At 37.0% G+C, this 288358-nt stretch overlaps 20 protein-coding genes across 44 annotated transcripts; 9 read left to right on the top strand and 11 right to left on the bottom strand.

Annotated features, from left to right (window-relative positions):
• Positions 1-1192: 1192 nt before the first annotated feature.
• On the bottom strand, positions 1193-9295 carry LOC106166468 (uncharacterized). 2 transcript variants are annotated; one of them, XM_087012783.1, is made up of 7 exons: positions 9269-9295; positions 7614-7675; positions 6563-6639; positions 2792-3002; positions 2511-2587; positions 1893-2100; positions 1193-1726 (listed from the first exon to the last, which is right to left on the bottom strand). In XM_087012783.1, exons 2-7 carry the CDS (start codon positions 7666-7668, stop codon positions 1572-1574), a joined length of 783 nt encoding a protein of 260 aa, XP_086868909.1. In that variant the 5' UTR covers positions 7669-7675; positions 9269-9295; the 3' UTR covers positions 1193-1571. The 2 variants fall into 2 exon arrangements, with proteins under 2 accessions (XP_086868909.1, XP_086868910.1); XM_087012784.1 differs by lacking the exon at positions 9269-9295 and having other exon boundaries at positions 1918-2100; positions 7614-8033.
• LOC106167556 (mucin-5AC-like) lies at positions 8156-16951 on the bottom strand. Its single transcript, XM_013546355.2, has 8 exons — positions 15723-16951; positions 13723-13784; positions 13274-13350; positions 12815-13025; positions 12528-12604; positions 11593-11800; positions 10929-11029; positions 8156-10445 (listed from the first exon to the last, which is right to left on the bottom strand). The coding sequence occupies exons 2-8, from the start codon at positions 13775-13777 to the stop codon at positions 10263-10265; spliced, it is 912 nt and encodes a 303-aa protein (XP_013401809.2). The 5' UTR covers positions 13778-13784; positions 15723-16951; the 3' UTR covers positions 8156-10262.
• Positions 16952-17473: 522 nt separating this feature from the next.
• LOC147761587 (mucin-5AC-like) lies at positions 17474-21911 on the bottom strand. The gene is made up of 7 exons (XM_087012780.1): positions 21782-21911; positions 21322-21398; positions 20843-21053; positions 20536-20612; positions 19809-20016; positions 19066-19166; positions 17474-17895 (listed from the first exon to the last, which is right to left on the bottom strand). The coding sequence occupies exons 1-7, from the start codon at positions 21834-21836 to the stop codon at positions 17713-17715; spliced, it is 912 nt and encodes a 303-aa protein (XP_086868906.1). The 5' UTR covers positions 21837-21911; the 3' UTR covers positions 17474-17712.
• Positions 21912-24949: 3038 nt separating this feature from the next.
• Positions 24950-31215, bottom strand: LOC106166467 (mucin-5AC-like). Its single transcript, XM_087012779.1, has 8 exons — positions 31077-31215; positions 29191-29252; positions 28733-28809; positions 28255-28465; positions 27946-28022; positions 27216-27423; positions 26559-26659; positions 24950-25381 (listed from the first exon to the last, which is right to left on the bottom strand). The coding sequence occupies exons 2-8, from the start codon at positions 29243-29245 to the stop codon at positions 25199-25201; spliced, it is 912 nt and encodes a 303-aa protein (XP_086868905.1). The 5' UTR covers positions 29246-29252; positions 31077-31215; the 3' UTR covers positions 24950-25198.
• A 2223-nt stretch (positions 31216-33438) lies between these two features.
• LOC106170013 (UMP-CMP kinase 2, mitochondrial) lies at positions 33439-39833 on the top strand. The gene is made up of 6 exons (XM_087012509.1): positions 33439-34167; positions 34540-34714; positions 35087-35219; positions 35412-35613; positions 35891-36133; positions 36387-39833. Exons 1-6 carry the CDS (start codon positions 33572-33574, stop codon positions 36508-36510), a joined length of 1473 nt encoding a protein of 490 aa, XP_086868635.1. The 5' UTR covers positions 33439-33571; the 3' UTR covers positions 36511-39833.
• A 677-nt stretch (positions 39834-40510) lies between these two features.
• LOC106167537 (partitioning defective 3 homolog) lies at positions 40511-91850 on the top strand. Of its 16 annotated transcripts, none has more exons than XM_087012492.1 (28): positions 40511-40724; positions 41229-41626; positions 59635-59739; positions 62328-62574; positions 63102-63430; positions 64743-64922; positions 65335-65498; positions 65881-66087; positions 66743-66829; positions 67740-67865; positions 68996-69462; positions 69917-70056; positions 70313-70450; positions 72455-72682; positions 73138-73770; positions 74289-74402; positions 75793-75965; positions 76354-76496; positions 76676-76744; positions 77771-77926; positions 81094-81330; positions 81577-81718; positions 81998-82144; positions 82685-82714; positions 83870-84128; positions 86221-86283; positions 87733-87836; positions 88580-91850. In XM_087012492.1, the coding sequence occupies exons 2-28, from the start codon at positions 41507-41509 to the stop codon at positions 89181-89183; spliced, it is 5412 nt and encodes a 1803-aa protein (XP_086868618.1). In that variant the 5' UTR covers positions 40511-40724; positions 41229-41506; the 3' UTR covers positions 89184-91850. The 16 variants fall into 16 exon arrangements, with proteins under 16 accessions (XP_086868618.1, XP_086868624.1, XP_086868625.1 ...); XM_087012498.1 differs by having other exon boundaries at positions 77771-77836; XM_087012499.1 differs by having other exon boundaries at positions 77771-77836; positions 81097-81330.
• Positions 91851-94475: 2625 nt separating this feature from the next.
• On the top strand, positions 94476-105720 carry LOC106167546 (uncharacterized). 2 transcript variants are annotated; one of them, XM_087014007.1, is made up of 8 exons: positions 94476-94664; positions 96932-97011; positions 97571-98862; positions 100449-100683; positions 100853-101825; positions 102023-102326; positions 102638-102701; positions 104649-105720. In XM_087014007.1, the coding sequence occupies exons 1-8, from the start codon at positions 94651-94653 to the stop codon at positions 104960-104962; spliced, it is 3276 nt and encodes a 1091-aa protein (XP_086870133.1). In that variant the 5' UTR covers positions 94476-94650; the 3' UTR covers positions 104963-105720. The 2 variants fall into 2 exon arrangements, with proteins under 2 accessions (XP_086870133.1, XP_086870134.1); XM_087014008.1 differs by lacking the exon at positions 94476-94664 and adding an exon at positions 96011-96227.
• Positions 105721-106441: 721 nt separating this feature from the next.
• On the bottom strand, positions 106442-116341 carry LOC106167539 (DBH-like monooxygenase protein 1). The gene is made up of 8 exons (XM_087014015.1): positions 115546-116341; positions 110309-110419; positions 109855-110041; positions 109296-109499; positions 108810-109024; positions 108318-108420; positions 107900-108054; positions 106442-107497 (listed from the first exon to the last, which is right to left on the bottom strand). Exons 1-8 carry the CDS (start codon positions 115759-115761, stop codon positions 107399-107401), a joined length of 1290 nt encoding a protein of 429 aa, XP_086870141.1. The 5' UTR covers positions 115762-116341; the 3' UTR covers positions 106442-107398.
• A 1246-nt stretch (positions 116342-117587) lies between these two features.
• LOC106169729 (uncharacterized) lies at positions 117588-120575 on the top strand. The gene is made up of 5 exons (XM_087014017.1): positions 117588-118489; positions 118935-119043; positions 119346-119476; positions 119679-119766; positions 120262-120575. The coding sequence occupies exons 1-5, from the start codon at positions 118323-118325 to the stop codon at positions 120310-120312; spliced, it is 546 nt and encodes a 181-aa protein (XP_086870143.1). The 5' UTR covers positions 117588-118322; the 3' UTR covers positions 120313-120575.
• A 7-nt stretch (positions 120576-120582) lies between these two features.
• LOC106169728 (chymotrypsinogen B) lies at positions 120583-127847 on the bottom strand. Its single transcript, XM_013549329.2, has 8 exons — positions 127697-127847; positions 127197-127313; positions 126499-126732; positions 125995-126178; positions 125553-125652; positions 121810-121975; positions 121317-121459; positions 120583-120855 (listed from the first exon to the last, which is right to left on the bottom strand). Exons 1-8 carry the CDS (start codon positions 127740-127742, stop codon positions 120688-120690), a joined length of 1158 nt encoding a protein of 385 aa, XP_013404783.2. The 5' UTR covers positions 127743-127847; the 3' UTR covers positions 120583-120687.
• A 1565-nt stretch (positions 127848-129412) lies between these two features.
• Positions 129413-166839, bottom strand: LOC106167552 (kinesin heavy chain). 6 transcript variants are annotated; one of them, XM_087014010.1, is made up of 26 exons: positions 166388-166839; positions 165565-165652; positions 160919-160992; positions 160538-160642; positions 154537-154585; positions 151307-151362; positions 149973-150060; positions 149399-149523; positions 149033-149137; positions 148539-148687; positions 148027-148175; positions 147526-147716; positions 146827-147102; positions 146304-146453; positions 145750-145944; positions 145374-145491; positions 144955-145117; positions 144396-144642; positions 143920-144021; positions 143464-143600; positions 141177-141209; positions 136905-136984; positions 136402-136504; positions 134313-134410; positions 133310-133396; positions 129413-132708 (listed from the first exon to the last, which is right to left on the bottom strand). In XM_087014010.1, exons 1-26 carry the CDS (start codon positions 166505-166507, stop codon positions 132698-132700), a joined length of 3099 nt encoding a protein of 1032 aa, XP_086870136.1. In that variant the 5' UTR covers positions 166508-166839; the 3' UTR covers positions 129413-132697. The 6 variants fall into 6 exon arrangements, with proteins under 6 accessions (XP_086870136.1, XP_086870137.1, XP_086870135.1 ...); XM_087014011.1 differs by lacking the exon at positions 151307-151362 and adding an exon at positions 152286-152341 and having other exon boundaries at positions 145750-145941; XM_087014009.1 differs by lacking the exon at positions 151307-151362 and adding an exon at positions 152286-152341.
• A 100-nt stretch (positions 166840-166939) lies between these two features.
• Positions 166940-180683, top strand: LOC106167554 (beta-galactosidase). 2 transcript variants are annotated; one of them, XM_087014014.1, is made up of 17 exons: positions 166940-167051; positions 168488-168657; positions 169194-169344; positions 169790-169853; positions 170195-170289; positions 170807-170987; positions 171524-171582; positions 172196-172317; positions 172682-172722; positions 173163-173278; positions 173753-173827; positions 174059-174148; positions 174571-174675; positions 177242-177379; positions 177918-178036; positions 178436-178562; positions 178818-180683. In XM_087014014.1, exons 2-17 carry the CDS (start codon positions 168626-168628, stop codon positions 179106-179108), a joined length of 1806 nt encoding a protein of 601 aa, XP_086870140.1. In that variant the 5' UTR covers positions 166940-167051; positions 168488-168625; the 3' UTR covers positions 179109-180683. The 2 variants fall into 2 exon arrangements, with proteins under 2 accessions (XP_086870140.1, XP_013401807.2); XM_013546353.2 differs by having other exon boundaries at positions 166971-167116.
• Positions 180684-185970: 5287 nt separating this feature from the next.
• LOC106167545 (complement C1q-like protein 2) lies at positions 185971-187614 on the top strand. Its single transcript, XM_013546344.3, has 3 exons — positions 185971-186125; positions 186594-186668; positions 186961-187614. The coding sequence occupies exons 2-3, from the start codon at positions 186605-186607 to the stop codon at positions 187416-187418; spliced, it is 522 nt and encodes a 173-aa protein (XP_013401798.2). The 5' UTR covers positions 185971-186125; positions 186594-186604; the 3' UTR covers positions 187419-187614.
• Positions 187615-188433: 819 nt separating this feature from the next.
• Positions 188434-190626, top strand: LOC106167541 (uncharacterized). Its single transcript, XM_087013280.1, has one exon. It carries the CDS (start codon positions 188434-188436, stop codon positions 190624-190626), a length of 2193 nt encoding a protein of 730 aa, XP_086869406.1.
• A 2295-nt stretch (positions 190627-192921) lies between these two features.
• LOC106167523 (von Willebrand factor D and EGF domain-containing protein) lies at positions 192922-223687 on the bottom strand. The gene is made up of 24 exons (XM_087013060.1): positions 223437-223687; positions 222837-222920; positions 222480-222617; positions 221895-222095; positions 221595-221685; positions 216247-216320; positions 214215-214277; positions 213648-213919; positions 213409-213507; positions 212330-212719; positions 211924-212009; positions 200856-200919; positions 200373-200588; positions 199858-200075; positions 198633-198927; positions 198082-198231; positions 197579-197765; positions 197247-197437; positions 196628-196891; positions 196228-196338; positions 195639-195749; positions 195075-195189; positions 194597-194753; positions 192922-194085 (listed from the first exon to the last, which is right to left on the bottom strand). The coding sequence occupies exons 2-24, from the start codon at positions 222904-222906 to the stop codon at positions 193806-193808; spliced, it is 3843 nt and encodes a 1280-aa protein (XP_086869186.1). The 5' UTR covers positions 222907-222920; positions 223437-223687; the 3' UTR covers positions 192922-193805.
• Positions 201290-211192, bottom strand: LOC147761588 (uncharacterized). Its single transcript, XM_087013061.1, has 2 exons — positions 209853-211192; positions 201290-205424 (listed from the first exon to the last, which is right to left on the bottom strand). The coding sequence occupies exons 1-2, from the start codon at positions 210682-210684 to the stop codon at positions 202975-202977; spliced, it is 3282 nt and encodes a 1093-aa protein (XP_086869187.1). The 5' UTR covers positions 210685-211192; the 3' UTR covers positions 201290-202974.
• A 6242-nt stretch (positions 223688-229929) lies between the features above and the next one.
• LOC106167544 (uncharacterized) lies at positions 229930-235456 on the bottom strand. Its single transcript, XM_087014346.1, has 4 exons — positions 235140-235456; positions 234698-234932; positions 231267-231666; positions 229930-230193 (listed from the first exon to the last, which is right to left on the bottom strand). The coding sequence occupies exon 3, from the start codon at positions 231648-231650 to the stop codon at positions 231273-231275; it is 378 nt and encodes a 125-aa protein (XP_086870472.1). The 5' UTR covers positions 231651-231666; positions 234698-234932; positions 235140-235456; the 3' UTR covers positions 229930-230193; positions 231267-231272.
• Positions 235457-239683: 4227 nt separating this feature from the next.
• LOC147761589 (uncharacterized) lies at positions 239684-241083 on the top strand. The gene is made up of 2 exons (XM_087014282.1): positions 239684-239783; positions 240290-241083. The coding sequence occupies exons 1-2, from the start codon at positions 239703-239705 to the stop codon at positions 240824-240826; spliced, it is 618 nt and encodes a 205-aa protein (XP_086870408.1). The 5' UTR covers positions 239684-239702; the 3' UTR covers positions 240827-241083.
• Positions 241084-253801: 12718 nt separating this feature from the next.
• Positions 253802-261525, bottom strand: LOC106165519 (cytochrome P450 20A1). Of its 2 annotated transcripts, XM_087013267.1 has the most exons (12): positions 261369-261525; positions 260977-261026; positions 260381-260550; positions 259759-259904; positions 259399-259566; positions 258885-258966; positions 257820-257987; positions 257187-257310; positions 256611-256722; positions 256275-256339; positions 255388-255544; positions 253802-255070 (listed from the first exon to the last, which is right to left on the bottom strand). In XM_087013267.1, the coding sequence occupies exons 1-12, from the start codon at positions 261438-261440 to the stop codon at positions 254975-254977; spliced, it is 1410 nt and encodes a 469-aa protein (XP_086869393.1). In that variant the 5' UTR covers positions 261441-261525; the 3' UTR covers positions 253802-254974. The 2 variants fall into 2 exon arrangements, with proteins under 2 accessions (XP_086869393.1, XP_086869394.1); XM_087013268.1 differs by lacking the exon at positions 260977-261026 and having other exon boundaries at positions 261369-261506.
• A 177-nt stretch (positions 261526-261702) lies between these two features.
• LOC106165475 (aladin) lies at positions 261703-271153 on the top strand. The gene is made up of 15 exons (XM_087013266.1): positions 261703-261810; positions 262101-262303; positions 262650-262774; positions 263190-263245; positions 265937-266028; positions 266325-266371; positions 266655-266813; positions 267249-267332; positions 267690-267935; positions 268638-268698; positions 269074-269258; positions 269512-269579; positions 270022-270088; positions 270264-270351; positions 270617-271153. Exons 2-15 carry the CDS (start codon positions 262181-262183, stop codon positions 270755-270757), a joined length of 1542 nt encoding a protein of 513 aa, XP_086869392.1. The 5' UTR covers positions 261703-261810; positions 262101-262180; the 3' UTR covers positions 270758-271153.
• The last annotated feature ends 17205 nt before the right edge of the window (positions 271154-288358 follow it).

Here is a 288358-nt window from a genome sequence, read left to right on the forward strand (position 1 = left end):
TGTTTTCTTCTGTTGCTACAAGAAACCCAGCAACACGAAAAGAACGCGCATCCATAATGTTTCACTGACATAAACAACTGCTTGAAATTAAAATGATTTGTCTACACTGGCAACGTAACGTGCATGTAACATACCTTTAAGGTGTTTAATGCCTTCGTTGTGATTCATAATAAATCACATTAACACAACTGCACTAGCTGGAAACTTTTAACTGTTTTTTAATCCGTCTCTTAGTGCATATGCTGTGATATATTCCTTATTTATTAATCACACATCCTCTCAGACATCCTACATCTCGCCACACGGTGCTGTCAATGCACAATGTGACAAGGAAGAGTTCCAGCTGGTATATCTGACAATGCAGTAAATCTGTTTTGATTCGATTATTCCACCGCACAAATTGTTTAAGATAAGTGTCAACAAATCTATGCACAAACTTAATACTATTTATAGGCATAACGAGCTTGCTCTCACTTTATGAAAATATCTCAACAAGTGCGGTTTTTCTGTTGGTACAGGAAACCCAGGGACGCCAAGAAAACATGTATCCATATTGCTTCACTGACAACTACCTGAAAATAGAGTAGTTTACTTTGACAACGTGAAGTAGCAGGAGTATATCATTAAGGTATTTTAGTACGACAGACTAATGTACGCTCATGTTAAATAGTTCCTTATTGTACCAATTAGAAGAAGGAAGTGTGGCGCTGAGGGCATACACTTAGTTACCTTTGCTTCTGAAGGATTATTTTCACAATTAATTGTTCTCACTGTCATAATAGATAAATCAAATTTTATAATCTACTGGCGGGCAGAGGTGTTTTATGTTGCAAAAATGATACATTTTGAATAACGTGTGACAGGACTGTCAAGATTAAGGTTTAACTTTTAGGTACACTAGCCTCTTCCAGAGGCCAGCTGATTATGTCAGTTCTATGCACAAAGCACGCATCTTAATCTCGCATCATGAAACTATCTTAACAAGTCATGTGAATTTGTTCTACATGAAAACCCAGCAACGTGAAGAGAACGTACATCCATGGTGTTTCGTAAACACTTAAACAACTATTTGAAATTAAAATGAAAGTTTTACACTGGCATAATTACTGGTCTTCAGCAAATCATAGAAGTATATTAGTACGACAGACCAATTTAAACATCAATATGCTAAATATTTCCTAAATATTGATAAGTACACAGACACATCGGCTCAGAAAGTTCCTTTTAAATACAGTGACGCATCTACAGTAAACAAGGACATGTGCCAAGATCCTCAGTTGAAAAAGGAGGCAATGAAAGTGCTATCAACATTTTAAAACTTGTTATAACACATTATGTTACCATGAGGACGTCCTAAAAACAAGTCCCATTGTTTTCAGATGCATTCATTGATTCCATTGCTCATAGGTATTTGAAATAGTCGGAAATATGCCACTGTATAAATGGGTTGAACATGTTATTGTATAATAAATGTAAGACATATGAAGTCAAAAGACCATAAACATATGACATCATAACTTGGAATTTATAGAAGAGTACGTGTTAGCTAGAATTAAAATTTAATTACCAATTTAATTACCAATTATGCAACAGGAGACACGTATAATACCAATTCCTGTACCTACCGGATTAAAGCCCGTTGGTCCCACGTGCTCAGCGTCTCCGTTACCGCTGGGGTTGTCTCTGTCCATCCAGGGAGTCCATTTAGCGCATGCAGGACACGTGCCTGTAAGATATACATACACACATATAAAAGGGAAATTTCTCCACGGCATTGTGAATGAGCAAGTACGTAGATACGGGGGGTCATGGACAAGAGAAAGATGGCATGGATCTGCAATGCATGGTTTGCTGATGCACTCTGTCACTTACGAAAGTGTCACACGACTTACCTATGTTTGGACATTTAAAATTCACCTCGTAGTCCTTGCAGGTCTTCCCGTTGACGTCGCTAGTACAGACCAAGCCATTCTCCCAGCTACAGTCGTGGTCGGTATTATACGTGTCTCCTGTTGCATAATAATGGTAGTGGGTGTCTCTGTCGCGACAACGGGCACACATTGGGAGACCACCAATGCATAGATTGACACTGTCATTAACCTGATATATGAGAATCAAACTTATGAATCTTTTCACCTATATTAACAGACATCGAACAAAAAAAATAGAAGAGACAGAAACAGATTCATTGACATCTAGGCAAGAAAGTTGACTAAGTGGTAGACCAGTTCTACAGAAATCCCTGCAATTTTCACCGAAACAATAGGGACGGGCAGGGGGGATCTGACCAAATAGCACACCATAGTGAGTGATAGATTGTCACAGCTACCACAACCTCATTCCCTGATGATGTCTGAATGCAAGCAGACGAAATGTTGGCTGGTAAGACCAGACAAATATAAGTATCTACAGACAAAAGAATCTTTACAAGTCTAGATAAAGTCTGTGAATGAACTGAAGCCAAGCACAGAGACAGGTGACAGTAGCAAAAAATAGCACGTAATTCTCACCCTGAAAGCCTCAACGTTCTCCCAGTCACCACTACCGCTTGGGTTATCCCTATCTAAGTAGTTTGTCCATGTGCCACCTGCATTAAAGAATGAAGAAATATATTATGACTATGGATGATGTCCATTTAACAATATTCGTTGTCCCTGCGATAAAAAAGGAGATTAAGAAAAGATAATGGTGCAGTAGTTCAAGGCCTCCCTGAAAAAGTAGAGGTTTCAAAAAGAGGGGAATTTCTCGTAGTAATGAAGATCACGCCTACCACAATCCCCACACAACTTACTTGTACTTGGGCACAAGTATCTTATCTCATAGTCTGCGCAGTATCCGTCGGCTTGCTGGGAGTTGCGACACACCAGACCTTGTGTTGGTAAACAGTGGACCTCCAATATATCTGGAGCTTTTCCGGACCAGCGAGTGAACGTACTGGTTGACCCCTTCACGCGACACTCCGCCGTGATGGGTTTACATCCGCAACAGACGTAATCTAGTTTCTAAAATAAAGTGGCAGATCAATTTGAATTTTTACGTCTTAATTGACCACTCTATTGGCAGAGGTTCCCCACGTTACCCCTTGCGAACGCTCGATCTCTTCCTCTCGTTTTCATTCTTGCAGTCTCATTTTGATATTGCTTTACATTTTTCGAATTCCAGTGTATTGAAGAATGATCTCACCCAACAAAGTTACATTCATACATTTATTTTAGCCTTTCCTATAATACCCCCGTCACACTTATTCGGTATCAGCAGGAATGAAGAAGAATGAGCCTGAACGAAGATTTCTTAAAATTCGCACCACGTTCGGGGAAAAAATTCAAATTGACCTTAATTATTGTAAGGGTACCGTTGGAATACTCAGAATGCGCTTGAATGATGAGTGCACTTTCGACTGTATTAGCTCTCAAAAGCAGTTCGAATGTAGTTGGAAAAGTAGGAATATTTATAATGCTGTAAGAAGGCAGTAAGAATATTTAGAATAGACTTTGAACGGCGCACTAGTGTAGTTCGATTGCTGACAACATTAATATTTCAGCTCATCCGAGGCACATTCGAAACATTCTGGCGGGATATAAAATCCCCGTCACACTAGAGGCGGTATGATTAAGAATGGCGTGTGAAATACAATTCTTTGTGCATTCCAGGATATTCGAAGAGCATTCTAAAAACATTCTAAAAATTCTGAGCGCATTCCAAATATTTTTACCCATTCTTGTGGCCGGCTCGAATGTTTTTGTCATGTCAAAAACTTTCGAAGTGCATTCCAAGAGGAAATTTATCGCAATGTCCCTACAGTATTCCAACTACATTCGAGCTGCATTTGAGAGGTAATATACCTGGAATGTGCAAGAATCATTCCAGGCGGGTTCGATGTGCATTCTTAGTATTCCAGAGGCATTCTCACAAAGCCGTAATGTTTTATGATAATTTGAAATTCCCTCCCAAATATGGTACGATTTTTTTAATTTAGTAATTCCGGCTTGATTCCTACTGATTTCGAATAAGTTTGACGGGGGCTTTAAGTCACTTGTCAGTTCGAATATTCCTCTAATGTGATCAGAATGTTTCGAATGCTGTCGGAATGCCTTGAGAATATTTAGAATGCAGTCATACAGTGCCGCCGGAATATCCCCTTACCAAATGGCCGTATGGTTTCCCAACCCTGCCCCATATGGTCGAACAATAGAGGCCGTATGATAATTACAGGGTAGGGGAATCCCCAAGCAATCCTTATCGGACACCCAAATTAGTCGGTTCAACGAACACGGTCTGCCCCTTCTTATTTGCCTCACTTAAGGTTTCTATTATAGCTGATGCAAAGAGATTGCTATCGACACGAGCAAACAATACCGGGTTATGTATCAACTGCAACAGAAGACTCGAGTAAAGGCAAGTCAAATATTAGAACAAAACTCTGAAGAACAAATTAGGCTTAGTTTTAAAACACGTATAACAATTTTATTTGATGATAATAAGTCACGATCAACAAAAGCGTAGTTAAAATGGAAAATTTTAAATAGCTAATACATCAAATAAATATCAATGTCTCATTACCTTTATTACATGTGTTGCTAGTTTAGTAGCCTGATGCACGACCTTCTCTCTCAAGTACCGCTGAAATCACCTACTTTATGTGATTTATATATTTATTACTGTATAATACACTTTTCTGCGTTAATATGGTCATCTCCTCGTCTATAACGATCATGTGGAGCAGGTCAACCTTTGAGGGACGTCCACTTCGTGGCTTATCTGCAATACCAAGCCCTTCGTCGTATTTCTTTAACGCATAGTAAATGGCTTGTCGCGACACTTTATGGCCTTCATTTGCCATTTGTGCGGTTATGTTTTAAATTTGCACCCCTTGTTCTCGGAGGGCGATGATACGCAGACGCACGTAATCGCTAAAAGGCATCTTGGAATTGTGATGATTTGGAAAATTTGAGTGTCGATTTATACCGTTCACTTGGCAGGTGACACGATGGCATGGAAATCAGTGACATAAACATGTCATATTAAACAAAATACTTATTGGCCATTTAGGAAGTCCAGATACACAAACAATCCTGTTGACACGTGTCAGTTGATTTAGAATTATGTGCAATTGATTAGTTCGGATTGAAGAGCGTCATCGCAATGTTAACATTAATTTTAGACGACGCGTGTCACACAGTAGTGATTATGTAATAGTCAGGGCTTAATCACTGTGTTTACCCAGCATGAATAAAGCTAACCTGAACTGATTGTTAATTAATGTGAGATGACACGTGCCAACCAGTGAAGTTAGCCCGAGAGATTGTAATCCATTTTTTAAATTAATTTCTTTTGATGCGTTTAAGTATGAAGAAGGCTTTTGGTTAAGTTTTGGCTTTAGATCGTAAAGATGAACTGAATTACATATCAAACAATGATAGAGAAACAGTTCCTACTTTGTGTCCTACAGAATCAAGGAATCAGTCTTTCGGCCGGCCACCCGTCGCCTTGTCAAATAAAGAAATATTCGAAATTCGACAACGGGCCAGTTCCCCAGGCAACTTTTGCATTCAGTTGTTGGGAAGGTTGTTTACGATTGATGAACGAATACGAAAGGACAGAAATGTTACGGGTGTAGATGGGAGAGATTCTATATGCAAATAAAGTCTGAACTATATTAAAGATATGGCTAACAAAATGGTTATCACTGAAACAACTGACAAATCTTTTTTGGAAATAAATGCATTTCGTCTATGCACAAAACTAATAGAAATATAAGGACATACTATAAAAGTAAATTTTGATCTTGTTAATAATACGTATATAGTAAAGACAGTTTGAAGCCTAATAAATATTACATGTACAAGTAGTGTTTTATTTGATCTTTGATAAATTCATAAATTCATTTATTAAACTCTATGTAAATTCAATCAATTCATAGCTACAATGTACACGAAAATTGCTGTTATCACCGAATCAATGTTGGCAAGTTCTTTTACTTAAAATCTCCGTATCAGAGTAGAGTGATCAGAGTAGAGTGAAGCCACCGCGCATTAAAGGTCAATTAACGCTTGGACGAGCACTTAATTGCGACCACGCTCACCTTCGATCTTTATCTCAGCGAGCTAGGGTTAGGTTCTTTTGTTAGCAGAAAGTTTGTCACGATAATTGCCCGACGGGCAGGGTATGGAACTATTGTTAACGGAAACCAAACAGCGTATGGATGACAATGTTATTTCCATAGTAACCGAGCCAGGCCGTCCGTACAACCCGCAGCGACCCGGAGGGTAAGTAAGGGGAGATTCCGGCGGCACTGTAGTGCAGTTAGAATACTGTTCAAATGCCATTCGATAAATTTCCACTTGGAATGCACTTCGAAAGTTTTTGACATGACAAAAACATTCGGGATGCCACAAGAATGGGTAAAAATATTTAGAATGCCCTCGGAATTTTAAGAATGCTCTTCGAATATCCAGGAGCGCACAAAGAATTGTCTTTCCGACGGCATTCTTGCTCATTCCGCCTCTAGTGTGACGGGGGCATAATCAAACGACTTACCAGTTAGAATTGAAATTTTTCTCACCTTTTGTTCTGTAATATGTTCATGATCCCCGTAATCAGAAGGATTGTCTCGATCATACCAACCAGTCCAATAATGTCCTGAGAAAATAAAGACAGTTAACAGTCACATTTATCTGCAGTAAGATATCTTGAGGGACAAAATGCAATTTATGTCTGTTCCTTGCGCTTTCAAAAATTTGGCGGTATTTAATTATTTCTACTTCCTAATTATACAAGTATAAATGTTCGAACCATTTTTTCATTTCTTCCCGAACGAAAAATGACATGTTTCTATTGCTTCTAGTAAAATAAAGTTCACTGGGAAAACAGTACATGCTGTAAAGTATCCGAGATATAATCGCAGACAATCTTCTAAGCCAACAACAACAAAAAAAAACCTGTACCCTCCCTCAAGATTACTCTTAAGGCGCTTGATCTTCATGTATATAAACAATGATTTTCCTGAAAGTGGTTTTCTTAAACACCAAGGTGTGTCATATCCAAAACCGATGACAACACTACGATAAGTAAATCGGTTTTTTATGATTCATTTTAAGGCACAGTTGCAGTGGAAGCGAGGACCTTTGAATTTCACTTGTAACAGTGAAAGTCAATAATTAAGCCAGGGTTCCCATACCTAGATCGATCTAACTGGATCGATCCATCTCCAAGGGGGTTCTAGGTAAATTGCTTTCAGCTTAAGTAGCGTAGATGTATGGCACGCCTACTGAAGCTGCTAAACGATAATTAATTACCCCCTAGAAGCTTCAATAGGCGTGACAGACATCTAAGCCGCTTAAGTTTATTGCAATTTTGCGAGAATCCCCTTGGAGATAGATCTATCCAAAGTTAGTACGATAGGGTCTGGGAATGGTCCCAAGAAATTCTTCAATGGTATTTAATAGTATGCTGTATATGTAGAGGTATAACGAGGCAATACATGGAAAATTGCTGGAATTTCCACATGTACCAGGAATGTTCGTTTTGTTATTTCTGCTTCCATTCTATAACTTGCAGTATACATGTATATAATGTTTGTTCAGGTGTAATGTCAACAAAACGGTGCCTCTTACCTTGGATAGACTTTAAAGTCAGAAAACACGAAAACACAAAGGGCATCAAATTCATGTTATACCTGAAAGATGTAACAATATTTTACACTAGAAGGTCATTTATCATGACGGTTATCTATCACACTTATTCAATGACTTTATTCTAACTTATAATTTATATTTCATATATTTGGGGGGGGGATGAATACCCTTTTTGCGCTTTTGAAAAAAATAATAATGGTCCAAATTGCTGTCATAGGTTATCATTCTTCAATTTTAACCTTGTGCTCTCTGAAAGGGAGTGGTCTGGAAAAATCTACTCTTAAAAAAATGATAAGAAGGATGGCCTCTAAGGAAATAAATCCTAACGTACGGAACCCTGTTAAGTACACACAGGCCTGGGCAGTTATGAAATAACAAAACTTGACTCGAGCTGCTTCCATTTTTAAAAGGTGAAAAAATACCCATTTAATGCTACTCTTCTCTTTTTAGAATCAACATGCCTCACTTTCCATGCCCATCAACAGTAAGAAAACAACCTAAGTAACTCTTTTCTTTAGTTACTCACAGTGACCCCTGTTTGCATACATTCATGAAGTTCTAGCCAATGGGAACACGTGATCTGAGTTTCAAAGACATCATTTACTCACGATTGCCGTTGGAACACAACAAAATACTATCTAAATCTAAATTACAAATATGTAACCATCTTTTTGACTTAAAAAATGAATAAACTCGTGCTGGCATTTTTAATTGCTTTTTATGCGTTTCCTAGGTCATTGAAACATTTAATGTAAAAACATTCACAGTTGCATGTTTTGAATAAACAACAACAAAAGCCAAATGTTTTTTTTTTCTTGACCTTTTGATGCTTATATTTAAAAATAGTTTTAAAAAGCTTTAAGGCTGCTACACCGTGCTCCTTCTTACACGCCACTGGATATCAATAGATGAATCCATTGCAAGACTATTATTTTGATTTCTTAAGCATGAGTGTACATCAAGGAAAACAAGGCACTGCGTTTGATTAATTAATTTACTGCTACTACCTCTGCTTCTACTATTATTACTACCATCATTGATAATAATATAAATAATAACTAGTGGATAGTACAAGTACGTTGGAAACAAGAGGAGGCGTGTTAATCTGTTAAACTGGTTGCATTCAGCGAGAGTCCCCACGAAGTTGGATCGATCTAATTTCAATGGGAATGAGTCCTTATAGTGTTACGAGTGTGGCATGATAATGCATTGTCTTCCATGGCATTGGATAGCTGGTTTTGACTAATGACAACATGGAGAACAAAATTTGCATTCTTGATTGGTCATTTCAAATGAAGGTTGCTTTGCTTGTAGTGTGCAAGATAACCAGTTTGAACAGAAACAGTCCACAGCATTCAGGAAGACCATACAACACCATACATGTACACGTTTGTGGATATAACACTCATAGTACATGTACGCCATTCAGTCATACAAGACAAAGCATTTTCACATCTCACACTGACGTTGTTCTGCCTACCTTCATGCTTACCTGCAATCGGCAATAACTACAATAAAGTTATGGAAACTGATAAATATTTTGTTGATCTACAAACAACAATACCTGTACAAATGCCGGTTAAGAAAAAGGAAAATGCTTAAGATAGTTATAAATTGGAACACTTGCCCGTTACCTCTGCGGCGTGCCCACGTCGAGTTTTTGCTTGAATTAACAGCGTTTTCTGGATAGCATCAAATTATACACGTTCTTAATTGCGTAAAAGGGTGTCATATCGTCCTTACAACTGAAAACCACCTCGGGTTAATTTGAATTAGAAAGACATGATCTAATTCATAAGTACCTGCAACCCTTCATCATAACGCAATTAATTTAATTTATAAGCTGATGTCGTTGCCAAACTTTTAAAGTAGGTTGAAAATGTTTATTTAATAGCTGTGGAAAAAGCAACGTTCCCTGCTGGGGTCCAGTTTTCAATAAAAAGCAAAATCGTCTATCCATTCTTGCTTGACCGTCAGCCTGTTTAACTTGATGTCGTCCAGGGACAAAACCTTTGTTCTGCCATGCAAATGACCAACTCTTGCAGCATATATGTTTTCGAAATATCTTTGGCAGATAAAACCGTTCTATTGTCAGTTATGCGTGGTATTTAAAAAACTAAAAAAAACTATATGATGTCATTGTTATTTGCAAACGAAAAATAAATCGACATGTTCGACAAATCACCGTCACTGAACTTTTGAATAGCGTGCAAGAATTTCCAGAATTCTGCAGATTTTGACGATGTGACCAAATATCGGGCAAGGGAAGGCAAAACCTGCAGACTCTTTATTTCTATTTAGAACAAACTCCCTTATGATCGAAGCATAAATATATAAGCGATGAACTAATGCTTCAATGCAAAGCAGTACAATTTACCTGTATTGTCCTTAAATGGTACTTTTGTTAAATGCGTCACCTTACAAAATGGCGAAGAACCGAAATTTTAAATCAATGCATAGCAATAGTCAGCAAAAAGTTTTACGTACATTTGATAAAGCAATTCTGTTAACATTTTTCAGATATACTATTTTCAGATTGCAATGTGTGTCATTCACCAGGAAATGGGCTTGTCATTTGGGTTTCCCCCGTCTTCAAGATGCTCAGTGAAAACATATGAGTGAGACAAGTTACGGACACAGAAAACGGACTTCGTAATCTTTACAATATTGTCCACTCGGCTGGTCGCGGTTCTCGCAGACGAACCCTTCAGAGGGCGTGCATTTCACTTTGATCACCTGACCCGTCTGATCCCAAGGCTGATTGGTTCCCCTCACGCGGCACTGGATATCAATTGGTTCATGGCCGGAGCACTTGAAAAAAATAAAGAAGATGTGTTCGCTACCATCTGAGTCAAGACCCACAATAGCATTTTTCTGCCCTTTTCTCGTATATTCGTTGAACGGTATGCAACAACTTTAGCCCAAAAAAAAATCCCTAGCCATCACCCATTTTTCTCAACTTTAATAAAATGAAAAAGGGGTGCATCAGTCACCAACAGGCCTTGATGGCAATAATAGGTACATGTAGCATCCAATATAAAGCTTTGAAACAAAACGAAACGTATGTTCCCATATGCCACGCCCTAATGTATCTCACTTCCACTGACTTCATTGTAGTGCTATAGAATTGTAGTAAATTTGCCACTGTATGAAGGGTTAAACATGTTATTGTATAATAAATACAAAGCATGAAGGCTGCAAAAACCTTTATTACGTATTATCATAACATAGAATTAACTGAAAACAACGTGTAACCCAGGATTATAATGTATATTTACCAATTCTTTAACCTACCGGATTAAAGCCTGTTGGCCCCACGTGCTCAGCATCTCCGTTACCGCTGGGGTTGTCTCTGTCCATCCAGGGAGTCCACTTAGCGCATGCAGGACACGTGCCTGTGAGATAAAGATTTTAAAGTAACACACAGAGCTTCAACAAAATAGATACATACATGCATACTTACTAAATTTTTACATGCACATTTAGTGTTACAGAAAAAAATGAAAAGCAAAACACGAAAGGACATATTCACCCATTCATAAAGGCTACAATTACGTACAGAGCGCAGGAACAAGACTGACTGCACGCTCAAACATATGAAGTTAACTAACTGTAAGAAATTTTGCAGCATAGCGGCCATTTGCCTTCGGTATGAATGAAAGCGTGTAAAGTGAGATTATGTATCTGTTTATGTGTACGTTTTTTTTTTCTCTGACACATAAACCCCCAAAAACACTACCCCACCCAACAGTAACACAAACAGACTTTTGCTTGCGCGCGCACTCACGCGAACACACAGACACACACGCACACAGTAGTCTACAAGGAAATTTCTCCACGACATAGTGAAAGAGCAAACACGTACATATGGAAGGCCTCATGGACACGAGAAAGATGATATGGAACTCCAATGCATGAATTGCTGATACACTTCTCCTGGCCTCCTTTGACTACTTACCTATGTCTGGGCATTTAAACTTCACTTCGTAGTCCTTGCAGTATTTCCCGTTGACGTCTCTGGTACAGACCAAGCCATTCTCCCAGCTACAGTCGTGGTCGGTATTGTACGTGTCTCCAGTTGCATAGTAATGGTAGCGGGTGTCTCTATCGCGACACCGGGCACACATTGGGCGACCACCATTGCATAGATTGACACCGTCATCAACCTGAAAAATGAGAACTATAATGAATATTTAAATATATATATATATATATATATATATATATATATATATATATATATATATTTTTTTTTTTTTTTTTTTTTTTTTTTTTTTTCACGGACATCAAACTAAAAAATTAGAAGAGACAGATTCATAGGCAAGAATGTTTTAATAACGGAAGTGATCAACGTTAAACGTCCATACCAAGGTGGCTTGAGTGTTATAAACAAAATTGATGTGTGTGAGAGTGGGCAACCTCGACAAATTCCGGCCCATGAAGGGGCAGGTGACATGACATCCTGTGCAAAGTTACTAACGTGATGTTCACAGTCAGTATATAATCTGAACGTGAGATCGCATTTCTTCGGTACTAATTAACTGCAAGTAATTGACCAGTATGCATTTAGAGGCTCATTGATCTGAAGGTTCAATAGCAATTGTCATCAAAAAGTTAGAACGTTTGCGGAGAGCATTCATATTTCTTTCAGACCTACTGAATTTTCAGAGGAGTGTACCGGGTACATTTTAACATGTCACCGTTTGACCTAGGGAATCAAAATTGACAAACACACTGTGTATATATGCGCATTTACCTTGAACGTGTATATAAAACCTGTATTCATTTTCCCGTAAAATTAAATAAAGAGTATGAATGAACTAAATCCAAACATGTTAGAAGACAGGTGACAGTAGCAAAAATAGAACGTGATCATCACGTGGTGATCCTCACCCTGAAAGCCTTAACGTTCTCCCAGTCACCGGTTCCGCTTGGGTTATCCCTATCTAGGTAGTTTGTCCACGTACCACCTGGATAAAAGAACGAGAAAAATATATAACGAAAAAATATGACGATCAGACAACAAATCCTTCCTACAATACAAAAAAAAAGATTAAGAAAAGATAATGGTGCAGTACATCAAGGTGTCCTTTTAATAAAACAGAAGTTTCAAAGAGGTGAAATCATTCGTAGCAATTCACAGAGAAAGTCACACCTACACCAATCTTCACAAAACTTACTTGTACTTGGGCACAAGTATCTTATCTCATAGTCTGCGCAGTATCCGTCGGCTTGCTGGGAGTTGCGACACACCAGACCTTGTGTTGGTAAACAGTGGACCTCCAGTCTATCTGGAGCTGTTCCGGACCATCGCGTGAACGTTCTGGTTGACCCCTTTGCGCGACACTCTGCTCCGATGGGTTTACATCCACCACAGATGTAACCTAGTTTCTAAATGAAAGTGATAGATGAATTTTACTTTTTCTTTTTAATTGATCACCCTAAATGTCGAGTTTCTCCACTTTTTTCTTTGCCTCCCCATTCTTGCATTCTTATAATGATATTTTTTATCACTTTTTTCCGAACTCCAGTGAAATCTCAGAAGCATAATTTCAACCAACCGAGTAACATTCATCCATTTATTTTAGCCTTTCCTCTAATCAAACGACTTAGCAGCCAGAAGTGAAGATTTTTCTCACCTTTTGCTCTGTAATATGTTCATGATCCCCATAACCTGAGGGATTGTCTCGGTCATACCAACCGGTCCAATAATGTCCTTGGGAAATAAAGACGATTAGCAGTCACAGTTCACTTCAGTAACTTCAGCAAGATATTGAGTGACGTACATTATTCAGACTAACGTCTAAACAAAATGCAATTTACGTCTGTTCCTTGCGCCTACAACAATGTAACAGCATTATATTATATGTAGTTCCTAATATAGAAGTATACAAGTGCAGAAAACTTTTTCTTTCCTTCTCGAACGAATGATGATATGTTTTATTATTTCAAATTCGAGCAGAAATACAGTTCGGTGATAAAAATATATTTTATGGATAATATCCCAAAGATGTAACTAAACTGGCATGGTTTACGTGTATATGATGTATGAAGAGGTGAGATATGTCAGCAAAACGCTGCCTCTTACCTTGGATAGAATGTAAAGTCAGAAAACACGAAAACACAAAGGGCATCAAATTCATGTTATACCTGAAAGATGAAACAATGTCTTAGTGTAGAAGACCATTTTCCATGACAGTTATCTCTCACACCTATTTCATGACATAATTCTTACCTATAATCTACATAACATACAACCCTAAGCTGGGGGGGGGGGGGGCATTGCCCTTTGTACGCTTTTGAAATATAATAGAAATTATGATCCAAATTCCTGTCAAAGGTCATCATTCCTCGATTTTGACATTGTACTGTCTGAAGGAAGGGAAGTCTGGAAAAAGTCTACGCTTTGTAGACTTGTGAAAATTGTGATAAAAATGGATGACCCCCGAAGGCCTGGTAATGTTAGTAAACTACAAAACTTGACTCCAGTTATCTTAAGTTTTTTTTTTTTAAACAAAGTGTGAACACATATATCTCTGCAATGCTACTCTTGTATGTGCAGAATCATGTCTTATTTCACTTTCCTTACCCATCAACACTAACAACCTAATAGAAAACAACCTAATTAACTCTTATGTCTCACCATTTGTTACCAACAAAAACGCCGTTTGCATACATTTATGAAGTTTTAACCATTGGGGACACGTGATCTGAATTTCAAAGACATCGTATTAAGCTTGAATGTCATTGAAACACAACAAATGTCTATTTATGAGGTCTTATCTTAACCTAGATTACAAACATATTACCATCATTTAAAGTAAAGTAAAAAAAGAATTGCTTCTGTGCATTTTACGTCCCCGCCGAAACATCCAAATGCGACGGTACACCAATCAACAGTTGCATGTTTTGGATAAACAACATCACAACCAATGATAAACTTAACTTATGACTGTAAACACCTGTCTATAATTATATTTTTAAAAAATTACTTTAAAACAATAGTAAGGCTTCTTCGCCGTGCGCTCTTACACATCATTGGATATAGGTAGACGAACCCGTTTTCAAGAGTATACTGCGTGCATGGTACGATACTCAGTTTTTAAAATTAATTAATTAATTAATTATTTTTATTTAAGAATTTGCTACTAATAATAATGATAACTATGGTAACAAAAAAAGTATAATAAAATGCAGGGTAAAGTTCATTTTTGAACAGGGGGTCTACCACATACAAAGTTCACTGTGTATTGAACTTTGTATATATTATATAGAATTGACAGGTATTGACAGTGATACGTGCAGTGTGACTACGTGACGTGAGCTTACAAATTAATGAAGGTGTGAAATCCAGGGGCGGATCCAGAGATATTTTCTGACAGGTTTCGAATTATCTTTATCGATCCATCCTCCATTTTTGACCGTCTTCCGGCAGAAAAAAATTACATACCCATCATTATAAACTTGAAAATCTGACCGTTTTCCGGAAGACCCAGAAGATCTGCCCCTGAAATCGTACCTCTAGTGGTGAAAGGCGAGTGTATAAGCCGAATCACCGTTCGATACTTTCCGTTTTCTTAAACTGTTCGGAAAAAGATTTCAGAGAGGTCATTCCAATGAAAATGTCTCGCAGTGACCGACCAAGGAACAAAACAAGGTGAGATTTTAGGTGTCCTGTTTTACTCCCTTAATTACAGGGGATGCACTCATAGATTCTGGGAACAAATTAACAAGTCAAAACCTGGAGAAACTTATTTTGTCAGGACAAGAAGACAAAAGATTTTGACATGTTTTACATCACTATATGAAATTCACTCATGGTGCTGAGACACCATTCACCGCAAGTCATAAAAGATAAAGCACTTTTTGGAAAATCCCTAACCTTTCATCCATCACACTAACATTTTACTGGTATTTCTCCGTTGTTCTCCAACGATGCTTATCTATAATCTACAAGAACTAAAATGACGCCATGAAAACTGATTAATGTTTTTGTTTATGCAAAAACAACAATACCTGTACAAATGATGGTTTAGAAAAAGGAAAAAAATGTGTATCAAAGTTTTAACCTGAAAACTTGCCCCTTACCTCAGCGGAGTGTCCTCGTCCACTTTTTGCTTGAATTAACAACGTCGTCTTCTGATGGATTACCCAAAATAACATCAATTTTTACACGATCTTAATTACGTAAGTGGGTGTACAGTCGGCCTTACAACTGAAAAACACCTGGGGATAATTTGAATTAAAAAGACATGATCTTTTCCATAAGTACCTGCAACCCTTCATCAGAACGCGATTAGTTTTATTTATAAGCTGATATCTTTGCCAAACCTTTATATAATTGTGTTTAATTCCACGCATTGCATTAGGGATGACACTTATTTTGGCAGGAGATTATATATTGTTTTTCTTGTTTGGGAAAGGGTAAAATGGGAAGGGAGAGGCTAAGGGAGCAATGTGGTATACTGTGTTAGTAGTACTTCCGGGGCGTAAAAAAATATAAATAAATAAATAAAAATAAAAAAACGCAATTAGATATTGGATAGAAAGGCGTGGTCTTTATTGTTTATTGAAACTCTCATCATTATCTTATTTTAACCTTCAAGTCTGCTCTGAAAACTTTCTAGGGTTTTATTCAATGGCCGATTGTCAGATGTGAGCATCGCTAGGAAACTTTATTGAAATATTATCTGCAGTCAAGTGTAGTTATGGGGTGTCGTTCTTGTATACAACATACTGTTTTAGCTGCCCACAGTTAATAAGGCCTCCATGCCTTCTGAATCATGAAGTTGATTTATCAAACTTTCCTATTACTGGTAGAAAAAAATGAGTTGAAGCCCCAAAACATTGTTATTTCACAAGTATGAATTTTACCACTAAAACGCGTTAAGTGATAAGATTCCATATTTTGACAAACAATTTGTTTCCTTGGGTAAAAGTCTTCAAGTTTGTGAAAACGATTCAATGTTTTCGGTGAAAATTAAATCCCTGTGGCAAAATGATATTTCTTAAATTGGACTCGATATCGCATTCCAGTCAAATGCCCCTTATTACACTTGTTAAGTTGGTGAGCTGTGGAAAGGGCTGATACGTATTATCGTTTGAACTTGTATAAACTGCTGCATTTTCGGCATTATATTATTGTCATTCATTGATATAAATATATTCTACCAGACCCACCAAGATTTGGATATTCACTGGCTGTGGATTTTTCTGTTCTACTGGCGAGGGATTTTGAACAACAATAATAATAACAACATCATCCAACCGCCCGTTGCTAGAGGTAGTGAGTATACAACATTGGTCAAAAAGGTTGTCCCACCCTTATTTCCATGTACTTATATTTACAAATGATCACCTCACAGATGTAAATTGTTATAAACGGTGCCTTTTAATCCAAATACCGTGGCTCACATGATTAATGGTTCAGAAAATCCAAAATAGTGGTGAAAATATGTACATTTTATACCATTTAGTCAAATTTATAACAGGTACCCCCTCAAATCCAATGTTTCACTGTGATTTCTACAGATGTAAAGAAATGTCTATTTAATTGAAAAGACGACACCAAATGTCACCAAATTTACACACAACTAGCATTAGGGTGTGCTCGTTAAAGGTCACGTGCCTAATAGCGAGTGTGGCTACCGCGTACTGCAATTTTCTCCTGTAGATCCACGTTTCTAACACTATTTCTAACAATCTTCAGCTGTGCGGTGATCATTTGTAAATAAAAGTACATGGAAATGGGGGTGGGACAACCTTTTTGACCAATGTTGTATATGTAGTATACGCCATAGTCGTTTTTTTTAAATCATTTCTATCAATAAGCGATGAACTAATGCAAAGAAGCACAATTTATTGTCCTTAAATGGTACTTTTGTTAAATGCGTCACCTTTCAAAATGGTGAAGAACCTAAATTTTAAATCAATGCATAGCAAGTCAACAGAAAGTTTTAATAAATCAATTCTGTAAGCGTTTCTCAGATATACTAAATTCAGGTTGCATTGTATGTCATTCACCAGGATATCGCTTGTCATTTTCCTCAGTGAGTACATACTGTAATAGTGAGCCAAATTACGGACACAGGAAACGGACTTCGTAATCGAAGCAATTTTGTCCACTCGGCTGGTCGCGGTTCTCGCAGACGAACCCTTCAGAGGGCGTGCACTTCACTTTGATCACCTGACCAGTCAGTTCCCACGGCACATTAGTTCCCCTCATGCGGCACTGGATGTCAATTGGTTCTTGTCCAGAGCACTTGAAAAATTAAAGGAGACGTGTTTGTTACCATCTGTGTCAAGGCCCACAATAGCATTTCTCTGCCCTTTACTCGTATATTAATTAAACGTTATGCAACTGCTTTAGTCCAAAGAAATTTTCTATTCATCATCCATTTCTCACAACTCTAATAATATGGAAAAGGGGCGCGCAGTCGCCAACAGGCCTCGATGGCAATAATAGGTGGCATCCAATATTATCAGAAGACAAGTACACAAGCACTTATATTCCTTTAGTTAATAATAATAATACTACATGTGAAGCTTTGAAAAAAAATCGTATAGGTATATAATGATGACCACAACAAATTAGTTTTTTTTTCTATCTCGTATCTCAATAACAATGTTAATGCGTAAGACGTAAGAAAAGTTTTATGGCCGTACAAGGGACAGGACTGGCCGTGGAATAGCATACAGGTAATACCGACGTGACAGAAATGGTAGGCCTGAGAATGGAAGTCCGGGTCCAATATGGCTAGTACAAGTTAGGGGTATTGGGGTAAGTATATGGGACGGATATCAACTGTACAAAGTGGGGAACAGACTACCGTTCCTATCGGACTACCATTCCTGTCAGATCGGGTACGTAGTTCCTTTAAAGTACATTGGTGTATCTAGAGTTAGCAATGCATGTGCCAATTAAAGAGGGGGGCGAAGAAAGTGTTATCAACATTTTGAAACTTGTTATAACACGTAATGTTCCTATATGGACACGCCCTAAAAACAACTTTATATCTCACTTCCACTGATTCTGCTGCAGTGCTTGAAATTGTCGAATATGTGCCACTGTATAAAAGGGTTAAACATGTTGTGTAATAAATGTAAGATATGAAGGCTGCAACAACCACTATAATGTATCATCATAACATTGACTGCATTCCCACAGTTTTTAGATCGATCTATCCCCGTGGGGAGTCTCACTAGATTAGTGTCAGCTTGGCCGGCTTACATGTCTGTCCCGCCTATTAAAAGCTGTAAGGGGGAAATTAACTTCCGTGCGCGCTCGGCTGACAGCAATTTAGCGTGAACCCCCAGGGAGTTAGGTCGATCCAGTTGGATCGATCTAAATCTGTGGGAATGCAGTCATTGAATTAACTGAGAACAACGTCTAAGCTAGGATTATAGTTTATGTACCAATTAATGTACCTACAGGATCAAAGCCAGTTGGCCCCACGTGCTCAGCGTCGCGGTAACCGCTGGGGTCATCTCTGTCCATCCAGGGAGTCCACTTCGCGCAAGCAAGACACGTGCCTGTGTAAGATATATATTTCAAAGTAATATATATATATATATATATATATATATATATATATATATATATATATATATATATATATATATATATATATATAATCCCATTTCAACAAAACATACATCCATGCGCATTTTGTGTGACAGAGAAAATACAAAGAAAAATACAGGCAACTTCACCCATTTATAAATAGACAACTTTACCCATTTATAAAGGCTGAGGTCAAGTACAGAGCACGAAAACAAGGCTAACTATCAGCTCAAATACACAAATTAACTAATTCTAAGCTACGGGGATTTTAGATGTTTTAGAAGCAAAGCGGCCACTTACTTTTGTTATGAATGTGTGTAGAGTGAAGTTTTATGTCTGTTTATGTGTATGATTTTTTCTTTACCACCCTACACCCTTCAAAACACTACCCCACCACTCAACAGTCACACATGCGCGAGCGCGTGCGCACACACACCCACCTACACACACCATACACACACATCAATTTCGTCCACAGGGAAATCTCTCCACGACAATGTGAAGGAGCAAATGCGCAGATATGGAGGGCCTCATAGACACGAGAAAGATGGCATGGATATGCGATGCATGGTTTGCTGATGCACTTCTCCTGGCTTCTTTCGACGACTTACCTATGTTTGGACATTTAAAATTCACCTCGTAGTCCTTGCAGGTCCTCCCGTTGACTGATGTAGTACAGACCAAGCCATTCTCCCAGTTGCAGTCGTGGCCGGTATTGTATTGGTCTCCAGTTGCATAATAATGGTAGTGGGTCACTCTGTCGCGACACCGGGTGCACAATGGGCGAGCACCATTGCACAGGTTGACGTTGTCAGTCGACTGAAATATGAGAACTATAATGAATATTTTTTAAAAACTATATATACAGACATCAAACGAAAAAATTCGAAGAATGGCAAGAATGTTTTAATAACGGAATTGATCAAAGTCTGACATCCTGTGCGAAGTTACTAACGTGAGATCGCATTTCTTCGGCACTAATTCACTGCAAATAATTGACCAGTATTTATTTAGAGGTTCATTGAAATGAAGGTTCAATAGCAATTGCCATCAAAAAAGTTAGACGTTTGTGCAGATGCCTAACAGGCCTACTGAATTTCCACACAAATGTTCCGGGTACCTTTTAACCAATTGCCTTTTGGTCCTATCGAATAAAAATCGACAAAAACACTGTATATGCATGCGCATGTACCCTGAGCCTGTAAAGTTGGTCTCGTATAAAGCCTTCATTTTTTCCGTAATATTAAATAAAGATTGTTACTTAACTAAAGGCAAACACTTAAGCAGACAGGTGACAGTAGCAAAAATAGCACGTGATCATCACGTGGTGATCCTCACCCTGAAAGTCTCAACATTCTCCCAGTCGCCGGTACCGCTTGGATCATCCCTATCTCGGTAGTTTGTCCACGTACCACCTGGATAGAAGAACGAAGTAAAAATATTATAAAAAAATATATGATGTCGAGACAACAAATCCGTCGTCCCTGTAATACAAACAAAAAAAAGAAGAAAAAAAGATCGAGAAAGAAAACGTGCAGTAGTTCAAGGCGTCCTTGAAAAACAAGAAGTTTCAAATAGGGTGAAATTTCTCATTGTGGTAATGCACAAAGAAGGTCACACCTACCACAATGCCCACAGAACTTACTTGTACTTGGGCACAAGTATCTTATCTCATAGTCTGCGCAGGACCCGTCGGCTTGCTGGGAGTTGCGGCACACCAAACCTTGTGTTGGTAAACAATGGACCTCCAATATATCTGGAGCTGTTCCGGACCAGCGAGTGAACGTACTGGTTGACCCCTTTACGCGACACTCTGCTCCGATGGGTTTACATCCGCCACAGATGTAACCTAGTTTCTAAATGAAAGTGGCAAATAAATTTTACTTTTTTCTTTTTTTATTGACCACCCTAAATGTCGAGGCTTTCCACTTTTCTCTTTACAAACGCTCACTCTCTTCTTCTCTTTCCCATTCTTGCATTCTTATACAATGATATTATTTTACATTTTCCGAACAGTGTAATCAGAAAAGCATCATCTCAACCAACCGAGTTACATTCATTCATTTATTTTAGCCTTTCCTCTAATCAAACGACTTAGAAGCTAGAAGTGAAGTTTTTTCTTACCTTTTGCTCTGTAATATGTTCATTATCCTCATAACCAGAAGGATCGTCTCGGTCATACCAACCGGTCCAATAATGTCCTTGGGAAATATAGACAGTGAACAGTCACTGTTAAATTCAGTAACTTCAGTAATATAATTATTGAGTGACGTACATTATTCAGACTAAAGTCTCAACAAAATGCAATGTATGTCTGTTCCTTGCGCCTACAACAATGTAACAGTGTTTAATAATATCTAGTTCCTAAAACTTATAAAAGTATACATGTGCAGACAACCTTTTCTTTTCTTCTCGAACAAATAATGATATGTTGTATTATTTCAAATTCGAGCAGAAATACAGTTCGGTTATTAAAGTGTATATTCTGGATAATATTTCAAAGATTAAACTAACTAATTGGCATGGTACACGTGTATATGATGTATGAAGAGGTGACACATGTCAACAAAAAGCTGCCTCTTACCTTTGATAGAATGTAAAGTCAGAAAACACGAAAACACAAAGGGCATCAAATTCATGTTATACCTGAAAGATGTAACAATATTTTACACTAGAAGGCCATTTACCATGACAGTTATCTCTCACACCTATTTCATGCCATAATTCTTACCTATAATCTACATAACATACAACCCTAAGCTGGGGGGGGGGGGTATTGCCCTTTGTACGCTTTAGAAATATAATAGAAATTATGATCCAAATTACTGTCAAAGGTCATCATTCTTCGATTTTGACCTTGTACTGTCTGGAGGAAGGGAAGTCTGGAAAAAGTCTACTCTTTGTAGACTTGTGAAAATGATGATAAAAATGGATGACTCCAAAGGCCTGGTAATGCTATTAGAATACAACACTTGACTCCAGTTGCCTTGATTTTTTTAAAACAAAGTGTGATAAAATATCCCCCCAATGCTACTCTTGTCTGTTCAGGAACATCATGTCTAATTACCCATACCCATCAACACTAAGAAAACAACCTGTTTAACTCATATATCTCATCATTATATATAGTTACCAACAAAAACGCCGTTTGCATACATTTATGAAATTTTAACCAATGGGAACACGTGATCTGAATTTCAAAGACATCATTTTATGCATGAATGTCATTGAAACACAACAAATGTACTTTTATGAGGTCTTACTAAATCTAAATTACAAACATGTTACCATCCTTTAAAGTAAATTAAAAAAGAAATAAAAATAGGTTATTTAATTGCTTCTGTGCATTTTACGTCCCCGCCGAAGCCACAGAAACATCCAAATGCGACGGTACACCAATTTACAGTTGCATAATTTGGATAAACAACATCACAACTAATGATTAACTTAACTTATGACTGTATACACCTTTCTATGTTTATATTTTAAAATTTACTTTAAAACAATAGTAAGGCTGCTTCACCGTGCGCTATTACACATAATTGGATAAAGGTAAAGGAATCCGTTCTTAAAAGTATACGGCGTGCATGGCACGATACTGATTTTAATTAATTAATTAATTTTTATTAAAGAATTTGCTACTAATAATAATGATAACTACGATAACAAAAAAGTAGAATGAAATCTAGCGCAAAGTTTATTTTTGAACAGGGGGCTACCACATACAAAGTTCACTATGTATTGAACATTGTATATATTATATAGAATTGCTCAAGAACAATGTAAAAAGGTTGTTTCGGACTCACATGTGACCATACATGTACCTATAGGTATTGACAGTGATACGTGCAGTGTGACTACGTGACGTGAGCTTACAAATTAATGAAACTGTGAAAATCTTAATCGTACCTCTCGTGGTGAAAGGCGTGAGTGTATAAACCGAATCACCGTTCGATACTTTCCGTTTTGTTAAGCTGTTAGGAAAAAGATTTCAGAGGGGTGCCATTCCAATGAAAATGTCTCGCAGTGACCGACCAAGGAACAATACAAGGCGAGATTATAGGTGTCCTGTTTTACTCCCTTAATTACAGGGGATGTACTCATAGATTTTGGGAACAAATTAACAAGTCAAAACCTGGAGAAACTTATTTTGTCAGGACAAGAAGACTAAAGATTTTGACATGTTTTACATCACTATATGAAATTCACTCATGGTGCTGAGACACCATTCACCGCAAGTCATAAAAGATAAAGCACTTTTTGGAAATTCCCTAACCTTTTCATCCCTCACACTAACATTTTACTGGTATTTCTCCGTTGTTCTCCAACGATGCTTACCTATAATCTACAAAAACTAAAATGAAGCCATGAAAACTGATTAATGTTTTTGTTTATGCAAAAACAACAATGCCTGTACAAATGATGGTTTATAAAAAGGAAAAATGCGTATTAAAGTTTTAACCTGAAAACTTGCCCATTACCTCAGCAGTGTGTCCACGTCCAGTTTTTGCTTGAATTAACAACGTCTTCTGATGGATTATTACCCAAGATAACATCAATTTTTACACGATCTTAATTACCTAAGTGGGTGTAATGTCGGCCTTACAACTGAAAAACACCTGGGGATAATTTGAATTAAAAAGACATGATCTTTTCCATAAGTACCTGCCAACCTTCATCAGAAGGCAATTAATTTTATTTATAAGCTGATATCTTTGCCAAACCTTTATATAATTCTGTTTAATTCCTCGCATTGCATTAGGAGTGACACTTATTTTGGCAGGAGATTATATATTGTTTTTCTTGTTTGGGAAAGGGTAAAATGGAAAGGGGGAGGCTAAGGGAGCAATGTGGTATACTGTGTTAGTAGTACTTCCGGGGCGTTGAAAATATGAATAAATAAATAAAAATAAAAAAAACGCAATTAGATATTGGATAGAAAGGCGTGGTCTTTATTGTTTATTGTAACTCTCATCATTATCTTCATTATTTTAACTTTCAAGTCTGATATGAAAACATTCTAGGGTTTTATTCAATGGCCGATTGTCAGATGTGAGCATCACCAGGAAACTTTATTGGAATATTATCTGCAGTCAAGTGTAGTTATGGGGTGTCGTTCTTGTATACAACATACTGTTTTAGCTGCCAACAGTTAATAAGGCCTCCATACCTTTTGAATGATGAAGTTGATTTATTAAACTTTCCTATTACTGGTAGAAAAAAATGAGTTGAAGCCCCAAAACATTGTTATTTCACAAATATGAATTTTACCACTAAAACGCGTTAAGTGATAAGATTCCATATTTTGACAAACAATTTGTTTCCTTGGGTAAAAGTCTTCAAGTTTGTGAAAACGATTCAATGTTTTCGGTGAAAATTAAATCCCTGTGGCAAAATGATATTTCTTAAATTGGACTCGATATCGCATTCCAGTCAAATGCCCATTATTACACTTGTTAAGTTGGTGAGCTGTGGAAAGGGCTGATACGTGTTATCGTTTGAACTTGTATAAACTGCTGCATTTTCGGCATTATATTATTGTCATTCATTGATATAAATATATTCTACCAGACCCACCAAGATTTGGATATTCACTGGCTGTGGATTTTTCTGTTCTACTGGCGAGGGATTTTGAACAACAATAATAATAACAACATCATCCAACCGCCCGCTGCTGGAGGTAGTGAGTATATATGTAGTATACGCCATAACCGTTTTTCTTTTAAATAATTTCTATCAATAAGCGATGAACTAATGCAAAGAAGCACAATTTATTGTCCTTAAATGGTACTTTTGTTAAATGCGTCACCTTTCAAAATCGTGAAGAACCTAAATTTTAAATCAATGCATAGCAAGTCAACAGAAAGTTTTGGGTACATGTAATAAATCAATTCTGTAAGCGTTTCTCAGATATACTAAATTCAGGTTGCATTGTGTGTCATTCACCAGGATATCGCTTGTCATTTTCCTCAGTGAGTACATACTGTATTAGTGAGCCAAATTACGGACACAGGAAACGGACTTCGTAATCGAAGCAATTTTGTCCACTCGGCTGGTCACGGTTCTCGCAGACGAACCCTTCAGAGGGCGTGCACTTCACTTTGATCACCTGACCAGTCAGTTCCCACGGCACATTAGTTCCCCTCATGCGGCACTGGATGTCAATTGGTTCTTGTCCAGAGCACTTGAAAAATTAAAGAAGACGTGTTTGTTACCATCTGTGTCAAGGCCCACAATAGCATTTCTCTGCCCTTTACTCGTATAATAATTAAACGTTATGCAACTACTTTAGTCCAAAGAAATTTTCTATTCATCATCCATTTCTCTCAACTCTAATAATATGAAAAAGGGGCGCGCAGTCGCCAACAGGCCTCGATGGCAATAATAGGTGGCATCCAATATTATCAGAAGACAAGTACACAAGCCCTTATATTCCTTTAGTTAATAATAATAATAGTACATGTGAAGCTTTGAAAAAAATCGTATGGGTATATAATGATGACCACAACAAAGTAGTTTTTTATATCTCGTATCTCAATAACAATGTTAATGCGTAAGACGTAAGAAAAGTTTTATGGCCGTACAAGGGACAGGACTGGCCGTGGAATAACATACAGGTAATACCGACGTGACAGAAATGGTAGGCCTGAGAATGGAAGTCCGGGTCCAATATGGCTAGTACAAGTTAGGGTTAGAACGGAGTATTGGGGTAAGTATATGGGACGGATATCAGCTGTACAAAGTGGGGAACAGACTACCGTTCCTATCGGACTACCATTCATGTCAGATCGGGTAAGTAGTTCCTTTAAAGTACATTGGTGTTAGCTATGCATGTACCAAGATCCTCAATTAAAGAGGGAGGCGAAGAAAGTGTTATCAACATTTTGTAACTTGTTATAACACGTAATGTTCCTATATGGACACGCCCTAAAAACAACTTTATATCTCACTTCCACTGATTCTGCTGCAGTGCTTTGAATTTGTCGAATATGTGCCACCGTATAAAAGGGTTAAACATGTTGTGTAATAAATGTAAGATATGAAGGCTGCAACAACCATTATAATGTATCATCATAACAGTGACTGCATTCCCACAGATTTTAGATCGATCTATCCCCGTGGGGAGTCTCACTAGATTACTGTCAGCTTGGCCGGCTTAAATGTCTGTCCCGCCTACTAAAAGCTGTAAGGGGGTAATTAACTTCCGTGCGCGCTCGGCTGACAGCAATTTAGCGTGAACCCCCAGGGAGTTAGGTCGATCCAGTTGGATCGATCTAAATCTGTGGGAATGCAGTCATTGAATTAACTGAGAACAACGTGTAAGCTAGGATTATAGTTTATGTACCAATTAATGTACCTACAGGATTAAAGCCAGTTGGCCCCACGTGCTCAGCGTCGCGGTCACCGCTGGGGTCATCTCTGTCCATCCAGGGAGTCCACTTCGCGCAAGCAAGACACGTGCCTGTGTAAGATATATATTTCAAAGTAAAATATATATATAATCCCATTTCAACAAAACATACATCCATGCGCATTTTGTGTGACAGAGAAAATACAAAGAAAAAAACAGACAACTTCACCCATTTATAAAGGCTGAGGTAAAGTACAGAGCACGAAAACAAGGCTGACTATCAGCTCAAATACACAAATTAACTAATTCTAAGCTACGGGGATTTTAGATGTTTTAGAAGCAAAGCGGCCACTTACTTTTGTTATGAATGTGTGTAGAGTGAAGTTTTATGTCTGTTTATGTGTATGATTTTTTCTTTAGCACACTACACCCTTCAAAACACTACCCCGCCACTCAACAGTCACACATGCGCGAGCGCGTGCGCACACACACCCACCTACACACACCATACACACACATCAATTTCGTCCACAGGGAAATTTCTCCACGACAATGTGAAGGAGCAAATGCGCAGATATGGAGGGCCTCATAGACACGAGAAAGATGGCATGGATATGCGATGCATGGTTTGCTGATGCACTTCTCCTGGCTTCTTTCGACGACTTACCTATGTTTGGACATTTAAAATTCACCTCGTAGTCCTTGCAGGTCCTCCCGTTGACTGATGTAGTACAGACCAAGCCATTCTCCCAGTTGCAGTCGTGGCCGGTATTGTATTGGTCTCCAGTTGCATAATAATGGTAGTGGGTCACTCTGTCGCGACACCGGGTGCACAATGGGCGAGCACCATTGCAAAGGTTGACGTTGTCAGTCGACTGAAATATGAGAACTATAATGAATATTTTTTAAAAACTATATATACAGACATCAAACGAAAAAATTCGAAGAATGGCAAGAATGTTTTAATAACGGAATTGATCAAGGTCTGACATCCTGTGCGAAGTTACTAACGTGAGATCGCATTTCTTCGGCACTAATTCACTGCAAATAATTGACCAGTATTTATTTAGAGGTTCATTGAAATGAAGGTTCAATAGCAATTGCCATCAAAAAAGTTAGACGTTTGTGCAGATGCCTAACAGGCCTACTGAATTTCCACACAAATGTTCCGGGTACCTTTTAACAAATTGCCTTTTGGTCCTATCGTATAAAAATCGACAAAAACACTGTATATGCATGCGCATGTACCCTGAGCGTGTAAAGTTGGTCTCGTATAAAGCCTTCTTCATTTTTTCCGTAATATTAAATAAAGATTGTTACTTAACTAAAGGCAAACACTTAAGCAGACAGGTGACAGTAGCAAAAATAGCACGTGATCATCACGTGGTAATCCTCACCCTGAAAGTCTCAACATTCTCCCAGTCTCCGGTACCGCTTGGATCATCCCTATCTCGGTAGTTTGTCCACGTACCACCTGGATAAAAGAACGAAGAAAAAATATTATAAAAAATATATGATGTCGAGACAACAAATCCGTCGTCCCTGTAATACAAACAAAAAAAAAAGAAGAAAAAAAAGATCAAGAAAGAAAACGTGCAGTAGTTCAAGGCGTCCTTGAAAAACAAGAAGTTTCAAATAGGGTGAAATTTCTCGTTGTGGTAATGCACAAAGAAGGTCACACCTACCACAATGCCCACAGAACTTACTTGTACTTGGGCACAAGTATCTTATCTCATAGTCTGCGCAGGACCCGTCGGCTTGCTGGGAGTTGCGACACAGCAGACCTTGTGTTGGTAAACAATGGACCTCCAATATATCTGGAGCAGTTCCAGACCAGCGAGTGAACGTACTGGTTGACCCCTTTACGCGACACTCCGCCGCGATGGGTTTACATCCGCCACAGATGTAACCTAGTTTCTAAATGAAAGTGGCAAATAAATTTTACTTTTATCTTTTTTATTGACCACCCTAAATGTCGAGGCTTTCCACTTTTCTCTTTACAAACGCTCGCTCTCTTCTTCTCTTTCCCATTCTTGCATTCTAATACAATGATATTATTTTACATTTTCCGAACAGTGTTATCAGAGAAGCATCATCTCAACCAACCGAATTACATTCATTCATTTATTTTAGCCTTTCCTCTAATCAAACGACGTAGAAGCTAGAAGTGAAGTTTTTTCTTACCTTTTGCTCTGTAATATGTTCATTATCCTCATAACCAGAAGGATCGTCTCGGTCATACCAACCGGTCCAATAATGTCCTTGGGAAATAAAGACAGTGAACAGTCACAGATAAATTCAGTAACTTCAGTAATATATATTGAGTGACGTACATTATTCAGACTAAAGTCTCAACAAAATGCAATTTATGTCTGTTCCTTGCGCCTACAACAATGTAACAGTGTTTAATAATATCTAGTTCCTAAAACTTATATAAGTATACATGTGCAGACAACCTTTTCTTTCCTTCTCGAACAAATAATGATATGTTGTATTATTTCAAGTTCGAGCAGAAATACAGTTCAGTTATTAAAGTGTATATTCTGGATAATATCTCAAAGATTAAACTAATTAACTGGCATGGTACACGTGTATATGATGTATGAAGAGGTGACATATGTTAACAAAACGCTGCCTCTTACCTTGGATAGAATGTAAAGTCAGAAAACACGAAAACACAAAGGGCATCAAATTCATGTTATACCTGAAAGATGTAACAATATTTTACACTAGAAGGCCATTTACCATAACAGTTATCTCTCACACCTATTTCATGACATAATTCTTACCTATAATCTACATAACATACAACCCTAAGCTGGGGGGGGGGGGGGGCATTGCCCTTTGTACGCTTTTGAAATATAATAGAAATTATGATCCAAATTGCTGTCAAAGATCATCATTCATTTGACCTTGTACTGTCTGAAGGAAGGGAAGTCTGGAAAAAGTCTACTCTTTGGAGACTTGTGAAAATGATGATAAAAATGGATGACTCCAAAGGCCTGGTAATGCTATTAGAATACAACACTTGACTCCAGTTGCCTTGATTTTTTTAAAACAAAGTGTGATAAAATATCCCCCCATTGCTACTCTTGTCTGTTCAGGAACATCATGTCTTATCACCCATACCCATCAACACTAAGAAAACAACCTATTTAACTCATATATCTCATCATTATATATAGTTACCAACAAAAACGCCGTTTGCATACATTTATGAAATTTTAACCAATGGGAACACGTAATCTGAACATCAAAGACATCATTTTATGCATGAATGTCATTGAAACACAACAAATGTACTTTTATGAGGTCTTACTAAATCTAAATTACAAACATGTTACCATCCTTTAAAGTAAAGTAAAAAAAAGAAATAAAAATAGGTTATTTAATTGCTTCTGTACATTTTACGTCCCCGCCGAAGCCACAGAAACATCCAAATGCGACGGTACACCAATTTACAGTTGCATAATTTGGATAAACAACATCACAACCAATGAAAAACTTAACTTATGACTGTATACACCTTTCTATCTTTATATTTTAAAAATTACTTTAAAACAATAGTAAGGTTGCTTCACCATGCGCTATTACACATAATTGGATATAGGTAAAGGAATCCGTTCTTAAGAGTATACGGCGTGCATGGCACGATACTGATTTTAATTAATTAATTAATTTTTATTAAAGAATTTGCTACTAATAATAATGATAACTACGATAACAAAAAAGTAGAATGAAATGCAGCGCAAAGTTTATTTTTGAACAGGGGGCTACCACATACAAAGTTCACAATGTATTGAACTTTGTATATATTATAGAATTGCTCAAGAACAATGTAAAAAGGTTGGTTCTGACTTACATGTGACCATACCTATAGGCACTGACAGTGATACGTGCAGTATGAATACGTGACGTGAGCTTACAAATTAATGAAGCTGTGAAAATCTTAATCGTACCTCTCGTGGTGAAAGGCGTGAGTGTATAAACCGAATCACCGTTCGATACTTTCCGTTTTGTTAAGCTGTTAGGAAAAAGATTTCAGAGAGGTGTCATTCCAATGAAAATGTCTCGCAGTGACCGACCAAGGAACAATACAAGGCGAGATGATAGGTGTCCTTATTTACAAGGGACGTACTCAGATATTTTGGGAGCAAATTAAGAAGCCAAAACTCGGAGGAAACTTATTTTGTCAGGACAAGAAGACTAAGGATTTTGACATGCTTTTTTATATCGCCTTATATGAAATTCACTCATGGTGCTGAAACACCATTCGCCGCAAATCATATACGACAAAGCACTTTTTCGATATTCCCTAACCTTTCAATCCCTCACACTAACATTTTACTGGTATTTCTCCGTTGTTCTCTAACGATACTCACCTATAATCTACAATAACCAAAATGAAGCCATGAACACAGATTAATATTTTTGTTTATGTAAAAACAACAATACCTGTACAAATGATGGTTTATAAAAAGGAAAAAAAATGTGTATCAAAGTTTTAACCTGAAAACTTGCCCCTTACCTCAGCGGAGTGTCCTCGTCCACTTTTTGCTTGAATTAACAACGTCTTCTGATGGATTACCAAAGATAACATCAATTTATACACGATCTTAATTACGTAAGTGGGTGTAATGTCGGCCTTACATCTGAAAAACAACTTCGAATTAGAATTAAAAAGACATGATTTTATTCATAAGCACCTGCACCCCTTAATCAAAACGCGATTAATTCAATTTATAAACCGATGTTTTTCCCAAACTTTTCAAGTATGTGAAAGTAAACTAATAGATGTGAAAAAAAGCAATGTACCCTGCTGGGATCCAGTTTTCTAAATAAAAAAGAGAAAATTGTTCATCCGTTTCTTGCTTGACCGTCAGTCTTTTTAGACTGATGTCGTCCAGATACAAAATCTATGGTCTGACAATCAAATTTATGACCAACTCTATGCATTTATGTTCTGCCGACAGTTATGTGTGGTATTTAAACTAAAAATAAACTTTAAAATGCAGAAATAAATCTATGGTGTTTATTGTTATCTGCAAACCAAACGAAATTTTAACATATTTTGATAAATCAAGGCCATTTAACTTTTGAACAGACTGTGAGAATTTGTGGGAATACTGCAGATTTTGTCGCTGTGACCAAATATAGCGCAAGGGAAGGCAAAACTTTCTACAGAGAACTGCAGTCTCCCATTAAGAACAAATTCCCTTGAGTTCTGGGGTCCGTGTGACAGAAAGTCCGCCCTCCATATAGTTATAATGGTTAGGGTTAGTTTGACCTAAGTAGGTCAAAATCTAGGGCGAGGCTCACCTGTACAAATTAATGGGAAGTGGACTCTCTGTCATTGGGGACTTTCTGGATGGGCAAGATGTGCTGGTAGATTCCACAGCCAGCTGATGGTTACAGGAGCTGATAGTACAAGGCTGCTTTCAACTTGAGCGTAACTCAGGGTACAATTACAGTTAGTAATTTATAAGTTCTATAATGCTCGTTAAAGCCGACCGGGGAATACCAATCAAGGTAAAAAGTTTTAGATAGGCGTCTTCGCAACAAACCACATACAAAAATCTCAACTTCCAGACGTTTTAATGTCCACATTTTATAAAATGACAATTTGATTAAAGTAAACTCTTATCCACGGTGCTCCGTGAGAGGCTTGCACACACTCATGCTGCTGATCTGTATACTAGGGCCCATGACATTATACATGTTTCACATTCTGAGGTTAGAAAAAAATGAGTCTTGGAGATCATATGGACACAAAGGGTGTATTCCCAGAGATTTAGATCGATCCAGGGATTAAGATTTAGATCGTCCTAACTCCCTGGGGGTTCAAGCTAAATTGCAGTCAGCCGAGCGCGCACCATAGTAATTACCCCCTAGCAGCTTTCAGTAGGCGGGACAGACGCTTAAGCCGGCTAAGCTGACAGTAATCTAGTGAGACTCCCCACAGGGATAGATCGATCTAAAAATCTCTGGAAATGGGGTGAAAGTGGGCACAAGGATATGTTATATAAAATAGTATAATGCTTGGTATAGTATGGAGGACATGGGGATGAAATTATTCGGTTTAGCCTGGTTTCGTTTGTTTTATACTGTTTTTGTGGTGGAAGATGGAAAAAAGGGTGCCTCCAAAGTTATGGGAGGTACGTGGTCCACTATGTTGTTACCCCCAGGTACCGCCATTAGGTGTAAACAAAACATTTTGAAGGCGATTAAATTTGTCTCTTTCATTCTGCGTCCATGCAACTTTACTTTGGTCTTCATTTACCAACCCTCCCCGCCAATTTTTTTCTGGCACGTTCTGTTAATGTTGAGCTTTTATAAACTTAGACGTAAGCGATAAATATGATTAGATGTCATTATAGTGCATTTTATCTTTGTATATTTTATTCTAAATGAAGAAAATTGTGAAGTGCCACTTAAGGCATAGATCTTCACTAGCGATGAAAGATTTTGCTAAGGAGAGGGGAGGGGAGGGTAAAAAAAAAAAAAAAACATTAGCAGCGATGGTAGTGTGGTGTGAAATTTGCTGATCAAGCATTGGCGGAAACTGTGGGACAAAATTAATTTTAGGTTGTCCGAAGAGTACTAGTATAGAAAAACAAATGATATTACGGAATTTTAACAGTGAAAACATCCAAAAATGTAGATGACAATCGTGGAAGGTCTTGCGATTTGACTCGTCCAAAGTGTCAGAAATAGCCTAGGAAGATCTAAACAATAAATAAATAAATAAATAAACAGATAAGCAAATAACGAAAAATGAATAATCATCTCACACAGTTTTCAATACCCTTGTTGTCATTGGGGATTCCACGGAAAAAAGTGTCACTGCCTTGAACTAAATATAGACATATAACGGGGGATTCTCCCTGGCCCACAATGCATCGGATGACGTCATACCCTTTCGAGGAATTCCCTATCTGAAATTTGCCGGGTGATAAGTTTTCTGGAATCTGAAGAGAAAGAGAACACCAATATTGCAACAGCATAAAGGGAATAATCAAATCTATGATACTGCGTACTCTGAGGTCTAATCATTGGTTGAAGGACTTTCCTAAATTGCGCATTTCTTGCATTTTCCAGCTGCAACACAAAATGGCGGGAACGCAGGCTGGTTCGGATAACAATACCAAAGGCAGCCCTGAAGAGTCCAACAATATATTCTGCTTTGAACTCAAAGGCGGGCCATTTTATTTCACCTTACAGAATTCTAGCGAGATAGGCTCCAAGCGCCAGAAATTTCACTATCCACAGGAGCTTCAAAACTGTAAGGAAGTTTTAGGAATGTCATCTTTCGCCGTCAGCACTGATGGGAAAAATACAACAAATGGATTACACTCGATCAAATCTTCAGTAATTCATAATATGATCAGGCATTACAGCATGCGAGATCGCTTGAAGACGATGGAAAATAACTCCTCGTTTTTAATGGACAAACGTTGCTCTGTGATCCCTACACTGACCCTTGACAAGAATGTCGAAGGTGATGATCGATTTTGCAGAGGTTTTGCCATCCTGGTCAATGAGAAGGGTTTTCCTGAGGATTCAGTAAAAGACGCCGTTAAAGAGGGCATAGCGGAATTTGATTGCCTTTCTTTTAACAGGTACCGGTAGTACACCCTTTTATGTATACTATATATATAAATTGTGTGAATCATTTGCTTTATAAATATGTTTGTTTACAGATATATGCCCTATAGGTCAATGTGTCAAAAGCATTATAAATTCTTTTATCAGTTATACATGGGTAGAAAAAGGTCCCCACTGGTTTTATCCCTGAGTCATGTAAAGGGTTAGAAAGCTTGACTTTTTCAGAACCCCCACCCCCCTTTTAATTGCTGAATGCAGGCCTGGTAACTATATTTGTCTGTTTGTTATCCTTATTTAATATAATTTTATTATTATTTTTCATTTATTATTTATATTTATTTGTGTATTTTTAATATTTTTATTATTATTACTTAATTTTATTTCAGATTTGTCAATGAAGGTGATCAGATAGTTCATCACTCAGACACTGGTGTTGATAATGAAGAGACCTCCTCAGTGGTGGTCCCAGTGCCACGCCCACACATCCACCCAGCATTTCTAGACAGGGAGACCATTGGTGTGTTTCACAGCTACGAGAGGTCTGTCCGGATATTAAATGAGGTATTTAAAATAGATATTTTTTTAGACAAGTTATTGAGCATTAAACAAAATATTAGGAGGTGCAGCGAGAATTAATTAAATGCACAGTCAAATGTAAAAGGGGAAAAAAACATAGTACAGTTCCAGACCTGTAGCTGGTGGATGGGGGTGGGGGGGGGGGGGTGGGGGTTGGTTCAAATGAACCGTCCTTTGACAGAAAAAGGTAAACTCTGGGTAAAAACCGATCTAGGTACAAAAAAGTTTCTTGGTAAAAGGTTCAGTTTTTCAGAAAAAGAACTGCTGTTTTAAAATTGCTCACTTTTGAATATTTTAACATTAGGGTTATTGACCAGCAATGTAGCTACATTGTGTTTGCATTGACTATAATTGCAGTGTAAGCATTTGCCAGAGGTCCAGGAGTCCCTGAGGATAGCCGCTGAGCATATAGAGAAAGATTTCTCCATCCAAGACTACCAACAGCAGATGAAACACCCATTTATTGTATTAGAGGGTCTGGATGCAACAGGTGAAATTTACCCCCTCCCCCCCTCCCCTTTCTCTCACTCTCTCTCTCTAAATTTCTCACACACACAAACACAAACGCTTAGAGTAACATTTCATAAAGAATTAAAGAAACTGTATTTATTTTTACACAAAGTGAGTCATATATCTCCAAATGCCTTTTGATGAAATTTGTAATTTTATTTTTCCCTCTCAGGAAAGAGCACTCTAGTCGAAAAACTGGGTCAAACACTGAATTCAGTTGTCATGCGCACACCACCAGACTGTGTTAGACATCTGCGTGAAAAGTTTGATGCTCATCCTGAGATCCTGCGGCGGGCATACTACAGCCTCGGAAACTACATCGTTGCCAAGCAGATTGCTGAAGAGTGCCAAACACGAGCTGTGGTCATGGACAGGTGAGCACTCTTAGAGACTAAACATTTATGCTGTAAGTCTCAGCTTTAAACAATTTTGATTTAATTTATGAAATACTGTTTTCTGTATAAAAGGAAAAACAGCTCCTCAGTGTCTTAGAATTCAATGCCTCAAATAAAATTCAATTCATGTGCATAAAACAACTGCATTGTTTACACATTTTAAAAACAAATCAGACATAGGTGATATATACCGTATGTCTCTAGAATTATAAGCAATTTCCAACATCTATTACTCAGTCAGCACATCCCATTTCAGATTCTGGCAGAGCACAGCTGCCTACGCCATAGCACATGAGTCTGGGTGTGGAGACAAGTCAGTGCTGCCCCCTAATGAACACTGGGTCTACGCTTGGCCAGAAGACCTCATCAAGCCTTCTGCCATTTTGTTTCTCACCGTAAATGAGGATATAAGAGACGAACGCTTGACGGAAAGGAACATGACGAAGTTGACACATGAAGAACAACTTATGAGGAGCAAAAAGAGTGAATTCAGGGAAAGGTTTGTAAAAAATTCAGCTGTTATTTTTGGAGATTTTTTTGATTTGTAAAGCTGAAAACAATTTAAATTTTATGTTTTTCACCAAAATGCTTGCAAACAGATTTTTTAATTTGCACCTTTCTCTGTGTTGGTAGATAAAGAAAAATATTGCTTAATAAGCAAGCATATCTTAAAACAGACATGACAGGTATACATTTACAATGTCTAGACTTTTCTGAATGAAGCAATTGATATCTATGTTTAATCATTTCAGATTGCTTGAAGCTTATGTCAGAATGCGAGACCCAGCCCCAATTATCATAGATGCCAGCAAGTCAAAGGTAGAGGTGGCTGAAGAAGCTATGGAGGCACTGAGAAGGAGGAAGCTACTGCCGTGAATGTAAATTAATACACAGTAGCAGACATTTTATATGCCATTTATATACCAGAAGTAACAGATGGAGATGCCTTGAAACTTGAGATTGCTTTTAATTAATGATAGATGAGAGAAATCAGGGGAAAATATGACATACCAGTACCTGTACTGATGTCTTATTTGTTTTACTTTAAGCTGTTGAACAAAGTTGAAAAACACCTTGAAGAACAAGACCAACATTAGCATAAGACTAGGAGTTGACATTAATCTTTGAAGGTTATCAGGTTAGGTTAATCATTCAGTCAAAATTTATATATCTACCAGACTAACAAGGTTGTGTTAAATGGAGGTGGAGGTGACCCCACCCCCTTTTCAAATTGAAAACACCTTTGTTCCATTACACTTTGGTTTTGAATATAAGCAGTGTTGTCTAAATATACTCATATAGTGGAACAATTATCTTATACCTCCACTGAAAGCTGTTATTATACCTTATTTGGAAAGAGATTGATTTTTCACTGTTGATTAGATGCTAGACCTTATGATATTGATTTATTATTTTAAATCATATTGGCAAGTTATTATGCCAAAATATTATGTAAGAATAACCAATTTAAATATATAAATGATAAATAATTAATGAAAGCATCAAATTACTTTATTGTACCACCAGCGTTAGCGCTGGCGGTACACATGGTTTTAGTCCCGTCCGGTCCGTTCCGCCGGCTCTGCCGGCTCTGCCGGCTCCGTGGCCATGTTACCGTTACCGCTTCTCCTCCTAGACGGTAAGGGCCCCCATACCCATCTCTTGGATTTAGGTCACCTATAATCTCAACTCGTTCCACGTAAAATTTGGGCTTTGTCGGTATTGGGGTCTAGGTGTGGCATTCATTGCAATGCACCCTTGTCCAAAAATGGCAAAATTAAATGCTAATTATCTACCCTACGGAAGGAATTATGGGAAAAATTTCTACAGACGGCTTTCCAAAAGTCATATGTGTAGATTTCAAATATGCCCTTGGATTTGACCTTTGACCTTTATTTCAAGGTCAAACGGGCCAAAATTTTCAAAAAAATGAATTTTTTTACGAAAAAAAAATTATTTGCACTGTTATTCAGACACCACACAGACTTAACCAATAATATTATTGGAAAATGTTACCCTTCAGGTCATCTTTCATCTCCGTAAATTTGGGGTCAATCAGTGCATTTTCACGGGAGTAGCGGCCATAAGATACCGAAACTGAAAACTGTCTCTAATTCAGGAACCATTAATGCTAGAGACCCATTCTTTTTTTGCATTTTGTAGAGCATGTAAAGCCCAACACTGGAGGTGGTCTCCGTTTTTTTGTATTCCATACGGTTTGAGTTACGCTGTATCAAAAAGTACATATTGATTGGTGGTGTAAGCAAAATGTGCAGTACGGTAATGGATAATAAATTTTAAACTCTGGAAAAATAAAACATAAGGCTTGGCAAAGCAGACAACTTGTGGTAAAAAATGACATTATTTCATCAAATTTGAACTTCTGGAACTTCAGAGCACCTCCCATTTCAAGAATAGTGACCAAAATGACCTTTTTTTTATTTTAATTAATTTTTTCTGTAGGAAATTAATGGCACATTAAGGTAACTCCAAAATTATAACTAAATGTGACCTTAAAATTGACCTTTCATTTTGGAGATAAAAGGGAGGCAAAATTTGAAAAGTTCAATTCATGGTGAAAAGTCGGTCAAAGGTCAATTTCAAGGTCACATTTAGATTGCCAGTATATGACTTCCTATTCAACTTCAATAGTAACTATGGACCTATCTCTGCCAGCTTTGCTTCCCTTTTATCTCCAAAACTGGCAGAGATAGGTCCATAGTTACTATTGAACTTGAATAGGAAGTCATATACTGGCAATCTAAATGTGACCTTAAAATTGACCTTTGACCTACTTATTATTATGAACTGAACTCTGCTAATTTCTTTCTCTTTTAACTCCAAACCTGGCAGAGATAGGTCCATAGTTACTATTGAACTTGAATAGGAAGTCATATACTGGCAATTTACTGTGACCTTGAAATTGACCTTTGACCTACCTTACGATGAACTTAAATTTGATTGTACCATTTTTAGTTATATATATTTTTTGCATATTTTGAAAATTCTTGTTTCTTTCTCTTTTAACTCCAAACCTGGCAGAGATAGGTCCATAGTTACAATTGAAGTTGAATAGGAAGTCATATACTGGCAATCTAAATGTGACCTTGAAATTGACCTTTGACCGACTTTTCACCATGAATTGAACTTTTCAAATTTTGCCTCCCTTTTATCTCCAAAACTGGCAGAGATAGGTCCATAGTTTCTATTGAACTTGAATATGAAGTCATATACTGGCAATCTAAATGTGACTTTGAAATTGACTTTTGACCTACTTTTCACCATGAACTGAACTTTGCAAATTTTGGTTCCCTTTTATCTCCAAAACTGGCAGAGATAGGTCCATAGTTACTATTGAACTTGAATAGGAAGTCATATACTGGCAATCTTACTGTGACCTTGAAATTGACCTTTGACCTACTTTTTATCATGAATTGAACTTTGCAAATTTTGGTTCCCTTTTATCACCAAAACTGGCAGAGATAGGTCCATAGTTACTATTGAACTTGAATAGGAAGTCATATACTGGCAATCTAAATGTGACCTTGAAATTGACCTTTGAACTACTTTTTATCATGAATTGAACTTTGCAAATTTTGTTTCCCTTTTATTTCCAAAACTAGCGAGATAGGTCCATAGTAAGTTACTATTGAACTTGAATAGGAAGTCATATACTGGCAATCTAAGTGTGACCTTGAAATTGACCTTTGACCTACTTATAATCATGAACTGAACTCTGCTAATTTCTTTCTCTTTTAACTTCAACCTGGCAGAGATAGGTCCATAGTTACTATTAAAGTTGAATAAGAAGTCATATACTGGCAATTTACTGTGACCTTGAAATTGACCTTTGACCTACCTTACGATGAACTTAACTTTGATTGTACCATCTTAAGTTATATATATTTTTTGCATATTTTGAAAATTCTTGTTGATTGCATTTTTACAGCTTGTCAAGCATAAGACTGGTGGCTGTGTCCCTTATTTTGTGTATGTGGGGGTCTATACGAATGCGCTTGCTCCAGCTGGTGGTACAATATTCGGAGGCGGTATCGCCTCTCTGATCCTCTAGTTTTATATAGATATAGACTACCATTATTTTCCTTAAATGAACATTTCAGTTGCTTTTTGATTGTAAAAACTGAGAATTATACACTCATTAAAAATGATAATAATAAATTGTTATTATCCTCATTTCACATTTAGTTTTATACTATTTTGAAAATACCGTGCAGGTTGAAGAAGTGCCGTTCAGAGTGCATTGCGGTAGTTGTGCCTCTTGTCACATTTACTTGCACATCTGAAGCAGGCTGTCCAGTTGCCTGATCTGGCAATAAGTGTATGTAAACCAAAACACAGTGATTAGAAAAGTAGAAATAATTCTTAAAGATTAGGTCAGTGAAAACCTGGCAGATTTCCTTTTTGTAATAACATTTTCTCTTTTTCTTTTTTTTTTTTTTAGTTTTTGCAAGCTAAAAATGTACATGATTCACTCATAAAATAATTATGACCTTATAAATTGCTATCATTCACTTTCTTCTGTACTACATGTGCCCATGAGTTTTTTTTTTTTTATTGTTACAGTATATTCTTTGAAAGATTGATTAATCAATGTATTTATCATTATTATTTTATCTTTTTCAACTGTCTATCTTTATTTTTCCCATGACACTGTCAGGCCATCATTGTCACTTTTTGGAGAGAAAAAATTATTAGATTGAATTTTTAAAAATTCTCAAAAATGAAAACATTCACGGACTTTTCTCACAAAAAGGAGTAGAATTAATTGATAACTAAATATCGAAATTAAATGAATCGAAGTTCCACTCAGCGCACCTGCTAAAATGGCTGCTCCCTTTATGAATATTCATCAACGGTTAATATGCAAACGAGGCTCTCGTAAACCAAGATGGAGGAAACGAGAGAGGGCAGCGCTCGTAGAAAGAAAACATTGGCTCTTAAATTTGCTACTGTGTGATTCGCACGCAACGAGGCACCCAGCAACTAAATTCAAGTTTAAAACAGTTAATGGATTTCACTTTAAAGGTGTAAAAACAAGCTTCGGAGAGGAAAGCATTAACTTTTTGAAAGTAGGTCACGTTTTGAAATGTGCGATTTACAACAGAGGAGACGTGATTCATTACCATGTAGCTCACTGACATGCTACTTGTGGAATGTCTGCTAAGTGATCGGCAGGTTAAATGAGTGTAAAGATGTGTTAGATAAATAACTGTTAATTGTGAAGAATGTGAATTTCGCTGGGTCATTTTGAAAGGAGGGCGTACTTTGACGTTGAAACAAACTTCATGTAGAGTTTACCGTTTTAAGTGTCAAAATCGTTAGAAAAAAAGTGAATTTAATTGCTTACAATTAATCACTCTTCCTTGAATCGTTTTCATCTTGCGGTTTCATTGTTTTTATTTTCGGTATTATTTTGATGATAATACGTTGAAACTAGGGGGAAACTTAAACCAGGTGCCTGCGACCTAAGTCGGAAGTAATAAGCCACCTAGAACAGCTTTTGACATCCGGTATTTCATGAGATAGTATCAGTACTTTGTAACCTGAGAGCTTCCCATACTTTGTTTTTATAGTGTAAAGGAGAAACAGGCACTGGAGCCTTGCAGTGTGGGGATTTCACGCCAACCATTGAACCCTTGTGTACCACCATGCTTATTGCAGCGAAGATGAAATGAAAACCGGAGATTCTTTTTTATTTTGGGAAAAATTACCAAGCTTTGCAGAAGTGGATTAATATTAAACATAACATGCTTCAATAAACCTACAGCTTAAACTGGATGAGAAACCAACTCTATACATGTGGATATTTCACTCAGGGTAGCAGTTTTGCTGGGAACATACACACCAAGTCATGAAAGTCACAGTGTGTTTTGGAAATACCCGCGTTGTGGTCCCGTGTGGGACAGGAGAACTGACTGTTGGGGAACTCATCGAGAAGGCCATCTTGAGGTACAAGAAGGCTACGGGAAGGGTAGGTAGTTATATTGTATATATATATATATAATTTGTGAAGATTTATTTCTAAATGTTTCTTCATCCTGTATGTTACCAGGTGTGTGTGGTTGACGGTTCTTTTTACAACTGATAAAAAGTTCTTTTTTTTTCTTCTTATTCAGAGAAAAAGAAATTAGTCAATAAATCTATTTTGTTATGTACCTGACACTATTGAACACCTCTTTCTAGATATGTTATCTGTTTATTGAGGAGATGAAATACAATGGCTTCATGAGGTGACTGATAGTGTGTTACCTATATAGATAAACTCAAGATCATGTGATATTACAACTTTGATGGTGTTTAGTACCCCACAAAAAGTGGGTCACACCCCTGTATCCATATAGTCGGCTAATGTGTTAGTAATAGTTCTATATTACATCTCTTAAATGTCTTTCTTCTATAGTACCTGCCCCATTACTACCTGTACTAATACATGCACCTCATGTTTGTTGACAAGGTCCCAAGAGGCAGTTCACATCTTGGTATTACAAGACACACTCTTAATTTTGTGCTCAGTAATACAGTCTTTTAAAAGCACTATAAGGGTACTCAGGTTTTATTCTTGATTGTAAACAAGTCAAATGATGCAAAACAAATATATATTAGCCCAAAATTATTGAATCTGTGATAGACTGGTTTCAAATTATCAAAAGGGAGCACAGCTGCATTGAGAAGAAATTAAGAATGTACTTGAATTTGGAGTGAATGCGCCCAGAGTCATTACAGAAATATTTCTTGCATGGACGCACTGTGGGACATAGAAGACAGATGGGATGACTAAGGAATGCTGTGCTGACACATAGTGTTATGATGGATACTGTCAAGGCTGGTTACAATGGTGCTTTTATTACTCCACAATGATGAAGGACTGGTGATATCATTCTTAGGGGCAGTACGGTAGTTGCTCAGAAATTTTAAATACTTTTTTTGCAAGATAATTTAATAGTATTAAACTTTTGAATGAGGACATAACCTGCAAGCTTTGATTATTAACACTTATTAAATTCATTTTTAAGGAGAATGTCAACAGAATAGTGTTTTGGTGAATCTTATTGTTCAGTTACATTCAAACCAAATGAACAATTACCATGTATAATGTGTATCTTAGGTTTTTGAATAATCAGAATATCATCCATGGTGTTTTAGGGAGGGGGGGGGGGGAGGGGGGCCTTATACAGTTTGGAGGAGAATGGGTAAAAAATGATGAAAAGGTAATAAGTGAGGAATAAAAGCTATGGTGATTTATCCAAGGGTTTTTATTGTTTTCTCTTAGGTCTATAATGCATGCCTTATTTATTGTAAAATTCAGTGAGAAGGCAATGTGTTTGTACCAAGCAAAGTTCACAGAGGCATTCCTCATACACCAGTGTCTGAGCATCCACTCGAGATTTCTTTTGATAACAAGTGTCTGTACTGCCAAAACATACACTTTGTGTTGGGATGAGATTGGGAACATTTCAAGTGCTGGCACGTTGCACGTCTCTCTACATGCTGTGTTTCCGTACATTTCCTCCTTTCCCCAAGTGAACAAGGAATGAACATTGACTGACCATGAAAAAATTGGCAACGCAGTAGTCACATCTTGAAAGAAATGTTCATTTGGCAATCTTACTGTGTTACAGATGGTAAGAAGAAAGAAGTCATACTAAAACTCTGCCAGGCTGGCTTGAGTGGATTTTAAGTAGGAAGCACTTGTGCCTGTGGCCACTATCTGAGTTTTTTTTTATCAAAGAGATGTAAATAAATGAAGAAAAAATACATACGAGAGCCTGATTGCAGTTTAGCATCATGTGATCAACTGCAGATTTACCTAGCTGTCAATGTAGTCACAAGGGATGGGAGGGGGGCAGGGGGGGTGGTAAGCTTTATAATTAGACAACCCTCTGCTCATTGCACATCACAAAGTAAGGTCGGCCCAACTTCACAGGAAAGGAGCCTGAAGTGGATCTGTTAGGATATCAAAGATACTCTCAGGATGATAAGGTCCTCCCCCCACCCCCTTATTTTCCCGTAGAAATTATTCACTAGCCAGAGAAATATCTGTAAAAAATCAGTCTCTGTGATCCTCATGGAGGGTACTTGAAAATCAAACCTTCATTTGGCCAAATGTCCATGTTCTCTATCCTTGCTGTGACCACACGGAAATGGTTAGGGGAATATTGAAATTTTGTCTAGACATAAAACACAGAAGTTTAATCACAACCTGTTGTCTGGGTCCATTAAGGGTCAAAGCATTTCCTGATCATTTTGACCAGTACAGACAAAAATGTGATTGACCAGCTTAGTCGAACATATCTAGCTGACTTGTTTTTTTTAAGTGTCTTTAGTAATTTTTTTTCTTTTCATTTAGAAAATGGAAGGGTTGTGTTATAAAATAAAGGCTGTCTGACTGGGGGGGCAGGGGGGGGGTACTATTTTTTCACCAAAAAAAGAAACTTGTGTATGGCAAGCACAACATAAGTCATTAAAAACCATTCATAGCAAACAGTGTTCATAATGTTTTAAAAAATAAAAGTGCTAATATAGAAAAAAAAATGAATAGTCTCTTCTCAGCTGGCCAAAACCAGTTATTCTCTATACTTTATTCCCAGGAAAGATTCACACGCAAGTTGCATATTTATTTGGCATACGTCAAAAATAAACCCATTAAACAAGCAGATTCCCTGAGCACACACCTGGTATTAGACCTATGGGAAACAATCTCTTAGCTCATTCCTAGATGATGATGAGCAAGCACCTGCCAGGTGGACTTGCATCTACTCTGACAGTTTCACAATAGAACTCGAGGCAAAAAATATGGCACCACTTTGTACAGGCCCATAGCCAGGAGGGTTTCGGGGGATTGGGGGGGGGGGGGGGGGCAAAAGAACACCCCTTATTGCTGGGAAATGGTCCTATCTGGGTAAAATTTTATCTAGGAAAAAGGTCCACTTTTCCAGAAAAATAACCTCCCTTTTGAAATTGCTGGCTATGGGCCTGTTTTAGATTAATTTTTTTTAGCCTACATTGAAGTCAGCAGAAGTCCCTTGCAGTGATACAATATGTATCATTTTAAAAAAAGAAGTAAACAGCTTAATTAGACAGATTTACCCTGAAGTTGAAGCGAAGTATACTAAGTTAATGAGTTAAGAAATAAAGGTCAGCTAATTGAACATTGGATCTGAAAGTAATTTGTAAAGCAGGCCCCAGTGGAAGATATTGATGGAAATATGCAACCAAGAGAGACAGGTATGGTGTCTGGGATAATAACACTGCTCACAGTGACACACTGCTGGCCACAGGGGTTACAGTTTAGCTATCAAAATGTCTATTTAACTGTCATCTAGGAGTGACCACTAGCAGATGGACAGTTCGGGTTCAGCTTGACCACCCATCTTCTGTGTATCCTCCATTGGCTGTCACTGTAAGACATCGTGGTACATTGAGCTTTTTTAGATTGCTTGTCAGGAAGAAATTAATTTCTTCCAACTGAATCATTCAAAGATTGATCACTCTAGTATGTGCAGGTCTGTTAACTTTTTTCCTGACCTTACTTTTGGAGTAACGTTTATATATTTTTTCAACAGATTGTCCTTAGGATTTACATGTAAAGACCAGTTCTTCTTTGTTGAAAGTTAAATGGAATCAGGTTGGGCATCGCCTGCTTGCTCTGCTTTGGGGGTTTTGTTTTTCAGAGCATCAAATTTAATTTAAACAAAGCAAGAGGGGTATCTCCTTTATTTTCCATGTAAATAAAGTTCTCTAAAACTCACAGTAAGAATTGTTGCCTTGTTGCCCAAAATTCACCTCAGGTTTCAGATGTATAAACAAAACTTTTTTATAAACAAAACAAAACTGTATAGCAACCTTGCACTGAACACTAAAGCTCATTTAAACCCACTATTTCAGGCTAAGTACTATTCCTCTGGACGCATATTTTCAAAATTGCCTTGACATGAATATTTTAAGAACTCTGGGTTTGATAATAAAACTAAATTATCAGTAAAATTGTCATGAAGGCCCTTGTGTATAACATTCAACATGCTGTACTCATTCAAAGATTAACAAAGAATATATATATATGATAGAATGTAGTTGCATCGAAGTGCTAACCTTCAGAAGCTAAAATAAAGCTTAGTTTCAGGTGGAGTAGTCCTAATTGTGCCCTCCTCCCCTCCCACCCTCTGATTTGAACACCTGCCATCATTGTAACAACCTGTATGCATCCATATAGTACTTGAATCAGCCAGTCAAGGTAAATTACAGCACAAGATTAACTGGGTAAGATAGATGTTATTACCCCCTGCTGGGGTCACCCATTCCCTCACCTAGCCTGTGCCTTAATGTACATTCCAGACACGGATCGTTACCGTGGTTGAATGGCTGTGGAAGAGATTGTAGTACAGCAGGGAGCATCTAGCTTTTTTCTCTCTTGTCTCTTGCCAAGTTGGGCATGGAAAACTAGGTTTAAATTAATGCCATTGTAGAGAAAGGGTCCTGGAACAGAAATGCTATGACACTGGCTGGCTGACTAAGTGCTTAATGTTCACACTGGATGAATAACAGTTGTTCATGTTTGGAAATTGCTCTGCTCAGAAAATGTACACAGTAGCAATTTCTAGAAAAGTCATTGTAATTATTATTTTTTTAATTAAAAAAATTAACAGAAGCGATGAATATTTAGTCAGACATAAGCTATAGTGTAGATAAGTTAAAGATGTTTTAGCTGGACTGGAAATTTGTCTTGACCTGCACCTGGAACAAAAGACATCTTAGGCCACATTCAGCACAGAAGAATAATTTGTTTAATTGCTAGACCTGGTGACCTGGTGCATGTGGTAGTCAGGGAGATCATTTGGGGATTGTCTGGCATCGCTTTCAAGTGGGATTGGCCATTTTGATCCACTGACCAGTTAGTCCGCAGATCATTTGTTCTGAATGCGGCCTTGCATCTTGTGTTGCAATTATGAGTGTGGAACACGGTACTAATAAGCTGTTTGAGCATGTGGCACTGCTACTGGTTCACTGTTGGTTATCAGGGATTTGTTTCTGAACTTGACACTTTTCTGTTTACTTTGTCAGCCTAGAAACCGGTCTTATGTCTTGGGTGTGTAACTTTGTAACTGTATTTGTTTGCTTTATTGGGAACTGTGTGTTTTTGTGTCGTAGCCATTGCTTGTTAAAGTGAGAAAAGGAAATGTTGTAACAGAGGGAATAGTTTACATTGTGTGATGAAAGAGTCCAGGAAATAAATAAATGTATAATTTAGCAAAAAAATCACATTGAGTTGTTTGTGCCTGTGTGGGTGTACAGCTGGATTAACAGAATTAGAAGTACTTTTCTGCTACATTTGCAACCTTGAGAAATGCCCTTTCGAAATTGAGAAAAGAGATATGTGTAATGTTAGAGAAACAGGAAGAGATAGAAAACAAAGTGAAAGACACGATTACAAGGTTCTTCACAATGTGCACATTGTAGCCAACAACCTATATTTGAACAGTCACGCCAGCTTGGGCATAATGTTTGTTGAAGACTTGCTGCTGCACTTTCAAACAGCTTGTGTACATGCTTCTTTGTTTTGTTTGCAAATGAGTCCCAGAGAGTGGCTAAAATGATCCATCGCTGGTCCTTAAAAGCACATGCTTAACAAGCCACCATGTTGTTTCGGGAATTTCAGTCCAGAAACCTGAGTTGAGAGTTAGGGGTCATTTCTTCAATTGTCTTGTAAGAAGAAGGCCTGAGAAAAACAAAATGTTAGAAAAGATTTGAATTGTTTAAGTTGAAGCAGCTTCTTGACCTGGGAAGTGAATTTTGCCCAGTCATATTGTAAGATGTGTTTTGTCACTGACATGGTTGCCTTGTCTGGTGCTTTAATGTTCCAAAATAAATGAATGCATAAAAAAACTAGATCTTGGTCTTATCCTCAAAGATAGATTTGTTTCCACCTACCCTTGGCCTTTCTATCAAGGTAAGCAAAATACCACTATTATATATATAGCATTTCAACTTGGTAAAGCACATTTCCTCTGAGGCTTATAAAATTTCAAATGCCAGTTACACAAACTTCTCACATTTCTCTCTTTCTGTTACTGATTCTCAAACCTAGAGTCCTGTTCAAATGGTTCACTGTGCTGCAAATAAAAAAAGAAGAGGAAAAATAAATAGGAAAAGGATTGAAAAAAAATGAAATATAATAGCTTTCAAGCACCAGAACGGTGAAATAATGGAGGTTTTAATGTGTGGCAGGCTTTGATGATAGATAAAATGTGCTGGTACTATGTCAGTGATGGTGTGCTGTTTACTTTGCTGGGTGTTGCTGGAAAAAAATCAGCACAGTTACTAGTACTTGCATGTTAAATGGTGAAATTCAATGAATTTGCTAACCACCAGAGAGAGAGAGAGGGAGAGAGAGAGAGAGAATGTGTGTGAGAGAAAGAGGAAGAGAGAGACAGAAAAAATATAGCACTGTCTCCAAGCTGCAGTCACTTTGCCTGCCATGTCCTCTTATTTGTCACCGTTACCTATGCCAGGCATTTCATTACCCAGACAGCTGGGATAACTTCTATTAATAAGCTAGCTGCCTGTCATATAAACTTAATAACAGGCTTACAAAGACCTGTAAACTTTATTGATACCATGTACATAAATTACTTTAACTTTATTAATGTTATTCATAGGGGTTTCTCCTAGCAAGGGACTTGAATATGATGGGCAGATGGGGCAATTCCATGGAGAACACTAAATCAATTAGATTGATTCATGTTTATGATTTAATTGAGTGTTCAGTGAGATACAATTTAGTGAAGAGCCAGTATTCTTGCAGATATAGCTTGTGTTTTGAAAGTGTGAGAAGTTGGACAGAATTAAACTGGGTGAACTTCAGTTTGTACCTCTACTCTATGACCTTCTGTCAAGCAGGTGCTATATATTTCAGGAAACAAAATGAAGAAATGGCTCATAAAGTATATTTATAACTTCTTTCTAGTAAAGTAATTCATTCAGAGAAAACACCATGTATGTTAAACTTGAATTTCATAACCACATTCTTCCAGCTAATATGAACACCATTGTATTGCTCTACAGTAGTTATACCTAACAATGAAAATACTGCATGGTGAATATTCATGGCATTCAAACAAAATTTATCAGATTAATTTCCAAAATTGATGTTTATTTTTAAAAAATAGACAAATATTTTTTATTAAAATCTTTTTAAAAAATTATTTTTTAAAATGTAAAATTGTCAGTGTCAGCAACTTGTTGTTTATAAACTTTTTTGAAAAAAAAAGATGAGAAATTTGTATTAGGTTGGTGTTCAAAACTTATCAGTAATTACCGTAATCAAGACCTGTGCTGTCAACACCAGGTCTTCCTGTCACCACTGTGTACCAAGGTCCACTGTTGGCATGTAGGTGACACCTGGCTCTTGTTGACAAAAGAGGGCACCTTTATGAAGGTGTTGGTGACACATTTAGCATGTGGATATAAATAGAATTTTAATTCTGGTAGGAGGAGGGAGGGTCCACATGCCTGTGTATTGGAGTTGAGGCTTGACTATTTGTGTACATGTATTATGTGCATGTGCAACATATACGAGTATGTTGTTTGTGCATGTGTGGTTTTCCATGTTTGTTTTTGTGTTATTGAATGCATGTACAGACATACTGACAGTGTTTATGTTCATAAGCTAGCTCTCTCTCTCTCTCTCTATATATATATATATATATATATATATATATTTCTCTCTCTCTCTCTCTCTCTCTCAGTGAAAACCTAAAATATTAAACAAGAAGCCATGTTATTAGCATGACAGACACATTTGTGTTAAACAAAATACATAATATGTAGGTGACAGTTAACGTCTGTCCTGTCCTGATGATGACAAATGTCATAGTTATCAGCATCCTGCTTGTTACATTATTATTACCTCAGAACACATGTCTGGCTAATGAGCATAGATGTGCTAGATAAGATTTTATATCATCAGGCTCCTCCCCCCCCCTCCCTCCCCTTCAAGCACCCACTTTCCCATAACCCAGGTTCAAATTTGTCTCTTATGATATTGAAGGATATTAGCCATCTCTCTCTTTCTCTCTCTCTCTCTCACACACACACACGCACACGCACACACACACACACACTTGATATAAAGACGTACATAATACAGAAATTTCTAGAGACACACTTTCCACTGTAAGGTTAAAACTGGCAAGATTAGACTTGATTCATGAAGGGAAATGGCCCTCTCAATCAGGATAATTGCATACCAGGAGAGGGGTTTGTGGTTTCCAAATATTTGGCAATGGTTTGGAATAGGTCAGGTGTTATCAAAATGTTGAACATGTTTTATGCACATACAGATCTGACTGACTACAGCTTGTGCCCTGGTTTTCAACAAGATTTCAACCAGTTTTAAACCTTGGGTCAGTTTAACTATTTTGACAAATGACAAATTTGCTTGTTATTTTGTTAATAAGTAAAATAAGTTAATTTAAGATATATTACATAAAGCTATTAATTCACACAAGTTATAAGATGCTTGTCATTCGTGTGTGTGTGTGTGTGTGTGTGTGTGTGTCTTGATATTTGGACTGTTGGAAACATCCAAGCACCTTTAACCAGAAAAAAAAGTTTGGTAAATATCATTGCAGTTGTTTATGGGTCAAAACACGGTAACGGTGCCATGGGTGTCAAAATTTTTTTTGTTTCATTGAAATTTCAAAATTTTTACATTTTTGTAGAAAACAAATCAAATTTTCAGATAATGTAAGTTTCATTGATATACTCCCAGTACTTTTTCTGTGAGCCACTGGGAAACAAAAAGGAAAAAAAAAATTGTCTCTGACGGGACACATGGTCATATTGGCCTGAGTCAGATATTAGGTTGTTTTTTCAAGTTTTTATCTACCAAATATGTTAAACTAATCAGAAGTAATAGTTGAACATAGAAAACTGCCACATATCACTTATTTTGAGTACAAAATTATTTAGCACTAGGAGTGGTGTGTCCCGTCAGAGACATTTGACTTCAAAAAGTTTTTATATTTTCCACATCTGGTAGGTTGTATAAATGAAACTTAAAATCCTCTTTTAAATAATGATAAGTGATGATTATAGCCAAAAATTACAAAATTAAAACAATTTACAGTGAATTTATTGCCACATTTTATCATTGTCTCTGACGGGACATTTTCTGTCTCTGACGGGACATTTTCTGACAGATGTGAAACACAAGGTTTTACATCTTCAATTGAATCATTTTCAAGTGTTCTGGTGTGTTACATTTCTTGTTTTTCTTTTGCAACTGATCATTACTGGGTAATTCATTAACCATTACTGATTTTTAGCTAGGTTGACTGTCAGTGATTAGGTGTTGACATGTGCCGTCAGAGATCATGTCAGAGCACTAGAACTGTGAGCAGGTCATTCTGTTCACTGCATGTGCATGATTTAGAACAGAGTCTGAAGGAGACCTTCAGCTCCAACCATATGTTATGGTATCTGATTATCTGCACCATAACAAATAGTCTGTCTTCACTTGTAATAAGGCCATTCTCGAAGACCTCCAACACCAGCAATCATTCAGCAAAGCCCATTGCTGGTCAGTCGAAGCCGAGCCCCCAGTCAATTCAAAAGTTGGTTTTTACTGTCTAAACATGGTACTATCATGAAAGAGATTTTGGTATGGAAACTCAGTGGTACTTTTTATACCACTGCCCATGGCAAAGAACCAGTGGATGGGATCGTAGGGGAAATGAAACATCAGGTTTGGAGAGCAGTGCTCCAGAGAAAAATGGTTGTAGATACACCTTGTCAATTCTATTTGGCTGGCAAAGAATTATGCTCCAATGTCAACATAATGTACCTGTCTGAAGCAGATATTGTAGCAGCTACCGCACCCATCAGCAGTCACTGGGAAAACTGTCCATCTGTTCCAGGAATCCGAATTCAACACTTCCAACAGCTTCAGCCCCAGCCCCAGCCCCGTGGACATGTTCTTGTGTCAACCAATTCTTTGTACCAGCAACCCTCTTAATATGCTAAACTTATTCATATGACTGGGGACTTTGATTTGCCTGCACATCCGCACTATGACAATGTCAGTCAAGGCACAGCTCAGTCTCACCAGGGAGATTTTGTCATTGCGGAGTTTGCTGCCAGGAAAGGAGTAAAACAATTCTTAGGTTAGGTCACCCATGACACTGAAGATGGCGAAATGGAAGTCATTTTGTTACATACGTACTGAAGGTTCTGGTAAAAGAAACTTTGTGTACCCTGCCACAGAAAACAAAGCATGGATTCTCATAAAAGATGCAAATGAAGTCCTTCCAATGCCTAGCATAGACACTCCTGGACTTTACTTGTTTCCATCACCTGTTAATGTGACTGGTTGAAAAAATCTCTAAAGTGCAGAAAAGATATATGTTCTAAGACTAATTGAAAAACAGGATTTATTATGTGAACTATCATGGAAAATGTTGATTGATATTGAATTATGTCATCATGAACTTCAGTAATGGACAGTGGATTACGTGAAAATTATACTGTGCCTTATCGCTGTGTCGATCATGATAATTAATTAATATTCTAAACATATTGCATCTGGTGATTTTTCTAATGTACAGAAATGCTATTTTGCAATAACCATCAAGTAAGATTCATTAGATACAAAAATGTGGCTTTTTAAACCTCTTTTCTAAGATTTTTCAATAGTGCCCAAAAGTGTCCTGTCAGAGACGTCCCGTCAGAGACAGTGACTTTTTACACTCAACAGCCCATGCTGCCAAGGAAAGTAAACAAAACTGGCCTGTTTGTGCATTAATTGCTTCCCAAGACTTTTATCTTGCAATATGAATCACAAAAGTCTTGATTAAATGAAATTTCAAAGAGAATTTTGCATTGGAGTTTTGGTAAAAAAATACAGGGGTCAAAAATGTCCCGTCAGAGACCGACCTTTAAGTGATTGTCATTCCCACATTAATTTCAATACAAATTAGCTGCTTGTTTTACATAATCCTTTATGGTCCAGCTAAATAAAAATGTATTTAAAAGAAACCATGTGGATCGTTTACCAACTGTAATTTTTAAAATTGTCTCTAAAATGTCCCGTCAGAGACATTTCAAATACCGTGTTTTGACCCTTATTCTAGAGAATTCTAGAGGTTTAGTTTGACAGCTGTTGCTGACAATTTACACTGACCTTACATAAAACCTATAAATGTCTATGTCTGTTCAGTATTTTGTTTTAACTTGATGACAAAAATCACTGACATTCAGGTCACTCCAGCGCATAGTTTAACCCTGTGCAAGTAAGATTCCTAGCCAAATCATTGATGAAATTGTGAGGTTAAATCATTTTATATTTTCACATTCATTCCTAAAAACAGTTATGTCCTTTATTTAATAGAAGATCTTGAATATGAATCTGTGTCTGAATGAAGCAGTTATGATAATCAAACAAAAAAGTATTAATAAATTTGCATAAGATCATGAGTTTACAAAATTTTATTTCAGTTTATCTGCATAAGATTCAACACAGACTTCATTTGAACTTTTAATGACAAATGCTGACATGAATCATATGTACTAGTACTGTACATGTGCAAGTGCAGCAAGGTGATGACCTCATTTGTAGAATAGGTCAAAAGCAGGGCAGCAATTTGATTAATTGGACAACTAAACTTGCCCCTCCCTTTTGTAGTAAAACAGCTCATTTAGCGTGGCTCTACTGGAAGATGATTATCTGCTTTCCTGAGAACCATCTGCTGGCTATATCCAGGGTCCCAGATCTGGGTTAGCTACCCTGATCTATTTTGTCATCATTTTTTTCCCCTAAATTGCTGAAAAATGAAAAGAATCTGCTGTCAGGCATATGAATAAGTTATAAGTTTGTGGCATATCTGCGCATTAATATAAAATCTTCACAAGGTATTGAAATAATTGTATGGCACAGTCTGGCATGAAAAATTAACAAGATCAGATTGTCATTTATGAAACGCTTTGAATGTTTTTTATTGTGTTCTTTTATCGATCTAGCAACAGTCAGATAATGTACTAGTGATCAACCAGTCCTGTTATTGTTGTTACCCCAAAAAGGAGGAAAATTAGAAAATGATCAGCTAGAAAAAAAAATGTGACATTGGACTTTTTTGTCAAAACTGTTAACATTTGTTAAAATAAATATTCAGTATGCCAAGTCCATTTTGATATCAAAACAATTGTGTACTGAAGAAAAATATCCTCCCACTATTAGTATATTTGTATACCAGGTGTACATGAAAGTAGCAGAACAGAAGTGTGCTAGTTTAGATGACTTCACTTTGAAAGTAAATGCCCTTGGCAACTGTGACATTCTACCTCGTGGCTTTTTGAATTAAAAGAAAGACTACGTAATTGGCCACTGTGGCAGTTATTAACTTCCAAAGTTATGAATGCAGGGCAATAAAAAACTGTGCGGTGCTGAAGTATCAGGAGCACATTGTTCTAACTAACCACAGCAATCCTCAGTCCTGGTCCCTTTCCTGGAGGCGTGTTCACATTTTCACTTAGACCTAAAAAAAAAAAAAAGTAGGAAGCCAAACAAAAGTGTGTGTGTGTGTGTGGAGCAGGGGGGGGGGGGGGGACATTACACAAGGTGTAAATCACCAGCTGACCCTTCTCCAGTGTTGACTAATGTGTTGTCACCCCTGACACTACCACTGATTGATTATGGAGGGTAGACATTAGATCTTGCAAAACTGTAACCACAAGAACTGATAGAACCATTTGAATTCATCATGTTTGTAAAATCCTTAAAATTCAACTCTAAATAAAACAGGTTTTTTTTTTTTTTTTAAATATACATAATATCTTGGGATATGCAGCTGACTTGGGCTAAATCAGCATCCTGCAGCTTTGGACAGTTTTTCCAGATTTTTTCAATAAGAAATCGGATATTATGGTAAAAGATAAAGGTGACCACCAGCTTGATTTAATATGGTAAAGCCACTTTGGTAAACTTTCCCCATGTGTTTTCAATAGCTTTTCAAAGATAACACAGGTCAGTGGTCAGTGATGTCCAGCAGTTATGCTAGGGTGTTAACAGGTGCTCTCAATACATGGGCTACCATGTGGTCAGTTGAGGGTCATATAAATATAGGCTTCATTCACATGCAATGTCTATTTTCTAAATTCTATTTTCTATTCGCGGTATGTCTTATGATCACGGTCTGTGCCCTGAATATCCTGCGGCGTAATTACTGGCAGCGCTATAAGTAACTGGCTTGCGCTATATATATATCTACCCTGTCATCAGATGAAAGATTAAGGCTTTCTTGATAAATTTTACGTCAGAAATGAATGAGCCACAGCCTTACATATCTGATAAAGATGGAATTATGATTAACTTTCAATCGAAATCAAATCTGAATCAAAACTTAAACTTTTGAAATTAACTTCAAGAGCCTAGATTAACTAGAAAAGATACTAGTACAGTAGGTTTGTTCTAGCTTGTAGACTAGGTCCCGTTCCTATTAGAGATATTCCCACCTTACTTATAACATTTTCCTTAGAATAACATTTATTTTGCCTTTATTGTAAGGGGATTCCTTTTTTATTTATATTCAGTTCAATTCAATTTATTTCTGTATTGGTACATAGATTGTCATGACCTTGTACAATATGATATATTAATGATGATGCAATACAATATAACGTTTCTAAATATATCCTTCAAAGCTAATTATATTTCTTAAAATCAGACCTTTAAAACAGTAGAACCCCTCTAATAAAGTGCCTGATGTCAATATTTCTTTCTGAAATGTCATGAACACATGGCAGTCTAAATGAAGGATGCCTTCAGTGCAGGTGGTATGCAATTCTTATTCAGATGAGCTTCTTGTGGTGAGCTAGTCATAATCCAGCAGCCTACTAAATTAAGTCGTACCAAGCTTATGTCACCCCAACTTAATTGGAAACACGCCTGTGAATTAATGAACCTGTAGGTGTGCCGTGTAGTTTATATACTGTGGTCTAATCTTTTCTTAATATGTCTAAAACTGTCAGAGTATGAACAAACAAACATAGTTAATCAGGCAGACCCCTGTCTGAGATTTTCTCCTGGAGATAATGAGGCTGTTCAGGGAAAAGCCACAAAGAGGGGATATATGAAATATCCAGATGATTTAATAGAGCACCTGCTGAATACTTGACAGCTGTGCAGGTATGTCAGTCCCAGTTTATACCCTCTTTGCTGGGAGATTTGAAATGCCAGGAAGATTATCTAATATAGGCAAATATTCAAACATTCAATAAAATTTCTATGAATTCTGATTTTTTTTTTTTTTTTTTTTGTGGGGGATTGGGGAGGGGGGTAATACAGATATTATTTCATCTCCAAAGACCAGGCAGTTTTGATAAAAAAGAAAAGTCTATCTCTTGCATGTGTTTGAGTATTAAAAATGCACGTAAAATATGCTTTGAATTTTAAAAAAGAAAAGATGAATAAATGTTAAAGTTTTGCACCCAACCGTAAAACCAGGGTATCTTGTGATATAAGATAAAATCGAAACATAGGAAGTGGCGATACCCTAATCTCCTAATCATTTTAAATCTTCCTCTTCCATCTTTAATGATTTATAGTTTATATCCCAGGGGGAGGGGGAACTAAACATGCAGATAGTAGCAAAAGCTATCTCTTAATATTTTCCTGTCAAGGATTTTTTTTTTTCTTTTTTTAACAAGAACAGATTAACTTTCTCTGACTTCACATTAATTAAGATTAAAAGGAAAGATGAGGAAGCATGCAACTTCCAGTGATAGTATCAGGATAAAGGTGATAAAGACACCTCTAATTACCTATGCTATGGCCTTGGGCTGTCTGACATGATGAAGGGTGATATCCACTGCTGTGGTGTAATACAGTGTATGCTGGGTGCATATTAAGCCTTAGCTGGCAAATGTTAGGATGTAGATCACACACACACACACACACACACACACAGTTCTGTGGTACATGAATGCAAGAATTGTTGAAGTCAGGACATTATTACTTAGACCACATTCAGACCGATAAGGGAAGTGCCCCACTCGTCTCCCTGAATGCAAGTTGGAACAAATCTTTTGTAAAAGGTACAATCAGTACAACAGAAGCCAGATCTCCCCCCCCCCCCCCCCCCCCCCCCCCCTTTCGCCAAACAGTCATAACTCCTTAGGTACTGGTAGACAGCCATATTGGCATCAGTCACTATTGGCAGGTGTCATTTTAAGTGGCTATTGGTCAGGGGGTTAATCCCCACTTCACATTCTTAACCACTGAGATATTTATTGAATTTATTGAGTAACACTTAATAGTGCATATCAGAAATCCAATTTAAAGAAGTCCTCTGTGGTATGGTGGCTTGTTTAGCTGCAGCATGGTCATCTAAATATCAATATTATGAAGGTGTCGTTTCAGTTTGAGAGAGAGAGAGGTACTAGTAATCTTATACCACTTGAAAACTAAAACGGTTGTTGTTGAAGCTTTCAACCTGCATTGAACATATTATGAAGCTTTTTTTGTATAGAATTTGGAAACTAAATTATTATTTAAAAAAAAAAAACTATATTTTGATGAAAATGCATTGGACCAATACTGAGGAAGGTCATAGTGTGACCAGAAGCTTAAAATGCGAGGTGTAGCTTAAACTTTGTGTGCAAAGTAAAAGGTTTAAAATAATGCTCATTAACAAGAAGAAGTGGTTTCAATGAAAGTGTTGATACTAATAATCTGCTGAAACTTTAAGTAAATTTAACTCTCAGATAAAACACTAAGGCTTCGTTCACATGCAATGTCTATTTTCTATTTTCGCTATCTTATGATCACGGTCTGTGTCCTGAATATCCCGCCGCGTAATTACTGGCAGCGCGAGCCAGTTACTTATAGTAACTTATAGTAACTGGCTCGCGCTGCCAGTAATTACGCCGCGGGATATTCAGGCCACAGACCGTGATCATAAGACATACCGCAAATAGAAAATAGAATTTAGAAAATAGACATTGCATGTGAACGAAGCCTAACAGCCAAGGCAGCAGTGCAGTACTGGTACTTAGCCAATCGACTTCATAAGCCATAGGGACAAGTTCTTATAGCCACACTTGGCAGTTCCGACAATAGCCTGCATTGATTTCATATGCCAAGTATACAGAGGTGCTGGATATGATTAATTGTTTGTCAATTGACTTTTCGTCCACCGGCAGTGCCCCGATTATTCTGTGGAGCGGGATTGATTTGTTGGGACTTGACTGGTGTTTTCAGGGTTGTTCTCGTGTCGCCAGCTGGACGATAATACAAATGGTGGGTCATGAGTAATTAAAAAGACCCACAACTTTCCTGAAATATTGTTCTTCTCTGTAAATTTAAATTTCAAGTAAATTTATGATTGAAAAGAAGTAGCTTGGGCATATTTCATACTCTTATTGCCTTCTATACACAGTAGTGTTCCACTATTTAGAATAGGTAATAAAGTTCAGATCTTATTCTCCATGCTGTATTATTATTATTATTCTGCCTATGATAACAAAGCCATGGTTCACTCAGTGCATTAGGTGCTGGCTAAAAAAGCAACTCCCTATATGCACACATAACAAACAAACAAGCACTATGCAGTGTTCTTGTCCTGTCTCCCTAACTCCCTTAGAACTAGAGTTAGACTCAGATATGAACTTTTAATCTTAAAGTTAATAAATTTATTGAGGAATATTTTCAAAAGTACTAAAAAACAGGAAAAACTTGAAATCATGGATTTTCATGTGTTTTGTTTATTTTGATTGTTTTATATTATGCTAATAATTCTTGTTTTCAACGTTATCATAATGTTATAATATTGTTACTGTGTACCTACTCTAGATCTCTTCCTCACACCTGTATAAAACGGATGATTCACATGATCAATGACAGTCACGTGGTTGGAGTACATGTATATTATGTACCTTGTTTGATATGACTAGATGTAAAATTCCAATTTGTGAAAATAGATGGCACATCGTCACATTTTTCTCACACAGAACTCCACTGGTGTCTGATCTGTTATATAACTGACGTCTGCACGGCATTACGTGATTAATAATAATTTGCTCAGTAGATGAGCATCCCTGTGACAGATCTGAAAGGTCAGTATCTTAAGCCACAAGGTTTTTCAGTCAGGAATACAAAACTAAGGGGGTCAGGTCATAGACAACAGCTGCTAGAGTATAAAAACGTGGTTCATGTTTTCATATAACTGTCATCGCTGTGTTTCCCCTCCATTTGTCCTTGTCAATTGTGGCATTATTCTTTTGCATACTATGACTGGAGCGACATGGTTTGTCATGTCTGCAGACAGCAGTCCTGTTCATACAAGGACCAGCTTCAGAGACTTGAATTTGGTTTAGGTTCATTTCACATAGTGCAGTATACTTTTCTGTTTTACACCATTTTGAGAGATTGACAACTTCTTAGCCTGGCTAGTACATAGTGAGGCATTAATATACATTCAAGCATGTGCGCAAGAGTGTACACACACATACATACCAGTTTAGCGGAAAAAAACATATATTCCTAATGTACTAGTAAGCCCAAAACTTTCATTTCGTGTGGAACCTCTTTATATTACCCATAAGACACATGATGTTGTTAGAACTGAATGACATGCTTCCTGATTCGAACAGAAGATGTCAAAATAAATGAAACTAATTACATCCTGAACAAAGCCATTAGTGAAAAAACACTCATATCTGGATGGTTATTGTTGTGACATTTACATGGAAGGAAACACATCATTGTTGTTGTAATATTTTGTTGCACTCATTATTAGGGTATACTCTCCTTGTTGGTGGGTTAACAACTAAATTGTATTATGTTATGGTCTTGATCATTCGATGTAAATCGAATTTGCTTGACCTGTGAGTTGAACCAAGTAAGATGTTATACAGTTACTGCCATGCTGAATAAATGATAACAATCTGTTGTCAAATAAGACCATAATCAAAGTTTGTTTATTTTTCCAGCCCAATGACTACTATGTGAGGATTGACACATTAAAGAATTACAATGATGGCGGAATTCTTGATCCTGATGACCAGCTTTGTGATGTGGCAGATGATCGAGAACAGGTATGCGTTTCAGTCAGTATGGGTCACATTTCAATCTGGTTTAATTTAACAAAACTCTACGTCTTGGTTGTCATGGAGACTCTTCTAGGTTTTCTGTAGTATTTTAAAATCTCTTTAAGAAGTTTCACAGTAGAACTTAGGATTGAAAGATGGTCCAAACTTTAGACCCAAAATTTGTTCCATATTAAAAAAAAAAAAGTTTATTAAAGCACTACTCACTAAAATTGTACAACTATTGGTCAAAAATGGTAACCCTCTTTTCTCATCATAACATAAAATGGGTACTAATATTTTTATTTACTTGCACTCACAAAATAATAACTGTGGACCAAAGTTTGGTTCAAGAGAAAGAACCCTCTTTAAGTTAATGATCATGACAAACTCATTTTGTGTAACGGGACCAGGGTTTATATCTTTCTTGGTTTAACTTGAATTTGGTTAGAACTTATCCTGAGCAAAGTGTAGTTAACCTATTTATTGTTCAGCATGCTGGTGCAGGGTATTGTTTATTGTTATTGTTCACCCTACAGGTAATATGAGTGCAGCGAGGAAATAAACTCTGCAATTTAAGCCCGTAGCTACATGATCGAAAAATTTTGTTTACTTTGTATCATATGCTGGTTGTTAATTGTTAGTGTCGAAAATAAGTGGTGGGTTGAGTATATAATGGTGGAATCCCACTTTTTAAGAGTGCCGCTGTCGAGTTTACCGAGACACAGTGGTCTGTGGTCAGTGGAGATATCTATCGCAATGTCAATAAATTGACCCGCACACTTGAATGAACTGCAATATTTACAGGACCTCTAATTAATAGCTTGCCAATAAATGGGCTTCGATTGTGCCACATAGTTTGCATAGTTCCTTTGTTGATGCGGTTTATTTCTGCTAATTTATTGCATTGTTAACAGAGACGTTATCCGTGTGGGGGCATTGATTGAGAGGAAATAGGGAGCAGCTATTATTTGTGGGTTTATCCACAGAAAGCTGCACTTGAATAGGCCTGCTTAGAGAAATCAACATTTATCATTTTTATTGGAAAAGACCCTAAATCTTGATTAATCATTCAAATGAAAATAATTTTATATAAGATTTCATTATCAAGAATAATGATTGCCTGCTAGTAATTTATCTTTTCTTTGTGATGAAAACCTCAGCAGGAGAGATGTTGTACTGAAAATAGAAAGTTAATCCAGGTCTTTCAGTGATGTTTTTAATGCACTACGACATTACCTGGACAAGTACAGAAAAAGATAAAAGAAAATTATGTGGAAAGATTTTATAAAAAGCAATGACAACACTGAAAAGTAACACAGAAACGAACAACAGCAGGAAAACTATCAACACACTATATATATTTTTAAAAACTTGATGAGATTTTTAAGAGCACCTTGTCAGTGAAAAATGACTATTTGTCATGCAAGCATTGCGTAGCATTGCATTTCAATTGCTGGTGTTTGCTGTACGCCTCTCATGATTTACATAGTGTACTAACTATGACAATTAGCCCAATTACAAGTCCACCAACAGAGTAAATGTTGAACTGGTGTGTCATGTAGAAAACAAAAGAGCAGACAATTGATAAGACTTTTATATTTAAGCCAAGTTTGGATTTATGCAAGATTACAAGTGAGCAGGTTTGTATTCGTGTCTGTTGTTTAAGATATTGATTTCCTAGAAATCATCTGGTTGTTTTTATAGGTGTCACAGAAATTGATAATAAATCCACCTTTGATGGGCAGGTTTTTAGTGTAACAGCTTTATATGATAATCTTTAAATCACGAAAATGAATTACGTCTAGTTGGTCAGTTTTTGAAGTGTGGTTTAAAAAGTGACAAGTAAGAAGTGAAGGCGTGTGCTTTTACAGGTATGTTAAGGGTTCTACATTAATGGTTACGTAATTGTTTACTAGTTGATTTATTGGTGTTATATATTATCAGTGAACAGAATTTGCTCATCAGTTTTTATGCCTTTACTTGGAAAAAACTTAAAAAAAAAAAAAACAGATTGAAAGCTTACATTTACCATCCAATCAAAGTCTTTGATGCCAACCAATATTTTTTTGTTCAATTTGGAATTTTATTCAATAATTCATTTTTTTTTTTTCAATTTTTCTTCAGAGATCCTTCTTCATTAAGATTTTTTTTCTTTACCAAGTTTAAAATAGTGGATGTAAAACTTGAAATTAATTGATCTGTAAAATTTCTTCATGTTCATACCAAATCACTTAAATTTACTTTGTGTGCAACATTTAATATGGCTGACAGGATTTTTTTCCAAACTACTGTTACGATTTGTACTTGAAGAGCAATAACCTATGTTTAGGTCATTTAAGTACTTTATTTTGTTTCCTTAAACAACACATTTTCACGTCAAAATCATGGCTAAATGATTATATCATATTGGTAATATTCTCAGCCAAAGCAACATTTTTCTTAGACAAATTTGTTTCAGCATTTTGATAAAATATCTTGATGTTAGCTTAAGCCTGGTGACAATTATCTAAGTACTAGTAGATTATTTTGCTGATAAGCATGTTTTATGTTAGAAGGTACAATAATTATCCTTATATTTCTAATTTTATTTCCAGATCATTGCTATGTATGAAGAACAGAGTGCTCCCTCCGTACCTCACAATGGCGGTGACGGCACCAGTGCCAGCTCCGTGGGCACCGCGAGTCCAGATATCTTCCAGGCAGGTGATGGACACCCCCACCCCCAGGGACACCACCCCCACCATCCCCCCGGGCATCATAATGATAAGACATATGATCATATACTAAGAAGACACAGTGGGAGAAATGATGTTGTTATAACTTCTAATGATTTGACTACAGGTGGGTGGAACTTTTCATGTCTTAATGCTTACTAGGACTGCTTGCATAAAGTCAGGGTTAGGTAATTTTATATATATACAAAAATGTAATGATGCATTGAATGGTTGATCTAAGGATTCTGTAAGCATAATTGACATATCTGTCACTGAAGTATTATGTAGCTTATTAGTAGGTAAATAAGTCACCACAAACTTAACAAACTAAAACAAAATTTAGTTTACAAACATCCAGTGTTAAGAAAATCTTTGATATAATGCAGTCATGTCTCTGCTTCAGTGAGCTATGTATGCAAGTAGAAAAAAATTCTGAGGTTTATACCAATGTGAGCGCAGCTTGTTACATAAATTTGAGATTTTGATTACATTTTGTATTATAAGGACAATTTATTTTGACACATTTTGTACCAGACCTGCCAAGACTGCATTGTTTTTTTTTTTTTTTGTTTTGTTTTGTACAAATAAACAGATTCATTGTTTAAATCTTTGACCAAAGATATTCAGTCAAGATTTTTTTTTTTTCTTTTACAGCAACTGGTTTAACAGTTCTTCAAGTAAGACGAAGCAGTGACCCAAATCTCACAAATATCGGGAATGAAATAACACAAAATGAAAAGACTAAAGAACCTATTCCACCTATGGCAAACAAGAGATGGTCAGCTGTTGTTACCATGGATACAAATCACCCACCAAGGGGAGGCTCACTTGACAGCACGGGGTCCCCCATACAGCAGAAAAAGCTGTCTGCCAATCACAGAGGGTCTCCACTTTTAAATCACAGGGGGTCCCCTCAGTTTAACCACCGAGGATCTCCGCGTAATCAAAGGCGATCTGACCACCAGAGGCAGTCTTCCAAACAGGTAAGAAGAACAGAAGGGGGAAGGCATGTTTGCTTTATTTAAAGCAATATGTTCACCATTTTTTACCCTTAACTTTTTTTTTATATTTTTTTTATTAACGTTAAAACTAAGGTTAACTTGCACCATATGTTTAAGCACTTTAAAGCAGTTTTTTGAACATGCATCTTTGGAGATATATTCTATTCACCACCTTCTTGTTAATGCTTGACTGTTGTATTTCAATCCTTGGTTGCTTTTAATAAGTTTGGTTCATAAAAACTTAATTACCTTATTCATATTGTTGTGTTTAAATAGTTTGTTTCCATCGTGTTATTATATTTGATTAACTCTTCCTCTTGTTACCTTATTACTAAAGCTTGAGCTGCTTGAGTTTTCAAAAGAGGTTATTGGCATCAGTAATTTTTATTGTATCAACTTTTCAATCATAACTTTAGTTGCTTCATTCAAGTGAAATCATGCTGATCAGTATCATTCTTGGAGAACTAAATGCAAATTAGGTGTTACACTTAGGTAATGACCCCCCTCTCCCCCCCCCCCCAAAAAAAAAAAAAAACAAACAAAAGAGAAATTAAGAAAATAAAAAAAAAGATCAAGAGATTTGGTCCAAAACACAAACTAACATGTTTTACAATTATGATTACGATGAAAATGTCAATACTCAATAGTTCATATGTTTACGCCTTAATAAAGAATGATGCTGCATGATTTTCACACCATTTTACCTTGATTTCTCGCAAGGATGGTTATGAAGTGGATAGATTTTCACATGCAGTGTCTTTTTATTTTATTCATAATATTTTTTCCATAAATCTTACGTATTTGTTTTCTTTAAGAAGATAACATCAGGTAGTTTTATATCCAGATGCGTAATTTTACACAAGCATGTTTAGAGATAATCTCAGCTTAGGCTTCGTTCACATGCAATGTCTATTTTCTAATTTCTATTTTCTATTTGCGCTATCTTATGATCACGGTCTGTGCCCTAAATATCCCGCCGCGTAATTACTGGCAGCGCGAGCCAGTTACTTATAGTAACTTATAGTAACTGGCTCGCGCTGCCAGTAATTACGCCGCGGGATATTCAGGCCACAGACCGTGATCATAAGACATACCGCAAATAGAAAATAGAATTTAGAAAATAGACATTGCATGTGAACGAAGCCTTAGTAATGTGGATGAATGCAAGAAATAAAAAAACACTGCATGTTTAGAAAATGCCCAAACCATCCCTGCAAATTAATAATAAATTTATTTACCGCATGTAGAGTGAAGCTGTAGCTTAGCTAGTCTCTTCTGCCTTTCTCTAACCCAGGAGGCAGATCGCTCCGATGACGAAAATCTTCCCAAACGTATCGGAGGTAACGGGCAGGAAAAAAGTGCATTTACACGCTTTGCTCGCGACTCTGGAAGACAGTCACTCGGTGGCGGACACCCTGCCATCTTTAAATGGATGGAGGCGCAAGAAAAAACAGAAGAGCAATACCAGAAAAAGGTCTGTTTAAAAAAGAATAGATGCCATTAACAGTTACCCAGTCAGAGGAAAAAAAAAAAGAATTTGAAAATGGTTTTTCTCATAAACTGGGTCCATTTTCCAGTTCTGACCTTGTACTGTAGTAGTGCATGATTTCCTGTTACTCCTTTTTGGTTTTGTGTGTATTATTGTAAAGAAATTCCTGTATTTTTGTTAAGCTTTATAAAAACTATATATTATATTTATATGTTTTTAGACATGTTCTGAAGTGTTCTTATCTAACATAAATATAGTATTATTAACACACCTTTGTTCATGATTGAAAAAAAGTTTATTTCCTACCTTATAGTATGTCCAAGCTGAGAAATAAGTGATTCTGTGGGTGTGTGTGTTTGTGAAAAAGGACACAAAAATATCTTGTTCTTGCATTCAGGCCCCAGATGGCAGGAAAGAACCACTAGGTGGCAGTGGAGTGGGTCATCAAGATGAGCCAAAGTCAGTGTCAAGGGGAATAGATGTGGGCCAAGATGAAGAACACTCAGATGGACACTCAGACAGCAGTAACCCCCATGATACTAGTGGTGACACAGACAATGGGTGGGTATCAAGATATTAGATTCTTAGATGTCAGGAAGTTTTTGAGGTCAGATAAAAAATCAATGACAACATTACCTTTAGACTTCAATAGCTTGTCACTTAGCTAGTCATAATATAGGGGATGTTTGCATTAAATATATCAACAAACAAAAGGACAAGTTAAAAATATATTAAGGTTGCAGAATATAGTATATTGTTGGAAAATAATGATCTGCTTTCAATCATGGTGTACTTAAAGATTGCCAGGAAATTAATGGACTTTTACCAAACTATGTGCCTCATGTAGGGAGATTATGTACATGATTAATTCCACTTAACTGAGCAAACAAGTCTTAAAGTGAAGGTAACTTGAAGGCTGTTTGTGTGAAAAAAAAAATTCCAGCAAGCAACCCCCGCCATCTGCAGATTCAAAGAAAAGCAACAATGAGTTGAAGAGTATAGAGGTTGTTAGATTGACAGCTGCCATAAATGGGCAAGATCAACATCGGAAGTTGCATAGACTGACACCACAACAACAACAGCATCAGTATGACACACAGCCTCACCAAAAATTATGTAGTTTGGTTGGAAAGAAATTTGGGAACCCAGTGTAAGGCTGTTCTCTGGACTTTGGAGTGTGCTGTGTCTGCAAATTGTTTTATTTTGTGATTCTGTTTGAAGGTTGAGTTTGCGTTTCTTTGGCAAAGTTAGGGGGCATTGTGTATATTATTCTCATATCTGATCTTTTGATGACTGCAGAGTTGTTGCCCAGTCCAAATGATTTGTTTTGTTAGAAGTTGTCTGAAGCTGGCAAAATCTTTTTGGTGTACATATCATTGTTTCGCTGAAAGACAAAAACAAAAGAATCTGGCGATGACATTGGTTTGATCATTGGTTTATTGAGTGTTTTATACTGTTGTTACCATTTTCCCCTCAGATATTTTTTTTTCTGTTGAAACGATATAAGGGTTATGTTTAGGATATTTTTTCTTTTTACGCAGACTTTCTTACTTGAAAGTATGCCAGTGTGGTATATTGATTTCAGCATCTTGAAAATATACATAATGATTGTATAATTGTTATAGTACTGATTTTTACTAGTGAATAAACATGGGAACAATAAAATTTAAAAGTAAGAAAAAGTACATATTGCAGCAGATACTCATCATCTTACACTAAATATGACATGTCTGTATTTTTTTAATTGTTGTTTATTACTATTATTATTATTTTATTATTATTATTATTATTATTATTATTATTAGTGAAAGAAGAGAAGAGATGATTGTGCTGAAAAATGAAGGTGGACCACTTGGTATTCATGTTGTCCCAGACTATGATGACTATGGAAGGTAGCAAATTTTCTTTATTTTTCTGTATTTTTTTACACTTATTTTGCAGAACATTAAGTGTGGGGTTTTCAGCAATTTTGAAGAAGCTCTTAGTTGCAAATCAAATAACGTGTTCCACCAACTGAATCACAATATGGCATCCAGCATAACTTCCAAAATTGAAATATGTCATTTGTTTGGGTCCTTCAAATGTAAGGTGTCATTCTATGTTTAGGTATCCATTGTGTGCATCTGCTAGCGTAGAACTATTTATTCACTGTTTAGATTATATAATTTATGTATCATGTTGTATAGATATAGTGCTACTGTTGAAAACTCATATTTTCCTTCATTATGTTTAGAATGTGTCTATTAGACTAAGTAGAGAACTTCTATGATTGTCTAGATTATACATGAGTGTTGTAATTTGTAGATTTAGTGTTGTAACCATACCATGGATGTGGTTAGTATGGCAAGAAAGAAAAGAGAAAAGAAGGAATGATAAAGATATTTGAGGCATCAGCAAGCCATTGGCAGTGAATAATATGCTTTGTTTTTCTAAAAATTTTCATCTATCAAAGAAAAGTTAACACAACTTTTTGTAAAATTTTACCTGACACATGCTTTTAGGTCTTAATTACGTAGCAGTGAGGTTTGTCATTTTCTAAACAGACTAAGACTTATAATTGGATTTATATTTTGCGACCAATGATTCATATGGAGAAACATGGGACAGGATCAGAATTTAAGTCCTTGGTTATAATTCTCTGTAAATTTGGACTGAGGATTTCTGATGCCTTAATATTCAAATGTGACATTAAGCAATTTTTATTTTCATGTTGTTTCTTTGCGTGTTGGTGTAATAGCTTTGGTTAGTTACGTGTTTCAGGAAAATTGTTGTTCTTATTTTCGACTAACCCTGTGTTTTTAGGGATATGGGGCTGCTAATTCAAGGTATAGAGCCTGGAGGCAGGATCCACAAAGATGGCCGCCTTCGTGTTCAGGATAAAATTATTGAGATTAATGGAAACCGCTTAATTGATGTTAACTTTTCACAGTAAGTTTGGTTTCGGTTTATGTTCGTTATTATTATAGTGTTTGTTGTAAGTTAATATTGATATTTTTGTTGTTTTTATGTGTTGGTGATTTCTAATACTATTTGGGAACTGTCTTTGTCATGATGTTTTAAATTTGATATAAATTCAGGTTGTTCACAAATCATTTTCATTGTTTTTAGCCCTGAAAGCCATTTTTCAGATAACAATACATGCAATTGACATTTTTTTATGCAGAGCAGTCTTTACCATTGAAAATATTTAAAGTCATAATAACTCTTCGTTTTGGCCAAAAATTGGATTTTCCTGGAAAAAACGGCAATTTTCCCGTACTTACCAATGGCCAACGACCCCATTCCTGCATTCAAAGTTAATCCAGGGTTTTTTTCCTAAACGTACGGTTTTTTGTTAAAATCTCTTAAGAGATTTTAACTGACGGAGCTCTCTCTGACATTGCAAAGTCACTGGTGACCTACTTAAAACCTCGGGAAAAGCAGACAACAACAACACTATATAAGATTCATGAGATATATTCGTCTTTTTGTTAAAAATGCATTTATATCCACAATGTGTGCCATTCTGGGCTTTTCGTTATCCGACGCACTGTACAAAAACTCGCAACTTACGTCTGAGGGTTTCCCGCCATGTTATTTTGGTCTCGAATGAACGCGAGAATCCGCGTGACACCATTACGTCATTAGCAACGAATGCACTTGTCGACCGGAAAAAAGGGATCGAAAGCCCTATTGACAAGCACAGATTTTAGTTTTCCTACAATAACGGCCGTTTTAGTGGTAAAATACAATAGAATATATTTCCATGCGTTGTTTACAATGTATTTCATGCGGATTTTTGAATCTCAAAGGAAGAGTTATTATTGCTTTAAGTCTGTATGCAAATCCAAAAACAGTAATTTTTGTGTGCATGAATAATATTTAGAACATATTAGAAAATATATAATTGCTAAGTCACAAGCTTTTACTTGTTTTACATAAGATTATGAGCTATTTGATACCAGAGATATTTATGACATGCTATCATCAGATCAACCTCCTGAAAATGTATTTCTTTCACTGACATGTTTTTGAACATTATTCTGTATGTCAACCAATGACAACTTTTCTGTTTTCAGCGCTCAGGAAATCTTCCGCCAAGCATTGAATACTCCCGATATTAAACTTCAAATCATTCGAGCAGAGTCTCCACCATTGCCCAAGCAACCACCTCCCACAATGCCCAAGCCATCATGGCGGCGAAAGCAAGATGAGGTTCTGAAAGAAAACAATGTTCCAATAGCAGAAAGAGAAAAAGCCATTGGAGATAAACTCATTAATGGTAACAATATGTCAGAGACAAATAACACAAAATACATGGATGTACCGATGAACATTGAACACCAGAAGGGTGGAGGGGAGGAAGAAGGGGACATTACGTCGCCTAACAAGAAAACCCCACCTGCCGTCCCACAGAGGTCACCCTCTACGCATTTGACAGCGCCTGCACCTGGGGTTTCAGTAGTGCCAGTTGAGCGGAACATTTTAACGGGACCAACTAACACAAGAAAGATAGGGAAGAAAGTGCACATACAACTTACAAAAGGTATTTGCATTTACCTGTAATTTTTTTTCTTATATTAGGTTGACCAAAATATTGAAAAATTTATCATTGACTTGCTAAGTGTCTATAAACAGTAATGCCAAATGTTTTTAATGATTCTGTTTACAAATTGGTCAGAAATATTATATTGATTTGTTGAGGGTTTGTAAACGGAAATGAACATCAGAAAATATGAATGTTATGGAGGTAGTGGGCACTCTTTTCCTTCCCCCCCCCCCCCCCCCCCCCCCCCTTTCTCTGTATCCACTTCTGATTACTGTTCTTTTGGAAGAGGTTACTTTTGTTGCTTACCAACTTCATGATATATGGATGAGATCAAACTATATTTATGGCTATTTCAGGTCCACAGGGTCTGGGATTCAGTATTACTACCCGGGACAACCCTGCAGGAGGAAACTGTCCCATTTATATCAAACTATGTTTATGGCTATTTCAGGTCCACAGGGTCTGGGATTCAGTATTACTACCCGGGACAACCCAGCAGGAGGAAACTGTCCCATTTATATCAAAAATATCTTGCCAAAGGGTGCTGCAATACAAGATGGCCGACTCAAGCCTGGAGATAGATTGTTGGAGGTATGTTGCTTAAACCCCCTTTACACTGGACGGCATCCTTTCTGCCCTCCTTTAACAACCCTGAAGCTGGCATCGTTGTGGTGGTAGAAGCTTGAAACAAATTTAAAACACAAATTAATGAAATTTTAATGAAATTCCAGTAATGAAATGATTTTGATTATAACACAACACATGCATTGTGAACTCTTGCCAGTTGACTATATAGTTATTAAGCATCAAAGACTACATTCTAGCTATTAATAATTTCTGATATCAGGTCAATGGTATAGAGATGACAGGGAAGACTCAGGCCGAGGCGGTGTCCATTCTCCGGAACACTAAGCTGGGCAGTGTGGTCAACCTGGTGGTGTCCAGGCAGGAGGAAGAGGAACAGTTTGCTGTCCCCAGACAACTGGTAAGACCAGAAACACTGGCAGGTGGTTGATCAGAAAGGACTCGTAAGAATTTTACTCTTTGATTTTTTTTTTTTTTTTTTCCACATTTCAGCCGACAGTTTCTCTTACTACAACTGGTAAGCTAATCAAATTACTTTTTTTTCCCAAGACAGAAATTGAGGAGATAAGATATTATTTTGACTCTCTGGGAAATTTTGTTTGGCACAGTTCAGCTTACTGTTTCTCACATTTTGCCTTAAAGTTCTCCCCATGTATTAGTTTTTATTCTATTTTCACATTTCTCTGCTTTTTGGACTTCACATATCTGACACCCAGTTCAAAATTTCTTTCCATTTCTTCAACAGTCTGCACTTAGTGTTTTGATGCATAACTTGCGTTTCATATGCCCTGGAAAATCTGGTATCACATAATTAATTCACATGTCAGTGGAAATCTTTCATAATGCACCAAGCTATGGTTTTTTTGTTTTCATTTTGATTAAAATCATTGTTTCACTCACATATAAAAAAAATTAGCACTGTTTTATAGAAAAAAAGGAAATTATTGGCCACATATGAAAATGGATTTTTTTGTTTGTTTGTTTGTTCATGATAAATTGTTATCATAATTGTCAATAGTTACCAAATTAAATCAGTGTTTTCTTGCATTTGAAGCATGCTAAATTGAAGGTAAAAAAAATGAGATGCACTTGCAGGTTGAAGTGTTGAGATAAACTGTAGTGAGAGTGTTTATATTGCACCTTGCAGTCTGGCAGGTTTTACATTCATCCAGCAAGTGTCTGTGATACTAAAGTCATGTTTTCGTTAGAACAAACATCGATCCTGTTTCCAACCTGTCTCATTACACTGTCTGAATACTGCTAAGTATTTCATATTAGTAATAAATTATCCGTTCACTTTGAGAGGTCTAAGCCTGAAATTATATATATATACTCCACAGGGGGTTTTTACTGTCTTTCACAGTTCTCACAAAGTTTATTCTCTACTGTTAAGTTAATTATTTGGCTGTGCCAATTTTTGAGACTGGATTCAGGTGAGCCTTTTACATAATAACCAGACCTCTCAAAGTGAACTGATACAGACTGCATTGATTATAAATCAACATAAAAAAGACCTTAGTTAACTAATGACAATCAGATGGCTGATACTGATGGGTTTTTAGAGGATTGATGGATGCAAGCTGACTGAAAACATGCTTTGAAACTGATTAACTGACACATTTAGACAATCAGGTTCTTTGAAGACTAACATTGTATCCAGGCATTTTTAAATCCCATACATGAAACAACATAGTCATCCACTGATGGCAGATGATTTATTTTTGATCTGAAATATTACTGAGGAGACTATGCCATTGAGGATATTCCAGGTTACCTCACTGTTATTGAAATTTTTGATGTTGTCAGTGTGGGTAAAGCTTTGGGCTCTTAAACACCTGCTATATGCTGTTTCTGCTGCATACCGATCTTTATTTCTTCGTGGGCTTTTTGCTGTTGTAACTTAATGGCTTGTGTTTTACAGTGTTTGATTGAACTTACAGGTTTGATGTATGGAATTGCTGTTTTTGTACCTGTAATTTGGAAATTAGTACTGTAGAATATGTGGATCTAATTCATTATCTGTCCTATATCATTACATTTTTCTTCTGTGGGTAAAAGATAACTATAGAGAGCATTACAGTGATTCTGTGTTGTAAAGATACCTATAGATTAGCTGACTTGTATATTTAGATGTACCATGCATGTTCATTTAGTAGAATATCTCTCTTTCTCTTTGTGTTTTATTCCCATAATGTGCAACCAGTCATTCTTTTTTCCTAATTTGTAAAGAAAACTAAAGAAAGTGAAATTTTTTTTTACAAATTTAGACAAATATCTACATTCGATCCTTCCTGTGATTGGTTGCACAATGTATTCTCAAACCTCATTGGTGAACCGTACTCTTAACTGTGTGGCTGCCTGTAACCTCTGACCTTTGCACCTTGTGACCTTATGCAAATTGCAGGAATCAGACTCTACGAATGCTTTACAGCCAGCAGAAAAAGCTGCAGAGGAGGAGATCCCGGCCAAGGGTAACAAAGATATTCTGTCCTTTGAAATTCCATTGAATGAGACAGGGTCGGCTGGGCTGGGGGTTAGCGTGAAAGGAAAGACGTCCACGGATGACCAAGGGAACACCAGAGACCTGGGGATTTTCATCAAGGCTGTTATTCACGGCGGTGCTGCTTCCAAGGTGAGTGGAAAATGGCTGTCAGATTGGTTTCGGGTTAGATTATGATGATCTTCCATCTTGGAAGTGAAGACAATCCCAGAGAAGATGGCAGTTAGCATTGTTTGAAGATATTTCGCTGAAAGACATAGGTGTTAATGAAAGCGCAGAAAGAAGTGGCTTTTGCTGTCAGAATTGACATGTAAGACTGTTAGCCTGGATCTTAACAGTTAATCCCGCATAAAATTAATTTACAAAAATGAATAGTACAAAATTTGTTTGTGTATTTTGAAAGGCTTGTAACTTCTTGAAATAAAGGTGTGGTGTATTGGGTTGCATCTTTCTCCCTGATAGTAATCTCTACAGGTAAAACATTTCAAATGTACATCTTTTAATTTGCATTGTAGCCATATATGCTGATTGATTATTTCAAATCTGCAATGTTAAGAGATTAATCACTGATTTGAATATGTTTCTAGGATGGAAGATTGAAAATTAATGACCAGCTGGTCAAAGTTAATGGAGAAAACTTAATTGGAAAGACGAACACGGAGGCCATGGACTCTTTGAGGCGGGCCATGCAAAAAACGGACCCTGTGCCAGGGATTATAAACCTGGTGATTGCACGCCGTATCGGGGCGCCACTTGCCAGTGGAACATCAACTCCAAATACTTCCGGAGGTGATCACCGAATTCTCCATGAACGAGAAAAGTCAAACACCAGCGAGGTTTTCTTCAATGGCCCAGAAGCAATGGAAGACTTTTCCTCTCAGCCATTGAAAAGAGAGGATTTAAAAGATACTGGAGAGGTTCGAGGAGACGAACCTTCTGAATTTAAAGAAAATAACTTGGACAAGGCCATTGACATACAGAAAATTCGTAATCCTGTACTTGACAGAATAACAGGAGGCGCTGGTCTCAGAAACCAGATTCCGTATGGCATGGGGCCCAGTGAGCATTTAAATGAAAATCGGACTTCCATGGGTGAACATAATCATTCCCCTCCCAACCAATCAAATTCCTTGCAACATCAGCTGAATAATTCAATCACATTGACAGGATCTTCCGGAGAAGTGATCATGATTGATGATGATCAGCTGACACAAGTCAAGGTAGGATTTTTATTGAATTGACTGTGTTTTCAAGACTCTGCGATGAATAACTTCACCATATCTTACTAGAAAGCAATAAAGTAGTACTAGATGTTTATCATCAACATTTCTCCAGTTCTTCATTATTGTTTAATACATCTCGTTTCTTTACAATACTTCAGTACTCCTTTCACCTAGTGATTTTACTTCTTGTGTGCCATTTATACTGACTGTTTATTTGTCTAGTAATTTATGTATGGGTTTGTGATTTTAATTAATAAGACAGAGAGGAGGAGGTTCTACAAAAAGTGTCCAGAAAAGAATAAAAAAATGAGGAGTTCAGTTCAACATGTTATATTTAATCCTAAATCTAACCTCATTTTCCTTGATGGAAACGATATGCTGGGACATACCATGTTTTTTTATTGTATGTTTGCTAGCTACAGCCACAAGTTGGCAGCGTTACTTTAGTCACGTGCGTGCTGGTCCTAGATGGCGCTAGGTTCTGGGCTTTGTTTACAGCGCTTCTTGAATTTCAGCTGCGTCCGCGGGCGATGCCCTCCCCTGCCAGACCGCATTCCTCTATAGATTTCCTTAATTACCCACAGCCGCAGAGGGGCAGTTTTCGAAAGCAATATGAGCAAGCCAGAATGGTAAAATAACAAAGCATTTGAATGGGAGGTAGCAAGTTGCATGTTGTCTAGATCATAGGTCCAATGGTTGCTTCTGTTAATTGCTTAAGGGCCTTGTTGAAACTTTTAGATGATTTGGTGTTAGGAATTTCCTGTTGCATGTAAAAATGAAGATGCAAGATACAATTTGTTCTTGGGTTTGTAGGTGAATGGTTACATTTTGCTCTCATTCAAAATGCCTTATGTTCACTTTAAAAATGACATTTTCCTTTAAGGCCATTTATTCTTTGGTTTGAGTCTTCCACAGTAGATTTTTGTAGCTGCTGATGTTTTATTTCCATTCTAAATGCATATTTTACTAATATTGTTATAATTGAAATGCTCTGTAGTTTAGTAAATCAAATATTATTCATTGCATCATGGTCCAAAATCGATTACATCATCAAATGATTTAAGGCGAATAAGCATGCTATATAGTTTAGGGTTGCTTACACTCATATTAGAGTTCAGAGGCCCCTCAAATCCACTGATAATTGTACAGTTAGCAAAATTTCAGGCTTGCTGCAAACTCTCTTGTAAATGTGCAAGAAGGAAACGAGGGCCATTAAAAATTTAAATCCTTTTCATATCTTTACTAATCTGGTGAATTAATAAGATACTCTTGCAAATTTGCAGCAACAAAGTTTGCTTTAGATTGTTTGCTGTAAACTTCATAGTTTGTGGCAAATTTTCTGCATTTTTTTTTTAATCTAAAGGTTATGCCTTCTGTGTTATTCCCATTTTTAACAAATTCAGTTAATGTCGCATGTCCAAGTTGCAAGACATTTTGTTATCTTGACTTTTTTGTTTCATATTCCATTTGACTTATTTAGCAAGTTTGCTTATCCCAGATTTGTATACTTCAAAGGCTTTGCTGTTTTATAAACTGCACTGATGATAACAATTTTCCTTTTGTTGCATTTCAGCACTACTTTTGTTTTAGATGGAATACTATATGCTTTTCATTATTTGTTTTCTTTGTCATTGCATCTTGTTACTTTTCCAACCATGGATCTATTAACAAATCATTTGCTTGGTTTTATATAGGTTTTGAGATTTTCAAGGTGTTTTTATCAGCAATACCTATTATTTAATTCATTTTATACCAAGGATTAGTCACATCTAACTTTCATTGTGCTTTATCTTTTGTGTTTTAATTTATTCAAAGAGACAAAGATATATTTTGTCAAAATGATTTTTGTTTTCTAAGGGGCTAGCTTTCACATTTCCTGATTTGTATTATTTTGCATTCACATTCTGTATAAAAATATATTAGCTTCATACAATGTCATTGATGCGTGGCACCAAACATTATACTCTTGTTGTGTTTTCTTTAAAAAAATTCTTAATTTCCCTATTGTCCCATCTTCAGAAACCCAGTACCTCCAAGGAGAGGCCCCACTCTACAATAGGTTTCAATGCCAATGCCATAGCTGCCTCTCACCAGCCCCAGGGCCAGGGAGCCTCCACAGAGGGGGCACCAGTCCCCCCTGAGTGGCTCAGTCAGTGGCAAGACCACCAGAACAAGGATGAAGAAGAGGATATGTGAGTTGGAAATTTTTTTTTTTTTTTTTTGTTTGTTTGTTTTTGTTTTTGTTTTTTTGTTTTTTTGTAAATTTTGCCAAGGACACACGTTTTCAAGCAGATTATGTTGGTTATTCACTATCATAATATTCATCTTTGTCATTGCTTTTAAGAAAAAAAAAAGACATGGCCAAAATATAGAAAAAAGAAGAAGAACACCTCAGCCAAAACAGTTAATTTCTTATTATTATTGATTAAATGATTCATAAATGAATAGATAAACCACTAAGATTTGAACAGTTTTTAATTTATTAAGTAAACCTTTTTTTTAACTCACATGAAATTTCCATCCAAATTCCTGGTAAGATGTCTCAGGTCAACAAATATAATATCATGTTTGTTTTTGCAGGAGTCCTATGCCAGATGAAGGCCATGATCCATTTAGGCGGGAAGGTTTTGGACGGCAGAGTATGTCTGAAAAGAGAAAGGGGCATCTGGATCCAACCAAAAGTGAGATATACCAGAAGGCAAAAATGGCCAGAGAAATACGAGGTGGGTGAATAGTGTGACCATATAGATGTAGAATATCTGAAAGGCATATAAAAAAATGTCAAGATGAAACTGTATCAGTTCTGCTAATCCGTAGATCTATACATTTAATTATATGTTTCAGCCTGTCTCTATCTGTTATTTTCTATCTTTGGAACCCATTTTCTCCTGTTTCAATCTAGGAATGAGTGGGAGTCAAACTCTCCCTTTGCCAACAAAACACAAGCGTCCAGCCTCTTTCCAGTATGCAGGTAAACTAGGTGGCGCCACTGGCACAAAATGGTGGATGAAAAGGGAGCGCAACTAATATGTTGCATGCATTGTATAATTGTATGACATGGGGAACTATTAACCACCAATGTTTTATTCAACATTTTCAGGGCATTGTGTTCTATTTTATCAAGTATTAACCAACAAGGGCATCCTTGCGGTGTCTTTTAATTTCACTTATTTCAGCTTCACTGGTAATCTCCTAAACTTTTTGAGAATTTACCTGTTTCATAATAGGGCTTTGCTTGGCCACTTGGGTCTTTCAATAAGCAGCAGATCAATGATATCCAATTTGGACTTCATTTTTCTGTAACAAATTTGGCTTGCTTAGGATTAGGGGCATCATTGTGACATGCAACATTGCTTTAAATGATAACATTTTTAAATTGCTTCCATGTGCCACTGAATCTGTCATCTTTCAACAATTTAATTCTGTCAAGTTCATCCAATATTTGAGGGCAGGTCCTGCATGCAGAAAAAAACAACTTCTCTGGTTCTTCAGTTACTTCAAAAATAACCACTTTAATTCCAAAATAAGGAGGTTATTTTACATTTCTGTTTTCTTCTTAAAGTGGGGAAAAGTTGTTTTTGAAAAACTTGACTTAATATTTCTCATCTAGATCAGTGACAACCAGTCATGAACTTCCATTTCATGCTTCTGTTTGATTTTCAGTTTTCAAATTAACACAACAAAATCTGTCTGATTGCATTCAAACTTGAGGCTCTCCAGTGCATCCACAGAGCCAAGAAAATTCTCCCATTGTCATTGGGACAACAGGGATGTATGATGCATTGTATGAGTACATGCAATGATACATTGTATCAGCACAAAATTATAACATTGTATTAGCATAATGATACATTGTGTCAGTTCATACAATGATACATTGTATCTGTATACAGTGACACACTGTATCAACCCACAAGGATACAAAGTATAAGTGCACTGCTTGCTGATTAACTGCCACTTAACAATTAACCAACGTTTTAATCTCGTATAATTGCAGATGGTGGCAATAACGAGGATGAGGATGACTATGGGGATGATGAGGAGGAGGATAACCAGATCAACGGTGCGCGAATCGTTCGTGCGGGTTCTGCCGAGTCCCTGCTAGGTCATTCTAACCTCTCACTGCATGAACGGATACGATTCACCGGGGATGGTATATATATATATATATGCTTTCTTTAACCTAGTGCATTATAGATACTAACTGAAGGTTTTAACAGGACCCATGTGGTTTCATAGATTCTGTACTTTTTTTTCCACAGAGACAGTCTGTTGAAATTGTTTTATTTGAGAATTTTTTAATGGATTTTTAAAAACTGTACTTGTAAGTAAATTCATAAAATATCTACAAACTTCAAAGTAGAGTTTTGTATTACAAATCAAATCAAGTTGTTTTTCAATTTTTTTCTTTATTTTTATATTCACTTGTATGAATTAAATAACAAGGTCTGTTGAAGCCTTTGCAATATATGCATTTTCACTGATGATAAGATAGAAAACTCTCACTTAATAGACCATTTATTCTAATGAAGCTATCTTAATGATCACTGTCATGAATACTATATTATTATAGCTGCACAAACACCATGCATTATGATGTATTACTCTCTCTCTCTCTCTCTCTCTCTCTCTCTCTCTCTCTCTCTCTCTCTCTCTCACCTGAAACACTGTATAAGTTTTGCTAAAGAAACCTTAGTCTTATAAACTTGAAAAGAAGGTACTTATTCACTCCTTGGCCCAATCATATGGAAAAAATACAAAAGAGGCCTAATGTGATGTAAATTAGTTGAATTATGCGTGACATCGTTCTGTGACAAGCCTCCCTCCCCCGGACACAATAAGTTGACTTTCAACCAATTATGGGTCAATGTTAATTTGCTGCTTGACCCCCATGGCCTCTCTGTTGTGTGTAAAGAGCATTAGAGTGAGGTGCTAGCCTCGTAATGGTTCAGGGCATGAAAAAGCAACATAGCACTATTGAGAATAACACACAGCACATGAACAGTGAAAGTTGACATTGTATTGAATTGCTTTGTATTGTGATGTCACAGGCAGAGTTGACATTGCCTTGTACACACACACCCGGCTAGGTTTAATAAGACGGCTTGGCAAGGAGAGGCCAGAAGGCTACGTTTGTTGACTTTTTCCCCAACAATCAATTTCAAAGACATCACAGTAGAACAAATAGTGACAGCAAAGGGAGGGAACTTGTGGGGCTAATTAGGCATTAAGATAAATCTTGGCACTTTGAATTGCTCGTGCTGGCTGGTTTATGGAAAGTGAGGTATTCTTAGAGGGGAGAAAAGAACTTGTGGTGCACACACTTCTGGTGTTAAGCCAGTTCCTCTTTGTAGAGATTATTCCAGCTCAGGGGACCACATATTTTATACGTCTTCCAGGAATCATCTGTGTCAATTACGGGAGAACCTAGAGCAGTTGTTTTGTTCAGTGCAAATAGACACCGTGTGTGAAAGATGTAGTCAGTGCTCCAGTGTGGAAAATTTTATCACCAGAGGGATCATGCAACCCATCTTTTCTGGAGGAATATGCAGTCAGTATTGAGGCATAACACTTGTTAGACAAACTGCATTAAAGGAGCAGTTACCATGGTTGGTTTTTTCACTGAATATAGATATGCTCAGGACATGCAGGTTATGCTGAAGGGCTCATAAACTACCTGTGTCCTACTGGCCAAACCCAAACAATTTGAGATTGACCAGTCATTATTTAGCCAGTCACCTGTCTGGTGACCCAAACTGACCGATCTGACATTGATTATTATATTTGACCACTGGTCAGTAGGAGATATTCCCAATCGCCACTTGTCACAACTGATCCTCGGTGGTGTCAAAATGGCATCTGTTCTCCATGTGTCATTTGGAGAAACTGTCACCTACTGGACATGTCCCAATGACTGTAAGTAATAATAGTGTCATTTTCATACAGGCTGATTAGTTAAGATAATCTTTGCTGAAATTCTTGCATTTTGGAGTAGCTTTTAAATGAGCAGATATGTTCCAGCAAAAAAAAAATCGACAAGTCAAATAGAAATGGGCAAAATACACTCAATTATTTATAATTATAAACTATATTATATCTATAAATTGTCTGAGGCATCAGTGAGAAGTTGATAACCTAGCATGAACACAGGTGTAGAAATCTGGCCTTGCAAAAAGTGCTTTCCTGTGATCTGAAATTAATACACAAGTAACTCGATTCAAATATAGGAAGCATGCATTATAGCTATAATGAATGAGTATGCATCAAGTTTTAACAGGCATGTTGTAAGCAGTGATGAAATAATACAGTGTATGCGGGGAGGGGTGGGGCTGATAAGAAAAAAAGGAAGTTTGACTAGCAGCATGTTGTGTAAGTAGACTGCGTCAACTGTATGGCAAGAGCAAACTCCAAGCTGTAAACAAAGCAGCCCTCATTCTACATACTATACACTAAAACTAATGATGCATGTTTAACTAAATAATACACAGTCCTTCTTAGTTTAATAGCATTGTATTCAGGTGCATTTAGTCTGTTTGTTTAACACAGTTAAATAGTTTGGTTAACACAGTTTGACAGCTGTAGGCTTCTCAGTATGGACAACTCTGCTGTAGAGCACAGAACAAGTTCTAGTTTTTTGCTCTCTGCCAAGGAGCATACAGAAAGATAGCTATAGTAAATGTTTTTTAATGGTACCCATTCTTCACTTGCTTAAAATTTTATCAGCAGGATTTTAATTTTATTATTAATAAAACTGATGCAATGTGATGCTGTCAGTTTATAGGTCACAGTGAGAATACAAAAAAAAAGGAAGCAAAGCCATACATCAAGAATACACATCGTACCATAAATACCTTCAACAGCTTTGAAATTATTTGCGCTCTGTAGTGATTATTTGCTAAGTAACCCAAATATTTTGGGACAGAAGTGACAGAATTCATTGTTTTACTTGATGTAACTTGGAAATTGGACCCTGTTCATCTTCAGTATGTGAAGAATTTTCCATATTCAAATACCTTCCATATTAGAAAAAGACTAAACTCCCTACCTCTTTCAGATTCTGTACAATTCTTTGGGCACTTTCTGTATTTATTTCTTCCATAGTTAGGCTCAGGTCCTCTTTATTTTATTGTTTTGTAGTAAGAACTAACATAGTACCCAACACAAAGTAAGCCAAGTAAACAAAATCATCTTATAAAAAATCTGATATCTTAAAATAACTAAGACAAAAAAATATACATCTTTTCCTCAATTTGCCTGATTTGAGATAACCTCAACCTTGACATACCATGACCTTTTACCTTGACCTATTTTCTAATCCAGTAGGTGGTAACAAGCAGGACTTTGGCCCTACCTTGGGGATGAAGAAGTCCAGTTCTCTGGAGAGTCTCCAGGCCATGGTAGAGGAAGTGGTCAAGGAGGAGGATGGAAATTACTGGAACCAGGGGACGGGAGGGGTCAGCAGAAGTCGCGGGTGCAATGAGAGTTTTCGCAATGCAGTGGATAGGTCATATGAAGGTCAAGTTGGTGTGGTGGCAGAGACAGTTCCCATGGAACCACGTAAGTTGGATTTTGTGATGAGAACAATGAAGTTAATGGCAGTAAAGTCGTTTAGGACTGAATTATCCCTTCAGGTAGCATCATTTTTATAAAGGTGGTCAGTAAATAACAAGGTGAAAAAAAATGTACTTTTGCACCCCTATGAATATCTGGTATTCAACTTAAAATAAAAAACCCAAGAATCAAAGAAACATGATATCTTGTGTATTTTGCAAAATTTATTATGTATGCCTTTATTTGCTGCAGTGGAGGAGGAAAGTTCAGAAGGAGGCTCTATTCGCCAGTCTGGTGGACGGGATTCTTTCAGCAGTAACAGCAGTGACCCCATGAGTGTGAACAGGAAGAAGAAAAAAGGAGGGCTGTTTAAGGGGCTAGGGCATATGTTTAGGTAAACTGTCCGAGTTTCTGGAATTTTTCAAAGTATTATGAAAAACTAAACTAACTTAAGTGAGAAATATTTTTAAGCAGACTACCATTTTGATGTATTTTGGGTAATTTTAGCACTGCGAGGTATGATATTGCTGTTGTGCATAATTATGTTAGCAAACTCCTGCTGTAATCCTTATAAAGTTAGGGGAGGGCATAAAATAATTATTTACTTTCCGTGATGAAAAATAAACAAGATTACAAACAGCGTCGTTGACTGTAATAAATATTTTCATTTCAGGTTTGGGAAGCACAGAAAATCCCTGGAAGATCGAATGCCCAAGATGTCGTCTGCAGAGATGCACCGCCAGAGAGAGCTGGAGAAACAAAAACAAGAACAGATGGAAAGATATAAAGCAAGGATTGACGCTCAACAGGAACAAGAAAGGTATTTTTGCACAGAGGGGGCTGAAAAAAGAAATTAGGTCATACATGCACTAAAACAGCAGTATGGAAAGATTAACAGACACTTCATTTCTTCCTTTCTGATTTTTTATTTTCAGGTGGCTTGACATTAGGTTGACTGCATGGCATCCAGCTTAGACTTGAAGCTAAAAGCATAAATACTAATCTTTTGTCCTTACTGAAAATAATGCTATTTATAGTTTTCCGTTATCAATGTGTTAAATGTACTTTTGGCAGACAAGAGGAGTTGCAGACAGTTGACAATTTCATGCAGTTTTTCTCTCTTGACACGATGATTGTGAATGGCAGTGCACTGCTCAAAGTGTGTAGCTTAAATGTCAAATTCACTCAAAACTAAGACATGGTGAACTACTTGCAAAATAAATGCTTTGCCATCTTTGGATATCTGTAATATACTCTGCATTTACTAACTCTTATTCAACTGATTTACTCTTATTCAATTGATTAACTTTTTCACAAACCTCAATCTTTCTTCAATATTTCTTTCTGCTTGCTTTGAAAGGACTCATGGCAAAAAGGTTCTTGACTCATGGTAGGTGGAGGGATGTGGTGGATATTTTGAAAAAGAAAAAAAGAAAAATGACTGATGCTGACTGTAGTTTATAATTTAGTTGAGTGTGATTTTGGTTGTTGAAAGAAAAATTGAAAGTAGACAATAGTTACAGCTACTGTAGCATGAAAAATTATTATACATCATGCACTTTAAAAAAAATTATATTGTTAACAAAGACCACAGGTAAATGAATTTTTTTTTTTTTTTTTTTTTTTTGGGGGGGGGGGGGAGGGGGAATTGTGTAGAATTAGGCCTCAGTATACAGAACAGATAACCGTGACACTACCACAGTTGTAACAAAACCCAGTTCCAGCATGTTTCGCACGAGCTTTTTAAGTCCTGACACTGGGCACGTCAGTTTCTTCATGTTTTAACTTCCATTCATGTATGCACAGATTACAAATGTGCATCCAGAATTTCATGATTCCCTAGAAGACGAAAAGATAATAGATTGTGAAAAAAACAAACTGCAAGCTTCAATCAAACACCCAGCTCAACCAGTGGGTGGGTAGGAAAATTTGAAAATGAAGAACTAAGTCCACATCGACTCTAGAAATTGGGTTATATGGTTTTTATTACAAGTGTTGCAGTTTGTATTAAAGACTACAAATCATGTGTGTTCTTTGTGGTAAAGTCTGATGCATGTGCATGTTGTGTTTTGTGGTGAATTGGTGTTATAGTGAGGTGTTGGTCATGTTCACACCAAGATCACCTTAGATATAAGACAGACTTATTGACATCATCAGGCAAACATGATACACAAATGTCCTTTACTTTAAATCCTAAAAGATCTCAAAAGATATATTAAGCTGTACGGATTCAAAAAGCCACTGTTAGTTTACGGTTTTATGTCTCACTGTCTTGTATTTATTTCATCTGCACTGGTATAGGAAGTTTGTGGAAAAGAATTAATATAGACTTTGTGAAACTGGACCCAGGTCATCTGATGATGTCATTTAGGGTTGTTTCAGTGTAAGTTGATTCTGTTGTGAACATGCCTGAAATGCTGTGTTGTGGTTATAGTATGTCTAGTGTCCATGGTAGCTTCATAATGTGTTTGAATACTTAAGAGTAAAATATATTTTGATGATGCTTTATGATCTATTTATTTATGTGATTGTCTGCTTATTCTAGGATACAAGAACAATATCGCAAACTCCAGGAAAAGCAGAGGCAGATGGAGAACCAGAAGGCACAACAAGAGCAAGACATGATGTCTCGGATGGAGAGGCAACAACGGAGCATGCCAGCAAACTTGCCCACAACACGAGCAGAGAGAATTCAGCAGCTACGATCGGAACACCAACGGCGCCATCGTGAACGCCATGGCCAGTATCCAATGGAGGAGCAGGAAGAAACCTACGAACGTCAGATAGTTGAAGATGAATATAGGGTAAGTTTTTTAAAAATTGGAACTTTATTTGCTAAAAAAAATTGTTGCATTTAGTTTTGTAGGATTTTGAAATTTATTTCTTTGTCGTGGTAGAAGATTTAATGTAAGGGCTTGAAATGAGTATTGCATGCTGCATATAATAATGTTATTTTCACTTCCATTTTGTATTTAATGTCGAAGAAATTACTGCTCTTTGTGTAGATGGCATTAATTTTGCAACTCAAGTGTTTTTAGAAGAAATGTAGAATTAATATTGTCCTGATGCATGTCATGGTTTGTATGAATTTATGGTGAAATAATCTGCCCAGCAGTTCCTCTTGGGCTTTACTAATAGAAATCTCTATCTAATCCCAATCATAAATAAATGGAATTGATTGAGCATGCTGTATACTGCTGTTTAAATGCAGAAAATGACTGTGGAAAAACGTTGATTTGTTGACAAATTGGTCTGTGGGATGTTTAAACAAGGAAAGCATTAGACTGGGGATTGGTCCTTCTTCATCAGACTATTCTGCAAGATTTGTAATAAAATATATTTAGTGAAAGAAAAGTTTGGCTGTTGAACCCTTAAGAGAAATGAAACCTGTAGCACAGAAGTTAATGGAGACTTTTTGGAATTTGTCTACAGAGACTATGGAATGTAATCTGCTTCATTGATGAAATGAGTTAGACCAATTTCTAGCCTAAATTTTGTTGGAAATTGGCTTTGGGAATAGTAAGGGGGTTGCTATGGAAGTTAAAGTTTTGTGTAATTGCCTGTGCATGTTACTTTCAAAATGTTATAGCTTTGTTAAGTATTGTTGTGAAGCAGGTAAATTACTTTGTAAAAAAAAAAAAGAAAGAAAAATAATGTTTAAGAAGGCAGCAAATTCCTCAAGATTTTGTGCATATCAGAGCTGTGATGGTACAATAACATTGAGTTTAGGTAATGTTGGTGCCAATTATTAGCTCAACAATAAATTCCAGTCAAATATGAAATTTACTTTGATACAGTAGTTTGCCTGTTTTACCTTTTAAGATATAAGATAAGAAAAATATGTTATTCTGCACTATTGATTGCTTAACATGTACAGCAGAAGATGGACCAAAATTATATAATAATTTGGAGAGAGAACAATTTGTTTCAGCTACCAAAGGAATTTATTAATTTATATTATTAAAAATAAATAAATAAAAGATGGCACTTTTAGGTTAACTGAAAACTGTTCATGTTGCAGTCTGTGCTGGGATGTTTGTAGGTGGATCATTGTGGTATTTATTTAATCATTACGTAACATATTTAAGGCATGCAATTTTTGGACTTTTCACTTAGGAATACAGACTCTTCCACCCCTTAAGATCATTGTTCAGTATGTCTCGCTTCATAATATCAGACACTGTAAGATATTATGTCTCAAAGTAAGTTTTTTGCCTGAAATGCAAGGCAGATGCCAACTCAAATAGCAAGTCATTCTGGGAAAATGACCATTTTGATATTATGGGATAGAGTAAAGCATGTTGGGAGTGGTTACAAATGGGGATGACACCAGGGTGATGCAGACTGAATGGTGATAAAGGAAGATTTAAGGACCTTGCTTATATGGCTGATCATTTTAATGAGATCAATACTATATATATTATGGTGAATGCATATCTCTTCTTGGGTAAACTGGTTATAATGGTATTTAATTAGGAATTTTTTACTTTAATCCATTTCATGAAAAGCTTTGCATCCCTTCCTTCTGGTTCACAGAACAACTGGGTTGGTTTTGTCGGAGTATATATGAAACTAAGAAGTGAAGGAACTTTTCCAGAAAGTCGCACCTGTTTCTTAGCGAACCAAAGATTATACATGTCAAAACTGCGGTGTTGTTTTGTAATTTGCTAAAATGTTTTAGAACAGTTGTTTTGTGACACAAAATCTCTTAGGTGATATGTATTTTTGGGTTGTGTGTTGACCAATTGGAGCAGGCTTATCCTCTGTCCCTTCCATCCCCCCCTCTCTCCTCTCCTCTAATAGTTTTGTCTAATGTTGGGTGTGGTTTCTTTGTGCTGTCATTGCTCTTCCAGTAACTATATTATATCATTCTCTTTCTTATCATTATCCTCTTAGTTTCCTACTGATGATGTAGCAAGTGGACATCTTTACTCTGACATGATGTTACAACTTATGACGGTGAGAAATGATATTGTTTATGTATGAAGAAGTCATTTTGTCTGGTATTAAAAATAAGTTGTACATTTTGATTTGTAAGTTCTTCGTAACAGAATTGTCTCCGGCACTATCAGTGGACACAGAATACTAATATCTTAACTTATAACAGATGTTTAGAAAAGCTGTAATATATATAGTTTCAATATATGATTGCCATAAAGGTATTACATCCTGATGATTTTTACATGTTACAAATTAAGGTAAATGGTTACTCTGTTTCAAATATATTTTGTCATTATGAATGCATTTGGCAGCTAGGATGTATTGTTTCTACACAAGTTGGGCAGGTGTCTATTAGTCCCAAATACGAATTAAAATGTGCAAGCATGGACAGTTCTCATTGTGTCAAAGAGATTTGTCTTCTATCATATTTAGTCGCATTTTGTTTCCATAACATAAGAGTGTATATTGCTTCATGTAAACTTGTAAGTAAACTTTGAAGTGTGTTGATCATGGGTCTGAACATAGTGTGTGCATTTGATGCCAAGGCTGTGGTATTGCTTTCAGATTCCAGAACTCTCACAGGCTTGATATTGTTTAATAATATTTAAGACAATTCAGATCTGTGTTTCATGTATTGTTGTTCATTGGGCATAACAACTTGTTTTCTATAACAAGCTTTACTGATCTTGGTGTCAATGTAAAATGTTTTTGAATGTGTTACATTTCTGATTTAATCGGGGATCATTTGCTGTCGTTTCCATGTTAACAGTACATTGTACAGTACAGCTGACATTGACACTTGAACCATTTCTCAGTCTCAATGTCAACTTGTCATTATTAATTGGTGAAATAGGACAATTGGTATGGCTGTTGGGTTCTATCTGGTCATTCAGAGGAGCCCGACTTCTTTGCTGAAATCTCACTTGCAAAGAGAAAGAAACTTTAACGTTACTGTTGTGTGCATGTATACAGGAACCAGATGGGACTTAATGACAGTGATTATTATGATTGGGTGATCTTGTTCTTAATGTTCGTGTTCAAAATGGAATTAACTTGGACTCAAAGTATTCAGTAATCATAAGTTATTATTATATGATCAAACTACCAAGCTGATGAGTATTTTTGCACATTATTTTACCTTATTTTGTGAGACTGTGCCCTGCAGGTGGCATTGGCTGCATTCACAACAGCAGACAAACTAGTCCGTGGATCAAATATGGCAGACCCACTTGAATGCTTGTTTCCTAATCCCCTATTCAGTGTCTGTTAGGGGATTAGACAGAAAGCTTTTAATTAAAGTAAGTTGACATATTTGATCTCCAGATTATTTAGTTGTTGTGAATGCATCATTTAGGCAGTCCAAGTTATTTCCAGTTCTGAACACAGCCAGATGTGTAATGCCTAGGGTGGCAGTGTTTGTTATGCCTAACCTCTGTTTCATTAACACAATTAACCCTTCCCTTACAGAAAAGTGGGCACCAGGGTCCTGTAGGTGGTAACGGGAATGGCGGTGCTAACTCGTACGCTTTGCCGCCAAGGCGAAAACCTGATCCGAGGCCACAGTATGACAGGTAGTGGAGTTCTGGCGCAGTTTTTGCTGCTTTTTGCTGGCCATTTTGGAAATTGTAATGTATTGTGTGTTTGTCTTTTTGCATTGTGCAGTGTTACTGAAAATTTTGTGCATTAAAGTCATGGTGCCATGCATTGTTTTAACACATTGCCATATTGTGTATTGTGCATTGTGATCATGAACAGTGCAATGCACATGTACAGTATGATATAATTTTGTGATATTGCATTGTCATAACACATGGTGCATGGTTAAAATGTATTATACATTGTGATCAGGAAAGTGTACCAAGTCGACACAAAATGAAACAAGGGGGTATTTACATATGCCATTAAATTTCCTTTATTCTCGTCAACTTTTATTTTTTCGGTCAATTGTCAGTCAGATTAATTTAGCACATTATTCTAAAATTAACCCTAAAAGTATTCTTTATAGTTTCATTTATAATGTTTTCATAAAACTTCAAAACAAACTGCAGTCTTGCACTAAGGTAACTCTTGCACTCTAACAACAAACCTAAAATAATTTGTCTCCGTTGGAGCATTTGATGCCTGGGTTGTGTTGCACCTTGTAGTCAGCAGTTGCTGCTATAAAACCGAGCCATAAGATTATTGCTAAAGCAAAGGGGATTTTAGATAAACTACAAAGGCACCTGAACTCTGGGTAAATGTAGGACAAGATAAATCAGTAACATCTAGCAGAAATGATGTGTAAATTATTATTATTTCTTTTGTCTCCTTTCAGACCGAGGTATGATTATTCAGATCCACAATATTACAGTCATTATGCAAATTACAATGAAATCCAAGAACAGTTGAAAAAACAGGATTATTACAGGGAAAAATACATGCAGTACCAACGGGAAAGACAGCAGCAAAATCATCACCACCCTGGTCCTGCTGATGTTCAACAAAATGGTCGGGGTTTTATGCATGGGCCAGGACAGCATAAACCACAGGAAAACAACCGTGATGTGTATGGTCACCCCCATCATAAACCCCCAGAAAATAACCGGGGTGTTTACGGCCACCCACAGCATAAGCTGGACAATAACCGCGAGTCACTTTATGCACAAGTGAATAAAAACAGAGACACAGGTTACAACCAAGGTCAAAGGTCATCAAGGTCACAGACACCAACAAACAATTTGGGTTACAGTCCCCATTATGCTATAAAACCACAACCACAGAATTTACCAAATATTGTCCTGAACGATAACAATTTTGACTACGACGACCCCAGGCATGCATACACAGAGCATCATGGAGGATACGAGGCAATTCCAAGAAGAACTTTGTCACAGAAACAATTGGAAGAATTAGCAATGTCAGGGTCAGCTCAAGTGTAGTCCAGCAAAGCTAACAAAATGGCTGTCATTTCGGTTGTCAAAACAACAGTGAAACCCAGAAGCAGGGTGGCATTTCCACCATTGAAATACAGTGAAGCTAAAATGAGGAGAATATGTGAAGCTTTACACAGAAGTGGCCTGGTTTAAATAAAGTTTAATCTGATAATGTTTGATGAAAAGACATAAGATTTTTGCCAAAAAATGCATGAATGAAGAAAGAGCCTTTTCGAAGTTGTGAGCCTCTTGAAAGAGGAATGTCCCTTTCACATCTTGCGTTACACTTACCTGTATCAGAACAATTACACTAATCCAAATATGTACTTATCTATTTGTGTTTTTGCACCTTTTCACATGTCTGATTCCAACAAAAAAAAAAATCATAAATAACTCATTAACTGGTCAAGTCTAACATGGGGCCTCCGTTTACATGACTCTGTTGTGTGACACCACTCTACAAATTTTTCAATCCCTAGATGTTCCAGTACACATTAGTGTAACACAAGATGTAACAGCCAAGGTTTAAAAGATCATACATTAGTGTGCATGGATGTGATATTTTATGACAGAATATTGCTAAAAAAAATGAGTGATTTGTGTCTTATTCCATCCACTCGTGACATATTCAGGGACAGTTTTGTGGGTTGCTCAGGAAAGTAAAAGTAGTTTTTGTATTGTAATAGGATTTCAACATGAAAATAGACTAGTCTTCATACTCTGTGTATACTCTCATCAGACCCCTTATGTCATAAAATAACATGGCTCAAAATATGGTCCTAATATTTAGGTGAAAGTTAAAATCCAATTTGATCTATGCTCAATTTTTGAAAGGGACGCTGATGAGTTGATGTAACTTGGCCTAAAACAAAAAAGGGCTAAAGTAATGAAAATGTTTTAAGTTGGGTTTAATTAAAAGTTTTATTGTGAAATTTGGCAGCTGTGAATATTTACATATTGTGAACAAACTATTAGCCCAAACTTAGAAATTGGTAAAATATCCACAAACAACACAAGCTTAAAACTTGAGTAGAAAATTGAAATAATATCCTTAGTTTATGTTGAATGTACAAGAATGTCTCTGTCTATTTATATGTCTGAGATTTATCGGTGAAATTTTTCATTTTTGCATCATGAGTGAACCAGCAGCTAGCTAAAACCAACTTGTAAATCAGTACTTTAGGGTAATTTCAGCATTACATCATGATATTACTAAATAATGTTTCTTAATGGTGCAGAATTGCCATTTTGCAGTAGTTTAAGTTGATTATTGTGTAAATACCATCTGCATGTATTGTGTACATTGTTATGTGAAAACAAGCACATGTTCATCTGTGTAAATAAGTGCAAGAGCCACCGTGTGTGCCTTATCATTTGTAAACAAGGTATCACATAGCATTGAGCGAATGAAAAATAATGTGGCAGATGAATGTTAAAGATAGCCTTTTTTTCAACCGATATTGTCCATGGGTTCATTATACATATGCGTCACATATCAAACATTCTTGAGTGATATTTCCATTGAACAATGGAGTTTTTGTAAAAAAAAATATTGTTGGGAGATATTTTTTACTCCTTTCTTTTCTATTCAAATGACCAAGTTATCAGTAAGTAACTGTAGCAAGATACAACAAATGGAACAAAATATGCAATACAAATTCGTCCACATTCATTCCCTGCCCCTGTCTGTAGCAGGTTTGCTATTGAAGACAGTTTTTATACATGGTGATATTAAATACTGCGATTAGGGTTCATTTTGTCCACTTAAAAATCTTTTCCCTGTGTTTCATGTATGTACGTGCTTTTGCTCAAAATACACTGGTGGAAGATGCCCACGGGCAGTCACAATGTCAGGGTCGGGGATATTTATTGTGTATAAATGTCAAAGTAACTGATCTACTGAAAACAAATTGGAACTACAAAAATACAGGTATTTTATTAAACAAGGGCCAGTGGAGAACAGTCTCTAATGGTCACGTGAGTCTGCTCGTGAACTCGTGATTTTACTGTTGCTATCTGTGTAAACGCTATGCGGCTTTGTCTGTCTCCATTTTAATTATAAATTGTAAGAACACTGGTTATTTGATCATCATTGCATTTAGATGTCCTCCTTCCTTCGTAAATGGATAATTTATATTTTGGATTCTTTTGACAGTTATGTTTATCATGTGTACTATAAACTGATTTTGGTTGGTTTAAAGAATCACGCATGTATAGATTAATGTATACGTTATCTTGTCCGTAATTAATTATTTTATCATATAACGTGCTGTAATCTAGTACGTTAACTCATTAAAGGCATATCCCTTATGTGAATTAGTAAATGGTACATGTGATTATTTAAAAGATATCAATGGTTCATTTGGTGCAACGGTTTGGTGTCTTGATGAATCTGCTTAGATAAACATAACATATGCACCCCTCCATTTTTATACGGCAATACTAATATTTATATTTCTAACATTGAACTTGTATATTTCCAGCACTTGATCGGTTCTTTGTACATTGTTATCACGTGAACTGTGTCACGTGAGATATACCACGTGTCTCGTATAAAGGCGTTAAATTGGGTACTAAAATCAGTATTTTAGGTGTACTGTAAGCGTACCGAATCATTGCTAAATTTTGTATCTAAATGATGATGGTAATAAAGTATCTTTAATAGAAATGAAATTGAGTTGCCCGTTTTAATAATGTAGGACGTTTGTCCTGGTCGACGAAAGCTTAATTGTGGAGTCGAGGAACAGAGTAAGATTGGAAAGACGCTTAAGATGCATACCAATGTACAGCTATGCACATTTCCTGATACGCATGCGAGTTAATTCTACCGGTTTCCTGAGCTGTTCAAGTAAATCCCATATTCCAACAGATAGCCTCAAATTAATTACCCTGAGTGTCAGAGCAACGTAAAAGCTAGCTTGTTAAATATACCTTGTGATGGAGTCGCTTTTACTAGTATTGCTGATATGGGTTATATATGAAATCAAGATCGAGCTGGCAATAACGGAATCTAGAACCTAGGGTAAAATTAATCTATCGACTAGCAAAACAAGAAGATATTTCAATCCTTAACTTCAAATGTCTGGTGATAAACTTGACCTACTTATCCGTCCCTCCATTTCGCAGTGATGCGAAAATAATGAAGTACCCCGGTGTAACGAAACTGAGGGTCCGTGTAACAGAAAGTCTACCCTCCATATAGTTATAATGGTTAGGGTTAGCCTGACTTTAGTGGGCAAAATCCCCCAACCCACCTACCCAAGTCGGGATCGAAGTCACAAAATAAATGTGGGCTTTTTAAAGATAATATTTGCATAACTTTATTTTGTCTTGCATCCTTTTCTGACACCTTTATCTAGAAGGGCAAAAATGATATAATCGGACAAGTTGAAAGCATGCAAATATTAACGAGTGTGTTTGTGTGGAATGACTCGTTTGTTAACTGTGATTGTGATAGATGTGAAGCAGTTTGCAACATTGGCAGACTGCATGGTCGTTAATCGCTTAAGAAAAGTTCCCAATCCACCTTTTTACTGTACAATAAAGCAGACAACATAGGGAATATTTCATGTTGATTCGAATCTCATCTTACACGCGATCGGCCACTTACGCTCTTTGTTTTAAAGGTACAAGGACAGCGAATCCGACATTTTAGAGATCGATCAAAACATTGACATTGAGTATGTGACGCACATGGTTAGCTGTTCATTTATCAGTCTCGTGGAACCTGCGAATAAAAATAGAAATTGTAAAGAAAACGTGAAGGTTGTTGTTTTTCTATTTTCTGTGGATGTTATGTAAAAGTTATTAAATTTTGCAGCCTTATAATTAGCTGTAACAGGAATTTTGAACCAAGCACATTATTTTTGTTGCTTATTGAACTTAATCCTATAATGTTTTGTATAAGCCATGCTAAAAAAATTAGCTCACGCAAAATGAAGTCTGTTGGAATAATTATGTTTGAAAATCACAAAATCTTCTAGTCAAGGGGACTACAAACAAACAGAAACGGGTCGATTTACAGGCAGCATGTCCATTAAACGCTAACGATGAAGAGGAGTGTGTTCTTTTAGCCATATTTTTGCCAACACCTACAGGTACTTGAATATACACAAAATTGAGTGTTTTTATCTTTGTAAAAATTGTTAGATACGTTGAATTTTTCTGTGCTATTCCATCTTCACAAAATCTATTTCATATTTTTTTGTTTACATTGTGTTTATTTATTCCTCCCTTTATTTTTTTATTCATGTATCCATTCGTCAACGATTAAAAACAAATTTATTCATTTTCTATTGTACATAATACTACACTCAATATAGTCATGTTTTGTATTTTCCGTCAGTTTGCGTCAAAGTAAAATATCCCCCCATCCCCGCAACATGTAGGCATGTTTTAATGACTTTCTATGTGCAATGATTTCGCAACTCTTAAGCTGTCAGTGTCCTTTATGTTTGAGTGAATAGCTTTTTTTTATCTTTTTCTTTTCTTTTTTTTTTTTTTTTTTTTTTTTTTTTGAAAGCTTACAGGTCGTCTTTTCTGTCGTAAATGGAGACAATGGGTGTTTTGTTATTCCTGAGCAAATATCTCCAGTTAATGTATATTTACGATTGCAATAGACGTTAAAAAGATAAAAAGTGTGTCAAATAAAAAGTGCTACAATCAGGACATAAACGGGGCTTGCCTCGCCAAGACTTAATATAAAAGAACTTAATCATACTTACCGTTAATGCATTTAAACAACAGTCCTATCGAAAACATAGTTCAGGCGTTTATGAAGTTATGGAACTTGGTAGATACTTGGTTTTTCACAAAAATTGAAATTTAATCAAAGCATGCCTTATTTCGATAACACTGATCTATTCATCGAAATATTTTTTTTGATATGAAGTCTCTTATTTAAAAAAATATCAAATAAGGTTATTTGAAATGTTCATTTTAGATTGTGTGTCACAATGTAATATTAAATGTTTCAGTCCGGCCATTTTCCACGTTTCATCGGGTGTCAGATATTTAGGTAACCCTCGGTCCTGACATAACCACAGCGTCTGAGGTCATTACGGTAATTAAGTAAGTAATATGCCAATATCACTTTCTACCTGCCAGCTAGCATGTCGTATACCTCATCAAAATGAATTATGGATTATAACCTCGATTTACCTGCTGTTCGAGCATGATTGACGGAGGAAGAGGACTACGGGTATCCCACCTGGCTTAGCAGGCGATTAAGGGTGGAAATCCCGCCCTGTGTTTGAGGAAGGACAGTGCCACCTTCTGAAAACAAACACAGCCCTTTGTTGAAATATTTTTGCTTTGTAAGTGGGAGGGGCATTCAATAAGAGGGGGCTCCCGCGTGAAGTCAACGCTTTTTTTAAAACCTTTTAGCTCAACGCACGGTTAGTTTACTTTTCATATCTTTTGTCGACTGCAGGGTTAACCGATACTTCAGGGATATTTGGAGGTACATGTAACAATGTTCCGTCTAAGGTAGGCAGATTTGTCTTTTAGGTTTGATGTTTAGTATCAAGATAAAATCTCACCTTTCCACTCGTAGTACTATAAATTCAAATGTAGATATGTTTCAGTGGATTTGTTACGTCTCCACTTTCAGTATTCTTCCTTCATTTGGTGTCAAATGGTTTCATTTTACATAACTGTACTGTATGAACAATATGATTGCATTAATGCGCGAATAATTGTAACCGGGAAATATTCCAGCAAAACGGATATTGATTCCATTTTTATTTGATACTTTTTGTTGAAGATTTATACCAGCGTTACATTTCCAATACATTTAAAAGCTGTAGACAAAAGAGTTTACTAGATCGATTTGTTGACTAACGCCGATACGGCCATTTATAAAACTAATCCTGCTTAAATATTTTGAAATCGTCTATATTAGGGCACATCATGCTTAATACAGATGATCAATGGTACAGTGTTTTGTGGAAATAAACAGATAGAAATATATTGCATCCAACTTATTACAAATACTGAAATCATGTAAAAACACAGCTACAGCATGATGAACCTCATCCTGGCTGGACAAGTGTATAACATCAGTATCACATTTGAACAAAATGGCCCAGATTCATTAAGGTTGCTGCAAGAATTATTAGAAAATTTTCCTGAAGTACTGGGGTTGTAGTAGATATGCGAAAGTGATGCTATGTATTTAAAATTTTTGATGATTGTGATTAAAGGGATAATAACTCTTCGTTTTCGCCAAAAAATGAATTTTCCTGGAGTAAACAACAATTTTCCCGTACTTACCAATGGTTAATGAATCCATTTTTACATTCAAAGTTAGTCCCTGTTTTTTTTTTTTTTTTCTAAAAAGTTTGATTTTTTTGGTATAATCTCTTAAGAGATTATAACAGAGTATAGCCATCAATGGAGGTCATGTAGTCTAAAGACAAGCTCAGATGTCAGAATAATAGCCATAACTGCCGTTTTTCTTGTACAACAGAATATATTATATGTCTATGAGTTGTTCACAATGTTTTTATTGTGAAATATAGATCTCATACGAAGAGTTATTATCCCTTTAAGGTTATTCTTTTTTGTGTGTGTGTGTGTGTGTGTGTGTGTGTGTGTGTGTGTGTGTGTTCTATTACAAACGAGACAAAGGTGTGAGTATTCACCATTTCAAAAGAAAATAATAATAGCTTATAAATAATGTAATATTATTTGCTGAAATAGGATTAAACTTTCCTGCAACATAACTGCACAATTCAAGCTTGGCCTTGAGTCATTTAGCTGACTACGTTATGGGCGTGTGTTGAAACACCAAGTTAAATCTTTAGTCATTTCAGACGCGCCCCGATCTCTACTCGTGCCCTAAATTCAACGTTTTTAGTGTAGGCTTTCTAACAAAGGCAAACACAATAGAAAGTGAGCGTAAATTTGCACAATGAATAAATGTTTGCTTTCAACACTCGGGCGGCATTCAACGCGGAAAACACTGACGGATAATCGATGAGAAATCCTGTTGTTCAAACGTGCACTCATTTGATAGCCTTCATAAACGGTTAAAACGATCAGTTTAAGGTAAGCGGAGTGAACTCTTTAAGTTTTGAATATGGCATTATCTTGCCGTTCGTTCGATGAAAATGTTACTTAATTTACTGTAACGATAGGTCGCCAATAATCTCCACAGCACACTAGGCCTGCGCCATGAGGGTGGAGCAGTAAATTCGAAATATTCCGAAAGGTGGCGAAGGATAATTTTTTTTCTTTCTTTTGATGAATGAATGAAAGGTTCTTTCATAAAGGTCAGAATTAGAAATTAAGTGGATTTTTTTCTGATTTGCGACCATAATCCACTTTCAAGCTTTAACAGGATTTGTATTAAGTATTTTGAACGAAAATACTGGTAAGAAGCTCGGAGCTCGGTATAGCTCGGTATATCATTACACTTTAGAAAGATTTTAAAATGTGACTAAAGCTGAATTAAGGTGTATCTATTGACAACTGTAACATTTAACTTGGAATTTAAACAGCAAAACAATACCATGATGGTAGCAAAACTTATTTATATCGGGGACATACCTGTTTGTGTTCCACATTAACGGTAAAAGGGCAAATGGTTTATGATATACGAATAAATAAAAAGGGAAAAGAAAAAGAAAACACCGAAAAGAAGTAACTCTATTTGATTTCGTGAAACCTACATGCTGCATATCAACACGACCTGTTAAACTTTCATTTTTCTGTATTCCATGTATGACGAAAGTTCTTTTCTTTTATTGCAGTTCTCGATTGACAAAGAATATGCCTTCTATACCATACCTTGCGATCCTCCTGTTGACATTCCAGAACGCATGCGTAGACAGTAAGTCCATTTTTGCTTTCATAATAACCCCGCATATTACATTTAGTTCTTCATTAACCCCCTTATCACGGTGGAACTGCTGGATAATTTATAGCACAGTGAGACGCGGTTCAGTGTTGATTAAGGCATACTGGGGCCGGGTGATTAATGAATGTAGCTAATTAAAGACGCCATCTCCGAGCATCAAATTCATTATTTATTATGCTCTGATTCCGTATTTCTTCCTCTATTGATTTCGGTCTTGCTGACGAAGAAATGAGTGTAATACGAAAATAAGAGTTTTTTTTTTTACTACAAGTAGTTTTATGACTTCACCGATCTAATCTGTATGGTTGACACCGAGAAAATGTGACATAATCGTTATGAGCAGATACATGTATCAAACACAAATTAAATGATGATGCAAAGAGAAATGTGTTAGAGCGCCTGGCAGTTGCATTTGAATAATTCACAACATTAAGTCTCTTTGTGTAATAACGCTCCATTATGATATTTAATCAAACAAATAAAACGAATAATATCAGTCAATCAAGATACATATTTTCTTTGATTTTGTCAGGTCAGAACGCTGGTGGAAGAGAGTTTGTCATCATGTACATGCAGAACTTTGTCGCTGAAGGTTCTCCAGTTTTTCCACTGGAACTTTTTCTGACGACGTTGGAGTCTGACGTCACAGTGAATGTGACGACACCAATATATACCGGCGTCGGTGCTCTGAACTCGAAACACACGGTTTCCAATGGAAATATACTCAAGCTAGAATTTGACGATGATTTGAGACAAACTGGCACTTCCAAGGGTGTAAAGACAATTTTAGTTTCGGCGTCCAGTGATATCATAGCTTATGGAGTGAACAAACTACAATATTCCACAGATGCGTTTTTGGCTCTTCCCTTAACAACGTTGGGGATCGAATATTACGCAATCTGCTACTCGCCGCCCACAACCAACTGCGAGTTTGGTATCTCCGCAACGGTAGATGGCACCACCGTCCTGATCACGTTGCCAAATGCGGTTCCAGGCCAGCCGGCAGCTAACGTCACGTACAATGGCGTCACCACATACAGTGGACAGTATTTCAGTGTCTCCCTTAACAAATACGAGACATTTCAAGCTCAAAGTTTAGGAGACCTTACTGGGGCACACATCCTCTCCAACGAACCGATAGCAGTTTTCAGTGGAAATGTGCGCACTTCAATCAGACCGCCAGATGACATGCAACCATCACGTGATCACCTCGTGGAACAGGTGCCCCCAGTGTTGTCTTGGGGCCGAGAGTTTGTAACGGTGCCAATTCCAGGCAGATCCGTCGGGGACGTTTTTCGCATTCTAGCAAGCAGAAACAACACACTGATTACTGTCGATGCTTTAGGAGGCGGTCAGGTCATAAGCCTGAACGCGGGAAAATATTACGAATTTGACCTCAACGTGTATAACCACATTACATCCAACGCCCCTATTCTTGTGGTCCAGTTTGTGAAGAGCCAGCAAACACGAGCCGCCACCGAGCCGGCCGATCCATCTATGATAATCATTCCTCCCACCGAACAATTCCAGTCTGATTATAACTTTCTAACTCCGGTATCGACGCAGGCTAACACACAAAACTACGTTCTCCTCTCGATCCAAGCTTCCCAGGTCGCTGGTCTGCGATTAGACGGTCAGCCGTTAGCGGGTGTAACGTGGAACCCCATTCCTGGCACTAGTTACGTAGGCACGTCATTTAATGTGACGACGGCGGCGCACACTTTGACACATGTGAACGGCGTTACATTCATGGGGTTACTGTACGGTACAGCAGATAGAGAGTCGTATGGGTTACCCATGGGGATGAGGCTGACGGATATTTCGGTAGGTTACTTATTAGGTTTGGTTACTTATACAACTAGAAAAAGGGCAAAGTCAGACAATCAGACAGGCAGACTAACAGAAAAACATGTTTGTGGAAGAGTTCCCAAGTGAAAAGAGCCCCAACAAGAAATCGGCTTTTGAGGGGCGCTGAATCTAGTGTATAAAGTCTACTTTCCAGGTTCGATTTCAAAAAGCGAACTTGGCAATCAGAAACTATTGTCATTTTTCGAAGGAAATAATAAAAGAGGTTGCAATGAAAACCCTTTGGCAAAAACTACCTTATGAACCGCTCTAAATGGGATATTAATATCACGTATTTGACAGAAGAATCAGGTCAAATGTGGGCTCAGTTGTTCGACCTCCTTCCCTCCCACTCATACGTTTCAGTCAAGGTTAAAAAGGCTGAGTTATGCGACAGGTTTGAACAACATGGTTCTAATGTGTACCTTTCGATACCCTGCCTTCTTCACCGAATAAATATTCTAAGTAGTTTAAGTAAGATTGTGTTATAAATTCATTGTCCTAATTCACACGAGAGCTTTTATTCAACAGATTTAGCTTACACTTGTTTGCTGTACGTTGTTTACATATTCACATGTGGCCTCCTGAACTTGTCATGAGCCCTTGTCCCACCCTGAGCTTCAGAGCTAACTTGACACTAACCTTTTCACTGTAGCCTATCTCCATCGTGTCAAGTAACCTCTGACCAGATTCGATTGCCTCCGCCGCCCGCCAATCAAATTTAAAAGCCCGCACTCAATGACTCATTAAACGATCTAGCCAATGAACGCGAACGAGTCAAAGCGCGCTTTGTTCAAATCCGGACCAATCAAAGATAAGGCTGAATATCAGGGACTTGCCGTAACCTGTGGGCAGCACGCAAATTACATCGTCTCTCAGTAGATAATGATGCAGGGCCTCAAACTGCTAGACCCTATGGTTTCAATTCCGATTTACTCATATTTTGCAAAGAATCAAGAGATAACTTAACACATTCTTTTTCGTAGTCACTCGCCTTGCTTTCTTTGTGTACGGTAATACACTCGGAACTACTCGGATGTCTCCGCACTCGACAATAACTATGTTGTTAGTATGGAGCTTGCGGAATCAGCCGAGGATTGCCGATTGACGGTCAACCAATCAGCGTTTTCACCAAACTTTGGTGAAAAATTTTGAAACATGGATTTGATTGGCTTATATAAACTAGGTCAAACTATTTTCGTCAGAGGTTACTTGACACGATGGAGATAGGCTACAGTGAAAAGGTTAGTGTCAAGTTAGCTCTGAAGCTCAGGGTGCCTTGTCCTAGACCATAAGTAAATCATTAAATGAGAGGGCTGATAAAAAGATGAATAAATGATGATTATGAATTGATGATCATGTAAATACCACCCTCAGGTAAAGCATATTTGAAGTTCGTCGTACATTTTTGCTTCACATGCCCGACACAAGTGGTTTTTGCAGTCGGGTCACTAGGATTCAAGTCTTGTTTGTAAGTGTATGAGAATGTGAGAGTGATAACAGATTATGCAACGGTCATTTGCAATCAAAACATGACCATTGCAATTTTTGAATCAAATTTTCAGACAACTACCACTTCAACTACCACCGTAGCCACGACCACAACTTGTGTCTGCCCAACAGTTGTGTGCACGACGCCAACCACCACTACGACCACGCCCACTACTACAACCACGCTGACAACAACTACTACCACGCCTACTCCTACGACCACGCCTACAACTACTACAACCACGCCCACTACTACGACCATGCCTACAACAACCACGACTACACCGATGCCTACAGCACCACCTATAGGTTTGTATATAACGGATTATTCCTAATGATATTTAGTTACTGATTTAGATTTCCACGTGTTTTGGTGTTATTTTACCTTGGATCAAGTCCACTACCTGCTGTTCTATTCATTTGTAACAAACAGTTTCAAATGACAACAGTCATTATTGTTACACACTCTTTTTTTCAGCGGATACCACCGGCAAAGAGTTCCTCATCATGTACATGGACAATGTTGTTGAGAATCCCTCGGGTTTTCCTCTCGAGCTTTACGTTACCACGAGCAAACCAAACGTCTCCGTCAACGTCATAGCTCCTGGCTACCCGTTAGTAGTGTCCCTCACTGACAGCTTGACAGCAGGAACCGTGAAACAATTCAACATCCCCAAAGAGCTCCGCCAGGTGGGGACGGGATTGGAAAGAAAGGCCATTTTGGTGGAAGCCACAGATGATGTTGTCGTGTATGGAGTTAATAAAGAATTGTTTTCTAATGACGCTTTCTTGGCGTACCCGACGGATACATTAGGCACGGAGCACTTCACAGTATCATACGCCCCACCAACGACGAATTGCGAGTTTGGAATCGTTGGTGTTGTCGATGGGACTACCCTGGAAATAACATTTCCCATTCCCAGCGGAACACCAGTGCAAGTGTCATACGGCGGAGTAAACTATGGCAACGGAGACAAATTAACGGTGCCGTCCTTTAATCGCAGTCATACTCTTCAAATCCGCTCACAGGGTGATCTCACGGGGACCTTCATCAAAGCCACCAACCCAGTTGCAGTGTTTAGCGGAAACGTCCGCACCGCTGTTGGCGAAAGTGAGTCACGTGATCATCTCGTGGAACAGATTCCACCAATCAGATCATGGGGCACAGAATTTGTGACGGTTCCGATACCGAGGCGAACGGTCGGGGATCTATTTCGCATAATCGCTAGTGTGAATAATACAGTTGTTACCATAAGCGGAATGCCAGATATGACAATTGACAGAGGAGAATTTGTTCAGGTGAATATTTCTTCCACGATGTATGCCTCCATACGCGCCACTCGGCCCATTCTGGTGATGCAGATAGTATACAGCCAATTTGATCCTGACGAACCAGCCGACCCCGCTATGATTACAGTGCCACCTACCGACCAGTTTGCACAAGAATACAGGTAAATATTCAAGGACTAAAATATAATATAGTTTTTCGTGAGTGAAGCACGTGGTCATAGACATGTTTGTACACGCGGCCCTAAAATGGCTGTTAAAAGCATTTAGCAAGAAAAAAGGCCTATTTAACTCATTATGTATATTTCTAAAAAAAAAAAAAGTCCAAACTTAGGCCTGAATATATTTCCTTTTCTTTCAGTTTTCTGACTCCAGTCTACAGCGGCGGAGTGACCGGCGGCGACTACACGCACCTGTTTCTCCTGGCCATCAGAGAGGAGGACCGCAATGGACTTTGGCTGGACGGTCAGCAGCTGAACTCTACCCACACTGTCAACTGGAATCGCATCACCGGGACAGATTTCGTTGGCACGTGGGTAAACGTCAGCGGTGGGGCTCACACAGTGTACCATCCAAACGCGACTTTCATGGGTTTGTTATATGGCACTGCGGACAGAGAAACGTACGGCTTTCCCGTGGGCATGCGACTGGCTGATATTGCAGTGGTGAGTAGGATTTTACATATAAAATATTTAAGAAATCAAGTTTCTTTCTTATTTAAAATGATCACCCACATGGAAAGCAGGACTTGAATCGAGAATTAATGATTTATAATAATGCTATAGTCGAAACACTTAAACATTAACAAATATCTGGTTAATGCATTTTTAAGTTAACGAAGCATTACAAAGATTATATCATCATTGGCCTTTCTCGTTTCATTTTTTTCTTTTTTTTTTCATTTTTGCCATTTATCTGCTAGTTCTACATATGCAAACTGTCCACTATATTGTTTTCTTTTAATTTTGTTAATCAGAATTACACAACGCCAGCAGTCACTGTCACCACAGTTACCACAGAAGCACCGTCGACAGTCACAGGTAAGACTCTTCTTTTTTTATAGAACTCGGAACTGGTCTACAAAATAATGCACAACTAAAGACAAAACACTGAGGAACATTCGATTCATGAAAATTAATTGCTCAATGAATTTTGAATTCAAGGAAAGGAAGGAAGACCTGAATTTTTTTTTTTTAATTTTCAATTGATCACCCATCATTGAGAAATGATAAGCTATCATGCGAGATACCTAAAAATACAGGGTTGCTACTTAATATGGAATATTTTTTATCATTGTTATTTTCTAGTGCTGATTAATTTTTTTTGGCTTGATTCATCAAAAAAGTATGTCACTGAGTGATTAAAACATCCAGTCTTCTGTTGTGAGATATTTTGGTCAATGATATCAAGTCTGACATAAGATGCCATTCAAAAGAAAGGAACGCCCCCAGAAAACCATATCAACAGTTTGATGTCAGTGTTAACTTTAAGCTAAGATATTAAAGCAAATGATAGCCTCCGGACAGTTATATGTTACACAGTCAAAGAACTCATTACAGTAAATCATGAAAAATCAGTAATTGCGGGTATGACCTCAAGCAGCCGCATGCAGCGCCCTCATTCTACATGGCATACCATGCGACACGTTTTTTAGAGTTTGGATGGGGATATCATTCCACGCAGTGATATTTGCCTGTCGCAGATCATCACTATTAACCGGCCGATGACCAAAGCTATTAATTCTGTGAGTTACTTTTGCCCAAAGTTTTTTCAATTGGGTTCATATCTGGAGAGTTTGCAGGCCAGGGCAGTTGCTGAACCCATTGGTTTTGAAGAAAAACAGTGATTCTGCGGGCTCGATGTGGGGTTGCGCAGTCGTCTTGGTACACAAATTTGTTCCTGAAGATGACTCGTACCAATCGAAGCATTGTTTGCTGCAGAATGTCTCTGTAGGAATCCTGGATGAGGTTGCCTCCTAGAAAAACCAACTGGTTCTGGGCACCGACATAAAATGCTCCCCAAACAGAGACGTTACCATCCCCTGCTTGCACCCTATGCAGTACACAATCATCGTTATATGCCCCTCGTACACGTCGGTGGACACGGATTCGACCACTAACCCTAAAAAATCCACATCTGGCCTCATCACTGAAAACGACGTGATTCCAGTGTTTTGGCTGCAAACGCACGTGGTCCCCAGCCCATTGCAGACGCCGCTGTATATGACCTGCTGTTAACAGAGGTTTTCCTAATGGCCTTCGTGCAAAATGACCGGCTTGCAGTAATCTCTTGTTCACGAGGGACCTTGAAACGGGCGTTTGAATGACATTCTGCCTCTCTTTTCTGAGGACACTGGTTGTCTTTGTACGACCAGCACGGAGTCCTCTAAGGAGAAGGCGATCCTGTCTTCTTGGTGTGATACGCGGACACCCTGGTCGAGGTATTGGAGTAGGTGCCCCTGTTGCAGCATTTCTTTGGAGGACTTTACAAACAGTTCCTGATAAATGTTGAATTACCTTGCAATGGCTGTCCGTTTCTGGCCATTTTCTCTGAGAGCAAGATTCCCATAGTAAGCTGCGTTGCTTAGCTGTTGAACCATTTCTTCACTAAGGTACCTCTCAAGTTTCAGAGCGATACCTTTGTGGCTTCTCTAAACACACTCCAAAGATTGACCAAATCCATGCGTTTTTATACAAGGGCAGAAATTGCCGAAAAGACCACCCCTCACATTTCTGACCAAAGAACATGCAACTGCATGCATCAATTGTTTCGAGAGTTGTGTGGTAATTAGGTAACACGCCTGGCTATACATGGAGTGACACCTCAGCTTTGGATTTAAAATAGTTAGAGAGAAATTAAATATTTTGTAGAAAATTTACTCGCCAAAAAATAATATTCCATATTAAGTGGTAACCCTGTATATTGAGTACGTTAGGTCGTCAGCCAATATAGTTGAAATACATGAAATAATTTGTCTCTTTTTTTAGCATGTACCGCCGCTTTGGTGGAAATATCAGACTTCAATATGGCCTTAGCGTTCGCCATAGCGGTGGGTGTGAACCTGCTGACCGCGTGTTTGCTCATAATCGCCACCTACAAATGGCGGCAGGCGGTGGGGGAGAACAAGTTTGAAGAGACGATGGAGATCCCCTATCGGCCTGATAGCAACGGTACGATAGGAGGCGTTGGAGGGGTGACGACCCAACCGGATCCAGATCACATAGACCGAAATTGGTTGATGAATGCCGATGATTTTGAAGGTCACGAAAAGGGTTCTTATGACATTAATAGCAGGTTATAGTGGTGGTTTTGTACGATATATCGACGTTCAGACTTGGACCTTCTGTGTATGGAGATTCTTGAATTGACAAGATACGTGTATAACTCTATTTTTAGAGTGCAAATCAATCAGATAAAAAGAGTCGATTTGGCACTTGTTGAATCGCGAAAAGCTAAGACTGGCGGAGAAGTATTTAGTAATCATCTATTTAATTTTTTCTCATTCCATAATTGTATATACGTTATGTTGTAGCAATAAGCACTGAAAATCCAACCAAAAATGAGAAATGACTTATTTTTGTGACAGACACAATACATGTACTTCATTTCAACCGAAAATGGAAGTACCGATCTTTGCCATCGGTGGTGCCAGTGCACAATTGTATATGATTACCCATATAGGCATATAGCTATAGCACATATTCCTGTGAAAGGTGCCTCCTTGTGAGCGAGTGCTTGTATACAATGGAGATACATGTATGAGGGCGTCTAACTTATTCCGTTTAGAGGAAAATTGAGGGGATTTGGGTGACGGTTTACTCAAAGTGTTTATCATACGAAGCGTACGGTACTGTTGACACCAGCGCTATGCACACTAAAAGGGATGATACTGCTGTACTTTGCATGGAACTAGATACTAACTGAAATGTATATTATCACATACTGTGTCAAAGGAAAACAAGACACATCGTTTTGAGATTCATGGAACTTTTCATTCAGAGATATTGCAAGTATATTCTAGAATGTAATATTTTTGTTAGAAATAATTTCTGAAAATTGCGTTTGTTTACTTTTTAAGAGAAAACAAGTACGTAAGGAGGGTGGGCGGGTCAGTAACTGCGAAGTTGGTAGCGTGGCGTGCACGGTCATTGATCTCTATCCTTTATCAGCTACGCCACAGATCAAACATGAATTGAGTCAAAAGCTATCCTGGCTCGGCGCCATGAATGCCATACTTCCCTTTCATCAAAAAGAGAATTATCAAGAAAAGTTTATTTTTCAAAAGCCACACTTTTGCTTTACCCGATCATACATTTTGAATTTTTAATGCCCTCTTCCCGTTTGGGCCCCTGCTTACCAGTGCTGTTTGTGTGGTCATACAATACCCGGGACAACTCCACAAAAGACATTTGAAATGACAAAGACTACTCAAAACTTAAAATGCCAAGGTGTGAACAGCTTTGGCTCTCATCGTGCTCTCTGACGCCACAGGTGAAGTCAAACGTAAGCAAAATAAAATTAAAGAATCTGAAGTTCCGGAGAGGCTTATATGTACATCCAAACTGTCCCTCTCCGTGACAAGGTAGCTATAGAAAATATCCATTTGAAGGCTTTTCCTCGAAGCATCTGCGGCTCCGTGATAACTTCGCCGTCTTGGACATCGTTAGACACGTATACGTGGGTTTGAATTCTAGAATGATAACTGTTTCTTTTTTGTTAGAAATAATTTCTGAAAATTGCTTTTGATTACTTTAAGAGGAAACACGTTCATGTGGTCGGTTCATTCATAGAGCGATCGGTAGCGTGCACGGTTGCAAAAAAAAAAAAAATGTCAGTTCAGCGAAACAATACGCTGATCCCGGAATCGGAAAGGCGCGAAAACGAATGCAGGCACTCGTGCGTCCGTACAAATTACTTTTTGCATAAAAAACGGTGTAACATTCATAGAAGTTCGCTAGGGACCGTAGTTTGTTCCCCATTTCTTTGCACAGGTGACATTCGTCTCATATAGGCTACTAACCCCAATACTCCAACTAATCCTAACCCGTACTAATCATATGGGACCCCGGACTACCATTCCTGTCACACCGGTACAGTTAAATAATAACTGAAATTTAAATTAGCATATTCTTTGTCAAAGCAAAGCAAAACTGAGATTTATTGAAGTTTTCTTTCAGAGGTATTACAAGTATTTAAAAACAATACCTGTAATACCTCTGTTCACATAATCGTGTTTAATGGATTTATTACTACAAAATATAAAAACAATGTAGTAATATTTTTTTGCAATTTGCTTCACTAATTCTTTAGAATTCGTATCGATTTGGAATGTCTACTCTTGCCACAAGTTACCATTTCCATCCACAAACCACACAAAGCCGATATAACATTGATCAGAACGACTGTGCTAGTTTGGAAATGTGTTTCATGCCAGATAGGCTTTTGTTTGGCTCCATCAAAATGATCTACTGTAATGCCTTATTTGTGTACAAATAAATATTTAGGCGTCTGCATGTAGATTTATTAACGTCATTAGATAACTATATGAAACAGAAACACCCATCGCACTTAAGAAATGAAAATGCGAGGTTGGGCAACCTGATCTCCGTCCAATGACGCTCGTCCGGTGACGTTATTCAGGCTATAATCGATTGAGTTGGTTCTGATGTGAGCACGGCAGACTATTAAGTATGTGTTTTGGAATGGAGCACCCCAGAAATATTGATAAGACAATATATCAACACTTCTTCTCAACGTCGTTGTAGATATCCACTATGTCCGGCCACCCTTCTACTGCCATCAGTTGATTCTGGGTAAAGTACCGGGTCAGATCGCCCTGCAATTAAACAATCAACCAATAAATAAATAAATAAATAAATAAATAAATAAATAAATATCAATGCTTGAATTCGTTTATTACTTTCAGGGACTGTGACCTAAGGTAACGAATCTGAGGGTTCGTGTAACAGAAAGTCCACCCTCCTTTAGGTATAATGGTTAGGGTTAGCCTGACCCAAGTGGGTCAAAATCTAGGGCATACATGTACCTGTATCAATGAATGGAAACGGACTCTCTGCCTTATCTATCTTAGAGGGCTCTTAGAGGACTCTCTGACACGTTACACAAACTGAAAAAGTATATGTAGGTGATGGTTGAGGAGATGTATTTTATTTCATTGGAACAATTTCTAAGTGGTGAATGTAACAATTTGCGTTAGCATCTGGCCATATATACTCACTTGCATACACTCGTGCCCGAACAGTTTCACCAGTGCTGTTAAACACGGTTGTTCGCAGAAATGTTCTGGGCGACATTTAAACAAAATCTCACTGGCAATTTTTGAGGCAACTGATTTCAAAAACGATGTCACGTGACAATTTCCAATCCACCCTTCTGAAATTAAAAAAAAAGACATAGATAAATTTGTAAAAGTATGGTTTAAAGCTAAAAGATGAAACAGTTGGGGGCGTTCAAATTCCAAAATGGCGTAATTTGCAATTTTCGCCTAAATCTGACGTGTGTGATTTTTTCCCCAAAGCTTAGAAAACTTCTAAATGGAAATTGTGTCTCTATATATGTCTTCCTCTCGGTGGTATTTCTGTCAGATGCATTTATCAGAAGAGTTATACATGAAAAGAGGAGTAGTGTATACTTACTAGTGGGCGCACAGTCCCCGGCGTCTAGGTCCTGGTACTGAATGCAACGGTCAAAGTGAGGCAAAGCGGGGAAATGGCTGACAAAGGCATAGCACATTTCATCCTGAATCAATAAGTTTTAGTGCTAATGAAAATAATTCTCATGAAATGAGTTATGAAATATACCGAAAAAAATAGAATTGACTTTTTTATTCGGGCAAAACGACTTTATGACTCCCTCGTTGCTGTATGTCTTGGACTATTTCATGATTTGTAATAAATGTGAAGAAAATACTTATGGAAACTACGGCTAACAAAAGTTAGAGATAGTTGGATTTCGTAAAAGTGGACAAAATTGAAATATTAATCTAAAAATGAGTAAACGCAACAGTAATTTGCATGTGCGTGGTAGAGCATGTGTGAAGCTTATAAAATATAATATAAAACTCTTCATAATAGATAAAATTAAGGCGACTGCATATAAAAAGTTGTTATTAAAGGTCCCATCCTTACATCTGATCCAAGACCGAACGAGGTAGTATTGACGCGCATCTTTCCCGGGGAGAGCGTGTCGTACAAACATCGAAGCACTATTTCATCGCCGGGAAGGACCTCTATCGGTGGATTGTGTTCGTGGATGTGGGGTTTCAAGTTGTCGTAAAAGGGGTCGTAAGCTATGAGATTCAGCAAACGACCACCTCTGTATTGCTCTAAAGAACCAGCTACTCCTTGAAGAAGAAATATAGCCTCTTGTTTGTCCATTATACAAAGCATTTGCGTTGTGTTAAAATTTTCTTATTAATTTATCTATTTTTATATGGAGCAACATTAAAGTGCCACCACTAAAGAATGGTCTCGCATGAAATACAGCAAACCATAAATGTGCGAGTGTGTTCACGTTTGTTTATGAACACGTAGGATATAGTAAAACCTTTAATTGGATATTGCACAGTTCAACTAGCGTTGTGCGAAGTGAACATGCTCTAATATTTAATTTACCAGCGCCATGCATATGCAAATTAGTCTTCGTGAAGTAAACAGGATGCAGGAGTTGTCTCCTAGAGCAGTCTGAACTGCAGCCACCATGTTGTTCAAAGCGGTCCGACAATGGTGGAATTTCTAGAAAGGTTTGTCCAATTTGCACGTTGCCTAGATCGTACTGGCGGAGCTTTGGTGTGTAGTAGATTCTCATCCCGGAGCTGTCTGTAAATTATGAGAAACGACAAGAGTTGTACCTGTATGTCAGACTATCAAAACACCTTCGAAATTGTCAGGTTTTTGTTATCAAATGGCACAATTCGTAGAAAACTGGTGCATTTTAATTTTTATGACATTTCAGATGCATGTAGATCCCGAGCCATTATATTATATTTCAGTTCCGTATCACCAGCGAGCACGTAGATACAGGGCAACTGTAGCAAATATTCTTGAAATAACAATAGAAACATTTAGTGCATATGATTTGCGACGGTTTTTCTTATAGCTAAATCTTATTTACTCAAAGCTTGGTACCAAGAATACAGTCACATTATTTCGTTATCCACCACGTTTTGCTTACCAAAGTAACCTGTGTTAAGTTCTGTGTTGGCCCAATGAACCTGTAGTGCCATTCGCTGTACACTTCCCCTGCCAAACCTGACGCCAGCGTTCTGGTGAGTACAGATCTGTCCCTCCAGCCCCAGGGTCCAGGTTGCTAGCCATTTTTCACATTTTAAGTCATTTTCTTCACATTTGTGCGGACCTTCCTAAAAGTATAAGGCATAGTGAGACGAGGTTTATAATACATATAACCAAACTTTGGTGGCTTAGTAATCTAATAGTTTTACTACACATTTATGAAACAGGCACAAGTAGACTCAGGATATTGAGGAGCAGAGAAGACAAACCGAGTTGAAAGCAATATAGTGCTGTATAGTTCATTTGCTGACTGCAATTAAAAAGAAGACATGGGCAAGAAGTAAAAGAGGAACGCCCTGAAACTTCCCTAAAGTGGTGTCATTGACATTTCTTACCTGAACAGCGACGTCATTATCACAGGCGTAAAGTATCATGTGATGCATGACGCGCTTGTTGTCGATAATTGGTTCAAATGCGACAGCATGATAAGCAGCGGCATGGGGAACCTGGAAGAACTGAAACTCTGTTATATCATGTCTAAGTGCATGCCAATCCCATGGTGCAGTTGGTAAATCAATTTAAAACAGTAACGCGTAGATCAAGCTTACACGAATCTCTTAAACATGAAACGGGTCATTTATTTTTAAAGTTTTTTTTTTTTTTTTTTTTTTTGAACGCTTTGGTTTATACTAAACTTTTTTAAGCAAACAAGGTAGGAACATCTTAAATAAAAAACAGATATCAGCGAAACCGCCCCTTTCCATAGGCAATAATGATAGCAAACAACACAGCTGATGAAAGTCATGTTTTAATCAGGACACATGTATTAATGTGATGCAAATACTTAAATTTCAGTAACACAAAGTCTTTAGGCACCCGGTAGATAAGAGCAAATCAACAATTTGAAGGCAGACGGATGTCTCGACTGTGTTTATTGACTTTCTATTTGCAACAACAGTATACAACCAACTGCACCAATAGACTGCAATTTCAGGAGTTGATTCTATTGCATATACATTGGGTATTATGCCAATAAATGACATTCGTCATTGGTGACTGTACTGGTATCTGTATTGAAGCGTATCTGACTCGCCAGGTAATAACAGGAAATTAAACAGGACGTTCTGCCAACCAAGCTTTTAAGTTAACAGTGTGTGGCTGTGTGCGTAATCAATACGTCGATCAACGTGTACATTTCATATGCTATGTTAACATGACTTATTACCTAATTATGTCGCTACAGTAGAAAACCTTTATTGACATCGCATGTTATACCTGTGATGTAGATGTGTATAAAGAATTGTCGCAATGACATATTTATAAATATACTATTCCCGTTTGAATGTCCATTCTTTACAAAGAAAGGTTAGATCAATTCAATTGATAATTTTCGTAATTTTAGGTCAAATGTCTGTATTTGAAGAGGTTGTGAAAGGGGTATCATCATTGAATGGAGATCTTGCAAATAAATATATCAACAAGCAGAGACATCTAAGCTTCAAACGTTGCTTAATAGGAGTCAGCTTATCACTTAGTATATCAACTATTGATTGTTTGACATCACAATCACCTTGCAATCAGCACGGTCTAGGGCAAACTCTTTCAGAATATAACTTAGAGGGGAGAACAATTCAACGCCTCTATTTGCGCTAGGCAATTACATGCTCAGTGCCGGTGTGAACGGAATGGTAGTCCTAGTAACGCATGTCCGACCGGACACTAAGTCCTGGGAACGTAAGTCCTAGGTCTAGCGTTGCTAGGAATGGAGGTCCTAGGACATACGTTACTAGGATTTAACGTCCGTAGGACAACAATTACCAAGGAATGCATGTCCCACCGCTAGGAATCTTAGTCCGGATGGGACCTGTTATCCTGATTTACACTAGGAATATATGTCCGCTCCCATTTTTCTCTCGTACTTCAAGTGAGTGATAGATAGATAGATAGATAGATAGATAATATTACCATTACTTTAAAAATATTTCACCTAAACAAATACAATGGAATAAAAAAGGTATATGAAGAATAACACTTGTTACATTTTCATATATTTATTTCAGTTCTTTTATTTATTCATCTGCAACATAAACTTTCAAATTTGCCCTGTTTACGGCGCCTTTCAGTGTGCACCCGCCTTCAATTTGGAGGATGTAAGCTCCAGATTTGGATATCCCCTTCACAACGTAGGCCCCAGCCAGGGGTTTTCTTGTTCTCCCCCCTTTCTGTCACTCCTTCGTAAACTTCTTTTCAACACTTTTGTTCACACGGTAAGTACCTGTAAAATTAATTTAGATACCATAAGTTGTCTTGATTACCATCCTCCATGCCTCAGGCTTGTTCACGGGAATAGGGTTAAGCGGTGGAGAGCCGTTGTTGCTCTTTTTGTTGACACGCTGACATTTGTCACATTTTGAAATGAACTTTCTGATGTCGTCTACCATGTTTGGCCAATAATATCTCTGTTCAACCTTGGCCAGTATCTTTTCTCGTCCTGGGTGATCACCTTAAATTTAAAAACAAGGAAATTAATACATCGCATTTTATAGACACTTTACGTTTTTCAATGTCTGGAATTACGCCACACAATTAAATAAAGCAACGTATGTATACGAATACGAAATTCTTTAAATACATACTTACCAAGCGGTGATGTATGCAGTGTATCCAATTTTTTTAAACTTCTCTCCTGTTTCTTACAACTTTTCGCCATACTTCACCAACACCATTATCATTATTATCGTTATGCCCTGCATCTGCTACGTCCCTCACTTTCCTCTTACTAACTCTGTAATAGAGCTTGCCTTGTTCAATCTGAAATAAGCATTACAATATGCATATATGTGTACTCATGATGTTTTAATGAATTATTGACCTAGACTACTGTTATTTTGTTCGAGTTTAAAACCGAGAAAAGGAATCGTAAGCAGCTGTCCCTGGACCTAAATTCCCAGAAATGGTAGTCCCCGGACCTAAAATCCTAGAAATGGTAGTCCTCTGGACCTAAAATCCTAGAAATGGTAGTCCTCTGGACCTAAAATCCCAGAAATGGTAGTCCTCGGACCTAAAATCCTAGAAATGGTAGTCCCCCGGACCTAAAATCCCAGAAATGGTAGTCCCCCGGACCTAAAATCCCAGAAATGGTAGTCCCCCGGGCATAAATACCCATGAAATAGTAATCACCTGCAGGGCATTTATTCAAGGAACATAGGTCCATTGGACACACATCCCTGGAATTGTATATCTGCGTATAACGTGGTGTGACCTCTAATAATATTGCGTATTTAACATCATGAAAATTGTAAGTTTACTTTACAATAAGACTTGCTTGTTCTCCGAATAACTCTTTTCTGTGTTGGTGTTGTCTCGATAGGATACGTGCCCTCCTGAAGATATTGGAAAATAACTACAACTTCGGGCCTGGTCCGGATGCTGCTTGTTCCTTCCATATCAAACGTCTAGTGAGGGTGTGGTATTCATATATGAGCGGTATTTGTAGTAGAACAAGGTAGCGTGTGACATCTGGTTATGTCTGTTACCAATCAAAAATTTTGCTACGTGGCGAAAATGACGACCATGATAAAACAAAAGAAAAAATTCACACGAAAGTAAACATAATTTTATTTCTGTAAACGAAATTCGAACCTCCATCCACTTACACAATTACTCTGCACAGCATCCATTATACTTCACAACCTTACCACTACACCAGGGTGACGAACTGGCAAACGGTCGATTTTACGGAGTACTTATATGTGCTCACTAAAGCATAATATTACTGCCAGTAGTCATTATCCACTAGTTGCTACTTTAAATGGTCGGACATAGTTATAGGGCGGACCTCCATTCCGTTGACTAATGTAAACGTAATGCAGGTCCGCCAGGAATAGAAGTCCTACCTTTTATTATATCAGGAATGCAGGTCCCATTAGGACTACTATTCCTCAGGAACGGTGGTCTGTAGGACCACTGTTCCTAGGAACCGAGGTCCGTAGGACCTCGGTTCCGGGCGGACCTGCATTCCGTTCACACCGGGAATCCACATAAAAGCAGGTGCCCTTGTGTCTTCAGAATCCCGCTATTGCACGGAAGCCAATCGTTCCTTAACGCCCCATTTACACGAATTTTCGTGTACTCTCTCAATTGGCCGCAGCAAATTGACCGAAAATTGCAAGGGGATCAATTTGCTTATATATATATATATATATATATATATATATATATATATATATATATATATATATATATATCTTTCAGCACAAAGTAATAACAAAAGTCTCCCAAACTGTCTCTCTTAGAGTCCGTCACACTGTATCCATCTTTATCACTCTTCATCTGTCTTGCGTTTGCAACTGTTCACAATATTTCGCAAATATGTAGGAGACGAAAGCAAAGGACAAGCGAGATTTGTGAGAGTTGCCAATGACCGCGTCCGTGACAGGGTCGCATCCCTCTGTAAATTGGGTATTACTTACAATTGCATATACGGGGTCATTATGCCGACCTCCAACATAGTGCCTAGCTGATGCACGACAGTCACGATGATAAACTGTGTTTTGCTTCATTTGCGTTAATTTGTCTCTCTCTAATGAGGCAACTGGCTTCATACCAGGCGCCAGCCGGGATTAATGAGATACAGCCCTAGCTGTTTGAAGCAAATTGTTGCATCAAATGCATTATGATGGCTTGCGCCTTAATTGGCACGCGGTTACTCATAAATAGAAGGAATCATTAACAGAAAACATGCAGATTAATTTACCAAGAGAGAAGAATGCCTCCTCAATATAATTGAATATTATTAAGCAAGCGCATGGTTTGAGGCAATATCTGATTTCAAACACGGATATGTTTTTCTTTTCTGAAGCAAACGGAAACTGCTCTGAAATGGTACCGAACTCCAGTATAATCGATCGTCAGTCGACTGATTCCAAATGACAGGTTTGTCTATTTCTTTTTTTTTTTTTTTTTTTGGATGTCAAAGGCAATGAATACAGCAGTTATCCAAAAGAAAGTCTTGTATAGAATTTCGATCATTTGATGCAAAAGGCGATCAAACAAGACCAAATACTTAATTCTGAATCTGCAAAACTTTGTAAAAGCTTGCTGAATTGTGTCAGTAAACGATGATGTCTGCAAAGCACAACTGAACAGTGTTAATTTCAATCCAATTCAATTCATACATATAACAACGCATACATTTTATGACCCTGTGAACTGATGTCATATATCGAATTCAGTAAAAAAAAACTGAAAGCAAAACACGGGCGCAGAGACACACGCCCTTTGGGATAAGATGTTGATATACCATTCCACGAAGATTTTGCATAGCTGAATTTGAACACTTTTGGATTTTACACAAAAACATATTTTTTATCACTTTCTGAGCTGTTTTGGTTAAAATGTCTTTAGAACATGTTGAATTAATGTTTTTTTCGCCCATTTCTGTCCAAAACACAAAATCACCAAAAGTGACCCCGTACACGATTTTCTCCCGTATTGGAAAAAGGCCAGCCTCGACTTATCCCTGGTTTTGTTACCAATTAGACCTTTTCCAACCTCTAGCCCCCCGTTTCCTCTAGTTTAACGTGTGTATCGAACTGGAAGCAATTATTCTAGTTAAAAATACACAACCTACCTCAAACTGTTGACAGACGTAATAAGTCGCTTCTACGGGTACTTTAGTCTTCGAGATTCGAACATCGAACGACTGGACTCCTTCTTCCCGTGTTGCAGGACATACTTTGTCAGGTTGGCCGGACACGTGTACTTGCATGCACGTATTGGTGACTACTAGAAATACGACGAACATTTCCGAGTTGCAGCATTGCAACAAATTCCTTAAAATCTCCATTATGTAATCTTCGACTTGTGGACTGTCACTTGTTGAAATTTATGATAAGGTCTTGGTCACTAAATATTCCAATAAATGTAATTCAGCAAGTTGTTACTTCAAACTCAGCATAACACCAGTCTTGTGCCTTATTTAAATTTTTTTTGCAAATCAGGTGCTAGATTGAGTGCACTGCATTACAATTGTCTTGATACGATTCCAGTACGTCGAATATTCCGCATGATATCTCCAAACAGTCTATATACATTTGGCTCCATACTTCACACAAACTGTAAACAAGAGCACAGTACCGTCTATGAGAAACATTTTGGTCAGATTGAAGCCTAAGCAAGAGTTTTCTCAGGCTTATTCAAAACGCCATTAATGTGTTCTTATTACTGCAATTCCCATATCCATACACAAAATGAAACGTTAGGCTACACCCTAATGAAGTCACCCACACGCTTATTTAGAATAACTGCAGGAAACGGATCACTAACTCTGCTTCTTCTTGTTGCAGTATGATGGAAAAGGCTACAATGGCAGGGTATTGATTTTATTGGACACCCCCGTGCTCTAATGGAGAGTCATCAGAGCTTTTCTTGGCACTGCTGGCACCAAACATCCGATGGCTCAGCAGGCAACCTAAGCATTACAGTGGGTCCATTTACAATAGAGGCTTTTAAGGTCAGGGAAAAAGAGACAGGGGCATTTTGCGGTAAGCTGGCGCTGATTGCGTGACCGTTTATGAGCAGATGCCACTAGTTTAATTTGCACACAACTAAGGAAAAGAAGCAGCTGATACTCTTCGTATATTAACGAGGCCTTATAAACTGATAAGGCGTTTTACCGGCAGATCTTTTAGCACTAACGCCCATATTAATCACAAAACCCGAAAATAAACCAACACACCGCACAATTATTTAGCACCAACAAAGCAATACCTAGAACTAACATTCATTCGCTCTGGTAGTGCTGGTTAATTTGTGGGTTATGTGGTTAATATGGGTGTTAGTGCTAAAAGATCTGCGAGTAGTGTTAGTATACGCCTAGTCCGTTTATAAGGCCTGGGTCACGTGCCTTGGTTTTCAGGGTGTCCACAAATATTTACTGGTATAAAACAAGTAATCCTCAAGTACTGTGACAATGAGGGCGTTTACTGGTAAAGGGAATATAGGGAAGTGATTGTTAGACTTGATACACAGGGCACAGATAAAGTGCCAAAGGGTGATTGTGAATAATGTGCATTAGTGTACAACAGAATTTTATAATCACACGAGTCGCGGAACTGATTTCATTATCGATGTCATGCACTGTGGATAATGGTAATGTTTTCATCACTCAAGCCATCACAGGAATAATTGAATCGAATATTGAAATACGACGCCATAGTGGTAAATGCCAAGAAATCAGGAAATTGTCTCATAGAGCACCTTTAAGCTCTCGTGCCAGAATGAATAGTTAAACGCATGCGGTTTGTTCACTGATCTTTACTGACTGACGTAGAAATGCCAAATTTACTTGCCTGACAGGCTTAAACTTAGAATGACAATATGAAGGATATCATATGTATTTATGCACATTCGTGTGTGGTTGAAAGACATGTTACGCGGCAATTGAAAAGGAATTTAAGTCCTTGCCAGGGTTAAACGTAGAAGAAACGCCTACAGACGTTAATGTGTATTTGAACGCTTGTTTTCATTGGAACTGTTAAACAGCATTTTCAGAAAAAAATCACCAAAGTATTTTTCAGATTTTTCATAACATACGTCAACTGAAGTGTTCCCACTAAAGCAGACGTTATTATTAATTTCAAGTACAGAAACTATGAGTAATAGCAGCCATTCAATACTGACAATATTTAATAATATCTTTACTTGTTTTGAATACGAACAAGTTATTCCAATCAAATGACAGCTTGATTAACTCTATGAATTAATATCACCCGTCCTCCAACCATTTCTTATGACAGCCGTCCATTGATAAAAAAGAAATATTGTCCAAGTAACGATGAGTTTTTACATCAAACGCTTAAACGTACTATTGGGGATTGATGAATGTATTTATTATGACAGGGTTCATCTTTCCGTACTTACTCAGTTATTTGTCATATTTATTCCAGCCATAAAAGAAGATAAGATGACATGGATGGGTTCCTGGCTATTAAAAAGCTGTGAACTCGGTTGGGCAGGTTTACGCAAAGCAAAGGGCTTTGGAATTTGGCTTTTGCACAGAATTGAAATGTCTACTATTAGTTTTACCTGAAACAAAAAAAAAAATGTTGTGAATGGCATTAATCTGCGCAATTCTATCTATCTGTATAATTCGCTTTGAATATGTAAACCTTGATAAGCATAAAAGATATTGGTAAAACACTAGTATACAAATGTCATATCAGGGTTGAGGGGGACACAACCAGATTCTCTATACCCTCTGCAATTCAAGATAACAAATGTAGGTCATGTTAAGCTACATTGACGTGTGCATTTGGTGGAGTTAAATCGGTTGGACCAGCACGACAAAATCAACAGCAAAAAATAAAAGAACTATAGAACTATTGATATTCTGAGACAACGATCAGAATGCGATTTCAGCTTTATTGCGTCCTGCTGCTCAGCTACGTCATTACGTCATGTGGTGTCGTCCCAACCAATGAGCACCGTTGTATTGGATTTAACTCTTGTATGTGTAAAAGCAGCGTAGGGATTATAGATATTTCAGCTTTGGCGAATAAGAATGGTACAGCAAGGTATGTTTATGCGCAATAAACCGAGGTATATCATAAGTGCACGTGTATGAGTGTGTGTATGTGTGAGCGCTCGCGAGTGTGTGTGTGTGTGTGTGTTTTGTGTGTGCCTGTGTGTGCCTGTGTGTCTGTTTACAAGTATGTGTACCTAAAAACATGAACAAATACACGTCCGTATTTAAGGATGAGGAAAAATGGACACGCATCTGCACGTAAATAAACGTACAAGCAATGAACTTAACCAAAGACAGTAAACCCAAAGACAGTAAACGTGTATATATTGACTCAAGGGAATGTCCTTAAGGTAATGGTATGGGACTATGTGGGACTTCCAAGCAGTTCTATGAGGAAATTAGGGTAAAAACCCCAATAAGAATCCCCCGTCACAAAATAAACCCTGTTATATGCCAGGACCCATTTAAATAAATGGAAACGGAAATCGTTCCAGGTTTCGGGATATTCCAAGTCCTGATGCAGCCCGAAGTACCGTGTCGTGGAACCCATGCTATCCGTTCTCCGACGGCACGTACCAAGCCATGGCTTGTTACAATGTCTCAGTGAGTAAAATGAAAATTAGCCGGTAAAGACTTAGTCCGTTACATTTTCTTAGACAATTTCTTCAGCTGAAGTAACTTCATGGCTTGCAATGTTTTTCTGTCACAGCCAAAGTTTAAATTTGTAAATAAATAAATAAATAGATAAATAAATAAATAGATAGATAAATAAACAGATGGATGGATAAATAATCAAAATATTCAAAATGCCGATTATATTTATACAAATTCACGTGCAGTGCCAAACATTTGGCGCGTATCCTTCTTTGTACCTACTTGTACGCAATTATTTTGCCCCACTTCAGGGTTGTGTTGTCCACTATGCGGCAGGCATGTTCTGGTACTACTCACTGGGCACCCAGCAGTCTGCTACTTTTATCACTGATGCCACGAGGGGACTGGGAATATACTACAATACTACAGAGCAAGGTGGAAGGTGGGGGTTACGTTTACTCCATTTCTCTCTCTCTCTCTCTCTCTCTCTCTCTCTCTCTCTCCAAATCATACCAATCGAATTGGTCACAATTTCACGTCAGGAATCTTGACACCAAAACTGTTTTAAGAAAAAGACAATAATGACATCATGATTTCTAATTAGAATATATCAGCGCAATATTCGAAATGTTCCCGCGTTTCAGATCCCTTTTTGTCCAATTACAATGTGATCCCAAGGTAGAGGCAGACTTTGGTGTCTCCCCAGATGACCCCTACGTGGACAATACATTCGTAAGTAGGCATGTAGTAAAGATGCAAATTTCAATTCTAAATAATAGCTATTAATGTTTAACGTTATTTAAATAATTCTTTTAAAAGCCTGTCGCAATAGCGTCTAGTTTTATATTTTGGATTTACAGCTGTCACCTTGTTTCTATTTAAAGCGTTTAAACGGGTGCAATAATTTTATCACAATCATGTAAAACCTGCAGGTTGCAGATTTATAAAGAACTCATAATTGTCACTGTAAAGGCAGGGCATTTAAGTTAACCAATATAACATACATGCAGCTGATTACGATCAAAATGCAAAATTTAAAGTAAAGACCAATTCTGTGAAATGCTAATATATGCATTGTCATAGGTGACCATAATTTGCAAGTTTTCCATCAAACATGCGCACGTATCTGCTGTATAAATTTCTGATGTAACGCATTGTGTAGGATCATTGAATGCATTGAATGGATTCGTTAAGACCTTATAATTTGCTGATTATTTTATTTTGCAGTATTTCACTCTGACAAGCCGGTGGGCGTGTCCTGATCCACACCGGAATTGACGACCACTAGAATGTCATTGGTCCACGGTTTGAGGTAGTGGACGTAATGGATCCCATCACGCCTGCGACAGGAATGGAGTTTGCGGAGGGCCAACTTGATTTGTTTAAATTAATGCACAAATGCATATGTACAGTACTTGGTTGGATTTAAAAATCGCGTGAACAATTATGATGATTATTTGTTTTTACATCCACTTTATGGGCTAATCCAAAATTCCTGTAAATAAATTAATAAAAGCATATAAAGTTGAACTCTACGGAAACCATGGCTTCCCATCATCTTCAATTTATTCAGGGAAACATGTTATAATCAATCAATAAGATATAGGTTAATGAACATTCCGTCAATGCCAATAATTGAAATGTGACGTCAGCCTATGGGTACTTGGCAATCGTACTCTGTATCCAACTAGTGAAGCTGCTGACTTTACTGAAGATACTGGGGACTCCGGGGACGTAACAGTTCTGGGTGCCGTGTGACGTCACACCGACCACGTTGTACTTGCCGTTCTCTTGACACAGGATGGGGCCGCCGCTATCACCCTAAAATTGAAAAATAAAACGAAGGAAATAAAATACAAGAAATCGACTAAAGAAGTATTTCAGAACTTGAAGTATACAACCTTAAATTCGATACTAATCTATAGAACTCAACAAACGTTTAGCATAGACAAGATGCAGATGACGGGTATTTATAATACACAAAGTACTGAATAAGTGTCATAAGAGGATGCATGGTGATAAAAAACCATAAAAAAGCGTGTGTCGCAAAATAATTGGGAAATGTTAGGTACAATCTTTATAGTATTGGAAATTTAACATAAGATGGGTGCAGAAATGGGAAGACATATTGCTGCATATTGATATATGCTTAAAAAGAATCAGTCCAGAAATCATAGCAGGTGGCCTTCGAAAACCAATACAGTAACCATTACGTCGTTTTGTACCGATTTGTTCTTGAGAAATATGGCAGATTTGAAGTGGGCCAAGCCCGAACTTCCTACCTGGCAAGCTGTACGGACGCCATCCCCAAAGCACTGTTGGATGTTGGGGTTCAGTTTAAATGACCAGTCAGGCACTTGGCGGCACTGGGTGGCCGTCCAGATTTGCCCCTGGAGTTGCTGGAGTTTATTCTGGGCGGCAGTTCCTGGAATATGTGTTGGAGGAATACAATAATTGTTTTGCACATACTCGCAAAAGGGTCGCTTTAAGACGTATTAATTAAAACCTACAGCAGTCTACGTGGCGACACTAAATTGAAAGAAATGGACACTCTTCGTGCCTTAAAGCTTCAGTTTCACGGCAAACTTTCAGACAACAGGTTACTTCAGACAGACATCCTGTTTAAGGAACGAAGTACGGTTCAATACCCACCATCTGGCTTACCATTCGAAAGATGTAGACGTATAATGCACCACAACTCTAGGATGTTATGTCTGAAGAGAGAGAGAGAGAGAGAGAGAGAGAAATGTATGGCCATCACACAAATACAATTACCTTTGGTGTCTCCCCACCCCACAATCCAGCACATCTTCCCCTCGTAGTTAGTTCCTTGGGAGGGCAAACACGCTGGCCGCACGTACTGGGAGGTGAAGTCAACGTCCGTCTTCAGCTTCATCAGAGCGATGTCATTATAGAATGTCATTGCGTTGTATTGTGGGTGCTGTGAATGATATATATATATAACTATATATTGCTAACAAAATATATTTTCAACAAAAAATGGAAAGATCTGTAGCGTGTGTGCCGAAACTTGGTGGCCTCTTATATTAAACATAATATTTTCCAGAAATCTGATAGATCTCGGCTTTAATAGAGAGGAGTCCTTTTAGTCCCCCACCTGATATGCATAAAAGCGTTTAGAAAAGCTCTTTCCTTCAATATGTGATGTGGCCAAACAATTTTCACGGTGCATTAAGATAAACAGTAAAAGAATATCCACAATAAATTCGGCAACCGAGAGGTGCGGCAACATATAGATAATTGCGGTAGTATTTATGCCGAAACATCAAAATGAATAGCCCCGCCGTTCGAGCCTTTTAATCAGATTCAGATCAGATTAACCAATCAAAGCAACGGAAAGGGGGTCACGTCACCTTCCCACCAGGCCATGCCATGTAAACAAAGCAGCATGGTCGGCTGTAATGAAGAGTCTGAGGAGGGAGACGCGAAATCTTCGCCAAATTCTCATCTTTCGTGTTGCATGCACATAGAAGAAGGTAGCTAATTAAGAGACTCTAGATACCATCACACGTGTTCGCTGGGAAAATTTTAGAGTCGCAGCGAAACAATGGCGGAAATTTGGCAGCAGAGAAGCCGCTGCTGTTCAGTGGATCCGTACAGTACGGATTTAGATAAAGGATTCGACGATTTGGAAGCCAAACCACGATGTCACTTTTCTTGCTACAGAAAGCTAACTAACAAGAAGGGGCTATCTCAGGCGGCAAAGAAGTGTGAGAAAGCTGAGAAACAAGGCAGTCCTGCTGAAGAAGGTATGTCAACATATTGTAATTTGTTTTTAAATCAGCCCTGATCGTGTGATGTTTACATTGTACGTGGCTGATGTTACATAACAATATGTGACTGATAAAAGTGATATGAAAGAAAGAAAAAAAAAAAGAAAATGATAAAAAAGTTTATTAGTGTTATTATTATTTTATTTGTAAATACTTAGAGGTTTTAAGATATGAAACAACTCATTCTCTGTTGAATAAGACCCCATTTCCAGAGATTAGATATATCTACTTTAGGGGTTCACGCTAAACAGCTGTCAGTGGGGCGGACACTAAAGTTAAATACCCCCTTACAGCTTGTAGTAGGCGGGACGGACATTTAAGCCGGATTATCTGACAGTAATCTAGTGAGACTCCCCGTGGGGACAGATCAATCTAAAAGCTCTGGGAATACAGCCTAAGCTAGCTGTATGTTCTTGCCATGATTAACATCTCATTATTAGTTCATCCATATTAGCATTGCATTTACACAAAATAATGTAAGGCTTCACACAACAAGATATACAAACAAATGTTATGGTGGGATTTTATGAGACAGGCTTAAGTATCATGGTAGAATCTTTTATGTTATTTGTGGAGTGTTCCTCCCCCCCAGTTACATTGCTGCACATGTGCAACCATTAGTGAATATAAATATGTATAGGCTAAGCCCAACTTCAATGAGAATGTATTTTAGGGAATATTTACTGTATCTTGTGAGCCAGAAAAAGTAGGATAGCTTTTCACAGAACAAGCTGCAATGTGATTAATTTAATTAGGACTGTTAGGAATAATCCTTGTAACTTTCCCTTATGAATAAAATCAGTAAAGGTATACATAAATAGTATCAATAAAGAAATACGTTGACAAACAGTATTAATTAAGGAATAATTATAATGAGTAGGGTGACTGGTAGATGTAGTTCAGTTTAAAGAGAAGAGTCACTTTTATTCAAGGCATCTGATATTAATCTGGGCAGCAGAATGCTAGTGGGCTCCCTATTAATTATTAGATCTTTAAAGTTGTGGTCACTTAGTCTAATTTTTGCAAGTGTTTTGATATTTAATGGGGAGACACTCATTTTGATGTAATTTTCACATTCATAATATTTTTTTATTGTTTTGTATGTCCTTAATTTGTTTGAGATTGAGCTATTTAATTCCTGCCAGAAGTGTTTTTCGATTTTTATGTTCAATATTTCTAAAAGGTTTTCTATTTGATATAATTTCTTTGGTGGGTTGTTATCTTCAGATAGATTCTGTCCATGTGTTTCCCTTTGTATCTTGCTCAAGACTGTGCACCTGATTTACAGTTCTATTATCTACTAGTAGTTGTTCCAGTCTAAGACTAATCTTTAGACAGGTTTAGTTATAGTTGAAATAATAGGGTAACTGCCAAGCTTAGCTCTAAAAATGGTATTGCTAGCCTGCTTTCTTAGACCTAAAATCCATTTGCAAAACTTTAAGTGTACCTGTTCGAATGGCATTTTATTAATCTTTTTCAGATATGCACAAGAAATGTAGAAAGTTATAATTTCACAGTTGAAATAATTAAGTTGGAAATATATATTGTATATATCATAAAAGCCTTGTTAAATGTGAGCTGTTATTTCTTTTAATATGCTGTTATTACTAGACAATGCTGCAATTAATTGCAACAATTAAACTTCTTTAAAAATTGTACCTCTGCAATTTAAAGATAAACTTGAACATAAAAAACTCAATTATTCTACCTAGTGAAGCACTTATATATTTTTGAAATAATTTTTTGAGCACTTGCCAGCTTCATAAACAGACAGTCCGCATGATACCTAGTTTGTAACTCTACACATGGATTTATACTATTTATCAGTGTAAAATATTGAGTCAAATAATTTTAAGTGATTATATGCGCTTTAACACACCTGAGAATTTAAAATGCATTCAATGTAACATTACTGAACATACATGCAAGTGATTATATGATCACTATATTGGGTAATAGTGTGACCTGTGTGCGATTGTAGAAGTGGTACAGTGCACAGTCTACGGGCTATACTACATACCTTTTTGCCGTGAATTCACGTCATCATTTAGCCAATTATATAAATACACCTAAAATACACGTATTTTCCAACTATTTAAATCTTTCTCTCGATATTGACATCGATTTTAAAAACCTAGGACGTATTTTTTTTATTGAAACAACGCATGGGAATCATCTATTAAATGTGCAAGCTTCGCATGGAAATTCATTGTTTACATCGATCAGATGTAGGTCAAGTGATCACGTGACCCCTTTCCGTTGCTTTGATTGGTTTAAAGGGTAGAACGGCAGCAATTGGAAATACTCGGATGTCTCCGCACTCGACAGTCGAGGATTGCCGATTGGAACGGCAGGGCTATTCATTTTGATGTTTTGGCATAAATACTATCGCAATTATCTATATGTTGGCGCATCCTACGGTTGCCGAATTTATTGTGGATATTTTTTGACTGTTTATCTTCATGGCACCGTGAAAATTGTCTGGCCACTGGAGCTTTTCACACAATGAAACGATAGACCAGTGTAGGTAAGGGACTATTTTTACTGGGGTATCATTGGTACCCAATGACTCTTTACCAATATTTGTCTCCCAGTTAATACAACTAACGTCTAAACTATCATATTATATATGTCATTATTTCAGCTACGGCATATGCCGATGTGCTCCGAATTTGACCGGAATGAATTGACCGAATTTGACCGGAAGATCCTGCTGCCACCTACCGTAATGATCCGTTCAACCTGCAGCACCTGCTCAGTGCCTTCGTTGACATACTGGTCCGTGTCGCCTGCCACCACGTTATACTGACTGGGGTACTTGAAACTGTCAACAAAGATAAAATGCTTTTCTTGATTAACCTTTAAAAACGCGGGGAAGATTAAATGTTAATGTTACTGTTAAAACGCTAATTCCAACTGTTTAATTTCCTTTTAAGGCCATACATGAGTTTATTAACGCTGATAATAAAAATACATAAATAAAAATCTTTTAAACTCAAAAGAAAAGTATTTAAACAAAAAATATTCAATAGATCACATGTGATCAAGAAAAAATGCATTAAAGGAGTATAAATCATTATATGAATAAAACCAATCGATCAATAGGCCAGAGGTCTGAAGGGTACGACAAGATTGACAACAAAGTAAAAATATTAAAAGCACATACTCCTTAAAGCAGTGAGCAGCCGTGACAACCCATCGGCTGCTGATCAGTGTTCCTGCACAGCAATGGCGTCTCTGGTTGTTCCCCGGCTGGCAGAACGTTCTCAGAGACACTTGCCAGGGCCAGGAGCCTGCCCTTGCATTCTGACCATTGATGATACGGCTGGTCTTGCCGGGAATACCGCAAACTGGAATAAAGAGGCACCGTCTTATTCAAAGTTTAATACATATATATTGACTGATAGAAATAATCGTCCTTTAGGACGAAAAATGCCAGCCCTGAACAGAAATGTGACCTATGTCTGTGCAATTTCTTAATTTGTGACGACTTATTATTTAATACGGTCCACTTATTCAGAAAAAGGACTTCCTTAAAAGTTCGTGGATGCGGGCCTGTGCCCACATATTCATACCGTTTGATACAGTATGTAAAGCTTTGTACAAACGAATAGGAGAGAGAAAGAAAGAGAGAGAGAGAGAGAGAGAGACATCACATTTACAAATTTACTTTTGTCATTGACCGGTGTTCCACTTCCTGTGCTGGTAGTTCCTGTTCCGGTGCCTGTCCCCGTCCCAGTTCCGGTGCCTGTGCCAGTCCCAGTTCCGGTGATTATGCAGCACTTTTGCTGGGTCCCATACGGACAAAGACCATACCCGTTATACGCTGTGCCAGCACAGCCAATATTTAAGCTCAAACATCGCCCTCCGTATCGAGAACTGCAGCCGCTCTGCTGCTGTGTCGCTGTAACGTGACCAGAAACAATCAGACGTGTCGACGTACTGTATTTTTAAAATCATTATATACCCTGTATATATATATATATATATATATATATATATATATATATATATATATATATATATATATATATATATATATATATATATATATATATTTTTTTTTTTTTTTATTCCCGAAGCACGTTCGGTATGTCTTGCATGGATAAGAAAAGACTTAGAAAAAAAAAGCGTTTAAACAAATTAAGAAGTGAATTGTAAATAATGATTAATCCCGTTCTGATGTTCAAAAGAGAAAAAATATTAAATGTAATACTGGGCATTCAAAGAGATCTTTGTGATAGAAGACGAAACGTCGAACTCTCTGCATAACATCTAGCAGATCTACGTGATAGCCCAGTATTAGATTTAATATTTTTGCCTTTTGAAATCAAGAAACGCGTATCCGTGAATTAATTGGGTACTTACCCGTGGCCCTGCAACAGACTGATCCGTATGCGCAACCATACGCCTGTACAGCTGAGGCGCAGTAAGCGGCAGGAACGCACTGCAGACGCAACTGGGAGCAGTAATAGACGAACTGACCTGAACAAATGACACATAAGAGTCGCAAATCATGAGAACATACACATAGGCTACGTGGAGCGTCAACGCACTAAGGTGCAAGAGTGCAGGAGTGATAGGGTATGACGAATGGCAGTTGTGAAGAAGGGAGGGGGATAGATCGTGCAAAAAATTGTAATGGCATCTCTTAAAATAATCTGTTTTGTGAAGACAGACTTGCAACTTGAAGGTGCAACGCCGTTTACTGAAAAGTGCAAAATCATCAAAAATTAAATTTGATTTCAGTTATTGACACTCATCCCGTTAAAGACATATTATTTTTCTAAATCAGTGCTATATATATTAATTTGATACTATTTAAATGATATGTAACTAAATTAAATTATATATTTAAATGTACAAACCGTGAGACAGGGCCAGGGAACCCAACAGGAGAGCCAACACAATCATGGCGACGTACGTCTTTGACTAGCTTCTGGTCAACGTATGATCAACGTCGCGAATTTAAGATACAGTTTGAACACGTCAGCACCACAGTACCCTGTAGTTCACATCATCTTTAGATTCAGGACCAAGGATTAAGTAAACAGATCACGATATGTATATGAGGGCAAAATTGTGATGTACGGCCGAGATAACTACAACCATGGATGCTTATTTTTTTGATGGCGTAACGGTTTTTTTTTTTTACTCAAATGACGTATGTTGTTTCTTGGAAGAACGTACTTTTCAAGATGAGACTCCGGTGTGGCATGATAGACCCGTTCCGTGACAAAATCGTTTTGCACATGCGCATTAAGGGTAGATTGCAAGAAGGGACTTCCTGTATGACGATGTCGTCCTTAGTATGCCCTATGTTTGCACTGAACTATTATCTTTCAATTCATAATTCAGTGGTTTTCGTCATGAGAGAGTATGTATTTGATAATCTTATAACTCTATGAATGTTGGAAATGAGCTTTTGATCGTGACTGAACTGATTTGCTCTGTGAGAAAAGCGTGGTAGATCTAAGACTCGTAGTATAAATGTTTTCACTCTACAATATGTTCTTTCAATTCAGAGTTAAGTAATTTTCGTTAAAAAGAAATTGTGTGTTCGATAATACTATAACCTTCTCTACAGGAAAATGTTGGAAATGCATGCGCAGCTACATACTGTAAGTCAACGGACTGCTACCCCCGCGTGAATAATCCGTCAGAACGGTTTATTCACGACGACGGTTTCTTCACGTAACACCGGGTTGGAATGAGCTCTAATCAGTTTAATCTAGGCGCGGATTAACAAGCATGTTGCAGTTGACATTGTACCTTGCTTCCTGTCCAGATGTCGTCTTTCTCAAGGCATGTGCATGAAGAGCTTCACCCTGAGTTGCCTAGATTTCCGTAATATACCCAGACTGCTATCAGCGTGTCTTTGTATGCCACTAACTAGTGGAAAGTCGAGTTCGCTGAGACTTTTGAAATTTAGGGTAGACAGTCATTGACACTGCGCCATCAGGATCATTTCGCACATACGTCAGGGTTGTGATCCCGAAGTTACGAACCACCTCTGGGAGTATTTTTTTTATAGCTTTACATGTTCAAATGTGCTATTCTTCCACTCAAAACGCGATACTGGACTGCAAACGTTTTATCCAATATTCATTTGTAAGAAAATGATTTATGTACCCTAGTTTTTATCATGAAGAAAGTAAAAGATGCACTGTGTAATATTTTCTCACGAAAAACCAGTCTTCACGAATTATCCTGCGCGGAATACGTAACTGAATCAAGGCGCAAAATAAGGTTAATTTGGCGACACTAAACCCGACCAAATGTTGACAAATAGTTTCTAATAGCAGAAGTTAAAGCCATGGCATTCACGGAGAGACAGGCCATACACACTCTTGTGTTTCAGAGCACGGTATACATCAGACATGAGCCTAGGTTTCAAAAAACTCTCTGAACACCCCCCCCCCCCCCATTTTTTGCCGATCTTGGCGAATCTCAGAAATGAATTAGAAAACGCGAAATTCCGTGGAAACAGCTCTTGATACATTGAAAGCACAAAGTGGGAGTTCCCAACCACACCTGACACTCGGACAGGCCCACACAGCTCATCATAATGAAACACAACTTCCCAGGTTTACAATGACTTTTGTTTATTGAGCAGTACACATGATACCACTTACATTCAGATACAGACACATTAACCTTAAGTTTACTAAGCAAAGATGTACCATGTTACAGTTTCATTGTGCTATTTTCGTCCCAACTTCCTCAGTCCCAAACTGCCTTAAACAATTTACATTTTTAGTCGAAATAGTCGTGTTGTTTTTCTGTGCCACTCTTTCGTGTCGTGAAGTGATAGAATTGAGGAGCTCAACCCAATCCACATCTTCAAAGACACCACGTTCTAGGATCTTCAATCAGAGCAGTTCTGCCGCATCATGGCTTATTTGAAACACTTTCCATTTCCAGACAGAATGTTTTGCAGGTATAATCCACAAACGAGGTAAAAGGTGTTATAGTATTGAACATACACAAGTTATCACATGACGCCAGTAAAAGCAGACTACCTCATATATATGGCCGTGTAACGACTGATTCAACAATGAACTAACAATTGAATGAAATGGACTACCTGATACTAAAAATGTTCTGCCCTAAAAGTGTAACATTGGTACTTGGTAATTTTTTTTTGTGTAAACTACAGAAAATGACTAATAGGAGTATTGATATTTTTTGGAGGACTATATCGTAAGCTGAACTTTTGGTAAACAAGCGTCTGCCTAAAACAAAATATACAGTTCCTACGGATCTATGACGTAATCAGAACAGTTCACACAAGAACTACTTTAAACCGACATTTGGTCTTACTGGTGTCATCAGGCAACTAGATGACATAGTGGAGACCAATTCCAGGTTTAACTAGCCCATGTGTGAATGCGCCTATTGTCTAAACAATATCACCTAAAAAATACATCATTCTACAGGCACAGCAAGCTAGCTACCTCGCCACAGCAAATGCAATGTCATGGCATGAGCAACATAAATGTTATGATTAACCATTCACAGAAAAATAAAACTTGGTGAAAAAATTAATAAATAACTTACACATATGTACATACATTGTTAAGGCATAATAATTTAATCAACTGCACTAGCACTGACACACTTCTCTATGCACTTTACAAACCTCATCACTTATTGATATCATATTTTAGCACAATGGCAAAAATCAAAACTAGCCAATTTGGATCAGATATGATTTAGATGCTTAGATCCCATACCCTCTACCCCCTCCCACAAAAAAAGTAAACCCTATGCGTAGTTATAAAGCAGAAAATACAAACTGAAAGCCATCTTTAGAACATCAACGGTGGCAGCGGTGGGATGGACATGTCACATTTTCAGAGTTTTAAGAAACAAAGAAATATCTAAACAACAAAAGAGCCCAAAGTCAGTGCCAACCCTCCCCATCTCAGCTACCCCTTCTTTATATTACTTTTAATTGAGATCAGTTGGAAAATTTCACTCAAATCGTCTGAAAGACCTTCTGACATTCAAAACTCGGATTTCAGATCTTCATCTTTTTGCTTTGATGCTGTACCACTGCTAGGTCTCTCCCAGGGCCGAGAGTGCATAAATATCAAACCACCTCTTTTATAACATAAATGGGTCACTATGTTATTTTCAGTAAATTGACCCAATTATCCGAAATACCGCAATGGCGGCCTACAGCTCTCAAACTCTGGGTTTCCCTAACTTCATATTCCAACTTCCCTTATGTCATCGTGCTTGGCATGTCAGCCTTCTTTTTCTCTATCCAACAAAGCAGACAATCCATTATTATTATTCACTTTTCTCAGCATCAAAACCTCGAAACTGGACTAAGTTGAAGGAATTTTCTGACTGAGATGATACATTTAAAATTCACTGGACATTGAATTTTATGGTCTTCCAGTGTGACCAAACAAGATTTTAGGCCAAGTTTATTTTTTAATCAACAGGTGATCCACCTTAAGAAATCTTCCCTCAGAGACAGCCTTGACACTTGACAGCTAACCATGCACCCCCTCCCTCCCAAGAACTTTCAACTCACTTTCTCTTAATACAGGAAATGTCACTTTTCACAGGAAAAAAGGAATTTTGCCTTACACTAAGATATATGCTAAAACTATTCAATACTGAATGCCTTGCTAACTATAACCCTAATACTTAAAAAAAAAAAAAAAAAAAAAAAAAAAAAAACATTGCACAATCATTATCCCAAGTCACATTTCCATTTCATAACCACAAATGATCTAACAATAAGCAAGTTCTTAATTCCTACTCTAGCCAGCAGGTTATAATACACCTGGCAACAATCTTCTATCAAAAAACCACATGCAAATATCTACAATGATACATACATAATTGTCTTTAAACATTCCAATTCAATTATTCAAAATGTACATAAATCAACATAGTGGGCATATTCTGCTTTATCCCAGATAAAAAGCTACAATGGCATATGATACACAATATTTTTGAAGCCACAGATTTGTTTATCATTATTACTATTATCATTATCATATATCTAATACAGTTGATATGGCAGCATGAGAAGAAGCAGGCTGTGTTGGGGTTATAATCTCAGGGGAATCATCCCTTGCCCCAGGCTTGTGGGTGCTGAGAATATGGTCTTGTAAATTATGCTGAGAGCAGTTTAGAATAAGACACTGGCAGGTAAACAGAGGCCTTAAATGCAACCAATAGATTATTTGACAACTCAATACGACTTGCAAAATTCAGATTTTTTTGATGTTTTAAAGAACTGACATTTTGATCCTTACAAAATACAGGGAGGTAAGTATATGCAGTAACATTTCCACGCCTTCTTCAATGAATCCAACATCAGTTTCATCTTATGCTGCAATAAAAACTGCAGATTACAAAGTAAAACACTACATTTAATGACATGTCATTAAGGAAACTTGTCAACAAGCATCAATTCTAAGTTACATAACCATAAGTTCAAGGTGTATATACAGATGCAACTTGTTTCCCATTCCACAATTCTGAGAATACAGATGCAATTTGTTTCCCATTCCGCACTCCTGGAAATACAGGTACAATGCCACTTTGTTGCACTTCAGAGCCACCTCCTTACACAGACATCTGAATGATAGTAATGGTTCTTTAGATCTCCAGACACACCTCCGACATGGTATCAAACATCCCACATTGGTATTAAGAATAAATCTTCAGAAAGGCATGCTTTCTGTGCGGCCTTATGCAAAGATGCTCTCACAGTCAATCTGTATGACAACTTGACCTAGGCTGGCACTGGTATGGTATGGTATGGTGATGTGAAATATATGATCTCAGGTGGCATCAAATCTGTATTTCCCACAAAATTGTGGAAGCAGCATGGGACTTCTTCAGGATTCACCTACAACAAGAAATAAAAATGTAACAACATGCTTTCACCCAATTCCCATTTGTATTAAGGGAAACCAAAAAGTAAGGGCAAATCACATTCAATACAGATGTCAAACTCAATATTGTGCGAGGTGCCAAAATGAGGAGACATTAATCAAAAAAGGTAAATAGACAAATGAATGATGCAATTTCGAGGACATAATGGCACTTGCTGGCAGTGTTCCACAAAACTCAAACTGAGGCCATGTTTAGAAGCCGACCAAATTGAACCAGAAATCTCAATCACCTCAACAGATTCCTAAACATTGGGTGTAAAATATGAAGGTCCCTTTGACATATCTGCTGAAATTCTTCAATGGCATCAGCTTAAAGACTTCAAAGGTGCAAATTGCTTTTCACGGGATTTATAACAGGCACGATAAGGGTCACAATTCGGGTCCATTTATGATCTAGTCATATGGTGATGTAAATTGGACCATTCCTATTAATTATTTGGTCAGGTTGTGAACACATCTTCTCTTTGCACAATGGCTCAAGCATTCTCCAATAATTTAACATGACACCCTGCCAAGACATCAGCAGTAAACCAACTGCAATCAGTCCATACTTACTACTGGCCGTAGCTGCAGCTAACTTGTTCTTAGCCATTAATTGTTTAACTTTTAACTGCTTGTCTGCCTCTGATAGCGGCTGCAGGCCTGGGAAGGGAAGGGGAACACACTGAGGTTAAACATCAAGCATGCATGGCTAGGACGAAGCATTTACACAAAACCAGTTGGTGCACATTGAGTTTGAACCAGATCAGTCTTATCAGGATAACGAAATACAGACTTGATATAATGAAATACAGAATTGATTGGGCTTTTCATTGTTTCTTCCATAATGATGAATTTTTTAAAAATGTAATATCTAATTTTTATTATTTATTGTCGCCCAGACTGGATGTGATTTGTGAAAAATCTTGTACAATAAACTGAAATTTTGTGAAATTGCAGGACACCTATTTTTCCGAATGTAACTTGGTTCAAACTCAACTGAGGTTAAAAAAAGTTACCTTACATGGATTCAAAGGTGTTAAAAATACTAAACAAAAAATAAAAATTCAATTCTCAACAAGGGAATGAAGAACACAATGTTACATACTCAAACAAAATTGTATCTAAATAATGACATATAATAATACTGACAAGAGGATATCAATCATTAGAAAAGATGCTTGTTCAGTAGGTTACAATTCAAGCATGGTGAAACGGTGATTCAAATGTAAGAAAAGCTGGTACAAAATGCATGAATTTCATGAAACAAATGTCAAATGTGCCAGGACAAGATAGCTGTGTGAAAATCATGTGAGTATTTTAGCTGCAGATTAAAAATAAAAATATACGAAATAACAAAAGATCTTGTTATTATCACTTGGAAACATTTCATCTGAGCAATTTTCTTTTTATGAAGCACCAGATCAGATTGGAAAATAAAAATCAATTCCAAAGATGTACTTCTAAAATCTAACTATGCCCAAATGCAAAACCCCGAGATCCCCCAAGATTTAAACTTCATAATGTCAAAACCCAAATTTCCCAATCATATTTCCTCTGTACCACGAAAACTACCAACCTGGTTGTTGAGGAAGACCTCTTTTGCTGCCTCGCGGGTTATTGTCCTCCCGAGAGACGGAGGGAGCAGGTGGGTATATGATCACCTGGCTGATTTTACTGTGAAGAGAAGGAAGCAACAACCCAAAATAAAAGCCACACCCAAACTCAAACTAAGAACTGCACTCTGGGATGGATGGCATCCAGGAAGAAGTATTTATGGGTAGTATTTTCATCGGGTGGTTATCATATCACAGAAGTGTTGATTGTAATCATGGAGGTGTCTGCACAGTGTTAACCCAGACACATAATGCAGTGTTTGCAGTCAACTAAAGTTTTGATCTTTTTAGATTTGATATTTGATTTTTGTTCCTTTTTTATTTTACATCATGCAAAAAGTGACAATTGTACAGGTTTCAAAATATTATACACTGCCAAAGAGCGTTGTTCCCACATATAATTAATAAAGTAAGGTTTTGCATCAAGATAAAAGGGTGCAATTTGTGACTAGAGATATAATTGGTTTCTTTCTGTCCAACAAACATTGGGGTTTTACAAAACACACATCTTTTAATCACAAAAGTAGAATGTCAAAAAGATTTTAGTTCCATCCCAGGAGTGCAGTTGTATTAAGCACACAGGAAAACACTGCAAGTAGCTGGAAACCAAAACTATGAACAAAAATTAAAACAGATAAATCGAGGTGTAACAACATGGAGGGAGTTTCCCCATGCACTACAAACTACAATGGACTAACATTGCCACCAAGAGCCTACAGTTGTCTTAAGGAGTAGATTTAGACAGATTAAGGTCTATATGCCATCATATTACTACAATATTTTAGTGACTTTGCTGTATTTAGAGCCATGTCTTTTAGAATATGAACCCAAATATCACACAGCTGCACATAACCTGACTGGTGAAATGTTAGTATTATGTTACTATTTATTTCAATTGTGACATGGTTAATCTGTGCCGTGCTCACTCCAAGTTGTAATCAGGTTAGACATTTGAGGCCATTACAGGCAAATAAAAAAAAAAAAAAATAAAAAATAAAAATAGTGCAAATGAAACATTTGCTTCTACTGAATAAGATGAGATGGTTACTTCTGTTTCACAATATTATAATACAGATATCACAAACATCAAATTAAATAAGACAGTTACATAAATGCAATGAATTTAAAGCTACCAAAGATCGAAACTAAATACAATGAACAATGCTTCATTTAGGGTAATGCTCAAACATGGGAACTCCTTTGGACTGAAAAATGCACAAATCTCTCTGTGCATATAAATCAGTTACTGACAAGTCTGAAACCCAATTGGTGCCTGTATGTATTCTTGCTGTCTGATGAGAGAGATGTGCTCATTTTTCTAGTCAAAGCAGTTTTTCTCCATACAGACCTCTCTAGACTATAGTATCAGGTTTCTGTCACTGGGCAAGTATCACATAGTAACCTTAGACTGAAATATGTTCTGAACTCTTAAGATGAAAACTTCTACACTACTTTGCCACTAAGATATCCCTGCAGTGGTTTGGGCCAATAAATAAATCAATCAGTAGTTATTTTTCATTTGAGTCGAAAACAACCAAAACATTGGCTCTTAAAATTAGGATCACTCTGCAGTCTGAGATTAATTTGTGAATTTGGCCCATGTACCTACCCTTAGCAATACTTAATGAAAATAACCCCTCAAGACAAATATCTACATCTCATAGAGAGTAGTGGGATAATAATATATCCAGGTGGGGTTAGGTGTTCCATATTGTCACTCACCTTTCAGTGTTAGTATGTTTTTCATGTTAAAATAAATACAGCAATCCATCTCCTTCTTTGAAGCATACACCACTAACAAAATCTAACATGAAAACCCATTGGAAAGCCAAAGAACTATCAAAAACAAATACCATCAATTCAAGATATACAAGTAACACGATAGAGATTTTTATTCCGAGTGTAAAATTCCAAAATGGCCACCAATTTAAAGATGGTATCCGTTCTTTATTATGTTCCTTGACTTCAATGGTGCAGTTTCCAGTCTAATTAATCTAACAAGGCCCTAGTTCTTGCCAGTTAAGTAAATAAATAATAAGTGTAGCAACTTACGCTGCAGGCTGCTGTGCCACTGGTTTCACCACTGGTGGTGCGCCACCACGGATCCCAACTGGAGCACCGCCATGATGGCCCTGTCCTGCACGGATTGGTTTGGCTGAAAATCACAATATGAATAAATGCTTACACATAAAGGCTTGCTTGACAGGGATGATATCATACTTCCAATGTACATAATGTAGAGTTGATATGTGGACTGCTTTTATTGCACCATTAATGTTAGCACTTTTCAGAAGTATAACTGAAATGTGTTAACTGAGTTGATTTCTGATGTCAGCAGGTATCCTCAGTAAAATGAACCTGTTACAAATTTTGTATGGCACAGTGGTACAAACAATTACTTTGGGTCAATGTCAAGCACTTTGATTATGTTGTGTTCAAACTGTGCAATAATCAGTGTGTGTGTGTGTGTGTGTGTGTGTGTGTGTGTGAGAGAGAGAGAGAGAGAGAGAGAAAGAGAAGGAAACAGACAGAATATTTATGGGTGAACATCTCACCAATCTGAGCATGCTGCATTCTCCTCTGCAGATTCTTCTGTCTAACAGCTTCTTTGATTCTGTCCACCTCATGCTGATATCTGCAAACAGGACACAAAATAAATTTATTTCAAGGCACAGTAAGAGGCAACAAAATACATTTATTATTTAGCTAGGGCTCTCTAGGGCAATTATTTTCTCAGCCAATTGCCAAAGCTTATTCAATTTAGCCAAAGAAAAACAGATTGGTTCAACTTTTAATTGAATAAAAATTCTCTGCAACTGGAAAGAAACAACAATATGCTTTAGAGAACCCTCTTGGCTAACACCCAATTCTGCTTCACATACACACGATTCCAATGCAGTTATTATAAAGTTTAGTGGGTCGGTGTCTATTATTTTACCAGTTAACATATTACTTTTTCATACTGAATATTATATAATATTATACCCAATCTGTTAATTTTAGTTGGATAACTATTTATTCAGAGGAATATCCATACAACCGAGCTATTATGGGTGCTACTTTTATTGGATATCTGATTTACATAAAATGATTCGGTTAAAACATTCCTTAGATGACTTTATATGGACAATCATATTACTACAGAGGTGTTAACTGATTATTGAGGTATCATGACTAATGTGCACACTGCTAAAGCTGAACACATTTAGACTACTAGGTGTGGTACTCAGTTAATGTGCAACTATGCAAGGTAAACTTCAGCAAAGGTACTAGAGGGCCATGGAGAACATAATTGTTTACCTTATTTACTGTGTTAACTTTAATATTAAATAAATCCATTATTAACCCATGATTAACCTTAGACAGCAGTTTAAACAGTAAAAAAAAAAAAAAAATCTAGATCCTCTTCTATTATCTGCACTGACTCTGCAAGAATCACAAGAGGGACCTTTCAGATCTTTCAGCTAGTGGGTAATACCAACAACTTTTAAGTCTTTAGTCAAACTATTTAAAAGAACATTTGTATGATTTTTGTGTTTCTTCCACACCCTATGAGGGACAGGGGAGTCAAAACTGAAGAGCACCTTGCATAGATTGTACTACTTTGGTAATGGCAAGTCATTAGACTAACCTAAACAGTCACTTTATCATTTTTTTATACAATGCAACTACGCAAAGCCTCTAAAGGAACACAACATTCCCAAGATTAAATCAAGCAGGTTGCATATTAACAATTAGTTGGCAGCCACTTTCATAACAAAAGAATCCTTTTCCCCACAAAACCAGTTTAAAATTGAAACAGCCCTCTGTTGATTATCAGTAAGTTATTAGTTTGAAGCAGTTTACCTAACCTAAAAGCAATCTAGCAAAAGCCATGCTTTTGTAACCACTCAATGATTATATAATGAAATGTGCACAGAATAAAAAGGACAGAAAAAGCATGCTATGTGTAAACACTGACCTGGTACAGTATCTGAATATTTGGTGTAAATGATTTCCTAATTTGTAGTATAATTTCATTGTTTCAAATGCCTTGTTCCAAAGATAACAATGTTGTTTTATTTTTCTGCTGTGTATCATAATTTTTTAAATTTATTTTTGTTTTCTTTTCACAGTGATATAAAAGGCATCTTTATTGTGTAAAAAATTGCCTGAATTTTGAGAGCCACATCTTTTGCATTGTCTAAGTGCCAACTGCATAGCAGCTATTGGGTGCTTTAATCAAGCTGGGGAGGAAGGAGTACAAATGTTTATCATCTTAAAACTGTTATATTGTTTAAACAGTAAGAGAAAAGCACAACAGGGGTGATATCCTAAAAAAAGGAGGCAACTTAAAAACCCTCCATTACTCAACCAAAAGTCAGACAGTCATTAACAATTTACATTGAATCAATCCGACTTGAGGGTGAGTGCAAATATTTGTAGATTATAAACTTTCTAGAATACCACACCCACACCAGCACATGCTGCCTAGTAAGTGGGATAAAGCTGGCTACTACAGTTATGCCCCACACCCACATGCTTTAAAATAAGTCAATGAGTCCATCATTTGGCCATTGTGATTACTTATTAATAGCACTGTCAATATACAGTTATTTAAGTATTCTTCTTATTTTTTTATAATACTTTTAAATGTATTTTTTAATGTTTAAGTGATAGCTTACTATGTGGCATAAAAGAAGCTGTGCATGGCTATCATATTTCATTCCAAATCTTATCATTTTTTAAATTGCCAATTCTAATTGAAACAAATCAAAGTTAAATAAATATGATTATTTTTACTAAAAAAAAAAAAAAACATTGTGTTAATGATGTGGTCTTACATTAAGAGGAGCAATAGGATCCACAATCACTAATCATCGCTAAACCAGTCAATTTTTTTTCCTCACTAAGAGACAGACAGACAGACAGACAATGGCCCAGGTCAGGGGCGGATTTAGGCCGTCTTATGGTCTTCCGGAAGACGGTCAGATTTTCAAGTTTACATTGACGGGTATCTATTTTTTTCTGTCGGAAGACGGTCAAAAATGGAGGTTGGATCAACAAAGATAATTTGGAAGACTGTCAGAAAATATCTCTGGATCCGCCCCTGCAGGTATCTACATACCACCCACTGGGTGTATGTAAAACACAACTACAAACTTCAATAGTTACAGGTGTCAGTGAACCCAGGCAGTCATTCATCAAACTCTCATCCAATGTCCATAAGAACTGACTGACAAGTTGAACACAGAGTCAGAGATCTCAAACTGTGGTTAGATTCAGTCATCTTGAAAAAATAAGTGATTTTCTTTTGTATTAGTACACATTCCTTTTGGTCACTTTACATGCCTATCTCAATCAAAGCTGATGCTAAATGTGTTGCTGACAATGGAAAATTTAAAATTAAAGGTGTCCTATAATATTATGGAATATACAATAAAAAGTCTATCATATTGATAATACTCTTACCTTTTTCTTAAAAAAAAAAGACATACTTATTCTGATTTACAAAAAAGTAATCAAAGTATAAAAAAAAAAAAAAAAAACTGCTCACAATATTTAGTAATACTGGTCATGAGCAGAATTAACTCATAATATATACCAAACCCACTCACAATATTTAGTAATACTGGTCATGAGCAGAATTAACTCATAATATATACCAAACCCATTGTTAATAGTTTGGTGCAAATACATGTAATTTGTGCCAGGAGTTAATGTGGTCAGATATACCTTTAAAGGCTTGTTCACAACAGGATCAACCTAAAACCTGCTCTGCACTTAACTGCATCATCTGTCAGCCAATCAAGATGGGATCTACTACCATTTTTACCTGACCACCCTATGCTGTTAAATGATGCAGTTTAGGAACACAAGTTTTAAGTTATTCCTTATGTGAATGCGCCTCAAACCTAGCTATCAGACTAGCCCTATACCACCCATGCAGCATGGAGCAAAAGCTCTCAGTAAAATGACATTTCAAGAGTATATAAGCCCCTTACCCTTAATAGCCACCAAATTGTAAGGTTTATAGATAGTAGTTATATTTGATAGATGCGTTCCCATTTATTGAAACTGACTCTGGATTTACCTAATGAGCACGCTCATTCTGCAGAAAAATTGATTGTACAATAAGAATGTCCTTGATACAAGATTTAAAAAATTCCATCTCAATACAAGTAAGAAGCTTTGCCAAGCTTATCTTACTCTATTGGAAAATGAAAAATGTTTGCCACGGTGAAACCGAGTTGTTAGTTTAAGCAAAGTATAATCCAGTTTTCTATGGATAAATGTGGATTTCTGTCACAAGAGATATAACCATAACTTATCAAGTGAAAGGGTGACTAAAAATACATCCTTGTACAGGTTTCATAATAAAATAAGAAATTTCCAAATTATAACAAAAAACAGTTTGTGTCCTGTAAGCAAAAAACACAGTGGTCAACACTTACACAGAGCCCAAAATAAAATTTCAAAATGTCAGACAAAACCAAGCCGAAGGTGGCCATCTCTTTAACGAAATTTAAACCCAGAGCCTGAATCAAAAGCTACACATGTAACAGATATGACAAACCTGTACATTCTGAAGCATATAATCATTAACAAATCATATCACTAACATTGTCTTTGTACCGCTTAAAAATCAGCACTCAATATTGTTAAGTCACCCCCCCAAAAATTTTTCAATATTGTCAGCAAACTTATTATATTATATTTTAAATCACATTGAGTCTAGGAGTAAAGTGACCAAAGAGAACACTATATATGAGAAGAAACAGCAGCGTGCTTCAAAAGCATGGCAATACACGAACCAATGGTCCATTTCTGCTTTCAAATTGGTATACCTTGTAAATCTTTTATCAACACTTTCACATTGCCTGTTGTAGTCAAAGTAAAATAAAAGCCTCAGTCAGTAGTTGTCCATGCAAGACAAGACCAATAAACCAGTGAGATTTGGAACCACTTTATTATTTTTTTTCCTTTTTTTTTCAAATCATCCCTACATTTAGTGTAAGATGCATTTTCGAATGCCTCTTCATTTCATGTTAAGTTCATGAAAAGTACAAATCGGGGGGGGGGGGGGGGGGGGGGGGGGAGAGACTTTATGGCTAGTAATTTAAGTGTGTACAGGCCTGTTATCATGAAGCAAAACTCAATTATACTTTTGACATCTTTTTATCCTGTATTCTAGAGTGCATTAATTCATGTTTTTAGTACAAAAGGTTACATGGGTGAAAAATAAGTATCACTAAGAGAAATAACATGTGTGAGGCCAAAGTTCATATCCCATGCCTGATGTCATTTTTTGACATCAAATAAAATTTTCTTTTTCTATCAATTTTAGATTTTAAAACTGCCAAAACAGTGCTTTTGCTTAAAACTGTGCTTTTGTCAATAACATTTAATAAGAGGTTACACTGGGATGAGGGCATGTCTCAAATAGTGCTCAAGGTGCTCCAAGGTGTTGTTGTGATTCCAAATCCACAGGGTTTGCATGGCCTGATAGAGAAGGCACAATTCAACAAGGCAAGGCTAGGTTCTAAAATATTGCAGACATGAACAGTATTGGAAGCTGCCTTCATAAAGACAAAGCCACCACTTGGAAGCTGCCTACATTGAGGCAAAGCCACCACAATCTGCCATGTTTACAGAAATATAATACTTAAAGACTATTGATCTACATAATCTATCAAAAGTGATATTTATCAATTTAACTTTTAAACAGTAAATCTAATACATAAAAAGGTTTGCACAACTGCAAATGGTTTATCACCTTAAACACAGAAGGTTGAGATTTTGTGTAAGATGAAGTTACAGTTTTCTAAAACATAAAATAAATTATAAAACTGGCATACTACTTTCATAATATCGGTTCCCAATGAAAAAGGAACAAAGGCTTAGCCTCACCTTTTTGTGTTCTCATATCAAATACTTTCTCTCCCCCCAGCAAAAAACTGTACAGATTATACATCAACTCAAACATGTCCCACAAATGCAAGACAAAGGGCACCAATTAATACAGGGGAACCCAAAAAGACACAAACCATACAGCACAGTTTCCCCAAACCCATTTTTACATACAGTTGTGGAGAAGATGCAATAGCTGCCACAAGTTCTGAATCGTCCAGATGAAGGCTCAAGTCTATTGCAGACATGAAATTTTGGAAGAAAGTTCCCCTTTGACGACAATGAGACAAACACAAAACATATGCCTCAGGCCTAGCAAGCCAGAGCAGAGAATTGTCTGTTTACACAGTATAAAATGTTTAAAAGAAAACTCTAGCAGGATTTCTACTAGATAAAGAACTTGAGGATTGCTTTGAACAGAAGATGGGGAAAAAAGGCTCTTTCAAGGTAACTGTGTGAAAAATCTGGCAAGCAAAATTGACGTGCTGTTTTTTCTATCAAGATATCAATGAGTCCCAAATTTCTCACTAATAGAGACCCTGCTAATTCATATCTATTTTGGAATTCCAAATGATTCTTTTCAAAAACTGGTTAAAACAAACTGCCAACAACTCAAAACATCCAGATAGCCAAATTTAGATTGAAATTTTGCAAAGATAAAGTATACCAGAAATTTTCATAAGGCGTCACTCTTAAAAACTTTGTGTTTGGTAGGCCTGATTATACAGAAAAAACTGAGCAGGGTACCAAAACCGAATCCTTTTTCACAAAATCATAAAGAAAGAATAATCTACAGAAAGAAAACATTCTTGATTACCTAAGAACAACTGTATTTAGACTACTTTGCCAAAACGGACTAAAAGGAAAGAAGACAAAATCTAACAAGCCTGAGCCAAAGAACCAAAAAAGTGTAAGACAGATGCAGTTGTTTGAAAACAGACAAAAAACTATCAACAAACTGTAAAGTAACATCTTCTCGCGGGGGTAAATAGATATCTTAAGTTTTCAAAGAGTCACTAAAATATTGATAAACAGATTGTGTGAAAAAAATCAAACTTCCCATCAATTTACTTACTCAAATTCAAGAGTTAAACTCCCACGAATTTCTGCTAATTTACAGAGGGATCACATACATAAAAAGACGATTACTCAATACAAAGACAACCGAACACAAACACAGGGCAGAACAACAGAACAACTCCCCACTCCCTGCCATATACCCACCTCTTCCTATCTCTCATAGCACCCTCCTTCGCATCTTTTAGCGCACTCTCCAGCGCCTTGACGCGGTCCATGGTGGCACGCAGCCTCTTTTCCAGCTTGGGCAGCTCGCACCTCAAATCAGCATTGTCACGCACAAGCTATAAAGGAGGACAGTATTATGTTAAATTATGAAATAATCTCGAATGTCTTTTTCCAGACAAACTTTGCATAAAACTTGATTATTGGAATGAACTGAAGATGTCTAATGCTCTTACTTATACCCTCAAGAGAATTTCTAAGATGCACATGTAACTATTGTTCCATTCACACAATGGACATCAAAACAGTGACCACTACTTAGTTTGTAAGTTGTGTGGTGACTTGAGCGCCAGCATAATGTCTTCATCTATGCTAATATAAACACGTCTACTTGATCTAGATTGTTTTCAGGGAATGAAATCTGTCTCTGATACCTACCTGTTTGTGTACTTTGGTGAGCTGATCTAGATTGTTTTCTAGGAATGAAATCTTCTGTCTCTGAGCAGCACTGCTGGTGGCATCTTCTTCCTCATCCAAACCCTGAAGATAACAAAGATTACATCATGATAACTCACAAACATAGATAAAATACAGCATTTGCCCCGTAGTCATTAAATAAAATAATTTTGTCAGCTATGTTATGCACCTAAAGTTTCTGTAATAGACACATGTGAGGCACTGAAATATTTAAGGTTAGCTCTTGTAAGAAGAAAAAAGAGAGGTAAATTTGAATTTCTGAACTCCATAATGAAAAATGCAGCCATGCCCGCTCTTGGAGAAAAATCTTTTAGTTAAACATCTTAGTTCACACTGAGAGAGGAAACAGAATAGAGACTGACAACTCAAAGGTAATCTCATTTCCACAATATCACAACATACAAACACATCCCCAGACATCCCAGAACACAACTTACAGCATCTTTGACTTTCTTGACTCTGGCCTGCAGGTCCTGGACAAACAGTTTCCTCAGGTTGTGGAGGGTCTGGAGCTCTTTGGCTACAGTCTCCTCCAGACCCTTGAGGTCCTGCTTGGCTTGCTCCCTCTTCTCCAGCTGTAGGGAGACCTCGCTGAGCTTGGTGGCCTTCTCAGCCTCCTCTGCCTTCAGCTTGTCATGGTCGGCTTGGAGCTGGTCGTGGGCCAGGCTCAACTTTTGGTTCACCCTGGAAGTGAATGGTGGTTTTAGTTATCCACACAGAGTAACAGCATGATCTTTTATGTTTATCTTTTATAATTATATCAAAATGTTAGGTCACAAGAATAATGTGAATGTTTAAGTTTTGGCATAGCTTATTTGGAGCTGGATTTGTAAAAGTACATTCTCTGGTTCACTAGATATTAGACAGTGACTGAATAATGTCATGATATAATGACTGTGGACAACCGTGGTATCTGCGAGAAGGGTATGAAAAAAAAAACAGAAGTAAATTTGACAAATAAATAGAACTCAATTATACGAAATGCAAACCACGTACTCTTTCAGTTGCTCTATCTGGTTCTGTTTCTCTGCAATCTCATCTCTGAGTGCGTTCAGCTGTTTCTGGTGGGCCTCCCTGTGGCTTTCCATCTGCTTCTCCAGGGCTGTCTTCATGTCATTGGCAGACTTGGCTTCCTCTGCCTTCACATTGTACACTTGCTCTGAAATGATGATAACATCAATGTTACTGGTGCTGAAATTATTAGGGGGTTTGAGCAGCAGGTTGTAAAAGCTGGGGTTGGGGGTGGGGGTGGGAACAGAATCAAGTAGGGTGTGAGTGCACCCCCCACCCCATACCCCATTTGAGAGGTTACAAAACTGGGAAAGAATTCATGTCTTTTAAAGTCCTGCTTATTGTAATCTTTAGTAGTATAAGTTCCTCTTTAACACATGGCTCAGGGTGTTTTAATATCCCACCTTGGGCCTTAAGCTTAGCACACTCCTCCTCTAACCCATCCACAGACTCCTCCAACTGTCTCTTCTTCTTTTCTGTCTCTTTAAGGTTCTCTGTCAGGGACTTGATCTTAGCTTCATTCTGGAGGATAAAGTGCAACAATGAAAATTTTTTGTTAAACTCATGATATTTCTCACTCATGCCCTTGGCAGAGAAAAACACTTTCAGGAAATCATTTGTATTTAGAGAGTTATGGATTGAATGACCAACAAACTATTTGTTAAACTATGTTTAAAGCTTGGGAAAGTTTAAACAAAGACATCTGTGATATGCTACCACAGGACCCTACACTATCTGTACTGAGCTGGACCATGCAATTCTTAATGGGAAAATACTTACACTCTGTGTCAGAATCTTCATCTCAGACAACTCCTTCTCGTAGGCGTTAATCTTGTCGTTACTGCTGGTCTGGGACTGCTCCAGTGTCTGGGTGCGTGTGCAGAGGGTCTTCACCTCTGACTTCATCTTGTTGATGTACAGCCGTGCCACCGTAAACTCTTCCTCGATTTTCTCACTCTGACCTATGCTAGGCTTCTAAGAGAAAATCAGACTTTGCAGCAAAACAATAACATCTAGAAAAACCTTGCAAGAGGTTTTATTGCCTTTTCTTCAAAAATAGCCTATTTAAATAGAAGGCAAAGTTTTCCATCAAGATACTTGATATCATGCCTATTTCATTACACAGTTTAAAAGTAATCAAAAACACATAACTTGAATATTTTCTTTTCTATATGTTGACTTATGTAATACAATTATTTAACAATTCAATATCTGCATTAACTTGAAACCGAATATGTAGATCAAGACTTCATCTGTTAGACTTCAACACACTAACAAACAATATTTGTTACAGAAGATATATTTTCACACATGCGATATTCCTAAATACTTACAGCAATGTCCCCAGCGCTGCCCCCAATAACGCCACCTATCTCACTGAGGTCGCGCAGCAGGCTGATCATCATCTCTGACGTCCTCTTCTTTTGGTGGAGGCTGGAATCCTTGATTTGGTGTAGTTCAGCCTGGGTGTTGTTCAGAAGGTTCTGAAAATATTCGGAGGAAATTGCATGAATGAGATGTTCATTACAAATCTGTAATAAACCCATCAATCAATCCATCTTCTGTCAATGTCTAGTTAATGTGAGTCAAACAACAGGAGTAGTAATAAATTAATAAATTATATAGCAATAATCTTCACGAGAAACTTTTTTTTTTACAAAGTAATTCCGTCTTTGCATTAATTTTCAAACTCAACCTTGATGGAACACTACACAATAGGTAACTTAACTCTACCTACACTTTTTATTACACTCAGTTGTAAAACCTGGCCATTTGTCTCTTCTGTCTATTAAATGACTCCCTTATTTTATCCCTGTTTTTATTTAATTATAGTGCATGTGCCCATTTTGTACTTACACTCTTTGAATTCAGTTCATCTGTCAGCTGTTCATTCTCCTTGTTCTTGTTGTCAACCTCCTGTGATTTCTGGTCGTAGTTCATCGCCAGCTCCTCCAGGGCCTGCAGCACCTCCTTCACCTCCTCCTTAGCGCTGTCGTTCTCGCCTTGAATGCGTGCCATCTCCTGCTGCAGCACGTCGTAGTCGCGGCGCGTAGCAGCAATCAGTTCTTCTTGCTCCATCATCTGTTCCTTGAGGCGCTCCACCAGGGTGGCCTGGTTTGCGATCTCATCTTCCTATGAAGGTCAGAGGTCAGAGTACGTTAAAAGGTCAGAGGTCAAAATACAAAGAAAGGTCAGGGGTCAAAACAAAATTCAGCTAACTTAAAATGATATCTGGTACATCAATTTCTTTACAACTAAAGCATGTGGAACAAAAGCCTGTCCAGGACCAAATATCTCTGTGACACGAATATTCTATGCCATGAAAATGTGCTTTTTGAGGTGTCTGGGAAATCCATTACATGCAAACTGTACTTCTCTTACTGGGATCTTCGTCTCAATTTATTCTTAAAATTTTATCTCTGTGAAAGGCAACAAACCGTATTGTACATGCAAAATTAGACAAACTATTGGATCTCTATTCTTGTTATTTATGAACTTTTGAACTTTGAAAAGAATCATACTGGGACATCAGCCAAAAAAAAAAAAAAAAAAGACCTTATCCTGGAGTTCCTTGTACTGCTTCTCCTTCTCCTCCTCAAACATTCTTCTCTCGTCATCACTGAGGGTCCCCTTGCCACTAGAGGGCAGCAATGAGGGCAGCGAGGCTGTACTGCTGGTCATACTCTCCATCATGACGTCTGTGATGTCCTTAGGGTTCAACTGGTCCTCCTTGGGGACAGCCTCGCCTAGAATTTGACAGGTTTTTCTATCTAAATTTTCCAAGTTCCTAGCTTAACTTTACAAATGTTATGAAGTAATTATTTTTCTAAATGATTTGTACATAATGCTACTAGAGAGCAAAGGCAGCAAACCTGAATTATGTTCAAATGAAGATTTAACCCTTAACTCATAAATTATGAATTACTGAACCTGGTGGTTTGGTGACACATTTCATTCAGTTTCAGTTGATCAAGTAGCTAACACAACTGCTTGGTTAATTCTTTCTAATTTATTTTGATCCAGTTGTGAACATGCCTCAGTCTTTCCCATTCTTACCATTCCTCCACCTGTTGAGTTCACTCTCCAGTTTCTGCAGCTGTCCTCTCAGCCTGCCACTCTTCTCTTTCTCCTTCTCATACCTCCTCTTCCACTCCTCAGCCGTCAGCTCCTCATTCACCATCACTGTATTCTTGATTGTCTTGGCTCTGATGGCATAGAAAAAACAACACTTATACATCACTTGCCAAAGTAAAGGTATGATTTGATTTAGATTTAAAAATCAACAGGAAAATTGAACTCTTTAGTAAAAACAAATTATAGTATTGTGAATTTTCTTCAGTTTACTCTTTTACAGAAACATATAACATAACTACCTTTGTCCAAACTTGACCAATGTTTTGATTTCAAATAAGTCATTTATGAAGAAAAAAATATCAAGATCAACCTCCAGAAAGGAATAACTACATCAAACATGCAGCATTATCTAAACATAACAGCAGATTTTTCTCTGAAAATACAACACACACCCCACAGAAAAGAAGAATAAGTAATAGATAGTAAACACACACCTCTGTCCAAACATGAGGGTTGATTTGGTCTCAGACTCATTGTAAGAGGCGGGAGAGCAGCAAATGATCATGGTGGTCCTGGCGTTACCTCCCAAACTCTCCTGCAGAATCCTGGTCAGCTTGCTGTCTCTGTAGGGAACGTGGGTTTTCTGAAATGCGGAAAAAGTGTGTGTAGTGTTGTGTAAGAAGGTTACTACGAATGGAACCACCGGATCGAGCATTCACAAACTAGCATTTTAGCCAGGAAAGTACATGGGAAAATGACAGTACAAAAAAAAGTGTCAATTTGTACAATATACATTATACTTTTGAAATGAAATATGAAAAATAAGATAACATGATTATAGTTGACCCCATGCTTTGAAGGTCACTTAAATTGTACTTCACAATTTTTAAATAGTTGTTCAAGATGACAATCAGGCTCAGATATTGTGAGCAGGATGCAGTGCTCCTCAAAAATAAAGACTATAATAATAAGCTGTAATGGTACTTACATTTCCATCTGCCAGAGCTGATATGACATTTCCTAAAGCTGACAGAGATTTATTGATGTTCTTCGCCTCATCCAGAGTGGTACCCTCACAGCCCGTCTTACTGACCTAGAAGACATTTAAGTTAAAGGAATCCAATGGTCACAAACACAGATTCTGCTATTTTTAACACTTTCTTCTTCAAATCAACCACATTGCTCTTATCAGAATCTTATCAAAACTATCAATAGACATCCTCTACTATGGCTAAGTAAAAGGGTTTATTTATTTATTTATTTTTGTTAAATCTATCATGGGTAAAGTCAGAAATCTGAAATTTGGCAACAAGATTCTCCCATCTGGAAATAACAAAAGGTCTGTATGCCATACCTTCTCACTACCAGCTAAATCCACAAGGTACAGTTTGCCGCTCAGTTTTTTCTGTGTCTCCAAGTTCTCTTGCCTCACTTGAATCAGGAACACACTGTGACTACGAGAGCTGTGCTCATTCATGTCTGGAAACAAAACAAGGTATCATTTACCAACTAAGACAAATTTATTCAACAGGTAAAATGTATGGTTAACAGAGGCTCAACTGATGCTAGGCATTTCTTGGCATGGTCTTAAAATGTAAATTCCTGATAACGTGCAACTTACTTAAAAATTAAGTATGTTATTGTTATGCCTCTTCACTACTTCTTCCAACCTTTTAGAAATATTAAAATAATTCTATTCTACCCACTGAAAAGTTATAACCTCTAAGTAAAACAAAACCAGTCTTATGGACATGTCCAACATCCGCCGTACGTGCTTACAGGCTGTCTGCAAACTTGAAATTTCGTAAGAAAGACTTGAGTGGGACATGAAATTCTGCGCAAAATTTGTACGCAAACAGCCTAAAAGAGCCCGTACGGCCGGTTGTGACCGAGGCTTAACTTCACAAAGACAGCAAAGATGTACTTACTTGTGACTGCCACATGTCTGTTGGCCTTGCCTTCATCTATCACTTCAAACACCTCCTCTGGGCTGGACACGAACCTCTCTGTGGAACCCTAGCACACACAGAGCACAGGGGGATTAAAACATGCACACATACAAGTTTAAAAAGAGGCCACGGCTTAAATGAAGGTCTTCAAGACGTGGGGCTTAAATTAAAAGATGACGTTAAAAATAAACAAAGGTTCACTAATTTGTTGTGTAACAACATTGAAATATCATACAAAAAATAAACCATTTAATTCAATAAATATTTATTTAAAAATGAAAAATAATGATTTGTGATATTCCTTTTTACCTCATATGATCATAAATGCTACATATTACCATATGGTGTATTGAGCTTTAATTTTATAAAATCTTTTGCATTACTGCATTCCCAAAATTAACAGTAACTCCTTCAATCTGAACTGGATTTTTAATCTTTTTTTAATATATAAGAAAGGTTGACATACATCGGTACAGATAAGCAAAGATCAAAACTTATTGAACTTTGTGAAACATTCTGTATTCATTATTAGTATTCTTTTTTTTTATTTGTATTCATTAGTAAAGAGTGCCAATCATCTACATAAAACATGGGGACAACATGTCTAACTACCATGCCAAACTAGAACACACAAGGTAAGTTGGTTATTTTTTTCTGACCAAAGGTATGCTACAGAAGGACTAAACTCTTGGTGTGCACAGGACAGTTATGAGGCAAAGTTAATCGTTTTGAAGCAGTTAGAACAAATATTTGGTTAGTTATCAAGATTATGGTTACTTTTCATTTGCATTCCTTTCACTTTAAGCTTTAAGTCAGTACAAACTCACTCCCTTTATCTCAAATTTTCTTATCACACCTGCCCTCCATATTAAACATAAATTGTTAGTGAAAATCTACACACAACATCTAACCCAAGATGGATGTCTACCCATAACCCCCTAAAAGTTTAGGCAAACAAAAATATACATCTATTTTGAATTACTACCCCAACCCACACTGTCATTCAACCTAAACTGTCCTGTGGCTATTTGGATATATTACCAAAACTAAAGATGTCATAATAGTCTTAAACCAACAGAAATATTACTAAACGCATATCAAGACATATAAATAGTTCTCACCCACTTTAAAATGTTATTCAAACCCAAAATGCCCAAACAAAATAGTTACTCACCCACTCTGATGTATAACCCAAACCCACATTGTTAAACAAACAAAATGGCCACTCACCCACTTTGACCTATTATCCAAACCCATAATGTCCAACAACCAAAATTGTCCCTCACCCACTTGGTATTACTTATAAAACCCACCTTCACGTAGGGCACTCTGTTTTTGTCTTCATGCACTGACAAGTTGCTTTTGGTAACTACATACAAAGGACAAAGGTTAACTAGCAGTACACACAGACTAAATCATTCCTCCTAACTACAAAACACTATCATTTTCTGGGTTCACCATAGCATAATATTTGTACTAATCACTCAGCAGAGAAAAATTAGTGAAATCAAATTCTGGAGTGAAATATTGGTTCATTTTTTTTAAGCCACGATAAATCATCTTTAAAATTTGGTAAAGTTTTTTATGCTAGGATGAGCCAAGGGTATGGCTTCGTGCAGTTAGTGAGACTTTTCATAAGAGGAGTGTGGGTGGTGTACAAGACTGCAAACAAAAAGTTCATTTGGATAGTGTACAAGACTGGAAACAGAAAGTTAATTTATGTCTTCAAAACTGGCCATTTGGAAAAAGTGTATTCTTTTATTTTTTCAGTGTAAAATTCCAAAGTATTTTATTATTATGATAATTTCAAAAATATGAGTTTAAAAGCTCAAAAGTAGCGATCTCTTGTAGCACACAATATGACACCACTCCTCTGAAGACAATGCCATCACTATGGGATGAATGATCAAAGAATGAGTCCTGATTACACCTTACATATAATGTACATGTGGTTTGAATCCAGGCTCACACTGTTTAGCAATATGTACAGACCCATAGCGCATTTTCTTCCATTAAATCAATTTCTTCAATTTTGTTGTAAGATACTTCATCTTTAAACACAAACCAAACTGCTGTGAACCACAATCAAACCTGGATTGAGCCACAATCCATAAAGTGTAAACAGGGTCAGGATGGTAGGGAAAGGATAAAATCATTATGATGCTGATTGTGATGATGGTAAGGGGCTATACAGATAGAAGTGGTTGAAATAACAACATCACACAGGAATCACAACAGCTATACACAGGGCAGGCTGCAGGGAGCTCAGTGAGAGCCTGGCCTGGCATCTACCTTCACATAGGGAATACGGTTCTTGTCTTCATGGACTGACAGGTTGGTTTTGGTGACTGGTGAAAACATGAACAAATATGTAGTTAATATCAGTGGTTCAATAATATTATTATTATTTACACAATCCCTGAAAATGACCATATTTTCTCAAACAACCTGGAAATAAATAATTTAAAGTAAAGATATTGTGCAATATCAATATTCAGACACAAATGATAAAATGTTTCTTTGACACTGAAAAGTTAATAAGAGATAACAACAAAATTAACAATAATTGCCATGAGAAAGATGTACTGGCAACAAATAATAGGATCTTACAAGTACAAGTTGAAAACTTCATAGAATCAATGAAATATAATTACATAAAGCTAAAACAAAACTTAGATTTGGAAAATGTTCAATAAAAGAAATGTACATACACAGATTAAAATTACTCATGAATAACTAGCATGCAAACAATGGTAAACAGTTTTAATATTACTTAAGCTCACGTTCTTGGCAAATCTGGTTTAAATTATCTTCAAATTCATATTCTAAGCTCAAACTCCAAGTATTCCACAAAAATGAAATATCTCAACTAATTTTTCACCATCTGATCAATGACCTGCTGAAAAATTAGTCTATTTTATTTATTTATTTTTCAAAGTTTCTAGTAAATTAAAATGGCACTGAGCTCATGCTCCTGTGAATTCTCTCTTCAACAAGTGAAAAAAATAGACCAGTAATCAAACAAGCACTGCGGTAAAGATTGGCACATAAACTAGTAAAATCTGTCTTTGAATTTTGAGATTTCTACATATCAGCCAGGATGCTCCTCAAGTGGCAGTGGTGGCGGTGGCGGTGGACAGCTGACACAACACAGAGAGTACGAGACACAGCAATCACAGCAAGAATTGGGCAGGTGCTCTTAGATCATGGTGAAGCATTGTGGTGGTCATCAAGCAGCATTTTTGGAAAGTGAAAGATTTAGTAAACATAAAACACAGACTGCAAATTGTTGTCACCTCAAGTAGATCCACCATTCAACATTGTTCCATTCCTGATGAAAAGTGTGTGTGTGTGTATGTGTGTGTGTGTGTGTGTGTGTGTGTGTTAGTGCATGCATCTATAAGGACGTTTTGCCATGATAGATGATGAGGAAGATTTAAATAGAAGGGTAAGGCCAATGTAAATTATGACAATCATCTACTGTCCAAAATCTCCCCACCCCAGCAAAACTTCCTAATATTTTCATTCATGAAAAAGATAAGCGGGGGGGGGGGGGGGGGGGGGGGGGGGGGTCGGGGGGTCTTGCACTTCATATCAACTCTCTTAGACCAAACTGGTTTTGAAACGTGGCAAAAGTTTCCAAATAGGATAAAGAAGGGTTACATAAGGAAAAAAAAAACTTCTGCTAGTAAATTCTCCAACACAGTAACCAGGTATCCATACTGGAATAGACACATAACCTATGCTATGTGATATAACTCAGGATATTGGTATATAGAAATGATTCATAAATAGGTTTACATCTTTCCTGATTCCTTCAGTAGAACATGTGTGTTGGATTAACATTTACCTGCCCTGTTTTCATTAATCTCTACCTGTGTGTTACCTGTATCAGTCATAAGGAATGGAACACTACATGGTGGATGCTAGCAAGGCTGTGTTTGTGTGGGAGATGTAGAGTTTACTATATACAGGATAACAAAATCTGAATAAGCCCAGGTTTCCACTTATTCCACATATTATTTTTTTTGTATTTCAATCTACTAACTTCTCACTTTCCTACTTGACCCTTGATAAAAAGGCATGGACATAATTGTAAATACATCTCTCATTTCTTTCAGAGAGACTGGAGTGTAAAACATTGTCCGAGTTTACTGCACTACAAGTCCCTCTGAATAAAATGAGGCATTCATGAATTCAGAATAAAGTCCCACAAGTCCATACCTTTAAAATGTAGGAAGTGATAGAGTTAGAACAAATATACCATGAAATTAAGGAATCTCTTGAATATGTGCATAAGACCAAGATGTACTGGGTGTATTCAGATTATCAAAAAACACCAAGAACAGCAGTGATCATAAAATAAAGTTCAGCAATGATCTGTTCAATCAAATATCGGGGGGGGGGGGGGGGGGGGGGGGGGGGGGATGAGAAAAAATAACATCAGCTGCTGTTGGTGTAATTCAGTTGGCAAACTAACTAAATCAACCACATTCAAACAACATGGGGTGAAAACAATTTGCAGGCCATGTGTCAGACTTACTATCTAGCAAATCCCTAATCTTGTCCATGTAGATTTCAAAGTAGGAAACCTGAAAAAGAAGACAAATTGCAAGTGAAAGTTTATAAAACATCTCATGAACTGTGTGTGAGAGTGTGTGTGTGCGTGCGTGCCTGCATGTGGGCTAATCATCTTCAAAAATGAGAATATTATACAATATATTGATAACTTATGTTCATATTGGCAAATTTTCACCCAATAACAATAATTTTACACAGTTGACTAAAGATACAGGAAATCATCTGAACTTGTATTGCTAATGTATCATTTGTTGGTGATTTACTCATTTAGCTAACACAAAAAGTAGACAAGTGCACTCCCAGGCAAAGTTTTCAAGTTTAATAGATGTGATATATGATAACAATGGACAACTGACAACACTGTTAACAGTACTGATAAGGGGCAGAAAATATAACATATATATATATATCAATTACCTGATATATGCTTAGATAAAAGCATGTTTAATAATGAAATCAAAACCACATTTTTTAAAAATGCTTGTCAGTGAGGGAATAATACTTAGTCTGTTTTTTTCCTTTTTTTCATCTCATATTGCTGTATTTTGTAACTTGTAGAAAAAAAAATATCCAAACATTTTTTTTTTTACAAAATGATAAATTTTATTCCTAATCAAACATATAACAGATATCTCCAATCTTCATTTCCTTTTATTTTCAAAGCATAACAGATCCCAAATCCTGATGCAGCTCTTAGAATTCACAGAAGGGAAAAATCGATACACAATATTCCCTAGGTTAATTCAATTATCACTGGGACTAAAAGAACATCACGGAACATCTGTAAGGCAGATTCAAATGTGAAAGAAAAGGCATCAACCAGTTTATAACCACATTTCAGCTACTTTGACATAACCTGGGATTTCTCAAAACTGCTAAATAAACTAAATTAATACATATCTGCTATACAAATATGACTTTTTAAAAGTGAATTAATACCAGGCTCACATACTCGTTAATGTGATGTCAATTTGCAGAGTGACATCCACTAGGGACTCATGTATTTATATGAATATATGTGTTAACCATACTCTAGTAATGGCATAAAAACCACAATGTTGTCATAGTGCTCAACAAATTGATTGCTGTTATGATTATGAATGATCTTCCATAAACGGCAGTGCATAATGATCATACATCACAACACTGAGGAAAAGATGTCGCAAGAAAAAAAAAACAACTATTTCTTTTCAATATCATTTTATCCTTTGGCCAGCAATCAATTACAAACAGGTGATCTATCGGCACTATAATACTCCTGAACTTCATGGTCCTACTAAATAAATGAGATATTTATTATGGAAACTAAAAAAGTGAACAATGAATCAGATGTGACACTGAATATTTACTCAGCACTCTCATCATTTTGGTTGATACTTTGGGGATAATTATTGACAGACCCTTTTCAGGTTTCTGCCCAAGATGCATATTAATAAGTGCTCAGCCAAAAAACTGACATATTTAGACAAAAGGTGTTCACTATTTTTAAAATAATCTTCCGTCTTAGTGACTTTAATGTATTATTTTTATATCTTTAATCATATCAAACTATAGATTCAACTAAATATCTTGTACGACCAAAAAAAAAAAATAAATAAATAATAAATAAATAAATAAATAAATAAAAGGAATTTTATTTCAATTAACAATCTTCTGGTATTAAATCGGGCATTTTAAGCAGTCCAAAGCTCTTGGTATGCTCTCTTATTGCATTATCCAAGATGGCATCCAGCTGTCAGTCGAGACTACTGTGGTGACTCATATATAGCGATCAGAGTCTGCCATTCCTGCACAGCACTTCTACTTAGTCCTATCCAAAGAATGGCAGACATGGTATTGATTTTCTCTCTGTTTTCACCGAGATGATCTGGAAGGGTTATTCATATCTGCTGATAGCAGCTAGTTTCCAACAATGAACATTGTTTGACTACCAACTGGTACAGGCAGCTATGTAAAGAATTTGCATATAGACAACTTTAACAAATGCTCTTATGTAGGCCTTTTCTCTGAAGACTTTCAGGCAAAAATTAAAGAATTCTGGGAAAAAAAAGGGTTAGAAATAAAACGTTTTTTATGTTCTTTTTTTTTTTGAAAAAAAAAAAATCATTTTTTTCCAGCCACATGATATAACTCAACTAACCTAACAGCAGTCTAGACATAACTTGGTAATTCCATCTATAAATATCTGGAAGATGCCAAAACACATGTTATATACTAAAGGCAAAAGTCTTTGAGCAGTTGCAACACAGTATACCTCCAGTAATGCAGAATCAATGTGTTCTCTTAGCTTTAACTATTAAATTATGGCTGTATTCATTTAGAACAAAAGTAATGGTCAATAAAATGTCTCTTATGCAAGAATGTTCTATTGTTATGATAAGTATAAGATGCCATTTGTAACACATTTGAAGACATAACAAATCACTGAAATCTCTTTCCCGCCCTACCCCCCCCCCCCCCCATTCCCCCAAACCACCATTCTGTATCATTCAAGCAAAGACCCCTATAATCATGTTGTCATTTCTCTAATACATCTAGTAAATTTCAAGCAAACAAACAAGTGTATTTTTTCCATCCACCAGCCCATATAATTCCAAGGTTGTTTAACTGCCCATGTATTGATTTGGGTCAGAACATCACATTATGTCTTCAGGTTGAAACTGTCACCAAGTTTGTTCATACACATCATGTTTCTTTTAGAGTGTTCAAGTTTAAGTTTGTGTTTACTAGAGTTAAAAGCCAATACATGGAACAATTTTTGGGTAATGTTTTTGGATCCTTTCCTTTGTGCCCAATTTTGAATATGTTGTTTTCATAATATTTATCAAATAAAAAATGAATATAAGGGCATTTTGATAATTCAAATTCTTGCCTTCAAAACTTTTATTTATAACATAGCTTTCCCATATGAAAATCCCATAGGCAGGATCTTGAATTTACATGGATTGTCTTTTTGTTCCTTTTTTCTTTAAATTTATGAATGTTTTAAAATACTAATGAAGTGTTCACTTATTAAACTTGGCACATTCAAATCAATAACAAAAACCACCACATTCTGATACAATCTCCTGCTCCTCTCTGGTTTTAACCAGTCAAATCAAACAGATAACACATCCATCTCCAGGCTAAACCAAAACAAGCTTACATAAAAGATAAGGTTAAACATGATAGAAAACACCATCCCCTCCTGGCATTCCACATTCCCAGTCATACATTGTAAAAATCAATATACTTTCCCCTATCTCTTATTTACAGTTACATTAGAACTGTACTAGGGCTATCTGGTTTAGTTCTCTGACTCTGACTGTACACTATCACACTATATATATATATACCCCGCAGTAAGTGAAGTGTGACTTGCTTATTACCATAAAGCACATCTGACTAGTTTTAAGAAAACCTCATTATCAATATTGATTACGTGCCAGTGGATGTAGGAAAGAAATGGCTGCAGTGGATTTGTTGAGAATTTCTCCAGTTGATTTTATGCTGAATATTCCATGTAGCACAATGTAAACAAGAAGATTCATTTGATCATCTATTTTGTTCAAGCATAATGGTTTACATATATTATAGGGGTAAAATTCAATGCAATGCTTGCCATTTGACATGAACATTTAAAATGCTTCAAGTAGGAACAGGTACTTATATTTACTAGTACAGTGGTTTACTGCCACATAATTTAATTGGAAAACAGCACAGTACGTGCACATGCATATGTGCTTGTAAAAAGCACAGGCAAGTACAAGCTATTGTTTGACTCTTCAATTCATCTGGTAAAATGTGTCCTCATCAATACAAGCACAAGGCAACCAGATAGCACTTTGAATATAATATTGTTGGTCAGATGGCCATTTAGGCTAAATGACCTGGTAAATGACCACTGTGGCCAAGTTAATGTGTTTTTGAGTGGAAGGCTATCCCAAGGCAATTAACCTTTGCTGGCAGTAGCAGCCACCCATCCAGATAGGCCCACAGCAAATCATGTTATATAGAGGTAAAGCCATGTCCTGCTTCATTTGATGCCTTGCCTGAAGTTCTTTTTTTTTTGATGTACATCAACTTGTAAAAAAAAATTCATTTTTTTTTTTTTTGAAGGGTGGGGCTGGGAGTGAAGTTGGACATTTACCAATGACTCTGCACTAAACAACATTCCCTTAGATTTTCATTTTTCACTTTACATTTGGTATCTATCCCAACATTAGGAAAAATTCCAAATTTATGCTTTCAACAAATTAATTGTTGGAGTGGTCTTAATGTGATGGCTGTCTGTGTGTCAACTTTTTTTTTCTAAGAAGTTTAAATGCACCAGAAGAAAAAAATCAACCTAATGGGTATGATCCAAAAAACAAAAGAACGATAAATTCAAAAAAGTATTTAAAAATCCTTGTTGAGCTCAGGAAAATAGGAGACATCAGTTAGTTAAAATCAAAACATGATTCAAGTGTTTACCATTTAGTTTCCATAAATCACACCTATCCCAGAAAAGAAAAGGAAAACTACAATCTGTTTTTGTCTTTAAATTGAAGACTTGCTTCCCCACCCAAATAAGTACAAAAAAAAAAAAAAAAAAAAAAAAAAAAAAAAAATGATATAATGCCCCTATATTTTTTCTCTACCAAAAAAAAAGTGGTGTTAAAACTTTTGAAGTCCCATTTTATTTAGCAGTTCAACAAGTCGTACTAAAAACCATTGTGGGGCAGGTTCAGTCAACCTTAGTAAACTTCACACCCACCTAAACAGGTTTTAATACACTCCTTGCCTCCCTCACCTTGTAAAAATATACAAAAGTAAACACCTTTTGTTCTTTTCTTTCAATACAAAGGGTTTGGCATATACGTCAAAAACCTTTTCTCTTTATTGCGGTTATTATTATTTTTTTTCATGCAAGGTGTGAAGAGTCAACTGGAAAAGCAGTCAGTCAAGTTCTCCAAAAACACATTTACTTTTGGTTCAGGAAGGCATTTGCTCTTTCCCTTTGTTCGTAATCTACGGGTCAAACCTATCCCACGGGTGAGGGGGTGTAAAACTACACAGACGACAGACCGTGTGGAAGCCAGGGGAAAAAAATTTGTCTGCACTATTTGCACCATTTCATCTTAGCCCCAGCTGCTTTAATCTTCTTGTTTTGACCATCAGTCAGGGGTAATCTGGAGTGATCAAATCACCTCAACAGTCCATTAGGTTCAAAGGAGTACTTGTTCTGCAGTTTGGAATAGAACTTACAATTTTTATCAATCTGGCTCAGTTTATATTCCACACACCAGGATATAGTGTCCTATATGTCAAAACTATTTCAATTCAAACCTCACTACTTGTGCAAGTAGTGTGTGTGTGTGTGTGTGTGTGTGTGTGTGTGTATGTGTGTGTTTTAATTTGAAAGCCATCTCCCATAAAAAACAATCTGGTTATCCAATTATATCATAATCAGATATAGCTAAAATATTATTTCTCTTCCTAAATCATTTTAGTTGACAGCATGGCTCTCGGCAGTATACATCAGTGCCAACTCTACATAACACCTCTGTATGTACTATATATATATGCACCAGAAATATGTTTCAAGGCAAGGCGGTCTGCACTCTTGTACAACCTGAAGGAAACAACTATGACACATATGGCCACCTAATATTACTTAAGGCATTACTCGGTGTCAATTTTTCCTTTTCAAAAATGACGAAAATCAAGGCAAAATTGCAGAAGAAAATCAACAAACCAAAAGGATATAGGCACTGAAAGAAGCTATAGGCAGTTCTTATAAGGACAAACAGTAACATATATCTAAGGTACTGGGAGCAAATGCCAAAGTGTTTTAGGTAAAGGCAAAATTGCTGAAATCTCCAAAATATTTCTTCACCCTTCTGCCTGAAAAGCTAGGTATGTCACTGATAATATTTTAGAAAAGCAGAATTTTCTGCTATCAGCAATTTCATATGTCTTTCTTTCTTCTTTTTTTTTTTTACCTTGATATGAAATTCTAAGTTTTCATCCATCTGATAGATGTACTGGAAAATGTCAGAGATAATTCTTGGAATGATGCCCTGTTTTGTGGTGTCCCCAAGCACACCCTGAAAACAGAGGAAAACACCACGTTAATTAAGTCAGTTCTTTTCTTTTTTCTTACTTTTTACTAAAAGGAGATCTAAACAAGAGACACACATTTAAGTATGGCCTGGTCAATTTGTTCAAAGACAAACCAGTATGTTGGTAGAAAGACCAGTCCATTACAGTACATATGCCATCAAATTAATGTCATTATCATCTCTGTGTATTACTTATTTCTTTCAGATATATATATTTCAACCATACGTAAATAGTACTTCTATCCACATATTATTTCTTACCTCCATAGTGTGTGTCTTGCCACTAGATGTCTGTCCATAGGCAAATATTGTTCCATTGTAACCACCAAGAACATCTAAAATATAAATGATTCAATAATAATAATAATAACAGAATAAGCAATACCATGTAAACATTTGTATTCATTCTACATTGTGTATGTATGTTTTTGGTGTTTTAAGCTACCTATGCAGGCAGATTGGAGGTGTTCTTTAAAACAAAAACAAATTGTTTTTTGGTGTGCGATGTTTGAAAATCCACTTTTTATGCACACAGAAAAAGTGGATTTATCGGTTAGTCATCTTTATTCTTATTATTTATTAATGTGACTGCTCTAAAACGGAAACAAAAATCTGGGCACATTCAGTGTTACAGTAACAGTCTGCAAACCCAATATCTTTTAATAAGTTAACAGATTTCTTAGCATTTCAAAATATGTTCTTCTTATCTACACGATTTATAACTATCTCCACAAAATCAACACAGCACCCCTGCCCACTCCAGTAAATAATAAATAGCTTGAACATGGCTCATTTCTTCACCTATGTCTATATTTACCACATACCATCTGCCAGCACAGACACATACAGCACCTTGCAGGTATCTGCTGGATATATGTAGTATACCTGTATCATAGACATTCTGTTAGCTCACAATTATTTGGCCTATGCACAGGCACTTGTGTACCTGGACAGTCAGCATATAATGATATTAGTGCATTCAGTTATACATCTAGGTATAAGTATAGCTTGGGCATAGAGAATGTAAATCTTTGACACTTTTATTGGCGTTAATTTATTTTACACCAAATGACTACTAGTAATAAAATCACAAATTCCAATAAAATATCCAAACCTTTCTTTGAACCAAACAAAATACTATTTACAGCTACAGTAAAATTGTTTTGGCATCTGGTGAAAATTCCACAAGACAGTCTGACACAAACTTGTGTATATATATATATATATATATATATATATATATATATATATATATATATATATATATATATATATATATATATATATAATCTGTGCTACATGTTCTCAGTTATACTAGTACTGGGATATGCTACTTATGTGGTATTTGATATGAGAAGAGATACCTGCCCCATACTATCCACAAAGCTTTCACAGAGTATGATATATAGGTGGATACTAGTAGGGGGTAACATGCCGTGACTGATATTAGTTCTGCAGTGTGATCAAGGTCAACAAGATTAAGGTGCCAGTCAAATCCAGGATTTCACTATCTCTGGGTAAGGGAGGGAGCCGAGGGGGGTGATTATCGGACTTATCTCTTTTCGTTTACCAAATAAATTATGCATTAGCCATCATAACTTCAAAATGAATATCAGATGATTAAAGGTCAAGCCTGGATTCTCTTTTGAACTCTACTTTTAAACAATAGAAAACAAGGAGATACAACAGATGATATATGAATCCCTTTTAATAGTAATCTTATGCTAAACCTCAAGGAAAAGGGAACAAAATGCTGCAAGGCTTTGAAAGTCATCAAAACAGACATACTCAAGAAAATATAGCAGCCATGTCTCGAGCAAATTTCAAGTTAGAGTTGGAAAAAGTCTCTACTGAAATGAGATCATGCAAGGCTATCATCAATGGACTCTCAGTGCCTCAAGGAGCAACAACTTTCCAATGGAGGCCTGAGTGTCTTCATGTGACCATTGTCTTCACACCCGAGCCTCAGAGCGAACTGGAAACCAGCCTCTCAGAAGCATACTGACAATAGAAATACAAGGCTGGTTTACAGTCCATTCTGAATGCACAGCTAAGAAGCGCAAGCACAGAGAGACCCAGGTTTTGTATCTATTCACTAACCAGTTGCAGCATTGATTTTTTCCTGATCTTTCTCCTGCTCTCTTGCTATTATTTGTCTGCTGCATGTGGTTTGGGGTTTACTCAGTAAATGGGTTTTTTCCCCATCCATCTCCTAACTGGGTATTGCCTTAGATTTTTTTTTTTCATAAGTCTTAGAGATAGGAAATTAGGTTTGGGGGGGGGGGGGGGGGATCCCAACTGCAATTTTAACCATCATAATGTATGTCCTTTACATCCTGATTTGTGACAGGATGTTTTGTAAAATGGGAAAAGGTGGATGATTTATGAGGTATTATAGATGCATGCTGTTTGCATACCTGAGAAAAAGAGGAAAACTGAATTCCCTCCTTCTCTCTACAATATTCTGAGAAAACTCACATCTGTGCACACACCAAATTGCTAAATCACTGCAAATTTTTATTTAAATTTTTCTGCCTGGGTAAGTTTGCTATCAGTGTAACTTGCCTTACAGGCCTTAATTTTGTAAGAAATATTACAACTGAAGCTACCCAGGGTTGTGCAAGCTGATCTTCATCAACCAACAATTTCTCAATCAAAAGTCAAATATTTTCCAGAATTTCCATTTTGAAAAGTACACTTTTATTCCTGGTATTTCCAGTCTTAGAGGGAGCCCTGGGGAATGCATCAGAACCAAGACACCTATACCCTACAGCACTTCCTCTGATGTGATAACTGCTATTGTAGTGGACTACCAATTTATGTCATTTTGTGACATAACAAATGACACTGTCCGTAATGCAGTGAACCACAACTTTCCTCATTACTGAGGGGGAAATGGGTCTTTTCTCAGTGTTGAGGCACCACATACAAAAACATCTGTCATTAGGTTCCCTTTTTCTTAAGAACCTGATTACCTTAGTTAACTGTATAAGAGATCACATTGATGCCAATCAAATATTATATATACTAGTGCTAGTAAAGAAAAAGTCCATCATGATCATCTCATTAACATGATCAATACTGTTTTCTTTATGCTCACTTAAAGAGTTCTCCTCTCAGTGCTAATTGGTCCACTGGTAAAGTCCACAGACCCATATTGCACATCATGTCATCACAGCTGTTTACTAGTACTTACTTAGAATCACCAGGAATAAGCCAGGAGAGGGTATCGGACCATTACTCATCGATGCTTAGAACTGTAGGTTAAAACCTTAAAATACTTGGTATTAACTGACAAAAACAAGACAAGCTATTTAATACACTTCACAATACTGATTTTATTATGATTTGGTCAAAAAGGAAAGATAAAACAACATTGTCCTGCATAAAAAAGTACAACAGTGATTTCAACAAAATCAACATAACTTATCCAGAGTGACTAGGCATTATTCACTGGCTATACACAGAGCAAAGAATGAGATGAGGCTATACTCTCTGAACCTGGTTGAGTTACTAGTAAGCCTGTCCACTGACAAGAAGAATTCAAGCACATCCAACTGTTAAAGCAGTTAAGCACCTATTTTTTTATCTTTGAGTCAAATGAACGTAATGTCTAATGATTGTAACCAAAAAGAATTATTTATTTTCATACTTCCACTACCATAGTATTAGTCAAGCCAGCAAATTTTCCACAACAGATAAAAAGTCTAGTACCCCAATGAGTAAAGGTCTCCAGTCTCCAGATGATCAAACTACCATTTCTGCACTACAGAATAGGACATGAAATAGCTTTTACAGTTATCATTTAAACAGACTAAGAGGCTGTTCATATCTGATTCAACTTTAACCCTGAAAGCAGTTTTAATATAAAGTTAATGGTCTGATTGATTTACTTGTAACTACTTCTGCTTTAAAGATGCCTTTGTTGTACCTATGGGTTTTGGCAGTTGGGCCACTTTAGGCTGAAGTTAAAACTTGATATGCAAAGACCTAATACTATTAGCTTGAAACTAGATCAAGTTAAACACAGTGTACTGTTTACTATGAAATCCTTTTTAACTAAAAAAAGAGAAATGTTTATCTTAAGCACTTGTATAATATATGACACTGGTACTAGTACATGATTTGTAGTTAACTTATTTAAAAACTCCATAAACAAAATAATCCACTCTTTCAAATAACCATTTCCGTAGGCCTCATCAATCAAAATCCAGACAGGTTTATTCAGGTATAACCTAATTGCCAACAAACCTGAAACGCACAAGACAATATGTCTGATACAGCTTAGTCATCAGAGATCACCAGTGAAGTGCCAAAAAATTTCTGGCTGCTGACCTCAATGATGAACACAAGGTCAAATAACTCAACATAAACTTCATTAAGCCTATCCCCAATGTTGAGATTTATGCATGAAGCAAGGAAGGTTAATGATCAATAATCTTTCCTCTTTCTTTTTTGAATAGGAAAATGAACTACATTCAACAAAGTCTACTTGATGCTATGTCAGTGTTATTAAGTCTGTACCTCTGATTTTAAGTTCCACTAGGCAAGCCTCCCCCCCCCCCCCCTTATATTCTGAACAGTCATCTACAATTCTCTCAGTTGAATAGGAGACTGGTTTAAGGGACCAGTTAAATGATCCCACTTATGATTCAAGTCTGTTGCTGCAGATAAATCTAATATATTCCTTTTTAGTTGGTTTTTACAATTGTCTTTTTGTAATGTCAGATAAATAACTTAATGTTATTTAATAAATTGGCGTATTGAACGAGTATGTTTATGTTAGTGCATATGCATGGATATAAATACAGCTGTAAGTAAATCTGAGAATAACCAGATTTTCAAGAAAAAAAATACGAAAAACACTTTCACAAATACTAAAAATTTAAAACAAACTAAATACTTACCAGCAACAATGGGCTTTGCTGCTACCTCATACACAGACTCTTGTGTAATATTTGGTTTTAACACCTTATCAAACATAAACAACTTGCCCTAAAATGAAAACATGGCCATCATGAAAATGCAGCTGCCCTAGGCAGTGGTATCTCAAATTAATTAAAAAGTTGAGTAAAGATACATTTGGATCATTCTGGTGAGAAAAATTATTTTGACAAAATGCTGGATAATTTTACAAAAATAAAAAATTAACCAGTCTGCAGAGAAATTTTGTGAAAAATAGTCTTTAAGTTTAATTTTAGATTTTTTCATCAAATTGGAAGATGCTCAGCATTTGGCTACATTCTACTGATGTCTTGTTATTGGATTAACATTATGAAAAATATTTGTCAACAGCTCAAAATATATCGAATGCTGAAGTCTAATTCAAAATCAATCCGATAAAATATCATTTATTACACATATTATTACAATGCAAATGCTGAAATGTAAGTCACAAGATAATAAATTTCACCAATTTTGAAAGCTGTACAAACGCAAACTAATTTTATGATAGAAAAAATCTGCCAGTAGATATGTATCATTCTATGTAACTTAATTATGAAAAGGGGAAAAAAGACAACTGTCTGATGTAAAGCTGCCACAAATAAAAGTTGATCTATGGAAAATGTGTCCTGCCAACAGCATAAACATTACTTTCTGAATCATTTCTGCAGTGATTACCAATGCCCATTTGTTCATAACATCTCAGTCAGATTCTCTAGGGAACAGTATCGATTGCGCATTATTATAAACGCGTACTTATGTATGATGAGAAAGAGAGATACTTACGCCCAACGTGACCGAGTCATCAGACGGAAATTTTGCGATGAATTTGCTCCCAGCCCTCTCTTCTATCTCATTCAAGGGCCGAATACGGCATATAACCTTGATGTTGCACTCGTCTGCCATTTTAGCAGTCCTTGGCAAAAAATAAATAAATTATGAAATGATATGTGAATTATTAAAATGCTGTCAGCGCTGGTTTTCGATCACTTGAATCTGCTCTCCGTCATCGCAAATATCCGACCGGTAAAATGTTTCCTTTTTCGGTATTCCTCCTGTAGTATTGTACCGGTAAAGTATCCTTCAGATGGCAAGAGAAGAGCTTTGCTTGCCTTGTGTTAATGGAAGCAGTGGTTTTCACTCAAAGTCCTGAGTAAAATCTACAATAATCCACAGTTATAAGGTCTACTGTGAACCACTGACTTCCATATTTACTCTAAAGTGGGGCATGCTGGGAAAAATGACGTCATGTCTGCATACTATTAACCTTTTCGTTTGCTATTTCAGATGGTTTACTCGTTTTTACTCAAATTATACTCCATTGATTCGATTATTTTTATTAGTTAACGTCTAAATTTTGATGAAATCAAATTCTTTATCAAAGAGGTGTAAAATATCACGTGATTAGCCAGACATCACATGACTGTGTAGTTCAAAATGGCGGCGCTAGGTTCGTGTTTTCAACTTGTCGGATTTCTTTACGTTTTAATATTAACATTTTCAATGCAGCAGGGTGTGAGTATTATTCCATACCATAACTTAATATTTTGGATAGCTTATTAATTTTTTATTCCTTGCCTGGGGCCAATTGCACTCTGAATGCAAAAAAACAGAGCATCGAAGGACTTGCTTATGAACGAAGCACCGAGCGGGCACTGACACTAGGACAGTGACAGTTGTGTAGGATGCTTGCATTATTCCCAATTAAACGTTGTACATAGCTGTTGGCATCCGCTGTCATAAGCTACGATTATCTGTCCCGGAAAAATAATGAAGAGTGGGCATATTTGGTCTCGAGTAAGGTTGAAGGCGTTCCTAGTTAAGATAGGTATATCAGAAAAATTTTCAAACTGATCAGAAAATTAAAATACTTATATCATCTGAAAGGTAATGCAAAAACCGGATGAAATCATTTGGAATTTTTTAAATATTCCTACAAGCAACAAAGATATTGAAGTTTTTTAACTGCAAAAATCCACCAAAAGTGTCCACACTTCTCAGCTCAAAACCTGTGCCCACTGACCAGCAGTGATCACTCAGGCGCAGCAGAGCACCCTGTGTGTCTTTTGTGTGCTCAGCCTATTGTCTGGCTCACATAGCCTGTGACTAATCAGGGCAAAGCTATTTCCCTGTGGTAATTTTCACATCATGTAATATTGCGGATTAAATTAACTATACTTCGCAACCTTCAAATTTCATGATTTTTCTACATAATATAGCAAATTTCATAAACTTTGCTGGATATAAATTTCAAAAAGATGATACCAGCACTTACCTGAAATTTTTTATCATTTTGTAGAGGCAAAGCTTAAAACAAGCAGAACCGAAACTTGTCAAAGAATGCAACATGGGAAAATCACGTGACCGGATTTTACTCTTTGATTTACAACTTATTTAGTTAATGGCTTGTATTAGTTTTTTTACGCGGCGCTAAAAGAGAGATTTAAAAAAGGGGTTCCATAGGCGAACTGTCAGCAGGCCGACTTCAGTTTTACACTTCACTGCCCGTGGACAGTTACGACTGTAGCGCCCCTAGCGGATTGTGATCTACCTAGTTAAGACTAGTATTTGTTTGTTTATTTACATTATTATTATGATTATTACCGGTATTTTCATTCTCCAACTTTTAGCCGTCTGTATGGTTGAGTTTCAGTTCTCTCCAAATGGTTGATGCCCAGAAATGCTTGAGTCATGACAGTAGCAAGAAACTCTGTTTGCTTAACCAAGGAGTTATAACTCCTTGGCTTAACATACCAGTACTGTACATGTAGATGCAAGCTGTAAAGCATGTTTATAAACGTAATTTTAATGTTTTTTTTTTTTACTTCATGCAGTTATCAATTCATAAACCCATTCACCTATTGGTATGTATCCTTTTGACACCAGGTAGCTGCAGCAAGAAGTTTTACCATAGACTATGACAAGAACACATTCCTCAAGGATGGACAGCCATTTCAATACGTATCAGGCAGTATTCACTATAGCCGTGTGCCTTACTACTACTGGCAGGACAGACTACAGAAGATGTATGCAGGGGGACTTAATGCCATTCAGACGTAAGAATATAATATAACTGTACTTTATTTATTTATTCATTCATTCATTTATTTATTTAGATTTTTCTTGGTCATTGATTGTGTTGACCATAGCACCTGCTTTCTTTTCTCTCTCTCTCTCTCTGTCTGTCTGTCTCTCTCTCTATTGTTACCCCATTTTTTGATAAAATTTTGATAAAACTAGAATTTAACAACTGCAGCTGAAAATGCAGCAGCATGAAATCTAGTTAAGAGCAATTCATGTGATATCTCTAAGCCTCTTATGCAAAGATAACTACATGCATTATGGTTGTAAATTTTGTTAAAATGGTATGAAGGAGATTCTTGTTGCATTTATTAAGAAAGTTAGGCCATAAACAAGTTCATAAGTTGATCAATGTGACAAATAATTAACTTCACGGTACTAGTATTTCTTATAGTATGTATTCATAAACTTTGGTCACTTGCTAAAATAAATAGCATATTCTATTAATTTTATTCTTTTAATGGCAGATGCACTCAGTGGTTTTAAATATTTTTTAAAAATAATTTTTCAGCTATGTCACCTGGAACACACATAACCAGGAACCTGGTGTGTTTGACTTCACTGGTCAGAATGACATAGAGCACTTCCTCAAGCTGGCCAATGATGTGGGTCTGGCAGTAATACTCAGGCTTGGACCTTATGTGTGCGGGGAATGGGAATACGTGAGTATGTCTATGATACAAGCTGGTTTTTTATGAGATTTAAACTGCAATCTTGTTTGGTTTTAGGGCATTTGTTTTATGTTGAATAAGGAATTTGTATTTGATTTAACTGGAAAAGTCTACCAAAGAAGTGATGTCACCAAACTGAGGGTTGGACCTTGTGTTAAGGAGGAATTTATGCAAGCTGCATTCTTATAGAATAGTAAAATATACTTACCTAACACATTTACACATTTCTCACAGAGAAACAAACAATTTTATATATGGATTCTGTTTAGTCCCTCCATTGACCTTTTGTTGGTAGTATATACATCAAGTTACAACTTCATGTTGATTAAGTCATCTGTTCTCAACTCTAACAATGACTATTTCATTGGTTCGATAAATCAGTGCTGAAGTGCTGACTGTTTCTTGAAATTGTGTATTTCATTTTCAAATTTGTCAGGGTGGTTTTCCAGCATGGATCATCAGGAAGAATGCCTCCATTATAACAAGAAGTAGTGACCCTGGTAAGCAGATTACTCTAGTGAGTTGCTGGAATAAGGTGTATAAAGAGTGCCACCAAATAATGCTGATTTTAGAGTATATTTATTCATCTTGCCTTTTTGCTTTCTCATACATTTTTCATAGCACAATTAAAAGTATTTTTTTTTATTTTTAAATGCATGTATGATGTATAGTGGAAGTACTTTGAATGAGTTAAAGAACAAATGAATTAAACTGTTCGTGTATTAAATAATAAAATGGCAGTGCCTTAAACTTTAAACTAAAATGTTAATTGATTTTCAGCCAAATGTTGCAGGCTTCACCATTCTTGACATTAAATATTACTTATCTTTACAATACCCAGGTTTTATAGCTCCTGTTGACCAGTGGCTGAGTGTTTTATTGCCCAGAATTAAACCACTGCTGTATGCTAATGGTGGACCAATCATCATGGTGCAGGTGGGTCATGTGACACTGAGGCCGTGTTCACACCAGCATAAAGTTAGATCAGTATTAAATAAATTTTATTTATTTATTTATTTATTTCTTTAATACCAAACAACTTGGTCATAAGGATGTCCGTTTAAGTTCAGGCCTTTAATGTTTAAATCCCACAGTGGTAATTCTAGTAGTAATACATTCTTGATTAAAGCAATGTCATGGGTTTTGCTTGGTGACTGATGTTAAAAGACATGACATAGCATAAATTTGGTTCAAATAAACTGTGCATAATCATGACCAGCAATTTAATTGTAAATACTTGTTTTGGTCATATACAGCAGCATGTTATGCAAAAGAGACATAATTTTGTGTCACTAAAAATAAGTTACTAGTATAGTAGCAAATTATGATAGTAGTCCTATAAATCAGTTTACAGTCACATGTGGCCTGGAGATGTCCATATGACCTCTTATAAGTGCTATAATTTTTGCCAATAATGCCATCTATTATTAACAGCGTGAACCTTCACAATTAGGTTGAGAATGAATATGGCAGCTATTTTGCCTGTGATTACGACTACCTGAGATATTTGCGTGAAAAAGTGCTCAAGTATCTTGGGAATGATGTGGTGCTATTCACAACGGATGGAGATGGTGAGGGTTATCTCAAGTGTGGAACTTTGGAGAGTCTCTATTCCACTGTGGACTTTGGACCAGGTGAATTAAGGTTTATTAATTGATTCTTGGAAACTAAATGATGAATTCAATGGTTCTTATGATTAGATCAAATTATACATATTTTTATCTCAGTATGTGGATTTTCAAATTTAACCATACTGTTTTACAGAGCATTTTTATTTATCTTATAAAAAAGATTCAGATTTTTTTCTGACAGATTATTAAAATTATTAGTTAAAAAAACTTAAGGAATTCACATTTAATTATATAAACCTTTTGAGTGATTTTAAAGAAACTAAGTGTCCTGTATTTTAATCAGACACAGTGTATATTTAAGATAAAGCACATACGAAATTCAGTGTAAGAATGAGATAGCTACTCAATTAGAAAAAAGTATTCTGCTGTTGAATGCAACAGATTATAATAAGCTTAAATTACCAGAAGCATTGTGCATTAGTTAAAAAGTACTTTAAGTGTTTTTTCAAGAAAAATCATTATTCTTAAAAAATTGTTGAGTGATATTCAAATCTTTAACCAGTCTTAGTTGCATGTTTTAATTGTTTTATTTTACCCAGGGTTTAATGTTTCCAATGTGTTTGCACCCATGCGAAAGTGGGAACCGAAAGGACCTTTGGTGAGTTAATTTACAAATACTACACGTACCACCTGTATTTTAACTTCCCCTAACATAAGGTTAAATATTGATTTTAAGTAATGCAGGGGAATTTAAGGTACTACACCATTTTGTTTCATTATAAGGACCCTCCGCACTCACATATACCTGCCACCACCGTGTGTTTAAATGTGAAATATTTACTTAACCAACTGATAACTATTCACTTTAGTAATATGAATGTAATATATCTTCTTTTCTCATGGATTTTTTTTTAATCTTCCCCTTTGGCACTATTTAATTGTAAAAAGGGAACTGTTACAGGAAATAACTCCTTTTAAAAGTTTATCAAATGATTATTTGTGCTACTATTACAGTTACTTCTGTTTTCAGGTATGTTTTTATTCACAATTCACTTTTTTATGTAATTTCTGAACATTTAACGATTTAGTAGGATGATGGCTAGGGCTATCAACATTGATAGACACCCTCTGCTACAGGCATTTTTCATTCACAATCTGTGTTTTCCAGGTAAATTCAGAGAAACATACTGGCCAGATGGATACCTAGGGCTAGCCACACTGCTGTTCACTCTATACTAGATATATGCTCTTCAATCTGTACTTTTTTCCAGGTGAATTCCGAGTACTACACAGGCTGGCTGGACCACTGGGGTTCCCCACACTCACACACTCCCTCTGCCACAGTGACCCAGTATCTGGATGACTTGCTGGGGTATGGGGCCAACGTGAACATGTAAGTAGGACCTACATAGGGGTGGAATGTTATAGGGATACGGTAATTTTCTTTGTTTAGAATGTGGGTTTTGGTACAGAAAGATCCAAAATTAAGGAAGTATAGAGATGGGGCGGTGTTGTTCTCCTTTGTTTTTATTATTATTTTTTAAATATTGATGTATTTATTTAGTTTTGGTTCTCTCATCTCATACCTCCATAAACCAAGTCATAATTATGAAATAAGTTTAACTGATGTTTTTACTTAACAAACAAAATGAGAAAATTACCCAAATATACTGATAATAATTATCTGACTTAACCAGTATGAATTTTCAAATGAGTATGATTACAACAGACTAGTAAAGTCTTGTGTTTTTGTCCAGGTACATGTATGAAGGTGGCACAAACTTTGGTTTTATGAATGGTAAGCCTTTTGATTTACATAATTACCTCCACCAAGAAGGTTGTTTCCACCCCTGTTTGTCTGTCTGTCTGTCTGTCTGTTTGTCATCAACATAACTCGAAAAGTTATGGACCAATTTTGATGAAATTTTCAGGGTAGGTCGGAAATGGGTTAAGTGATTAGTTTTTAGAAGTGATTAGTTTTTGGTGGTGATCCGGATCAATAATCAATCAATAATCAATAATAACCAAAAATCGCTGCCTTGGCGGAGGTCTGTGCTCTTGGAGTGCTTTTCTAGTCTTTAATATAGAATGCTTACATAGTTGTCAAGGTTGACTGACTTCCATATTAGGTGACATGCTTAAAAGTTAGAGTTAATATATTTAACCCAATATACATAATAACAGAAAACACATTTTAAAGAAAATAGTCAAGATAGTGCTTTATCATTCATTTTTCAGGTGTAAATTACCCAAGCTTTTCCCCAGTACCTACAAGTTATGACTATGATTCCCCTCTGACTGAGGCAGGTGACATTACAGAGAAATACATGGACATCAGGGCTGTTATTGCTAAGGTAGTCTATACTTTGCCATGTCCCCCATTCTGTCTTATTTAGACCAGAAATAGAGCATTTAATTTACTGACTTGATTGTTTGTGTTAGTCAGCATTTCACTTCTTGTAAAAGCAGTGTGGTGAAGCTTTGAGTAAAGCATTTCAAAGCAATATTGTTTTGCTACTAATATACTTGCATTTATAAAACGGCAATACCATTACAATTGTCAGAATGTTTATTAAAGAAACAAACAGAATTAGGAATGGTTACTGTTTATCTTAAGTAGGGTTAAAAGTGTAGGTTTAAGTCTACTGAGTATTTTTTAATTTGTTTTACATTTGTGGTGACACCTTAACATATAAATAGAAATGTGTACAAAGTGACAACATTTTATTTATTTATTTATTTATTTATTTATTTATTTATTTTTGACAAGAAAATGAACAAATTTTCCTATCCATTGCTGGATATAAGGTCTAACTCGTATGTTACAGCATATGAAGGTACCCCAAGTCCCCATCCCCCCTAACACACCTAAGTATGCCTATGGAAGAGTGAACATGATGCTGGTAAGACCAGAAATTGCCATAATAATTGAAGCCAGAAAAGTCTAATAAAATATCAGTTTAAATAGTCTACAGTTACCATTTATGTCTATGACAATGACAGACAGGTTGTAAAATGTCAGTGCATTTCTTACATGGAATTTTATCTTCAAAAGTATCTTTTAAATTGGAGAAACCTGTCAATTTTTTCTTTTGTTTATTCAAGTTTTGTGCTTCTGTAACTTCTGTTTTCAGATGTCCACTGTTCCTAATCTATTGGACAAGCTGACCCACCATGGCCCTTTTGTCACTAGGTACCCTCTTACCATGGAACAAGTCTACCAGGTGGGTTACTCATCACCTCTTTGATAACTAATTGGTGTTCTTTAATTCTTAGATGATTTAATTTAAGTAACACTGCCGAGTGATTTTATCATAGCTATGTCCTAAGATATTAGTTTCTAATTCAACAACTTGGGGCTTGACACTTACTTTTTTTTTCTCTTTTTTCTCCAATGGCCTTCAGGCCAGTCAAGTCTGGTAAATATTACAAGTCTTTGAGTTACTTTGTGCATTAGATTGTATTTGCCTTTCATGACAGTAACCCCTGTAATTCACTGGCCTAAGATTGGTTTTCAGTGGTCCTGGGTTAGCGGGATACCTATTATGTTGAGCCCTGCAACTTACTGTGGTTGTTTAAGAGTAATGATGGTACTATATCAGAACTATTGTTTTATATTTTACAAACAAACATGGTTCTTTTCCAGAACTATGGTTTCATATACTATCGTCATGTGGTGAAGTTAGACTGGCACAATGCAGTGCTGGATGTCTCTGCAGTACGAGACAGGGGATATGTTTTGATTAACAGTGTAAGTTATTAATGATTTTCAAGTTTTCTGTATGATTATTGTAAAGAAGAGATGAGAACTATATTGAAAAAAATCATAAAGAGACAAGGCAGCAAAGCTGTCAAATGTACAGACAAAAAGCAGACAATAACAATGCACAAAACAGGCTACTGTCAATTCTGATGCAAAAGTACATTATGCTTAACTGCAAATTCAACATCAAATTTTAATTATGCTCAACAGGTAATACCAATGTAAGTGAAATGTGTAACAAGCGTAAGGCTTCAGGCCCATGGGAGTTTAAGTTCACACTTTGAAAATGCCAGAATGAGAAAAATGAAAATTTCACATAAAACTGCTTAAATTCAATAATAAATGATAACCCATTTGAGCTGGCTTTCTAATTTGAACTGCATGCCAATCCTACAAATCATACTTGTAAGTTGAAAATAATAATAAGTAACACAGTTTTCTTTTCATAATGTTTGTAGTAGCAGTGCAAAAAGATTTTTGTCAATTTTGATGTAACACTACATAATAAATTACAGAATAATTATCACCAATTTTTGACTATTGACTATAAATAGCATGGACATGTAGAAAATTTGATTACCATTTGGCTTCATGTCCATGGGAGCTTCGAGTCCCACAATGAATATACCAACATGATAAAAATGAATATTTCACTAAAATGTATAACTTCCAGAAAAAGAAGCCAATTAGACTGCTTTTCCAACTCAGGCTGCATTTTAGTCCTTTGTTTCTTTTTTGAAAGTTTGACAATCATAAGTAACATGGTTTTCCCATAATGGTCATCATGGCAGCAGCACCCAAAATTGTTTTTTCTTCTATTTTAATGCAATATTACATAATGCTTAACAGCATAATGACCATCAGTTTTTAATAATAAAAGATCCGTATCGTGGATTTCCAGAAAATGTGATTAGCATGGGTCTTCAAGCTCGTGGAGGTTCTAAGTCACACCTTGAAAATGCCAATATGTGAAAAATTAAATTTTCACAAAAAACTGATTAACTGCCAAAAAAATTTACCAAATAGTCTGCATTGCCCACTGAAGCTTTATTTAAGTCCCATGTTTCTTCCTGTAAGTTTGAGAACAGAAAGTGACATGGTTTTCCTTAAATGGTCATCATGGGAGCAGTGTCCAAAATAGGGGTGTCTTCAAATTTTGATGCACTATTACATAATGTTTAACAGGATAATTACCATCAATTTTTAATAATAAAATATTAGTATCATGGATATTCAGAAAATGTTCCTAGCAAAGGTCTTTAGGCCAAAGGAACTTCAAAGTCACACCTTGAAAATGCCAAAATGTAGACAAGACAGCACTGTCCTGAAATGTGTTTTTTTCCATTTTTAACACTTTTTTAACATATAACAAAATTAACAATTTACTGCTATTTATATATGATCAACTAAGAAAATTGATGAGATGGGAAAAATATCAATAGAACAGTGTTTAATGTCCAATTTCCTCCATTCTGAGTTTCTGAACATAGTGAATGAATGAATCTGACAAACTGCAATGATATGAGTTTATTTCCATTTTTGAAACACTATTATACAATACATGATAACAAGTTTACCATCATTTTTACATAATTAACTAACAATGTTGTAAAGATGCAGGAAATGTCAAACAAACACTTTTACGAATCTTATTAGTTAAATAATGAGACTGTTAACATGCCTAAGAATTGAATCTGAGGAAATGTTTAAAAACAGCATAACTTATAAAATAATGGCCCGATTATGCTGATTTTCGAACTTGACCTACGTTTTAGTAAGATTGATTACTCCTGTGAGTTTCATGACAACAGGTCTATCAGTTTTCCTTGAAATGTGTTAACAGTGTTGCACATATGCTGAAAAGTGAAAAAAACAGCATAACTACTAAAATAGTGGCCCGATCATGCCGATTTTCGAACTTGATCTGCGTTTTAGTAAGATTAATTACTCCTGTGAGTTTCATGACAACAGGCCTATCGGTTTTCCTTGAAATGTGTTAACAGTGTTGCATATATGCTAAAAAGTGAAAACACAGCATAAATACTACAATAATTGCCCAAACATGCTGATTTTCGAACTTGACCTGCGTTTTATGAATATTCATCAGCTCTGTAAATATAAAGCCAAAAAGTAAAACTGTCTTCCACTTATTGTGTTAACGATGAAAGTGCACGGCGACGGCGACGGCGACAGGGACGGCGACAGGGACGGCGACGGCGACGACAGACGCAGGTGATGGCAATATGTACAGACACATCTGTGTCTGTGCATAATAATATAGTGAAAAAAGGGGGATTTATTTTTTACTAATCTTTATTTCAAAACCGCTTGTTTTAGTACAGCTTCAGACTAAACAATACCACATCAAACCTAATCAGCATTTTATTCAGAAAACAAATATTCTTGAGACCAAGGTCGTATATATATCAGCTATTCTTAAACTTTTTCTAAAACACAGTGACTAGGTACAACATAAGTACAAATATTGCTTTTATAAGTGTTCTTATTAGATATATGATATGAAGGTAATAATAATGACAGTTTAATGTCCCAGGTACCTCAAGGTGTGGTCATCAGGGAGTCCAGCCAGACTAAACTGACCATCACAGCCCTGACTGGCCAGTATCTGGACATCCTGGTGGAAAACCAGGGGAGGATTAACTATGGGTCAGGCATCAACAATAACACCAAGGTACAAGATGGAGGATTAAAACCATAGAATTTGGAGGGAAATCTGTAAATTTTTACTTTATTTGGGAACAGCTGGACATTAACAGTAACAATAAGTTACCAAAGTGAGATTACCCCCCCCCCCAAAAAAAAAAAAAAAAAAAAAAACTCAGCAATTTAAGGAACATTGTAATACAAAAATTACTCTGAGGTAACAAATTAGAGAGTTTGTAAGTATTGGCAATTTTCAAAGTTTTACAGTATTTTGAATTTGTACTATTTAATTGGGTTTAAGAAAATTTTTATCTTATTGATGTTATTCAATAACATGTTTAAGTTACACGAAACTATTTTTAATCCAGATATTGTTAGAAACTACATGACATTAATCCTGCAGATTTCAATATAAGTTGCACTATACAGTGAAATCTCATTTTGTTCATTTGAAAATTCAAATGAAAGTGATTGATTCAGAAGTTCAGTATGTATTTTTTGGTTTGATAATGTGTACAGGTTGTTGAATTTAAACCAATATAACAGTTGTTCATGTTCAATTTCAGGGTCTGATTGCTAATGTTACTATAAATGGACTCATCCTGAAAGATTGGTTTATATATCCACTGAATGTGTCAGAAAAGGTGCTTAATAACCTGGACTCAGCAGTCCAGTCCAAACAAAGGTAGTGCATAGAAATCTTTCCGTTGATCTATCTCAAGGTTGTCAAAACTTTTGATTGATAGTGATAGGGATTGTTTATTGTTGGAGTAGAAAAAGTGTCAATTTTAAGTAATTCAGTGACAGTTACACCTCATCTTTTAATTTTCATTGAACTTTCTTTGAATTATGAAACTTGAACATTTCCATATTATGAAAGTTACTAGTCTTATAGACTAAGTACTGTAGCAAAACTTTGTTTACTCTGCAAATTCCTAGTCATTAAAAAGATTAGAAAGTTTTTTTAATGAGAGGAGATTGGGATTCTATAATGGTTAAATATGATAAAGATGTAATTGTGATTGTAGTGATCTTTATTTATTTATTTATTTATTTATTTGTTTATTTATTTATTTATTATCAGTTCTCCTCCCAAGTATTCTGGTGTCAGCCAGTACATTACTCCTTCCTTATTTGTGGGCCAGATCCAGATGCCCAACAAAACTGGGTTCCCACAGGATACATACCTCAGGACTGATGGCTGGTTTAAAGTAAGTGAAATAACTTCAGTTGTATAGTCAAGCCAATCTCCTGTCACTTTACTCTGCAACAGAGGCCCTTTTATGTGTAGCTGTTACAAAATCAGTTGAAGGTCCTTCCTTCAACAAATTTAATTGTGACTGGTAATACAAATAGAAGGGCTTCTGGCAGAGAGTGCCTTCGGACTAATAAGTCTCTCAGACTGCCAGTTAGCAATCTCATTGCTGTCTTGACGCATTCTCATGATGAAACTTTTTTTCTTTCAGGGCCAGGCCTATGTCAATGGGTTTAACCTGGGGCGGTACTGGCCCAGTGCAGGCCCCCAGCTGACTCTCTATGTCCCCAAGGGGGCCCTCAGGCCCTACCCCGCCACTAACACACTGGTGCTCCTAGAGCTGGAATATGCTCCATGTAGCCAGACACGAAATGAGATTGAGGTGGACTACTGCTTTGTGGAGTTTGTGACCACACCTGTTATCAATGCCACTACTGTTAGTCTGGAGAGGAGGGAGGAATGGAATAGGGCTGGGGGATTTAATTGGCATGATCAGCATTAAAAGGGGTGGTGGTGGGTGATTGTGATTTTATATATTCGGGTACAGGTGCTACCAGTTGAATTGACTTATCTTTTTTAAAAAATTATTAGTGGTGTTTTTTTATAGATTCAGAGTTAGGGACAACGATGGTGAAGTGTCTGGCAATATATCTAACTTTTTTTGATGTGATTTTTTTATAAATTTTATGAATTGCTGTTCACATCTCTATTTCTTATACTTCCACATAGTTATGTATTTATGTGCAATTTGATTGTTATCTTATGCAGCCGAATGACATTCTATGTGATTGGTTTGAAAAATTTGGAAATTGATTAAAACAGCTTCATATCAAATGTGAGATTATCTGCACCATCGATAACTCACATATGCGCATGCGCGCGCACACACACTCACACACATTGATATCTAGATAAATTTACATTATCCATGAATCACATTTATATGTCTTTTAACATATATTTTTTTCTGTTAGGAAATTTCATACAGATCATTATATAATAGCATTCTTAAATATTTTCATAGTTGTCTTTTCAAATTACATATCATCTTTATGCCTGTCTTAAGCTGCTCTGACTATATGAAATCCAGAATCATTTGAATTCAATCCCAAAAGTATGAAGGCAGTAGTAGTAGTTGTAATTGATAGAATTTCCTAGATGAAATTATTGTTAAAATGTGCATTCACTTGATCAAACATTCCAATTGATTATTAAATGTTTCTCTAGCGAAGTTGCATATTAGGTTTCAGATATTGTGACTGATTAGGACTATAGTGTATGATTGCAATATTTGTTTTGAATGAGATTTAGGTTTAAATATATAAATGTAATAATATATATATATTGTGAGATCAAGTGAGTGATGAATGATAGCAAGAAAAGTTAATGGCCAGTTAAACATAAGGAAACTTGTTAGTATACATATTTTAAAGAGACTGGTATAAGATAGTTAAGATAGTGATAGGAGTCTCTCAACTGAGAATCTGAAAACACAATCAAAATTTGTTTCTCCAGAGTGCTAGTCCATCAAACAGTATGTCAACAAAACATTTTATACAGAAAAGTGTTCATTTTATGCAGAAAAGTTCTTTGTTGCTCTGGGTCAAACCCACATGTGATATGCCTACGAAGTCTTCTTTATATTTTTGAATACCTCATTGTTATGTCCGTATGAGTTTGTCTCATCTGTGTTCTTTGAGAAAACGTGCTGGCACTGTATTGTTTTGTGATATTGTATTTGTTACTTCATATTACAACAAGGTCCTTTGGAATCCTCTTGGGGTTCTCATTAGTTGAGGGATGTTCTAGTTGTGGACAATGTTTGTGTACATTACTGGATTTACAAAGGTACTGCTTGTTTGCTTGCTTATTTCATTTTGACTAGTCCAATAGTGCCTCACTCACTTCAAGGAGCCTTCCTGGTTATGTGGAAGGTTACACTTCAAGTCAGTTAAATTATGCTATTTGAATTTTTTACAGCAATAAACATTGATTAATTAGCGACAGAGTAAAATTCTGCTAGAAATAAGTATGTTAACGTCTTTGTGAATAAAAAGTTGTTTACACATAAATAACACATTATCACGTTTCATTTCTCATTTCCGTTTTGTTACAGTGAATTATCACTTCTCGTTATAATTATCAAGGCACATTTGGCTGTACTTACAATATATTAAGCACGCAATTCGGCTCGAATCTGATACCAGCTACACAATTATCAGATTTTGTCAAGAACCAAACCCTAACCAAACCCTACAGACAACCCTTTAACCGTCGGAAACCACATATTCCATTACTCAATTGTATCTGGTAAAAGTTATATTATAGAAATTACTTGTCAAGGTATGCTTTCGTAACTGTCAATTCACCCAGATTAAATAGCAGTAATTTTCTTCAATCAACACCTGATGTTGGAATTGATAACCTCCGCTGTTTTGTTTGTCTGTCAGGCATGTCTAGGATATCTTCATCTTTTGTATCTTTACGCAGCTAAAAATCTTCTTTGAGCGACTTCTGTAGCATGATACAGAAAAACAATCTTGTTTCTTGTCATGAATTCACTATCAGATGTCGTCTGATTGAGTATGTCATTTATTCTGGACATTTTTTTTTCTGGGAACAACACACCGGGCAGAGGTGTGCAGAAAATTATGCAAAGAAACATCTGCGAAAATCTAATGAAAAGACTATCTGTGGCTCTGGTAGCGAATACGTGTAACTTAATTCAAAAGCATTTTAATTGATTATCTCTGTTGTTTCAGCTTGTATTTGAAGAGAAAGGCCTTCAGAAACGATGTCAGTTAGGTTCTCAAAGCATCCAGTAATAAGTGGTTCCTTACAACTAAGAAGCTCATTTTCTACTCATCTATACCGAAATCCTCGGGAAAACCCGCTAACGTTATTCCGTTCATCATATTTAGTCTAATTGATATTCACGTACCCGTATAGTATTGTTTTGGTCAAAAGAGTGCACGCCTTTCTTTATTCCAAGTGTAACGCTGAATTCCCGCATAAACTTTTCTTTTCCGTTAAGTCTAAACTGGCATCATATGGATAGAAAATGAGATTCCCTTTGTTAATAAACTCGACATGCCTGTGCCTATCAAATCATGTACGTATTTGTGTGAAAAAGGTCCATTACACGACAGCATGTATCACAAAACGTGGGAGGTCATTCCCAGCAAGTCTGGCAGCATGTTCGAGTCGATTTCAACAGAGACATAAAGGCACAGTTGGTCCCTTTTCAATTGCTTCATCTGGCTCATTCAAAATGAAGGGAACAATGGACAGTTCATATTTCAAGTTATTTGATTTCTCACGACAATTAGCCTCTTGAATAAGAATGTCTCTGTATTAAATGACTTCTCGACCCTTAGCCAACAAATTAAGAAGTTTTTTTTATAGTCATCAGGTGCGTCTGTCGTCTCTGTCGACTTCTTCATAATTGCTTACAGGGACCATTTTTCTAAAGCTTTTTTTTTTTTTGCAAATCTGCATTTAGAGGAAAAACTATTTGATTTAAAGTCTGCAAACTAACAGGACTGATGTATATAACGAAAATAGGCCTGACATATCTTCAGTTAAGTGAATGGCGAATGGTGACAAAACAGTCATACTAGAATATTCAGATTTCTGCAAGAGGTGTGATAAAATGTCAATTCTGCCAATATACATGTACTGTGTAGTGTTTGAAGCTCAGTATTTGCATATAAAAAATAACTTTTAGTTAAAGGTTTTTCAAAACGTCAACCTTCTTCTTGTCACCAACCATAGCAATCATGCTGCTTTACGTTTTTTAAGCTAATCCTGCTGACATCTATTGTCGTCTATATGAATGAGTCAGAAGTAGATTACATAATTGTCGATTAAACCCAATAAATATGTTATAGTGACAATAATGAAGGTCTGAAACTTTCGAACGTTTATTCACCGACTCTCTTGTACATGCAAATTCACAAGTATTTACACTCTATTTCTCCATACTGATCATGAATTCACTTGTTTTATTTCTATAGTCCTTGCGTGATTACAAGGAATTCTTCATTCTCACCATGCAACATTTCCTCATTACGTAATTTATTAGAGACTTGTTTTCAATTAAAATATTGTTTGAATTACTCATGCTTGATCCATATCCATCCTTAGTTTGCATGTGTTAAACGCGTGTCAGGAACTTGCAAATCTATTGAGAAATTAACAAATTAAATCGAACTATATGCAACTTTGACAAGTTCCATCTTTTTCTACCACGAAATCAATTTCTACACTTGTTGACCTTAAAGAAATTTAACTAACGCTCAATTACTCCCTATTCTTTTACTCATCTGATGCCATTTTAATAATCATCTGTATTTGGTGAAAGCGTAAGCCATTTACATGTACTTTACAATAAATATATAACATGTAGTCCGTAGAATGTTTTGTGCGGAATTTTATTGACCAGTATATGCTAGCATTTTACTATGTTAAATAGCTTCTAACTTCTTAAATAGCATTACAAAACTTGCGAAGTGCAGTTTTACCTGTATGTTGCTGACTTTTATCGCACATGTCCATAAAAACGGAGATGAAATATCAGGCGGAACACCTGGTAGGAGTTTAATTCCAAACTGGGCATCCACAGTCTTAACTGGAAAGTTATTTCTGTGCTTTTTTTTTCATTTTTGAAACCCAAGCAAACGCTTTAATCTTTGTCGGAATAATGAACCGCATAGTCCGTAAACGAAAAAATTAACTGACGAGTTCAGACTTGCTAGAAGAAACCCAGTGGGTGTTGTCCAGCTTTCAATGACTGCAATGATCTCAAACTGTCCGGCCATATGATCCATGACAGCCAAAACAAGGAATATAAGAGTAACAGGTAACACAGCTAATATATAAAATGTCATCAGTAACATTACCGTTTTTATTATCTGCCTGAAATTATCATTTTTTGAATTGTTCATTGTCAGTCGAATTTCAGCTTGCCTCCTCAAGGACTGAATAAGCTTCACGTATAGAAAAAGCATGAACCCATTTGGTAAAATGTTGAAAATGAGAGGAAACGCCTTGCGGTAAACAAGTTCATGGCTGTTGGTCCATTCCTTTAAACGAACATCCAGGCAGAAGTCACCCGAGCTGTATCCACAAGGAAGAAATCCAACAATTTCAGTGTCAAAAAACTTCGGAAATTGATACATTGTGATCATGGTTAATAACACGTACGTCCTCCATCTCCATTTTGACACCTTTCGAAACTCAATGCTTTTTACAGGTTTGTCAATTGCGAGATAACGATCGAATGCTACAAAAACTAGCAGAAAAACGGAAGAAAGTCTTGCAATTAGCATGATTGGCCAAATATAAACGGTGATCGGCTGCATTGCGACAAAGTACCAGTCAATCCACCCTGAATACACATGCAAAGCAGGTAAATGAACGATAAATATCGCCGTGATTAAATATATATTATCCGTGATTGCTATCCAGGATAGTAAATAATCAGCCGATACATTTGCTCTCTCCTTAAAGAATACAAGGAAAGACAGGGTGTTGCAAATCATTCCAATCAGACCAACGGCCAATGATGCGAATCCTAGAACAACGACGGTGTACAAGTTTAAGGCCGTTCGATGATTGGTGGTGCCATTGACTAGCGTACTGTTCAATGAAAATGCCGTGAAATTCAATTCATCTTTATCGTCAATGAAAGTTGCCATTTTGTTTAAATAGGAAATAAGACGTGAAGCAAACCTGTCTTAACAATAATTGTACTTATGAAGCTGAGCCTTTATATCATGCGATTTGCCCACCGTCTTAACCAATCAGAGACCAGAATAGCAGATACTGTCACAGCTACTAGGATTCCGCCTTGCAATTGAACAAAGCACAGTACTTAAAGGGAGAACAACTCTTCGTATGAAATCTATATTTTACAATAAATACATTGTAAACAACTCATAGAAATATAATGTATTCTATTTTACCACAAAAACGGCAGTTATAGCAATAGATCTGAAATCTGTGCTTTCCATCCGACCACATGACCTCAATAGATGGCTATACTCTGTAACACTCTCTTAAGAGATTATTACGTAAATACAAACTTTTCAGAAAAAAAAACAGGGTCTTACTTTGAATGTAGAAATGGATTCATTAACCATTGGTAAATATGGGAAAATTGCCGTTTACCCCAGGTAAATTCATTTTTTTGGCCAAAATGAACAGTTGTTATCCCCTTAAGTGAAAGAGACTTTCGGAGAAAATGAAAGGAAGAATCCCTGCCTACTACACTTGATAAATGACAGCTTTGTCAACTAGGTGACACAAAATTTACTCGGCCCTTTACGAAACTTGCAATTGATCTCGAAGAAAAGCATAAAACAGTTAAAATATTTTATTTTATTTTATCTGTATTGTTACTGGTCAAACCTTGCTCAATCCTTACGTCAATGCATGGATGGAGCATGTCATTGGAAGTTTAAGCGCTCGATGGTGAGCCGTGCGTGCCTGCTATATCATAGCAAAAAAAAAAAAAAATATATATATATATATATATATATATATATATATATATATATATATATATATATATATATATATATATTGCTGTCGATTTGGCCGGCTTAAATGTCTGTCACGCCTAGTAAAGCTGTTTGGGTATATATATATCTCATATATATATCATATATATATATATCATATATATATATATATATATATATATATCATATGTTTAAATGGGGAACTATAGAGTCAATGATCAAATACTAATAGTCCCTCGATATATATGTTTTGATTTATTGTCGTGAAATATATGAAATGCTTTTCGACAAGTGGACAAAACGTTGCATTGATACCGTTTAGCCTCTAAATGCACCAGATTGGCAATTTGCTTGTTAATATAAACCAATAAATAAATAAATAAATATATATATATATATAATGATTGGCCAAGGTTTGAGGGGATATTACAGATTACAGTAATTACAGTGATAAATTTAGGGACGTACGAGAACAAGAAATAAATCAACTATTATATCATTACTGTATCATTAATTCAACATTTAGAAATAATTTCCTGATTGACAATAACAATTTTCAATTATAAGCGATTGCATAGAGAATTGAGAATCACCGGCACAACCCGGATTTTTCTAAAAAACACCGATCATAAAAGTCCTTGAGCTCTTAGACTGGGTTCCCATACATAGATCGATCCATCTGGATCGATCTTACTCCCTGGGGAGTCTCACTAAATTGCTGTCAACTAACCGGCTTAAATGTCTGCCACGCCTACCGCATCAGCTAGGGGGTAAAGATAATTACCCCCTAACAGCTTTTCTCGGCGTGACAGACATTTAAGCCGGCCAAGTTGACAGCAATTTAGTGAGACTCCCCAGGGAGATAGATCGATCCAAATATCTGTTGGAATGGTCCCTTAGTCGCTTCATTAAATGCTCCTGGCTCAGAGCTGTCACTGACAAGTCAGGTTGATCTGAGGCACTGTGAGGTTTGTACTCGAAGCTACAAGTACAGGGTATGTATTATATAACAAAGGGTAGAAGTGTGTGCGTATTATGAGAACCCAATGGGGTCCATGTATGAGGAGGGGGTTGATTTTTATTTCGTTGAGAAATGAAGAATTGACCGTTTTAAACTGTGCATATGTAGTTTGTGGTGTGTTTGCATTAGGGTCAGAATATTTTTAGATCAAGTTTGTGAATATTGTATCACGTTAAAGTCAAGGGTCAGAAAAGACATGATCTTGCTAAACTTATTCTCTTCTTTTTGGATACAAAATGGAAAACTAGATGATTACATTCGTTCGATTTTACATCAATCTTATTCATTCTGCAAATGTCTCACGGTTTTGAATTGAAATAAGGACAATTTGGGGATTTATGATTATAAGATAGCATTGAAATGAGCACATGCTTGGTTTTGAAGAAAACAAAAATTAAAATGTAAATAAACTCAATCACCTGAGGTAATTCTTCTATTGCAGACAACTATAAAATGAGCTCAAGCGCCGTGTTAGTTGTACTGCTGGTGGCAATGCTGGAAGTGTGTGCGTGCTCTGGTATGTACTACAAGGTTTTGTCACTTTAAATTGTGTAAATCATTAAAACTCTGTTTTAAATAATTACAATTTTAGTTTAGTAACAATTTTTATGCAAAGCGGACAAACTGTAATGGTGACAGAAGAGCAGATGAAACTGCAGCACTGAAGCATTGGTAACGAAGGCCCTATCGGCTATAATAGATTGTAAACTAACATGTAGGCCTACAGCAGTTTTTGTTTATGTACTAAAATTCTGAAATAATATTATGCAGGTTTAGTTGATTCCAATCTCCATTTCCTCTAATACTAGATTTACAGAGATGCACTGCAGCCTACAAACTAGTAGCGTTCTCGGCAGGGAGATCAAACGATCTTGACCAGACGGGGAAAGGGAACGCTGTGGTTGTCTACGACACCGTCTTTCTGAACGATGGCAACGGTTATAATAAAGACACGGGGAAATTCAATTCACCGACCTCAGGGGTCTACGTCTTCCATTACCATAGTCTCAGCCAAAACAACAAGCCCGTATTTGTCAGATTGAACCACAATGGCCAAATAAAGAATACTGGGTACGGTAAACCTTCTACGGGGTTTGCGACAGGCAGTAATACTATTGCTTTGCGGCTGGCAGAGGGAGACGAGGTGTGGATTGATTTAGTTGGCGGCAACGCCCTTCACAACCATCCTGGGGAGTTCCACAGCACGTTCACCGGTTACCAGCTCTATCCAGACAACAGCAGCATTAACACCGTGGCTTTCCATTGACGACCTAACATTTTGATGGAAGAGTCGGAGGTATTCCTCTTCGATATTGTTAACATCAAATATATGATACACGCTGTTTTGCTAACATACATGGTTTTAACAATTGAACAATCTTTGTAATTTTGGTAGTAATGAGCTACATGTAGATTTACTTCCTTGATACTCCGGAAAATAAATTCAGACACTTTAATTTAGATACATTTCGTTGCAGTTGTTGTCATATGTTTAAATGGGGAACTATAGAGTCAATGATCAAATACTAATAGTCCCTCGATATATATGTTTTGATTTATTGTCGTGAAATATATGAAATGCTTTTCGACAAGTGGACAAAACGTTGCATTGATACCGTTTAGCCTCTAAATGCACCAGATTGGCAATTTGCTTGTTAATATAAACCAATAAATAAATAAATAAATAAATAAATAAATAAATAAATGTTCTTGTCAAATATACTGAAAGGCGGCGCTACAGAAATAATTCAAAGAAGCAATATTAATTATCTGAATAATATTTTTTTAGGTTGGTTTATTGCTTCGATATACTTCCAACAAACGTAGTATCATAACATGGCGTTTCCGAAAAAAAAACATCAGACGAGAACGGTTATGTGCAGAATCATAAAGGGTCCTGTAACAGTGACACAACACACACACATACACACACACACACAGGAACACCCGGCACACCGCTGCTGGAAACTAAAATTGATAATTGATAATTTTGATATCAACCTGACTGTGATGTACTGTATATAGATAACTTTATCAAACAATACATCACTAAGTTATTAGCTTGCGCCATGGCCTTGGTATATCATTATAGGGTTGGGGCGTTCTGGCTATGTCCTCATTATTGACAAAATAAACTGATTGTAGACAAATTTGAAGCAGTATAGATAACCTATAAAATGATATATAAAGCGTACGCAACGGTTTTGGCAGCACTACAGCGGGGCAGCCGGCATGTAGGCGCGGGGCACTGTGCCCACTCTGGGCGCTAATCTACTATGGTAATGGCTTCGAAAGAGATGTACAACGTCTTCAGTGAGAACTTTTTAACATGTCATGTGTGTTTTGAAGAATATAAAGACCCGAGAGTGCTTCCCTGTTACCACACGTTCTGCCTGGAATGCATTGCTGACCATGCAGCCAAGAATGGTGTCCAGAACAAGTTCTCCTGTCCCTTGTGTCGCCAAGAGGCCCCCGTACCTCCAGGTGGGTTAGCAACTCTCGTGAAAAACTTCTTCCTTACAAAAGTAACAGACTTCATGAAAGATCTGAAAACCCCAGAGGGGAGACTTTGTGAGTATTGTAAGCATAAAGAGGCCATTTTGCTGTGCCAAGGTTGTCCCAAAACTAACCAATTGTGCGCTACATGCCGTGAATTGCATGACAGCATTCCGGCATTAAATGGACATCACTTTGTACCTTTATCACAATTCGATTTCTCAGTTAACCCATCTAACATCCGTGAACAATTACGTCACGTATTAGATAAAGCTCAATACTGCGACAAACACGACGGCGAGTTGCTAACATTATATTGTGAAGAGGATGACACCGTGGCATGCAGAGATTGTATTTTAGAAACTCACAGTAAACATGACTTTAAAAAAATTGGAGATGTGGTGAAGGGTCAACGGGAGTTAATACAAGAAAAACTGAGATGTCTCCCAAGTGCAAAGCCGTCTCATTATGAAATTGCAGAGAAAGCCATTGTACGAACGGAAGAGAGGCTGACAGAAAATCAGTCAAACGTACTTAGTTTGGTGGATTCTCAAAAATTAGCTATGACGAAGGAGATAATGGAAAACAGTGAAACCATTGAAAGAGAACTAAGCACTTATTACCAACAAGTAGAGAAAGACGTACGTCGACAGATCGACGAGTATTTAACAAGTATGAAACACCATTTGGAAACGTACCAAACAAAAGTACTGTCAGATTATATCGAAATGCAGAAAGTTATAGATGACAAAAGCAACGAAATAACGGCCGAAGTTATGGCACTCACCTCCACGCAGTTGAAGACTTTAGAAGCTGAAAAGGACAAGCAAGAAATTGACAAGATTTCCATCCAGAGCATTCGTGAATTCGCCCAGCAGCTCACAACCAACGGATCTGCCATCGAGGTCATGACCCACTCTAAAAAACTCCAAGCTAGAATCCAGGAGTTGCAGACAGTAGAACCAGTCTTTGATACCAAGATCACCGACGTAACATTAACACCAGGTCTAACAGAAATGGACCGTGTGCTACAGTTTCCTAAAATCCCTGAACCAAAACCGCTGTCCATCAAAACAGGGTCCATCACGGCCAAAACATACCGCGGTCCCTTGGATGCATGTTTTGGAAGTTTGAAACAAGAGGTAGCGCACTGTCCCGAGCTGATGTGTTTTCAGAAGGCAACATGGTTTGGCACTCCAGAGCGGAAATTTTGTTTTAATATTAAGGGCTGGCCACTGTGGGACATCCAGTGTACAGATGACGGGTGTATTTTAGTTGGACATAGTGATGCAGTGTCAGTTTTCTCCAGTGCAGGTAAATGTAAGCGTAAAATCAGTATAGAGGGAGGCGGAAGGCGTATCGCTATAATCAGTAACGATACATTCGTGGTCATATGCCGTGATGAATGCTGTAGACTGTATTCAACATCAGGCCATGTTACCCGGTGTTTTGGTCAGGGTGATATGTCTTACCCCTGGGGAGTCACTGTGGACCGTACAGAGGGTAAGGTGTACGTGTGTGATTGTGGTGCACAGTGCATCTGTGTGTACGACATGACATCTTTTCATCTTGTTAACAGAATTGCTATCCCAATGTGCAGTAAAGACACACTGCGCTGTGCATACCACCACGGCATCAATGCAATCATAGTCAGCGACCGCTTGGCCCACTGTGTGTATGCAGTGACACCCCAGGGTGACGTCATGTTTCAATACGGAGCACGAGGTCAGAGTGGAAGTGGAGACGGACAACTGAGTTATCCACGAGGAGTGTGCGTAGATAAATTTGGACAAATGTTTATAGCTGACCGTGATAATGACAGGGTGGTTGTCCTTGGTCTAGACGGAAAATTTTTACGTAACATTTTGACAAAAAGCGACAACACTGAGCTGCCTTTGTCCGTCTCTATCGCCAGTAACGGGGAGCTTGTTGTTGGATCCGCCAGAGGAAAAGTATCCACGTATAAGTACATCGCTTAGCAATGATATATATATATGTATATATCGCTAACAGATGGCCTTGTCGCCAGGCGTCATTTTAAGTATCTGGAAGTACTGTACAATGCTTACAATGTAAAACTCCTAATTGCTGCATATAAAGTCACCAAAATTGCTGCAGATATTTAAAATGGCACAAAGAACAATAGGATACCAGGTATTCTGTTAAGATCTTTAAACCGATGTAAGACAAGATGTCTTATTTTCGGAGGTACAGTGACAATTGGTGTAATTTAAGGTAATTAGTGAAAGAAAAATCTCAGAAAAATCGATGGCATCCTTTTTAACTACAGTTCTTATTAGCCATTGATTTTTTTCTGATACTAGTTCATGTAATCGAGAAAACCAAGAAATCTAAAATAGCACTCATCATCAACCTGCTGATATGACATTATCAGCAAAATGTGAGTGCTTCAGGGCCGTAGCCTCCAGGGGGAGGGGGGAGGAGGGGGGGCAGCTGCCCCCCCCTGGGATTTGAGGTGCAAAAAAAAAATAATAATAATCGCAAAGGTAAAAAAAATAATTGCAAAGTTGGTATCAATTCTGTGAGAAAATGCATTCATGGCCAGTGCACTAGACAATGATTCAACAATCTGTTTACAAAGGTGTACTGTTTTTAGCCAACTCAGTTCATGCCAAAAAGCTCACCCTCCCTTAGGGAGTTATCCCCCAGGCTGTTATCAAGTTATTGTTTACCCTGACTGTTTGCCCAACAAAGCTGGGAGGGCTTTTTGAGCCTGCAGAGAACAGGTTGTAAGGCCCTTATCAGTATGTGGGATCAGTTTACATGGTGTTTAGCCTGGACATGATGTAAACTGACCCCACAGCCTGAGTCGGCCTGTGCACAATAACAACAATGTGTATGTGTTCACAGCAATGCAACTATTAGATAACTTCAGAAAAGCACAGACTAGACTGAATGGAATCCAGGATTATTTCTTGATCTTTTAGAGTACAGATTATCTTTATTTTGTTGATGATGACGGCTCCATCGAGAAAAAGATCGAGTTCCCAACAGTCAATGTTACACTTTGTCACCAAAAAAGTTAGGTGAGACATTATTTATATACATGTGCCAGTACTCCAGAGATCTATAAATTTTGTAAACTAATGAACTACATTGTAATCTTGAAAAATTTATTTGAACTGTAAAATTTATCTGCTCTTTTTGAGCGTATGAATTATTTGGAATAATTTTACATGTAGGTAGATACAGAGATGGGTCCAGGGGATCCTTATCCCCCCTTTTTTGTCCGAAATTACCTTTTTGTACTGTTTTTGAAAATTTGCCAATTTTGGGGTTAGACGCCTCCTTAATGTGCGGATCGACCTTTCCGGGTGTCATTCAAGCGCTATAGAACTCTCAAAAGAATGAGAAAATGACTGTACTTATGGCAAAATGAACCCACAATTTCTGACTTCTGATTGATCAATAAATAACAGTTAAAATGCACCAGAATGCAGTATTATACATACAGTTTTAAAAAATTTTCCACACTGTGGGAGGGGGACACCCCCTACCAAACCTTCCCCCCTCGGGGGCTTCGCCCCTCGTGTCCGCTTACTGCCCCCCCCCCCCCCCCTGGCATTTTGCTCAGGCTACGGCCCTGCTGCTTTATCTGAAGAAAAATGAAAAATGACCCGATTTTTAAATATAATATTGTGCAAGGTCCATCTTCTGCATTGCATACCTTGGTGTTAGTTCAAGCATGGAGGTGTACATGTGCTTTCATGGTTCAAGACTTCTGTGTGCGATATTTTGTCTAGTTATATAATTGGTATAGAATACGATGGTATTTGCTGTGTGATAAAACTACATACTGACCTCCCTCCTTGATATCTCTTTACTGAGGTCAGCAAAACAACAGATATTGGCCTCGGCTTAAGTCGATAATTGTATTATATTCCGTCGTATCTACTCCAGGCGGAATTTAAGGGTTCGTTCCCAAATGAAACTATCGGTCTACGTAGATCGATGCAACTCCGCCGGGACTCTCGCTGAATGCAATCTGTTTAAGAGATTAACCCGCTTCTTCTCGTTTCCAACATACTCACATTGTCATCAGATTTTCTGTATTCTACCCATAGCCGCTCTGATCCTTAAGTTTTAGCACGAAAATATTCAGATGGTGATTACAATAATCAGCAATAAAAACGCTTTGATGTCTTTTTAGTTTTGTCGTTATTTATTTATTTATTTATTTATTTATTTATTTATTTAATGTTACTCTTTCACTGTCCTGTTGCAGAATGAACTCGAGTACGATGACAAAAGTATTTAGGTTTAAATATTTTATTCAAATTTGTTCAAGCATAGTATGCATGTGCTGAATAAAATTTATCTAATCTTGTGGCCCTTTTGTTGGTACTATAAAACACTTAAAAAGATGAATCAAGCAGATGCGTCTTAAAATGCAGAATTTACGTAACTGATTTGTCCCCACCAAAATATATTTCATGTCTTTTATTTATTTATTTTACTGGATTAGCTACTGGTATAAAGAAGCAACAAAGAAAGGTGTCTCACATATTCACCAAATGCAAAGAAAGGTCGAAGGAATATGATAAGAGATTAGAATAAACAAACCACTTCAGTATATCAATAAAATTAAACTCGCAAAGTCAATTATTTCATTACCATTTCATATTCTTACTTATGCTGTACTCAAAGGCATGTAAGTTACTGTGCATTGCATATGTACACTCGTTTGAATTATTTTCCTAGCCAATATGAGCAACAGATATTAGCAGACGATCATTACAGCACCTGGCGGGAAGTTAAACCTGCACAAACACGTCGACTTAGGATGTTTGACAATGAAAATGCTGGCATGCATGAAATACGATTTTTTTTAACAAAAACTTATTAATACACACTGTATGATGAGCACACACACTCTGTTTTACTTTCTTGAATATTAATTGCTGTATAAAAGTACTAATTAATTGTTCGGCATGATATAACTCCGAATGAAAAGCATTTTCTTTTGCTCAGATTCAGTCTCTTAATAATGAACAATAGACAATTCTAATAAAGTTCACTAATAAAGTGATTTCTGTGCATATAAACGTGTAGAACAACACCAACCTATGCATTCAGTACAAAAAGATAAGGAATGAAATTAAATAGATTTCTTTTTAAATTTATAAAAGACGGCGATTTAACTGACAACTTCGTACTGGTTCGTCTCGTAGTCTGGAGGAGGAATGTACACCGGTGAGCCCCGTCTATTGTCGCGTAAGCCTCGATCCTCTTTCCAAGAATTTACCGCCCCCGGTGTATCCTCTGGCGAGTGGTCGTACATACGGTTGTTGAACTGTGCTGCGAACAACCTGTCGTCCCTCCATAATTGTGAGGGCGGCCTTAGGGCTGAGCGTGGTGGGAGAGGTCGCGGGTATTCAGCAGTCCGAGGAGAATGGGAACTGACTGACGCTTGCTTGCTACAACCGAAAATAGGAAAGTTTGGCGTAGTCAAACGACATTTTATGGCGACAACAATCTCCAGAGCTTATTTATTCCTTGTTGCCTTCTTTCTTGCTTTGAATGAGACTATAAAAGTTTGTGGTACACTGAGATAGAGCATACATAAAAGAACATTGCGTGAATACGTTACCCTTCAACTGCACTTCTAATACATTCATCTATTTATTTATTTATTCCCTCTCATTGTTTAAAATTGATTTTCAAATTGGCGCAGGTCACTGAGATATCCGCTGCCTTTACTACGTCATCGGTAACAGTGAAAAATTATGTTGTTCCAATGAATACGTTTTGTAAGCGTTTCTTGTAAAACAAGAACCATGTGGGAGCAGTGCCTTTGACCGCTTACGCGTGTGAAAAATTACACCCCCATTACAAGGAAATCCAATCTCGAATATGAAAACCACCCGTGGTCGATGAATTCAATATCGATTATCTTAACATTGTGAAGGACATATTCGTGCTGATTACCTTTTCAATCGCTGTATTTTTCTACGGTGGACACAACAAAAGATGCCAAATCCAAAGACGGCAACAATAAAGGCAAGAGAACCCAGCACGGCACCTATTATCCATATAGTCGGGGGCTGAAGGACACCTGGCGGCGAGGTTATTTTGATCTTGCATACTGAGTAGTCAAAGATGAATAATTTCAAAATATTGAACATAATTAAAGCAGTCAATTGAACGTTTAATCAAAACTGGGCATTTTTGGTTTTTAAACCCACAGAACCAATTAATATTCTTAAAAATCACATGCTTAAAACACATTTTAAAAACATTTAAAAACAGATTAAGAAAATCTAAGCAAAGAGGAAAATTTGTGACACGAATTGTGACAAGAATTGTGCCTATAAGTAAACACGTCTTCAATATTGTTTTAATCACCTTCGAACGCGGAAATCAAAGCAGAAATTCGTTAACCAACTCTAAAATATTTTCAATATACCTTCCGTCGCGGTCCACTGATGAACGCTGGCATTAGGATAGCACACTTTGCCACTGTTCTTTGGATCCAGCTGACATAAAGCGTAGCACGTGCCGTCAATGAGACAGAAATCATGCTGAAAATGATGTAATATGGAGAGATATAGAAGTTTGCTGCTCAGGGTAGACTGGCTAACTCCTCACGACTGAAATGCACTGAAGGCGTGCGGGGCATCTGACACGTCAAAATAATGTTTTTTAAAAAATTTTAAAAATTAAAAAAAAAAATGCATTTGACTTTGTCAGACTGTGGAGTACGGGGACGTTTCCCCCCAATGTCAAAATGTGCACCCAAAAATGGAGTCACATTTGACATTTTTTAATTGTCGGGTAATCTATACCTACCTGTGTATGATTTGCAACGTCATTGCTTGCAATATACCATCTTGTGTATAAGACATAGGTATTTAAATGACGTATCATTCTTTCATCGTAATATCAACGAGTTAGTAAAGTATACTGTATATACAATGAAACATATAGGAAATGTGTATATATTATTTAAGTAAAGAAAAATTTCCATTACCTTCACTGACCAGCCATTATCATTGTCAGTTGCAGAACAAAACTGGCAGAAAGAACCCGGGTTGGTTTCACCGTCGTTGTAACACTGCGTGTCTATACTGCATGTAATTGGCTATATATGACGCAAAATAAATAAAACGACGATAGTCATCTGTCTTTCATGCATGGGCTTCATAAATGGGTATTGCAAAATTGTTTTTTAGATAAAACAGCACATTATTTTACATTTTTGCAAATGAATTATACTGTTTTAATTTATCATTGTGTTAAATCGTTGTATAAAAGTACTTTTTTACGATTAGAAATATATGTGCCTCCTACAATGGACTGCCTCTACGATGAAACAGAGACAAACGAAGATACCACCAAGGAATCGCATACAGTAGTTGCAAAGTAAACTGAAGTAGACTACAACAAAAAGGTTATTGAAAATACGAGGTGCAAGTCTCATCCATCTACGCTTGCAAACCAAGGCTCCAATTTGGAATTCTGCAGAATTCTTGCACGTTTGCGCTTCCCGTGTTCATGACTTTGAATTATCACTTGAATAAAAAAAAGATCGCTTATAAGTACTTTTGGCAAGAACCTACTTTGCGGAACCAAGTGGAGTTGCTGTAGGTGGTGTTGCAGGTGCGACATCTATCGTCGACATTTTCCTCCCCGTCGGCGTAACAACTACAGTCGATGGTGCATGCATCGCTCTGCAAGATACAGACGGCAGATTTGAATTCTTAATTCAGTACATATTTATCAGAACAGTTGAAAGATTTATGTCTGCTACGTAACATGCAATTAAATGAAAGCATATACAGTGTACATATCAAAATATATACATTAAAAATCGCAAAATATGAGATGACCTGCATCTTTGAAATTGGACAAATAGACTTGCCTAAGACTTTAATTTATGTCTTAATTATCATGGAGCTATATGCTGTGCTCTGCGTGCACAAAGATGTTCAGCGCACTGTATACACGACTTAGGCCTACCTTCAACCGGCAGCTGTTTGGGTCATTATTTCTACAAGAGACACACTTGTCATCAAAGGTTATCAGGTATGTAGCATTGCTAAACTGTGCTTTGTTGTTGCTGACGCTTATGCCATAACGGTAGATTGGAGGTCCAGTACACTCAGCGCTACGTTTATGGTGCCTTGGTCTAGGAAGAGGGCAGATAACTTCTTGAAAGTGAACGAATTCTGCAGCCATGAGTTCCACGTTTGCCGCGCTACTCTGAGGCTTTCCTGCCGTCACCTGAGAGGGATATAAGATTAAGATACGTTCTTACTCTGTTTGTTACTGAATTCAAAGTATAAGCTGACAAGTCCTTTTTACGTGTAATTTCTCTCACCTTCAACTTCTTTCCTCATCAAGAATAATAAATTAATAAATTAACTCCATTTTTTTGTATATTTTGTTATTATAATTGCATAATAAAGATGTATTGAAAATAAATGGTTCAGTTAGAGTTTGAAATATTAAGGATGTTTGTTTATATCGATGTTGCTCATTGTCCTCATTTTATCATTAATAGACTATATGCATGTCATATATTTGTATTTGAACAATATTTCTGATCCAACTAAGACATTGTCATTCTCAACATCACCTCCTGAATTTCCACTTTACATGTTAAGTTTTTATTGTCGAGGAAGGTGCCACCGTAGACGGGTGACCTTGCACATGGCCTTGACCTAGTTTTACACAGACCGTCGCCCGGGAGGTAATAAATGGTTGGCACGGCGGATGTATCAATAGAACAATCTGCGCCAGCAAACGTGTCGTCGCAGCTACACGTGCCTGTAATGAAGATCAAGATATTAATTAACATATTAAAGGCACAGTGCCATAAAGTAATTTCTCTCTTTTTTCTTCAATTGTTAATTTTTTGTTCACACACACACACACACACACACACACACACACACACACAGTACGGACCGTTGATGCATTGGCCATTTCCACTGCATTCATTTGGACATTGCACTGCCTCCATTTCCTCGGGAAGGGAAACTTTACCAGTCTCGTTGTTAGTCACCCAAATTGATGAGTTTTTCTCTAGTTCTCCTAGACATGAACTCTTAATAGCCTGAAGTGCTGCAGGTGCCCATTCAGTGCTACCAGTTAGCTAGATATAAAAGGTAATCGGTATATGTATGTTGTGAACTTAAAAAAAAACTGGTTAATTTTTGTTTTGAATGTACATTATGAGCAGTTAAAGGTATTAGATACACTTCGCCTCTTGTATATTTTGTATACTTCAAATTCCAAATGGTACTGAATTCATTGTAGAAAGAACAAAAACACATGCAGAAAATTAAACCATGTCTGAAATAAGAGAAGCAACCAAAAGATATACGTTATTCCAATGCAACATGTACGGATTTTCGTGCAAGCACTCTCGTGTCTGTTGTGTGTGTACGAATGAACATATATAGGCTTACATATATGTCTTCTATGCAGCCTTTGATGGGATCCTCCGTGTTGGCACCAGGTACCGACTTGCAGGACTTGCCAGTGCTTGTGTTGGCCATGAAGGTTTCACAAAACTGAGCTGCGGTGGCATTTGTCCAGTTATTCTTCCACGATGGTTCCTATGCAAAAGCAATTTGCAATAATGATTTTTGTATAGTTTGAAAGGTGAAGATATTCACTGCAATATTTGAACATTGTCCAAAAAGATGGATATTGTGCGTACACCTGTAGAGATTTGTGGGAAAAATGCTTATCCTCTATAAAATTGCAACAAGCTCTGTGTAAAAAACAAGACCTTTCATGCTGTCTTGTTCTAAAAACTAATCTTCTGCGTGTCATCTCTAAATAGTATGTACGATTTCCTATATGCGGGGACATATGAAAAGGGACAAATAACACTTAAATATTTCACCATCACAGATGCATTTGAATTGTTCTGTGGATCAAAACAGAAAGATAATTTACTCATGCAAATGCATGGCGTGCAAACACCCATTGCTGTAACAAATCTAACATTTACCGGCACTGTATGATAAATGTCGTATTCAAAAACCCGAGTTTCCAAAACATCATCATTGCCTTGACCGGATTCTTCGGCGGCCCTACGGCGCCGACATTTCTGATGCTCTCTAGAGGAGAAGTTGTCATCTCCTGGACACTTGACAATATTTTCTGCGTAACCACACTGCACGATCGAATTGGCGTCATTGGTTTCTGCAGAACATCGGCAATAGTTAGACCGTGATGTTGACCGCTTTGAGAATTGTAGCTGGGAGGCAGGAGGTCCGTTATAGATTGAATACTGCGGCTGAACCCTAAATGTATAAAATAGCAAGGTGTGGATTCGATTCAGGGCTCCGCACCCTGAGCCTCAGAGATAACTTGGCACTAACCTCTTCACTATAGCCTTCATCGTGTCAAATTACCTCTGACCACATTCGATTGCCCGCGCCGCCTGCAAATCAAATTTAAAGCCCGCCCTCAATGACTCATTGAACGTTCTAGCCAATGAACGCGAACGAGTCAAAGCGCGCTTTGTTCAAATCCGGACCAATCAAAGATAAGGCTGAATATCAGGGACTTGCCGTAACCTGTGGGCAGCACGCAAAATACATCATCCCTCAGTAGATAATGATGCAGGGCCTCAAACTGCTCTGGTTTCAATTCCGATATACTCATAATTTGCAAAGAATCAAGAGATAACTTAACACATTCTTTTACGTAGTCACTTAGTAGACGCCATGCTTTCTTTTGTGTACGGTTATGCAGACGCAACGAAATACAAGTTTCTCATTGGACATAATTCTGGATTTTCAACCAATCAGCGTTTTCACTTTGGTGAAAAATTTTGAAACATGGATTCGATTGGCTTATATAAACTAAGTCAAACTATTTTCGTCAGAGGTAACTTGACACGATGAAGATAGGCTATAGTGAAGAGGTAAGTGTCAAGTTCAACGAAGCTCAGGGTGGGGCTCCGTTAACTTGAAAGCATCGCGAATTGCGAATCACCTTTCATTTCGGGGCTATTAGGGCCTGTATAGTAAGTTATGGAATAGAGACGCTGGCACTCGGTCGCAATTCGCGATGCTTTCGAGTTACGGAGCCCAGGTGTTCTGCTTTGTGTGTGTGTGTGTGTGTGTGTGTGTGTGTTATTTTTTCAAGCCATGGTCTTTTTAGCAAACGTGTTTTAATAAATAACAATCAAGAAAATCATAAAAAAAATATATATATATTGACAATACCTCCAGGACATTGCAAAATCCTTTGGATTACGAGAAACGGGTTCAGTACGTCCGTCTCTAGTCAGGAAGTCGTCGCTCTTGTCATGGTTTAGGGTTCCACACAATCCAACTGTTCTGTTAAAATCCTTAGCTCCAGGATGAATCTGAACATTCATGAAGTCGTCGTGTCCATATCGATAGACCATTATGTCAACATAGCCTCCAGTGGGTAAGTAAACCTTGAAAATAATATTTCAGTGAGAAGTTCCTAACAATCTGTCTGGACAATTATGAGATTTTTAAAGAAATGTACTCTTTTGTCTCTACTGCTCAGTTAATCATTATAAAATCAGCATATCTATTTGTTAATATGACATTGATGTTTGTGTCTCTGGCTTATAAGTTCATTGAAAAAATAATGATTGTTTCAGACTTTTTCAAAGAAGCTAATAATGTAAAAAATTCACTGAAAAGTGAAATTTCGATTTAACTGATACCATCCAATGATTGGACTTGTTCAACATAGGCAACAATACCTTAAAATGCTTTCCACCGTTTAAAGACTCCACCCTCAGTTGCCCGTCCTCGCACCCAACGAGTCCAACTCGCATTGGTCTCTTGGCTGTGATTTGCTCCAGTCCCGTGCCAGGTTTACATGTGTCCACTATGAAGACGTCTCCCCCGGACATCACGCCCACAGCACAATTACAGTATGCGTAGCCGCCATTGCAAGGTTTGAAAAAAGCATGTACCTAAAACATTACAATTTGAAGAAGAAATCAACGGTTCGTGCTACGTTTTTCATGAAGGATCTAAGAGGAGATATTATCGCACGAGAACTCTTTTAATTTGTGTCCATTTTATACCTTTGAATGAAACCCTGATTCTGCCAGAGCCTTTTTGGGATGTTCTAATACTTCAAAGTATTAACACAAATTCAAAGAAAGAGTTTTAAAATACGACATGTGGAGTTTGACAAATGACAGAATTGGTGAATGAAAACAAACATAATATTTTACCTGAACTGGTAATGTGGTATGTTTATACAAAACAAATTCACCTCCGTACTGGCATTCGTAGTTGCTATAATGTCAAAAATATATTTGAACAGATTATTGATACAATATGGATATATTGTTTCAACATGGATCTATAAATTAATAATAAAAGCATCGTGGAGACCTTGATTTGTGTGCGAGTGAGGGAGTAGTTGTGTTGTAATTTATCTAATCATACTTAAGAATTTTTTAAAACATTCAATATTGATGCCATGACCAGGTGTATGTACATAAATGCATATCTCCGTATACAGAAAATGTTGCGTTTGCCTGCGTTAATAAAATTGTGACAATAAATTTAATTTAATATGGGTAAGTGTATGTTTGCAAGCAAAGCAAGCAAATGCTTTTGGTAGGCTATAAGACCTGTTATTATAGTGACAACAACGACGATCTGGAGCTTCAGATATTTATTCCCCACACTCAATTTTTCACAGAATCTACAAGTATTTATATTCTATTTTCCATTCTCATATTTCCCATTCTCATATTACAAAACTCTATTCAATATTTCCTAATTTAGTAATTTAAATGAAACTTGTTTATGATTTAAAATATTTAAAATATTTTCCGAATTACTCATTTTGGATCCTGTCCAATTCAAGTATACATGAGTTCTACACGTGTTAAACACGCGCAAATCGATAGAAAAATTAACCAATCGGATCCAACTATTTCGGACTCTGAAACGTTCCACCCTTTCCATCTTCGAGAACAGTCTCTACACTCGTTGACACTTTAAGAAATTTACTTTGTACTCGATAACTTTCTACACATTTGATTCTGTTTTAATTGTTTTGTAATTGCCGAAAGTGTATGTCATTTGCTTTACAACATACACCCCTTCTTCAAAAGAATTCGTCCTCGAATTCTAAAACTTTACAACATACGCCCCTTTTTCATTTTTTTTAAAGCAAAACTAAATAATATCAAATTTGTAAATTAACAAAACTAACCATGCTATCGTAATGTAGTAAAAGATCCCTTACAAAAACAATCTATGCTGCATGCATTAATGTTCAATGTATTTACAAATAGGACAATGTGCCACTGTACTGATAGTAAGATCAGAACAAATTCCATTCCTTGTAAATTTAAGAGCAAGTCGTCGAAATCGAGTATACGTCATTTCTCGATCATCATTCATCAATAATTCATGATAATGCTTAACAGGAATATTCAAACGTCGCAATAATAGTACAGTAACTACAACTAACTTAGTAACACTCCATGCATAATATAAAGATTGAATAATACATTTACCAAAATCTAATGGTATTTGATGCAACATGTATATCATGTAATCTTCAGATATCATCAAATAATGAGCACAGCCAATTAACTTCATAAAGTCCAACTTCTCGTCTAGGTTATTAAACCTTCCACAAAATGCAAACAAAATTGATTCATTTATCAAATCAGATGAAAACTTAATCTGAAAATTCGGTTCTCTTTGTTGTTTGAAGTATAATTCATTTATATATACAGAATGTTTACGGAAGTTCTCGAAAAGCTTAAATGACAAAGTTACAATTCTGTCATCAATGTAAATGTGATGTACAAGTTTCATCAGTTTCTGCAAAATCAAATAGAAAATAAGAAAAATGATAATAGACATATTTACAAAATCATAATTGTTAAAAAAAAAAAACTCTAAGTACAACCATTAATATTCATAACATAGTAAAGTAAGTACAATACAGCATGCAAATAATAATGATCATGATTAACACAAAAAATCCTAATTATATATAAGTGATATGTAATAGATTTTATAAAAGCGCAAATAATCGTATTACATTATTCATAAAATAGTATATAGTGATTAAAACAAATTCAATTTTTGTTAAAACTCATCGAGTTAATTCTGTGCGTCTCGCACACTCTCAATAATAATAATACATAGATCAGTTTCTTCAATCATTGGAGTAACAGTGAGAAAAACTCAATCATAAAGTCATTAAAATGCTGTGATAGTACACACACCCTCTTACACCAAAAGTCCGCTCGCAAAGATCAATGCACTTAGTAAATACTAGACACATGTAGCAAGTCAAGTCAAATTTAACTTGGACAAAGATTAATCTGCATTGTGATCAAATGGCTCAAACTGAATATAGAAAAGTGCATTAGCATGTTTAATGCGCAAAAATGCATAATATTCACTCTTGAGTAATTTTCTGAGTTTAAAAGCTGTGACCATAGACAATGGGATAGCTCGTTCCAAAGTGATGATTTCGTTAGTTATAAGGTTTGTAATTTGCAGACCATGCCAATCTATTGTTAGGTGTGGACTGTAGGTACCTTCAACCTTTAAAATATCAAAGTACGATTCATGACTTTGAAAAACCCAGTACTTTGGACATAATGACAGTTTTCTGATAGGAACCGAAATACATTGTTCATTGTTGGAAATCTCTAAAACCAGAGCATTTCTCTTAGACTTAAAGAATGTTCTCCTAATATGTCCCACAAGGAAAATCAAGAAGATAATGGTAATTACAATTTGCATTATTAAAATAGGAAATGTCATTGAATCCGTGATAATCAGTACCTTCGGCTCATTACTATTTGTTTTTGTTGTGGAATCTAGTAACCAATACGGCATAGTAGGAACTATATCGTTTCCACGTGCCTTCTTCAGCAAAGCCACTATAATTGCCAATTGCCTGACCTTGATTCCTAGGCAAATTATTATCACGAGCAATAAGCCCGACAACCCTATTGAAATCCAAACCAGTATTTGAGAAAAATCATCTGTAGAAAATATTTCGTCTGCTAGAATAGCATCTGCCATAGAAGAATAGATTTGCTCCTGACTTTTTGCTGCTTGAGCCATTTTTTGTAAGCTCAAATGATCAACTGAATCTTTCGCAAGGAAATGGGAAAAATTATGTTGAAATAATTGAAGAACATTCGATTTAGAACTTAAGGGCTCACTAAATAAACCGTTGCTTCCAATTTTTGCAATTTGTGATGGTGAATAAAAGTACTGCAACAAACCTAAATTAATAGGATGTAGCTTTGTTATCTGCGAGTTGTTTTGACAACTTGCCACTCGGGGTGGGAGATAAAACTCGTCTAAGTTCAAACTGCAATAGCAAGGAATTTGAATGACACAATAATGACAGCCTCTTAAAGAGGTCGACGTCTTAGGGCATTTCAGGGTAATGTCAGTTATGTTAACTAAAAGTAACTGACTCGTCAAAACGTCTCTTATCTGTGTTTTGACGGCATTGTGAATGAATCGAAAATTGCAAAACCGTTGAATTTCATCTGAAATCTCTAAAAACAGTGCAAGAGTGCAGTCTGGCTGAGTTACAGATATCAGAGGAATATTATAACTGCAAAGTTTAAAATGGCTACCTTTGCAATGTCTCCAAGTAGATTCGTCAGGAATAGCATAATGTTGCCTATCTTTCGTAACTGCAAAATACTTGGGAAGGTAGAAAATTTGAGAGGCGTGATTTGTGGATTGATTAAGCGGGACTGGATACGTTATAACTTCGTACACTTTCAAAACATGTGGATTAGATGCTACGGGAATTTTAAGAGTTATATACAACGAACGTTTGTACAAGCCGTATGTGAATTGAGCATGATGGAAATAATATCTCGGATCCGAGTGAATAAGCTTCATTGGGATTGGCATCTTACGTAACTCGTCTTTAATCCTGGTAAGCGCCCTACCTAATTCCTCTGGTGGAACTAAAAATGATGACAATTGTCCTTTTGTCAGCTGAATGCATGCTATTAATAAATTTTGAAATGAAAATAATAATTGAGAATTCGCCATCTCTTCATGTGCAAATAATCTTGACATAACCGCTGCTAATTCACTATTTTTAGCATAAATGTTTAAATCGAAACTTAATTTCTTTGCAATTTGATGGTTTTCAGCAATGGCAGATTTCATGTTTTCCATTCTACTGTCTACTGTGGTAATAAACGAGGACATTTGATGCTCTTGCTTAGTAAACAGATTAATTGTCTCCTTCTTTAAACTGTTAACATAATTTCTTAAATTCGTAACATCTGACTCACTAGAAACTCCAAACAGCATTTTAAATAAATTACCTGTCGGTAACAATGATCTTTTACTTCTGGTTTTTGATTTAATACTTCGCAACTTAATTCGTGGCATCATATACAATATTGTCTTAAGGGTGAATCTTAAGTCGCGTATTGTTTGATTCTTTAACGTCGACAAGGTGCGTATTGCATCATCTATCCATATTTTACATCGTGGATTAATTATCTTACTGTCACCAATCTGTCCATCTGGACATGGCGTCAACCTTGTCGGTATTACATCAATTTTAGGTAATTTAAGCTCGAAGGAATGAGACCAATGGCCTACATTAAACAATACGTCAGAGAACGGTCTAAACTCAACACCATAATTTATGCGTTGCTCCGTCTTTGTTGTAGAGGCTGTCACAACGCTAATGGTCGCGAGAATCCATAGAGCCATTCTTTTGAAGGTCAATGCTCTGGGTTTGCAGCGCATACTGCTCAACTTATCCTCATCTAAGAAAAAGAGAAGAAACATAAGAGATAGGATAGATAGGAAAAACAGATATCCGGATATCATTTAGGATTCAGTTAAGCTGCATAGCTGGTACTCCCAAAATTATACATTCGACCTTGTTTCTTTTTTATGGCATACCTTTTAGTTTTATTTTTCGTGTCTGTTATCTTCAGTCATTTTTATCAATGTATCATTTGAAATTTTATTCGTAAACTCTTCTCTTAAGAGATTATAGCATCCTCATTTTTAATTTCTACGTTTTTTTCGTCTTCCTTGTAACGTCTTATTGATATGATAATCTCTTTTTAATGCATCTGAAATATTTTCCTCAGGTTCCCAGGAAGAGTTCTTATAACCCTTCCACTTAACCTTGTAATGTCTCTTTGCGTTTATATTCTTACAACATAATAATTTTTCTACTTCATAATATTCATACGCGTCCTGTTTTTCGTCCGATGCGAGATCCGACTTTCTTGTTTCGCGTTTATCTATGTCTTGTGTCTTAATATTCGTTTTCTTCCTGTTTGCCATGACTAGGTCGTGTGTACTGTCATTTAACCTAGTGTATTTATTATAGTCTCTAGGATCGTAGTACATTTTTAATCTGTTTGCATGAACAGGAGATTTATGTTCCTTATGTGTTTTACAATCTCTCAAATAATATGTGCACCCTGTTGATAATATCTTCGTTATGTAATACGGACCTTTGTACTTGGTGTACAATTTAGAACTTAATCCTTTAGGTGTCATTGGAGTATATATCCAAACTCTATCACCTACTTTATAACTCGGTTGCTTTGATTTAAGGTCATACCTTGCTTTATACTGTTTCTGAGCTACTTCCCTATTCTTTGTTGCAATTTCTTTTGCCGTTTTAAGGGCATCTTTCAATTCTTCAATGTACTGAGGTAAATTTTTATTCTCATGATGTTCAGGGATTAAATCACTATCCAATGGCGTACGCATTTCTCGTCCAAAAACTAAATAATAAGGAGAAAACTTTGTAGACTGTGTACAAGGAGTTGCACGTAATGCCATCATTACTCCTGGAAGGATATCAGGCCAATTAGTTTGATCTTTCTCACAGTATGCTCTCAAAGTTTGAGCAATTATTGAATTAGTTCTTTCACAGGCTGCATTGCTTTGTGGATGCCATGCGCTAGTATGATAGCGCTTGATATGGAATAATTTACACAGCGATTGAATAATTTGAGACAAAAAATTCTTTCCTCGATCAGAAACGAGATATGACGGACAACCATATCTTGTAAACACTTCTTTGTAAAGAGTCTTGGCGATTTCTTTGGCTTCCTGAGTTTTCAAAGGTATTGCTTCAGCAAAATTAGAAAAAGAACACGTTACCAACAAAATGTACTTATATCCTTCTTTTGATTTGATTAAGGGACCTAATATATCCATATGCATTCTTTCAAACACGCCTGCGATGGGTAAAGGATTCAAAGGTGCTGGAGCATCTCTACGCAAATGCTTAACCTTTTGGCACACTTCACATGATTTGACGTACTCCATGACGTCTTTATAAAGTGACTTCCAAAAATACTTATTCCTAATGGAGGCAAAAGTTCTATCACAACCTTGATGACCGCCACCTGTCAAGGAATCATGATATGTATGTAAAACGTCGCTTCTGAGTGTTTCAGGGACAGCTAATTGTTTTATTATTCGCAGCTTCTCTGGCATTCCTCGCGAACGCGGTTGATAAAGGTGATACAAAACGTCATCTATCATCACGTATTGATCTGATTCTGCGATGATTTTACGCGCTTGTTTCAAGTCGTCGGGTAAATCGTTTAGTTCCAGATATCTTATTATATCTTGAAATTCAGGACATTCACGTTGGTCTTGTTTTAATTTTTCTTTCTCGTCTACATTTGTAACATCAACAACGTTTATGTCATCACATTGACTTAAGTGCTGCTCACTTCTCAATTTGCTAGTTTGTTTCGGTAAGTACAGCCTAGCTTGGGTGAAATTTTTATCTTGACACCTGTCAGTATCATCCGCGCTTAAGTGACTATCGTTGCTAACGGTATCTAAAACATTTACTGGTTCATATTCGCGTCTTGATAATGCATCAGCTGGGTTTGTTTTTCCAGGTCTGTGAATTATTTCAAAATCTAGACCTTGTAACTTCAATGACCATCTTATAAGCCTGCCAGATGTATGTTTAACATTTTGTAGCCACGAAATTGCTTTATTATCTGTATACACTTTGAAGTGATTGTTAGACAAATATTGTTCAAATTGTTTTATCCCTTCAATTACTGCCAAACATTCTAACTCATGAATGGTGTAGTTCTTTTCGGCCTTGTTTAACGATCTCCCTCCATACGCAATAACCCTATCTTGATTGTTATCATTTTTTTGACCTAAAATATAACCTATAGCGGAAGTAGATGCGTCCGTTGTTAATGTAAACTCGCGCGACATATCTGGATAAGCCAGTATTGGTGGTGACATTAACGCTTCTTTTAATGTTTGAAATGACGCTTCACATTCAGGACTCCATAAGAATTGTACGTCTTTCCTTAAAAGTTTATTTAAGGGATCTGCTATTTTACTAAAACCTTTAATAAATTTTCTGTAGAAGTTACACAACCCTAAAAAACTTCTAACGTCTCTTACAGATTTGGGGGTTGGAAATGATTTTATGGCTTCAAGATTTTTCTCATCTGGTCTTATTCCATTTTTATCTATTACATGACCTAAATATTTAGCTTTCGGTGTTGCAAACTTACATTTTGATGGCTTAAGTCTGAGATTTGCAGATCTTAGTTTTTGGAATACTTGATTTAAATGTTTTAAGTGCTCGTCAAACGTTTTACTCATGACCAAAATGTCATCAATGTATATAAGTATTGTTTTCCAGTTCATGTCCCTAAAAATGTGACTCATTAATGCCTGGAAACTAACACCGGCGTTACGAAGGCCATACGCTAAACGTAAGAATTGGAAGTGACCATGGTGCGTGATGAAAGCAGTCTTGTGTTTAGTTTCAGGGTCAAGAGGTAATTGCCAGTATGCACCTGCCATATCTAAACTAGAGAAATATTTAGCACCTGACGTACCTATCGTTTCAAAAATATCTTCTAAACGTGGGAGTGGCCAGTGCATAGGTTTTGTAACTTTGTTCAACTTCCGGTAATCAATTGCGAATCTGTATTCTCCGTTTTTCTTTTTTACAAGTACTACTGGACTACTGTACTCGCTCATGCTTTCTTCGATTATTCCGTGTTGTAACATTTCGTCTACCTGCTTGACAATTTCATTTTTTTGCTTTGGTGACGCACGATAAAATGTTTGTTTCACAGGAACATCATTTATTGTGTCAATTCTATGCTGATACATATTTGCTGAACCTAATTCTGAAAGATTGGTAGCAAAAACATCGCGATTACGGCCTAACAACATTTTCAACTGTAATTTTTGATCTTCACTCATGTCTGAATCGGCAAAGTTTATATTTAATTCGTCTGCATTCCGCAATGCTTCTTGATCCGATAATCTATCACTTTTTTGCGTTAAGGTTCCTTTTGACATTTCATTCAAAACACTGACGCTAGTCAGACTCACTGAACTCGCAATAGCTAATATTGTTCTTTTGGGGATGAAAATACTTTCATCGCTAGGGTTCATTATTCTGTAAGCAGAATTGTTTTTATCAATAGGAACCAAACATTTTGCTCCGATAAGTTTTTTCTTGGACTCAAGATTTCGTACTGGTTCTAATAAAGCCACGGAGACAGATGAGGAATGTTATATTTTGACTGGAATCAAACATTCACTTCTTGGTGGAATAAATCCGGATTTAAAGTTACGTACTAAACCTAATACAGATGGACTATACAAGGGTAAGAGCAAATCATAATCAGGCAGTGTCATGCTATCAGACGATAAATCAATTTTCACATTGTGTTTTCTTAGGAAATCTGTGCCTAATATCAAACCTCTTGGCAACTGACTAAATACGTGGACTTTATGCTTTATGATCACATCACCAAAACAAAGAGGTAACTCTACTTTTCCCAGAACATTTATCACCGATCCATCAACAACTGAAACTTCTTTTAATGACGGTTTTTCGTATGAATTTCGATCCTTTTTCCCTAATTTTGATAAAAGGGATTCCGATACACAAGATATGACGGCACCTGTGTCAACTAAAGCATTTACATGTACTTTCTCGATTTGAATTGATATTAAATTGTGAGGTTGATAATTTGACATAGCTACAAGTGGCACTTTTCTATTTTCAATTTTGTAATGAAATTTTTCTTTTTTACTTTTTCCTAGTCATCTATTCACACGTGCAGCTTGACAGACTTTCGCTACGTGCCCAATCTTACCACAAAAATAACAACTAAGACTGCGAGCGAAACAATTTTGTCTGAGATGTGTGTACTCACCACATCCTTGACATCTTGGCCATTTGTTCATCGGTTTTCTCTGTTGAAGACGTCCAGCTGATGGTGATTTGTAATCTGGGCGACGCTGATAAGTGTTGCGCTGGAGCATACGTCTTGGGCCGTTGACGTTGGTCGAGAACCTTCTGGGAGGCACAAAAGGGCTCGCTCTTGGAGGTGCCAAGTCTCTCTCATCGCTAGTCGGCCTCGGGTTCTGTACCATATGGATCGCCGACTCGGACGTACGTGCGTTGGTACGTACGACATCACTGATGGCGGTTTGCAACGCGTCTATTTTTTCTGTTATGAGCTTTATGTCAGTCCGTTCGTTCCTTTTGGTCGGCTGCACCGCATTTTCCGCGATACGCGCATGGTGCATCAGAGACTCAAAATCCGAGGGTTCCCTCTGTACTACAAAGGGGCGGATCTCGGGGAGCAAGCCATTCATGATCATCGTAAGAGCCGTTCCCTCATCCAGCCGTGCAAGCTTTGCGTCGTGCCTCATTGCCGCAATATAGTTCTGCACCGGTTCCTCTGGCAGCTGATGCCTTTTGAAAAATTCTGAGGCTCTCGCCCACGTTTCTCCGTCTCGTAGTTGGTATCGAGCACGGAATTCGCGGACGAGCAATTCCCAGTTCTTTTTCACTGTCGCTGGTAACGACTCATACCAGTCTATGGCCGATTGCTTAAGCAATAGAGGGAATATTGACGTTATTTGTTCTTCGGTCAGTTCTTTATAACTAACATAGTTCTTAAAATGGGTTAACCATCTTTCTACGTCTTCATCTCTGGTACCCTTGAATTTTTCAGGGGCTAACCCTAAATCTGAGGCCATGTTAGTTTTTTTATTAGTTTTTTGGACTGTTAGTACACTGTTCGTCGCTACCCACGATGCTTTCTGGGGATCTTGCCTTAATGTATTCGGTGTCGTCCTCAGTGAGGTCGATGACGATTGGGGAGCTAGCACGGCTTGTGTCGTCGTCGTCGTCGTCGTCGTCACTGATGACGATAGGGGATTCTGGGCGATTTGAGATCGACTGTCGTCCGTTACCCTCGAATCTGTTGTAAGTTTGGCTGATACAAATGTTCGCAACGGTGTCGCTTCTTTGAGAAAAACTGACGGTGACTGTTGTTGAATAACTTGATTTATCAGACTGCATTTGTGAACACCAGTTTTTTTATATTTAATATCAAGTAGATTTTCGTCTTCGTCGGACGATTCACTGCTAGACAACGAAATGTCAGTTTTTTGTTTACTTTCGCCTTCTGATTTAGTTTCAATAGTTTTTGGCGCGAACGTACAAGTAAAACACGGCGTGCCCGTGAACAAAGTTGGTATTTTCTCAGGTTTTTGCGGCGTCTTACACGTACCTTCAATTTCTGAGACCAACAGTTTTTTCTGTACCGCAATTCTCGTGTTCGCTGCCGGAGGACTCCAAGTCTCTGGTCGATCAGCTTGCATCAGTAGAGCCGGGACCGCCTTTTCCTCCACCACTTATTATAGTGACAACAACGACGATCTGGAGCTTCAGATATTTATTCCCCACACTCAATTTTTCACAGAATCTACAAGTATTTATATTCTATTTTCCATTCTCATATTTCCCATTCTCATATTACAAAACTCTATTCAATATTTCCTAATTTAGTAATTTAAATGAAACTTGTTTATGATTTAAAATATTTAAAATATTTTCCGAATTACTCATTTTGGATCCTGTCCAATTCAAGTATACATGAGTTCTACACGTGTTAAACACGCGCAAATCGATAGAAAAATTAACCAATCGGATCCAACTATTTCGGACTCTGAAACGTTCCACCCTTTCCATCTTCGAGAACAGTCTCTACACTCGTTGACACTTTAAGAAATTTACTTTGTACTCGATAACTTTCTACACATTTGATTCTGTTTTAATTGTTTTGTAATTGCCGAAAGTGTATGTCATTTGCTTTACAACACTGTCACAAATCACGGCACGATCGAACACTTTAAAAAGTTATTCAGTTCATCTCAACTATCATGTATGTGAAACACGACTTGCATATATATATTATGCGGTAAAGCACTTACTTTCCATCGAACGTCCTCATATGCGGGTCGTTGTTCGACATGCATACCTGGCCGATGGCATCTACATCCGTATCTAACACCGTAACCTGAAAATGGTTTTTAAACTTTTGAAAACGTTAATATAAATGCTTAATTTTTAAAATCATAACATTTTAAACCAGCATTTTATTGCACACCGTATATGTAATTTGATATTTGATTCCATTTAACTGTCATACGAATGCCATTTTTGGTATATTTTCTGAGTAAACACTGCAATTTATCTTGGGTGCATGATCAGTGTCTGTTTATCTGTTGGCCAGACTACTATGAGAAATTGTAGGGGAATATTTTACACCTAGTTGGTGCGTATGTGGAGAAAACTAACATAAAATGCCGTGCTGTGGATAGATTCGGTCATACTTACAGGTATATCGGGCAGTGTATAGTCGTTCCATGCGGGATGAGTAGTGAATTCCCCAGTGTGTACCATAACTTTGGTGTTCGTGTGGCCGTCATACACGCCATCGACAACCGGAGCTATCTTGAAGGTGTGTGTTTTGTTCCAATTCATTGCGTTGATTTCTAATCTGCAAGGTGTCCTCTCAAACTCTGAGACAAACTCCAGTCTTTCTCCGCTACTACATAGTCGCTTCTTTGGGACAAGCGGGATTCTTATCTCCACTGGGAGTAGCTGCTCATGGCAATAGCTTTGGAGCTTCAGATCAGAACACAGGACAGGGACTGTTGGTTGGAGTCTTATTTCGGTTGAGACAACATCGCTTTCCTTCAAAACTATAGGCAGAGTGTTAAGCACCTGCAAATATAAGTTGCCTTAATTTTATGCAGTACTACTGGTATTTATTAACTGGTATTCTATATATACATGTACTGAATATCTGGGCGTTACATTTCTTTGTGAATGTGAAGCGGCGTTTAACTTTTGAATTGAGAAGTAGGTTCACATTGTTCTGCCCGGAAAGACCGAGTAAGCATCAATCGTTCTAGATTTTATCATACCAGTTAGTGCAATAGAACACCTATATTTATTACATCCATAGGATTTTTACGTTAAGCCAGCGTCAGGAATTATGACCATGTGCAGCCTTTGGTATCTCAATGATTTGGGGCAGGAGTGCACTTCGATGCTTTATATCAATAAACAGGCCGATTGAAAGAATGATGCAATATGTAACGCCAATCGTATCTTAAGTTTTATAGCAACTGTAACTACAAATTAATTTTCTTCTAGACAAATTGTGACAAAAACCTTCCAGTACAAATCAAAGAAAGACAAGTAAAATTCTCAACATAACAAAATAAACAAAACGTGAAGGTAACTTCTTTTCTGGGGCGACCTCTTACTCTAAAATGACTGACGAATTTACATTAGCTCAAGTGAACATACACCAAAAATACACATTGGGCGAGCAAAAAAGATCCCTTAGCCTCTTTAGCCTTTGACTTTTAGGAGTGCACACGTTGTGAGGCTGTGCTTTCCTTTACCTTTAGTCCCGCAAAAAACTCCTCGCTTTTCAAAGGTGCACTTCGTCCACCATGTATTATTCCATTTTTCATGAACTTTGCCCGCACGGTGCACTTAACCTTGAACAAATGACAATTACCCAGTTATAAGGAGGCTAGATTTACCTATCATCTTTTAAACTTAGATTTGTTCCAATTTTTTGAAATTTGTCTTTTATCTCTGAACTTAATTTTAAAAGACAGTTGAGACCATTACTTACTTTAAACCCCAGTGAGTGCTTCCCAACCCAGTGGGATTCCTTTAACGTCGCTGGCATGTTTTTGGTGGGCATGTCCTCGTCTTCTAGTATCTTTTTGCCATCAAAAAACCAATACACGTCGAAGAACAGCTCTCCACGTTTTTCTTCGGCAATTTGACCATACTGTTGGTCGCACTTGAACACTATTTCTTTAAAACGCTTCCCCCACTGATTTTGTCTAATGCCTTCGCCGACGCTCACTTCTGGGATTTGAGTGATGTTGGGAAATACATCTGTGGAATGTAGTTGTGAACATAAAATTAAGTTGAAAAGCTATTTTAATGTAATCTGCTCATTTTGTACCATTATATATGTAATATGCTGAATACATGTACGTGCAGTATCGATAATAGGACATGCGGTTCTCTATCTTTCAAATTAAAAGGATTAAAGATTAAATTCGGTTGGTATTCAATGTTCTGAACCCACAGCTCGTTAATTAGATTGTTAGGGAGCACACAGTTACATGGGCCACATTGGATAATTTTGTACCATCAGGGCCAAAGGTGAAAGTTGCATGCTTCTCACCTGTACATCCCGGTTGAAATCCAGTTTCAGACGTGTGGCCTGGTGGGCAAAGGACCTTGTCACCTAGAACATTTGTAGAAACAGGGATTGTTTTCACAATACGTTTAACTGTCATAATATACAATGGCTTTGTCTTACAACTTGACTTTGAATAAAGTCTCAGAAAATTAGTTTTTATGTTTGCAGACATCAATTCTTGTCTCTGTCTTAGTCATCCAAAGCCTCCACATACAGACTTGACATTTAATATGGAATATTTTTTTCCAAATCATTTTTCATCAGTTTTTTCCTATTTTGCTGACTGATAAATGAAAATAAGGCTTAAAATTGGGTTTTAATAACTTTTAATTATCCTTTTGATGTCATTGTGTCTTCAGTTAATTAATGGAATTCGCCAGAGAAGCAAACAAAAACACATTGCCTATTCTATGTCATACGACAACAATTAAAAGAGATATTTTGGATCACCATATTTTCCAAATTATTTTCTGTAAAAGAGTTACACGCCTCACAAAGAACCCCCATGTCAGTGTCTAGTCACAGTAACGGTCGCTGTTACGCTTGACCTCTTCTGTCTGCTACCAGCGCTCTCAAGGGGCAAGGCATTCCTTGGGTTAGGTTTTTAGAGTTAAATCTGGAATAACATTCCAGGCATCGGTCAAAATCTGTCCAATTTGGTCCAGTTTTGTTGTAGGACATGTAGGCCATTGATTCGGCGAGTAATGGCCTACCCACATATTGTCTATGTGGTTCAAATGTGGCGATTTTGATTACCAAGGTAGCTGCTCATTCCCTTGGTTCTGTAAGTAATCTGCTTTAAAAAGTGCTCTGTGTGTACCGGCAATTTCAACCTGCAACCTAAAATTGTTCCTAAGGTGCCCCCTGTCAAATGATTGTCAAGTGGTTCCCAGATTATTCCTTTATTTGATCTGTTTCAGGTTTTCGTGGATGACCATCATTGGTGTTTTGGCACCAATGTGGTATCCGCTCCAATTACCGACGCTGTTAATGAACTTAGTCACTTTAAACGCGGCACACGCTTAGTTGTTGGCCTCTTCTGGATGTCTGTAAATTCTGTTTTGACAAGTTGAGCGGTATAGGTGAAAACTGACCTCAATAAAGAAGGCCACGAGTTTTCAGTGTTCAACTCAGAAACAGTCAAGGTCCCCAATTCATTAGAGAAACATACAGCGATGTTTTGCTGTTTACAGTGGGTTCCCCCGAGGTCGTCTGGTATTCTAACCAGCTAAAACCAGTTTGGTGTTCGCTAAGGGCCTTGAAAAATGCGTTTTGGTGGCAATTTACCCCTCATTCTGAACGGACTGGGTGGTTTTTGTTTAGTTGCAACAACATATCCCGACAGACAGTACGTCCTGTACCCTGGTGGTAAGATTTCAATACATTGGGTGTGGTCTCTGTGTAGGTGCATCAGTCTGGACATTACTCTATAAAACTGTGCGGACCGTTTCGTTTGGCGCAATTATCTGTCTGGCAATGCCTGGCTTTTTCGAGCCATTCTGCCACAGATTAACAAATTTGCGGAGCAGTGCATAGCTCATTTTACACCTTGCAAAACTGACCACTTGCATGCCAAATTTCAAATTCTTCTATGCAGTAGTTACCGACATATGGATACTTTTTTGGAAGAACCATGCTTTGCCAAAGCCAAGCTTTGACCTGCCCAAAGGAGCACTACCCAATTAAATCACTGCATATTACATAATGCAGCAGCGCAACAAACCTGGAATTCAGTGAATTGGAAGCGACACACCTGACTACACACCTCTCCATTCACATATCTTATATGAGATCTGAGTTTTTTGAAAAAAGGATGCATTTTTACCTAGGCATACCTTCGAAACTGAAATATTCCATATTAAATGTCAAGTCTGTATTATCTCAAATGCTTTTGGCTTGCACAAATAACGCAATTCTTATGTGTTAAATATGGTACCAAAACATTTATTCTATCTCGTCACATGTTTGACACAAACAATTAAATCACTCACACTTTGACAATCCCATAACGTACCTATGCAGTAGCGTTCTGGACAATCCGACACTGATGGCAGCCTATATACCATAAACGTGGAACAGTTCTTGATTTGAATGTCGTATGACTTTTTTTTTTTTTTTTTTTTTTTTTTTTTTTTATTGCAATAGAAAAAAAGCAAGTACATAAATTTTTACAAGCACACAATATTCATTACAATACCAAAGTCCACAAGGATTTAACGAATAAGAAAATTATAGTCAATAATTTGTATACATGCAACTACACAAATCCATATATACCCCTCCATTTCTGCCATATAACATTGAATTTATCTAAGTCTTGAGATACAATGTATTTTTGCTTATAGATTTTGTATATATTTTCTAAATAAAGTTGAAGTTTTGTGAGTAACAGTGCGTCTTTCTGACATTTTGTTTTGTATATGAAAAACTTAATGTGTATAGTCATGATTATATTGGATACATTACGTTCATTAATGTCAATTAAAATAAACTGTATATTACTGAAATTTAAATATATATTACAAGAAATTAACCATGCTTCTACTTGGCGTAAGAAGTTTTGTACAATATTACAATCCCAAAGTATATGATATATAGTTTCTACCTCCTCGTGGCAAAATGTACACATAGGTGATTGACTTAGGCCAGTTTTATATACAAAGTTATTTGTGGTGAGGATTCTATAGAAAATTCGAAACTGGAACCACAGCATTTTTGTGTCCTTTACCGACACATTGGTTTTCTTATATATCTTTTCCCAAAAACTATGATCCCGAGGAGTAAAAATATTTGACCATTTTTCCTCAAAAATAGGCCTAACATTCGAGCTATTTAATATGTCGTACATATCTTTTGATCCCCTTGTTTGTCTTACAATAACTCGTATACCTTCTGGTTGCCACGGACCGTACATTTTGATTTTATGTGGATTGAATTTTTTTCTGTATAGATCATTTATTGTTGCGATAATACCATTGTATTGTAAAAAATTGATTTTAATATTGGAGAGTTCAGAAAATTCTTTATATGAATAAAGTCTACCTTTTTCATTGATAAGATCGTTCACTTGTCTAAATCCTTTATCATACATCTCTTTATGGAACAGCGTCTCTTTATTTATCCTCAAAGAGTCACTGTACCATAAGGGGACTTTATTCAACTCGGTCATTTGTTCTTTTTTTTTCAACAATTCCTGCCAAGCTAAAAAAACATCCTTCCAAAATAAATTCTGTGTGCCTGTTTGACAGAAGCGCAAATATTCACAACCACAGTTTAGCATCAAGTCTAATTTATATCTATGCAAAAGGATATTTTGCCAAATACCCTCCCTATTTATCAACCGTCTCACCCAAGTTAATTTTAATGCCATTATTGTAGCTTCTACGTTTATCATATTTAGTCCTCCATCTTTTATTTTTTTACATACTATTTCCCTTTTTACTTTATCCGGTTTACCTTTCCAAAGAAATCCAAAGATTAGCTTTTTTAGCTCCTTAATTATTTGGTTAGATGGGTTAGGCAGTGAAATAAAAAGATGGTTAAATTTCGATATTATGAGACTTTTAATCACTGTAATTCTGCCGACGGGGGTCAAAATTCGTCTTTCCCATAGTTTAAGTAATCGTTCAGTACTTTCAATTTTTCCCCGATAGTTCCTTTCACATATAGTATCTAGTTCGACATAGAATTTAATACCTAATAATTTAAAAGACGTTGCACCCCATATTAATGTCCAATTTTTGCACAGTTTCTCATTTGAATTTTTTTTACTCCCTATCCAAATAACCTGAGTTTTGTCATAATTTATTTTTAAACCCGAAATTTTTTCAAACCATCTTAGATCCTGTAGGGAGGCGTTAAGGGATTGTTCAGAACCATCTAAGATTAAGGACGTGTCATCTGCATATTGCGATATTTTGTATTCATTTTCCCCAATTTGTATTCCTTTAATTTGAGGGTTATTCTTTATGCTTACCGAAAGAATTTCAGAACATAACAAAAATAAATATGGTGATATCGGATCACCTTGTCTCAGTCCACGCTGTGGTTGAAACATTTCGGATAAATGACCTCCTTGATTTACTCTTGAAGTAATGTTTTTATAAAAGGTTTTAATGTAATTTATTATGTCTGGACCAAAATTAAAGAAAATAAGAACTTGATTTAGAAAGTCCCATGATATACTATCGAATGCCTTCTCAAAATCTATTAGAAGTAATATTCCAGGTACATGGTTTTCCTCAGTATACTGCATGAGATCATAGATTAAACGAGTATTTTCCCCTATGTATCTTCCTTTTAGGAAACCAGTCTGTTCTTTACTTATCAGTTTATCCAATACCGTTTTTATTCTACTTGATACGACACCTGAGGCAATCTTGTAAACGGTATTCAATAGTGTAATAGGGCGCCAATTTTTTAAAAATTGTTTTGGTCTATCCTCCTTTGGAATGCATGTTATGATTCCCTCCCTTTGGGTGACAGAGAGCTGCCCATGTGTAAGACCATAATTTAAAGATCGTATAACAAAGGTCCCTACTTTCGCCCAAAAAAACTTTAAGAATTCCACAGTAAATCCGTCCGAACCTGGACTTTTATCGTTTCTCATTTTTGTGAGGAATATCTTGGCTTCAACATTAGTTATTGGACCTTCTAGGCTTTCCCTCTCATCTGTAGTCAGTTTTGGTACATTAAAATCTTTTAAATTTGTTTGCCAATCAATATCAGCACACTGTGTATTTTCTGAGTACAATTTTTCGTAAAACTTTTTTGTTTCTTTTAAGATTTCATTCTGCTCAGTAATATATTCATTTTCACCAACCTGTAGTCGGGGAATAATTTTTTGTGTAAATTTTCTTTTTTCAAGGCTCAAAAAATATTTTGTGGGTTTTTCTCCCTCAGTTAACCATTTCTCGCGCGATCTAATAATACTACCTTTTAACCTTGCACTTCTCATCTCAACTAACTGTTGTTTTTTCCTTTCTAATTCTAGTTGAAGACGGGCATCACACTTTTCATAATCTTCTGTTAATTGTTCTATTTCTTTCATAAGCCCTTTTTCTACCTCTTGTAATTTTTTCTTTTTAAAACATGCATACGAAATAGTCGTTCCTCTTAAACGTAAAAGCAAAAGTTCTAGAAACATCTGATCATTCACCATAAACTGCAATTCTTGGTCAGGAATGTTGTCAACATTTTCAAGATTGTATATAGGAATGCAATATTCTTTTTTAAAATCTCGTATGGATTCATTAATTTTTTCGACATAGGTCATGTCGTATAGAAGGGAATTATTAAATTTCCAGAGTCCTCTTCCTCGCTTAAAACTGTCAAATTTTACTTGAAGTTTAATTGGTGAGTGATCTGATCTATAACTAAGTAGGGTGCTAACTGAGACCAAATTTGGAACTAAATTATCTGAGGTGAGAAAGAAATCCAGCCTGGCTTGTTTAACTGGATTTCTTTTGCGCCAAGTGAAATTAGACACATTCCCATATAGTTCTCTAAATGGGTCTAAATAGCCGTTTTCTTTTATCATATTTAAAACACTTAATCTTGCCTTGGGGTTATTTATCCGTGAATAATTATAGTAATCAGTATCTGGATTCAAAACCAGGTTAAAATCTCCACAAATTATTTGAAATTCGCTGTCCATTTCATCGATCTTTTTGAAAAGGTTTTCAAAGAATGCGGGGTTATCAGTGTTAGGACCATAGATATTTGCAACTGTTACTATTTTATCATCAACGTCAAATTTCAGAATAAGCATATTCCCGGATTCGTCCTTGAATTCCTGTAGCAATTTAAAAGTTATGTTATTTTGTAGTAGAATTGCTACGCCTCGGGCGTTTGAGGTATAAGAACTGAAATAAGCTTCGTAACCCCATTCATTCCTTATCTGAGCTTCTTTTTCATAAGTAAAATGTGTATCCTGTAAACAGAGGATATTACATTTCAAATTTCGTAAATATTGAAAGACGTCTTTTCTCTTCTCAAAACTCCCCATACCTTGACAGTTTACGCTGATAATTTCTATCATTTCAAGTTGTTAGCTATATTAATATTCCATGTGACTGCAACATCGTCTAGCGGGGTCTCCCTCGTCTTCCTCTCTCGGCACGGTCTGACAGGCTGCGAGCGCGTTGTTGACCCGTGGCATGAATCACATCCTGCTGAGAAGTATTTGTTCCACGTGCCGTGCTCTGATGCATGTCGGGTGGGATAAACTCACGATCGTCAATATATAATTTATCCATCACCAAAACAGCCTTCTTTCCATCCCTTTTTGCTGCCCTCAAATGGGTCATCAAAAGTTTTCTCTTTTCGTTGATCTCCTTCGGGAATTGTTCGTTTACTCCAAAGGGTTTGCCAACTAGGGTGCGCGGCGCGGCTTTCCTCACCATCTCCCGATCTCGATAGGATGAAAATTTTGCTACTATCGGTCGATGTCTACCATTTATTCTCCTTCCTATCCTGTGCACCCGATCAAAGTTTATGTCCTCGTCAAACCGCATCTCTTTTTTGAGGAAATTCTGTAATAAATTTTCCGGTAATTCGTTGTTTTCCTCCTTAATTCCGGTGAAAATTAAATTGTCCCGCATCGACCTTGCCTGTAACAACACGTGACGATCACGTAACTCATTCAGTTTTTCAGTCATATTTACTATGTCAGATCTGAGTTGTACATTTTCTTTTTGCAGCTCTACTTCATTTATTTGTATCTCTTTTAAAACGGTTTTTGTTTCATCGTTATTCAAGTCATTCTCGTCCAATTTGTCACACGCAAATTTCACACTTTTCTCTAGTTCATTTACGTGTTGTCTTAGATCTTCTACTTCAGTTGTGACCTTATGAATCCGTAATTCAAAAACGTTAAGTTTACTTTCAATAACGTCTAGTTTCTCAAGTTTTTGGCACATTTTTTCTAAAGTTTGTGCTATGTCTTCAATCTTTGAGTCGTGGACTGCTTGCTGAGTACTTATCGTTCTTGTTTGAGGGTTTGCTGGCGTAACACGGAAAGTATCATTGTTATTCATGACTTTATTGGGCGCCGCAGGCGTTGAACAAAGCTGTGCTAGCGTGAAATCCTCACTGCTTTGAGAATTGCTCATCACCGCGATCTTATTACAACTACTCAGGCTTTCTTCTTCACTGCCAGATTTTGATTCTTTTTTCCTCTTTTTTCCTATCTTTCTCTTCTTTTTAGCGTTATAGGACATTCCAAAAAGGTTCACTTATAGTTCATACGTAATCCAGTCATTTTTTAATACCTTCTGATCAACCAAAAAGTGTTCAAAACTCACTTTTACCGGAGAGGTTTTGACCCTTGTGTGTGCTTGTCTCGGCCTCGTTTTCATTACCTGAATGTCGTATGACTTTGCACAACAGTTTCCGGTTTCCTTCATGCAAGCGGTTCTGTTGACAACGCCTTCTTCCTCATCGGGGTGTGAATCTGGAAGCGAAGAAAGAAACTGCGATACTGAAACACATTTAAAAAGATGAAAGTGGGAAGGAAATGATGAATAGTAAAAGTGACAGTTTGCCAAATGAAAATGACCAAAACAAACAAATGAACAAAAAAGCATAATGGCTTTTGGGTCTGTCTTTGGGTTATCCGTGCTCAAGGTAGGTTCTACTAACGTTACAGAACAAACTGCCCACCGTTAAGCCAGATAGGTCTCTCTGTCCCACAGTTCCCGTGAACAATGCACGTGGTCGGCATCGTGCTCCCAGTTAACATGTCGAAGCGGTACCAGCTGTTGTTGAGGTGATTGTCGCAATTTATGGGCAATTCAGACAAAAAGGTCGAGCTTCTGGTTACTTCATCCTTCCGCACAGTGTGTTGCACACAGGGATTAAATTCTTTAAGTTAAAAAATATGTAGGCCTATATTGTTATGATTTGGTTTTAAATAAATATACATTATAAAGTTTATGTAGCCAATGAACAGTTAAGACATGGAATCTTTTGCAAAATCACCCTGCACTTTAAGCAATTACAAAGTGCGTTATACTATTTTACCTGGTATATGCAGTGTGTTTTGATGGTCTTACGTTCAGAATTTTCATGTTCATATCGGATACATGTCACTGTTTGTCGGCACGTTTCTCCGCTGCAGGCCGACAAGTTAATCTAAGCTCATTGGGTACAGGGTAGACGTGTTTTACATGTTTGTATCTGGTGTACTCGCAAAAAGGGTCGATTGATGAATCAATATAATATACTGAATAAATTCGAATTCATTACCTTGACATACACTTTTATAATCTTTACAACAGTCACTTGCTATTAAGCAATGCTCGTCACACATGCATCCTGCCCTGGTACGGCAACCGTCGTCTTGGCCAGGGCAACATCCATAGTCAGCACAGAAACCATTGGTCTCTTAAAATAACAAAGGGTACAAGAACTGAGCAAAAAGTTACACATATTTTTTTCTTTGAGGACAACCATAGTGTTACTCTCTCCCAACAGAATGAGTGTTATTTTCATCAAAACCCTTTTTCAAATGCGTTATTCTCACTCCTCCTTAATTCATTGAAAATTAGAAAACAAACATCGGAATGATTTGTTCGACGATCTTATTGCATATTACGTAATTACCTGTAATCCACTGGGAAATAAAGACAAACACGACACATGTGAAGCCCTTTTCAAAAGGAAGTTTTGCCATGTTGTACTTTGTATCTGGAAAAAAGTCGGTTTGCCATTACTTATATCTGGGATGGAAGAATATGAAAAAAAAAAGCATCTGAAAATATATTGTTTTGATTGAATAATCCACGTAACAGCAAAATATAAGTCCAAAATAAAGAGCTTATTGTATGATGGCCGTCTATCCAGTAGATATATACACATTCACTCTATTATTTTCTACATCCTACCAGTACATTAATAAAGTAACTCAAGAATATGTGCCTTGAAGAAACAATATCGTCTAACTTGTCCAGAAAGTGTGTTCCGGTCGCTATCTCACTCGTCGTTGGTTTAATCTTGCCACACTTGGGAAGAATTTATTGCTAATGTGCGATATGCTTACATACATACATGCATTGTCTATCTTTCCATCTAAATGTATAACAAGTGGAACACTCAAACTTATGTCATTAATGTAAATGTTATGTAAGCGTGTAAATGTTATGTAAGCGTGTTTTTTATTTAGATCCCCGAGTAACATATTTCAGAAATCATGCATCATCTCACCTTTTCTGTCCTTATCTTCACAAAATTTGACTGAGAGGCGTCTTTGGCTGCGTGCAGTGTGTAGACTGTTGCCAGCCTTTCCCCTCAAGAAACCAGCTGAGTAGTGACCATAATAAAGAGTGATATTGTCGAAGTTTTATAATTCACGTTTTGTACTTGTCTAGACTGCTTACAGACTTAACAATAAATAAATCGGCTGACATATGGCCGTAACGAAGAAATACTCGCGCAACGCTGTCGAACTCATGTGATTGAAAGCTGTATTTTGAACCTTTCTATTGATTTTTGTACTAACTGGAGCACAGGCATGGTATCTTATCAAAAAGGAAGTTTATTTAAACCAAGAACAGATGGATGTGAACTTGGCTAGCCTGTGGACTCTGGCATTAAACAACACGTTTGTCACCTTATCTCACTTTTTCCCCCTGACGTCGGCATAAACAATTGCAGCGGCTGGTTGAGCACTCCAGGAACCTGTCTGTGAGCGGGCACGCTGCTGCTGGGAATTCGGATGGGGGGGGGGGGCATTTATTTCGTATTAGCCTGTGCTGGTTACGGTTGTGCCACTGTCGGTGCAACCGATTTAGCGACAGAGACTTTCATCACTTTCCTCGTACGGGATGTATATAACAATTATTTTGTATTAAAAAAAATGTTTCTAAAATGCAATGCAGTATCTCATATCAGTGGGGTAACTTGTGTCATTATATGGATAATATGAATAAAATGACAGGTGCGTAGTCCTACTGTTATCTAACATCACAAGCCTTTACATTGATAGTGCTATTGAAAGTGTAAATCAATTTATATGTGGCATGAATAAAACTATACCGGCAACAACAACATAAAGGTTTCTACATTTCACTTCACATAATAGGTATAGTAACAGATAGTAGTAATTTGGTAACGGACTACGGTTCCTGGCGGACTACAGGATAATTGAACATGATCTACCATCTATTGAGAGAATCAGAATTGAGAAGATGAGGGCACACACGGCCAGTGACTTTTAAGATCCTTAATTAAGATTGTTTACATTTCTACCAAGCAACAAGACAGTTCTGAATTTTAAAGGCAGTAAGCAGTTCCTAAAAAACGTGACGTCAATGCTTGAACGAAGCTGTTCATTGACATTCAGACTCCATTACCACAAACACCATCGGTTTACTCAGGGACTCTCGCAAAGTGCAATTCGCTTGACTGAACGAACGCCTCCTCCAATTATAAGAAACAATAATAAAATATGAGTATACCATCTTGTTTAGGTTCGAAAAATACGCAAAATCTACTTCAAGCCGCGCAAAGAACATTGATACGTCATGTTATATTTTGCGCAGTCGGTAACGAAGCAACTCGTTTGAATAAAGACAATTTGGCAGAAAAGAATATGATATGAGCGCGGTCTTTTTGAGATTTAACCAATGGGTTATGGGAGATTTTTATTTTATTAAACCCACTTTCATATAACACGCCCCGTATTTTGATAGTATTCTCCACTCATAATACTAAGAGAAACAGCTCTATGTGTTTGAAAAATCTGCTCTCTCTACGCACACACGTTTCAGCTAAATAGTAGCGTGATACTTGCAACATGACCTGCTAACCTACAAGTACCCCGGTAACTCCATCCTTGTGCTCACATCACGACTTTATCCGGAAAATAGCATTTAGCATGTACTTGTACATGTGCAGAGTGGTAAACAGTGTCGTTGTCAACTAGGGAGCAGACAAAATTGCCTCACTTACACGCAAATCACCTACTTAAATTGCTCTGTTGGTAAGTGTTACTTACAGTTGATGTCAAATTTAGTGGTACAGTAAGGAAGAGCATTGTTTAGAAGTGAATGATTAGTACTGGAGGACTGTTTTGTCGCCATTCGCCATTCACTTGTTTGGAGAGACATGTCAGCCCTATTTTGTTAGTTTGCAGACTTTCAATGGAATGGTTTTCCTCGAAATTGCAGATATACTAAAAAAAAGCCAGCAAACGTTTGTAAAAAATGGTGCATTTAAGCAATTATGACGAAGTCGACAGCGACGACAGACGCAAATGGTGACTATAAAAGACTTCTTTTAATTTGTTGACTAAGGGTCGAGAAGCCATTCAATACAGAGACATTAGCAAGTTGAAGCAATAAGATAGAAAAGGAACCAAATATGCCTGTATGTCTCTATATAACGAACGGAATAACGTTAGCTAGTTTTCCCGTGGAGTACGGTGTACTAAGGTAGAAAATTACCTTCTTAGTTGTAATGAAAAAAAAAACATATAAAACGTTTTGAAGTTCACAGATTATGTATTTGAAAAAATCCCTTGAACTTGAAAACTTATAATCTTGAAACTTCTGAAAACTTATGAAAACTAGTGGAAACTGATAAAAATTCTATACAATATGGTCGGGGAAGATCGTGACGCTGAACTGAATTAATAAATAGGGCGGGAGTTCGAATATACAGGTAGCTAGGATAAGTCATGTGACACATATGAACACATCTTCTGAACAATAACTCTGAACCAACAACGTGCTGTAGCTACATGGCTCCCCAAAAATAACAAATTTTCCTTTAATATTTATTACATTAACGTAAATCATTTTAGTGGCATTTTAAATAACAAATTGAATTGACAAGCATTAATTACCTTTCATCATAGATACCATTCACGTCATCACTAATGCTCTGATATTCCATAGATATCTTTACCCTTGACCGTGGTTGTAAACGTATATAAAGTATAATAAACCGTAAATATAGTTAATAAGCCATATACCGTATGATATCACTGATACACAATAGTATACTATGACCGCATTATCTCTGAATAGCACAGAAATACCCAAATTAATGCTTTTTAATTTTTACGGCATTCTTGATGTAAACAGTACCTTTAAATCATGTGCTCCTACATTACCTTCTAAAGTAAACGCCAGAACTACTTACTGCACTATTACATCATTAATACACATCTGAAAAAATTCTAAATGATTATATATATATATATACCTTAACAAAAAAAAAAACAGCAAATATAGATAACCAATTAAGCATACACAGTGTGTCCGTACGACCTTCAGCAAAAGAAGTGTGAAAATGTTCATGTAAAACATCCATATAGCACAAACCTGAAATGATGCTTTGTAACAGCTGGATTCCATAACTATTATACCATCATACTTAAATTTATTATTCATGCAAGTGCTATATTTAATTTGCAATATACCGTGTAGTACGTGGTTTGAGCTTAGAAATACTGTAGTTGCAATTAAAACCATAGTGCTTGTATACATAGAAGATTACAAAGAAGGTTTTTAGTATAAGTCTTTCAAAACGTCAACCTTCATGTTGTTACCATAGCCATCATGCTGTTATACGTTTTTAAGTTAATTCTGCTAACATCTATTGTCGTGTATATTGTGGGAACGAGTCAGAAATAGAATCCACAATTGTCGATAAAATATATAAAATGTACTTCGTAAGGTTTTATTGACTTTAAGTATATTCTAGTATTTTACTGCATTAAATGGTTTCTAGCTTCTTAAGTAGCATTACAAAAAAATGTGAAGTGCAGTTTTACCTGTATGTTGCTGACTTTTATCGTACAAGGCCATGAAAACCACGGTGTGATATCAAACGGAGCACCTGGTAGGAGTTTATTTCAATGCTGCTACTGAGCATCCACAGTCTTAACTGAAAAGTTATGTATGTATTGTTTTCATTTTTGAAACCCCAGCAAACGTTTAAATCTTTGTCGGAATAATGAACCGCAAAGCCCGTAAAAGAAAAAATTAACTGACGAGTTCAGACTTGCTAGAAAAAAACCCGTGGGTGTTGTCCAGCTTTCAATGACTGCAATGATCTCAAACTGTCCGGCCATATTATCCACGAAAGCCAAAACGAGGAATGTAAGAGTAACAGGTAACACAGTTAATATATAAAATGTCATCAGTAACATTACCGTTTTCATTATCTGTATGGAATTATAACTGTTCGTATTGTTCATTGCTAGTCGAATTTCAGCTTGCCTCCTCAAGGACTGAATAAGTTTCGCGTGTAGAAAAAGCATGAACCCATTTGGTAAAATGTTGAAAATGAGAGGAAGCACCTTGCGGTAAACAAGTTCATGGCTGTTGGTCCATTCCTTTAAACGAACATCCAGACAGAAGTCACCCGAGTTGTATCCACAAGGAAGAAATCCAACAATTTCAGTGTCAAAAAACTTCGGAAATTGATACATTGTGATCATTGTTAATAACACAAGCGTCCTCCACCGCCATTGTGATACCTTTCGAAACTCAATGCTTTTCACAGGTCTGTCAATTGCGAGATAACGGTCGAATGCTACAAAAACTAGCAGAAAAACGGAAGAAAGTCTTGCAATCAGCATGATTGGCCAAATATAAACGGTGATCGGCTGCATTGCGACAAAGTACCAGTCAATCCACCCTGAATAGACATGCAAAGCAGGTAAATGAACGATAAATATCGCCGTGATTAAATATATATTATCCGTGATTGCTATCCAGGACAGTAAATAATTAGTCGATTCATTTGCTCTCTCCTTGTAGAATACAATGAAAGACAGGGTGTTGCAAATTATTCCAATCAGACCAACGGCCAGTGACACGAATCCTAGAACAACGACGGTGTACAAGTTTAAGGCCGTTCGATGAATGGCGGTGCCATTGACCAGCGTACTGTTCAATGTATTTGCTGAGAAATTCAATTCGTCCTTATCGTCAAAGAAAGTTGCCATTATGTTTCGATAAGAAACAATAACGCTAATAAAACAAACCTGTCTTAACAATAACTGTACTTATGAAGCTGAGTCTTTATATCTTGCGATTTGTCCACCTTCTTAACCAATCAGAGATCAGAATAACAGATAATTGATTGTCACTGTTACTAGGAATCCGCCTTGCAACAGAACAAGGTACAGTTCATTGGTAAAAGAGACTTACCGGTCGCAAGCATTCGAAAACATGTCGCTGGAAGGTTGCAAGCGACCACAATAAATAAACGTAAGGTGGGCGTACCCTTGTCTTGCATGCTTTCTAAATATCATAATCGTAAATTATACTATTTTAGAAAAAGAAAACATAATTGTATTTGTTGACAAGATTTTACACTAACAGAGTAATGTGATAATTTTAATGCTATGTTAATTTCTGTAATTATTTTGTAAAACTCATTGGTAGGTCTAAATATGCTGATATGTTTCATCACTGTATGTCTTTTAAAATTTGCAAAGTCATATTATTTGAGGTAACAATGAAACAAATAGACTAATGCAGAGAAAACGGAGAATAAAAATAATTTAATGACTCTTAGACATTTTAACGATCTATCACATTATTTGTAGATAATTTCAAAATAACATTTTTCTGAAAAGTTAAGATAGACGTTCACATTCCAATAACAGAAAACAATATTATAAATGGAAATTAAAGATTTCTGATCAAATTATTTTTATTTTCCCTTTTCTCTGCAGTCGGTAGAGCAATTCGTTTGAAGAAAGACAAGAAAATATAATGAGCGGAGTTTGCCAGAGATTTAACCGAGGAGAATGGGGGATGTAACTCCTTGATTTAACGCACTTTCATAAAGCACGCCTCGTATTTTTAATAACATTCGCTACTCAGAATACCGAGAGAAACAGCTTTATGTGATTGTAAGATCTATTTGCTCTTCGCACACACGTTTCAGCTGATAATGTGCTTCACGCTACTTGTAATATAGCCTGCAAACTTTACTCCCTTTGTGCATTGACATCACGACTATATCCGGAAAGGTGCATTTAGCATGTACTTGTATGTGCAAAGAGTGGTAAACGGTGGCATTATCAACTTGGGAGCAGACAAAATTACCTCACACGCAAATCACCTACTTAAATGCTCTCTGTTGGTAAGTGTTACTTACAGTTGATGTCAAATTTAGTGGTACAGTAAGGAAGAGCATTATTTAGAAGTAGACGATAAGTACTTGTTACAGCACGAGTCGTCCACTGTATTCGTTACACAAGAGCACAGTTATATCGAATGAGTGTTTGAACCTTATTATATATGCACCGAGTTATTGCTCCTTTGGACTAAGTGCACAGATATATTCAGGAGTTGTTTGATAAAACCATAATATTTCACGTATTTCAATGGCGTTATTTAAAAATAAAAACATGTTTGAGGGTTTGTATTGGTAGGATTGCGTTAGTTGAGAAATGCAATGCACAACTAACCAACAAAGTAAAAAATAAAAGCAATTGGTTTCAACAAACTATGTAACTCCATTTCTACAATTACGTACTGCATCTTTTGTGAGTTAGAATTTTCAAAAAATTATTTTTAAAATAGAATTATAGCTCTATGGATAGTTGCTTTTTATAAATATGTTAATTGCTATTTTCTCCTTTGATCCATCACTTCTTCCGCTCTTTCCTCTCTCCGTCGTGTCTCTTGTTGCAATATATATATATATGTAAATTATACTAAAAACATCGTCATAATTTTAATATCGTTGTATTTTTATTTCTATAATGTTACAATCGTATCTTATAATACAGCGGAACAGTGTGATATAGAAGGTGATGCACACATTGACCCGGGTGTTTTAACATATTATTTGGCAATCGCCGAAGAAAGCCCCCATCCGCATTGCAAAACTTGGTCTGGCTTCAAGGTCTTTCGTCGTATGATTATTTCATCGAATCTCCTACTTGGCAGGTTTTAAGTCTCTGTTGCTTCCTGTGTAGCTTTCTCTGCTGCGCCTAAAAAAGTCACATGCAATGTTTTACCTAATTCATGATGACACTTAAAAAGAAGGACCCTTATAAGAAAGATATTTGAATGTAAGATAAAAGATGCTTGTCATGTTTGGGATTTTCATTCATAAATAAAATCAGATCAAGGCTAGTGAAGAGTTGCCACAGTAATCGAAAAAATCTGTTTTCACACACACACACACACACACACACACACACACACAAAAAAAAAAACAATGCTCATGTACTTCTAGTTGTTTGAAAAGGGGAAACACAAGGCCCGTAAAGGATAATCGCTTAAGTCGTGTTTCTACAGTATTGTGAAAGAAAAAATTGAGCGAATGAAGAAAATATTACTTAAAACGAAAATTAGAGGAAACAAGAACTCTTACTTGATTGTTTATTCTTTCACATTATAAAATAGAGTTAAAAGTGTAGAGCCAGTTATATGAATTGCCGTGTTGATAACTTAATGAAGTCAAGCAATTTAAATTATTTAAACAAATAAACAGAAAAAAATGACAAGCGAGGCAATCCAATTCAAAACCATATGTACTGACAGTCAATGAAAACGCATCAGAAAACTTCCTTGTACTTTTTTTTTTACCAAAAATCGATCCCAACCATATAAACGAGTACAAATGCACTTGTTTGGTCAAAAGAGAGTGGGCTGACCACTAGGAAGTTTAAAATTTCCGCTTCAGTGATTTTGTGATCAGCTGTTACAAAATCATGTGTTTTTCCTGTCTCGTGATTGGTGTGAATTAATCAGGTTCAATATCACCAAACCCAGTATGACACATGACAAAAAAGGTTCAGTGATGCCACGTCTGACACTGGAAGAGCAACAGCGGGACCTGGGAATGCTGGAGGATGGGCGAAACTAAAGAGATTTGATCACGTGACCTTGCATTTTAATGATCTTTTTTTTTACCTTTATTTCACCTTGTGTGAGTGAATAATGGGTCATATTTAACACGAAAACTGTTATTTTCTTAATGTGCCAAAGAAACCTCAAATATTATTTGATAAATAAATGATGCGTTTTCATTGACTGTCAGTATATATTCTACTTGTACCTTCATTCAACCGTATCTGTTATAGTAGTTGGCGTAATAGTTTCTCAGGTAGTTCTGATACCAGCGGTTGTACGCATTGTATCCGCTACTAGAACTGCTCGAGTGGGAGGTGCTGTAGCTGTTGGAATAGCCGTTGTTGTAAGTCATATCCACCCCGTACTGCACCTGTCCCGGGTGGTCCTCGCGGCCTCCGTAATCCACGCAGCTACAGCGGGCGTAGTCACAACGGTGGCCAAAGCAGCGGTAGTACCCCCCTGGACAGCGGCCAGTTTGACAGACCATCCAACCTCGCCCGGCTTGGGCTTGGTCAATTAAAAGCACAAGGAGGGGCAGCAGTAACGGCAGTAGCAAGAGGAGGGGTTTACCGTCGCGCACAACCGCCATGTTGATTGACTAAGACCTGTTTAAGAAAAACGAATGTTTTTAATCTGTTATCGAAGTAGAAGTCGTGTAGCAGTTCGAAATATGAAATCATTACTTAAAGCCTTTTATTCACTTTCTTTTTTTTTTTAGGATTTTGGTACCTAATTCGGGACCCCATTTAAATTATAGGCAAAGTGACTGGAATATAGGAACAAAAACTTCGTTTTCCATGATTATGACCGCATTTCTACTTGGCTCTTTAGAAAACCAATATAACCATGTGTATCCTCATCCGCATCCTTTCGAAGCTTTACACGTACTCGTGAGCGAATTTCTTAGAAAATTCTACATACGGTTCCACAACCATTATTCTTTATCGTCTCCGGACACTTTGATTCTCTATGCCAGTTTTCGTATCATAATATTTTTTCACAAGTAAAATCATCCTGTTTAAGCCTGAGAACACTACAAAACTCGCCTTGCCATGACCCAAAAACTGACCATTTCATTTACATTGTAAAATACTCACAGATGTTACAGCGCGTTGTACCTGTAGGGACAACACTATCTGGATATGCTGGTGATCAAAAGTATAATGTTTGCAGATGTTTAAGTTACATGTGAGGTCACATCTTTACAACTAAACCCGCCAAAATACCATCATTAAGTGTAAAATAGCATAACTAAATGAAATAACAAATGGTATCGTCTTATACTTCCCGAAAATGATATTAGCGCAGATTTTTTCTTTGTCGTTTTCTTCAGCCCTCATTGAAAATGTTATTTCAAACGCAACAGCTATGTGTAAATGTTAGGCCTACTAGGTCATTTGGCGGGCCTTTACGAACTGATGGAATGGATTTATAGGTCACATTTAAAACCAGAAATTTGAATTTAAATCATATTTCTGGCTGACTGAGTGATTTATTTGGTTCATTCTTCGGTACATGTATGTCGACTTTACTTGAACCGTATAAGAAACCAGCAAACGTAGTTTATATGCATTACAGGGATTCAAGACCTGCTTCTCTTTGTAAATGGAAAGAAAACAATAACTTAACTCCCCAAAAAGGAACACAATTAACCCAAAACGGTTATCAAATCCATATTCCCTCTTCAGTGACAAAAAGAAGACGGAAACAACTCTTCAGGCGTATGCCACTTTATCAGAATCGACCGTAATCCCATTCCCTTAATAAGGTTTTAAGTGTTTGTTTTAAGTCTGCACTGTACGTGAGCTAACGAAATAAGTTAACTCTGCGTTATATGTGTCTATCAGTACCACCTGGCCGTCATTAGAAAAAAACACCACCTGCTGTTCGTAATAAAGAAGAAATGCCAAACTGGTGAAGAATGTAACAATTCACTTCAGCAAAAGGGTTTCAAAAGCGGCGAATGCAGATTTTTTTTTGAAAAGGAACAGATCTATGGTAGAGGAAATACTACAGATGAGAGGAACTTTGCTTAATGCTGTGTTCTGAAACTTTGTCATTATTATTGCAAATACACGTAGAAGCCGACTTATATGCACCCCAGAAAGCATCAGTCGCCTCTTAAATCATTATTCATCTTTTTAAACTAAAATTAAACTTCTTTGTATTTTATGTTGTACAGTCTATTGAACATTTTATGGATTTTAGACTCGAAATAAATATATTATTATTATTATTATTATTATCTTTTTTGCTACTATCTAAACAAAACATCCTTGGGACTCCTGGCGCCTTGGCCGTTCCTTGTTTTTTTACAAACCCGGGTGAACTTCCATTGAGATAGATAGCGCAACAAGGGTATTTTTTTCAATGGCATCATTACTGTGAAAGGTTAACAGCATATGGCACCACTGAGCAGTATGTACTCGTACGTGTAGTCCTCTGGATGTCACAGTGTCATTTCAGTCTCTAAATATGCTGCGTAGAAAACCCGTAGAGTCAGAAATAACGAAGTAAAATTGAACCGAGCCCACAAAATTCCTTAATCACTTGGTGCATTAAGGCCTATAAGATTAAACTACTACATAATTTTTGTTTAAAGAAAACGGGCTATGTTGGGAACATGATGCACAATTCGTTGCCAGACTAATGATCAAGGTGTTACGTAAAATGTTCAAATGTTTTGATACAAACTTTTTTGCGCGAGGTTTTATCGATGTACAACCGTTGCTCAAGGGTTAAAATATTGGTAGAATTTCTTCACTAAATCTAAACGGTGTACTGGGTTTCTTTGAATAATCTAAACACTTTAAGGTTCCCTGAACAGATCGTGGCACATAAAATGCAATGGAAGGGTAACATCTTAATTGAAAAAGGAAAAAGTCTTGATCTTGGTATCGTCGGAAATTAGTAATGCCTGTTTCAGCAAAGAATGTGGCACCCTATTTTCCACAGTCTACTTGTAAGCCGATCCCTACAAACTCCTTGCCTATGCCGTTTCCCTGTGCCAAAAGTGTATGTGGAGGAGTGGAGAGATACAACGGCCACGTGGTGCTCAGGGTGATCACATCGTCACGTTCAAAGAGCTATGGCGTTACTAAGCGAGCTTTTTTTTGTTTGTTTGTTTTCAGGAACAAACATTACACTTTGGAATTCTCATTTTAGGAGTTTGATTTCAAAACGAGTAACATTAAGTTCTGAAGTACAGAAACAGTCCCGTTATACTCCTACGAACCGGGAAATAGCTTGAATACCAGTCAGTACACATTTTCTAGTGTGTTCTCAAGTTAATCCGCAAAGTTAAGAATGCTTTACTTCGTATACAATTACCAGCAGTTTTCTAACTTAATTTTCCTTGTTAACATGTAAACAATTATATATATACATATACACTCAATAATGATTTTAAAATTTGCTCCCATGTTTTTCTATTTCTTTTAAAGAAATATCGATGACATTATACACCTAAGGCTAAAAATCTACTGAAAAGAATCTGAGAATCATAATAAGAAATATAAAATATACTGTCGAACACAATTCTAGTCATTTTTGCCATAATGCTAAGAAATCGAATAAAAATATTTGCTGCACAACAAATATTAAAACGATTTTTCAGCCGAAAAGTACCATACATACCTGACAGACTTTCCTCGCATAACCTAGGGAATGCGCCTAAATTGAGTTTACAAATCGTTCTGTAAAGATTTTTAACGGGTCACGTGGTTGCCAGCATGTCAGCGCCTGCTTGGAGGGCGAGGTCGAGAGTGAGGGCGAAGTCGTTATTTAACCCACACGATTCCAACTGCGTTCAAATAAGGGTTTTGTTCACGTCGTCATCGTTAGCTTGATGTTGTCGCAACAGTTTCGTTCACTAAATATAAACATGAATTGCATGTAAACTTGAATATCTTATTTATATGGCTGTATTGTGACATGGTATTTTTAACTTAGTGCCATCTTCTTGTATACATAGTCTTGTATTATCTGTACAGTTTAGCCAGTACATACTTGCGCACAAGTTACAACAAAAATTATAACATAATATTTACAGTGGAGGAATTGAAGAAAAACCCCTTACGTGTATCTAAGGGAAGAAGGAATTCATTAACTGGTCTTTGGAACACTGATCAAGTCGTTTTCTCTTCTGAATATCCTAGCACAGACTTCCTGATTGTAGACCAACCTTCAGTCCTAAATTACCCTGGTACCGACGCTGATCAAGGAGGAAAAACTAATTATACTAGTTGGCCCTAGGTGGCTCGTTGGAGTTACGTGCTACGATGTAAGTAAAGGTGTCGAACGCCCCTGCATTTTTTCTCAATTTAAGCTGGAGCGGTAGAAATTTGGTTATCATGCGAGGTTATATAGAGCTCTCAATGTTAAAAAGTTTCAGGTCCTGAGTCAATTGTTGTCTGACACACTTTATGGCGCCGGTGTCTGACTGAAAGAGAAAAAAAAAATAGTGTAGCCTTATGTATTAGGTCGCTCATTTGGAAATACTTGGAGGTGTCAATGTCGCTTCACATTATTTCAAAAATTAGTTTTCACCTTGTTTGATTCCTTTTTTTATACCTTTCACTTACTGACTTGCCACCAGATGTTTACGTGCGTATTTATAGTTATAGTTCTTTTTTTACTTACTTTCTTATTTTTTTTTCTTTTTTTGGCTTTTGGTTCTGACTCAGGCACAAAACAGCAGGATATGGCTCAGAGGAAAACAGGCCTTGAGCAATGCCGAAGCCGGCTATCACATTTTTTCTTTCCGTAGATTAAAATGACCTTCTCCCACCTATGCCCTCCTGGTTTGAGAGAAAAAAGGGCCGGTAAGCTCAATAGCATATCAACCACCACGTCAACATGTCAGGTGTTAGTTGAGACGAATCTTACCAATGGTCAGGAGAAATTTCCATGGTAAAGCCTTAAAAAGAAAGTAACATAAATGTTATTAAGCAGTAACTGGAAAGGGTACATTTGAGAAATAAATATGCGTATTTGTATACATTTTTAAAAAAAAAATATTAAAATCCTGTCAGTAGAGTATAAACAGACCATACACATGCTAGTCTTGTGTTGTGTTATTCTAATTAGGAAATGTAAAAAAAGATACAGATTTGTTCCCTACGCTATATATATATATTTCTGGTTGATTACAATAAGTGGGAAATGCAAACAATTTGATGAATGGTTTATATAGCAGCTGGAATTTGAACGTGACCTGTGTGCATTTGTTCTGGTGTGGAGACATTCTCAACTAACACAATCACAGTGTCGCTTTGTTTGCATAAAAGAAAAAAAAAAGACGAGACTCAGATAATGCAAACAGATGTGATTGGATAAATGAATGCTTGTATGATTTCTTGGTCTCGGCGTAAACTACTAAATTAATTATATGGCCCAATATAAACGACGCAAGACGCTCTGGCTGATCAAAACGTATCAGGACATCTCAAAATACGACAACAACGGTAAGCAATTTTATTTTTAGTTTAGGAATAATTCGTAGTCTAACATGGTTATAAATATGCAAAACCAGACATTACAATTATACAATTTAATCGTGTACAGGTATAACCTTTGAATAAATATACTATAGGAATTATTACACTTTCATTGTGTCAGCGGTATATACAGATTATGTATCCATTGTGCCTACATGGCGTGCTTCTTTGTTATCATCTTCAATTCGAGCGTCACGTTATTAAAAGGTAAACAATCGCCCAAAGTGATACTTGAAGTCCAATAATTATCATTATTACTATTATTTTAGATGGATAGTTCGCCCATGTACACGTTTACCTTCGTGTTAAGCCTAGTGCTGTCTACAGGATGTGAACCATGGACACGTGAGGTGAGTTCCATGTGATATCCATGCACACATAGGGCATATATTGAAGAGATGACTAAAAGGTAGGACCTATTTATCAGAAATTCCACTGGAATTCCACTTGAGTCCATAGTAAGTAAGTCAGAGTTATACATGTTTTCTCATTAGTCAAATAAAGTTTACTTAAATGGAATGCCAGGCCATATCGGTGTTCTTTGGATCGAGTCCCACTTCATCATATTAGGTTAGTTCATACCACGTGGGAACTAGGATTTAACATAAATCAATCTAAAATCAGTTATTCCATCACATATAGTGTTACCTGTGTGCACATGGTGATTTGAATATTATATAAGATAATTTTCCATGCATGGTATGCATTTCTAATAGCTGACATAGGATCAAATTGTTAAAATTAACTAAACGCTTGACAAAAGAGTTTTGGAATATATATTGTATTAGAATTAAAATAAATTTAATATTTTTTTGTAGTTGAAAATTGCAAACAATATAATGCAGTGCAAAAGAAGATAGATCTAATTTTCAAACCTAAAATTTACGTTGATCCCTTAAATATTTTAGATATGTACACTGCAAAAGAACATTATATGCTGTTAGCAATTATATGATGCATCAATCAGCAATTATGATACTTTATATTAATATACAGGTTAAAGAAGACAATGAGATATCTGGTCTTTTGAGAGAGAAATTAAGTAAAAGTTTTAGAATGAGGGACATCAATGGAGATGGGAAGGTTACCAGGTTGGAGTACGTAGAGGGAACAGCAAATAGAAGTCGTCAAGTGTTGTCCCCCTGGAGAGCCAAGGCCGTTTACGGAATGATGAGCGCCGATTGGGATTCTTTGTTTCTTCCTGGAACAAAAATAAGAGACGAATTGAGCCTCAATTTGTGGCTTGATTTAGTCACATTGTGCTCCTCCTCGCTGGTTTTCTCTCAACTGCAATGGTGTTGGAACTGGTTTCATATCATAGATGATGACTGTGATGACAAAGTCTCTCTCACAGAATATGCAAACTTTTTCTTCATATTCTATAGCGCAATGTCCCCAGAAGAACCATTCAAAGCAATTGACCACGATGTCAGTAATTTCATGGAGGCGGAGGAATATGTAATGGGTTGTTTCCATTATATGTTTGACCAAAGTGACGCAAAAACAGCAGAATTCTATGGAAGTCCAAAATACTGAAGAAGACAAAAACATGTATGTCAGAAGGAGTTCGTTCTAGTCGAATTCCTTATATCTATTTTCCAAATAAAATTCCTTTTGACAAAACAATTCAAACTAAAGTTGTTATCAGCCAACCTATATCTTTCCCGAGTCATATATTACAATATCTTTTCTAAGCAGTGGCGGAACTAGGGAGTGTCAGGGGGTTCCTGATCTCCCCTTTCGATTTCCGAAGAAAATTCATGCCAATGGTACTCTTTTGAAAAGTAGTTTTGTCTAGCAGAATCATAGTTCTTAACCATACCAAATGGCACATTTCGCCCTCTAAAATACTAAATGAAGGGTCCCAAACCCCAACGCAAGGGGGGGGGGGGGGGCGTCTTTGCATCTTCAGACCCCCCCTTTTAAATAATCCTGGATCCGCCCCCGCTAAGTCATATTTTTAAAAAGTCAATGTTTTGGATTAGACCTAAGGACACCCTCTTCTGTTTCATTTCAATGTTACAATTGTTTTTAAGAAAGGAAAACAGCCAAAATGCCTAAATATTTTAAAGATATGTTTAACTCAAATTATACGTTGGGGAATAATGCCCATGTACGTCCTTATATGCCCGGAAGAATTGTTAATGGGTTATTTAAATTACGTTTGACCAAAATGACACAACAACAGCACGGTTCTGTGTGGGCATCGTGAAAACTGAATTACAGTAGATAATACCTAAGGGTGCCTTTTATCATGAAGACTCTTATCTTTTTTCCAAATTATATTGTTCCGATGAAGGTTCCGAAATGGAAAACGGCCACTTCCTTTCCGTTCTGAGTATATGCTGTGGGGTGGTTGGTGACTGGCTTTACTTATTTTGCAATGATCTCTTTGCGCGATGCGTTCAGTTAATGACACTCATAAGATATCTGATATTCATTTGAATGATATAGTTTTGGTTTTGTACCCGACTAGACCTGCCGATTTCATCTGGTGCAGACGCATTACTGATTTTACAACGTCAAATTACGAAAAAATCGTCAAAGGCAGGCTATCCATGCAAAGCGACACTGTATTTGTGTACAGCCCATATCGTCCCTAATGTTTCTTTTCTTATCACTTTATGTTTACATGAATGTTTGCTGTGTTTCTGAATAGATACAAACAATAAAGAAAATGTAAACCAATGTTTATGTGAATATAAATGCTGGCATGACTTCATAGTGCCCGCGTGAAAGTTGGAATTACTTGTTTGGTAAAATATAAACGAGACTTCACACGCTGGCTGTTTATACCACTGCCAGAAATCACCAATAACGGGCTCAACTGGTAAGCATAAGTCGTCCCTGGAGAAATTTTGTTTCACGATGCACTTTGTAATGATATTTCGTTCAAAGAATGCAGAACTATCCGCCACGTGATAAAACCAAAATTCATGATTATTTATTAAGCCTGATTTAACTTGTACACAATAAGGCTATTTAGATTAGATTTCAATTCATTGGTTTTTTAATCAACATATTATGTATTTTAACAGGAATGTATTACTTTTTCTTGGCCTTGACTTCGGCATCAGGGTGTTCGAAGTAGTTAGAGACGTAAATGCCTAATATTGTGATTATTTCAGACAGAAAAATTGACCATGCACCTTTTGACCTTCGTATTAGCCCTACTGTTATCTACAAGCTGTAATGCTGCTGACCATGAACCATGGGCCCGTGAGGTGAGTTCCACGTGCTGTCTGTGTCCATTAGGTGCATATTTAGGGTCAGCTAATATTTAAATAGGGTTCCATCCTTAATTGTTTCAACTAACGTGTAAGTTTGTAAAGACAAAGATGCCGAAAGGGGCTGAAAGGCTTTACAGGTATTACTTAAATATTTATTTTTTGTCTACCACAATTCCCACAGTGCCCACGTGGGATCTTAGCAAAGGAAAGAAAAGTGCTCAGCTATACTAGCTTTTAATAAGTCAATAATGCTTTTGAATATGTCATAGGGTGCGTTCACAATAAAACTATCGCACTAGGTAGATAGACCGAACTCCACAGGAACTCTCACTAAATACAATCAGGAAATGTGAATGTCATGTCTCTGCAAACAGGGTTCGATCTTTATATAAATTAGGTATGTACATTTTACATTGTCGAACTGCACTATTGTGTGTGTGTAAATGTAATTGTAAATCATTGCACCAATGACCGATTATGAAATTTCTATCATTATATAGGAGACTCAGAACGGAGAGGCCTCTTCTCTCTGGAAAGAAAAAGCTCGTAAAATATTTGGCATGCTGGATGCAAATGGAGATGGAAACCTCAGAAGGCAGGAGTATGTACACGAAACAGCAAACAGAAGTCGTCAGGTGCTGTCCTCATTCAGAGCCAAGGCTGTTTACGGAGTGATGAGCAATGATTGGAACTCTTTGTTTCTTTCTGCAAAAACGCCGAAACAGGAATTGAGCTTTGATGAAGTGCTTGACTTGTCTTCATCCGGTATTTGCAACAGCAGAACGATTTTCTCTGAACTGCAGTGGTGTTGGGACTGGATGCATATCATCGATGAAGATTGTGGCGGGGACGTGTCTGTCAACGAATATGCTAATTTTCTCATCATATTTCGTAGCACAATTCCTCCAGAAAAAGCATTCAGAGAATTTGATCATGATCGGAATAATGTACTAAGCGCGGAAGAATTTGTGATGGGGTGTTACCATAATAGATTAGACCAAAACGGAACAACTGCAGTACCGTTCTATGGCCACTGAATTATGCAAAATGATGACAAAAGGTGTCCGTAATATTTAGATGATTTACCTTTTCTCTAAATAACATTGGCTTTGTTGAAACATGAAATGAAAGACTACCTTTCATTCCCATTCTAATAATGATCTTTCACAGTCAAGATGCCTGAAATTGTTCATTGAGTCTATTTAAGGTTGATTAAAATTAAGGTTGATTAAAATCAATTTACAACTGACGCAACATTTGTACAAGCAGGGGCATAATATCAATTTGAATAAATGCTGTGCAGCAGTTGGTTCTTGTCTTTACTAATTCTACACTGGTCATTTTGGTTTTAGGTAAACTTTCCATGACACTAATGACTGATTTATTATTAAAAAAATAAAAACACTACAATTAAAACCATATTGCGTGTCCACACTATGCACACTGCGTGCTCGTGTCATTTCTCTTTATAGGCTAAGAATGAGTTATACCGTTTTGGTCAAGGGACGGGGATGTGAGAACCGGTCTCGATTATATATTTTGCCTTTAGTTAACGCCCCATTGCATTTACATTTGGTTAGCCATACTTATTCGATCAGGTGCAGAAATAAACCGCTTTAAGATGTCATTTTCAAGCAAGGTAAATAATGACTGTCACTCCCTCAAAACAAAGCTGAAGCTAAATTTGAAGCCCACATCATCTTCAGTTTGATGATTGCTTTTGTTATCTCTACAAGCTGACATAAAGGCTTGCGATGTTTCAAATTAAAAACAAATAATTTAGATAATGGAAACTGATGTCATACGTTAATACATACTGGTATGATTCTATGTTCTTAGTGTTGAAATTTGAATTACACACACTGGTATCACCCAAAGTAAATAAGGCATCAAGCAATGACTGATCATTGTGAATACAGGGGAAAATGAATAAGCAAGACATCCGGTAAGCAGAAGTAATATATTATTTAAAGAATGTAAAATTAGTCAGCTGTCGTTGTATGCAGATTTCACAATGCTCATTGTGTTATAACGGGAGATTGCTTGGAAATAGAAGATATATGTGTCATCATATTGCGTAATTTGCACCAACTCAAATCCGCTATTTTTTAAAAAGAAATTTCACCCAGATTTATCATGAAACTAAAAGAATTTCCATTGATTTCATTATTTCAGACAGAACATTTGATCATGTGTCTGTTCACCTTCGTGTTAACTCTTATGCTATCTTCAAGCTGTTATAGCCGTAAATCGTGGATACGTGAGGTGAGTTATATTTAACTGCCCTATTGAGATTTCGCCTTACAACCGTCAGGATTTCTAGTCTATTGTTAGCTTGTAAAAGCATAGTCACCCAACGACCCGAGAGCTGTAAAAGACTTCTTGGTTCCCATGTGAGATGTTAACACAACACCAAAGCAACATAAACCCACTCACACCACTTTTTTTTCCAATTTCGTTTCCAGCTGAATGTCCTGTTTGAATATTATCTTCAAAGTCAAATGTGAACAAATAGATAAAAATTAAGCAAAAAAAAAAAAGTTTTAGTAAATGTCTGTTTAATATATTGTGAAAAAGGTTAACAACCTGGATGCTATCTCAATATTTGCACATTACTAGAGCACTGTCCCAGATAACAAACAATGCACCGATGTCTGCAACTGTCTGCACTATCGGCACTACCGAGTATTCCTCTAAGTTTGGGTACCAGTCTGTCCGTCAGATGCCTCACAGTCCGACTTAGGTCAAATTTCCGCAATCTAGTGTAGTCCCAACGTGTGTCTACTATAGGACGTTGGACTAGGGGCAAATTTCAGGGGCGTAACCAGACCTTTTTAAAATTGTACGCACAGAATTTCAAAATTCCCAGGTATAGCTAAATGTAGATCGACTTACGCAAAAGATGAAGGGCAGTTTAAATTATATGTGCCAAATATAATAGCTTAGTTTTCACCGTTTATAAAATCATTACTTAAAGTTTAAAATATTCCCACAGTATAATTAAGTTCCAGTAAATTATTTCACCCAGAACCAACGCTTTTTCCGGCATTGGGGTGCAGGCCGTCCATAATTGCCATCTGTATCTTATTTCAAAATTTCAGGGCCTCAAACTTTTCCAAAAGCCGTGAGCGGGGGTGGGGGTGGGGTGCAAATTAATGGAGTATTTTTTTAATAATAAATTTCATTGGGAAAGAGGGTTAAAAATAATTGATACCGATTTCCCGTCACGCTCTTCCACGAAAGACCGCCCTTGTATGAATATAAAAATTGCCTTCTCGTCTCGCTCGGATCGCGAACGATCTCTGGCTGACAATCTTCTGCGAACGAAGTCCATTGAACGAATGTGAAAATCGCTTTCTCTTTTCGCTCAGATCACGCTCGATCTCCCGCTGAAGATACGAAAATTGGCTTCTTGTCTCGCTGCGGTCGGTAACAATCTCTTGTTCCCGATCCTCGGTTAACGAAGTCTCTTGAACAAATATGAAAATTGCCTTCTAGTCTGTTTCGGATTGCGAAGAATCTCTCGCCGAAGATATAAAAATTGCCTTTCTTATGTTTTAGCTTTGTCAGATGCCATACGTATAAAGATCCGAAAGGTGTCCCCTTTCATAATTTGGCGGCAAGTTGGGTCATATTTCATTTAGGGCGTACACGTGTTTTGTACCGAATGTAGATGATTCTTGTCACTTCTGCATTATGTATTTTAAAGTTAATGGAAACATTTTATTGTGTTTTGTAAGCTTTAGGTAGTAGTTACGTCGTGACTGAAAAACACCGTGCACTAGAAAGAAGTTTAATATTCATACGTCAAATTACTGCAATGGATTTTCATACGACGTCCACAGCTGCCCCGACAAGTTAAGACTTTTTTTAATCAGCTGCCGTCCAATTGGCAGCTGGAGGACTCGCTGAAAAAAGCCTTGCTTAGAATGGTATATTTATTGAACTAGGGGCTTACTGACACAAACTATGAAAACATATGCAAATTATGCCCGCTTGTATCAAGCTAAATTCTAAATAACGGTGAGGCACCTTTGTTCGATGTGGTTTGTTGCGGTTATCCCGAGTTGTCAGAATATAATCTTAAGAACAGTTGATCGTTGTAGGATTGTTACACCTTCTTGCTATATTATTCGTCATGTCCATGGTCAGCTTAATGATGAATCTTCTAAAAGTTGAACTTATATATGGTATCATCCAAAATCAACCAATTGTATTACAGGATAAAGCTCTGTTTGTTTGTGAAAATTGCCCATATCACCCTGTTAGTTTAGAGGGTTAAGCTGGGTCAAGTCCGTGTCAAAATTCTTTACAGTTTTGCAGGAAATATTTTTTTTTGTTTCTCTGGCTCCTTATAAAGCCCGTTGTCCAGATTTTATCTAGTGTCCTCAGGTCTGCTGGAGCTGCTCTTTGAAAATAACACAGGTAGATTTTTATCTGAGATAAATATCGCCAGCGAGTGTGCATTCGACACACTTAAGACAAAGGCTACCTGAGAGTTGAAGGGCATTCAAACTTCCAATTAAGAGGTAAAGGAAGTTCCAGCTAGATGGACGATTAAGATAGGACTTCTGGAAGTAGCTAGTATTGTTTATTTACCTCAGTTCTGTGAAAGCAAACGAGACGGGGGGCGTCAGAACAATGGTGCGTATACGATTCATACAGAAGATTTGTACATTCAGGTGACTCTAACTTGCAATCGAAGAGGATTTTTCGTGAAAATACACTAAATTTATAGAGAATAATATCATGATTGGCTCAAAAAAATTGTACGCACAGTTCATCCGTGCGTATGCCTAGTTACGCCCATGAATTTTAAATAGAGGGATACCTACGGATACGGAGCTTTGTTAGTATCATATTAACTTTTTTTCTATTTTCATGTAAGTTTTATTTTATGGAATTTTCACCGCGGTGGAAAATAATTTACACCGCGGTGGAAAATAATTTTCAATTACCGCCGTGGTAATTCCTGGCCATCTCGGCCCGGGTGATGAATAGGTAATGAGAACCTTACATTTGCCAGATGCCGTCACGGTGCATGCTATTGTACTTACACACAAGGCTGGTGGATCTGTTCGTGGGGCCACTGCCGTTAACTTAGGTTTCCCATCAATATTTACCACCTATATAATTAAAGTCCCGCTTGCAGTTTTATGCAAAGGGAATCCCATTGTTATTACTAAATACTTAACGTTATTTTTGGACAATGTATTTTTAAATATTTGTGTGATGTGTTTGCCCATAGATCTTATCTTAATAGATGTAATCTCGGTTTCTTCGGCGAGGTTTCTTTCTACCAATATTCCCAATAATACGCAAGTTATTATAAAGGGAAAAGCGACGTACAACATTGCAGCATTTCGGTGATTTTTAATCTGTTCGAATACTGTCCGCTTCCTCCACATTCCTGGGATGATTGGCACATAGACTGGTTAAACCGCGTGCATGTGCATGTGGGTGCCTTTATCAACTTCCTTCCCAGACATCTGGTAAATTTTGGATTCGTATAACCTACACCTGTATGCATCACCCGGGCTGAGATGGCCAGGAATTACCACCGCGGTGAAAATTATTTTCCACCACGGTGAAAATTAATTCCCACCGCGGTGTAAATTTATTTTCACCGCGGTGAAAATTATTTTCACCGCGGTGGAAATTCCATAAAATAAAATTTAAATGAAAATAAAAAAGTTAATCCCGCACGAAAATGCAGTAGTATCGAAGTAGCAAAGAAGCATTAACGCAGTAGAGGTGTGGAGCATATTTGCAGTAGAAATGCAGTATAGCCTACTGCAATTCTACTTCAAAAATTACATAGGGTTGTACAGAGGAGGAGCATTAATGAGTAGATTAGCAGCTTGATAGAAGTATGTTTCAAATATGCTAATTAGCTCCCACATCGAAGCAGATTTGAAGCATGTTTGCAGTATGATTGCAGTAGTCTACTGCGCTGGAGTATCTACTTCATTTTTGTGCGGGATATGATACTAACAAAGCTCCGTATACGTACCTGCCCTGTAGGGAACTACTTCAGAAGATTCCTCAGTTAACTCCATCTGAAGTAACAATTAATGAGCTATTCAGAAGGGGCCATTTTTATCTAACGCAAATGAGTAAGTATAAAAATAAGAGCAATTAACTGTTTTGATTGCTGTCAGCTAGGGAGCACTTGGCTTGGACCTGTTAAGTGGTGGTGTCTGGGCAGTTATGCAACCAATAAACCAGCCATGTAATCATCCTTAAAAATTCATTACAGGGTGAAAGATTACCAAATGACCGTCTATTTATCTAAAGCCATATCTGTGGATATATTGTGAAAAATTAATCTGTCGTCATGGTAGAGGGTACTGACGGCTTTTGGTAGGCAGCTAAGGCGGAACTATGTCTCACTTATAAAAAAAACTGTTATTAAAGTTGTTTAAGGCTTTCATAAAACGTGTAGGAGGCATTGAAAACAACTTGATATCATTTATTTTTGGGACTTCTTTTGAGCCACTTACTTCCATCGATACTGACGTTCTCGTTCCACAGTTACCTTTAAAGGCAACAACCTGTCGTTTTCATCTATATTCCCAGTCAGAAATTTAGGCGATTAAAGCGCAAAAAAGTTAGCTGAAGTGTACAATAAGTTGCAGTTTTCTTGTCAGACTTCTTGGTGTCCAAGGTGGTGGTCGAGGCATCTTGCAACCTCACGCGAGAAATAAAATCGTATTACACGTGATACAATGCATTTATATAAAAATGTCTCGTTTCACGTGTGAACGTCGAGGGGGAGGGCAGATATCGTACTAAGTGACCTGTCAGTCATTTAAAACGATATTGTGAAATTAAACATATAATTTAACATACACGCAGGAAATGATCTTGCAATGGTTCGTGAGTACGGGAAAAATCACAGAAAGAAATTCATTTCGGAAGGGAAACATAATTAAGATACATGCATGTAGCCCCAAACTAAATTCAACCCCGTCCAAGTTTGTGGGATGTTTACACTATCGAAATATATACCACTGTGTAAGTGTAAATGAATATAAGTTTACCAATTCACTTGTGACTGATCCTTGTTGTTTCTTTTAATATATAGGGAACTCAGGATGGGGAGGCACAGGTATCTGCCCTTTGGAAAGAGAAAGCAAGTAAATCTTTTCGACTGCTTGACGTCAACGGAGACGGGACGGTTAGCAGGTGGGAGTATGTGGAAGAAACAGCAAACAGAAGTCGCCAGGTCCTGTCCTCCTGGAGAGCCAAGGCTGTGTACGGACTGATGAGATCCGATTGGCAATCTTTGTATTCTTCCGGGATAGATATGAAACAGGAAGTACACATCGATAGCTTCGTCGAGGTGTTTAAATGCGAAAATTCGGATTCCGCAATACTTTTTTACAATTTGCAGTGGTGTTGGAATTGGCTTCATATCATTGATGCAGACTGTGATGGGGATGTGTCTGAAAGGGAATATGCTAATCTTTTCGTGATATTCCGTAGCACACTGCCTCCGGAAAAGCCATTCAGAGCTCTTGACCACGATCACAATGATGTCCTAAGTTCGGAAGAATTCATCATGGGTTGTTACCATTACTCGTATGACCAAATTGATACCAGCACTGCAAGTTTCTTCGGAGACCAAGGGATCTGATTAAGGAAAACATTTAAAAGGAAGTTCGTTATCAGCGAACCTTTTGTCTCTTTTTCAAAGCACATTGAGTATTTTTGTTCAGCATCCTTGCTCATATTCGAAGTGATATTGGGTGATATTTGTTCACGTTGATCTGTCACAAAAGAAAACCTCAAATTTAGTCAATGAAGCAACATTTTTTGCAATTCAGATTGGTTATCTTAAAATAAACACAACACGTATAAAAAAGGGTGTTGGTGGGGAGAAATATAATGATGCGTCATTATACGTATTTGTAAAGGTTGGTTCTTAGTTTAAAAAATTGAAACTCACCTATGACCATGTGGAATTTTGCCTTTAGCATTAATTGGCCTCATTAAAAGTGGATAATGCAGCCTTCATGTGTAACCATTGACTACTCACAACTTCTGTATATGGCAGGATTTTTTAATATTTTGTAAGAAAAAAATATGAAATGAAACTCGTAGAAACAGATACGTTTGGATAGATGAATATGCTGGTAGTTTTACACGGTCTCAGCGTAATTAAGCTACTGGATGATGCATACGACCCAAATGCCAATATAAATGTCAAAACGCGCTTTGACTGATCATTATGTAACAAGGCATCAAATTAGGAAGAAACCAGGTAAGTAAAAGTTTTCTTAGGGACATTAATGATACATGATATGTTTTCGCATGTACAAACGTAACATAACTTATTTCGAATTCAATACCGTAGAATTTTAGGTAAATACATATGTAAGTTATGAATAACAGCTATTTAAAGAAATCAAATATTGTATTTCAACGTAAGGTCGGTCGGAAAAAATGTATATCTGCACGAGGTTAATACTTATCATCCACAAATCAGATGTGGATTTTTTTAAAAGTTGAATAATAGCCAAATGTGATTCAATCGTTAACTATATCTATAATAAGACTTTTCGTGATTGTTCTTAGAAAGAAAGGGATAAATTTTCACCATGCACCTGTCAACCTTCGTGTTTACCCTTGTGCTGTTTACCAGCTGTAATGCCACTGGCCACGAACCAAGGACAAGTGAGGTGAGTTCTGTGTGAGCTCTTGATACAGGTGTTGTGGGTTTCACTTCAGTCTCTTGTAAAGTTGTCAATATGTTTTACGGCCCATCAGATTTGATGTATTTTCACATGAAATTGTCCTATGTAAAACAAGCTGAAAATGTGGGTGAAGGCCACGAACACCCAAGTGATGTATATTAAAATGCACAGTGTATATTTAAATTGTGAAATTCTCTTTTTTCTTAGACATGTTGGGTATGCATATGGCCTAAAGGACCTTTGAATACATGTAAATATCACTGTAACCGACACTATTGTAATCAATAAGCAACACTGATGTTTTCTTTAAATATAATAGGATAATCAACATAAGAAGTTATCTGATCTTTGGAAAGAAAAATGCCGCGTGTATTTTCGAATGTTCGACGCCAACGAAGATGGGATGCTAAGCAGATGGGAGTATGTAGAGGAAACAGCAAAAAGAGCTGGTCAGGTTCTGTCCTCCTGGAGAGCCAAGGCTGTTTACGGAGCGATGAGCGCTGATTGGCAATCCTGGGCTCCTCCCCAAAGATTGAACTTGAGCTTCGATGAATTTCTTCAAATATTCGGATCAGGTTGTGACGACACAATGATTTTTTCTCAACTTCAATGGTGTTGGGACTGGTTCTATATTATTGATGCAGATTGTAATGTAGAAGTGTCTTCCGAGGAATATGCAAACCTTTTCATCATCTTTCGTAGCACAATCCTTCCAGAGGAACAATTCCGAGCACTTGACCATGAGGGCAATGGCGTACTAGGGGTTGAGGAATTTATTTCGGGTTGTTACCATTTCACATGTGAACAAAATGACACGACCACAGCGCGTTTCTTTGGACTGTACTGAATCCTGGATTACAAACTTTTGGACAAAAAAGAGTTCCTTTTCAGCTGACATTAACATTGTCTATCTTCTATATGGTATTTGTTTCAAGAACAACCATGGAGTATTAGGTTTAACTGTCGTGTTTTATCATTCAGATGTATTCAGTATATATTTTCCTGAAAATGTGTTTTGATTTGTCTTTTTCCGACAAGAACTAAAAAAAAGTCGGTCACTTTTTCCAATCCTCATATTAAAATTATTTTTACTATTATCTAAGAATGAAAGAACTTGGTTCTCAATTAGTTGTCCAATATTGTTTGCTAAACTCAAATTTATATAATCTAAAGAGTCGCTTGGGAATTACAATTGACAAAATACTTTATAAGTGGAAAGAAAAACAGAAAAGAAAAAAGACATCACCGATGACGTATAAATTTACACACTGTTTACAAGTTGTTCCCATGCTGTGCTTTCTGACTTGTCCCCATCGTACCCGTTTGGAAATAGGGCCGTTACGCGACGACGCCATTCTGTGCGGTCTTAAGCTACTTTACAAGCCTCGCCCCAAGGTCAAACCCATCTCCTGGATCGATTTTTTGGGATTCTTCACTGCTTCATCCTGAGGACATGGCCAAGTCAATTCAGATGACGGCATTTTATTTCACGTACAGTGTTGTTGGAAACCGCTTTGTGATAAAGATCTTCGTTGGATATCTTTTGAGGCCAAAAGATGCACTATATCTTTCACAGGCAGTGGCGGATTTAGAGGGGCGGTAAGGGGGACCAGACCCCCCCCCCCCTTCGATTTCTGGTCCCCTCTTGACATTAGAATTTTGACTAACTGAATCATAGTTCTAATCCGTACCAAATGGCACCGTTCGCCCTCTCAACTACCAAAATTTTAGGGGGCCTTCAGCGGGCCCCGAACCCCACGCCAGTTTGGGGGGTCAGCTTCCGCGGACTCCCCCCTCAAATAATCCTGGATCCGCCCCTGCACAGGCACTCGTTGTGGAAAACACTGACCTTATCTATGTCCGCCAACACTGAACATTAACAACACTTAAGACGTGGACAATATAAGGGAAACACTTTAAAGAAATGCGTATGCTTTTAAAAATAAAGCAAACGATGATAAAAAAGAGGCATTACACGAGCGTTCAGAAGTTAAGCAGAAGTAAATACTGAAATTACCTTAAAAAAAGCAAAAGAGTTAAAGTTAGGTTATCACCAAAATGATCCCCATGGTACTTAAGTCATTTGTTAAAGTTGAATTTGTGAGGGTCTGCGGTTGAAATACCCATTGGTAGTAATTTTTGAAGGAGTAGGAAAATTTTCCACGGCTCCAGCAATGATTTAGATGTCAACTCATCTCCTTTTTTCGTACATCTTGTTGAAACACACTTTTTTTCTTTTTGATTTAGCCAATATTTAGATCATTCATGAAAAACAAACAGCAGTTATGTCTGTAACCTGCATTATATGTTACTTATATATATTCTTCCAGGAAGGCCTTTGTTCGAAACAAACACTGAACTTTTTGTCCTGGAGATGTAACGGCTGCTATAATGTAATGATATAGTGGTAGTCGAGTGTGGCGCTTCTATGTAATTGAATGGAGGTTTGATGTTTGCAACACGGCCTCATTTGTGTCGTTATCTTTCAATGACATAACAACTGTGTCAAATAGTACGCCATATGCCGGTGCTACCCGACTGCACGTGGAAATTCTTACATGCAAACGTGACAAGACTGCTGAAATTGATTTTATCTAGGAATCACCCAAGATTTTAATAAAAAATAATTGTATTTATTTTTGCAACTAATGACATATCGTATCTATTAAATATTTCATGGGTGTAGACAAACACTCAGCCATGTTACAAATCCTTCTTGACCTGCCAGCAGCTTTTGATACGGTAAACCATCAATTATTTCTAGCTTTCCTAGAGGAGAACATGGCACCTTGTACCCGGGTAGTCAATCATTCGCAATTGAAGCATTTTTGTATTGGTTCAGCACCGGTTTGATAACATTCTGCCTTTATCATGAAATGTTGCAACTTTGACAGGGAACATCGAGCATTAAAAAGTTGGTAAAAAATTAATCGGTGACATACTTTTAAGCGCCCCTGAGACATACACCACATATGGCAAACCCTATATACATTTAGGACTACGCCACTAACAGCCATGTGATACATTTTTTTTCATAAAAAAAAAAATACATGGACTCTTTTATTCGTAAAAGACCCTTCCGGCTAGAATAGATGAACAAGGCAGCAAAGCTGTCAAATGTACAGACAAAAAGCAGGAAATAACAAAAAAGGCTACTGTCAATTCTGATGCTAAAGTACATTATGTTAAACTGCAAATTCAACATCAAATTTTAATTATGCTCAACAGGTAAAATACATCTGTGTCTGTACATAAAAACGGCATTTCTTAAAAATAATGGCCCGATTATGCTGATTTTTGAACTCAACCTGCGATTTAGCAGGAATGACCACTCCTGTGAGTTTAATGACAATTGGCCTATCTGTTTTTCTTATATTGTGTTTACAGTGTTGCATATATATGCTGAAAAGTGAAAAAAAAAAGCATAACTACTAAAATAGTGGCCCGATCATGCCGATTTTTGAACTTGACCTGCGTTTTAGTAAGATCAATTACTCTGCATTTTAGTCCTGTATTTCTTTTTTGAAAGTTTGACAATCATAAGTAACATGGTTTTCCCATAATGGTCATCTTGGCAGCAGCACCCAAAATTGTTTTCTTCTATTCTGATGCAATATTACATAATGGTTAACAGCAAAATGACCGTTAATTTTTAATAATAAAATACATGTATCATGGATTTTCAGAAAATGTGACTAGCATGGGTCTTCAAGCCCGTGGAACATGCCGATTTTCGAACTTGACCTGTGTTATAGTAAGATCAATTACTCCTGTGATTTTCATGACAACAGGCCTATCGGTTTTCCTTAAAATGTGTTTACAGTGTTGCATATATGCTGAAAAGTGAAAAAACAGCATAACTTCTACAATAATGGCTCGATCATGCTGATTTTTTAACTTGACCTGCGTTTTATGAATATTCATCAGCTCTGTAAATATACAGCCAAAAAGTAAAACTGCCTTCCACTTATCATGTTTACAATGAAAGTGCACGGTGTCGGCACCGGCGACGACGGCGACGACAGACGCAGGTGATGGCAATATGTATAGACACATCTGTACATATTTACTGTACTGTTTGAGAACAGTAAGTGACATGGTTTTTCTTACATGGTCATCATGGGAGCAGTGCTCAAAATAGGTTTTTTTTTCAAATTTTGATGCAATATTACATAATGTTTAACAGCATAATGACCATCAATTTTTAATAATAAAATATTAGTATCATGGATATTCAGAAAATGTGACTAGCAAAGGTCTTCAGGCCCATGGAACTTCCAAGTCACAACTTGAAAATGCCAGAATGTAAACAAGACAGCACTGTTCTGAAATGTTTTTTTTTCCATTTTTAACACTTTTTTTAACATAAAACAAAATTAACAGGTTACTGCCATTTTTATACGATCAACTAAGAAAATTGATGAGATGGGAAAAATATCAATACAACAGTGTTAAATGTCCAATTTCCTCCATTCTGAGATTCTGAACATAGTGAATGATTGAATCTGACAAACTGCAATGATATGAGTTTATTTCCATTTTTGAAACTTTATTACACAATACACGATAACAAGTTTACCATCATTTTTACACAATCAACTAACAATGTTGTAAAGATGCAGGAAATGTCAAACAAACGCTTTTACGTATCTTATTAGTTCATTAATGAGACTGTTAACATGCCTAAGAGTTGAGTCTGAGGAAATTTGAAAAAACAGCATAACTTCTAAAATAATGGCCCGATTATGCTGATTTTCGAACTCAACCTGCGTTTTAGTAAGATTGACCACTCCTGTGAGTTAAATGACAATTGGCCTATCTGTTTTTCTTATATTGTGTTTACAGTGTTGCATATATGCTGAAAAATGAAAAAACAGCATAACTACTAAAATAGTGGCCCGATCATGCCGATTTTCGAACTTGACCTGCATTTTAGTAAGATTGATTACTCCTGTGAGTTTCATGACAACAGGCCTAACGGTTTTCCTTTAAATGTGTTTACAGGGTTGCATATATGCTGAAAAGTGAAAAAACAGCATAACTTCTACAATAATGGCCCGATCATGCTGGTTTTCGAACTTGACCTGCGTTTTATGAATATTCATCAGCTCTGTAAATATTAAGCCAAAAAGTAAAACTGCCCTCCACTTATCGTGTATCTGTGTCTGTACATAAAAAGCGTTCGGGATATGCTTCAGAGGGCCAATTTCTTGAAGTATGAATTATTCTTTTGCATAATTACAATTTCATGTTGTATTTAAAGCGCTCTACGTAGCTATACAGCTCAGCATGAAAATGTATCAAAGGCTTGGGAGAATTTTAAAATATCTTTATTTTCAGCAAAATTGCTCAGTAGCTTGGTAGATGATATTTATTTTGAACAAGCTGTAACTATATGTAAATAGGTCCTGGCTGCTAAATCAGCAAAAACTAAGGTCAGTCTTATGAAGACCTACGGCTAGGATGACCGCAAGCTAACGGAAGGTAGAGATTTTAACATCTACGACCTTTATCCTCAGTTTCAGCACATTCCCACCTCTGTCCTCTCTAAAGCACCATCTTGAATGAAATAAAATATTAGGCCATGAAAACGTCTAGCTTCACAAGCAGTTGCATAACTGAATAAATTATTCAAAATCTGAATAGCACTAACTGACCATTAGACATATACTGTACTTTAGCACCTTTGTATTTCACTCTCACAATAAAGCGAAGATACAAGCTATGTGTCACTTGTACACTGACATTCATTGCACACCTAACACAAATATTTATGCCAAACCTAATGGCAATTTTACGTCCGTTGTACCTCTTTCAAAAAGCAAATGCACACTTTTTTGACATACAAATAGGTGTACCACGATTGAATAAACAGTTGATATTCCTTCACAAATAAGTTAAATGTTGCTGCAAATGGCGTTTCATTTCCAATATGCACATAATAACATTATCTTCCATCCCCCTGGCTGACTAAACTAAGCGTCTTCTCTTTGATGGTCAAAATAACACCTATCTTTTCATCCGGTTTTCTGAATAAAAAAAAAAAGACCAATACTTCACTATCTTACCATCAGTATAACTTACAGCAATTAGCTAAATACTAGTATAAGCACAAAAATAAACTCCATTCTGTTTAAATGGTACTGCTACAATGCAATATAGCCATTAGAATCCGACAGGGTTGTCTTGTTTTTCAACTTCTTATCTCCTACATCTTTTAAAGATATGAACTATTTTCTTTCCACAGTTGTGTAACATACTCCCTCTCAAGTCAAAAAATTGCTGGCTCAAAAAGCACATTTGGCAACTCCATTGTATTATTACATTAAGTTTTTGCAACTTCAGTTTGTTCATTCCCCATTTCTTTTGCTTCTTCTTTCATGGACGTAATTTTTAAATGGACACTCCGACCACTCCAAAAAATCACACATATGTTGAAAACACATGTTGAAAACAATTGATCACATTCCTGAGATTCATGTTGGTTTATTTCCTCTTACTGACAGTCACCCAGACTTCGTCCTCAGGGTGAGTGACCAATCCGTAAATAGGTGTCGCCACTATACCTTCCACCATGTGCACCTACAAGACAAGACATGGCAGTTTTTATCATACAAGGCCAGAGATTTATGTTAAAGTAGTCCAAATTTGAATCTAGACACGGTCATCCACCCATAGCAAAAAGGAGAAAAAACATCAACAACAAAAAAACTCCTTAGGACGACCTCATCAGTCAAATATTCACGGCAATTAAAAAACAATACAAGTGCCTCCTTTGTGTACACTTTAGCAAGGTCGAGTACGTAGCAAATTTGGTGTGACAATTAAAATCTGTCAATCAAAAGTTTGGAAGAAGTTTACAGCAGTAAATCTAATCAGTCAAAATCCTAAGGACTTACTGTGAATTTTTGCAGCAGCACTGCCACGACAGAGCAGATTTCTATGTATGTGTATTTGAATCCTGGGCATCTTCTGCGGCCAGCAAATCCAAACGGTTCAAAACAAAACAATGGGAGATCAGCCTTAGCATCTGCTGAGAAACGATCTGGATCAAATCTGAAACAGAGATAGTAAGTTACTTTGTATTTCTGAGATAATGAATTTCACAGAAAGGCTAGAAACAATTCCAATATTCCCCTTTTATGATCCGTCTGTGAGACTTAAGTTTTAGCCAACATTTTACTATACATGTTCAAGTAAAGATTTCAAAAAGCTTTACATTTATCAACATTGTTGGTCTCTAATTTGGAGAAATACGTGTACATCAGAATGCTCACTTAAATCATAGCCATGTTTCCATTCAGCTAGGACATAACTCAAACTGTCCCATTTCAGTAGTGCCACTAAATATATTGAGCCTCATATTGTCAGCAAATCTAATCCTTTTTACATCACCAGAAGTCTGTAACTGTGAATTGTCACGTGTCCTTATCATGTTCTTCAGAGGTGGGGTAAACATAAGGTAATGATACTGTGTACTATAAAAGGTCAAACAAATTGACTAGAAGCAAGCTATGAAGCCGTGCTCAGGAGTGACCAGAAACAGTCAAAATTTGATGCCATACCAGTAAATAAAGGGCTCCATCTCATCAGTCTGGACCAGAAACTTTTAGACAACACGCCCTTTGGTACATCAGGGCCTTAGAATATATGGTCCCAAGATTAAAAAAAAAATAACAATCAGTTATTGAGCAAATTACATGATTCTACTGGGCATTCTGCAAAAAGTGTTCAAACCACTGACTGTTCAAACTCTCCACTGCTTTGGTCACTGTGGGTCACTTACTTGTTAGGTACTGGCCACAAATTCTCATCTTGTAACACAACTCCAAGAGCCTGGATCACTGGGGTCTGTAAGGAGACAAATATTAACACTCAGCACATTTTCACATGAAAAGCACCTAGGTACAATAGATCTACCCGCTAGACTATTAACAAACAGCGAGACGAAGAATACTGACTTTTTTTTAACCACATATAAAATGCTTGTTATTTAGGTTTACACACACATACACACACACACATAAAGATACATATAACATTGTTCCTTGTAATTAGTATTTTTTTCAGAAAACATGATCTAGCAATCTAATGGATAATCTTTATTATATACAGAACTCACATTTTTTACAATTTTATGACCTGCCAGTTCTGTATCAAAGTCCTGTTGCCTAGCAACCCATGTAATAAGACCAGCACACCTTAAACTTTCATCTATAACTTGGTGGAGATATCTGAAAGACAATGATATCATATTATTACCGTGATCAATGAGTGGCAGTATGGAATTATCCATTACAGATAATTATCCATTATCTGTCCCTCCATTTTCCCCTATCTCTATAAAACACCCTCGTTCATTTAAGCAACATCCCCTACCCCCCCCCCCCCCCCCCAACACTCCATTTCACAATGATGTAACAAACCCTCCCAGCCTCCCCACACAATTTTTTTACCACTTGTTCAGCAGAACTGGCTTTGTTTCTTACTTCAATCTGTGTATGCTGAGTGCTTAGCAAGGAGACAACAGGTACCATATTTATGATAGTCTTAGGCATGACCCGGCCAGGGATTGAACCCATGATCTACTGCACAAGAGGCAAGCCATCTGAGTCATTTGGTACACACACTTACTCCATTTCTCACTGATGAAACAACCTCCCCTCCCACCCCACCCCCCAAACACACACACACTTACTCCATTTTGCTGATGTTGGAAGGGTTGATCTTCCCCGTCTCCCCTAGAATACTTTTAATCTCATCATAGACCTTCTGTTGGACATCTTGGTGGGTAGCCAGGAAGTAGATCAGCCAGGACAACACTGCAAGGAAGCCAGGTTTTTAATTGTTCTGATTGTATTCCTAGTCTAAGACCCCATTCCCATACACACCACCATCAGTCTTCACTGATCAACCTGACTCACTAAATGCAATCACTTTAACTGAATGACATGCCTTCTCTTGTTCCAAACATATTTGTATAATCACCAGCTTTTCTGTATTCTAACTAACACCATGAGAGGCGTGTCATTCAGTTGAGCTGATTGCAGACAGCGAGAGTACCTGCAGAGTTGGGACAATCCACTTAGACCGCTGGTGTCTTTTGGGGACTTATGCTATGCCATGATTAAAATGATGCTGACCTCAGCTGCTCAATGGTGACATGGTCAAAAACAAAGATCTACAAGTAGCCAAATTCCCCATAGCATTTATTGATGGTTTTAATTTTACAGATTATCATATAATTTCATGAAATACTTAACATATTGTAATGAAAAAAATCTAAAAAAAAATTTAAAAAAAGGTCAGAATAATTCTGCAATACACTCACAGTTTCCAGTAGTCTGAAAGCCTATCCCCAGATATGTGATGGAGTCACTGAGAGCCTGTGAGTCAGAATGCATGGCAGCTGTGCTCAGGAAACTGGCTGGACCATGGACAGTCTTATCTTTGGACTCACTGACCACCTGCTGGAAGGCTGTATGCAGGGCTGTCTTGGCTGAAACAGGAGATGAAATGTGTTAGGTGTAGCAACTGGATGTGTAGTGTGTTAGGTGTGACAACTGGATGAGTAGCGTGTTATGACAACTGGATGTGTAGTGTGTTAGGTGTGACAACTGGATGAGTAGCGTGTTATGACAACTGGATGTGCAGTGTGTTAGGTGTGACAACTGGATGAGTAGCGTGTTATGACAACTGGATGTGTAGTGTGTTAGGTGTGACAACTGGGTGTGTAGTGTGCTAGGTGTGACAACTGGATGTGTAGTGTGTTAAGTGTGACAACTTAATGTGCAGTGTGTTAGGTGTGACAACTGGACGTGTAGTGTGTTAGGTGTGACAACTGGATGAGTAGCGTGTTATGACAACTGGATGTGCAGTGTGTTAGGTGTGACAACTGGATGAGTAGCGTGTTATGACAACTGGATGTGTAGTGTGTTAGGTGTGACAACTGGGTGTGTAGTGTGCTAGGTGTGACAACTGGATGTGTAGTGTGTTAAGTGTGACAACTTAATGTGCAGTGTGTTAGGTGGGACAACTGGACGTGTAGTTGACAACTAGACATGTAGTGTGTTAGGTGTGACAACTGGATGTGTAGTGTGTTAAGTGTGACAACTGGATGTGTAGTGTGTTAAGTGTGACAACTGGATGTGTATTGTTATATGTGACAACTGGATGTGTAGTGTGTTAAGTGTGACAACTGGATGTGTAGTGTGTTAAGTGTGACAACTTAATGTGTAGTGTGTTAGGTGTGACAACTGGACGTGTAGTGTGGCAGTATGTTGTGTGTATGATTCCCTCAGTAATATGGGCATTCTAAATTTTCAACACAAATTTGTAAATGCATTTATCAAGCACACGTACCTGTTATATGTACTTCATATACAATAGTACTCACCATCTGTGAATCGTTTCTCCTTTTGACTTCCCTTCTCTGGAACTTCACCAGTTAAAACCTCTTGTTCCATCTCATGCCAACACTAGAATATAATTATACAACTTTCAAGTACACAAATTTTCATCAGTGAGTCATGCATTTATTAAATACCTTATCAAACACATATACCGTATCAAACATAGTTTGCCTTAATATCTGCTGCATCGAAAGATGTCCAATTACGTCAAAATCACATGCGCCTAACATGACACAGCCTTCAGGCACAGACATAAGAAAGCCTTAAGGACCAGGATTTATTAGAATCGACTCGATTTTTCTGAAAATCAGTACATCAGATGTTTTGCAATAAAAATTCTTAAATCAAAAATCAAATACTGGCACCTAACTGACATAATAGTTTTGAAGCTTGTAAATCCAAATGTCCAGCAATCCCACCAAATATTTTGCCATTTTTATGCTATAACTAAATCACACACCAATTTTCACTGTGACATCATAATAATTTGCCACTTACCACATCTAAATTCTTTCTTAGGGACACAACATCTTTGTCATCTTTGAAACTTCCCGGGAACAATGTCCTCAGTATCCCTTTAAATGACAGGGCCAGCATGTGCTGTGTGAGTGGAATGTGTTGGTCATCTACCATTGTGCCCCATTTGGCAGCTAATTCTTCAGCAAGCTGGAATTGCATGTACATGAAATAATTAGGTCAGTGAATCTAAAGCCAGACGACCTCCTGGTCAGAACATCCGCCTCTACCTCATTTCATGTGCAAGATGGAACTGAATACACAAGGTGACTCTTTTGCTGCTCAATATGATTATTCATGATCACCACCACAAACAGTGTCATGACAATATATACAACTGACCTTTGAAAATATAGGACTCATCTTCAGGAGCTGCTCGTTCCTCATGCTGCCATCGTACATCTCTCGCCTTTTCCTCCCTGCCCCGCCATTGGTAAAGAGAATGCTGGGAGCACCAAACAAAGGTTTATAAACTTCATATAATTCAGCTGAAATGAGACAGTTACAAGAAACATTACATTAAATCTTTAATAATTGTATTACTTGGCTTTACAATTTTAAGAAGTATTGAGATTTTTAATGGAATGCACCATACAAAAATAAATTATTATTACTATTACATTAACAGTGGTCAGAATTGCATTCCCAGCCTATTCAGAATAGAAGATCCACAGATCAAATATGGTGGACCCTATATGAAAGAAAAGACAAGTAAACCACCGATGGTCCCCCCATCTCCACACATGCCATCCTTGCAGGGTCTAGCAATTAAACCTTGCAGCCGTGATTTAATCCATTTAATGGCGCATATGGAGGCAGGGAGACCATCAGGGGATTAGAAAGCTCTTCTTTCATGTAGGGTCCGCCATATTTGTTCCATATATCAGGGGATCCTCAAATCTTCTATTCTGAAGGGGCTCTCAGGGTGACACACCTGGTCAAGTCAACATGAAGAGTGACATACCTGGTCTATCAAAAACATTGGACTGTTGACTAAACAACCCTGGCGACGCAGTGCTGACCACCATTTTCTGACCCATCCAGAATGAGGCTATAGGTCCGTGTGTCTCATGGAGTTCAACCAGAAACTCATGGAGACTTCCAGCCTTGGCAATGTCAGCTAGGTTCCCATCACTGCAAGTAGAGAAGAAATCAGTGAAAGATACAAAGAAGAATGACCATCTATGTAACCTTATAAGTGCTTTCTGAGCAGCAGCATGTAGACTATTTTGAAAAAAAAATTAGTGATTCATTTAAACAATGCCTATAATCACTTTCAAACAGATTCTAATAGATACTTTTAATATAATATAGACTTAATAATTTAGTAACATTACCTTGCAATGACAATATCTATCAACCATTTTCAGTGACATTATTTTATCACTACAAGCTACTTTACAGTGGTATTTCATGATTCATCAACTGAAATACCACAATATATCACCATAAATGAACCAGACAAGACAAATATGTCTGTTGTCCATTACCATCATAATTATTACCATTCACACAATTGTGATAAGTAAAAAGTATGTTAAGTTGCATCAATGAACCTACTTTGGATCAGAAGGATCTAATCCAGGAATACTGGTCACTTTTCTTGATCCCTAAAAGTAAGCAAAATATCAAATCTATCCGTTTTTCATGCAATCACATAAGCATGCAATATATTTTTTTCTAAAAACATGTTCTATTTCTGCGTGGACAAATTGTATGCACGGGTGCAATATGAACATTTTCCTGTTTGCTCCTGTATGCAGAAAATGCACTTAAATAAATGAAATCGATCAGCAGAAAAAAAGAAGTACTTGTACATGTACTTATACCACTACTGTACATGTACTAGTACATGCACGGCACAGTATGAGTCACAGATGGTGCTTTAACATGATGTTGTATTTCAGCCAAAATCAAAAGCAGACATTGTCATAAACCAGTGCAATACTTACAGGATATAAGTAAATAACTGCTCCCAACAGAGCAAGGAAAAAGGTGATTGCAAAAATGACAAAATCCAACATTTTCACGATCCCTAGATACTTCAACGTGGAACCACCAGAGCTCTGCAACACTTCCGGATTGAGTATTTATATCCGCCAAGGTTATCCTAAGGTCAACAAAATAGTCCCCAAAACCATGTGACGGGCAATTATTTTATTTCCATATTCAAAGATACAAATATAATAAAATAAGCAACCATACGTTTAATTTATCCACGAAAGGAATATATAATAGGAATGACAAAGATTAAAGTAAGAGAACACAAATGTAATGCGTATGGATATGTATCCATCACTTCCGTAAACATTACCCCGCCATGTGTAAAATTGAAAGGTCTTGGAAGCCGTAAGGATTCATTGTTCTTCTTTTATGTGGAGACACCGTTGCTCTGTAGGTTGAGTGCCTTTATATGGTTTTTGGAATAAAATATTTGATTAGAATATGTGGTATTAACAGAGAAAAATAGAAATGATTAATATTAGTGGGTTTTAATTTATCAGTCTGATTGAAACTGTACAGATCTGCTATTTTTATCACCGTTTTCACAAGTTAACAGGGCTTAAATGATTAAACAGAAATTCACAATGAACATTTTAGTTACAAAGTCAGTAGACTCTGCATCTTTCTTATTAACACCTACAAACTACAAAATAAAATTATTAATCTAAATTCAATTTTAGATGTGATTTTCTTGGATCTTGTACTAAAATAAGAAAGCTCAGCAGCCCCCACTGTGTTAGAGGACGTCCATTACTGCATAATGTGTTCTCTGCTGCTGTTCCAACCACCTCCCCCTGATGGCTATGTCACAGTTTGTGAGGCCAACAGTGAGTTAATTGCTTGTCGGGCAGATGACACGATGGCTCAACAAAGGTATATGCAGGTAAGTGCCACTTCACAGGTAAAATGGAAGCTTCCAGCTTCTGTTAGATTGAATTACCTTAATCGTAACGGTGACAAGGGCTTCTTGTTTTACGAAGCATCTGTCAATTAAAGAACTCTTGTCTGGTAAATTCACTTTTTTTTTTTTTTTTTTTTTTTTTTTTTTTTTTTTTTTTTTTTTTGCACTGGCATATCCAGTCAACAAAGCTTTAACTTCACAGATAATCTTTTAAATTGATGACTTGGTTACCATGACAATGAGTGGAAAAAATATATCCTGACAAGCGAAGGATGTTTTTCAAAGCATTTTGTACTCAGACACAATCTTAATCAGAGAACTATTTCAGGGTCTAACTTACCCTGAGGTCAGTCTGACAGGAGAGGCACTGAGGACATCTTTGTCCCAGGAACATGCTAAGTCTGCCTTCATAGAACATAGAACATCACTGAGGAAGAGGCTGCTGTATGCATGGTAGGTTATAATTGATGATATGGGTAATAATAATAATTATAATAATAATAATTTATTCAGCTAATATACACTCAGCCATAAAAGTAAGGAAACATTAATATCTTGAATAATTATGTATAAAATAACCAATTTAGCTAAGGTTAATATAAATTTATTGCATACAGTAGTATCTCAATTATTGAAAAACAATTTCGTTTCTGAACTTTTTTTTTGGCCAAATGTTTTAAAGATATACATCAGAAACTGTTTTCTGTTGAGCTCTTGATGCTGTTGGTTAAGGTGATGTCTTTATGGTAAGTTTTTTAAAAGTTAATTGAGAAATGGGTGCTGTGAAGCGTATTAAAAAAAAACTATTGTGACAATCACTTATTTTTTAATGGTTTAGGATTTTCTTATGACATACTTATTATTTTAGGCATGAACACGGTTTATCAGGTGTTGTGGCTGAGCTTGGAAGCAGTCGCCTGGAAGGTAATTTTGACCATTTGTAATAATCAGTATTGTGGGACTGACCTGAGGTTTTATTAATTTTACGTGATATGGATACATTTTTATGTACAGACACAGATGTGTCTGTACATATAGCCATCACCTGCGTCTGTCGTCGCCGTTGCCGTTGCCGTTGCCGTTGGCGTGCACTTTTACTGTAAACACGATAAGTGGAAAACGGTTTTAAGTTTTGACTTGAAACTTACAGAACTGATTAATATTCATAATATTCAGGTCAAGTTCGAAAATCAGCATGATCAGGCCATTTTTAGGGAAGTTATGCTGTTTTTTCACTTTTTTCAGCATATATGCAACACCGTAAACACGATAAGTGGAAAACCGTTTTACCTTTTGGTTTGAAACTTACAGAATTGATGAATTTGTATAATACGCAGGTCAAGTTTGAAAATCAGCATGATCGGGTCATTTTTAGGGAAGTTTTGCTTTTTTTTCACTTTTTTCAGCATATATGCAACACCGTAAACACGATAAGTGGAAAACCGTTTTACCTTTTGGTTTGAAACTTACAGAACTGATGAATTTGTATAATACGCAGGTCAAGTTCGAAAATCAGCATGATCAGGCCATTTTTAGGGAAGTTTTGCTTTTTTTTTCACTTTTTTCAGCATATATGCAACACCGTAAACACGATAAGTGGAAAACCGTTTTACCTTTTGGTTTGAAACTTACAGAACTGATGAATTTGTATAATACGCAGGTCAAGTTTGAAAATCAGCATGATCGGGTCATTTTTAGGGAAGTTTTGCTTTTTTTTCACTTTTTTCAGCATATATGCAACACCGTAAACACGATAAGTGGAAAACCGTTTTACCTTTTGGTTTGAAACTTACAGAACTGATGAATTTGTATAATACGCAGGTCAAGTTCGAAAATCAGCATGATCAGGCCATTTTTAGGGAAGTTTTGCTTTTTTTTCACTTTTTTCAGCATATATGCAACACCTTAAACACGATAAGTGGAAAACCGTTTTACCTTTTGGTTTGAAACTTACAGAACTGATGAATATTTATAATACACAGGTCTAGTTTGTAAATCAGCATGATTGGGTCATTTTTAGGGAAGTTATGATTTTTTTTCACATTTTCTCTGATTCAATTCTTAGGCATGTTAAATAGTCTCATTATTGAACTAATAAGATTTGTAAAAGTGTTTTTTTGACATTTCCTGCATCTTTACAACATTGTTAGTTGACTATATAAAAATGATGGTAAACTTGTTATCGTGTATTGTGTAATGAAGTGTCAAAAATGGAAATAAACCCATATCATTGCAGTTTGTCAGATTCAATCATCCACTATGTTCAGAATCTCAGAATGGAGGAAATCGGACATTTAATACTGTTCTATTGATATTTTTCCCATCTCATCAATTTTCTTAGTTGGTCATATAAAAATGGCAGTAAACTGTTAATTTTGTGTTATGTTAAAAAAGTGTTAAAAATGGAAATAAACCCATTTCAGAAAAGTGCTGTCTTGTTTACATTTTGGCATTTTCAAGATGTGACTTTGAAGTTCCATGGGCCTGAAGACCTTTGCTAGTCACATTTTCTGAATATCCATGATACTAATATTTTATTATAAAAAATTGATGGTCATTATGCTGTTAAACATTATGTAATATTGCATCAAAATTTGAAGAAACCCCTATTTTGGGCACTGCTCCCATAATGACCATTTAAGGAAAATCATGTCACTTACTGTTCTCAAACTTACAGGAAAGAAACATGGGACTAAAATACAGCTTCAGTAGGCAATGCAGTCTGTTTGGTAATTTTTCTGGCAGTTAAACAGTTTTTTGTGAAAATTTAATTTTTCACATATTGGCTTGGAGTGCTTTTCTAGTTTTGTTATGTTTTCCTTTTTAATTTTTTCTCAAACACTGGCATTTGTGACTTTTAACTCTCATCTGCCTTAGGCTCTGCACATTTTCTATATTTCCACATAAGCAGTTGTATTGTTTTTTCTGTCTTTAAACATTATGTAATATTATTTTATGCACTGTCATCATTTTTCAAATATTGAGACTTTCATCATGAGAATTTGAACTCTCATGGTCCTGAAACTGTAATCTTACTGAAGGGGTCTGGGTCTTCCGGAAGACGGTCAGGTTATTAAGTTTATATTGACTGGTATCTATTTTTTTCTGTTGGAAGACCAAAAAAAATGGAGGATGGATCAACATAGATACTTTGGAATACTGTCAGAAAATATCTCTGGGTTCGCTCCTGTTATTGACCATGGTACCTGTTGTGCATGATTAAAATTCAGTGTTGACTGACAGTGCTATTATAAGCATTATTTATTATTGCATCAAAATTGACAAAATGACCTATTTTGCATCTTTATTTTCTGTTTTTTGTCTGTACATTTGACAGCTTTGCTGCCTTGTTATAACAAGCATAGCTAGGTACAATACTGTGAAAGTTGCTCATAGGCATTTTACAGGTTGATGTTGAAAGTGGAGTGTTATTAGTAATTTTAAAAGTTTTGATTATTAAAGTTTTGTAGTTAAGATTATAGAAGGGCAATTTAAACATGTTGAAAGTCAACATTTTACTCTTTGCATTGAAATTTACATTCCGTTCCTTACTAAAATAAAATGTTGCTTTTTGTTTATTTATTTTATTTATTTATTTATTTATTAACCCTCTAGGTTCTCCATGGATCAGCTCTGTGGCATGTGGAGTAATGGCAGTTATCAGATGGGCAAACTCCCTCCATGGCTCCCTCTTTCCTCATCTTTCAGTAATGATATATGCATCAAAAATACCAAATTTATTTCTTACACTGACAGATTAGGCTGTTCATTTGGCAAAGTTTTCCAAATATTAATTGCTTACAACAGAACTGTCGTATTTCATGCACATGCCCAATATAAGTTTACCTTGCAAAATTGTTGTTAATCATAATGTCTTTTTCTCCTTATTTCGAAAGAGATTTCTTTTCATTGAGAGCTACTTGAAATAGTTAATTTAATTTAGTGAGCTTATGTTATTGTTTATCTGAGATGAGTCTGATATGGCTGTCTTTCTATATTCTAGCTTTCCAATGAAGACATGATTGCTGAGTTTTCTTCATCCTCAGACTGGTACATTTTTTTTTTTTTTTAATTGTCAGTTTTTTAAACACTTTGGCTAAACAAGCTATCAAATTAATTTAATTTTAATCTAGCAAGAGAAATTGAACTGTAATTTATATGTGGTATATTTAATAAGTCATGTAACAGTTACTGATGATAAAACTGGATTTATAATGGTGCTAAAAGGTTGCCCATGTGTCTGAAATACTAAGAAATACTCTGCTGATCTGAGGTAATGCTGGATAAAATAATATGTTTTTGTTTTCTCTGCCCTCCCCCCACCCACCCATAGGAGGCATGGTCCTATCAGAGCATTTTCATGGCACCCTCACACAGCCAAGTTTGCCCTAGCGCTGAGGGATGATTCTGTCAGAGTTTATACCACAGGGGTAGGCATAGTGCCCACTCTGAAACATAAGCTACAGAAGGGTGTGGCAGACTTGGCGTGGCAGTAAGTATTTTTAATCCTCATTTCTCAGTAAACTCTTCACACACATGCACACACGCACACACACACATATATATAATTTTTTTTTTTTTTTTGCCAAATAAATGAATCTTTTTAGCCAAGTCAGATTTCTTAAACCTAATCAAGGATAAATCTGGTAAAACATTTTGAACTGAGGTTTGAATCAGGTGAGAAACAGCTAAATATGTTACATCTTCCTTAGCTTCAGTAGCATAATGTTAGCATTTTGGAGTTTCACTTGCTAACATAAGCTCTAAATGTCATTTTGGCAAGGACCAGCGGTCACCTTCATGACGTTTGTCATAAATATGAGTTATACAAGTTCTGTAAGGTTTCTTACAGAACTTGTATAACTCATATTTATTCACTCAAGATTACCATTGTTGTCTGTAGTAATTCTGGCTATATTTCCCCCAGGCCTTTGTCAGCCTCAGTTCTAGCAGTGGCATGTCAAACCTGTGTCTTGATATGGCATGTGGATCCACTGTCAATGGCAACAAGGTAAGACAGGTTTTGTGTCAAGTCAAGGTCACTGCCCTTTTTTTAGATTTAAGAATAACTTGATAATCTTTCAAGAACAGTGTGTATTAGTTTCTTACCTGACTTTTAACATAGTATTAAATTTTCTGATTGATGTCAAAACTTTGATATATTGAAATTGTCTTGCTATGATATTTGTCAGCTATTTTGAAGGTATATTTGTTATAAAACACAGAAATACATATATGTTCTACTTTGGTTTATACTAAATTTGTATCAAAAATATTGGTCCTAAAATGTTGAATAGAAAACCTAGGTTTTCAGTCATTGCAATATGTCTTAGATGACATGATCATTAATTGTAAAAACCGTGTTCAGGCCGTCCACTAGTTCAGTCCAGGTTCTAAGCCATCCAGGACACGGTCCAGTGACTAGTCTCGCCTGGTGTCCACAAGGGGGCGTCTTGGTATCTGCCTCGCCAGTGGACACTGCCATGATGATCTGGGATGTTGCCATGGAGACTGCCATACCACTGCGCCGTGTGGGTGGCGGTGGTGTGTCGATGCTGAGGTGGTCAGCTGATGGGTCAAAGTTGTTCTCTGGTACACCTTCTACTGTGTTCAGGTGAGGAGGCAGTGGACTCTGTGAGGAATACTGAAAATTAATATAATTGTGATGGTATTTGTTTGAGTGGTCATCTAATGGGTCAAAGTTGTTCTCTGGGCCACCATTTACTGTGTTCAGGTTAGTAAGCTGTGGACATGTGGAGGAGTATGATGATATTTATTTGAGTGGTCAGTTGATAAATCGAAGTTTTTCTCTGGGACACCATCAACTGTGTTCAGGTCAGTAAGCAGTTGACTAGGTAGAAGAATATTTAGAGTTAATAAAAATCTTATAATTATATAATGATGTAAGTATGATATTGTATAAATGAGTGAATGAATGAATGTATGGTGTGATGATTATTGTCTTGTGTTTGTGGAAATGCCCATTAAACATGGTAACAATGATTGATCCTTACATAGAAAGGATTTAATGTTGAAAGACCAAAAGTGGCATTAAAGATAAATCTTATTTAAACTTTATGTAGTTTGAATTGAAATCGCGCCAGAAGGTAGGTGAAAGTAATTAAGGTCATTTGCTTAAATAATTGTGTTTATTTATAACATAAACACATGATTGCAGGTGAATTGCTAGGATTTGTTTAATATTTTGTAAATATACCTAATTCCTTGGTTAGCACACTTTTTAGCATGTAGTAACAATATGAATGCTCAACATATACTGTTCAAGAGTTTTGTCAATATCTTTCATATTTGCTAGGGTTTGGGAAACACAGACATGGAGCTGTGAGAAGTGGACCAAGCTGACAGGCAGGTGTCAGGTGAGAGAAGGTGTTCTAAGTACTGAAGTTTGCAATTTCTCAACTAGCACACTGGGAGCAATGCTGTCAGATTGCATTCATCACACTTAACACAATAACTTGTCTATTGTGTAGTTGTTAAAGTTGCACAGCTCATTACACTGTTATGCCACAGATATCATGCATTACAATACCCGTCAGCCTCAAATACAAAACTAAATAATTATTGGGCTTGAATTTGTCTGTTTGTATCATGCCTGAAGTTATATAATTTTCAAATTAAATGTAACACAGGGGCACTCCTCCGCCATATTCATACATAGTAGAATGATAATGGAACACAATCAGAATAATAATGTCATGTCTAACACAACATTGATTGCCTGCATTCTCCAGGCTGCTTGTTGGAGTCCTGATGGCACTGTACTGCTGTTTGCCACCAAGGAGGAGCCTGTGATATATCTCTTGAAATTCACCTCAACCTTGGATGGAACAGATCATTCAATTGGTGGGTCCAAGGTGGCTGTGAGCTCAGTTGACCTATCAGTGGTGGAGTTAGAAAATGAGGATGGACCTCAAAGGTACATGTTTTACCTCTTTGAAATTTTTTTTTCATCAATTTCTGAAAGTGTGATGACAAAAAAGTGAAATCTGTATAATAATATTTTCTTTCACTATATATATATATATATATATATATATATATATATATATATATATATATATATATATATATATATATATATATATAGGTCATTGTTTTTGGGACAAAGAGAAAGTGTGGAAGTTCCAAGTCATATATTTTCATAATGTTCTAGATTTGTTGCCTTCTAGATTTGGGGGCTGTGTGCAGACAATGGCATGGGATCCTAGTGGAGAGAGATTAGCAGTGCAATTTAAAGGTAGCGTCAAGAGTGTGTGTGTGTGTGTGTGTGTGTGTGTGCGTGTGTGTGTAATTGGGTATGCATACCAAGCAATGCTTATTTGTGTGTATGTGTTTAATGTTTGTCCAAATGCAAGTATGCACTTTAGGGGTGTTTTTGGTTGGGGGGTTGAAAATGATTTTACATGTGGAGCAGTTGTTACTTGCCAATGGCTAACTCTTGTGTGAATATATTTATATTGAAATATTTCTTTTATTTAGACTAGTTAAGTATTTAGGTTATATTTATAATTTACTGTTGATTCTAATATTAACCATGACACAAGATACTGATGTGTAGTGCACATGGCAGATGTCTTTTAGACTGTCTGTTGTTTTATGAAAGGTTCAAGAAATGTATTTGTGTAGAGTAGGCACTTGTTTGTCATTCATTAATAAATATTCTATTATGTTTGTTCTAGGTGAAAACTCAGATCTCATTGCTCTCTTTAGAACTCGTGTGTCACCTGTCTTTGAAATAATGCCATGGTAAGTTATTATTATTATTTTTTATTTAAAGACATAAAGCATGTTCTTATATATAGTATACAGGACGTAAATGTGCTTGTAGAATGCCATTGTATGAAATAACAATCAGATCGGTTCCAGGCCTATGCCTCGTGGACTGGGACTGAGACCTGTACCTGAAATATTTTCTTTCCAGTGGTATAGTGAGAGGGGAAGAGGGTGCAGAGGCTCAGATGATTGCCTTTCAACCCACTTTTGAACGACAGGGGGCACTGCTGTCAGTTGTGAGTAGTGTGTTGCTGGTGGACTGTCGTTACAGTTGTAGTTGTCGTCTGCTGTTTGTAATCTCAATCTGAGGACATTTTGTACTTGGAGAAAATTGCATGGTCCAGTTTCACGTTATGACAGGTTCTCACAAAAATATCCTGCTGCCTGGCAGGTTGAAGATACATCCAGTTCTTTCAAGAAATTCTAAATACTCCACAGATATTTTTGTAGGTCTTGTCAGCTTATTATAATTATTATTGTAATTATTCGTTTATATTACAGGTTTGGTCCACAGGACAAGTTTCATTCATCCCTCTTTTCTTCCTGCCATCATCAGCGGTAATTACAGACAGACCGATGGCAGTCAGAACTTCCAATGGACAGATGGAAAATGGCTTTTTGCACACCCATCCAGGCTTGTAAAGATGAAATAGCACGAAGTGAAGGAACAGTGCAGATACTTGAGCAATTATGGTGGTGGTGTAATTGCACGACCCTTGGCTTTAACTTGTATGTCGTATTTGTAATGATTGGTGGAACGATCACATTCTTTCCATTTCACGACCTGCTTTCTCCCAGCTCACTTTGACATAAAATATCTGCCGTTCGTTAATCAAGTCTTTTTTTTTCCTCTAAGATAACATTCAATCTGGAGAGTTCAAGTCTTCTTCAAAGCGCATTGAAAAGTCATAGTTCTTTATATCATTTTAAAATGGTATGATTATTACCCCCTTTCAAGAAAGATTACTCTAGAAAGAATGGTAAGCCATGTGCATGTAATTATTTACATAATAAAAATAGCGTCTGTTTGTGTTTGAACCCCGCTATTTATTTATTATTTAGAGCAGGTTATTAGTACCGGTATCTGGATGCCGTCTGTTATTTCCAGTCTGATTCCTTTATAAATATATATATTTTTACTTTTAATCATGACATCTTTGTGCAAAATTTCTCCGAGCGGTTCTGTAAAAAATACGTCTGGCAACGCACTTAAGAACCAATCGTTTATGTAAAGCAAAGATAGAGTTGTGTAAGTTTTCATAATAATATCATCATCACGCGGACCTTTCTGTTGAGCCGTGTGCAAACAGCGCGTGCCCGAGGGTGCAACTATACTCTTACTCGGTAAGATGAACCAAATTGACAAGAACAAAATTATTTGTGGTGAACCATTTTTTCTTTCATTTTATATATGTACTGTCAACTCCAATCCATCAGGAAAACCAAAGAGCAGGAAATTGCAAGTGTTTTCCAGAGTTAGGTTTGTATTCATCTCTCAAAAACATCCTTTTAACCCAACAAAATATTTGATTGACAAAACAAGACTTTAAAGAAGTTTAAGTTTAACAACAAAGATATTATAGAAATTCACGTTAATTTTTATAAATCAGTCATCAAAAATAAATATTATCCTAAATAAGTTGAACGTGAGAGGATAGATCAGGGTTGCTTGCGATTAAATGTAGAAGATATCACACTAGATGAAACTTCTTTACCAGCAGTCTGGCATGATTTTATAAGCAGTAGATCTAACAAGAGTAAATCTAACTAATTGCCTATCTTAGTGATACCTTATTGCAGCTTCACTGTGAACAATTACACATAAATGTCTTACACATAAATATGACTGCATTCCCACAGATTAAGACCCCATTCCTAGAGATTAGATCGATCCAACTAGATCGACCTAACTCCCTGGGGGTTCACGCTAAATAGCTGTCAGCCGAGTGGGCATGAAAGTTAATTACTCCCTTACAGCTTGTAGTAGGCGGGACGGACATTTAAGCTAGATTATCTGACAGTAATCTAGTGAGACTCCCCACGGGGATAGATCGATCTAAAATATTTGGGAATGCGCCCTTAGATAGACCCATCTGGATCGACCTAACTCCCTGGGGGTTCATGAATATGGAAAGATAATTTAAAAATGAATTAAAGTAATGCAAGCACTTTGTAAATAGTCAGTCTCTGTGAGCTCTTTCGTTGCGACGATTAAAGTCACTTTTCGTTCCTCGAAGTTCAGGTAGCGTTTCACCAAGCTCAATTGTTTTACAAAGCACACTATAATTACAACTAGCATTTTTCAAAGTTAAATAGCAGGCCACAGCTGTTAAGACACAGTCTTAAGTTTGAACGACAACGTATTTAGTAGCCTCTGAACTCTTGGTAGCGCCTGGTCTGGAAGTAGATCATCTACGTGGGATGTTGCATGGGAACGTCTGCTGACAATGTCCATCTAGAATTTAATGTCATGCTGACTGTCACACAGTCCTCCTGGTTGAGGACATCACCCAAGATGGTCAGGACATGCTGGGGGAGGGGGTTGCCATTCGTTCGGCGAATTGCCTAGCACTCTTCAGACTTTTGCCTGGAACCAAAGTTTCTGACTCCCAGACGGTAACAAAAAAATCACCAGACTCCTGGTCTGGAAATGCTCATCCGACCTTCCATGCCGGGCACATCACAGGACCGTACATTTTGTTCGTTGCCGTCCTCCAACGGCACCACCTGTGTTTGCATAACAGCTTACAATCATGGGTGCCGGCTTCCAGTCAGCATCTCTTCAGGTTCGTGTCAGGTTCTTTTGGCTCAAGGGAGGACTGGATTCTTGTAGCTTGAACCCTGCAGCACCCCGAAGCATTGCTTTGGACAGTGGACAGCTTGTTCTAGCAGACTCAACCACAGGCGGTGCCCTTCAGATTACATCGCTTGGCCTGTGGCTCCTAGACTTTGCCTTCCAATAGCGAGTTTCCATCGAGGACGTCACTTTCTTTGTAGCTTGCTGGACCACAGCAACGTTCATGGTGAACTGTCTCGATCTACCATTGGAAAGGTTCAGCAACTGCACCAAAAATCGGATTCTTGGCCACTTTTCTCTTAAGTGCTTGCAGTACATTAATCAACAAAACTTTACAAAAAATAATGCGTTAAAATTACATTTATCATATGGAATGCATATAATTATATATAATTCCCATTCCTTTAATGTATAAGCTAAACGGAATTCTCGCTGAGGTTAACCCTCAACATTGTTTTAGGAACTATTTATAATATCCTGTTATAATAAGAGAGAAAATTCAAGAATTAGCCGAAACATCATGCATCATGGTGCATGAATCGGTAATAATTTAATAAGAAAATATTTTACGTTAATTTAGAAAGACATCCCAAAGCATAATGTTAAAATATTTACTGAAAGGTTAAAGACGATATACGGGACACAGGCGAATCGAATCTAGACAAGGCGAGCAGAGACTATAAAGTGAACCAAAAATATTAACAGGCAGTCATAAGATGAGTTTCATTAATATAACTTATTTAACACAATAGCTGACTGTGACCAAATGAGAAAATTGAGCATGACTACAAGTGACTAACAGCGACTAAGGAGAAATGAATGAAACCATATGGGGAACGATTATGACGATATGAGAAAATCAATATGACCATATCGACTGACCTAATGAGAAAATCAATATGATCATATATGGAATTGACTGTGACTTGTTGAGAAAATCAATGTGACCACATGGAATGATTATAACCAGATGAGAAAATAAAAAAAAAATGTGATCAGTTTTTCCTCAGCATAAAAAAGGTCTCATAAACATAGATTGAAGCAGCGCCACAGCTTTGTGAATTTGGTCTTGAATTTTTAAATTTTTCCTTTGATTATGATTTTTATATTATAATGGAAACAAGGCAGGAAAGCTGTCAAATGTGCAGACAAAAAGCAGGAAATAATGATGCACATAATCGGCTACTGTCAATTTTGATGCAATAATACTTAATGCTTTACAGCAAGGTCAACACCAAATTTTAATTATGCACAACAGGTAATATGGATGTACGTAAAATGCGTTACTAGCATAAGGCTTCAGGTCCATCAAAGTTCAACTTCACACTGTGAAAATGCCAGAATGAGAGAAAAAAACAAAGTGAAAGGACTTTCCTCAATACTGTACCAACTACAGATAGTCTAAGGGGACCTACACCTACTGGGCGACCGTTTTAGCTTTCCTAAATGATATATTGGTTCTAGGAAAGTCCTTTGAAGATCACATAAAAGATTAAAGGGAAGCCCTGGCAAGATTCCTTGCCTATGGACTGAAACGTAGACCCGAAAAATTTGCGTTCTTTCGGGAAAAATCGAGCTTCTAGGCTGCACAGTGACGGGAGACACCCTCGCCGTGTAGGATCACGATGTGAAGGCGGTGGAAGATTGGCCAATTCCAGAATCTTCTAAGAACGTGGGATGGAAAGAAGAACTTTCAATGGGGAGAGAAGCAGTAAGCGTCCTTTAATTACTTAAAAGAAGCGCTGACTTCACCCCCAGTTCTTGCAGTTCAAACGGGAACTGATGAGCCACACTGGATACGGACGCTAGCAAATACGCCGTAGGAGCCTAACTGATCCAAGTTCAGAACGGACAGGAGAGGGTGGTTGCTTATGGTAGTTATGGTTTCACTAAAGAGCAAAGGCACTATTGCACAACCGCCAAAACAATTTCTGGCATATGTGAGATTCACAAGGCAGTTGAGACATTACTTGTTGAGAAAAACGTTGAAAGTCAGGACTGGCCATTTTAGCCTAAGATGGTTGATGATATTTCGTCAGCCGTGGGGGCAATTGCAATAAAATTATAGTATGGTGCTATCCCATCGTGCTGGGCGCAAACATGGGAAATCGGACACTCTGGCCAAAGTTGGCCACGCAAGTAAGACTGTGCATAACCTTCAGCACCAAAGGGCGTCTGGATGACCTACCATGTAGTAGGTGCGAGTATTGTAAGCGGGTAAGAGGAACTGGGCCAGGTTTGAAGAAAACATGGACGATGTAGTGCCATAAGCGACTTGGAGAGTTGATGGCACAGATCCACTAGATACATCCAAGGTGATTTTTTTTTTATCTGACTAGAATGGAAACGATGGCAAGACAGTCAATGCTGTAACAGTGGACTCAAAGAGGGAGTATACTGAACAGTCAGTGTTCAAGGAGAGAGAGCAGAAAGTATCCCAAGGGCGGGCGTGGAAGATATGCCAGGGTGCATAGTTTTACATGCTGTGTTTAACAGTTTTCCCTGGGAACCAGATATCATCCAGGTGAATGTATTAGAGACTCGTCGCCTGGGTAAAGACCCTGAGATTGAGGATTCTAGAGAGAGAGAGAGAGAGAGAGAGAGAGAGAGACAATCTCAGGCGAGGGACCATCAGGGAAGTGATGGTGTAACTGCCGCCAACCCTGGCAGGGGAGGTTAATGGTGGAGTGCGACTTCCGTGGTGAATGGTACCACGGTGCCTGTGTAAATTAATGTTACAGCCACTGAAGCACTAGACATAAAAAAGTATGTCTCCGGATTTTTTTTTTACTTAGAGCAGAATTAAGTGCTAATTTAAGACGAAGAGATCTTAATTACACTTAAACGCTTGTTAAGAGAAATGTTGAAAATTACTCACACATAGGTAAAGAAATTATGTGTGTTGCTTATTCATTTCTGCCCCTTTTCATTCAGATGAAGGACGAGGCATTGTGAAAATTGGTAGCCAAAATGAAGAGGACACTCGCCAGGCATATTGAGCTCCTCTAAGATGCTGGCTGAGAGATTACCACGAGCCCTAGAAGTTTATCAGAAGAGGCAAGGCCCATATTAAGGGGACAGTTAAGGGATTTGCGACACGGTAAACTCCATTTCTCGAATTTTGTAGATCTAGTACTCAGTCTGTACACTAGACACATATTTGGATCGATTCCCACCCTATAATCTGTATAACAAATATATTGGAAGGAATAAAAGCGTTTTAGAAAGCCTCACCTCAATATGCAAAAGTGAAGCGACAGATCTGGGTCACGTGGTATTGTGACGACATACAAGCCAAGGGTCTTTGAGAATCAGCTGAGCTACAGACTGAATACAGTGAAGTTAGGGAAGGTCGTGTCGAACGGAGTTGGTCAATTTTCATTATGCCTAGTGTGTTGCAGTTGGATGCACTAAAAAGCAGCAAAGGTTCTGTCATTCATATGTTTGCATTTCCAAAGGACCCAGGTTTGAGGCAAACGCGGACAATTAAATTAGAAAGGAAGAACTTCATACCAACCAATTACTCGAGACTTCGCTCTGATCACTTTAAAAGGGATGCGTACGATCGGTACACTGGAATTTGTTACGTCTGAGTATGGAAAATGCGTATAAGAGGCCTAGACTCAAACCAGATGCCATACCTGCAATATTTATTTTCACCAAACAGCCCGTGTTTTCAGGGCTACATACGTGTTCGCGAAAAGTGATACCGTAATGTTCAAACCAATAAAGCAACAATAAAATAACACCCTCTTGTCACATCTCCAGGGCGAAACAATTATAAACCTCTGAGAAAAATTAAACACACCTATCTGCCAAAATCACCCTGCCACCCAAGGGCAAGAAAAAAGAATACAGAATGCTCACACGGCTCTGAACACCGCGTGCGTCAGAATAAAAGAACGAAACCGCCTAAACATCCACTGAATTGTCTTAAACCTTGTTAAAACATGCGAGTTCTTAAAAGATGAAAATAACTTAGGCCCCTATTTCACACAGACCACGAATCCCACGAATCGCCAGGAATTGAAAAATTTCAGGATTCGGGAGGATTCGGGAGATTTTGCCAATTTTCTGGTCTAATTCGACACGCTCACGATTCATTTACGATACAGGTACGATAGTGTTACGAATATTCGTGGGATTCGGCTGGAATCGTGAGATTTTGCCAATTTTCTGGTCTAATTCGACACGCTTTACGATTCAGTTACGATACAGGTGCGATAGTGTTACGAATATTCGTGGGATTCGGTTGGAATCGCACGAATATTGTCCAGAAATTCACTACGATTTTTTGGAATCGGTAGTTCGTGGCCAAAACTTTGAACAGCTCAAAATTTTTGCCACGAATTCCCGATTGATCAAGAATTGCAATAACTGACTACGATTATATACGAATCTGATAAGAACTTCACGAACTGATTACGATTCAACCATGAATCCTGAAATTTTCAATTCCTGGCGATTCGTGGGATTCGTGGTCTGTGTGAAATAGGGGCATCAAAAAGTTTTTGCCACCAATTCCTGTTGGTCAAGAAGTGCAAGAACTGACTACGAATAGATACTAATTTGTTAAGAACTGATTACGATTCAACCACGAATCGTGAAATTTGTCAATTCATGGCCATTCGTGGGATTCGTGGTCTGTGTGAAATAGGGCCTTTAAGGCCTTCAAGAATTGCAATAACTGACTACGATTATATACGAATCTGATAAGAACTTCACGAACTGATTACGATTCAACCATGAATCCTGAAATTTTCAATTCCTGGCGATTCGTGGGATTCGTGGTCTGTGTGAAATAGGGGCATCAAAAAGTTTTTGCCACCAATTCCTGTTGGTCAAGAAGTGCAAGAACTGACTACGAATAGATACTAATCTGTTAAGAACTGATTACGATTCAACCACGAATGGTGAAATTTGTCAATTCATGGCCATTCGTGGGATTCGTGGTCTGTGTGAAATAGGGCCTTTAGCCATCAGGCCAAGAACAAGTCCACTCTACCGCAAAGCGACCGACCTCAAATCATAATCACCATCTTACCACGAACAAAAACGGCACTTACGAAAGAGCTGCCTACAAACCAACCTCACACCCCTAACCAAAATGCTCATACGAACTTCAGCCAATCAGAAAACGCCTTGTCTCTCAAGCAATCAACGGACGCCTATTAAAGAACCGAAAAGTCAGTTCTCACTCGACTTTTGAGCAATCAAAACGTCGCAGTTTGAACTCCCTCGCTCACATAAGTGACCACATCACAAGCAGGTAACTACATACCCTCACTACCTCATTCACTGTGCCGCTATCTGTTAGCACCGCAGAGAGCTACTTTTGTGTAACTACTGAAATCGTAACGAGCGAGACACTTAATTGATTGTGAACGTTTTCCATTGTGATCTGCTGAGCAGATACTCATATACAAAGGCGAGACGCCTCTCTCAAGAAGAGACGTCTTTGCACATAAATGCATTTGCACTCTGCACAAGCAGACGCAGACTCACTAGGGCGAGACACCTTTGATGAGAAAGTCCAACACCAAAAAGCATCGAAAGTATCGCGAATTGCGATCGAGCGCAAGCGCCTCTATTCCATAACTTTCTTTTACTCGCCCCATATAAAAGAAATGAAAGGTGTTATCGCTATCGCAATTTGCGATGCTTTCGAGTTACGGAGCCCGCGGACTTGTTTTTTTCCCTATGAAAACCATTGCGTTGAACACAGCACTGAACCCCCTATCCCATACACCTATTACCAGGATTCTGCAGCTGCACATTTCTGTCGCGCCATGTGCAAACAACGCGTGCTGAAGAGTGCAGCTATACTCATACTCGATATGGTGAACCAAACTGCCAAGAACAAAATTAATTGTGGTGAGCCGTTTCATTTTTCTTTTTTAATTAATGTATGTACCGTCAACTCCAATCCAGCAGGAAAACCAATTAGAAGGAAATTGCAAATGTTTTTCAGAGTTACCTTTGTATCCATCTCTCAAAAACATCCTTTTAGCCCAACGGTTGAATATAAGAAAGAAGAGTTAAAAGATTTTTCGATTATGCAAAAGATGCATGAAGGAAAACAAGTGACCGCGTGATCAGTACCGAAAGAAACGCTTATTAAAGACACCTGCAGTTGAAAGAAAAGAGAATCTCGATGCACGAATGCGGAGGGCATAGTACGTTGCAAGGTATACCTTAGAGCTCATTCCCATTGTACGTAGATTGATACAACTGCGAGGAGACTCTTGCTGAATGCAATCAGTTTAACGGTTTAACAGTCCTTCTGGCGTCGAGTAGAAAACGGAAAACGAATACGTAGAAACAAGAGGATGCATGTTTTAACAATTAAAATCTGTTAAACTGGCTGCTTTCAGCTATAGTCCCCGCGAAGTTAGATCTACGTAGACCGATATTTTCAACAGGAATGAGCCCTTGTAGGAGCTGATGAGATGGATTCGAGGTCTTAATAGTAAAAGTAAATCGACGGAAGCGAAATATCTCTTCAGACAATCGCTTAATGCCAAGGCATATTCTTTTACTATATTCATTCAGTCGCTGGTTCGAATACAATTGTCTTGCAGACGTGATATGTATATATATAGTTATTTGGGTATGCGTAAATACCCACAGTCGTTGAGGAAAACCCTTCATAATATCCAACTTTGGGAGATAACCAAATTGGTAAAATGTATACCTAACCGGCGCTTTTATAAGATTTTTACGGACAACAAAAAATAACATCGATATTTCAAAAAAAAAGTAAGCGAATATTTAAACTATTTTTCTGTATCCATTAGGTAGTTGAGTCAGTGAAAAGACGATGGGTGGCACCTTTTTCACTGACAATACAACGTTGTGTACAGTTTGTGACGGTGCAAAGAATAATGGCAGTGCATTGTTTGGAGCTGTCTGACAGAGAACACCTTGCGACTGGAATATTCTTGCTTTTATCAGGTAAAATTTATCTGTTAATTATATATTTTGTGGATTAAGAATGTACAGTGTACATGTGTGACATTCGACATTCTTTTAATTTGTTAATATATGTTTGTAGTTGGCTACTTTATGGTCATCTTGACTAAGATGGATTGAATTTGAAAACTTACAAATAGTGGTGTAAACACGGCCTTTATAAAATACAGTCGTACTGGTGCAACATGGAGTTTCTCGATAGATTAGAGAAAAAATAATAAACCGACCTGGATATAACTAGCAAACAGCACTATACAAGTGGTCGAGAAAAATACGCTGACCATGCCATGTTTTAAACGCATTGATAAACAACTGAAAGTTCTTGCAAATAACTAAGTTCGAGGTATGAAAGCAAGACATGTAGGGATGTCATGGTTTAACTTGTAAAATCGCCACTTGTGCGTTGAATCCCTTCTCCTCTACCGTTACTGAGCAATGTAGTGCATATATTTCTTTATGTCAGACACCTTTGAAGAGATACAAATTTCAATCTTGCCGTCACATTTTAATAATCTTAAAGCTCATTCTACGTAGATCGACCCAACTCCACGGGAATGTCGCTGAATGCAATCAGCTGAACGGCTTATGTTAGGAATTGACAGCCATGAGTGAATAAGAAGCGGAAAGCGGGCGAAGTAGAACGGGTATTCTTATGAAGAGAATTGTGACGCATCATCTGAAATAATTTAGATAGTAAGTTCAGGCACCCTAAACCAAAACCATTATCAAACTGTAATAATAGGTATTGCCTGAGATTAAAATGGATGTTATTTAAGTGTCGTATCATGTTAAAGAATTTTTTTTTAAATCTCGTTATGACGGATATTTAAATTGAAGAGTAAACAAACTATGAAATATTCATTAACTCCTCTGCTAGCCTAGAAGAGTAAACTATTTTATCAATATTAATTAGTGTAGTAGTCTTGTTCAAGTCAACATCAAAATAGTTTGTCACGAATTTTCAGCAGGGAAGTGAGGTATATCATTAGCTGGCATCTCTTCAAACTTTCCACCTGTAAGATCTTTAAAATCAATAAAAGTAAATGATGTAAACAAAAAGTGAATATACTCAACGAACATATGACCTACATGTATCAAAAGATGAATAGTGTTTATATTCGTTTAAAGTATCAGGTATCAAGAAATATCTACATGAGTAGTCACATACAAGGTATATATATATATATATATATATATATATATATATATATATATATATATTCACCGAATGAATTTAGCATACGGTTTTATGTATAGGTAGCACAGTTGACAAGTCTACAACTAGTTCACATTATTTCCTATAATAAATCAATACTTCCCTTTGTCTTACGTGCCTTACGAATGCAGATTCCTATCAGCCATGACCGGAGGAAAAAAACACGACTGCTGAACGCATCTTTTAAATTTTCCACAACGGTTTAATGACGTCATAAGTAGGATGGACTCTACATACAAATCTTATTTCTATCCAATTAATATAATACTTTGTTACGTTTGCTACACGCTCACCGGTCTCCGCTTATACTCTTCGGCCTTCCTACCTCGCCAGGGGCGCAACCTCGGTCGAGTACCTTTCTCACTAGCTCACTTAATTAAGCCCCCTTTACACCGGACGGCGTCCTTTCTGCGTCCCGCAGTACAGTCCCGTCTGAAAAAAAAAAATATCGATGCGTGTGCCTCCATTCTTCGACCACAGCCAGTTTCTCTACAGCGCACAGGTCGACCCCTGGGTGTCTCTCCTTGTTGTAGAGTAGACTAAGTTTGATTTTATTTAATAATAATAATAATAATAATAATAATAATAAAACAATTCTGACTACTAAAGACTAATGCCGTTTTCTAACATTTCTTTGCTAGACTCGATTGATTGTGTGTGTGTGTGTGGGGGGGGGGGGGGGGGGGAGAGCCCCTGGGGTCTCCTTTTGTTTTTTGAAGTATAAATCTAATTTTATTGAATTTTTCAAAAACGATTCTGATGCCCAGAGTTTTTTAAGGATTCTGGCAAACAGAAACCAGTGTTATTTTTCAAAAACACGAATCTTGAAACCAGGAACTAGTGTCGTTTATCAAAAACGTTTCAGAAAAGCCAGAATCGTTTTTGCGGGGGGAAACCGGAGTGGACTATGAGAGAGGCAAATGGCGATAAGCGTCTACTGCAACCATGAGACCTTCACCGCGGAAACCGGACAGCGTGTTACGGTCTCTCCTCGCCTTGCGCTCAGACCCGAGACGTCCGCCTATCGATGTCTAACTACAGAGGTACATGTAGCTTGCACCGCGAAAGTTGGGCTCAATATAACGGTCTTCACCCGCCGCGCAGTGAGGCCAAAACGACTGCAAATCAGTGTCTACAGCGCACAGGTAGCCACACCGCGGAAGCCGTGTTCAAAAATACGGTCTCTCTCGAGTAGATATTTATATGTTTTCCACTGCTTTAATTTTCATTAAACCGCAAGTAAGGAGAAAAATTGATACGTCGTATTCACCGATGAGATAATCTGTGCTTCGTGATTAGCAATCTTAAGCTTAGATTCCATTTGTCATGCGATGTCCGTACGGTGCACGTATATACTGCCAGTAAAGCCTAGGTCCCAACCGAACGTACGGGGTGCCACGTGTGGTCTACGGTCAAAAAAAAATGGGGAAAACGTGGGAGTTCGTGCGTGAGGAGCAAGTCCATCGTGCGAATTTTGGAGGACGCAAGCAGCACGTAGAAACTTTTCACCAATTACTTGATTTCTTCCCTGCGATCTAGCTACGTCTTAGCCGGACGCAAGGAACCTAAAAACCGTGCGTCCAAAACGTAGTTGGGACCTAGGCTTAAATACCTTTTCGCACAGCGTCTGAGAGGATGTGACGACCCGATATATCCGACAGGCCAGTAATGTCCTACGACCAGAGAACAGGCCAGATATGTCCGACAAAAAAGAGCCAGCTGTGTCCGACAGGCCAGATATGTCCGACAAAAAAGAGCCAGATGTGTCCGACAGGCCAGATATGTCCGACAAAAAAGAGCCAGTTGTGTCCGACATATGTGGCCTGTCGGACACATCTGGCTCTTTTTTGTCGGACATATCTGGCCTTCTCTGGTCGTAGGACATATCTGGCCTGTCGTAGGACATATCGGGGAGGTAGACGTGCGAAATTGTACGGAATCTTACGGATTTAAGGTCCTCGTAGCCTCTACGGTTTTGTCAAGTGAAACTTTTGACAAACTTTTAAAATCGTAAACCCGTAGAAAGTAGCAATATTGAGATGACATTGCTTGATTCCCGCAAGGACATTGTGCGGTAGACTTGCGGTGATCGTGCCACAATGCAAGCCCATCTTGTAACACGGAGTTGTCAAAATTGATTACCCTAGATTACATTTGTTACGGGCGCGACACTATAAAATCGTATACGATTTCCCGTGCGATTTTTGTTTTGACATCATAAGCAGCTACGGGCGTTGGAGAATACGTTTATATTATGTGCAAGTGCCCTGCCATTTCTCCGACATTACCTTAGGGTCACGTAAAAAATAGGTTTTTCGGTTGAAAAGTGATCGTACGGAGCCCCTTCAATCTCATTGTCTACTGTGCTGCTTCATTCAAGATTCACACGTGGGTGCACCTTCCAACGACTTATCTCACCCTTGTGGCAAGAATAAGAAAAATCGCAATTTATGCAAGCGAAATACACCAAGGAGTTGTACAACTCCTTGATTACATTAACTTTTAAACATATTAATTATGCTATGCCTCCTTAACCACCAAAGAATTAAGAGAAAGAGACCAACAAGCGGGTTCAGCCATTTTCACGATCACCGCATAGCCTTGGCTGGGTAACTTTTCTTTGACAGTCTGATCGTATGTTTTTTGAAATCTATAATCGTTCTGTTTTCTCTCAACAAACCATTCCCAATTATCATATCAAATCCAATGTTATCAGCTGTTTGCACTAACGTGTTAATAGAATTGTATTCATAGAGGAAACGCCAATCTACCAACACTTGCCTTTTCAATGTGATTTTTGTATTATTTGCAGCAACAGCTGTGTTTTTTTTGTAGATGTTATGATGAGTAGTGATTTTAGAGTATCATGTTTCCGTAATGGTTCGGTATTCACAATATTGTAACAACAAAGCATTAATTTTGATTCCATTGATGAATAACTCTACAATTTTTTTTCCTATTTGTATTCCCCTTTCACATATACCATGATCGAACTGGTGCCCCTAGGGATATTTCGGCAAAATCACCCCGCCCTTTGCCAATTTGTGATTTTTTTTTTTTTTCCTTTCTGTTACGATTCTCTTTGTGAAAAGTTTGCTTTCTATGAGTATTTTGCTGTTGGAAATTTGAAAACATCTACAAAAATTCTGTACATTTAAAACATCGGGGATCCCATATGGTCCGTTTTTGACGCCGGTGTAACATGAAAATCTGACTCCCATGAAAATCTGACTCCCCCCATGAAAATTTGACTCCCCCTCCACAAAACTTCATAAATCTTATTTTATTTTGAGCATATGACTGTGATCTTGTAGTATGTAAAATGGAGGGTACATTGGCACTTTTTTGTAGTTTGCAAAAAAATTCTGTACATTTAAAACAAAACAATTTAATGAAAAAGGGTAATAACTTTGCATTCTTGTGCCCGTGGGATTTTGACTCCCCTTGGTTACGAATGAAAATGAATATTTTGCCTGATTTTTTTCCACCCAATATTTTAACATCGAACTTTCAAATATTTCCAATATATTATTCATAAAGTATACTAAAAGGAAAGATGTTGAAATGAACACCAAATATCAATTGAATAGCTTTTTTATTGGGTGGTAAAATACATATTTTTAATTTTGTTTTCATGAAAAGTTTCACCTGCAAACTAACAAAGTGTCAATATATCCTCCATTATGCATACTTCAAGATAAAAGTCTTGTACTCAAATAAAATAACAATTATTGAGTTTTGTGGGGGTTGGGGTCCAATTTTATCTTTGGGGAGTCTTTAGAAGTCTCCCCAAGGGAGTCATTACGAAATTTTGACTGGGGAGCCTGATTTTTATTATGGGGAGTCAGCTTTTAGGGGAGTCAAATTTTCATGGTACACCTGCCATGTTGTAAATAAAGCCGTATTGCTTGAAAGTCCATGGTGACAGTGTAGGGCATCGCGAGCAGCTAGCCATTTTATACCTTGAGAACCATGAAATACAGTCCTTTTGGGTTGATTCCATTTAATATATAGGTCATTTTTTTATTTGAATATAAGTTATTTTAACTGTAAAACAAAATTAAATGAGTATATTTTCAATGACACTTTAATAATAGATTAATTCCGTCCGTTTCAAGAAAACATTTTGCACAGCTTAACACTGATGCACTGTATAACGCTTGCTGTCACACACTTGAGTGGTAGTCATTGTAAGTGACGCGTATAGTTTAAAGAAAAGAAACGTTTTGCACAGCTAAGCATCGCTGCATTGTGTATGACTAGCTTACACATATTTATGAGTGGTAGTCAAATAAGTCACGCGTATAGGGGGGCCTAGTTCACAAGGCAATAGAATATCTGTGAAAAACCTCAAATGAAAAAGAAATGAAATGTAATGAACAGTGTGCATAAAACATTTTACTGCGGAATGGCACACAATGAGTTTACAATAAGTTAAATATTTTACTGTAAAATTAATTTTAAGTGAAAATTAAGAGTAAGAAATGGGCGGTAGAAGAAATTCAAATCCATTGGGGGACACGAACTGATGACAGTTCTGGTAGACTGCCACTTTCATTGCATAGTAAGCTCTTCGTCCGTGTCGCTCTCCACTACACCACCAGGTCGTTATGCAAACCACCGCCGTTTTGTTATATTATATTATATTTACTTGCATCAAAGGTTTGCTTTATTGCAATACTATTATGCCCAGATTGTGAATATAAAGCGCTTTTACTAAATATCTACTGTTCTATAGTAAGACCCTAGTTTTCAGACCCTGTACGTTATACAGTTTTTTCTGTATGACGGGTGGACTCGGTGTTTCGTGATAGCTGTCATGAAACGTAGGGTCCGGTTAAATGCAGGTCCGGGGAACCCTGTATATTATACCTAATTACCATGATACAGAGTCCGAGACCCGTTATTTCAGAAATAATGGTTTCTGAAATAACGGGTCCCGGACTTTCTGTCATGGGGGACCTTCTGGTACATGACACCGGCAGAAAATGAAGTTAATTTTTCACTTAATTGTGTAAGTTGCTTTTGTACTGTGTTTATAAGGGGGTCACCCTTACCTATAGCACCTAATTTCATATGCATGTCTTATATATATATATAAAGGTTCCTCCCTACCTTGTATTTATTTCGTTTGTCCAGTTGCCATTCTCTTTAGAAATAATACGCTCGCCTCTGGATGTCTGTCTGGTGACTAGTCCTTCTCTGTCTGACATTATTCATGTCAAATATCTCTGTTTTCCTTTCGCATCCTCCACCATTTATGTAACGAAGTTGTTGTCTTTATCTTCTGTAATAAATGCAAGTTATACAACTCTTTTATATTCTTTCATGTTATTTTTCCACTACTTTCCAATTGATTTCCACGCCGCTTTCTTTCCATTTCTATCTCTTCCTCATGCAATCTCCAGCGGCCATCTCTCCGTTTACATTACACGCAGTTGTATAAATATCAAAAGGCATGTCAATCAACTCTACGAAACACTCCCCGCTACTTATACGCTCATGGCAGTCAAATACTAACATTACATTTCGATGGAAATGAGCCCTTATTATTTCTTTCGGAGCATAAGAAGTGCCATCCACGTGTATGAAGGCCAAATAGTAGTGCATGCAGTTACTCAATTGTTCGCTCATTTAAGAGTATTGTAACCCTTAATTATCACGCAGATACCAAAAATGAGTTTTTTTCCTGCGTCTACATGTAACTAGTCAGTAATGCATCTAACATTGTGCTTATTTAACACAATAAAAAACCCTCGAAAATATAAAATACCGGCGTTTATATTTCTCGCTGCAATGTATAAGCATAAGCATCTCAAACTTTTAATCGTCAACTTGGCACCTTTCTATTGAAGTGGGATGGCAATCGATATGGGGCGTAACTTCATCCCTGAACAAGATTTTATCACGAAAATTGGCAGAGTAGACCACGAGTGTATGGGCTACAAGCCCTTGCCGTCATTTTGCGTAAATTTTTTTGTTAAGGAGTCATGGGCAACTGATTACCTTTCTCATTACACAAAGGCATTATTTTGCTTTATCAACGATAAAATCTGAAGTAAGAGGTTTAGGAAAAATTGCTGGCAGAATTTTGGAGTACTTAATGGTGTCATTAAATCGGCGTTGAAACGGTGATTGTGGGTGCTCAGGTAAAGGAGAAATTTGAGAAACCATTTTTTTAGTTTATTACCCTAAAATCGCAATTATGACGTCACCTGTAAGATGACATATCTGTAAATGTTAATTAATGTAGTTACTAAACACTGATTTATCTATTACCCAAAATATAGTTTTGGGCAAATGTTGACAATATCCTTAAAACGTTGCTTGCTTCTCCACTTCGTCTTTCATATATCTGTTGATTTTAATTGCTACCTCCGCCAAGGAGGTTATGTTTTCACCTCTGTTTGTTTGTTTGTTTATTTATCTGTTTCCACCAGCCTTATTCAAAGAGTTATGGATGTGATTTGATGACATTTTCAGGATAAGTCAGAAATGGGCTAACTTAAGGGGATTGATAATTAACGGTTATTTACCAGTTAACAGTTCGTTCATTTTTATCCATCCATTAAGATAATCATTAAATGTTTTAACGCGAAATTTTGTTTTCCATATAATTAGGGGCCGCCTCTCTCCTGGTGAACGGACTGTGTATTGTCCTGATGTACCGCAAAAGGTCAGGTAAACAGGTGCTGCCCTCTCTAGTCTTTCAACTGTGTCTGGTAGGCCTCCTGCAGACGTGCACAGTCCACGTGCTGATAACTGCTTCCGCCTTTAATTGCGCATGGGCACTGGGTGACTGGAGATGCCAGGCAGCGGCGTTTCTTTGCAATTTCTTTTTTGTCGCGTGTGAGAATACTCACGTGGCCATCGCATTGATACGTTACATAATGATCTGTCTACCTAGGCTAAGTAAGTATTTCATTTTAATCATTATTTTGAATTGTGGCAAGTTGACATTGCGGGATTATTGTGTTAGGAGAGACGATGCACTAGGCTCAAATTATTTATAGCCTATACTGTGTTATTGAAAAAAACTAAAAAAAAAGCATTGAATTGATGAAATGCAAAACAATAATGTTTAGTTTTAATTTATTGCCTCCCACCCACAATAGGCGTACATTGGTTTTCGTTCAGAAGTTAACAAATTATTGTACAAAAAAATGTAAACAGTGCAACATGTTGTAAAGTCATTCTAGCTGATTTCTACTTCTTGATGCTACTAGGTATTTATATAATAGGTTGTTTTAATGTACAG

This window comes from Lingula anatina, chromosome 5, assembly GCF_051362555.1.
Source record: "Lingula anatina isolate TDL-2025a chromosome 5, LinAna3.0, whole genome shotgun sequence".
NCBI lineage: Eukaryota > Metazoa > Brachiopoda > Lingulata > Lingulida > Lingulidae > Lingula > Lingula anatina.

Coding starts and splice junctions, on each gene's coding strand:
- LOC106166468 (XM_087012783.1), bottom strand. CDS start 7,668: ATGAATTTGATGCCCTTTGTGTTTTCGTGTTTTCTGACTTTAAAGTCT. Junction 2,101..2,510: donor AGAACGTTGAGGCTTTCAGG/GTGAGAATTACG, acceptor CTCATATATCAG/GTTAATGACAGTGTCAATCT. Junction 1,727..1,892: donor TTTTAAATGTCCAAACATAG/GTAAGTCGTGTG, acceptor TATATCTTACAG/GCACGTGTCCTGCATGCGCT.
- LOC106167556 (XM_013546355.2), bottom strand. CDS start 13,777: ATGAATTTGATGCCCTTTGTGTTTTCGTGTTTTCTGACTTTACATTCT. Junction 13,026..13,273: donor AACATATTACAGAGCAAAAG/GTGAGAAAAATC, acceptor ACTTTCATTTAG/AAACTAGGTTACATCTGTGG. Junction 11,801..12,527: donor AGAACGTTAAGGCTTTCAGG/GTGAGGATCACC, acceptor CTCATTTTTCAG/GTTGATGACGGTGTCAATCT.
- LOC147761587 (XM_087012780.1), bottom strand. CDS start 21,836: ATGAATTTGATGCCCTTTGTGTTTTCGTGTTTTCTGACTTTACATTCT. Junction 20,017..20,535: donor AGAATGTTGAGACTTTCAGG/GTGAGGATCACC, acceptor CTCATATTTCAG/TCGACTGACAACGTCAACCT. Junction 17,896..19,065: donor GGCCAACTGGCTTTGATCCT/GTAGGTACATTA, acceptor TAATTTTTCAAG/TGCTCTGGACAAGAACCAAT.
- LOC106166467 (XM_087012779.1), bottom strand. CDS start 29,245: ATGAATTTGATGCCCTTTGTGTTTTCGTGTTTTCTGACTTTACATTCT. Junction 28,023..28,254: donor ATACTTGTGCCCAAGTACAA/GTAAGTTCTGTG, acceptor TCTTTTATCCAG/GTGGTACGTGGACAAACTAC. Junction 26,660..27,215: donor TTTTAAATGTCCAAACATAG/GTAAGTCGTCGA, acceptor TATCTTACACAG/GCACGTGTCTTGCTTGCGCG.
- LOC106170013 (XM_087012509.1), top strand. CDS start 33,572: ATGATACTGCGTACTCTGAGGTCTAATCATTGGTTGAAGGACTTTCCT. Junction 34,715..35,086: donor CTGTCCGGATATTAAATGAG/GTATTTAAAATA, acceptor CTATAATTGCAG/TGTAAGCATTTGCCAGAGGT. Junction 35,220..35,411: donor AGAGGGTCTGGATGCAACAG/GTGAAATTTACC, acceptor TTTCCCTCTCAG/GAAAGAGCACTCTAGTCGAA.
- LOC106167537 (XM_087012492.1), top strand. CDS start 41,507: ATGAAAGTCACAGTGTGTTTTGGAAATACCCGCGTTGTGGTCCCGTGT. Junction 82,715..83,869: donor AAAAAGGTTCTTGACTCATG/GTAGGTGGAGGG, acceptor TGCTTATTCTAG/GATACAAGAACAATATCGCA. Junction 84,129..86,220: donor TAGTTGAAGATGAATATAGG/GTAAGTTTTTTA, acceptor TTATCCTCTTAG/TTTCCTACTGATGATGTAGC.
- LOC106167546 (XM_087014007.1), top strand. Junction 98,863..100,448: donor TGAGGCTGACGGATATTTCG/GTAGGTTACTTA, acceptor TCAAATTTTCAG/ACAACTACCACTTCAACTAC. Junction 102,327..102,637: donor GACTGGCTGATATTGCAGTG/GTGAGTAGGATT, acceptor TTTGTTAATCAG/AATTACACAACGCCAGCAGT.
- LOC106167539 (XM_087014015.1), bottom strand. CDS start 115,761: ATGGAGATTTTAAGGAATTTGTTGCAATGCTGCAACTCGGAAATGTTC. Junction 109,500..109,854: donor ACTTAACACAGGTTACTTTG/GTAAGCAAAACG, acceptor CATAATTTACAG/ACAGCTCCGGGATGAGAATC. Junction 108,055..108,317: donor CGGGGACTGTGCGCCCACTA/GTAAGTATACAC, acceptor TTTTAATTTCAG/AAGGGTGGATTGGAAATTGT.
- LOC106169729 (XM_087014017.1), top strand. CDS start 118,323: ATGCGATTTCAGCTTTATTGCGTCCTGCTGCTCAGCTACGTCATTACG. Junction 119,044..119,345: donor TGGCTTGTTACAATGTCTCA/GTGAGTAAAATG, acceptor GCCCCACTTCAG/GGTTGTGTTGTCCACTATGC. Junction 119,477..119,678: donor ACTACAGAGCAAGGTGGAAG/GTGGGGGTTACG, acceptor CCCGCGTTTCAG/ATCCCTTTTTGTCCAATTAC.
- LOC106169728 (XM_013549329.2), bottom strand. CDS start 127,742: ATGATTGTGTTGGCTCTCCTGTTGGGTTCCCTGGCCCTGTCTCACG. Junction 127,314..127,696: donor TTCCCTGGCCCTGTCTCACG/GTTTGTACATTT, acceptor TCATTTGTTCAG/GTCAGTTCGTCTATTACTGC. Junction 125,653..125,994: donor GCTGCTCACTGCTTTAAGGA/GTATGTGCTTTT, acceptor CTTTGTTGACAG/TTTCAAGTACCCCAGTCAGT.
- LOC106167552 (XM_087014010.1), bottom strand. CDS start 166,507: ATGGCAGACGAGTGCAACATCAAGGTTATATGCCGTATTCGGCCCTTG. Junction 165,653..166,387: donor ATGACTCGGTCACGTTGGGC/GTAAGTATCTCT, acceptor TTTTCATTTTAG/GGCAAGTTGTTTATGTTTGA. Junction 160,993..165,564: donor AGCAAAGCCCATTGTTGCTG/GTAAGTATTTAG, acceptor TTTATATTTTAG/ATGTTCTTGGTGGTTACAAT.
- LOC106167554 (XM_013546353.2), top strand. CDS start 167,039: ATGGCGGCGCTAGGTTCGTGTTTTCAACTTGTCGGATTTCTTTACGTT. Junction 172,723..173,162: donor AAACTTTGGTTTTATGAATG/GTAAGCCTTTTG, acceptor TTCATTTTTCAG/GTGTAAATTACCCAAGCTTT. Junction 178,563..178,817: donor GGACTGATGGCTGGTTTAAA/GTAAGTGAAATA, acceptor TTTTTCTTTCAG/GGCCAGGCCTATGTCAATGG.
- LOC106167545 (XM_013546344.3), top strand. CDS start 186,605: ATGAGCTCAAGCGCCGTGTTAGTTGTACTGCTGGTGGCAATGCTGGAA. Junction 186,669..186,960: donor GGAAGTGTGTGCGTGCTCTG/GTATGTACTACA, acceptor CTCTAATACTAG/ATTTACAGAGATGCACTGCA.
- LOC106167541 (XM_087013280.1), top strand. CDS start 188,434: ATGGCTTCGAAAGAGATGTACAACGTCTTCAGTGAGAACTTTTTAACA.
- LOC147761588 (XM_087013061.1), bottom strand. CDS start 210,684: ATGGCCTCAGATTTAGGGTTAGCCCCTGAAAAATTCAAGGGTACCAGA. Junction 205,425..209,852: donor GCCAAGATGTCAAGGATGTG/GTGAGTACACAC, acceptor TCTTTTTCTTAG/ATGAGGATAAGTTGAGCAGT.
- LOC106167523 (XM_087013060.1), bottom strand. CDS start 222,906: ATGGCAAAACTTCCTTTTGAAAAGGGCTTCACATGTGTCGTGTTTGTC. Junction 212,010..212,329: donor ATACACTGCCCGATATACCT/GTAAGTATGACC, acceptor AACCATTTTCAG/GTTACGGTGTTAGATACGGA. Junction 196,892..197,246: donor GTAAAGTGGAAATTCAGGAG/GTGATGTTGAGA, acceptor TATCCCTCTCAG/GTGACGGCAGGAAAGCCTCA.
- LOC106167544 (XM_087014346.1), bottom strand. CDS start 231,650: ATGGCGGTTGTGCGCGACGGTAAACCCCTCCTCTTGCTACTGCCGTTA.
- LOC147761589 (XM_087014282.1), top strand. CDS start 239,703: ATGCACCTTTTGACCTTCGTATTAGCCCTACTGTTATCTACAAGCTGT. Junction 239,784..240,289: donor ATGAACCATGGGCCCGTGAG/GTGAGTTCCACG, acceptor ATCATTATATAG/GAGACTCAGAACGGAGAGGC.
- LOC106165519 (XM_087013267.1), bottom strand. CDS start 261,440: ATGTTGGATTTTGTCATTTTTGCAATCACCTTTTTCCTTGCTCTGTTG. Junction 256,723..257,186: donor TCCAACATCAGCAAAATGGA/GTAAGTGTGTGT, acceptor ATTGTCTTTCAG/ATATCTCCACCAAGTTATAG. Junction 255,545..256,274: donor TTGTGGCCAGTACCTAACAA/GTAAGTGACCCA, acceptor TCTCTGTTTCAG/ATTTGATCCAGATCGTTTCT.
- LOC106165475 (XM_087013266.1), top strand. CDS start 262,181: ATGTGTTCTCTGCTGCTGTTCCAACCACCTCCCCCTGATGGCTATGTC. Junction 262,775..263,189: donor AAGAGGCTGCTGTATGCATG/GTAGGTTATAAT, acceptor TTATTATTTTAG/GCATGAACACGGTTTATCAG. Junction 266,814..267,248: donor GTGGCAGACTTGGCGTGGCA/GTAAGTATTTTT, acceptor TATTTCCCCCAG/GCCTTTGTCAGCCTCAGTTC.